General features: G+C 36.2%; 1 protein-coding gene across 2 annotated transcripts; it reads left to right on the top strand.

Annotated features, from left to right (window-relative positions):
- Positions 1 to 60,173: 60,173 nt before the first annotated feature.
- CDK17 (cyclin dependent kinase 17) lies at positions 60,174 to 202,401 on the top strand. 2 transcript variants are annotated; one of them, XM_074271316.1, is made up of 17 exons: positions 60,174 to 60,386; positions 116,449 to 116,597; positions 134,359 to 134,523; positions 139,443 to 139,576; positions 163,121 to 163,246; positions 174,157 to 174,213; positions 175,556 to 175,670; positions 176,154 to 176,248; positions 179,502 to 179,564; positions 182,136 to 182,259; positions 186,912 to 187,032; positions 188,786 to 188,883; positions 191,917 to 192,022; positions 196,268 to 196,310; positions 199,233 to 199,323; positions 199,941 to 200,018; positions 200,551 to 202,401. In XM_074271316.1, the coding sequence occupies exons 2-17, from the start codon at positions 116,480 to 116,482 to the stop codon at positions 200,586 to 200,588; spliced, it is 1,572 nt and encodes a 523-aa protein (XP_074127417.1). In that variant the 5' UTR covers positions 60,174 to 60,386; positions 116,449 to 116,479; the 3' UTR covers positions 200,589 to 202,401. The 2 variants fall into 2 exon arrangements, with proteins under 2 accessions (XP_074127417.1, XP_074127416.1); XM_074271315.1 differs by having other exon boundaries at positions 60,181 to 60,386; positions 200,194 to 202,401.
- Positions 202,402 to 204,992: the final 2,591 nt, after the last annotated feature.

The raw sequence follows: 204,992 nt of genomic DNA, 5'->3' as shown, positions 1-204,992 counted from the left end.
AAATTTAGCCTACCAATCAATGGCATATTCCCTTTCTCCAGGTTAATTTGGGAGTTTCACTAGGAAACTTCTCTTTTCCTTTGTCAAACTTGATAACTATATGCTCTCCTGAATCTATTTCATTTTTACCACTCCTGATATCTTTTCCCTCTTCATTTTGTCCTTCTTCTTGTAAATAAAGTTATCCTTTTGAAAAGAGAATGCTAACATGAATTCTTCACATGCGCCTTGAATCTTGAGCCTTGTAATTTCAAACTAGGAATTGTTACCTTGACCCCATCAATCATCACATGGCAAAAGATCAGATTTCGAGCTGGAAATGACTTTAGAGGTCTTTTAGTTTCTTCTTCCCTCTCCCAATTTTACAAATGAGAAAACTGAGACGCAAGTTTATAATGGTAATGTCCAAGTCAGAATTTGAACCCAGATCCTCTGAATTCTGGGCAGCTAAGTGGTACTGTAGTGCATATGGCACTGGACTCAGAGTCAAAAAGACTCATCTGGCCTCAGGCACTTAGCTGTGTGACCCTGTTTGCCTCAGTTTGCTCATCTGCAAAATGAGCTGGAAAAGGAAATGGCAAACCACTGCAGTTCTTTGCCAAGAAAACCCCTAATGGGGTCACAAAGAGCCGGACCTGAGTGAACAGCAACCCCTGAACTTGAAATCCAGTGGGTATTTGCGTATTTCTATTTAACTAGGCTGCTCGTATCTTCCAGCAGGAACATTAGAGCAGATTCCCAACTTGAATGCCTCATAGAGCTCCATTCAATTCCTTCCCTTTTATTCAAGAAAAGAGCATGCCCCAGGTACAGTTAGAAAAAGAAAGCTGTTAAGGGTTCATTTAGAGAATCTAGCAACCTAGATTTCCTTTCTCTGGAGCTGCATGGGTGAGAAAGCCAGCCCTGGACTATTTATTGTTGAATGGATTAAGAATTCTGTTTCAGGAGCACACAATAGCACCCAAGGAAATCCTCTAGAGGCATTCAGACCTTTTAAGGGAACTCTCTCTCTCTCTCTCTCTCTCTCTCTCTCTCTCTCTCTCTCTCTCTCTCTCTCTCTCTCTCTCTCTCTCTCTCTCTCTCTTTATATATATATATATATATATGTGTGTGTGTGTGTGTGTGTGTGTGTGTGTGTGTTTGTCTATCTTTGTATCTTTGTCTCTCTCTCCTTCCCTTCCTCCCTTTTTCTTCCTCTTCCTCTTCCTCTTCCTCCTCCTCTTCTTTCTCCTTCTCCTTTTTTTCTTTTTCTTTGTCTCTATCTCTGTCTCTCTCTCCCCCTTCATCTCAGCTTCTCTTTCTCCAGTTCCCCTTCCCCATCCTTCTCTTCCTGTCTCTCTCCATTTCTGTCTATTTATCTCTGTTTCTCTTTGTCTCTCACTTTCAGTTCTTTCCATTTACAGGCAGAACAGGTGTTTCCCCAGAAGAAATGTGCCTGAGTCAGCCATCACTTCAAGTCATCAGAGGTTCAGCAAAACAAAATGACTGAATTCTGAGCACAGATATGACACATCCACACAGAAAGCAAAAGACTATTTGCTGATCTACGCTTGGGGTTACTTGATACTCTTTGCAGGATGGGTGGATGGGAGAATAAAATACATTTCCCAAGAATCACTTCTTTTCTCTGAGTGATCTCATCATATTTGAAGGGCTTAAAAGTAATTGACAATATCTTATTTAACTATACATGTTACAAGAGAGGGAAGATAGGAGAGGGAAGTGACAATGACAAAATAAAGGATGGCGATTTTTAAAATATTTAGTTATTTTTTAAAAGGCAATTGATAACTTCCAAATGACCCAAATAAGGTGGTAAAGTGTTCAAAAATGGAAAGAATTAAAAAATCCTTATGGTATCAAATAAATGGAAGCAAAGTCTATTGGTTGCAAAATAACTAAAAAAAGAATTGGATATGATGGAATGTTGCTGCATCATAAGAAATGATGAAGATGATGAATTAAAAAACTGAACTATTGAACATGAAAATGAACTGTTGCTATATTTCTACCATGTTTAACATATATTGGACTACTTTCCATCTAGGGGAGTGCGTGGGGAAAGGGGGAAATCGGAAAACAAGGTTTTGTAAAGGCTAATGTTGATGAATTGTCCACTCATATGTTTTGAAAAATAAAAAGCTTTAATAACAAAAAAAATATATATCTATAAAGTGAACTGTTGCAGAGTGCAGTAAACAGGACTAGGAAAACAATGGATACTATGACTACAATACTTTATAGGAAACTTAATGTAATGTAATGTTGACCAATTGGTCTGAAGAAGAGATAAGAAAATGTTCCACCCTCTAGCCTTTGTAGAAGTGGGAAACTATGCATGGAGAACACTGCATAAATTTTTCATACTATTGATTTGTTCATTAATTTGGCTGAAAAGGTTTTTTTCTTTCCTTTTTTCTCTTGCTTTTATTATTTATATTAAATGATTGCTCTCTGTTAAGGGGAGAAAGAAATAAGATTTTTGGAAATGATAGTGATATTAAAAACAGGAAATTTCAATAGGATTACTTTATTTTAAATGAATTCAAGTAGGAATTAGGGCAGTGTATTCTTTTTTTTTTTTTTTTTTTTTTTTGGCTGAGGCACTTGGAGTTAAGTGACTTGCCCAAGGTCACACAGCTAGACCGTGTTAAATGTCTGAGGGAAGATTTGAACTCAGGTCCTCCTGACTTCAGGGCTAGTGCTCTATCCACTGTGCCACCTAGCTACTCCAGGGTAGTGTATTCTTAAAGGAAATAAAGATGCTTTACAAACATAAGAAATATCTGACTATTCAAAAATTTAGCAGAAAAAAAATACAGAATTATAACTGATTATAAAATGTGAGTCAGCTCATGGCAAGAGGTGTTCCAGACACCTACTTATAAATAATCAACAAGCATTTTTTAAAAACTTCTATGTGCCAGGAACTATATTTAAAACTTCTATGTGCCAGGAACTATATTTAAAACTGTATAAACAAAAGTATAGCATGAAGGAAGGGACTAGGTGGTCATTGATTCAGAAACTCAGAGTTGAAAGATACCTCAGAAATCATTCAGCCCAAATTTTTCCCCTTTTACAGATGAGGAAACTGAAGTGCAGAGAGATCTTTTAATTTGTTTAAATAGTAAATGGCAGAAGACAAATTTGACCCTTTGGCTTTTGGTCCAATGCCCTGATCTCTATGACCTCTATGTTGCTTTCCCCACTAAAGTTAAAAAAAAAAAAAAAATTACTTCTATCATTGATTGAAAAAAAAGTTGATAATGTCTAGAGCCGTTGCATTTTGGTAGAATCATCATTTTCTGGTCTCTCAATCCAAAGAATCTTTCAGTACCCAAAACTTAATTTACCCAATGGTAATAGAGCTCAAAGAAAATTAACTCATACTAAACAAACTCACAAGAAATTGGTTTTCTAGGAGACCAATTTATAATGGGGATTAATGGGAGAGGCTGAGTGGATGTTGAACAATCCTCAGAGATAGGAAGGCCTGACTTTGAATCTCTCTCATCCTGGCTGTGTGATTCTGGGTAAATTTCTTAACTTCTCACTTAAGATGACTTTCTGAGGTTATAAATTGCTGAGAACATTAAGATTTGCCTTGGTAGAGGGAATTCTTCATAGGTCCAATTTAAAAATAAATTAATGTGACATAATGGGAGATTATATTCCATTAAGGTTCATTGTACCATAGTAGAGAAAATGCTAAGCTTAAAAATCAGGAAGAGTTGAGTTTAAATCTCCACCTCTGACCTTGTGATTTGGGGCTAATCATTCAACCCTGATGTACCTCAGGCAATGACTTAGGAGTCATGCACTTAGTCATAGAGTCTGTAGGTCTGAATTATCAGAGACAATTCCTACACACAGACTGTGGGACTGATTGACTAACCATTCAGACTCTTCGAGGCATGGAAGTAAGCCTGGATAGAACTTGTATTTACAAGTTCTATTAAATCCAACAAAACAATGTTAATATGGGCCTAGTGATGCACTTTCTGCCTGTTGTAGGAGGACCAGCCTGGGGAAATTTGGAGAAATTGATCATCCAAAGGGTTGGCCACTGATATTTTTAATTTTATTTTTTGCCAGAGGCGCAAATAAAACTCTAAATTGAGTGTCGAACTCAATGTCTCAAAGACTTGAATTTGAATCCCTCAGATACTTGGTAAGTACCTCTAAATGTTACTTTACCTTACTCAGCCTCAGTTTTTTCATCTTTAAAATGGGAATAAATCAAATACCCACCTCAGAGAGTTGCTGGGAGGAGCAAATGTTACATGTTGAACACTGCAAACCTTAAAGCTATATGCTGATATGGGGATCAGTGAAGGCCTTGGGTGGAAAGGCAGTAGCTGGACTGTGTTTTGAAAGTAATCGTAGCTTCTGACTAATGTTCAAGCTCATACCTCACACATCTCTGTGACTGTCCTTCATATATTCAATACTTGGCCATCATCCTTTCTATTAGCTCTGCCTGGACACACTGTCCTGACCTTTGTAAGGCCAGTGGGCAAGGTAGCAATAGTACAGATTTCAAGCCCAGGGCAAAATTCAGGTTTGAGGTAACAGGTTCCGATGAGGTAAGAATTCAGTGGGCAAAATCAGTGGGCAAAGTTCAGTAGGTTAGGACAACTTGAAGCATAATTAAGTCTAAGCAAATCTGAAATCAGAGGGCAACGTTTCAGACAAACCAAATTCATGGGATCATAAATCTAAAGGTGAGAGATCTTAGAAGTCATCTACTTTAAATTAATATATGGATACAGAATTCTATCCACCAAGCTAATTTAATGATAATGCCCATAGTGAAGAAGAGAAAGGTCACTCCATTGGAAAAAAAAACAAAAACAAAAAAAAAAAAAAAAAAAAACACAGAAATACTTTTCATATGCCAGATAGAAAAATGCAGGGAGAAAATATTTTATTTTTGCACTGAATTATGAACCATCATGAATTTAGAGCTACTTAGAAGGAACCATAGAAATCTTAAAGTCCAATGGTCCTCAAACATTTTGATTTTGGAGGCTCTTAAAAATTATTTAGGATCCCAAAGAGCTTTTTTATTTTTATTATATCTATTGCTGTTTCCCACATTATAAATTAAAATTTATAATTAAAATGTGTATTTCATTTTCATCATAATTCATCATAAAATGACAATAATGAGCCCATTACATATGAACATAGATTACATTTTTTCTGAAAAATCTATTTTCCAAAACAAAAAATATTTAGTGAGAAGAATGGCATTGTTTTACATACTTTTGTAAATCTCTCTAGTGTCAGGCTTAATAGAAGCCAGCTGGAATCTTATATCTTCTTCTGCATTCAATCTGTCACCATATGTTGTTTTGGTTAACTATATGAAAAAAAAAACAAGGCCTCACACAGTTATGTACTTGGAAAAGGGGAGGGATATTTTAATAGGCGAACAACCTCTTAGTTTTATTGTGAAAATAGCTTTGACTTCACATATCACATAAATGGGTGTCAGGAACCCTCATGGATATACAAGTTATATTTTAGGAAGCACCAAAAGCTTCTTAAATTATGGGTCACAATACCATAATAGGTTGTGTAACTCAATGTGAGGGTCATGAAACTATGATTTATTATCAGTAAATATTTAATTTCTTTGGCTATTATATACCTTTATACCTGGAGTTGTGTAAAAACTTCTTGGGTAAAAAGGGAAGTGACAGGGCTAGATTCTAACTCAGGTCTTTTGATTGCAGTTATAGTGTTCTTTCCACTTCATCACACTAATTCTAGGGGAAGCTGATGGGTTTGGGGCTGGGAAGAAAATGAGAAGAGATTTGAGAAATAACAAAGATCAAGTAGAAGCTTTCCTTAGTTTGGGGTATTCATTGCATGTTATCTATTTATTCCAAGGGGGGAATTCTGAGGATGCCCTTGCTTTCTTGTACCATGGTTGTTGACTAGAGAAGACAAGTTAGGGATCATTAAACCTGTAGAGGTTTATATTTATTATTAAACCATAACCTGTAGAGGGATGGGTATTCTTGCTAAGCTGCAGTCCATGCTTGGGACTACTATAATTATTCTTCCCCAGAGTGATAGGAGGAGAAAGAGGACCTTTATGGTAGTAGACCTATAAACATCTCCTTGTACTTCCACTGCCCTTGTGCTATTTCTTGGGATGGGATAATAGTGTCAGGAAAGAGCTTAGTTGGTCTAATGGAGATTGGCAGCCTTGGACTGGTCCTGCCCCTGAGAGTTTCAACATTTGCTGTCCCTGTTTGGATGAATGTTTTGGGTTTATAGGAAGCATGATTCTGCACCAGCAGAAACATAACCTGGGGAGTCCCTGATTAGGCAAGGAGAAAAATTAATGCAGCACATGCCATCATGGGGCTGCACTTCTGACAGCACCTTTCCCTTACCCCCAGTCTCCATGCTCTGACAAATTGCTTTCTCAGGGCCTAACACCGGCTGGTCTGAGCCAAAATTCCCCAGTTTCCTTCTACTCCTAGGACTGCCTTAATCACCCTAGCAGAGAGTGCTCCAGAAGCTGCCACTGGATTCAGCTGTTTCCCACAGTCCCAGTACTTCAAGAAACCTGCCAGCAGTATCCTAGGCAACAAGTCTGGGAGGGGGCGGAAGCAGTGGAACTCAGATGCCAAAATTTTGCCTGGAGCATTATTGCTTCAAAGCATGAATATTACTAAAATCAAAAGTGGAATTAGATTGCCTTGGAAAGTCATAAGGTCAGAGATTTGGAGCTGGAAGGAATCTTCAAAGTCATCCTCCTCATTTTTCAGTTAAGGAAACTGAGGCTTACGGAATAGAGCATTAGCCCTCATGGAAGGTCAAATAAACACTGAATGGTCATTTATTAGGGACAACATAAGGGATATTCTTCATCAGTATGAGTTGAACTTTAGGGAGTTCAGTTCTGTTCTGTTTAGTCAATGAGCCAATAAACATTAAAACACCTACTATGTACCAGCCACTGCACTAAGGGCTAGGGATATAAAGAAAGGCAAAAGACAGGACTTTAGGAAACTCACCATTTAATGGGAGACCTAAGAAGCAAAGAAGTGTGTGTATACGTACGTTTGTGTGCACACACATAAAAGCTATGCACAAGATAAATAGGAAATAATTTAAAAGGGGACGATGCTGGGATTGCAGTTTCCTATAGAATGTGGCATTTTAGTTGGAACTTGAAGGAAGCCAGGGAAGTAAGGAAGCCGAGGAGAGTGTTCCAGGCAAGGGAGATGGACAGCCCGGGAAAATTCTCAGAACCTAGAGAAAGAGTGTCTTCTTTGTGGAATAGCCAGGAGGCTACGGTTACTAAATGTCTTCCTATGTTCTGATAGATCAGAAGCCAGAGGAATGTGGCTAGTCTCTCCATTAGTTTGGTTACTTAGTCACTTCCATTTATTCAGTGCTTACTATATTCCAGGTACTTTGTTAAGCTCTGAAGAGACTAAGAAAGACCAAAACACTGTTCCTGAACCCAAAGAACCAATATTCTAATTTAATTATGTAATATTATCTCTCCCTCTACATATATATAGACATGTACATGGCTACACACATGTAGATTGTGCAGATGCAATAAATATTCATGTGTGTTGCATTGTACTCATGTGCATATATTGCATATGTATGTGAAATGTGTGTCTGCATGCACATGTGTATAACCTATGTGTATACATATATATAAATATATAAGAAGATAATCAGAAGGAAGATATTAGCAGTGGAGGGGGAGTGGGGAAATAATGGGGGAAAGTTTGTGTATACATATATATAAATATATAGGAAGATAATAAGAAGGAAGGCATTAGCAGTGAAGGGGGAGTGGGGAAATAATGGGAAAAAGCTTCCTATAGAAGAATGGGTATGAACTGAGTCTTGAAGAAAGGCAGAGAAGTCAAGAGGGAAGGAGAGGTGATGAGTGATAGACCTTTCTGCTTATAATAATGTTATTTACATTGTACTTTAAGATTAGCAAAGTACTTTTTTTCAATGGCAAAGAATTAGAAACTGAGGGAATGCTTGTGCATTGAAAAATGACCAAACAAGTCATGTTACATGAATGTGATGGAATACCATTGTGCTGTAAGAAATGATGAAGGGGATAGTTTCAGAGAGATCTGGGAAGATTTATATGAACTGACACAGGGTGAAAGGAGCAGAACCATGAAAACAATGTATACAATAATAACACTGATAAAGAGAAACAACTTTGAAAGACTTAAGAATTCTGATTGATACAATAACCAATCAAAACTCCAGAGAACTCATGATGAAACATTATATTTGTGTATAAATAACACATGTGAACATGATGGGGAAAACTACGGTTGAGAAAGTGATATATGTGTGTGTGTGTGTGTGTGTGTGTGTGTGTGTGTGTGTATGTATGTATATACTCATATGTCTTTTGCAGTGAGTCTGTCACCTCTTTGTCAGGAGATAGGTACCTCCTGTATAAATTTATGTGTTTGTATATATTTATATTATAGATGTGCGTACATATATAACAGAAATTTGTTTTGCTTGATTATATGTTTGTAACAAAAATTTTGTTTCTTAATTGGGAATTTATAAAAAGATATCAGGTAAATTTATGATGATTAAAAGATAAAATTTAATTTTAAAAAGATTTGCAAAGCACTTTCTTTACATTCACAATTTCATATGATCTTCATAATAATCTTATGGTATTTGTATTATCCTTTTTATAGGTGGAGAAAATTGAGACTTAGGCACTTGTTTATGATCCCATACCTAATAAATGTCCAAGGCAGGATTCAAATTTAGCTTTCTTTTGACTTCAAAATTATCTCTTTCTCCATCATCCCAAAGAGCCACTTCATTCCATTATACTTTACCTAAATTCAGAGGCTGATTATCATAGAAGACTTTTTAAGATACAGAAGCATGAATGGGAAAGGATTATGAAAATAAAATACATTTAAAAGGAAAGACATCCAATAAATATTTACTGAATGGATACCAACTATCTTCTATACATACATTATGTTTTATATTTTAGACTAGAAGTGCTTAACCTTCTTATGTATCATGGATCCCTTTTCAGAATGCAAATATAAATGTGTAATTTCCATGATTAAAACTGAAAATGCTCCAAATATCTAACAGAAGAATAAGAACAGAATTTTGAAAGGAATGTTCCCTTCCCCACTGGTGTAGATTCTTGGGAGATTATATCTTTCCCTGTGGACAACTAGGTAGCAAAGTGGGTAGAGTGCTGGGCTTAGAATCAGAAAGATTCGTCTTCATGAATTCACATCTGCCCTCAAACACTTACCAGCTGTGTGACCCTGGGCAAGTGCCTTCACCCTGTTTGTCTCATCACCTGAGTTTCCTTAGGAAATGAGGTCATGAAGAGTTAGACATGACTAAACAACATCATTTCATCTATTAGGAAAAAGTTGCTGAGAATTATTCTGTTCCTTGGTTATCCAATAGTTACTTTACTATTTTGTTCTAACTAAATCCTTTGCTATTTGATTTGTTGTTTCTCAAGATTAAAAGGGAAGTACTAAACTGTGAAAAATGTTTATAATCAGTGTTTCTGATAAAGGTCTTATTTCTAAAATATATAAAGAACTGTGTCAAATTTATAAGAATACAAGTCATTCTCCAATTGATAAATGGTCAAAGGATATGAACAGATAATTTTCAGATGAGGAAATTAAAGCCATCTATAGTTATTGGGGAAAAAATGCTTTCAAATCACTATTGATTAAAGAAATGCAAATTAGAAAAATTCTGAAATACTACCTCACAGCTCTCAGATTGGCTAAGATGACAGGAAAAGATGATAAATGTTGGAGGGGATGTGGGAAAATTGAGATACTAATTCATTGTTGGTGGAGTTGTGAAATGATCCAACTATTCTGGAAAGCATATTTGGAACCATGTCCAAAGGGCTTTAAAACTGTGTTACCCTTTGATCTAGCCATACCATTATGGGGTCTGTATCTCAAAGAAATTAAAGAAAAATGTGCAAAAATGTTTGTGGCAGCTCTTTTTGTGGTAGCAAAGAATTGGAAAATAAGTAGGTGTCCATCAATTAGGGAATGGCTAAGCAAATTGTGATACATGAAGGTAATGGAATATTATTATTCTATTAAAAATGATGAAAAAGCTGATTTTAGAAAGGTCTGGAAAAATTTACAAGAATTTACACCTAGCAAAACAAGTAGAACCAGGAATACATTGTACACAATAACAGCAAGAATGAGCGATGATCAATTGTGAAAGAGTTGATTCTTTTCAGTGGTTCAGTGATCCAAAGCAATCCAATAGACTTTGGACAGAAAACGCCATCTGCATCCAGAAAAAGAACTATGGAGATTGAATGTAAATCAACACATGCTATGTTCACTTCTTTTTTCTGCTTTTTTATTTCTCCTATGGTTTTTCTTTTTTGCTCTCCCAATATGATTCATAAAGCAAAAAATAAAAAAAATTTGTGGTTTCTGATGTCTGGTCTATTGATAGGTGGAGGTGGGGACCCCAGCTTCATTTGAAAATTATAATTACTTTAAGCAATCTCATTTAAACCCTGAGGTATAAGTGCTACTTGGTCACTATGCTACTTGGGATTCTAAATAGTTTCCAGTAACACATAGAAGTGAGGAAGCCAAAGTTTAGTGCCTCTCTGAATAACAAAATACTTGAACTTTTCACTGGGGAGATTAATATTCTAACCACATCTAGAGCTTTCTATGCATAAACACTAAGCACTGAATTTAATGTGTCATCATCAAATGACAGTCACTTAGGAATATTTTAATTCATTTGAATGTAAGTGAACTTAATCTTTTAAAAAATCTTTTCAAATGTAAGCCTGATTCAGAAATCAAATAAATTTATAGATCTAAATGTGAACTTTTAGGGGATTCAAACTAACGAATTCCAAAAGAATTCTTCTCAAGTAGAGTTCAGAACACAAGTTATGGATTATCCATTTTTGGCAAAGGGTTGGAGGACAGTTGAAAATAATTTTCCCATGAAATTCATTTGGATGACACTCCCATATTAATTTTCCTAAAACACTACTTTGTGACACTCCCTTGCTTAATGCTCTGCAATGTCTCCCTAGTGCCTCCTAATTTCTGACCAATAAGGAAGGACTGATTGTTAAGGAAGAAATGATTGGAAGTATGAGAGACCAGGTCATTTTAAGACTTCAAAACAGATAAGAAATGAAATACCAGACATGGTCTAATTTTTTTCCTTAGATTTTAGTAACTCAGATTGATAGATGTAGAAATAATTTTTGTAAGATTCCTGGCATGAGACTCTACCAGAAAGATTTGACTCAAGTGTTGGAAGGATGTTAGGAACAAAACCCTAATAATTCAATAAAAAATAATAATGCATTGGGCAGTAACAAGAAAAATGAAGTTGAAATCAGAGGAACAAGGTTCAGTTCCCATTCTGGCACTTACTATATTGTTCAGGGCCTTAATTGTCAGACAGAAAACTTTGTATTTTATCCAAAGCTTCTTAAATTGTGAGTTGCAACCCAATATGGGGTCATGTAACTGAAATTATGATTTATTATAAGTAAGTTTTTGATTTGTATATCTATTTTTACATATCCATATATCTAGGGTCATTAAAAAATTCTTGGGCAAAAAGGGGTCATGAGAGGAAAATTTTTTTAAAGTCCTGTTTTATGTTATAAGAAATAGTAGTGGAACATGGTATTATACAAAGAACACTGGCTCTGGAGTCAGAGAATGGGGGGTTCAAATGCCACTTTTGATGCTGGTGACTTTGGGCAGGACAATTGATTTCTGTGGGCCTCAGTTTCCTCATCTATAAAATGAAATGGTTCCGAGGCCTTTCCTAGATCTAAATCTAAGAGCCTATGTTCCCTAAAAGGGATTGGCACCTAAAGAGAATAAAGAGACAACATCATGAGATCAACAAACTCGCATTTTTCTTTTTTTTCTTACTAAGTTTCATTTTCACAACCCTCACAAATGCACAATTAAACTTCTCCCATTTCCTCCAATATACAATTCCAGAAAACAGCTGAGCAAAACAACATGAAAAAAGAGACCACAATAAATGGGGCATTCAACTTTATATCTCATATCTCAAAAGTCTTCATGTAGTTTTAAGCTAGAAAACTGCCAGAAAGTAGTAACTTATTTTTAACATTTAGGAGTCATGGGATTTATCCCTCTTCGAAAACTTATTCTCTACTGGGCCAAACTAGGGCTGAAGGACATTGCTGATAATGAGTTTGGATTGGCTTTTTCCTCAATCTTGTTCAGATTCCACTCAATTGGAAACTCGTTGTGTTTACTCAGGTTTGATTAGATTGTCCAAGGTGGGGAGTGATATAGAAGTAAATGACCCGATCAAAGTCTAGTCTCCCAATCCCTCATTAGCATAGGTCCATCTTTCATTCTAATATGCATTCTCTTATTAATTGTTAACTAGTAAGAGTTGATTATGGCCCTTCTTCCAAGAACATAGAAGCATTGAGTAGGTTCTGCAGTTTGTCCTTTGGTCTAAGAGAGATTCCAAATGACCATTCTTCTACTAATAATATGCTCACATTATTAATAAAGTGATTACCCAGAAACTATGTCTCTCAAACTATTGATACATCACATATATTCATATGTTCTCATTTGTATATCTATTCCCCAAATGGGGACATAGTTTGCTTTCAACTTAATATTATTTCATCTAGGGTCTTCATCTTGATCTCTATCTATCTTGCTACTGGACTCAGTTGGCTCTGGAGGGAAAATGAGGCAGGTGACCTTGCTCATCCCTCCCTCACTTAAATCCAATTCATTTACCTGTCACAGCATCACCTCCCTGATGAAATGGTCTTCTTTGAGAACGAAGGACAAACAATAATAGCAACCTCTATTATTACTGAATACTGCTACAAAATTTTTTCCTAGTTCATCTTTGTACAATTAGGTCTTTTCTTTTCTCTTTTTGTTGTCAATAACCTTGGGATATAAAATCACTAGAGAGATTGCTGGGTCAAAGGGCAGGGACAGTTTTTTTAACTTTTCTTACATAATTCTAAGTTGTTTTTCAAAATGATTAGAACAAATCACAGCTCTCCCAGTAGTATGCTGCACGAATGTTTTTCTCAAAGTTTCACCAGCAATGAGCTTTCCCTTTTACTTTTATTTGCCAATTTAATGGATAGGAGGTAATATCTCAAAGATGTTTTAATATACATTTTTGATAACAAATGTGAAAGTATGAACACTATGTTATTGATAGTTTTGTATTTCTTCTTTTGAAAACTATTCATATCTTTTGATCACTCACTATAGGACTATAGTTCTTAAATGTATAGATTTTTAACAATCCTCCACATTATAAGCTGGGTTTCCAGCCAAACCTAGGACATATCTCATGGCATCTTATTGTCATAATAAGGAGACTCCCAATTTGTGGTAAAAAATGTTACCCTAATATTGAACATAATATATAAGGCGTAGCTTGGATTCCAAACTTCCTTGGAGAGAGATAGTCCTCATAACATGTTGTTTTGAATATTCTTCAGGATTGGTTCCCAGAGAAAAAAAAAGAAACTTTGGAAGATGTGCACATGACATCATTTCAACATGTCAACTCCTCAACATGATTTCCCTTATCAAAAGTCAATCACCAATAAGCATTTATTAAGTGCTTACTGTGTTCCAGGCACTGTGCTAAGCAGGGGAGATACAATTGCCAACAATAAAAAAAGATTAATCTTATGTTCAAGGAGCTTATAATCTAATAGGGGAAGATAATACACAAAAGGAAGCTGAAAAGATGGGGGGAAGTACCCAATATAGGAATATGGTGGAAAAGTCAGTCAGAGAAGTCTGAGAAGTAGTGCACCCAGCTGAGAATGAAGAGGGGGAAGAAAAAGAGAGGGAAGAGGGACAGACAGAAACAGATAGACAAACACAGAGACAGAGAGAAAAGGAGGAGACAAAGAAACAGAGAGATAGGGTGAGATTAGGATCTCTCTCTTTTGCTTCAATCTGAGATCTTTCCTTGCTCCCATCAGAAGAGCTCATTTGCTATTATATATTTTCTAATATATTCCAATCTATAAAACCTCCATTTTATGCTTATTTCTTTGCTTGGATAAATGTTTTTATTTGTGTTTTTTTCCCTCGTTCATTACTTGTGGACACTATTTGTATAGTCAGCATTTGGTGAGAAGGGAGCAAGATGTAAAGTTGAGGCTATCCTCCCACCACACACACACCCATAAGGTCTAGCAAGCAGGGAAATGCCACTTTTTTCAAACCTAAAAACCATTATTTTATGACTAGATCAGGAATATTTAATGGAACAGATAAATATAACTTTAATGCAGTATCTCAATAAGAGATTGAAGAACACACACACACTTTATTATTATAAATTCTAGATGTCAGTTTTTCATCAGAAATGTTTAATGCAAAAATTTTTCCTAGTTCATACATTTTATTCTCATCCACATTATTTTGATATTTGTGCAAAAAGCTTTTGTTTTTTAAGTAGTAGTTATGACTGGATTTGCCCTAAAGGTACCCTTTTTTCCCTTTATTGTCTTCAGAAGAAGGTATCAAATTCACTAGACAAAGTCAATTCTTTAATGAGGGGTGAATTCAGCTTGTCCTGGGTGCTAAGCTAATGATGAAACTTTATGGAGAGTTTATATAACTGAGCTATATACCCTTGAGCTTTTAACTGATTCTCATATGCCCTTCATTATTTTGGTTGCTTTCCTATGCCTGATCTTCAGGTTATCATTGTCCTACCTAAAATGTAAGTACCTAAAATACCTAAATATATAAAAATGTAGGTACCTAAAATATCCAGAAATTAAGACAATATTATTGATATTGAATAGAATATAAATAGGACTCAGCTTCCTCATCTTAGATACTATGGCTTCCAAAACACAACTTAAGATCCCGCTAGCGCTTCTGGAGGATAAGCAAAGATTTCCTTTTGTAGGGAGATAGTGAAGCTTTTTCTCCACACTGGCTAACACAGTAGTCAAGGGATTTTGCTGTTGACAGTTGTACATAATAAAAGCAAGAACTTGAGCCAAGAAGGTAGGGGAAAAAATGAAGTTATCTTCTTCACATAGCTTTTTTTTTTTTTTTTTTTTTTCCTGACTCATATTCAATTGAATGCAAAATCAGAGAGGAAAAAAACAACTTGGTCATTTCTAGCCCATAGTCAGGTAGCTATATAGGACAACGGCCTGTGATTCCACCCCAGACACAGTAAATTTAAAATAACTAAATAAATGATTTAATCTCTGTCTGAGGAAACCCTAACTAAATTTTGTCAGGCTGAAACATAGCCTCAGGTATGACTAAAAAGCTTTTAACTGCTCCATCAGGCAGAGGACTTATAATTGTTGTTGTTCAGTCATGTCCAATTCTTCATGACCCCATGTAAAATTTTTTTGGTAAAAATACTGGAATGGTTTGTCATTTCTTTCTCCAGTGGATTAAGGCAAACAAAGATTAAATTATTTATACAGCATCACATAGCTAGTTAGTGTCTGAGACCAGATTTGAAGCTCTTCCTGACCCTACACTTCTATTCACTGAATCACCATTGCGTCACTATTGTGTCCCAGGAAAAGGGAGTTGAAAAGGCCCTAAAGAGATGTCACCCTTAGGATTGTATCAAAGAGAAATTTGAAAACTATGTACAAAACAGAGTAGATGTACCCACCAGTGAGCTTCAGTGAGCATATCATTTTTATATCACTAAAAGACATCCACAATCCTATTGCTTTTAAAATATTAATTGTCTTGATCATACTTCTCCCAGTATGTATGTCTTCTATGTATGATCCTTGGTCACACCTGTTATTTTTTTTAAAAAACCCATATTCCCTGACTTTATTCTAATTCTCACCAATAAAAGCACTTATTAAGCACGTAGTGTATACAATGGACAAGTCTGTGCTTGAGAATACTAAGATAAAATTTAAAATATATATACAGGGCAGCTAGGTGGGGCAGTGAATAAAGAATCAGACTGGAAGTCAGGAAGATCTGAGTTCAAATCTGTTCTCAGACACTTAACACTTCCTAGCTATTGACCCTGGGCAAGTCATTTAACCTCAATTGCCTCAACAAAAAAAAAAAAAAAAAAAACAAGTAATTCCATTTAATAAGCTGATTTTATAGTGCAAGGATTTCAAGTCCAATGCTCTTCCTCCCACTCATCTGTTAGCTCAGACCATTGAAAGATTTTTTAAAGTAGTATTTTATGTTTCTAAATATGTGTAAATATAGATTTCAACATTCATTTTTGTAATACTTTCACACTTGTTCTTTATGTGTGTGGCCTCCATGCATGCTCTTTGGTTACCCATGTTCCTCCTATATGTACTTTCCTCATTATTTGTTTGGTAACCTGTGGGAACATGTTCTCCATGTGGGCATAGGGGAAATCTGACATTTAATTTTCTATGGTATTTGATTAAATATTTTTTGCTTGAACTAATGTGTTCTCTGGATGGTTGGCTCATGCATTTTGGCTCATGGCCTTGAGCAAGTACTGACCTACAGGTTAACTCAAACATGGGGTAGCTTTTCTGGGAGAATCATATATGAGAATATGTGCACCAAGGATCACACATTGATACCCATTAACGTCACTGTAAAGGTAAGGACAGTCAAAAACAGAGGGAAAATTGGAAAATGATTTGGGATTAAAAAAGTAAAACAGGAGAAGGGTTTACAGACTTCTAAGAATCCACATGCTTGCATATCATAAATGTTTTTGAAAGAAAGTACTGCATATGATGAACTCTGAATAGCATTACACAAAAGCTGATCATATCTTAGCAAATTTAATATGACAGGTTACTGATCTGAGAATCATTTCAAAATCATTGAGCTGAGTGCTATAGATATATCGGTTAGAGGAAAGGTCAAAATTGACAATAAGTTGAAAGAAGCTTTAAAGATGGGAAGAAAGCACACTAAATCAATTTTACCCTTGGATACTATGAATTTCTACTTGGAAAGATTAAATAAATGCATGCTGGATGAGCTATCTTTTGGCTTCTTATTTTCAAATAGTTAAAATTCCTTAGGAATTGAAAACAGTTGGTCACATGATCAAAATGATGTTAGATTAGGCAATTCTTGAGATCCTCATGGCCTCTAAAAACTTTTCAAAAAAAGAATTATATACAACAGATAAAGCAAATTCTATTTTTTCAAGGTCTAAGACACTGAGAACCTTAACAAAGAAAAAAACCAATGAACTATAAGCAAAGACTAATCTCCAATCCCTAACTCAAATATTCAATACTTTATTTTCCCCACATCTACCCAATAACCCCATTCTGGCAGATGTGGGAATTGCAGAAATTGAATGAACCACACTGACTCCATTTTGTGATTCAATTCTGGATCTGGCTCAGGTGCGTGTCTATTCAATTATGGGTCTAGTCCAAATTCTGTCTTGTGAGAAAACTTTATTCAGTTATGGGAATTGTGAGAAAACTTTATTATATTGTTTGAACTTAATCCCGTATGGCTGAGAAACTGGACCCCATCTACCTGTTTGTTGCTTAGAGATCCTTAACTAAGAATCTAGCTTGTGCTGTCGAGAAACCCTGTAAGATCCAAAGTTTGATGCAAGAAGCATTTTCGCAATTATTACTTTATCACAATTGTTTATTATTTCAAGTAACTCATATATCTTATCTAAAATCTGACCCTATGATGATCAATCAGTTACTATTTCCATATTCCTTTGATTGGATATAGATGCTTGGGGGGGCAATACTTCTTTTTATGATTTCAGGGACTTGCCTCAATTTGTTCTCCCCCAATGAAATTAGAAATACTTCATCCTTCCTCTAATTAGAAACCAGATTACCTAATCTTGTATTCTGGTTTATATCCTGATAATTATTTTCTTTTAATGCATAAAATTGGTGGTGTGATGAATAAAGCATCAGGTTTAGAGTGAGGGACATCTGAATTCAAATGCAATATCAGATATCTTCAAGCTGCATGACCCTGAGCAAGTTACTTCCCCTTCTTTGCCTCAGTTTCCTCATCTGTGAAATGAATTGAAGAAAGAAATGGAAAATCACTCCAGTATCTTTGCCAAGAAAATCCCAAGTGAGGGTCATGAAGGGTTGAACCTGATTGAAATGACTGAACAATAACAATGCATAAAATCTGTCACCTCCTATATTTGGGGCCCCGTGTCAAGCTGAGAAGGCTTGGTCCTGATTGATTATGCAACTGGTATGCATTGTTTAATCAATTGATATATTCAGAAGCTTGAACTTTTGTTTCCTCAGTTATTTCAGATATTACCCATCACACAAGGCTACACAAGCTCATCCCAATGACTTGCAACAGAATTCAATTCTACCCCCACTACCCTATTACTTTCCTCCTAAACACATACACACACACACACACACACATTGCGTCACAGACCCCCAAATAGTAGAAATTTCTCTGGCTGGAATTCAGTATAGCAATGCTTTATTGTGTTGCAATTGAACTGAGATTAAAAAAAGAAGAAGAAGAAGAAAGAAGGATCTTGGGAAAGCATTAATGTGTAAATCTCAAAATAACTAGAGATCTCAGGAGCCCCCCAAAATGAAGATAGAATCAAATTCAAAGCCTTTATTTCTGTTAATTTGTCATTTTTCAGAGTTGATAATAGGTTTATTCAGGGCTGCAGTAATTAAATGTAAAGGCTAGAAAGCAGTTAATGTGGAAAAGATCAGGGGGTTCAAGACTGCAAGTAGAACAGGAGTTCAACAATGTGATTTGTATTACCCAAAAAAGTGAATTCAATACTATGTTCATCAATACACATGTAATATTCATAAGGAAGGAGGTGTATTTCTCCTCTTGGTTCTTATGGTCAAAATTTCCCTGGAGAATTTATTGTGCTCCATTCTTAGCATTATAATGTTGAAAAGACATTGGCAATTTATATCACACCAAGAAAAAAGTGATCTTGGTGACTCAATGGATTCAATGCCATTTTCCCTATGAGCATTGGTTGAAGATTGTGAATATTTTAGCAAGAAAAAAACAAAAATTTTTTGGGGAAAGAAAACATCACCCCCTGTCTTCATATAACTGAAGAAAATACTTTAAGCTAAAGGACAGAGATAAGTTTTAACAGAAAATATAACACCTGATCTGAGCCAGTCATGTCAAATTCTTCATGACCATTTTTGGGGTTTTCTTGACAAAGATACTGGAGTGGTTTGCCATTTCCTTCTGCAAATTATTTTATAGAGAAGGAAACTGAGGCAAACAGGATTAAGTGACTTTGTCTGGATCACATAAGTATTATCTGGGAACAGATTTTAACTCAGAAAGATGTCTTCCTGACTCCAGGGCTAACACTATCCAAGTCATGGAGGAAGATAGAAAAGGAAGAAATGAAGAAGCAACATGTTCTAGCTATGGAGGGTAGCTTGTACAAAGATATTGAAACAGATGCAACATATTCAGTTCAGGGAGCATCAGCCTATATTTGTTAGAATATAAAGTGTATAATGAGGAATAATGTGAAATAAAACTGAAAGAGTAGGATGGAGCTATATTATAAAGTAGTAGTGTCAAACTCTAATAAAAACAAAGTCCACTGAGTAGTATATAAAGATCTCTGCAGGCCACATATTGACTTAGTTTTAAAATATAACATTATCTTTTATTGTATTTTTTGTTTTATAAAATACTTCCTACTTATATTTTAATCTGGTTCAGACTACATTCCAAAATGTTATGGATTATGTTCCTGTTTAACATTACTTTTGTAACAGATTAAATACTGGACTAAGAAACCAGCCTATAAGCAATACAGAGGGAACATGGTACTGTTGAAAGAGTATTGTCTGTGGAGCCAAAATTCAAGCCTTGTAGTTGCTTCTTCCTACCTGTGTGTCCTCAGAGAACTCAATCTCCTAGTTTCCCCAATTATAAAATAAAGGGCTGGACTAAATGGCCCAATGAGGGCCTTTCCAGGTTCTGGATTATGAACATTGAAGTTTTTGAGTCCAACAGGGGGATGAAAAAGTAGCGATATAATCCTACCTATGCTTTGGAGGTCCCTTCACTTAGAATTCTTAGAAATATTATTTTGGCAGCTAGGATGGACAAATTGGAACGAAGGAAGATTCTACAGCGGTAGAATGACCAATTTGGAGGCTGTTGCAGTTTGTTATTCTTCATTCTTTAAGAGGACTGATTCCATCAGGAGGATGAGCTTGAGTTGCAAGTGAATTGGATTTAAGTGAGGCAGGGATGTGCAAGGTCATCATCAGCTTCACTTTCTCCTCCAGTCAAAATTTCCCTGGAGAATTTATTGTGCTCCATTCTTAGCATTATAATGTTGAAAAGACACAGATAAAAACAACTGGCAATGGCCTACAATATAGTGGGAGATTTTGAGCTTTTTAAGCTAAAGTCTTTCCCAGGTAGATTGCCAGAAGCAACAACCACTCAGTGATCAAGACTAGCTAAGAGCTGAGGCATAATATGGTCTACTTTGCCTTCTCAAAAGATTCAGTCTGGGGGTGAAGAAACAATTTTTATTTAGACTCACTGACCCATCAAAACCCAAACAAAAAGCAAAGGAAGACTTGAGCTAGGTTTATTATGGGCCAATCAGTGGGAGCCAGAGTGATTTGATTTTAAAGGCATAGTCAACTAACTCATTTGAATCCTAATGGGTTTTGTCAAAGCTTGGTTTTTCAGAGTTATATTTCAAGAAATCATACTTTTTGTTGTAGCAAAGATTTAGAAATTGAGATACCCATCAATTGAGAAATGACTGAACAAATTCTTTGTGATTGTGATGGAATGCTATTGTGCTATAAGTAGTGACAAGGGGGATGATTTCAGAAAAATCTGGAAGACTTATGTGAACTAATGCAAAATAAAGTAAACAGAACCAAGAGAACATTATACAGAGTTACACTTTTATAATACTCAAATGTGAAAAACAAACACAAAACAAAAAGTTAATTGTCCCAGGTATCCTCCTGGGAGAGGATGATGGAATAAATAAATGGAAGAAAACATCTAGCTTTCATAGATATCTTGGAACCCCAGGATATCTTGCAAAGTATAAAGTGATCAAAATTTATATTCCTTTGGACAGATCATGCACATGAGGGTTATTGCAGTAACCCAGGCAAGAAGTTACAATTACATATTTTGTAAGTGTCTGAGACCATATTTGAATTCAGGAAGATGAGTCTTTCTGACTCCAGGCCTGGGACTCTATCCACTGTGTCATCTAGCTGAAGGCATTCTCTAATGTTTGATTAGTGGACCACGACAAACAAGAAAATCAGGCAAGAAAGCACACAGCAAAAAGCAAACAACCAGAGATATTTTCAATGCATATCTTTTTAGAATATCTTCCCTTTATGACTAAGCAAATTTCCTCTCATAACTGTTTAATAGGTTTATGAGTATATCACTTCAGTCCAAAATTTGACAATTAAGATTCTGGGCTGAATCAGGCCTACATCAGAAAAATTTACATAGTTATGCAGGATCAGAACAGAATGATTTCATTAGATGAGTGATGGACAGTGCAGAAGAGGGTGAATATGGATTAGCCTTCATACATGTGAAGACTGAGTTAGCACCCTGGATACTTTAGAATCAACCAGAGTCAGGATAAGCAAAAGTCCTTCATCTTTATTCTTGGTCTTTAGGGGTAGAAGTGAATTGGATGGACACAGGATCGCCATGACCTTCCTTCTCTTCATCTACCACCAAAAGTGACCCTGGCTCGTCTTACTCGACCCCCCTAGTCCCTCCTACAGTTCTCTGTATATACCAAATGATTGGGCCAACACAGAATAGTGGGAAGGGCCATTTTCCAAACATATGCTAATAGAGTACTGTCCAATAAGTAATTAGCCTTAAATGCTCGGTTGTCCAAGTGCACCTACTCAGAGTTTCAGCCCTTTACATCTTTCTCTTTCTCTTGTTTTAGAACACAGGTGGTCACGCCATTCCTGACTTCTCAGGGAGATGAGAATCCCAAAAAGGAGGTGATCATGCCCTCCATGACTTCTCAGGAAGGAGGTGAAAGCACTAAAAAGGAGATGATCACACCCGCCCTGACATCTCAGGAAGGGAGATGAAAAGCACCAAAGGGAAGTGGGGATTGCTAGTGGGTTTCTGGGCTGAAAGATCTTATTAGAGACAGGTATGCACAAACCCATCAGCATGGGAGTTATTACACAAGCACATAACAATAATGCAGAGGCTATTAGTAGTGACTCTCCTCACAGTCAGTGCAGGCTCAATGAGGGGTAAAAACATGAATTGTACATCCAAGTAGTGATATAACAAATAATATGAATCAACATGGTGTAAAAGATTCCCAGAAGTCCTAGAAGGAAGGTATGTAAACATCAGTCACACATACACCTTCTTCAGCAGCCAAGAGATAGTCCAAAACCAATCTATTGTCCATTGTTTTACATGTCAGGAAATCCAATGAACCCTGCAAGTTTTTGAAGTCCTGCAACAGTATTTTTATGTGTTAGGCAATCCAATGACTCCTGCAGATTTTGAAGTCCTGCCACAGTCTTATCATTTCTCAGAAAATCCAATGATTCCTGAGGGTTTTCAAGTCCTTCAACAATCTTATCATGTTTCAGGGATTCTAAAGATTCCTGAGGGCTTTCAAGTCCTACAACAGTCTTTTCATGTCTCAGGGATTCCATTGATTCCTGAGGGTTTTCAAATCCTACAATTTTTGATATCCATGAATCAAACACCATAATTTCCATGCTCTTTCAGTGGTGGGCACAGTCAGCAACGGAACCACCTGATGTTTCTTGGGTCTTCTCTTCGTTTCAAGGGTCTGCTCCGTCTCTCTCCAATGGACAAGGCAAATACAGCTCATTGGCACCCATCTGATTCCTTCTTCATCTGTAGAGATACAAGCAAACCCTCTCCCCCAAGCAGTTAACCTATCTGGTCCCTTCCATTCATCTCTTTCTGGGCCTCTCCACATCACCTGGTGATTATGTAAAGATAGTGGAGCTGCTCTCACTGGACACTGCCCTTCCGGTGGCTTATAAAACCTGTCTGCCAGAGTCAGTGCATCTTTATCAAAAATTTAAAAATTAATGGTATAGAGAACTAAATTTAGAAATTCTCTAGTGTTACCTGTGGCTCCCCCTTTCTTTTGTTTTTGGAAGAGCATCTTAATGTCTCTGTTTCTCCTCTCTACTATTGCCTGTCCTTGAGGAGTAAAGGGTGTAGTGTTCTGTTCTCTAAATTATAATCCTTCTCTGGGAACAGATTTCTTGGGGAGCTTCCTTTCAGTTCAGTTCAATAATCCCAAAAGGCAGCCAGGAGTTAGAGTCCAAATCCTTTATTGTGTCCTTCAAAATCCTGAATCTTTTCAAGGGCCCAATTAGCTTTCTTACAGGCCTGTCTCTCTCTTTGGTTCCCAAAGAGCTCTTATCAGAATATCTCCAGCCAGTTTCAACCTTTAGTCCTCCCAATGTCTCCAGCCAGCACGAAGGTAGACGTGGGAATGAATCTGACTCTGCCTCCAAGAGTATGGGATTGTGGATTTCTTTCTGCCTTGTGAATCTCCCAGAAGTCAATCCTAGTTCTGAATTTCCCAAAGTCCTCTTCTCCACAGTCCCCTGAAGTTCTCCTGAGAAGTCCTCTCCTTGACTGAATCCTGGCTCAGAGAATGGGCTTTTATATGTTCTCTTAAAGGTATGAGTCTAATGTGTAGACGAATGAGCGAACTCCTTTAAAGATATAAATTCCTTTAAAGGTTTGAACTCCTTTAAAGGTGTGAACCAAGTACATTACCTTGTCTCAAATTCTGGCTCATAACATCTGTAAGAATCCTAACAAAAAGGGTATGCCAGTAGTGTATAAAATCTTATACTGTGCACAAAAGTGTGCAAAATGTTTAGAAGTATATGCAGGTCCAATGTCTGTTTTTATTTCTTGTGGCACATCCATAATTGCAAATGCTTGTATAAGGAATTCAGTCACCACTCAGGTTGTCTCTTTTGCTGTTGGTATTGCAAAAATGAATCCTAAAAAGGTGTCTACCACAACATGGAGAAAAGACAGAAGACCAAAAGATTTATAATGGGTCACATCCATTTGCCAAATTTCATTAGGTCTCAAACCACGAGGGTTCTTCCCTGGAAGGAGTGTAGGAGAATGGAAAGGAAGGCAAGCTGGATAAGCTTTTACTATGCTCCTAGTTTCCTCTCTTGTTATCCCAAATTGCAAACATAAAGCTCAACCAGCCTGATGTTATTTAGAATGAGATTCTGGGGTTGCCTGAAATAAAGGAGTATTGGCCAACATGGTTAGAAGGCTATCTGCCTTTGAATTACCATCAAAAATAGGACCTGGAAGTCTACTATGAGAGTGAACATGCAAGATATAAATCTTACCTGGATGTTTTTTCACTTGCTCTTGAAGTTCCTTAAAGAGCTGATATATATTAGAGGCTACAAATTTTATTTGGGCTGTGACAATTCTTTTTACCACACCTACTGAATAGGCCGAATCAGATATTATATTTATATCTCCTGGATAATAAGTAAGAACTAGAATGATTGCTTACAATTCATTCTGCTGAGTGGATTGAAAAGGAGTTCTAACTACTCTCTTTATACAAGAGTATACAGCACAAATATTATGTTTTGATGCATCCTTTAAGAGGATGGTCCTTTAAGAGGAACTTTAAAAACCTTTTCTTCAAGAATCTGTCACCAATTATGTAATAGTCTAGTTATCTTTAATGGAGACTAGTGTGTAAAATTTAGAGCTGTGGCCAATAAAATTTGGTTTCACAGTACACATTAACTTGTGCATTTGTATAAAAGATGTATATTTTGTCAGGTCTTACTCCAGATAATTGCACTGCTCGCTTAATGACCTTTAATAAAATTCTAGCCACAAGCACAGGGTGAGGAGTAAGGCTTTTTTCTGGTTGTGCTGGGAGGTTCACCCACTCTATCACACTGTCTCCTTAATGAAGGACTGCTGTAGGTGCCTCTTGTGTAGCAAAAACTGATATTTTCAAGGGTTTTTGAGTGACTCTTTAAACCACATTGGATAAAGCCAGTTCAACTTCTCTCAAAGCCTCTTGAGCTTCTTTTGTAAGCTGGTGTAGTGAAAGTCATTTAAGGTGTTTAGCTTCTCTGTTCTTAAGGAGAGTTTTTGTATTGTAAGCATCTTAGGGTATACTTCATATCCTTAATATTGAAAAGGAGAATGTCTTTGAATTTTTTTTTTGGAGCTATGTGCGATTTGTAGTTCCTTAGTGTTTCCATGGTCTTTTGTAGACATGATTCTAACATTTATTCCTCAGGTACACATCCCAATATATCATCCATGTAATGTAATAACATTACTTTTGGAAATGCTTTTATTACTGGAGTAAGAGCAGCAGCAACATACATTTGACACATAGTAAGGCTGTTTTTTATTCCCTGTGGCAAAACTGTCCATTCATATCTTTTATAAGGCTCAGCTAAGTTTAACTCTGGGCACTGAAAAGGCAAATCTTTTCACATCCTCCTTATCTAGAAGGATAGAATAGAAACCATCCTTAATGTCTGTAACCCAAAGAGGCCATTCTCTAGACTAGTGGAACTCAAAGTTTTTAAATAGGGACCCAGTTCACTGTCCCTCAGACTGTGGGAGGGCTGGACTATAGTAAAAACAAAACCTCACACTCTGTCTCCATCCCTCAGCCCATTTGCCATTACCTGGGGGGCCACATCTGGCCCTCAGGCAATAGTTTGAGAACCCCTGCTCTAGGCAATTGAGTAGGAGATGGAAGTCCAGGCTGAAGAGTTCCCATAGTTTCCATCTGTTCATTTACCTTTCTTAAATCAGTCAACTCCATTTTCCAGATTTCTTTCTTACAACAAATACTGAGGATTTCCAAGGAGTTAGAGAAGATTGTAAAGTGTCTTTGGTCAAGTTGCTCCTGTACTATATCTAATAAGGCCTGAATTTTATTGCTACCTAAGGGCCACTGTTCTATCCCCATTGGTGTATCAGTTTTCCATTGGATAGGAACGGGTGAGAGTGTTGGCAGGCCTTCAACAGCAGCCCTGCCTAAAAAACTGAAGTACTCATTTGTAATCCTAATTGTTGTAAAATGTCTTTTCCCCACAGATCGATGGGGATTTTTTCAAGTATAAAAGGATTAAAAACTCCTGCTTCACCTTCAAATATCCATCTCAAAGGGGTAGCACTAACTTAAGCTGCTATTGATCCTCCTATGCCAGACATGTAGATGTCTGCCTTAATCTTTGGCCAGTGATTGGGCCAGTTGGCACCTCTAATGACTGCACGATCTGCACCTGTGTCTACCAACCCTTCAATTAGTATGCCATTTATATAGATAGTGAGCATAGGTCATCAGCTGTCTCAGCTGCTGTCTAGTATATTTCTGGATTCTGTTGCTTGGAGTCAAAATCTGGGCGACTATAATCAGATTGTTTATTAGGAGTCTGTATCAGTAAACCTGATGTTACTACTTCTCCTGGTTGATAAGTCACACATTGTCTACCTGTTTTAATGACTGGGATATTACCTACACATTCCTCAGTTTCCCACATCAGTGTATGAATGGACACTGTTTTGTAAGTACTCTCAGGAGGTGAAATGGTCAAGCCTACTGTGCCTGGAGACAAGGGATCCATAGGCTGGAGAGGAACAGATTTCACTTCTCCAGAGGGTATCTCAGTTGTCCCAGCTGCATACAACTCTATTCTCCCCAATTGTAATCCCTTTCTCCCATCAGATAGCTTCCTGGCTGATTGATCATGTCTGGGTATTGGACTTCTAGGCATTCTCTGAGTATAGCATTGACTGCTACCATGCTCCAAGTATTTTTTGCCTGGGGCCTTGGAGCTGGGCCCCTCATCCCATTTCCCTGAGTCAGTCTACATTCTGATGCCCAATGGAAGCCTCTGTTGCATTTTGGACATGGGGTATTGGGTCTTGTTCTCCTACCCTATTTTCTCACTCTGTCTCTATACCAACATTGAGCTTTCAAATGCCCTACTTTACTACATTGAAAGCATTAATGAGTCTCTCTGGAAGTCCCTTGTCAAAAGGGACCCTGTCTTCCCATGTTTGGATCTTGGGAAGTCTGCATCAAAGCCTGGCTATAAAGGATATTTGTGCCCACTGTGGCACCGCATCTTATGATCTCCTCTAAAGGAGCATCCTTGCATACTACTAGTATAATTCTTCTACAAACCTCATTAGCATTTTCTTTAGCAAGTTGCCTTATCATAATTTCTGTTGCTGCATTTTCACCAGTAGTTTGTAATGGCAGCTGTCTGCAAATGTCCCACATAATCAGCATTTGGCCCTTGTGCTATTTTTGTGAAGGCCTCTCCCTTGTCGTTTTTACTGGGGATAAAAGCCCATGCTTTGATAGCAGCAGCAGCAGCAATTTGCTCATATGTTGCTATGGGGTAATTAACCTGTACTGAAATGTTTGCATAAGAACCTACATCTGTTAGTTGGTCATAGGTGATTGGAGGATTAACTCCACTTTGATTGTTTCGTTGTGCTTATATCCTACAGAGCTCAGTATATTCGGAAAGCCACAACAAGTTATGTCCAGGTTCTAAGCATGCCCTTGCTATAGATCTCCATTCCCTAGGAGTTAAGACTTCATAAGCCAAATTCTGTAATAACATTTTAACATAAGGTGATGTAGCCCCATAAAGAATACAAGCCTTTCAGGATATGAACAGACAATTTTCAGGTGATGAAATTAAAACTATTTCCACTCATATGAAAGAGTGTTCCAAATCACTATTGATCAGAGAAATGCAAATTAAGACAACTCTGAGATATCATTACACACCTGTCAGATTGGCTAAGATGACAGGAACAAATAATGATGAATGTTGGAGGGGCTGTGGGAAAACTGGGACACTGATGCATTGTTGGTGGAGTTGTGAAAGAATCCAACCATTCTGGAGAGCAATCTAGAATTATGCCCAAAAAGTTATCAAAATGTGCATACCCTTTGACCCAGCCATACTACTACTGGGCTTATATCCCAAGGAAATACTAAAGAAGGGAAAGTGACCTGTATGTGCCAAAATGTTTGTGGCAGCCCTTTTCATAGTGGCTAGAAGCTGGAAGATGAATGGATGTCCATCAATTGGAGAATGGTTGGGTAAATTATGGTATATGAATGTTATGGAATATTATTGTTCTGTAAGAAATGACCAACAGGAGAAATACAGAGAGGCTTGGAGAGACTTACATCAACTGATGCTAAGTGAAACAAGCAGAACCAGAAGATCATTATACACTTCAACAATGATACTGTACGAGGATGTATTCTGATGGAAGTGGATATCTTCAACATAGAGAAGAGTAATCCAATTCCAATTGATTAATGATGGACAGAATCAGCTACATCCAGAAAAGGAACACTGGGAAATGAGTGTAAACTGTTATTTTTACCTTCTGAATCCAATTCTTCCTGTGCAACAAGAAATTTGGTTCTACACACATATATTGTATCTAGAATATATTGTAATATATTTAACATGTATAAGACTGCCTGCCATCTGGGGGAGGGGGCTGGGGGAGGAAGGGAAAAAATCTGAACAGAAGTAAGTGCAAGGGATAATGTTATAAAAAATTACCCATGCATATGTACTGTCAAAAAAAAAAAGTTATAATTATAAAATAAAATAAAAATTAAATTTAAAAAATAATAAAATTAAATTAAATTAAAAAAAAAAAAAAGAATACAAGCCTTTCAGGTCTTTGAGGATTTCTAGATCAAAAAGAGTGTATCTTCTACTTTCTTGACCTGAAGAGTTAAACTGTTGAATCACAGGATACATTCCTATTTTCAAATCAGCTAAATCCTGCCCTTCTTCTGTGGCCTTAAGTAGTGCCTTTTGCAATCTAGTCATAGGAGGGGGTGATTGTTAGGGGGGAGGTGCTGGTGGTATCACTGCCCCTTCCACTACTCCTCCTCCCTCCATCCCAGAAAGTGGAGTTGATGGGAGTGTGTCAAGGATCTGCTCCTTAGTCAGGGTTGAAGCTGCCTTGTGAGACCCAGAATCACCATGCCCTTGAACCCCACTTAACTCCTCATGCCCTCTGGTGATATTGCCATTAATCTGTTCTTTGTCTTCCTCTTTTTCCTCACACTTCCTCATCTGGCTGTTATTAAAACTTTTCCTTTTTCTTTAATTTGCAGGATTCTTTAAGGCCAATTGTATTATATTGTATATATAAAATGTTTCTTTGGAAATTGAATCAGGACCTTTATCATTGTAATATTCACATAGTTGATCTCCTACAAGTTTCCAATTATCTGGCCCTATATCTTCTTCCTAAGAAGCAAGGGGATGTACCTTCTATCCATGAGACCATCAATCTGCTCCCAAGTCATAATTAAATCCTGTCTCTTTATCAGTCTGAGTATACTTCCTGTAGATCTCCTTTGGGGGGAGGTTGAGGGGGGATAGAATCTTTTCCTAATATCTGTCCCATTTCAGCTAGAAAATGAGAGTTACTAGTTTAGCCCTTAACAAAGTAAATTCCCCATTTGTCTATTAAAATACTCACCCTATTTCCTGGTTACGGAGGACTTCTTCAGTGAAATTAGAGTCCTTGATCCACATGTTGGGCACCAAGTGTGAAGACAGAGTTAGCACTCTAGATACCTTAGAATCAGTTGGAGTCAGGATAAGCAAAAGTCCTTGGTCTTTATTCTTGGTCTTTAGGGGTAGAAGTGAATTGGATGGATGCAGGATCTCTTCCTTTTCCTTATATATGCCAAATTGACTCTAGCTTGTCTTACTCTACTCCCTAATCCCTCCTACAATTTTCTGTATACACCAAAAGATTGAGTCAGCACAGAATAGTGGGAAGGGCCATTTTCCAAGAATATTCTAATAGAGTATTGTTCAATAAGTAATTAGCCTTAAGTGCTCGGTTGTCCAAGTGGACCTACTCAGAGTTTCAGCCCTTTACAATACATCTGAGGGTCTTTTTGGTGTATCAGTTGTATTGGTCCTGCCATTCTAGTGGGTAGTTTAAGCTTCCTCCAAGTTTTACTGTAGATATCTCCAGAATTCAATCAACCTTCAAAGCATCCCTGAGAAACTGAATTCTTTGGGACATTTTTTTTTTTCTTCTTCACCAATTAGAGCAAATATAGAAGAATCCACCTTTGCTGAGCCTGAATTATCTTTGTATTGCTAATGGTCAATGTGATCCAGTTGCTTCAAGGGAGACCTATTGATTTGAAAAGTCCTCTCTGATTTAAGGGAGTCATATTGTTTGTGAAAGATTAAAGAATTGTTTGTTCCCCAATTTTTTTTTCAGTGAATAAACATTGATTTTCTCTATCTTTTACACTCTCCTTCATTGTTAAAAAGAAAACAAAAACAAAAACAAAATCCTCATAACAAATACCTATAGCCAAATAAAATAAATTCCCTTCAGTGGCCACATCCAAAAACCATGTCATACTTTGCACCCTAGGACTGTCAACTCTCCGTTGGAAAGTAAATAGCATGTTTCATTCATCATCAAATCATCATTCAGCACTTAGGACAGCACCTCACATATAATAGGTGCTTAACAAATGCTTATTAAATGACTAATATGAAAATGTTTTACATGATTGAACATCTATAATCTGTTCATATTGCTTACCATTTCAGGAAGAGGTAAGAGTTAGATTTTTAAATTTAAAACTATTTATTTATTTTATTATAATTATTTATTTATTTTATTTCCCCCCAATTAAATATAAACCAATTTTCAACATTTGTTTTTAAAATTTTGAACCCAAAGCTTTTAAAAAAAAATTAAAAATTGGTTTAACATGCAATGGGGAGGGAATGCTATAAAAACCTTTAAAAAAATGTTTAATGAATCATTCCTCTGGAACCATGATTAATCAATCATTGCATTATCAGAGAACTATTTGGCTTTGAATGGCTTTCCAGAAATTACTATGCAAAAGTAAAAAGCCTTCAGATTGATAATTGCAGATGAGCATAACCAATGCATTGGGAAGTGGGATGAGAGTACATTAAGCAAGGCAGATTCCTGGAATTTCAGGATAATCTAACTGCTCTGCTGAAAGATTGTTTGAGTGTCCATTTATTTTAAATTGAGCTTTCAAGAACCCAACTAGAAATGTGCCCTTTGGATTTTGGTATTATCCCATGTGAGCCACTGTGGTATGAGGGAGTGAGAGGAGGAAGACTTTAAAGGACTTCATATTCTCTAGTAGCTCAAGGACATTTCTGGAATTGAAAGGATAGAAAAATATGACAATTTTACCCCACTTGGTTTGCAAAAGGGAGGCCAGGGTATTGCATCAGTTTAAAAAAGACACAATCTCATTCCTGAACTATGAACTGTCCCTCTCCCAAGAATGTCCAATGAGGAACAGGTCACAAAGCCCACAACTAAGCATCCTCTCCCATAGTAACATACATGGCTACTGCTTGTACATAGCAGATCCAGCTACATCTGCTGACCTAGATGCATCTCTGGCCTTCCGGCTTTTTGCTTTGCTTTGCCTTTTTCCCTGGGCATAGATGGCCATTCCTGAGTCTTTTCCCTGATTGCCCTCCATTTCTGCAATAGTTTCCTTCCTTATCTTTGCTTCCTGGCTTCCCTAGCTTCCTTTAAGTCCCAGCTAAAATCCTACCTTCTACAGGAAGCCTTTACCAATCCCTCTTAATTCAACTGCCTTTCCTTTGTGGATTACAACTCACTGATTTTGTAAATAGTTGGCATGTGCTTATACATGTAAAGTTTACTGCCATTAGACTGAGAGTTTTTTGAAGGCAAGGTCTGTCCTTTGCTTATTTTTATATTTCTGGTGCTTAGCTTAGTCTGGCATAGAGTGGGTGCTCAATAAATGATGACTGACTGACTGATTGAGCCCTACATTCCTAGTTTTTGTGGCAGCCTTATGAGTGAGAGATCAGAAACTCCCTGGGTCTCTCATGGGGGCCTGCTGGCAGCAGAAAGAATTTCCTTCCCTGGAGAAAAAGAACTGACAGGAAGGAATCTGTCATCAATTATTGTCATCTGCTCTGATGGACCCGGCAGGATCAGCACAGTCTGGCCCACAGTAACAGGCCCCAATATAGGAAGGCAGAGTCATGTCTCAGAGGGATGGCAGGGATGGGAGGGAGATTTGTTATATTTATTCATATATGGGAGAATAATCAGGCCCACTATAGTGGGAGCAGAGCCCCCGAAGTGGCAGACCTGGGCACAAAGGGATGACATTTACCCCAATATAAGGAGGCAGAATCAGGTCCCGATAGGGCTCAGGCCTGCAACAACAATCTGTTTTAGCATAGGGCAACAGAACTCATATCACAGAAGTGGCCATTGTCCTGTCCTGAACTGGGTAAAAGTTGATCCTGGCAAAGTGGGCATCAGACACAGGTATAGGTTGGATGGTAGAGTTAGCCTGAGCAGAAGGAGGGACAGCAGCATATAGGGGAGCAGCTCCCAGTAATAGTGACATTCCAGGGGGGCTGATCTAGATAGCAGCAAAAGGTAGATCTTCTCTACCTATAAATCTGGAAATGATGGGCCCCTCCATAGAGGTGCTAGGATAATACCCAAGGGTCTTTGTCCAATTTCTCACAAGAGAGGGATTGGAAACCAAGGGCTTTGTTGGAAAATGTCTTGCTTTCTGGAAACAAGTTGAAAGTATCTACCTAGCTCCAAAGAAGAAAGGAAGCAGGGCAATTCCTCCAAAGCTTGGGTGAAGATTTTGAATTTTTCCCACTTTTTCTCATCTAAGTAAATAAGGGTATAGACTGTTTTTGCCTTTCTTTGTATTCCCAGTACCTAGAACACAGTGTGTACTTACAATATGCTTATTAGCTGACTGATGGAGACTTATATTTATCCCCATGATATTAAATGCCCCAGATAATTTAACAGAAATCTTAATAGCCCCAAATAATCCCAAAAATAGACATCTCCAGCATTGACCTTTCTTCCAATTTTCAGATATGTCCAAGCACCCACTGGAAATCTCCAGATGAAGGTCCTCCTATATTCCAAACTCAACAGGTCCAAAAATAAATTCTCTGCCTTTCCCCCTAAATACACTTTTTTTTGCCTTCACTGTTCCAATCTTTGCAACCCGTGCAACCTTTGCAATATGGTGCAATCATCTTAGAATCTCATATTTGGAATTTCAGGGTTACCTTCAACTTTAGTCTTTCCCTTAATCAGTTACTAGGTCCTGTTGGTTCTTTCTACAGCATGTCTTATATCTGTCACCTCCTCTTTACTCCCATCCTCCTCACCTTCTGCCTACACTATTGCAATCGCTTCATTTAGGAATCTATCTTCCATTACATTAGAATCTCACTCTAATTCATTATTCATGCCATAATCCTTTATACTTATAGACCTGGTTATGTTATTCCTCAGAAATATTCATGTGACATTCAGGCATTGCATATTCTGATCCCTGTTTCCTCCTTCATCTTCCCAGAGACCTTCTCTTATATTATCTTCCTCCATATACTAAAGAATTACTCCATTTATGACACTGACTTTTACAATGATAGCTGTACTATACATTTGTTAATAGTTACGACCATTCATGCAGAAACGCATGATGATAGAGGCCTCAAGAATGCTATTTCATCATGTCTAGCTAAGGACAGTGAAAAGAAAATTAACTAAAGAGGGAAAGAATGTTAAGGGCCCTATTCCCTTCTGTGACTATTTTTCCTCCAGTTTTGTTAATAATACTCTTCCTGGAATCATCCTAAATTTAGAGCTAAGAGGGAATTTTGAAGGGGAAAGGAAAAAGTATTTATAAAGCACTTACTATGTGCCAGGCAGTTTATTATAGAAATACATAGCATTTGATTTTCACAACAATCCTGGAAGATAGGTGCTATTGCTATCCCATTTTACAGATAAGGAAACTAAGGTAAACAGAGGTTAAGTGATATGCCCACACAGTTAGTAAGTGTCTGAAGTTAGATTTGAATCCAGAAAGATGAGTCTGCCCATTTCCAGACCCAGCATTCAGTCTGCTTTCTCACCTGGCTATCTTAACTGAAAGAATTCAGAGCACAAAGCCAATCAAAAGTCCTTAATATCCTTTCATGTGTTCCACTATTTCCCTTCTAGTCAGACAATATGTAATTATTTTCTGGCTAGTGTTAGGTGCTCTGCATTATTCCTTAAGGATTAGAATTAAAGATATAAGTTCAACATTGCAAATTTCAAACAAAGCCATATGGAATCGTGGAAATCAGGCTGGATTTAGAATCAACAGAGTTTAGTTCAAATTGTTTTAACTATTTATGTAATTTTGGGTGGGTCACTTAAACTCCCTAGGTTTCAGGTCTAAAATGTGAAACAGAGGAAGCAGATTTCCCATTAATTTCTAAATATATTATCTGGAGGTCAGTGGAGGATGCTATCACGTGACAATTGAAGGATTTTTGATTCAAGGAGGTCCATCCCTATTCAAATCTGTTTCCTTCATCATTAATTTACTGATTCCCACTTTTCCAAGATCTATGGGACTAGTTGCAAATGAGAGGGAGAGGAATAAGTTGTCACACTCTCTAAGCCAATTAGCTCAAAAGTAATGAGATTTCAGTTGATAATTATGATACTGTCATAATTAGTAGATGAGGTCCTTACAAGTATGAATATTAAACAGAGGCATATTATATGCAGGTCTGGAAATTTTCTAGCCCTTCATATTTTTCCATTCAAAGTGATTTGTAGCATAGTAACCTGCAGAATATGTACTCATAGACTGGAATACTGCTATTTTAAATAGTTTTCATAGTCCTTGTTTCCCACCGAAATAACTATTCTATCTACCACTCACTAGCATTCAATGATCTTTCCTGTTTTGAAGTTCATTTCACCCAAATATATTATCCTTTCTCCATCCTTGTTATATTCAGCTACCGACCTCCAGAATGTGCTCCCAAAACTTCTTTATTATTTTGGCACTTGGCTTCATCTTCCTCGGAACTGTGTTCCTTATCATCACACTTAGAGATTTCAGTGTATGTCTTGTTGATCAACTCAACTCAAATAATTATTAAGTGCCTGCTATTGCAATCTGAATGCTAAATTCTTTGGTTTTCTTCCTACAATTTGAATGCTAAGTTCTTTGTTTTTTTCAATGCCAGTGACCTCTGCCCTAATTGAACAAATCAGCAAAAATGATGAGTGGGAATATGAATGGGAATATGGTGCTTTGACCACTCTCTCAGAAAGATTTCCTTAGTTCTGATCAGTTCTCCAGCTGCTAATGAACCTGCTTTCTAATCTGTGGAGATCCCTGGATAGCCCCACCTTGCTGTGTCCAATCAGAAATCCAAGTTATGTCAAACTCCCAAGGTTAAATTTCTCCTATAAATCTGTCCATGGTTCATGATATCTTTGCTGAACCCCTTTGAGTTAGCTCACTATGGCAGCTTTCTCCTCATTCCCCCATATTTCTTGATGTCTTTCCCCCTCTTATAGCTAACTCTTTTAGGGTGCTAAGTCTTTTTTAGGATTTAACCTAACAATCAACGGTATACTTCCACCTCGTGGAGCATTTCCTTTCTCCTGCTTAATTATGAGTTCTACTAGGACTTTTCCATTGTTAATTGTTCAAACCTCTTCCCTTACTAAATATATGTAATAACTCTATTTCATACTTATCATTCCTAGTGTCTATTGTATCTTTTCATTTTTTCTGTTACCTCTTCTCCTAAATAGACAGTCCTTTAACAAAAAGTAGGTTCAAATAGATTTAGCACCCTAAAAGAGTTAGCTATAAGAGGGGGAAAGAAATCAAGGGGCATGATGGCTGGCGGGGAGGGGTGGTGATGAGAGGAAAGACACCATGAAGCATGGGGGAAGAAGGAGAAAGACATCAGAAGGCTGCCATGGTGGGCTAACCGGAAGGGATTCAGCAAAGATGTCATGGACCATAGACAGATTTATAGGAGAAATTTAACCCTGCAAGTTTAACATAACTTGGATTTCTGATTGGGCACAGCAAAGTGGGGCTATCCAGGGACCCTCATAGAGGGTGGGATTACAAGGTTAAATTGATCCCCATCAATGCCTCTCCCTACTTGCCTCAGGGAATAATATTATGGGTACTTCAATTTTTCTCTGCCAGCCTCACCTAGGTAGTCAGGACCTCATCATCATCTGTTTTTCTCTCTGTGTGTCTCTCAAATTCAATCTCTCCATTACCCTTTCCCCTCAGCTTACAGATATGCCCAGGTTTATTTTAATTTAAAAAATCCCCACTTCCCTTGAACTCAACTATATGATCCCCCTCCCCCCAAACTATTACCCTTTTCCTTTAACCACAAAACTCTTTGGAAAAGTTGTCTTCCCTTAGTCATCTGCACCCATTCTCTATCTCCTTCTTCCTTCACTCCTTACAAGGTCTCCATGGAAGCCCAGAAAGGTGAAAATGTCTTATCCAAGTTTACTAGATCAGTGAGGGTCTTATCTTGGACTTGAATCCAGGAAGTCACTATGTCTCTAACACTTACTGAAACTACTCTTTTAAAAGTTATCCCCTAACATCAAAAAACCCAAGATGGAATTCTTCTAAATCCTTAACCTCTCTCCATTTTCAGATTTTGTTACTCTTTTGGGGGAAACAATATAAAGAAAAGGAGGTGGTATTAGGCATAAAGTCAGAGACCAGACCCCACTAGAAATATTTTTAGTATTTCTGAGAAACTTTAGTTTCTGATCAGGCCCAAGTTCTGATTCACTCTCATTTAAATTCCTGATCTAAATCTCTTTTCCCTTGTGAGGGCTTTCCCTCTGGCCTAGTAATTGCACTAATCACTGACAGGTGTTGGCTTCCTATATTGGCAATAATATTCTTGCCTCCTCCTTCTCTTTTGATATTCTCTCTGCTGGTTTCTATAATATTGCTCTACTTGGATTCTCTTTCTAGACCTCTAACCATCTGTTCTATTCTTTTAAGATTTCTTTTCCTTCTCCCTTATTATGAGTCCCCAAATTTTTTATCTCAGTCTCTATATATGCCCTCACCTCTTTCTCTCTCATATATCAATTTTCACCTCTCTGTGAATGATTCCTAGAACTATATCTCCTCCTTAGCTAAGTGATTTCCTAACCTTAGGCAAGATTTTAGACCTTATCTTTCTTCCTCTGGGAAATAAAGGATTAGGATTAGATGGGGTCTGCCCAGGTCTATCTATGAATTTCAATGAGTTCATTGCCTTCCTCACTAAAATAAACTCCTAACTCTAGAGACAATTAGCTGACCCAGTGAATAGAGTCCTAGAACTGAAATCAGAAAAAGCTGTGCTCCACACTCTGGCCTCAGATACATAAGTACTAGCTGTGAGATACTGGGCAAGTCACTTTACCTTTGCCTCAATTTCCTCAGTTGTATGTTTTTTTGGGGGGGAGGGAGGTGAGACAATTGGGGTTAAATGATTTGTACAGAGTCGCACAGCTAGTTCATGTTAAATACTAGGTAAGATTTGAGGTAACCTTTGAACTCAGGTTGAAAGTCAGCACTCTGGCTACTGTACAGTCTAGGAACCCCTTCTTCACCTGTAAAACAGAGATCATAATAGCATCTACCTTGTAGAACTGCTGAAAAAATGAAAAGGGATACATTTTATTTATAAAATGCTTAGCACATACTAGGTGCTTGACAAATACTTATTTCCATCTTTCCATATATATATATATATATTGGCAAGGTAATCAAGGTTAAATGATTTACTCAAGGTCACATAGCAAGTATCAAGTGTCTGAGGCAGGATTTGTGATTATGAGGGAAGTGCTCTATCTTTTGGCCACCTAGATATTCCTTATTTTTTTAAAGTCATGACCTTATTCCTAGGATTTGTATCCCAAAGAGATCATAAAAAACAGGAAAAGGATCTACATGTGCAAAAATGTTTGTAGTAGCCCTTTTTGTAGTGACAAGGAACTGAAAAGTGAGTGGATGCCCATCAGTTGGAAAATGGCTGAATAAATTATGGTATAGAAATGTTATGGAATATTATTATTCTATAAGGAATGACGAGCAGACTGATATCTAATTCTGAGTCAAGAGGACTTTGTACATAGCAACAACTAGATTAAATGATAATCAACTGTGATGGACTTGGCTCTTTTCAACAATAAAATGATTCAAGGTAATATGGAAAATGCCATCAACATCCAGAGAGAGAGAACTATGGAGACTGAATATGGATTAAAACATAGTATTTTCAACTTTTTGCCTGTGTGTTTCTTTCTCATGGTTTTTTTCCTTTTAGTCTAATTTTTCTTGTACAACATGACAAATATGGAAATATGTTTCAAAGAATTGCACATGTTTAATTTATATCAGATTGCTTGTTGCCTTGAGGAGTGAGGAGATATGGGAGGAAGAGAGAAAAATTTGGCATACAAAGTCTTCTAAAAATGAATGTTGAAAATTATATGTATTGGGGAAAATAAAATACTATTGAAATTTTTTTAAAAAGGTTAAGAAAAAATTAAGACATGACCTTTCACTCAATCACCTACTCTCCAAACCTCTGAGCTGTCCTTGACTTTTCATTCCCCTCATCTAATCAGTTGCCAATTTTTCTTTATTTCATTTGTGCTTTGTGCAATGACTTGACTATTCCTTTCTTTCTAATCCTATCTCCATTTTAGTTCAGATCTCATCACCTCCTACCTGGATTATTGCAAAAGCCTCTTAACTAACTTATTATCTCATTTACAGCCAAATTAATCTCTCAGTATCACAATAGAGATCATTCTCCTACACAAAATCTCATCCACTATGGCCTCTTTGGATAGAACAGCCACTTTCCTACAAAGCTATAATTTTATAATAAAAAATGATAATAGCATTTATGTGGCTCCTTAAGATTTGCAAAGTACTGTGCATATTATCTCATTTGATCTTTCCTTCGTAATAACCCTATGAAGTAGAGAGTGTAAGAATTACCCTCATTTAACAAATGAATTCTCAGAATGAAATGACTTGCTCATTGTCATTAAGTATCTAAGTCTATCCAGCATTTCAACCTGAATCCATTACTTTTTCCAATAAACCACTAAGACAGTTAGCTGAAGCTGGCTTAGCCCCTGACAGCCTTCAGAACAAGATTTTTACCTCCCAGTGATATCTTGCTGATGGAGGTTGAAGTCCCTTTAAGATTCCTTTCTGATTTCCCAACCCCCATGGCTGAATATCTGGGCCCAGCCCCCACCGGATCTGAGCTGGCTTGGGTTTTCTCAGCCCCCCACAAACAGTTTCTTCCTTATCTGAAAAGCCCACCAGGTATAAAAGAGACAAGCTGTAGCTCTCTCTTTGCAGGAGCCCTTCCCCCCAACACATGGTATCCTTCAGGTCATGTAAGGGTTCCTGTCCGCCCAGCGGCCACCTTTACCCCTGGCATCTTTCTAACTGAACTTAACTTCCAAATTTCTACAATAAACCTTTTTTTTTTTTTTTAATCAATCTAGGTTTTCCGGCCTGTAAATTCATTTACAGGGGACACTGCGCCTCATGGATCTTTGCCCCAACAAACGGGGTTCCCCTTTTCCTTTCTCCCATCATTACTTAATGGTAAAGTACAGTAATTTGTGACTTTTCTTATTTTATTCCCATAAAAATTATTTGAGGAGGGAAGGGTAGATGTCACAAGCCTTATTTGAGAAAGAGCAATCTGATGAGCCAGTCAATTGACAGAGCTAGGAGGAAAACATAAGTTTTCTCATTTACAGCCCAGGGCTCTTTCCATTTATACATTAATTAGAAGAGCCACATCCACATTTTGCCTTAAGGTTTACAAAATGCTTTCTTTTTATGTTATCTTATTGTGTCATCACAACAATCCACTACAGTCAGTGGAGGAAATCAAGACTACTTTCCCACAGATAATGAGTATCCCAGGAATTTGAACACAGATGTTCCTGACTATTGCATTCACTCAGTCTACTTTCCCACAACTGTTTCTCCTGATAACCATAATGTCTCTCTGAATTTGCTCCTTCTTGAACATAACACTGTATCTCTTGGGCATAGTCACTTGGCTATCCCCCAAGGCTGGAGTTCCTTTCCTCTCCCTCTCTTCCTCTTGGCTTCCTTCTAGGATCGGCCATAGTCCCACCAGCCTTAAGCATTGAAGGGGTGTTGCCTCCATCAGTCTGAGACCTGAGAAAAACTTACTAAGGTCAAAGTTTCCGTTGCATCCAGTGAAACTAATCTATACATTACTACTGGCCTCAGATGGCTCTGAAGGAGAAAGTCAGGTCACTTTGCAATAGCTCTCCCTCATTTAAATCCAATTCACTTAGATATCATGATCTCAACTCCCAAATGTCATGATTGTCTTTAAAAATGAAAGATAAAAACAAAAGTCCCACCTTATATAAAAACTCTTATCCAGTCCTCCTTAACTTTAGCACCTTCTCTTTGAGATCACTCCCAATCTATCCTGCCTATATCTTGTCCTAACATAGTAACTTGAATGTTATTTTCTTCTTTAGACTATGACTAGAGAAGGACTGGTTTTGCCTGTATGGCTACAGTGTTTGGCATAGTGACTGGGACATAGTAGGCACAGAAAAACAATAATAATAACAATAATAATGATGATGATAGCTAGCATTTATATAGCACCTACACTATGCCAGGAACCATGCTAAATGCTTTACAAATATTATTACATATGATATAAATGTCATAACAAATAGGGAGGCACTATAATTATCCCAATTTTACAGTTGAGGAAACTGAATTCTCACCCAAAGTCATATGCAATGCCTGAATGTCACATGAATATTTCTGAGGAATAATAAAACTCAGATCTTGGGACTCTAGGGCCAGCATTCTTTCTTTGCCACCTAATTACCTGTGTGTTGACTTTACTTAGCTCCCCTTATAAAACCAACTATCCAATATTCTTGTGTTTTCCATTGACAATTTAAATTAGTGGCCTCTCACCCTTAGCTTTCAAAATGGCAAAATCCTCCCCCCCCTTTTTTTTTCTTAAATAAAAATTCAAATTCTTGAGTATTAGCTAAGTGTTGATTTAATGAATTGTTTAAAGTAATTCACATTTGGATATGAATGAAAATTTATTACCTCTATGCTCTATATGGATTTTGAAAATCAATTTATTAATATAAATGAATATCTAATGAGTGGGTATAGGGAGAGGTCTCATTTTTCTTTAGGTTCTTCCCTCGGCTCCTCAATTAAACTTATTTAGAGAATCATCATGTAGTGGATAATGGGCTGGACCTTAACTCAGGAAGACCTGGCTCAATTCCTGTCTCAGAGAGTTACTGGTATTTGATTTAGATAAGGAATAATTCCAGTTCAGAAATTAATTTCTCTTACCCTTTCTATATATTCTTTATATTTTATTATATTTTAATATATTGTTATATTTTATATTATACATTTAAATATACATATGACACATATATATTGTATTTTGTTACCTACTAATTGTGGCTGTAGCCCATAAGTGACATTCCCATTTTACTTAAAAAGATATGCCTGGCTTCCTTCCTTATCTATGACCTTTTAACATAAGGTACTTTCCTTGCTTATCTCTTTTAACTTTGAGATCAAGATTGCCACCCCAGCTTTTTTTTTTCACCTCACTGGAAACATAATAAATTTTATTCCAAATCTTTATTTTTACTGTGTCTCTTATTTTTAAACATTTCTTTATTATTATTATTATTAAAGATTTTTATTTTCAAAACACATGCATGGATACTTTTTCAACATTAACCCTTGCAAAACCTTGTGTTCTAATTATTCTCCCCTTCCCTCCATCCCCTCCCCTAGATGGCAAGTAATCCAATATATGTTAAACATGGTAAAAAAAAAAAATATATATATATATATATATATACATATATATATATATATATGTTTAACGTTTATTTCTTGTAAACAACATGTTGTTAGGTTCTAGGTTTTGATTCATTATGCTACCCATTTCTGTTTTATGAGTAAGTTCATCCCATTCACATTCAAATTTATAATTATTAACTGTGTACTTACTCATCCTATTTTTCCTTACTGTTTATCCTTCTCTTGTATGTTGTCCTCAGAAATCTAATTTACTTCTGACTACTACCTCTACACTTAACACACCCTTCTAAGAGAATGCAAGATCTAAGAAATCATTTACTAAAGCAACCACCACAGTCAATGATGAGCTGAAAATTAACAAAACAACCTCCTCCTGCATAAGTTTTGGATGGCTTGCTAATGATGTTATAAAAATCCAAATGGCCCCCACCCATCTCTAACCTATCCTTCACCCTCCTATTTTTTAATAAATTAAAAAGACTTATACTTTTATTATTAAATGTTTGCTATTCATTCTTTAACCCAGTTCTGATAAGAATAAGATTCCCCCACAAACTGATCTCCAATGTTTCCTTCCTTTCGCAGGGAAAGTTCTTCCATTCACATCTCTTTTGTATGAAATCATTTTTTTCATTTTATCTCTCCCTACTCAGTTTTACTTTTTAGGATCATTCCATGATAATCAATCTTAAGCTTTTTATCTTTCAAACTACCTTATTAATGCTAACATTCTTAAGAGTTAAAGTTTCAAAATGTACTTTTTTTTGCTAAGGCAATTGGGGTTAAGTGACTTGCCCAGAGTCACACAGCCAGGAAGTATTAAAGTGTCTGAAGTTAAATTTGAATTCGGGTCCTCCTGACTTCAGGATTGGTGCTCTATCCACAGTGCCACCTAGCTGCCCTTAGAAATACCTTATTAATGCTAATATTCTTAAGAGTTAAAGTTTCAGAAGTAAAGTTTCACCTTTAATGTCTTTCATGTTTACCTTCTTATGTTTCTCCTAATTCTTATAAGTCATGTTTTGTGCTTAGTTCTATTCCTCAAGAATACCTGAAAGTCTTTTAGTTTATTAAATATCCATCTTGGAGCAGCTGGATGATGTGGTTGATAAAGCACTGGCCCTGGAGTCAGTAGGGCCCAAGTCCAAATGTAGTCTCAGATACTTGACACTTAATAAGTTTATGACCCTGGACAATTTACTTAATCCTGAATGCTCACCAAAATAATAATAATAAATATCCATCTTTTCCCGTAGGATTACATTGAGTGTTGCTGGGTCTATCATTGTCTTTCTTCCACTACTATTCTCCTCCTCACACACATTCTTTCTTTGTCCTAAATTCCCTTTTACTGTGGAGAGCACCACAATCTTCTCAGTTATTCAGGTTCACATGTTGGGTGTCATCTTTGACTCCTCAGTCTCTGTATTCCACTACATCCAATTAGGGATCAATTCTTGTCATTTCTATATTAATGACACCTTTCATACTCACCCTCTTTTCTCTTCTGACATCGCTACCATCTAACTGTAGGTTTTCATTATTTCATATCTAGGCAATTTTGTAGCCAAGAGTTGACCTCCCTGAATTAAGTTATCTTCCCATTTTATCCATCTTTTACTCAACTGTCAAATTGATTTTCCTTATGCACATATCTGACTGTATCATCCCTAATAAACTGCAATGGTTTTGATGGGGATTGAGGTCCCTTTAAGATTCCTCTCTGACTGCCCAATCCCCATGGCTGACCTTGATTCACAAATCCTGGTCAAAAAGTACCCTTTTGAGTATCCGGGCCCAGCCCCCACTATGTGCTCAGCTTCCCCCAGCCCCCACCGGGTCTGAGCTATCTGAAAAGCCCGACAAGAACTTGGGGTACCACCCACAATCTCCTTTTAGGTATAAAAGGGCCAAACTGGAGTTCTCTCTTTGCAGGAACTCTTCCCCCCAAACATGGTATCCTTTCAGCCATGTAAGGGTTCCTGCCCGCCCAGCGGCCACCTTCGGCCCTGGCGTCTTTCTAACTGAACTTTACTTCCAAATTCCTACAATAAATCTTTATTTATCAATCTAGGTTTTTGGGCCTGTAAATTCATTTACAGGGGACACTGCACCTCATGGGATCTTTGCGCCGACAAACGAGGTTTCCCCCCTTTTCCTTTCTCTCATCAGTTTCTTATTATCTCCAGGATAAAATATAAAAGATTTTATTACATGGTACCTTTTTAAAATTATCACACCTCTGAGATCCACTGGCTGAACTTCATGAAATAAGAAACCCAATGATAACTTCCCTAATAAACAGAGGAAAGCCAATGTAGGGAAGAGAATTCCCTGACATTGTAATCTAAAAATTAGCTTTTGCTTAGATTCCAACAACCTCTTCTTAGCCTCTCCAAAATGTCATGCAAAATATTTAGAGATTAACATTCCCTAAGCATTTTATCACTGAACAGCGAATAATTGCATTGTTTTTTCTTCTTTTTTTTGAAAATTACTTCTTTCTCTTAACTGCCAAGAATGAGTTGAGCTGTTGGCTTTCTTTTCCTTCCATGCATTGATGACACCATCCTCCCAGCCAGCTTTCCTAACTAAAGTTCTCTGGATGTTAATAGCTGTTTGGAATGATGTCAGATCTTTGTAATTAAAATCCAGCTGCCTTCCATTTAGGATTTTTCAGGTAAAGGGGGTGGGAAGGAAATTCCCTTTTCAGTATTTGTTTTTTAATCTAACTTCTAAATCCTGGGAGATAAACTACCACTGGTTTCCTAAGTGGGAAAGCTAGCTGCATAAAAGCCACAAGGTTAATCTTCAAGAGATAATCTATGAAAACAATATTATCTCAGAAAGGTGGCCCTGGAGCTGTTTTCAAAGGCTGAGACCAGACCAAGAATTTTTTTTTTTTTTAAATTTCATTCATATTTCATCTACAAACCCGATTGCAAAGTCAATTATGAAAATCAAATATTAGGGTCAAATCAGGCATTGGCTTTCAAAGAGGATAATAAATATTCTGTTGGGATTTGGGCAGCTCCCAATTTCCATAATTTTTTTTTTCATTTTCCCTAAATATGTAATTTAGGTATAACCAGGCAGCTAGATGGTGCAGTAAATGGAGTTCTAGGCTTGTGGTCATGAATACCTTGGGTACAAATCCTGTCTATGACTCACTAATGTGTCATCTGGGACAATCACTTAACCTTTCTTGGCCACAGGTTCCAGATATATCATTCTACCTTTTACACCATAAAATACCTTTTTTTAAAAAAAAAAAAATCATAGCAAATTAAATCTACAAAGGAACTCGATAATATTAATATACATTTAAATTATTTACTTTTTTGAATTTTTATAACAATTCAGTTTTAGTTACCAAAAAAAATCCAACAAGACTTTACCTGGATGTTATACTTGCACTCAGTAAAAATGAGAGGGTTAGATTAGATAGCTTCTAAGGTTCTTTTCAGATTTCAGTCTATGATTTTGTGTAAATACTCAAATAACCAGGTTTGGAATTGCTGCATTCTGGCTGACTTAAAGAATAGGTCAATTACTATGCCCAAAGGGCTATCAAACTGTTCATACCCTTTGAACTAGCAGTGTCTTTACTGGGTCTGTATCCCAAAGAGATCATAATAAAGGGAAAAGCTCCTAAATGGGCAAAAATGTTTGTAGCAACCCTTTTAATAGTGGCAAAGAACTGGAAACTGAGTGGATGCCCATCAGTTGGGATATGACTGAATAAATTGTGGTATATGAATGGTATGGAATATTATTGTTCTATGAGAAATGATCAACAGGATGATTTCAGAGAGGTCTGGAGAGACTGACATGAACTGATGCAAAGTGAAATACACAGAACCAGAAGATCATTGTACTTAGCAACAATCAATTCTGATTGATGTAGCTCTTTTCAACAAGATGATTCAGGTCAGTTAGAATAGATGGAGAGAGCCATCTGCATCCAGAGAGAGGGCTGTGGGGACTAAAGGGAGGACATAGAGAGAAAGGGTCATCCTTAGAGAGAAGAGAATGTCAACCAATGTTGAAGGCCACAGTAAGGTCAAAGAAAATGAGGATGGAAAAAAGGCCACTGGATTTGGCAAGTAAGATATTATTGATGACTTTGGAAAGAGCATTTTCAATGAAATGATAAGATCAGAAGCTAGATTAAAATGAGTTGAGAGTGAGAGGAGGGAAAATGGAGGCACCTTGGGTAGATGGCCTTTTCTAAGAGTTAGTGACAAAAAGCAAAACAGATACAGCAGGGATAGAAGAATCAAGTGAGAGTTTTTTCAGGTAATTGGGGTTAAGTGACTTGCCCAGGGTCACATAGCTAGAAATTTTAAGTGTCTGAGGTCAAATTTGAACTCAAGTTTTCCTGAATTCAGAGCCGGTGCTCTATCCACTGCACCAACTAGGTGCCCCTGAGAATTTTTTTCAAGATGGAGAACATATGGGTATATTTGCAGGCATTAGGAGATGAGCCCATAGAAAGGGAGAGATGGAAAATAATTAAGAGAGTAGGATGACAGAAGGGGCAATTTGTTGGAAGAGATGAGATTAGATGGGACTGCTTGAATAAGCAAAAAGTTTAGCTTCCATAAGAAGTAAGGCCACTCCATCATACAAGAGGAGGTGAATGAGGAGAGAGGACAAAAGGTGACTGAATGATTGATAAGAAAGAAGAGAGAAGAGAAAGCTCCTAAAGTTTTGTTGTTGTTTTTGTTGTTGTTGTTGTTGTTTTCTGCAAGCTTATCAACTGAGGGACTGAGGAGACAGAACTATGGGAAGTTCGGGAAGGGATGAAAAGGTTTGAGTGAACCACTGTGGAACATGGGATAGTGAGTCAATAAGGAAAGTATAATAAAATTCCCTAGCCAGAAGTCAGAGGCACTGAGTGTCTGAGGCTGCATTTGAACTCAGGATTCCTTGATTTCAAGTCTAGTACTCTCCACAGCAGCCCAATTGTCTCTAAAAGGGATGATAACAACTAGAATATTGTCATATATGATGTTATGTTATAAGTTGTTGTATTATATATTATTAAGTTATAATATATGTGTTATATAATGTTATATTGTTATGCCATATTATATTGTTATATTATGTTATGTTATATTGTATCATATCATATTATATCACATCATATCATATTTTATTATGGTATGTATTGCATTACATTGTATCATTATCATCATATCATTTCATATCATATTATATAAATGGGAAAGAAGAAAATAACTGGCATCTACTTCCACAGGGTAGTTGTAAGGATCAAATAAAGTAAAACACTTTATAATTTTAAAAGGGACAGAATAGGGACTGGACCTGTAATTTCATTGATGCAGTGAATCCCTGGTGAAGAAATTCCCTCCACTAATTCAGATTGGCACCTTCTCTGAAAAAAAAAAAAAAAAAAAGTCTTAGAGATTATCATTCTTTTTAAAAATTATTTCAATGGTATTTTATTTTTCTAAATACATATAAAGATAGTTTTCAACATTCATTTTTTAAGACTTTCCTGTTTCAAAATTTTCTTCTTCTCTCCTTTATCTTGCCTTTTCCCAAGGCTGCAAACAATCTGATATAGTTAAATATGTGCAATTATTTTAGATATATTTATATTTTTTTTTTGTTAGGCAAGAAAAAAGCAGACCAAAAATGGGGGAAAAATCACAAGAAAGAAAAAGGGAAAATACTATACTTCAATTCACATTCAGTCTCCATATTTCTCTCTTTGAATGCTGATGGCATTTTCCATCCCAAGTCTATTGGAATTGCTTTGAAAGATAATCATTTTTATCCTGATTAATTTGTGAGTTCCTTGAGGGGATAGACTGGTTTTTGCCTTTCTTTTACCCCCAGCGTCAGCTCCAGAGGTACTGGATATTGGTTGATCTTCTTTAAAAAGGTGCCTATTGGGGAGACTTACATAACATGAAGCTAAGTGAAGTGAGTAGAATCAAGAGAACATTGTACACAGCAACAAAAAGATTATGTGATGATTGACTTTCTGATGGACTTGGCTCTTTTCTTTTTTTTTCTTTTTTTTGTGAGGCTGGGGTTAAGTGACTTGCCCAGGGTCACACAGCTAGGAAGTGTTAAATGTCTGAGACCAGATTTGAACTCAGGTCCTCCTGAATTCAGGGCTGGTGCTCTATCCACTGCGCCACCTAACTGCTCTGACTTGGCTCTTTTCAATAATGAGGTGATTCTAATAGACTTGTGATGGAGAGAGTCCAGAAAAAGGACTGTTGGGATTGAAAGTGGATCACAACATAGTATTTTCATCTTTTTTTTTTTTTTTTTTTTTTGGCTGTTGTTTGCTTGCTTTTTGTTTTCTTTCTCATTTTTGTTTTCTTTTTTGATTTGGTTTTTCTTGTGCAGCATGATAATTATGGAAAACATGTATAGAAGAATTGCATGTGTTGGATTACTTGCTGTCTAGGGGAGGGAATGATAGGAAGGGAGGTAGAAAAATTTGGAAAACAAGGTTTTGCAAGGGTGAATTTTGAAATTATATTTTGAAAATAAAAAATTATTATTTAAAAATAAATAAAGAGATACCTAAAGCTGAGATGTATGAACTTTAGGATTTGAATCTAGTCTTCTTGACTCCAATACCAGATCTGTCTCTCTTCTTTTATCCTGGCTTTAAAATTCTAAAAAATAAATAAATAAAATAAGATTCTAAAAGCTGACCCATGATATAATTACTCCTCTCCAAAATCAAGAACAACAAATAGTAATAATAACAAAATTCTGCATAATGTCACTATTATTAAATGAAGTCCATCCATCATAGCATGTCCTAGATATTTTTGGATACCGATTCTATTACCCATTTTCATTAGCTATACCTCTCAGTTCTACATCATTTGTACATTTGATCGAATGCTACCTATCCTTTCATACAAGAAACTAATAAAATATTGACTTTCATATGGTTAAAAAAAGATCCTTGGGGCTTTCCATTAAAGACATTTTCCTGGGATGACACAAGTCCATTATATGTCAATGCTTTGGGTCTAGGGTTTTTTTTTTTTGGTTTTGTTTTGACATCTCTGAATCCATTGAATTATATTATCATTTAGCCCAGTTCTCCTTTCATCTTGTCCTAAAGAACAAATATTCTGCCAGCCTGTGCCAAATGCTTTGCTGAATTCTGTATATACTAAGTCTAGGGCATTCCCCATTCGTTAAGGAAATGAGAGTCTGACATGCTAAATGAGTGTGCAAACACTTAGTGATCATTTCTGCCCTTTAGAAATGCCCACAGACCATGCTTTTAATAACACGCTCCAGTAGTTTTTCAGGAAATGATCTTAAGCTTCCCTCTTCCCTTTTCTGTTTCCATTTGTGAGTCAGAAACTGCTCTCACTTTCAGGACTTTTCAGAATTTGAACTGGTCATCAATCAGATCCACTAGCTCTATCATAAGCCCTTAGATTCAGAATTAGGAAGGGCTTTTGAGGCCTTTTTCAGATAGAAAAACTGATTTAGGGAGTTTAAGTGAACCTATATTCTTTTTATCTCAAATCCAGGGCTCTATCCCTTAGAACTGTGATAGAGAAGAAGGGAACAGACATTTATTAAACAGTATCATGTGCCAGGTATTATGCTAAGCACTTCATAAATACCATTTCATTTGGTCCTTAAAATAATCCTGTGAGATAGGTGTTATTATTATTATCCCCATTTTACAGCTGAGGAAACTGAGGCAAACAGCATTTAAGACTTGCCCAGGATTCATAGAAGTAGTAAATATCTGAGGATAGATTTGAACTCAAGTTCTCCTGACTCCAGGACTACTGCTTTATCCATGGCTCTACACAGAGCTGCCTTTGCATTTCCTTGTCCAGCTTCTTTTCTTCCATTGGAAACAGGTGGAGAAGACAAAGCAATCCTTAGCACCACTTCCTCCCCCAGCCAACACTCTATAGACCCAGGACAAAACTGCCCTGGACCTGATTGGCTCCATCTTCCCTGATGCAATTTCCTAGTCATCTAAGGACTTAAAGGTGCCTAAAGTCTTAGGCCTGGTGCCTAAGACCAGGGACTTAATCATTTTTTAATCTTTCTCTTCTAGAAAAAGGAAGCCAATATCCTTTAAAAAAGGAAGGCCATGGAAAGGATTAAGGTATAAAATGATTGGAAGATTGGATGGTCCAGGTTATAAATGGTTTTAAGAGCCAGATAGAGGATTTTAAACTTGATCCTCAAGGTAATAGAGAGCTACTGAAGTTTATTGAGAAGGGATGATGGTGACGCAATCCAAGCTATGATTAAAGAAGATCAATTTGATAGCTGAATGGAGGATAAATTGGCATGAAGACAGACTTGAGACAGAGACCAATGAACAGATTATTGCAATAAAACAGGCATGACGTGATGGAAAGCCTATGCTAGGATGGTAGCAATCAGAGAAGAGAAGAGAGCATTAAAAATCAAATTTGGTGATTGATTTTCCTAAGTATTCCCACTGATCTCGTTCAAACAGCTTTTGTAGGCAACATGGAATAGCTTAGGTGTCCTAGTGGATAAATCATGGGAAGAGTCAGGATAACCTAAATTTGAAGCCCATCTCAGACACTGAATAGCTGTGTAACTCTGTGTAACCACTTTTTTCTTTTCAGCCTCAATTTCCTCATCTGTAAAATGTGGATAATAATAGTATCTGTGGCTTGGGGCTGTTAGGAAGATAATATGAGTTTAATTACATAAAGTGTTTTTCAAGCCTTAAAATGTCATATAAATGCTAGCTATTATGATATAAACACTAAAAAGAACATGGATTTTTGGAATTCAGAGATCAATATTTGGATCCCATCTCTTAATTAGATAAATCCAAGTTGAATCTAAGTATATCTAGGTTCACTAGGGTGGGATTTCAGCTTAGGTTTTCAGAACTCCAGGTCCAGTGACCATTATACTATAATGCCACAGTGATTCTGATTTTAAGATGAAATTTAATCTAAATAAATGTAAAGTTCTATGCTTGGGTTAAAAAAAAAACAACTGGGCATCTTACAGTTTTGAGAAATGTGACAAGACAAGTACTTCATAGCACTTCTTTGTGACTTTGTTATTGCAATAAAATTAGGAAAGTTAGGGTTTACTTTATAGTTTCTGTGACTGGCAAATTAAGAGACTCTTTTGACTTGTGTTAGAGAAAATGGATTCTGAAAAGGAAGCTGCTGATACTGACTACAACACTTCAATCTGATGCTTTAGACTTACCTTAATTATTATTATTCAAGATCTTTTTATTAACTAAGGCCCATAATATGGTACCTGAGAATTACCTGTTGGGGAAAAGGAGCTTGAAAACGATGCTACTTCATGCTATGGTTTCAAGAACTTCCTAGGAATGAGAAGAATAATTGCCTCCACAATAGATCAGCAATTAGTCTGCAAGTTAATAGGCTATCTGGGACACTAAAAGGATAAATGACAGATTATGGGTGTCAATGGTAAGATCTGAAACAAACTCTTCCTGATTCAGAGGCTTCCTTCCCTGACTGGGACTACCCAAACCCAACTGTATTCTTGACTGTTCATATGCTTTGGAGAAGGTAGTTACTGATTGCTTCCTTCTGATGTGATGGAGGACCACTAGACCTTACTATCTGCCTTGACTCTGTACCCTGAAAACCACTGCCCTGGAATTTGATTTACTGACATAACTGAAAGACTCCTGAGCTTTGCATTCTTCCCTGTTACTGGATGCTCAGTGCTTCTGGGAATTTTCCATCTACCCTGCAACTAAACTTTCTTTTAAGTGTTTTCTACTACAATTTAAGAGAGAACTCCTTGAGAGCAATTGTATCTCCAGCACTTAACACAGTGTTTGGCATATAATAAGCACTTAATAAATGACTTTTCATTTTACTTATTCATTCATCCATCCATTTATTATGCCATGCTGTCTTTCACAGTGTTATAGTAGGTGTCTAATGAAGTTTGTGGGATTGAAATGAATTAATTAACCAGATGGAGTGATGGAGAACCAGATTGGCCAAATTTGTGGAAGCTCATTACCACAAAACAGACATTTATTAGGTACCTACTATGTGCAAGACACTAGGCCTAGGAAAAGGCAAAATAACATCCAAAGGGGATAGCTAGCCAATATATAAATAGTCAATAAACATTTATTAAGTTCCTACTATGTGCCACGCACTGTGCTAAGTGATGGGGTACAAATATGAAAAAAGACAGTCCCTACTCTCAAAGAACTTAGAGTCTAATGGGGGAAGTTGAAAAAGGCAAGGTAGGAGAGAAGGTACTTGACTTGGGGACATGGTGTAGAAGTTAGTGAGAAAAGACCCAAAGTAGGTTAGCCAACTAAAAAATGAGATATCTGAGATGAGCTCTCTCCTTAAAGAATTTGGAATTCATGGTTCCATCTTCCAATCAAGGAATCAGAGGGTGGTGAGGAGGTAGAATAACAAGGTTAAGTGAGATATTATAGAATGCTAAGGTTAACCCAATAATTAGCTTCCCCAGGGCATGGCAGAGCACTACAGAGGTCCCAAAGTAGTTCAGCCAGATGACAAATGGAGAGGATAGGGATTGGATCTATGATTTCATAATTGTGGGGAACTCCCAAATAAGGAAATTTCATGTACTAATGAAGGTTTTCACCTTCTCTGTAATTTATAATTTTATTTCTCTAAAAAAAAGAAGTTAAATTATTTATCCTGGGTCACACAGTCAGTAGGTATTAAAGGTAAGACTTTTGAACCAAGGCCTTTCTGATTCTGAAACAGCTCTCTGTCTACTATTTCATACTGACTCTCACAGAATATTAATAGATGAGTACATAAAAGAGAATTTGAGAAAGGAGAGTGTAATATGCCTTCCTGGCAGTTACAATTACTAGTCTGCCCTAGGCCCAACAGAGTACCTTTGACCACTGACCTTTGCAGTGTCAAGTCTACCCGGCTCGCCTCTTCTGAGGCCTTCAAAGGTCTCTGGCCCCAATATCTTGAATAGTAGTTTAATAACCGGTAGTGCACTCAAGGACAGCCACATGTAATCTTAAAAGCCTTTATTATACCTACTCACATAATGCTCTGACTTGATGCCCTGACTTGTTGGTTCCCTAGTGAACATCTGGTCTGAAGACCCACATGTTCACTACCAAACTCCTTACCTCTTGGCTATCCATTAGCTTGGCTTGGCTTGGCTACCCCAGGCTAGGGAGCCAGGTTAAAGAGAGAGACTACTGTCTGCAGTGGGCTTATAAAGGGCCTGTGAGGTCACACACACAGCCAACCAGCAAGAGAGCCATCACCCATTACGAAGCTATCTCAATATGGACAGGATCCCACCCACAGGGCAGTCCTATATCCACAAAGAATACTTCTGGGCCACTCAAATCTCCCATTGCACTGTGGCGCCACCCATTTAAAGGGCCCTTACAATTCCCTTCTCTTGTTTGCGGGAACTGCATCCTTACAGGAGAGTAACTAGCATGAACAGAAAAGAATTCCCATAAGAAGCTTGAGTTGAGCCTTGAAAGACAGTAAGGATTCTATGAAGAAAGAAGAAAAAATGACATTCCGTAACATACGTAAGGAATAGAGTTAGGAATATCAATTTCATGAGACAACTAATAAACCAGAATGGCTGAAATATAGAATGTGTGAAAAGAAGTAACACAAATTGGAAAAATAAACTGGCATCAGACTGAAAAAGACTTAATTTCCAAGCAGAAGAGTAAATAGGTAATAGGGAACTATTGAAGAGTAGCATGGTCATGTTTATTAAGAGCATTATTTTAGCAGCTGTGTGGAAGATGGATTGAAGTAGGGAAGATGATGGAAACAATGAAAGAAACTAATTGGGATCTATTTTCTTAGGGATTATGACCTATATAAGTGGAAAAAGTAACCATAATCTTGAAATCATGGATTTCTTGGAAATTTTACAAAGTAAATTCTAACAAAACTAAAAAACTGATTAGATGATGTAATATGGGAGAAAAAAAATCCAACACCATTAATCTTGCAAGAAAGATTAGATTAGAGAAACCACCAAATCAAAACAAACCTTCTCTATGGTTTATTATATATATCATACAATCCTTTCTTGAGTAAAATAATAATTGACTAAGTATGGCCCTTTAGGGCTGCTGTAAAGCCACAGAATAACCAGTTGGAGTATATCCTTCATTTATCATCAATAAAAATCATCATCTAATTGCCAGGCCTTTATTATTGCAATAAAGGTAGGAAGAATAGAGGTTACTTTTTAGTTTCTGTGGCTGGCAATTAGGAGGCTCTTTGGATTTGTTACTAGAGAAAATGGGATCTGAAAGGAAAGCTGCTGATACTGACTATAATGTCTCAACCTGCTGTTTTAGACTTACCTTAATTATTATTATTCAAGACCTTTTTATTCACTAAGCTCATAATATGGTCCCTGAAAGTTATTGGTTTTGGAAAAGGAGCTTGAAAATGATGCTACTTCATGCTATGATTTCAATTGTTTACTAATCTAGAAAAATCAAATAAAAAGCACTTTCTTTAACAAGACCAGAGCTATTTTTAAAAGTATCTATATATGCACATATGTATATATTTATACATATATAAATATGTATGCATATACGTATATATACATACATATGTATGCCACATATACATATGCATGTATACATATATGCATATATATGTGTGTGTGTATGTGTGTATATATATATATATATATATATATATATATATATATATATATATATATATATATATATCAACAAGGCAGAGCAGTAGATAAAGTGCTGGGTCCAGAATTAGGAGGACGTGAGTTTCAATCCAGCCTTAGAATAAATGTATATATGTGTGAGTGCTACTCTGCCCTGACGGCCTTGGGACTTTTCCATCTTATTTGCAGGTAAAATTTCCATTTCTGTTCTTTCCCCTATTAGAATGTAACTTTCTTGACAGGATGGCTATTTTGCTGTTCTGTTTGCACCTCCAAGGGTCTGTACCTAGTGAACACTTTAAGAAGTGCTTGATTTATTCATCAAATCCATTTTATTCAAGACCTTTTTATTAACTAGGCCCATATTATATCACCTGAAAGTTATCTGTTTTGGAAAAGGAGCTTGAAAATGATGCTACTTCATGCTATTCATTCCAATTTTTTTTTTTTTAATCTGGAAAAAAAATCAAACAAAAAGCACTATGTTTCTTTATTAAGACCAGAGCTGCTAAAAGGAATAAGAACTTGGTATCAAAACCTAGGTCAGGGCAGAATTGCTATCAGTCAGTAAGCTTTGGGGTTACCAAAAAAAAAAAAAAAAAAAAAAAAAAAAAAAAAAAAAAAAAAAAAAGGCAAAAACCAGTTCCTACTCTTTAGAAGTTCACAGAATAATGTGGGATACAACATACAAACAACTATGTACAAACAAGTTGGAGAAAATCAATAACAGGAAGATGATAACATTAAGAGGGACAGCTTAGGAATGTTTTGTTATTCTGATTGAATGTTAGCCAATAGAAAAAGAGAATTAAGATAGCAGTAAGCATAAATCAATGTTTTGTAAAGGAAGGAGGTTGGGGAAGGAAAGGAAGTAATGTGTCTCTCGGACAATTGTCAAACTTCCTCTTGGTATGACTTGGAATTCTCATCGGACCATCTATTCCAACTTCGATGATTCAATTAAAGTGGGAATGGTTGAGATTCTTATTGTGTTTTTCACGTGGTATGATATGTTCTTTAAGTATTTGTCATTGCTTAGAACGGTTTTCCTTTCCCAGCCTCAGCCTGCAAGCCTTCCTCTACTCAGTTCTATCATCCGCTCTTTGCCAATGTAAGATTTCTTTTAACTTTATGCTTTTATCCTTGTTAGTGGAAAACCAAATAAGGTCAATTTCATACAATTTTCCCACTTTCACTCTGTAGGTCATTCTAGAGGAAGGTGAGGATTAAAAAAAGTCACCTCCTAAAAAAAGGGGGGAAAATATCACTCCAATAAAGCCTGTTTGGAACAGTAGCTGTCGTTGAGCTTGTATCTGTGTCTCCAAAAACAAAGTGGAAAACTGAAATAGTTAGGATTTTTAAAAGCTCAGTTACCTGGATGCGACAGGCAAAAGCCCTTAATTTTTGGTCTCATCTACATAATTATTTTCATCTGTTCTCTTGAGGTGGGTAGACCTCATCACTCTTTATGCTGGCTTCTTTTTTTTTTTTTTTCTCTCCTCAATAGTATTTTATTTTTTAAATTACGTGTAATGATAGTTTTCAACAGTCATTTCTGTAAGATTTTGACTCCCAAATTTTTCTCTCTCCCTCCCTTACCTCTCCCCTCCCAAGACAGCAAGCAATCTGATATATATATATATATATATATATATATATATATATATATATAAAACACATGTACAATAAGTTTAAATTTATTTCCATATTTGTCATGTTTCGAAAGAAAAAATCAGAACAAAAGGGAAAAACCATGAGAAAGAAAAAAAAAAACAAACAAAAAAAGAAAAGATAAGGAGAAAATACTATGTTTTGATCTGCACAAACTGTGTGTCCACAGTTCTCTCTCTAGATGTCATTTTTCTACCCCAAATCTACTGGAATTGTCTTGGATCATTGTATTGCTGAGAACAAAGTCCATCAGTTGATCATCACATAATTAGGCAGGCTTCTTCATAAGGAAGAAAAGGAACCTAGAAGGGTTATAGCTCCAGAGGGAGAAGGGACTTCAGAAGCCACCTAATCTAACTCCTTCATTTTACAGATGAGGGAACTTGTCCAATCAATTAGGGATTTGGGAAGGAAGGAAGCAGATAGTGAAAAGGAACAAACGAACCTGAAATGTTAGAATAATTTTTTTTCACTTTGCCTTGGCAGATCCCACCTGATATTAATATTAGATTTCCTGCTCATTATTTCTGTCTATTTCCCTTCCCACGATTGTCACAGTGGTGTTCCTTTGGTACTTTCCCTTACTTCTAGCATTCAGTTAAAAAGTCATATTCATAGAATAGAAGAGATCTTAGAGGTTATTCTCCTTCCCACCCCACCCCCCAATTTTACAGATGAGCAAATATGTTAAACAAGTCACCAGAAGTAGTAAATGGGAAAGGCAGGGCTACAGAGTTAGAAGGGACCTTCAAGATTACTGAATCATTTTAGAGAGGAAGTATCTTAGGTTCAGAGAGGTAGTGATTTACTTAAATAGATAGTAAATTTGGAGGGAGGCATGGAATCCACATCTTCCTGTCTGCAAGTACATTGTTCTCTCCTCTACACTCTAAGGTCTTGAGACTCCATAAGCAGCCCTCTTTCTTTCCCACGAAAGGTCATTTGAATGATGCTACTTTTATGATATCCTTCATATTCATCCCTTCATCTCTTTTCTCACTATCTCCATCTCAGAAGCTTTCACAACTAACACCTGTGGTTTGTAACAGTATTCTTGGGAGTCTTCCTCATTTCTTCCCTTGCCCCCTAAACTGTCTCTCATGCCATTGCCAGATAACATTTCTAATAAGTACATCTATCCATGGCACTACTCTGCTAAAAAAAAATAATGGCGGCTTAAGATTCTTTGTCTGAGGTTCAAAGTTCCATACATCTTGAGGATGCAATGACTTTTCAGCCTTATCTCATTTTAGTGCTTTCAACAGACTTGACTGCAGCCAAACAAAATTATTCTCTGACCCCTCCTAATATACCCTGAATCCTTTCTCCCCAAATACTTTATATTCTTCAATTATCTTTTATTCTTGGTGATGTCATTTGGGGTTTTCTTGGCAAAGATACTAGAGTGGCTTGCCATTTCCTTTTCCAGATCATTTTATAGATGAGGAAACTGAGGCAAATAGGGTTAAGTGACTTGCCCAGGTGTGAGGCCAGATTTGAACTCAGGGAGATCAGTCTCCCTTACTCCCGGCCTGGTACTCTGCTATGGATCTATCTACTACTATTCCACCTTTTGTGCCACTTAGTTGCTCATATCTTAGCTTAGGTTCTTTGTTCCATTATTCTTTCTTCCATTGTTGAATTTTCCTGCCCATTCTTTAAAGTCCAAAATCATATACAATTGCCCTCACTTTCATTGATTTCCCTTTTTATTAACTATAATTTTTAAAAGGAAGAACTCCAGATACTTTTAGTTGTTTTGGCTGGTAAATAGAATAGATTTGAGATTGGTGCTAGGGAAAGGGTGATCTCAAAGGGGAAGCTCGCTACCTTCAACTTCAGGAAGCACTTTGTTAAGCCCAAAGCTAATGCTTCTATGCAATATTAAAATGATGGCTCTGTGTTTGTATTATTCTTTCCACTAAACTTAAACTCCAAGGAGGTTAGTTAGGAATCTTAACACACTGTCTAACAATACTTACTAAATGCTTACTATGTGCACTGCACTAGGCCAGTGGGGCTACAAACATTTAAAAATGTGACAATTCCTATTCTCAAAAGACTGACATTGAAGCTAAAAGGGACGGACTGGGGCAGCTAGGTGGCGCAGTGGAGAGAGCACCAGCCCTGAATTCAGGAGGACCTGAGTTCAAATCTGGTCTCAGACACTTAATACTTCCTAGTTGTGTGACCCTGGGTAAGTCACTTAACCCCAGCCTCAGAGGAAAAAAAAAAGAGATAGACTTTAGGCTTTTTATTCTTTATTTCACAGATGAGGTAACTGAAGCACAGTGCGGCAAAATGACTTTTGCAAAAGTGGATAGATCAGGTCTTCTGATGTCAAATATTTATCAGCTACAATTAAAAGAAAACTGATTTGGAGCATAGCAGTAAAAACCTTCTAGTGATTGGGATCTGGGTAGTTCTCAATTGGATTCTGGTTCTACCACTGACAATCTGCTGGAATTTGAGCAAACAGTAATAAAAATCAAATAATCAAGTAAGATTAAAAAATTCTCTGCACCTCAGTTTCCTTCTAGGTAAAATGAGGAGTTGGCATCTGAGGTGCTTTCTAGCTCTGTATCTGTGATTCTATGATAGAATGAACCTGAGACTTGTTAGTCACTGAACATTAGGGATTATTTCAGTCATATTGGCACCCTAGGTACCTATTAAGTGCTTAATTAATGCGTGTTGCTTAATAGTTAATATTATATAAGCATAGGAACGAGATCATTGCTGTAGGTGGGCACGTTATCTCCACTTTAGAGTATTAAGAGTTTCCTAGAGAATTGGGAGTTTTGTGGCATTTGTTCAGGGCCATACAGCAAGTATGAGCTTCTTAATATATGAATATTAATAAAGGCTTGTTGATTAATTAATATAAGTGAATATTTCTGGAGTCTTTTTTACCCCAGCCCTTCTCACAGAGGCCTTGCAAGGATCATCTCTTCCCCACTGGGAGCCCTAGATTTGGAGGCAGAGGCTCTGGGTTTGGAGCTTAAATGCTTCTATGATCTCGGGCAACTTTGTTTCATCAACTGTAAAATGGAAGGATTGAACTATATGGCCTCTATCCTACCAGCTTTAATTTTAAAATTCTAGGACCCCTCTCTAGTCTCATGTAACTTCTCTGAGCCTCAGTTTCCCAGTCTGTAATTTCTTTCATTTTACGGCCTTTGGAGACCCTGCCAGCTTTAAGATGAAAATCCTGTGAGCCCTTTGCAAGAAGTCACAGAACTTCCTTCGGCCTCAGTTTCCCAATCTGTAAAATGAAGGGTTTGTACCATGGCTTCCGGAGACCCTACCAATATATCACGTTAACTTCTTTAAGTTTCAGTTTCCCCGTCTGTAAAATGAAGGATTGGGGCCCCATGTGTTTTATTACAAATTATTTCCCTCCGGGGCCCGGATGCCGGTCCCGATCTATAGCGGGTGGTGGGCTCCACAGCCTCAGGAGCTCTCCTGTCCGGACTGTACTGAGCTCTCGCAAGAGCCAGCAGCAAATGCGGCGCTGGGGGCGGGGCGCGCCCGTCTCCCAGGAGACCGCCCCGCCTCTCCCTCCTGCTCCAAGGCCGCGGCCGCTAGGGGTCGCGCTGGTCGCGGCGGTCCCGCTTGGGCTCCCGAGGCCGCGGCAGCTGGTTGGTTCGTTTCCCTCCTCCCCCGCCCCCCCCCACGCTCCCCGCCCTCGCGCCGGGCGGGGGGAGCAGGCGGAGGCGTCCGTCCGTCCGTCGGCGCAGTGCGAACGCGGCCCACGACGCGGGGCCGGAGCGCAGCCCGGAGCTGACGCCGCCCGCCGTCCACCGCCCGCAGGAGCCGCAGGAGCCGCGCCCGCGCCGCTCGGGCACCCGAGCCCAGTCCGCCGCCGCAGCCGTTGTCCGTCGCCGCCGCCCGGCCGCTCTCGGCCGCTCCGGGGCCATGTTGGGCCGGGGGCTCCGTTCGGCGTGACTCGGGGGCCCGAGCCCGCCCCCGCCGGAGAGCCCGGACAGCCGTCGGGGCCGCCCGCCCCCCTCCCTGTCCCCAGCGCCCGGGCTCGGCTGGTAAGTAGGAGGTCCGCGCGGCCTCGGGAGGCAGTGCCGGGCTGGGGCCGCAGGCCCGCGGGCTCGCCTCTTTTTGTTCGCCGCCGTCGCCGCCGCTGCTCCGAGGAGGATCCGCACCCGGGCGGCCACCCGGCATTTCCGGGGGCGGGGGCGGGGTGGAGCCGGGGCGGCCGGCGATCTGTCCGCTCCTCGGTCTGTCCGTCGCGCCCCCGGGCTCGGGGCCGTTTTCTTTCTCTTTGCTGTCCTGCCCGTTCCCTCGCCTGTGCCTGGTCTGGTCTTGCCCCGGCTCTCCCTCTCTTTCCTTTTCCTTCTTTTCCCTTCGCCTGGGTCTTGTCTTTCTTTTCCTTTTTCTTTCCCTCCTGTCTCGTCCCTTTTCCCTTTCTCTTTGCCTGTCTTTTCCTTTTTTCTCCTTTCCTTGCCTTTCTCTATCGTCTCCCTTTGCTTCCCTTCCTCTGGGTCTTACCTTTCTTTTCCCTCTCCCTTTCCTTCTCTGGCTTGTCCCTGTTCTTCTCCCCTTTGTCCCTTCCCTTCCCTTTGCCTGGGTCTCCCCTTTGCTTTTCTTTCTCTTTCCCTTCTCGTTCTTGCCCCCTTCCCTTCCCCTTTTGCAGTCTTTCTTTTTCCTTCTCTTCTCGGTCTCTTTCCCGGGGATTTCCTTCCCTGTCCTTTCCATTTCTTTTCCGCTTTCCCCTTTCCAGTCCCTTCCTTGTTTCTCCTGCCCCTTTCCCTTTCCCGGACTCTTTCCTCCTTTCTCCTTTTCCTTGTCACTTTCCTGGCCCGTTCTCCCTCCCCCGCCTCAGTTTCTAACATAAAATGAGGGGTCCGGACCAGATGATCCCTCAGGTCTCTACTCCTGAGGTCCTTCCTTGCCTTGACTCCCTGCGCCTGCCACCTCGTCTTCTTCCTTCCGTCTCCCCGTGGGGAGGTGGCCCCCGAGGGACGGAGGAGGAGCTGGAAAGGCCCCCGGCTCGCTAACGCTGGCCTCCCAGAGGAGGTGGAGGAGGGGGCAGCCGGGCCGAGACGGAGGCGGGGGAAGAAAGGAAGTGGCAGGCCCGGCCCCTGGGGACCCGAGAGCTCCCTGGCCTCCGGAGGAGGAAAGGGGAGTGCGCTTCCAGCTCTCAGGAGAAGGTGGGGAAGGAGGACGGAGCACCCAGACAAAGCTGAGGGCCACCCGTGGGCTCTCCTCCGCGAGTCCTCCCCCAGCTCCGTGCCCGGCCCAGGCCGGGGAGACCTGAGGGACACCTAAGAAACCGTGCGGAGGAAGAGCGCCATGTGGTGCCAGAACACGCAGATCCGCGGCCGTTACTTTTTATTCTTAGGTTTTTAAGCGCCAGTGTTTTATAAAAGCTCTCTGTTTCCTCTTTACCCTCCCACACACTGACACATTCGTTCTCATCCGGACTTTCCCTCTTTTTTCTTCTTCCTATTTCTGGGCTCACCCACTCCTTGACTCCTCGGAGGAGCAGAATTTTTGCCTCCAGAGCTTTAGGTTAGCTAATGACAGGATGCTTGTGCTTGTGCTGACCCCGAAGCGCCGCGAACTCTTCTCTTCCTCCCCCCTCTTCCTTTTTGAGGTCTGTAATATCACATGGACTCGATATAGGTTGTACAGCGCACATAGGCAAAACATTCTGTCATATTAGTCATATTGTGAAAGAAAACAGAGACCAAAAGAACAAATCAGAAAAATAAAGTTTAAAGTAATAGGATGCTTCAGTTGGTGTTCAGGTGCCACCAGTTCTTTCTTTGGTGATGGATAGCATTTTTTTATAAATCCTTCAGAGTTGCTTTGGGCCATATTGCTGAGAATAGCTTAAGTCATTCACGGTTATCATCTTACCATACTGCTGTTACTTTGTACATAGTACATTTCACTTGGCATTAGCTCTTGTAAGTGCAGGTTTTTCTGAGAGCATCCTGTTCATCATATCTTTTAACACAATAGTATTCTATCACAATCACAGCACAATTTGTTTAGCTGTTCTCCTATTCAGGGGCATGCCCCCGATTTCCAATTCCCTGCTACCAGAAAAGAGCTGCTATAAATATTTCTGTATGTATAGCTCCTTTTTCCCCTTGGTTTTTCATCTCTTTTTGTATACAGAGCTAGTGGTGGCACTGCTCTGCACAAAGGATATGCATAGTTTTATAGCTCTTTGGGCATATCTCCAAATTGCTCTGAAGAATGGTTGAATAAGCCCACGTCTCCACCAACAATGCGTTAATGTCTCATTTTTCCCACATCTCCCTGACATGTCATTCTCCTTTTCTGTTCTTATTAACACATGTAGTAGGTAATGCCTCAGAATTGTTTCAAATTTGCATTCCTCCAATCAGTAGTAATTTAGAGCATCTTCTCATGGCTATACATAGCTTTTTGTTTATTTCATCTGAACACTGTTTATATCTCTTTATCATCATTTGGGAAATAATTCCTATTTTTATATATTTGGCTCATTCTCTATATATCTGAGAAATGAGGTTTTAGCTTCAGATATTTTTTTCACAGTTTTGGTTACTAAATGCATTTCTCCCCCTCCCCTCCCATTTATTCTATTCTTTCTCTTCTTTCACCCTATTCCTCCTCAAAAGTGTTTTGCTTCTGACTGCTCAGCCCATAAAAGTTTATCCTCCCAACTGCCCAATAAGGAGAAAGTTTTTTATAAGTTGCAAATATCATCTTTCCATGTAGAAATGTAAACAGTTAACCTTACTAAGTCTCATGATGTTTTCATTCCTGTTTACCTCTTTGTGTCTTGAGTCTTATATTTGAGAGTCAAATTTTCTATTCAGCTCTAGTCTTTTTATTAAGAATGTTTGAAAGTCCTCTATTTCATTGATTGTCCATTTCTCTATCCCTCCCCCCTTCCAAGGATTATACTCAGTTTTGCTGGGTAGGTGATTCTTTGCTGTAATCCTAATTACTTTGCCCACCAGAGTATCATGTTCTAAAGCCCTCAGATCCCTTAAAGTTGAAGCTGCTAAATCTTGTGTTACCCTGACTGTGGCTTCACAATATGTAAATTGTTTTCTTTCTGCCTTGCTTGTAATGTTTTTTCCTTGACCTGGGAGCTCTGGAATTTGTCTGTAATATTCCTGGGAGTTTTCATTTTGCCATCTCTTTCAGGAGGTGATGTGAGTCATTTCTTTCAATTTTTATTTTACTCTTTGGTTCTAGAATATTAGGTCAGTTTTCCTTAGTAATTTCTTGAAAGATGATATTCTTAGGCTCCTTTTTTGATCATGGCTTTCAGGTAGTCAATTAATTTAAAAATTATTTCTCCCTACTGTTTTCCAGGCTACTTGTTTTTCCATTGAGATTTCAAATTGTCATCTGTTTTTTAATTGGTGTATTTTTTCTTGATTTGTCATAAAATTATTAGCTATCTTTAACACCTTTTTTTTTTAAGGAATTATTTTCTTCAATGAGCTTTTGCACCTCCTTTTCCATTTGGCCAATTCTGCTTTTCAAAGCATTCTTCTCATTGATTTTGTGTGTGTGTGTGTGTGTGTGTGTGTGTGTGTGTGTGTGTGTGTGTGATCATTTGGCCTAGATTTTTTCAGTGTTATTTTCTTCAATATGTTTTGTGTCTTCTTTACCAAGCTGTTTTTTCATGATTTTTTTGCATCACTCTCAATTCTCTTCCCAATTTTTCTTTTATTTCTCTTACTTGATTTTCAGAATCAGTTTTGAGCTCTTCTGTGTCCTGAAAGCAATTCATATTTTTCTTTTAGGCTTGTGTGTTGGAGCCTTACTGTTTGTTCATTTGCCCAGCTGAAATATTGACATTTAACTCTTTGTTAAATCAGGGCTCTGCTTCCAGGGTGGAAGGTGCACAGTTGCAAATGTCAGAGATTTTGTGTAGCAGTTTTCAGAGAAATTTTTAGTTTTCAGTTCTTCTAAGCTGGTACGATCAGCTAGAGAGCTGTCAGGTAAAGAAGAGGTGTTTTTATTCCTGCTGGCCTATGCTCTGGTCTGTCAAGGACCCCAAATGCTCTCTTTCCTGGAACTCTGCTGAAAGTCCCTGCTCCATTATGGTTGCAAGCAAGTACTAGTGTTCCTCCTTGCCATGGGACTGCCACCCAGGACTTTGACTCAGATTTGAGAATGGGCAAAGCAATAGAGTTTAGTTCCCAGTGCCAGCAGAGACCCCTGAAATCTCCTTCTGATCAGCTGTTCATCCCTTCCGGCCTTGAGATCTTCATATAGAAAAAAATGTTTACTAACCCCTTGCCCTGAATCAGCCATATGTCTGTGTTAGTGCTTCTGAACATATATCTTCAGCTTTGCTGTAGCAACCACTTTATTCAGATAATTTTACAAGGTGCAGAGGTGGTACTGCTTATATTGAATCTTAGATATTTCTGAAGGCAGCCAAGTCTCTTACTGACAGCAAAATTGCTTCATTTAATGAGAAAATGCCGGTGCCCATCAGGTAGGAGGAAAATTTAAATAGAATGTTAAAAGCCTTTTATTCTTTTTTGGTAGGATAAAACCTTCAGGAAAACTGGAATTCAGATTAAATTAAGTATTTTTTTTAAAAGATAAATTGGAACCAGTTTTGTTCTGTGCTTATTTAATGGTCTAAAGATATGATTTTAAGCAGAGATGCTGCTTTTCTTGTTGAAATCGTCTTATCTTTGTGATTGCACCATTTATGTATTTTGAAATACATAAATGTCCCTTTAAGTAGGAAGGACCTACATTTTTAGTTTATAGCTTGATTCTTGAAACTCCAAGGTATTTCATAAGGTAAAAGTGTTAATATCTTGATTTCCTAAATATAAGTGAAAAGATATGACACTAAAAACTCTAATAGACCTGTTTGAAGTATAGAAGCTACTATGTTGTTGACATTAATATGAAAACGTTTATATTATGTAACTGTTGCTTTTAAGAAATTGAATCTTTCAGAACCCTAGTCAAAAAAAAAATTGGCTTGTGTTTTAGCCTGGGGGATCTGTTAACTGATTTTTCTCAAGCTAAGAATTTCTTTTTCTATTTTATAATTCCCTTTTCCTACCTCCTTCCCAGTTTTAAGGTCTGTATTGATATGGCAGATTAGGACATGTTAATGTTCAGGGCAACTTGTGTGTGTGTTGAAAGGTAGTAGTTTGGGAGTAGATTAGAACACAGTTTTTTTCTCCTTTCTTTGAAGGATCATCAAAGTTAAAGACATGCTAATTTCTTAAATTGCCTATTACTAAAGAGAACAATTAAGCTTTTAGTAAAAAATATTTAATTTATTCTTTTCCTTAAGACCAAACCTAATGTCCTAAAATTTTGTCAGGTATTTTAAACAATCCAGCCTGACAAGTGCGTTTTGCTGTTGAATAAAACAAGATTTGTTTTGGAAAGATTCAGAATCCTGAGCTTTGTTAAAACAATTAGCTTTTAAAATATGTTCTTGAAAATAATAGGGTTAAGAGGAATTTTCATTTTCTTTGTGCTGCAGCTCAAAAACATCATTCTTGTTATATGCCTTGTATATTCATAGATGCTTCATCACTGTTCATTTAAATGATATTTTAGTTTTGAAATATTAATGCTCCCCTGCTGTGGACAGTTGATAGCATTTAGGAACAAGCTTCTTTTCTCTCTCTGGGCTTTCTTATTTTGTCTTCTTTTTGCCAGTTTTTTCTTCTTTCCATCTTGGTAACTTGAGTGTATTATCAGGAAAAAAAAGTAAACATTTTATTATGAAGAGTAAGCTTTCAATAGAACCACAAACTAGATGGCTAGTGAAAGTGATGATGAAATGCTACTTTGATGTGTTTAGCATTTAATTCTCAGATCATTACACTATTTTTCTTCTCCACTAAAGCATTTTCTTTGTTATTGGGTAGTAATAATGAATATGTATAAGACTTGCCTTCCTAAAGCTTGGTTGGTAATTACTGATGGAGGCCTTAGTGTTCAGTTTAGCTGCAGCAGCAGCAACACATCTGTGTTTCTATGTTTGTAACTTGGTTAATGGAGCTATTGCTGGCTTGTAAATGTTTCCTATTAAACTTGAAGATGAAATATGTATTTTTTTTCTTTTCCTATCTAATGGAGAGGAGTTTTAGTTACCTTTGCATTTCATATAGCTTTTGATAACATGGAACTTAATAAAAGTTATATCAAGGTACATTTTAACTTAATGATTATGACATAGCTTAGAAGATTGAAAACAAGCAACCTCTTAATTGCTTTTTTTTTTTAATCATGCTTGTCATTTGTATCATTATTAATCATATCCAATTCCTGAAAAATATAACAACAGGGACAGTTAGGTGGTGAAAGGGATAGAGCATCAGCCTTGAAGTCTGGAGGACCTGAGTTTAAATGTGGCCTCAGACACTTAACACCTCCTAGCTGTGTGACCCTGGGCAAGTCACTTAAACCCAATTGCCTTAGCCAAAAAAAAAACAAAAAAGAAAGAAAGAAAAAGAAAAAAAAAAAAGAAAAGGAAAATATGACAGCAGAAAGAACTTTGATCTTTGGATTAAAAATAACAGGCCAAAGCATAAAAGTTGTGTTCACCAAAGGTGTCTATCAATGCTTTGAGGGATTCCCTGTAGATGATGAGGTCCTCGGAATATAGTCTTGTTTGCAAGTGACTTGGGCTGGTGACATTAAGGTCAAGTACTTGCAGAGCCTCCTAATTTAGATCCATAATCTCTCAAAGTTTAGTCCAACTATTCAGGTCTCTCTGTGTCTCCATTTGCCTCTCTTTCAAATCTATCATCTACACATTTGACAGATTTTTAATATTCCTAAGACACGGCCTTGACTATGCTATTTTCTTGTTTTAAAATGTCTTCAATGACTCCCTTTTGCTTTTAGGATAAAATACTCTTTACTTAGTCTGGTATTTAACCATCTCTTTGACCTGCTTTTCCAGGCATTTCTTTTAGCCCAATTGACCTGTTCCCTGTTCCCAAACCTAGCTTGCTATCTCTTGTCTCCATGCCTTTACCCAGATTGTCTCTCATTCTTAGAATAAGCAACTTCTTCATTCCCAACTCCAGGAATCTGTAGTTTCCTTTGAGTAGGCATGCTTCTTCCTGCTTTCATGTGTCCCCCAATTAGTGGTTACTGAACTCCTTAGTTATTTTATGTGTACCTGTTTATTACCCTAATAGAGATTAAGCTCATTGAGGGTAGGGGCTGTTTTATTTTTTCCTTTGTATGCCCAGTCTCTAAATGCCTTACACACAGCAGGTACTTAATCAATACTTATTGAATTGAATGCCCAGTTGGACACAGCTGGCTTCTCAGGACTTAGATCTTAGACAGATCCTCTAGATGGATGGTAGATACCCTGAAGCTATAGGATACTAGTTGGATGATCTTGGAGAAACTCCTCAGTCCTCCTAATGGCTCCAAACTTCTCCCTGCACCACTCATTCCTCCAGGCCCTGATGATGTGTTGTCTATGAAACATGAGTGAGCAATCTTGGGCTCTAAAGAGCTAAAGCAGTGTAAGGGTCCTTTAAATGGGCGGCCACAGTGCAACAGGAGATTTAAGTGGCCCAGAAGTAATCTCTGTGGATATAGGACTGCCTTGTGGGTGAGATCCTGGCCATATTGAGATAGCTTTGTAATGGGTGACGGCTCTCTCGCTAGGTGGCTGTGTATGTGAGACCTCACAGGCCCTTTATAAGCCCACTGCTTGCAGCCAGTCGCTCTCTTTAACCTGGCTCCCTAGCCTGGGGTAGCTGAGCCAAGCTGATGGATAGCCCAGAGAGGTAAGGAGTTTGGTAGTGAACACGTGGCTCTTCAGACCAGGTGTTCATTAAGGAGCTAACAAGTCAGGGCATTATGTGAATAGATATAATAAAGGCTTTTAAGATTACACGTGGCTGTTCTTGAGTGTGCTACCGTTTATTAAACTATAGATTCAAGAAATTGTGGCCAGAGACCTTTGAAGGCCTCAGAAGAGGCGAGCCGGGTAGAGTTGACACTGCAAAGGTACTCTGTTGGGCCTAGGACAGACTAGTAATTGTAACTGCCAGGAGGGCATGTTACACCTCAGGAGTCATAAATACATCTCTGCCAGTGGGTAGTAGCATATTAATCATAAAAGATAGCTCAGGAGAAGTGGGCATGAGAAATAATCAGGAAAATGCAAGAGTTGGTAAGTGGTAGGCCACTCATGGGTGACCTGCCAGCTCTCTTGGTGTCCATGCTTTGTCAAGGAAAGGTCCCTAGTATAGTGGGTGAGTCTTCTGGAGGAATTCTGGAAAATCAGGGATAGGAGTATTCCAGTATAAGGAGGTGATAAAAATGGCTTGAATTGTTCTCTTGGAGGGCAGTACCAAATGTTGCATTCAGTCTGCTAAATTTGCATTTTATTTTTCTTTCAAAATTAAAATGGAAAATGCTTACTAAGCTTTTTGTCTTTTTCCCCTCTGGAAATTTCTATTCACAAAAGTAGTTTCCCACAAAGTATTTGTTATAAAATACTAAATGGACAAAACAGAATCAGAAGATGTACAGATCATCTGTATAGATCATTGTTTATAAAGAGGAAACTGAGGTTCAAAGTAAGAAGAGATTTTCAGTGGAACTGTGGTCCTTGAACTCCAAATTGTGTATGTGTGTGTGTTTAAACCATATTGTACTTTAGCATCAGAATGGATTTTCTCTTTCCTTTTTTATGCGGATAGGGGAAACTTTCACTTTGCAGTGTTTGGGGAGATTAAGGGAAAGATAATGACTTCTAGGAAAGTCCCAGACCATATGAAGAGGTCACTCACTGCTGTACCTAGGTGCCCCACTGGAAGTTCTAGCACACCTCAGAGAAAAGAGAAGGGCTACAGCATCAGATTTTGTCGACTGCTAAGTAAAAACTTACTCTGAGCTCCCTTCCAGTCCTTAAATTTCCATTATTCTGAGTTGTCTTTGAAGATCATTCTTCTATACTGGTTGAAGGTCTCCTTTATAATAGGTATCATAATGTTTTGAAATGTTGTGCCTGAGAACATAACTTGAAACACTACAGAGCCAATACTCATATAAAAATGTATCCCATAAATGCTGTAGTTTTTATATACATTAACAGTGTACTTTTGCTGCCTTCTAGATAATTTATTTTGCAACGTATTACTGCACAGTTGTAAATAACATGTACTATAACATCACTTTCAGTTATGTGTAAAGAAATAAATTAATTTTAAAAAATGTTGTGCCTATTGGTGAATGTGTTTTTACTTTTCATGTTGGGAGGAGGTGAAAGTAGTAGTCATATTTATTTTTGGTCTTTCAATCACTCACCACGGGTGATGTCTTGAAATTTGATGATTAAAAGTCCAATTTTTAAACATTAATATAATTTGCATTGTGTAATAAGCTAAATGGAGATGATGGTTAAAATTCCAATTTTTTTTGCTTTAATATTTTTATGAATATTAACAGTTTTTTAAATTGAGTTAACCCTAAGTTTTATGATAAATTCCTTAAGATAATAAATATTCAGTAATTATACTATATAAAATCCATTCAGTAGAGTACTGTGGTTGGTGTTGGAGGAAATATAATATTTATTTAACACTAATGCCGGGGCCTCATGGAGTTTATAGTGGTATAAAGAAGATATATAAGGGAACATTTATTGAAATGGATGATTTCATTGTGATATGGAGGAGTCTCTCCTCCCTCTTTTTTCCCCTCCCTCCTTGAAAGCTGGGCTGACAAGTTTGATTTGAATGGACTGATGGAAGACTTCTAGTCTTGCATCATTTTTGGACTCCGTTTTGTTCCCAAATGAGGGGTGAATAGATACATATACAAATATGTGAGTATGTACCTATACACACAGGTGTGTATATGTATTTGTGTATGTGTATATATAGATATATATAATTACACATACTATATTATGTATATAGATAGAGATATACATACTGTGTTTAGTCTTTAGAGCTGTAAAAAGGATGATAATACTATATGGGACTTGAAAAGATGAAGTGAATACACTATGAGCTTGAGGAAAAGCTGAGGTATCAGCTAGCTGTGAGTTCTTTTGGTTTTCAGCCAGTAGCAGTTCTTCCCCCCCTCCTCAGATGATTTGATTGAGCTGTCTTAGATGATTCATAAGAGGATATATGGACAGTATTGAAGGCTCAAAATGGATAGTATTGAATGTTTTGCAATCTTGATCATTAAATGTTATTTCCATGTGGCAAAATTAAGACACACTGAAGTGTCAAAGAATACCACTTGAATAACCATACCAAATGGCAGTGTTATCAAAGTTAATTTTTATGCCATTATTTGTAGGAAATGCCCAAATAATAATGCCATCCGAAAATATTATCATTCCAGTTTTGGGGGACACTATCTTCCAAACTAATTAAAATGATAGCATGTACATTATAAATTTCCTAGCATCTATACTGTTTGGAGGATTTTTTTTTTTTTTTTTACTCAGTTATTAAAATAGATTTTGAATTCTTCAAAGAAGAAAGCATTTTTTTAAATTTTAAGAGATTATTTGTATTCTTTTTTTTTTGGAGGGGGGTTTAAAATGACTTGAGTAACGGTCTACTTAATCAGTAATTGCTTTTTTATTTTTATTTTTGGCAAGGCAATTGGGATTATTAAGTGACTTGCCTAAGGTCACACAACTAGGACAGGTTAAGTGTGTCTGAAGTGGGGTTTGAACTCAGGTCCTCCTGATTTCAGAGCTGGTACTCTATCCACTGTGCCTTTTAGCTGCCCCACAGTAATTACTTCTTAAATAGCTGTTTCCCCCAGCATTGTTTCCCCACAATGTTGATAAAAGAACATATGATTTCTGTTATCTAGGAGCCTACTTTTTGCAGTATGAAATAATAAGACTTCATCCATTTACTACTTGTCAGTCTGACAATCTCACCTATGTGGAATGTAGCCAAAAACCAGAAAAGGAAACAAGACTCTCAACAGACAAAACAGAAAAAAAGCCATACTAAAACTGGTGAAACTTGCTCATAGGAAAGCCCCTGATGCTCCTTTTATGCTTCATTTGCCCCAAATATTAACAAAATGATAGGGTTTGGATGTGTTTTGTAGATTGGAATAATGTAGAGAATTCACAGTATGACATCTTGGGCTGTGGTGCCTCATCTCTTGTTTGATGATGTTCCTTTGGGCTGGGGGAGAGGGGAGGAGGGCTTGCATACATTAAGGACCTTTCTTTATTTCCCTTGGGCACCAATTCTCTTAGTGGTTTGTTTTTTTTTTCCTCCCTGTTATTTCCTGTATAAAAGGTCATTACCCTTTGCAAAAACAACCACCACCACCAAAAATAAAATAAAATAAAACCTAAAGAATTAGCAGTCACAGAAAAGGACTTAACATAATTGCTAACATAAATAAGCTCTTAAAATAAATGCTTATTGCTTGATTGACTAATACATGTCTTTCCAAAATAATTAAAATAAAAATTGTTGCTTAAAGTGATAAACAACTCAGTTACCTGCGTTACCTTAATGAAGAGACATATTCCTTGGGGATTTCAGATAGCTAAAGTTTAATTGTATATAATTATTTGCAAAATTGTACAGTGTATACTAGAAGTGATGTCAGTGTTAGAAGGGCTTTTGAAGCTTTTAGTGGGTAGGGAAAGATGTCATTGAAAAAGGAGCAGTGGAGGAGAACCCTGAAGCTTGACTAGAAGTTGGATTTTATCCCTGGGAATATTAATATAGAATATCCTTTGGTGTCTGATGAAACAAAAGTTTTAGATAAGACAAATTCCCTGTCTTCATGGAGCTTAAAACCACACTAAGACTTTTAGAGCATCTTATATACAAGATGACTAGAAAACAGCTAAGAGGAATAGATGAATGAGAGGTAGATGTCAAATGTCTTGTGTGTTTTGAATCTTTTAGAAAAGAATTAGTATTAAGATGTAAAAATCCAGTTAGAAGAGCAACAGAATTCTGAGAGCTGGAATGAATCATTCAGTGTCAGCAGTAAGAATCGAACGCCTAACCAAATCTAGTTCTACAGCTATACTACTTAAATAGACACTCCTTGAAGTTAACGGCATAACTGAACTTTGTGCGAGTAGGACAATGCCTTCTCATGCAATATTAGGAATGGGGAGGGGAGAGTGTCTGTGTATATACAGGCAATCCACCACATACTTTTTTTTTTTTTTTAATTAAATTATAGTAATTAAGTACAGAACTTAGTTTATAGTCCTTGTTTTTTTTTTTTTTTTTTTTTTTTTTTTTGTTTTGTTTTTTAAGATTCTTTATAGGGTAGCTAACCTTTTAAAAATTACATCTCTGCTATAGTGGGTGTGATTTAAATATGAGATTTACTAACACTATATCTGTTTGTCTCAAGTTATTCTACTATGATAATCATTTTCATTGCTGACATTTTATTAAAATGAATTTTCATACTTTCTCGTCTTCACTTTTTTTCTGTAAAGATAGCATTACTCCTTGACTAAGTATTTTATTTAAAGAATTAAAGAAAATAAACAATTATTACTTGGTTAAGGAAAATGTCTGAAAGGAGAATCTCTGTGTCTGTTTGGTTAGTAACACAGAGAAAGATTAGTAACCTTTAGTCACTCAACATCATTGTGATATTTTGTGCTAAAGCATTTACTTAAAAACACAGAATAGTGGACTTTGGAGAGCATCTAATCCTAACTAATTCTCAGAGAGTTATGTGTGTATATATACAGTCCTGAAGCCTAGGAAATGACAAATTTGGCAAATGATTGAATATATAGGGAAGATGAGAATGAGGAGTTGAGTGTGACTCCTAGGCTGTAACTGAGAAATTTGAAGAATGGTTGAGTATCTTAGGGGAAAAAAAAAAAGGAAGAAGAGTGAGAGGGAAGATAATGAGTTCACTTTTGTACTTGTTGCGCTTCAGGTGACTAACTGTCCAGTGGGCATTTGATACTGCTGGAGGTTAAGGGAGTGACTGGAATGACAGAGGCAGGATAATTAAACACAAGGGAGTGACAACTCTGGCAGGCCCCAGTTTGTTCACTCATAGTTCAATTGATGGGCTCTCATTTTGTTGCCAATTTATTGCTACTACAAACAAGTTTTACACGTGTTATGTGTTGTTTCTCCTTATGTCAACCCTTTGAGAGAGAGGCAACTGTCTTTGTATCACTGGTGTTTAGTAAAATGATTTGCATATGGTATGTGTTCAGTAAATAAATGTTGAATTCAGTTATAAAATGAGAGTCCTTTGTATCTGTTAAAGATAGTAAATGTATTCTTCCTTCATATGAAGCCCACAAAAATCCTTTGGTTTAATTTAAATTCATCTTTCTTTGACACAGTGAGCATTTCAGAATTTTTTTATGACCTTTCATATGAATTATATTTCTTCAGGGCAACCTTTTAACTTGTTCTCTCGACCCCCCCCCCCCTTTTGAAGATTTACAATTTTAAAAAAACCTTTTCTTTTTCAGTTTCTTAATCCTCTTTGAAATCTGGTGATCAGAACTAGGCTTAATAGATGCAAGATATGGTGGAAAGATTATTTCCTGGTTTTTAAATGCTATATATTGATTGGAAGACTTGAGGATATTGGTTTTTGGTTTTGTTTTGTTTTGTTTTGTTTTTTTGGACAATGGCACTATGTTTCTCATCTCTCTTTAGTTTGTCATCAGTAATGAAGCCTCTTTGTGTAGGTGATTCTTAACCATCTTGTTCTGTATTTCTTTTGCTCTTTCTTTTTAAGGGCCTTACACTCATTGGTTTGAGTTATGTCCTAATTTTGATTGGCTTTTTTCTCAAGGTCGTTCAGAATTTTATTTATTTTTTTTAGGACAGTGAGTGGCAAAGTTGATTATTCTTTTGTGTGGGATGGGTGCTAGACCCCTTTTTCCAAATTAACTTATCAGAGACATCTTCAGGTAGAGAGAGAAAGCATTTATTTAGTTCCTGCAGGGAGAGGCCCAGAAACATACCTGGGAACCATTCCAATTCCTGCCATGAGCTCCTGGAACCTGACCAGCTTCCCACTTTTCAGGTTTAAATAATTAAGACCCAAGCCCCTTCATTGGATAGACCAAAAGGAAGTAACCATCCTTGCCCAATGGTCAGCAGTGCTGTCTGCTATCTGCCGGCCTGACTTTAGAGACCATGTGACTTCCTGAAACTTGAGGCCCAAGACCTCATCTTCCTGCTCTGGGTATAGGGATCATGTGACTTAGGTCTAATCTCATGAACTGAGAAAGCTTCATCTAGTCAATCTCATTCACTTTGTAGCACTTATTACAGTGCCTTGGCATAACCAATCAACTGATACAATTATAACTATTTTGTAAAAATTAGAGTTGAGAGATATGTCTGGGGCCATGAGAGATCTTGACTTGCTCTGGTCATATAGCCAGTAATAGTGTCAAAAAGAAAGACTTCCCTGGGTCTTCTTGACTCCAAAGATGGCTCTCTGCCTTCTATGCCACCATTTGCTCATGCAGTAGAGTTCACCAGAGTTAAGTAAAATCTGTAAACATTTATTAAGTGCCTATTATTTGCAAGATATTGTCCTAACATATTTAAATGTACAAAAAAGGGGAAAAGTGAAATGAAACATTGAAATGATTGTGTATATGTAAACTTAAATTTTTGATAGAAAAGACAAGTTACTGACTTACCTTTTCTCAGCCCATTTTTTTGAATTTCTTTGCTGTGTTTTTAATCTTTTTTTTTTTTTAACTGTTGTCTTTAATTATATAGTATATTTAGTTGTGTATTCTAGGCAAGTATGGATTCCTGCCTCCACATATTTTCCATAAATTTCTTCCTATGTGTAGATAATAGATTTTGAAGCCACCCACAAAAATCTTAATCACACTCAAGTTTTGAAAGATCTCTGATTTCAGTGGTATGCATATTCTTACCATTAATAGTCCCCTTTACCCTGCAGTTGATTCTGTGAATTATATAGTTGAGAGAAAAAAGAAGAAAAGGTAGTTGGGCCAGAACTTGAATGTTTTACCACTTGGTAGCACCTGCCACAGCATTTGCTCAATTGGCACAGCCTCAGAGAACCCAGTGTCACTTCACTATATATGATGAAGCATTAGAGTAGAACTTTAGCCTCACTTTGTATTAAATGTTTATTATCATGTATCTGTAAATTTTTTTTTTTGACGATTTTGACTTCTTTAGAATCACTCTTGGCATGATTAGTCTGTCACAAAAGTTTCTGCCAACAAAATCTTGCTCCAGTTGTCTCGTTATGCTATGGAAGTAGCCTGGTATTCTCAAAAGTTATAGGAGAAAAACTCATAGTCCTATAGCTTTCATCAGACTTGAAGGAATGTTTTACCATTTAAACTGGATGGCAGAGTTTCAAGGAACTCTATCATTTGGGCAATAGCAGGTTTTGAAGTTCATTTTCTGTGTTCTAAAGGATTTCATTGAACCAAAATCAAGGAAATTCTTGAAATCAAGAATTCTTGAAGTAATATTATTAGTTTATCTCTATTTGGGACTTATAAAATCTTGTTATCTGGCCTGAGAATCTAAGTGCTATTTCTAGTATTATTTCTATGGAAAAATGTTTCAAGTCCTAAATAGCCAATTCATAGTAAAATTTTTGGAATGTTATCTTTGGTATGTTGGAGATTATTTTTTATAGATGGCTATTTTGTAAATAGTTCTGATTTTTCCTCTTATTATTGCTTAGTTTTACCTAATTTAAATTACTTTAACTTTTCTTTTTGGCTAACACTTAGAAGTCACTCCATGGGTCTCTTTTATTGAAAATAGGCATGTATTGTCAACTTGTTACTTGTGAAGAAGACTTAAATCCCCAGAGTTTTTTATTCTAAAGTCCATTTTTCGTTTCACTGCACTGGAGTGTCTTTCCAGTTGTCCTTCAGCACAGTGCCATCTATTTTCTTCTGTTGATTGATACCTTTTTAGACCTTAGCTTTTGAAATTAGGTTTAGATGGTTAAGTATAGAACAGACTTTGAAAATGGTCCTGAATTTAATGTTTTCCTAGATAAAATGCTTTAAAATAAAGAGGTCAGTCGATTAGAAAACACTGTAAGTATTTATTTCATTGTAATGTGAATTGTTTAAAAAGGTCAACAGGAAGCTCTTGGATATTGTAGGATGCTTTGTATTTTGAGCCCCATAATCATGTTAGTTGTTAATCACTTCAGTTTTAAAAAATACTAACGTGTGGCCTATTGTTAACTTGCAGACTAGTCATTCTCTATTATTAACTTGTATTCTGTTCAATTGTATTGTTTTCTCCTATTTGTATTATTATTTTATGCAGAAATGAATATTTTTCCCAATCTGAATTGCAATTGTTTTTTGTTCATTCTTTTAATTCATCTGTAATCTGTCTAACTGCTTCTGTACTATATTTTTCAGATCTTTTTAAGAGTTCTTTGAAAAGATGGAGTCTCTTTCACTATGCTGGTCTCTGCAAATTTAATGAACTCCTTTCTTTTTCTAGCCCAAGAAACTGGAGCTAATGCTCCTTGTTGTAAATCTTTCTACATATTATTTAGTTCATTATGTTGCTAGTTTCACTGAATTTTTTCTATTCTTTTGGATGAAACATTGTATACTTAGGCCGAGTTTCAAGGAAGATTTAAAGAGATACTACCTAACAGTGCCTATTCATAAGCATCTGTAAAATTGAAAATAAAAGGTGATTTGAAGTCTAATTCTCAGCCCCATCTAGAAGTTGATAGTCTCTTTTTGTTTGGGGAATTAGCCCTAACTTGGAACAATTAGTATAACTTCTACTTTTTTTAAATGAGAATTTGTGTTAGCCCCAACAATATTGCAAAATGGAAATCCAGTACTTTAGCTTTAATCAGTTATGTCTTGTTTTACTTTAAATTGTGTAGTGAATAAGACATTCGTATTAAAAGCTCATGTTAAACTGGGAAATTAAGAAAGAAACTTAAACCTACCTTATATACTTGACACATGCATATCAACATACATAGTATGGGTTATGCTAGATAGCACCTGAAGTCTTTTCCTGCTCAGATGTTCTGAGAATTCTTCAGGATGAAGTGTGGAGAAGTAATCATACCTTTGAAATACATATATATCACAGAGGTGGCCCAGCAAAGGGTCAGAATAGTGATTTCTTTGTAATTGAATGGTACAGTGTACAGAGGCTCTCTCTACTGCTAAATAAAAGGGAGAAAATCATTATAGGTTCAAAGAGATAGTTCAAGACTAACTTGTATAGACAGTTCTCACTTTATACAAATTTGATTGTACTGAAAGAAATGTGAAGTCCAAAAAACACCTAGGTTAATTTGATTTTGTACCATATTGTGTTCTATATTCCTGCCCCTTGGTTTGGTTCTCCACCTTGCTCCCCCATGCCCCACCCCTCAAAAAATCCTAAAAAGAAAAACCCAAAACAAAATCCTCCAAGCAAAGGTAGAACAGACATGTTGAGATCATGTACTCACTTGCATGGTTTATATAGGACCTGCATGTCTGTAGTCCATGCTTCTGCTTGGATACTGTGTGTGTGTGTGTCTGCGTGTCTGTCTGTCTGGTCCCAGTGTGTCTGTACAAGTCTCCTCTTCCTTTTTTCTTGGTTGGGACCACATGTTGCTACTTCTGCTCTGCCTTCTCTCTTTGCCTCCCAAGCCCCCATTCATCCTTTGTGTGCCAGCCCCCTCCTACATGTACATGGTCCCCTTCTTGCTCCCTTCCTAATTCTGTAGGCAAATTCCCACTAAGTAAAAATTGCTTCATGTAGAAGTCTGTGAAATGGTCTACTTATATAAAACAAGAACTGTCTTACCATAAAGAATGTCTAGAATTTGAAAATGTGGAGAAAGAAAAGGCATTTCCTGATAGGGGAAACAGTTTACAAAAGGGTAAATCTGGGGATTAACAACTAATTTTTGGAAGGGCAAGTTTGGCTGAAAGGATGATAAATAGAGCATGGTCAGTAGAGGCAAGAGATGTAGTGGTGAGTAAATGCATCATTTTTAATTCTCAGCTTTGGTCCTCAACTATGATCCTAAACACTTCATCTCTAAATTAACTATTTTTGTCAAATGCACCCTACTTGAGATTAGTCCAGTGTTACAAACTTCAATTATTAAAATGCTTGGTTAAGGAGTCTGGGACTTGGTGTGGAAGTAGAAGTAAATTTCTGAATTTTGTAAAATACTAGGAATCTTGAAATGGAGCAGTTTTGTTTTTGAAAGTAAAATAATAATAATTGTCATAAATAAAATCTTAGTTGAGTGAAGGAAAAAGGGCTGGAATTTATTTTTATCTTTAGTTTGCAAATTAATGATTTTTACATACCTCTACCCTAGAGGCTTCTTCAGTTAAACTTCATTAAACTTAATTTTGATTCAGAGTGATGGAAACAGGATTTCAGGTTTGAGGGAGTAATAAGAAAACAGTTAATTGAAACCATATGAGAACTTTGTTTTTAATGATTTTCTAAAATGTTCAATTCCAAATTCTTTCACTCCTTCCAGCCCCTCCAACCACCCATGGAGAAAACAAGAAATATGATACCCATTATATATGTAAATACATATGCACATATATGTATAGATGTAAAAAATATTTTTGTAGTGTCTCAGAACTGCTTGTGAAGCTGCTTGCTATTTCCTCTGTTGGTATCATTTAAGGGTCTATCTCTCTACATATATAGTTCACCCCTAGCTGTCTTTACACTATGAGTTCTTTAAGAGAAGGAACTATTTTGCTCTTTGTCTTCCTTGTGCTTAGTCTGTTGTTGAGTATATGATGGGTGCTTAATAAATGCTTGGTGACTGATTACTCTGTGACACTAAGGCTGGTCTTTGATCTGTCCATTAGCCATACCATGCTGCCTTTTGTTCTAAATATTTATTGGGACATATCTGAAAAGCAAATCATTTGAAAGCTTTTTAATTGTACAATTGTGACGCATTGTGTCATATGATTTGTCAGTAAGTCATAAAAACATGTGATTTGATTTAATTAATGCATACCAGTCCTATAGATTTGGTTTTACAATAAGACTTTGATATATTTTTAAATATTCAGTGACTGAGGGTATCAGAAATTGTGCCATTAAACCTCAGTTTAATAGGGAGGAAAGATCAACAAAATCCATTTTTTAAAATTAAAGAACATTATTGTAGTAAATGAGATTACATTTGGAAATCTCTGGTTCTTTTGCAGGAATAGTTCCTTTTTTTTTTTTTTTTTAAGTTCTTTAATGGAACATCACTTTATTTGACATAAAGGTAAAAATTTGGATTTTGAAATTATGTAGAATTTTGTAAACATAGACATTTAAAGGGACATTTTGAAGATTTATTATCCACCTCATTTCTTTTCCATGATGTGGGTAAAATTTCATTCAATAAAAGAAAATGCTTGTTTCTTTTTTTAGTAATAGCAGAGACTCTTCATTGTCTTTTTGAATATATATGACAATGCTTTATTGTAACTGAGTAAAAATTTTAGAGACAAAAATGCAAAAAATTGATGGAGGTTCAGTGATTATGGACTTGCTCTGCAACATCAATTGTGTAATTAGGTTCCCCTTTATCAGTCCTCCCCCCCCACACTTAATAATGTTTTTTTTTTCAATTACATATAAATGTTTTCAACATTCACTTTTATAAGATTTTGAGTTCCAAATTTTTTCTCCTTCCTTCCTCTTCCCCCCCCCCCAAGATAGTAATCTGACATAGATTATAAACATATAATGATTATTAAACATTTCCACATTAGTCATATGGTGAAAGAAGAGTTAGAAAGAAAAACCACGCGAAAGAAAAAAAAAAGTGGGAATGGTATGCTTAGATCTGCATTCAGACTCCTTACATCTATTTCTGGATGTTGATGCTGATGCTTTAAAGCATAGATTGGGAGGGTCTTTGTAGTCACAGTCATTTAAGAACTATGTCACTTGTATCCACATTATAGTGCTTTACATTTCACTAAGTTTCTTAATTATAAAGGAGATTGAAAATAAAAACAGATGATAACGTCTAATTTTTAAGGTTATGAATCTATATGAGTAACAGATTTAGAATAAGATTTTAATATTTCAAATTTAAAATTCCAGCATAATATGAATATTATTGTACCTTTTGCTAATCAATCACTCATAATAAAATTGTCACAGATACAATAAACAATATTTTACATAGTAAGGACAAGATTTTAATTTTTCTCCTTTTTTTTTTTTTTGGGAAGGGCTCAGGCTGAACTGTCTTCATTTTTCTCCTAGGCCTGTTCCTGACATCCTGGGCGTTAAAATCATTTCTTTACTGTGGGACTTCCCTGCTGGAAACTTTTGAAACTTCTCTCCTTTCTCGGGGCTTCCCTTGCTGGAACATCCTTTTGTCATCCTTCCCATGGCACATTTCCTCTTGAGGTCTGTGCTCTTTCTCTCATTGGTGAACCCAGATCTTTTTGAAGGAGTCAAACCAGCCTGACTTCTTTTTCTTCTAGTTCTTTTCCTCATTTCTAGACTTTAAAATCATACCTCCATGCTAGGTATCATCATTAGGTAAATGAAAAATGGAAGGTATTAAACCAAAAATTCACTTGAATAAAAAAAGTTTGTAAATCCCAATTCCAGCCTGGATGTTATTTTTAGTATTTTTATGGGGAGCATGAACTGGCCAGTCTTCCTTGAAGCTTCTTTTTGTCATTTCTTTGTCCTGAAAGTCATTTCTTTAATTTTTGCAAGTTATCACAGTACAATGCAATGACAAAATAATAATTTTGTCCACAAGATGCTCATTATATTGTTATCTATGTGGTCTCAGAAGTAGAGGGATCATCTCCAAGTTTCTTTTACTTTTTTGTAATCTCAGAGCTTTATAAGTGGCCCAGGCTTGAAACAAAGTATGCACACTCTTAGTAGTTTGGGCAGATGGAGTGGTTCTTATGTTGCAGCCTTGATGATCTTTCTGTAACTGTAACTTCTTTTATTATCTTGATTTTTTTTTTTTAAACCCTAACTGGGCAAATTGTTGCTGTTGGCATAGGTCATTTTGCTTTGAAGATTGACTCCTACAAAAGACTGATCCAATCTGACAGTGCACCCAGGGCATCGCTTGTAGGATTTACCCAGTTCCATTGCTTTTGTGGGTGGGCTTCTGGAGCAGTGTGAGCAGACTTCTTACCTGTCTTAGGACTTCTATAAGACATTCTCTATATAGTCACCATCCAGAAGTAGCAGCCTTCACCCATTATTGCCTTTACAGTTATCATTTTAATCATTGTCCAAGAATTTTAGGAAAGTCTGGCTTTTAAAGGAATGCGGGCATGAATTGTAAAGAAATGGAAGTGGTGAGGAGGTAAAGAAGCTCTGGGAGAGAGGGAGAGGTTTGACAAGTAGCACTAAAGAGTAGAGGCTATCATCTTGTAGGAAAGGGGCTTTTTGCTTTGGGCAGTTGGGGTGGGGGGCAAGAGAACGGAAGTTCTGGGTTTGGTTAAGGAACATGACATCCTTTTGAAGTTTAATGAGATAAGTCAACACACAGATAAGTCTATTTACTTGTTCCATGTGGTTGTGTTAGAACTCTGAGCAAGATAATCTTTGTATTCTCTTCTAGCTCAGTATGACCTCTAGATTCATAAATAGACTTCCAGCATGGCACACCAGTGGTCTTGAATGGGCTTGCATAATAAAGGGAGTATGTGAATAAACTAATATCTCCTCAGTCGATACACATCTTCCCCTGTAATTTACTGTGGAAGAAAGGGGTTGAAAAGAATAAATATAATCTATTATATCTGTTTGATAATGGCAAAAAGCATTTGCTCCTAATATTTAAAAAGAGAAGGATTTCAAAACAATCTTTCTGAGATTACTCCTCATGTATAATATTCAAAGAGGGTGAGTCTAAAGATATGTGGTAGGGTAGAGATCATGAAGTGGGCTTAATTGCTTCCTCTCTTTTCTAGGTAGAAAAGAAATAGGAGTTTAGTAGGGAGGTTATCCTGGGGCCAGTAGCTTCTAATTTGGCTCCTGATTAGGCAGACATCCTCTGAGATGAAAGGAGCCAGGCTCACTTTAATGTGCTTTGCAGCTGGTTTGGTCAGCTGCTTCTCAGGGAGCCCCTTTTCTGGGCATTATGCCTGGCATTGGAGGCCATCATCCTGACTCCTTGACAAAAAAAAAAAGAGATCATAGACCCAGAGGAGGGAGAAAGTAAGCCATCCAGTTTTGCTGAGCAGTTTTTTAGGAATCTTCAGAAATAGATTTTTTTAGGTTCATTGATAACATTTAAATTGCCCAGTACAGGTTTTTTTTTTTTTTTTTAAAGCTCACATTTTAATGCTCCTTGAACTATGTTTTATCCTTTTGTATTCAAAAAAAGAAATCCTGATCTTCAATTTGATTCACTTTAACAAGCCCTTGATTAAATTCCTATTATGGACAAGGCAACTGTGCAAAGTATTGGGGATATTTTGATACGTTTTTTGAAACTAGAGCACTAAGAATTTTTTTTTTTTTTTTAAAGATCTTTAAAGATGATGTTGGCAGACATATACCCTTAACTTTTTTTTCCATTTGTTTTGATGAGACTGGATCATCTATGGTCTTGCCCGGCATCTCACATAATGAACATTATCCTGGGTTCAATATATTTTTATGTTCTACAAATTAAGCAGTATAACAAAAATAGCCCAAACTTGTAGTGTTCCATGCCCAATCTCTTTCCTGTTTCTGCAAAGAATTGGAAGAAGGAGAATCTTTCTTATAGTTCTTCTCTTAGACTGAGCTTAGTCAATATCATTTCATTTTGGTCAATATATTTCCTTATGTGATTTTTTTCCTATTTATAAAATAAGGAGGTGATATCTATTTTGCCTACTTACATGGTTCATATTAAGGATGAAATAAGATAATATCTATAAAGCACTCATAAATCTGAAATGGTTGTAATAAATATAGGTTAATTCCTCAATTGTTCATTCAATAAGCATACCCTTATTAGGTGTTAGGGAGAGGGAGATAGGGAAGAACCAAGTTTAAATAAGCAGCAGTCATTATTTGCAAATCTGAGGTCCTTTAAGTAGTTTTTAGATACAGATTTTGGTTTCTATGCATTGTTCAGCCTACTGTCTCCTTTCTGTTCACTCTTAGACATAAGTATTTGTTTGTGTATAGTTTCTGGCCAAGATACATGTCTTATAGACCAGGTTTGTGTAGGTCCATCTGACTGCCTGCCCCATTGTGGACAGTTAGTAGGCATTGTTCTTGCTTTTTGTTTTTTTTTCCCCCCTTTTTATTTAGTTGCAACAAACTCTAGAGTGATTGTGAATCCTGTATAGGAGATGCTGTATACTTATGGATTTGGTACAGTCAGTATGTTATTTGCAAACCATCTAGAGGGAAAGACCTACCTTACTACTATAGGGAATCTTCCTCCCATTTGGATTCTGTGTAGTGTCTGTAAGAACTCCAAACTTCTTTATGAAACATTTCCATCTTGTTAATAACAGTATCCTCCCAGTGATATTGCATATCATTTAAGTTGCAAAAATGCCAGCCTTTGAAGAATTAATTTTGAAGAGTAGTGGAGAGTTGTGTGGTTGGTAAGCACGAGCAATGTACAATACTTCACCAATGAAGAATTGTACAAAAGTGACTAGATGTAGTACCAGAAAAAAAGATGGGCCATGTAAATGAGCTTTCCTGCTCCATTGAAATGTATGCTATTATCAGAATCATTAGAAGGTCGCTAGGATATTAATTGGTCAATCTGTGGAAGATTGACAAATAAACCTCAGCAAGAATTGGACATGATGAGGCAGCATTTTATTGGAAGGAGAGGGATCTTATGTATGAATGAAACCATAGATCTCTCAGATATCTGTAATCTGTAACAGCATAATCAGAAGAAGGTTGTGACTTCCCTAACATTGTTACCTGGAATTCTATCCTAGATTATGACTCCAAGGTCAGTATTCTAGCCACTGTCCTTGGCAAAGCAAGAGTGATATATGGAATTCAGTTTAAAATATAAGATACACATTTATTCTTTTCCAGTTTTTTTATTAAAGCTTTTTATTTTTCAAAACATCCATAGATAATTCTGCAACATTAGCCCTTGCAAAACCTTGTGTTCCAGTTTTTCTCCCCTAGATGGCAAATAGTCCAATATATGTTAAACATGGTAGAAATAGATGTTAAATCCAACATGTGCATGCATATTTATACAATTATCTTGCTGTATAAGAAAAATCAAATCAAGCCAGAAAAGAAAATGATAAAATAAAATGCAAGCAAACAATATTTCAAGGAAATTAATGGAAAAAAATGCAAATGAAGGTGGCTTTAGCTGTACCAGATTTAAAACTATATTATAAAGCAGCAGTCATCAAACTGGTACTTGCTATGAAAGAGAGTAGTCAATCAGTGGAATAGGTTAGGTTCACGGGACAAAATAGTCAATGACTATAGTAATCTAGTGTTTGGCATACCCAAAGACCTCAGTTTTTGGGATAAGAATTCGCTATTTGACAAAAACTCCTGGAAAAAATGGAAACTATTATGGCAGAAACTAGGCATTGATCCATACTTAACATCATATACCAAGATAAGATTGAAATGGGTTCAGGGTCTAGATATAAAGAAATATATCATAAACAAATTAGAAGAACATAGGATAGTTTATCTCTCAGATTTGTGAAAGAAATTTGTGACCAAAGAAGAACTGGAGATCATTTTTTACATAATACATAATTTTGATTATATTAAGTTAAAAAGTTTTTGTACAAACAAAACTAATGCAGACAAGATTAGAAGGAAGCAATAAACTGGGGAAACAGTTTTATATTCAAGGGTTCTGATAAAGGCCTCATTTCTAAAATTGAATTTTAGAATTGAAATTGAATTAAATTGAGAATTGACCCAAATTTATAAGAATTCAAGCTATTCTACAATTGATAGTCAAAGGGATATGAACAGTTTACACATGAAGAAATTGAAACCATTTCCAGTCATATGAAAAGGTGCTCTAAATCATTATTGATCAGAGAAATGCAAATTAAAACAACTCTGAGATACCACAGCATACCTCTCAGAGTGGCTAAGATGACAGGAAAAAATGACTAATATTGGAGGAGATGTGGGAAAACTGGGACACTGATACATTGTTGGTGGAATTGTGAACAGAGCCAACCATTCTGGAGAATTTGGAACTATGCCCAAAAAATTATCAAACTGGGCATACCGTTTGACCCAGCAGTGTTTCTACTGGACTTGTATTCCAAAGAGATCTTAAAGGAGGAAAAGGGACCCACATGTGCAAAAATGTTTGTGGCAGCCCTTTTCGTAGTGGCAAAAACCTGAAAACTGAATGGATGCCCATCAGTTGAAGAAGGGTTGAATAAGTTATGGTATATGAATACTATGGAATATTGTTCTATAAGAAATGATAAGCGGGATGTTTTCAGGGAGTTCTGGAGTGACTTGCATGAACTGATACTAAGTGAAATGAGCAGAACCAGGAGATTCATTGTACACTGCAACAGCTATATACGATGATCAATTCTGATGGACATGGCTCTCTTCAACAATGAGATGATTCAGACCAGTTCCAATGGTCATGTGATCAAAAGAGCCATCTACATCCAGAGAGAGCGCTGTGGGAATTGTGTGGTTCACAACAGAGCTTTCTCACTCTTAAGCTGATTTTTAGCTGATTTTTTTTAAAAAAAACAACATTGTTCAAGCAATTGAAAATTCTCTTTTTTTCCTATTATGTTAATACAGCATAGATAATTAACATGGTAATATTTTACCTCAACATTTAATACATATGGAAACTTAGTAATGCTACTTATTTTGCATTTGTACACAGAAACCAGAATGTCTTGTCTTTCTCCTTCAAAGCAAAGAGGAAAGAACTGAAGAATAGTATGTGTTTACATGGTAGATAGAGTAATGGAGTTGATCTCTGTAATGGTACACCTAGCTCTTGTTAGTATCGAGAAATAATTTATTACTAATTCTAAGTGGATTAGTTTCCTTAAGCATCCTGGTTAACTTTAAAAAAGGAATAGCAGTGGCTATTTTGTCCTTTGCTCAGGGAGTCTGCTCCTAGAAGGGCCAGTATAAGACCATAATTTTTCTGCATGTCTATGGGAACTGAACTGGGATTTTGTCTTTATGATTGATGTAAGGAAATTTTTTTCTATTCTAATGCTGTATTATTTCAGCAATATGGTTAACTATTAAGAAAATGTGAGATTATTTAAGAAGAAATAAAACACAGGATACCTCAAATTCATTAAGACATTGAGATATAAAATGTTTTAAAATTAAAATTTCAAATTAAAAAAAATTTTTTTCTAAATTTTACCCAATCTGTTATTATTCAAGTGATTGTGTCATATGGTATTAGGATTCATTCTTCTAACGTATTATCCATAGTATATTGAAATGCAGGCTTTACTGAAGAGTCTTAATTATGCAGAAAAATTCCTTCATTAAAATTATAAAATCAAATTTTCATTTTTTCCCCCCTCATTAGTGTCATGATGGAATGACTGAAAGGATGTTAATGTTTTTGGAGTTCTGGAATTGGAATCCAATTCATCCAGCCTTCTTTAAATATCTACTAGGGTGCAGGGAACTGTGCTTCTTGTGATTATTTACAGATAAGAATATGAAATAAGAGCCAAGATACTGCCCTCAAGGGACTTTACAGACTAATAGGAAACATTTTAAAGTCATCTGCTTCAGCTCCTTTATTTTACTGAGGAAGACAGATCAAAGAGGTGATTAACTGATTTTAAAAAGTCCAGATGGAGAAGCCCAATGAGGACTTAGAATCTAGACTTTGTGATTGTATTCTGTTTCTATCCAGTCATTCCATTAAATCATTTTGTCTTAGAAGGAAATGTGTTTTTCTTGTTCTTTGTCAAGCTCTTGGTGTACTGGTGTCTATGGACTTCCAGAGACAAGATCAGAAGAAGATCATTTTTGGTATATTTATTCTGATGCACTGGGTGAAGAATGAAATCTGTTGGCAGAGTATTTGTCCAGATTTGGAGAAGCTTATCATCAGATTCTGTACACATGGGACATCTTTTGGCCACAATGCCTTTTCTGATCCATCATCTATCTAGTTGTAGAAAGGTTGCATTCTTTGTTGAAGAAGGAAGTGCCTACTTTGACAAAATCAGGGATCCTTCAAAAACCGAAACAGGAAGCATTATAATGTTATCTTGAGAGACTATTTATACATTAGTGCTCAATCTGTTATATAAACATTGATTATTGCTGAAGTTGTAGAAGTATGTTTGAAAAATGATTTCAAATCAATATTTATCCAAATAAGGAAAAATCTAAATATCAAAGGAATAAAAGAAGGTTTCTTGTATGGTGACTGTTGCACATGGAACTCAGCTGTTCAATAAATATCAAGCACTTACTGGGTGCCAGGCATATGAAAAAAGACAAAAAATAGTCCTTTTCCTCAAGGAGCTAATGGGAGAGACAAAACAAACAATACCTTATATAGGCTAATTTGAAGGTCAAGGACAGAAGGAAGGGACTAGACTTTAGGGATAGATAGAGGCTTCTACTTTAAGGGTTCTCTTATCCTCTGCAAGCCCTACTCTTCCCTGGGTAGAAATACTTTCAGCAGATTGGCTGGCCAACTTGCGAAAGACTGCTTGGACACAGAGAAGAACCTAAGGATTCCTGGATTCTTGATTTCTAGATTCTAAGGATTCTTGGATTCCTTGAAATGTTTTCTTCCGTAATAGTACTAGCTGTGGTCTTTTATTTTCTTTCATGATCAGCCTACCTTCTTTTCCCATCATATGTAGTCTCAATGTCTTTTATGACACTTGTTGCATGCAGATTACTGTTAATAATGTGATCTATTTTTATCCATCTTGCTTCTTTCCTCATAGGTTCTTGATCATTTTAATTTAGAAATTTAGGCATTCCATGAATTGAAACCATATAGCATCCCTGGGAAATAGTAGTTTTAAAAGAGAGGGGCTATATCTGTGATAGGAAGTTTTTAATCATTTCACCCAAATATGATACATCTGATTTTTTTAAGTCATTATAGTGTATGTATATCATCTCATGTGAATACAGGCCTTTAGAAGCTTGGCACCAATAGAAAATATGTTATTCTTTCATTTTTTTAGCAAGAAAGGAGGATCTCTTATGCATGACTATTTTCCTTGACATTGATAATGCCTTTATCCTGTCAATGCCTTACGTCCCACCATAGAATGTAAACTCTTTGAGCATAAGAGACTCTCTTAATTTAGTATTTTTATCATTCCCATACCTGGTTCATATATAGTATTTACTTAATAAATATTTATTTGTTGACTGATAAGCATATGAGACTCCTTTTATGAGTAAAGCTGTTAAGGTAATATTTTGTGATGCTGAATCTGGTACTTGAAATTAATGAACAAGAGTTACTGCAGGCATTTTTATTATCTTGGTTATTTGTAGAGCGTCCAGAAGTGATCTGCTTTAGAAGATCACCAGCAAAATCTGGGTAGTCATTCTGATGCTTTTACTGTGGAAGGCATTGGATCGATTAATATTCATTATTTAAAGAGAAATTCCATTTAAATTAACTACTGATAGTATAAAATATTTAGGAATCTGCCAAGGGAAAATCAGGAACTATATGAGCAAAACTATAAAACACTTTCCACACAAATAAAATCACATCTAACCAATTGGAAAAATATTAAATGCTGTTCGATAGGGCGAGCAAATATAATAGATGACAATATTACCATTAATCTATTTATTTAGTGCTATACCAATCAGACTCCCAAAAAACTATTTTAATGACCTAGAAAAACTAACAACAAAGTTCATATGGAAAAACAAAAGGTCAAGAATTTCAAGGGAATTAATGAAAAGAAAATCAAATGAAGGTGGCCTAGCTGTGCCAGATCTAAAATTATATTATAAAGCAGCAGTTACCAAAACCATTTGGTATTGGCTAAGAAATGGACCAGTTGATCAGTGGGATAGGTTAGGTTCAAAGGACAAAATAGCCAATAACTTGAATAATCTAGTGTTTGACAAACCCAAAGACACCCCCAGCTTTTGGGATAAGAACTCACTGTTTGACAAAAATTGCTGGGAAATTGGAAACTAGTATGGCAGAAACTAGGCATTGACCCATACTTAACACCATACACTAAGATAAGGTCAAAATGGATTCATGACTTAGGCATAAAGAATGAGATTATAAATAAATTAGAGGAACATAGGATAGTTTATCTCTCAGACCTGTGGCAGAGGAAGGAATTTATGACGAAAGAAGAACTAGAGATCATTATTGATCACAAAATAGAAAATTTTGATTATATCAAAATGAAAATTTTTTTGTACAAACAAAACTAATGCAGATAAAATTAGAAGAGAAGCAATAAACTGGGAAAACATTTTTACAGTCAAAGGTTCTGATAAAGCCTCATTTCCAAAATACATAGAGAATTGACTCTAATTTATAAGAAATCAAGCCATTCTCCAATTGATAAATGGTCAAAGGATATGAACAATTTTCAGACAAAGAAATTGAAACTATTTCTAACCATATGAAAAGATGCTCCAAGTCATTATTAATCAGAGAAATGCAAATTAAGACAACTCTTGAGATACCACTACACACCTGTCAGATTGGCTAGAATAATAGGGAAAGATAATGCGAAATGTTGGAGGGGATGTGTGGGAAAACAGGAGCATTGATAACATTGTTGGTGGAATTGTGAACAGAGCCAGCCATTCTGGAGAGCAATTTGGAACTATGCCCAAAAAAATTATCAAACTGTGCATACCCTTTGATCCAGCAGTGTTATTACTGGGCTTATATCCCAAAGAGATTTTAAAGAAGGGAAAGGACCTGTATGTGCAAGAATGTTTGTGGTAGCCCTCTCTGTAGTGGCCATAAACTGGAAACAGAATGGATGCCCATCAATTGGAAAATGACTGAATGAATTGTGGTATATGAATATTATGGAATAATTATTATTTTGTAAGAAATGACCAGCAGGATGATTTCAGAAAGGCCTGGAGAGACTGACATGAACTGATGCTGAGTGAAATTCTGGTGGACATGGCCACCAATAGAACAGTAATGAATTTAACCAGCTACTCCAGAGAAAGAACTCTGGGAGGTGATTATGAACCACTACATAGAATTCCCAATCCCTCTATTTTTGTCTGCCTGCATTTTTTATTTCCTTCACAGGCTAATTGTACAATATTTCAAAGTTCGATTCTTTTCATACAGCAAAATAACTGTTTGGACATGTATACATATATTGCATTTAATTTATACTTTAACATATTTAACATGTATTGGCCTACTTGCCATTTGGAAGAAGGGGTGAGGAGGAAGGAAGGAAAAAGTTGAAACAAAAGGTTTTGCAATTGTCAATGCTGAAAAATTACCCATACATATATCTTGTAAATAAAAAGTTATAATAAAAAAAAGAAGAAAAAAAATAATTTCCCCAAAATGAGGAGGATTGAGTTGATAGTTGCTTATATCTTCTGTGCCACTTACTGATAAAAGTTATTTGATCTTTCCTATTCATTGAGCGATCTTCACAATCAACCTCCCTGGAAACTTTAAAATTGTATTGCCTCTAAAACCTGTATCTTTTAAAAACAACCTTTTTCACTTCTGAGACTCTTCTCAGTTTAATGAAGATAAAAAATACAAAAAGGTACACACACTTTCACATCGTGTATTTGGTATTGAGATGATGGTGGTACATGTGATTTTTCCTGCTATTGTTGCTAGTAAAGATTAATTTGCTGCATGATAGCAATATCGTTTCTTCTTGCTGCTTCATCTAAATCCTTCTAATTCTTTAGGACCTGATTTGAAAAATTTCAACACCTCCATGATGCTTTCTCTGATTGTTTACTAATGTTGTTTTCAGCTTCCTGATCATTTAATAGCATCTGTCTCTACCGTGTATTTTGTTTGTTAATAATTTGTCACTAGGTATGTTCTGGTCTTGTTCTCTGATATAAGCTGTTCCTGCTTTTACTAATCTGTGTGGAAAATTTTAGGCTGGTCTTTTAAATTTTAAAAATGTTCTTAAATGATCCTTGTAAGCAGCATATGGTTGGTTGCTGCTTTTTTCAACTTTTGCATTTATATATTTAACTCATGTCTTCCTCCCTTAAGACCACCTTAATAGCAGTTGCTTGTTGGACATTTAAAATTGGCTGACTTGAAGGCATTTCAGACTTAACTTGTCCAAAACTGAATTCTTTTCCCCTGTCTCCTTCCCCAACTCCCTTCTGAGCATCCCTATATTGGTTAATGACACCACCATTCTTCCAGTTTCTTGGGTTTATAATGTTATGGGATCCTGCTGTGCCTCCCCAGATCTCTTACATCAGATCTTTTCCTTATACTTGTAAAGCTTTCACCTTAGCTGGGAGGCCTCCCTACCTCTTTCCTAGATTAGGCTTTTTCTCTTGAGTCTCTTCACTTGGGTTCACCCTCCCTGTGGTAGCCAAAGTGATTTTATTGAGGACCCATTTTATCCTGATACTTCCTTAATAAACTCCATTGGTTTTTTTGAGAGCTGTAGGATCCAATTTTGCTTTGGCTTTTACTGCCCTTCACAACTTGATCCATGTACCTTTACAGTCGTCTTGTACATCCTTGTACTGACTTATTCTCTGTGAAGATGATATATGTTCCCCAAAAGAGGCTAGCCCCTCCTCCCCACCCCTTCCCCCAGATGGCAGGTTGAGCGCAATATATGTTAAATATGTTTAAAGTCTAAGTTAAATACAATATACGTATACATGTCTGAACAGTTATTTTGCTGTACAAAAAAAAAATCGCACTTTGAAACAGTGTACAATTAGCCTGTGAAGGAAATCAAAAATGTAGGTGGACAAAAATAGAGGGATTGGGAATTCTATGTAGTGGTTCATAGTCATCTCCCAGAGTTCTTTTGCTGGGTGTAGCTGGTTCAATTAATTACTGCTCTATTGGAACTGATTTGGTTCATCTCATTGTTGGAGAGGGTCTCGTACTCAGGTAGTTTCTTATGCCTTCCATTAAAACAAGTATGTACGCCTCATTTGTGAAGAGGCAATACCAGCATGATCTGTTGAATATTTCACTTGAATTTTCTTGCAATTTAATATTGTCTTCATTAAGGTAGTTGTAATCATTAAGACTCTCATTCTTTTCACTCTATTCTCTGCCTCACTTCCTAAGTCTCCTCATATTTCTTTGACTTGTGTCATTATGTTTATGAAGCACTTGGTCATCCATTATATTAATAAACTATTCTCTGCAGTCTTGGCTCCTAATGTTCTCTGCAAAAAGCCTATGTGCAGTCAGTGATAAACCAAAACTTTGAGATTTAGAATGCATCCAGTTGGCCTTAGAAAAGGTCAACAAAGATGCTTAAAATAAAAGGGTTGGAAATTGTTGATCAGTATAGGATTGTCATAAAAATTATGTTTTTACCCACTTTTATCAACAGCAAACACTTCCCCCACAGGGCCTGGCATTTTATTATCCTGGGTTACATAAGCACAACTTGGATCTCTGACATTTTGCTATTCCTTTAAACAATTAAAGCTTTTATGGGCTCCGAGCTCACATACCCTGCCACCAGCTCCTACCCACAAGGCCCCCACAGCTCCCTATAACAGCTCACAAAGAAACTTGGCCACATTTCCAGAATGCCAAAGGGGGTTTAGAGGAGGAATTGGTCCAGTGTCTAAGGCTCACTCATGCTCTTATCAGAATGAATGAGCAGGAGGAGAGAGTTATCACAAGCTCAGTGAGGCTACTGGTCTAACCTGTGTCTGAGGAAGGACCTCCTATCTGATTGGCCAGTGGTTATTATGGAGCCCCATCCCCATTACTTCCAGAATGTTGTTCCACTTCAGGTTCCATCTATGATTCCAATGCTTTTGGACATCTCTCTTCTATATGTTAACTCTTTAAGTACTTAACAGTGATTGTTTTCCTCCTTGAGGCAAAATATCCACGTTCAATTTAATCTTTACATGACATGATCTGGAGATTTTCTTCATTCCAGTTCCTATATGAGCCATGTTGCAAAAGAAAGACAAAATAAAAAAAAATTAAGCCTGAAAAAAAGTATGCCTTAATTTGCATGCAGAATTCATTAGGCCTCTGGAGGTAAATAGCATTTTTCATTGTGAGTCCTTTGGAAATGTCTTGGATGATTTCTTGATCAAAGTCGCTGTTCATTCACAGTTATAATAATGCTGCTATTACTGTGTAATATGATCTCTTGATTCTGCTTGCTTTGCTTTGCTTCAGTTCACATAAGTCCATATTTTCCTGAATGGCCTTAAATTTTTAAGAAGGTTAAATGCTAAAGAGCTTTCAGCATCCATATTTAAAGAAAACTAAAATTTCCTATTTTATATCTATATTGTGAAAATTTTAAAGCAAATATTATTGGGTGTATATTGCCCAGAATGGAAGTTTTTATACATCAGCATCATCTGTTCTCATATATGAGGAAAGAAAAAACTGGAATGCCTGCCATCTGGGGGAGGGGGTGGAGGGAAGGAGGGGAAAAACTCGGAACAGAGGGGAATACAAGGGATAATGTAAGAAAAAAAATTATCTATGCATATGTACTATCAAAGAAAATGTTATAGTTATAAAAATTAATTTAAAAAAAAGAGAAAAAACTAAAAATAGTTAAGGAGCAAGCTAGTAACTTGGAAACACAAATCATAGCTGCCTCTCAGAACAATATAAGAACAGCAGTAATAATAATAATTAACACATTAGCACTTTGCAAAGTTTTTTCTTTTCTTTTCTTTTCTTTTTTTTTTTTTTTTTTTTTTTTTTTTTAATTTTCAAAGTATATTACCAACATTTTCTCATTGCATCCTTGCAAGAACCCTGGGAGATAGTTCCCATCTTATAGAAAGCTAATTTTTGTTACCAATTACAATTTTTATTCAGTGGTAAGTAGTATAGTTAATGTTAATTATAGAAAAGCACTAATGAACCACTTCTCAACTCCCTCCCAGTTAGTTTAAGACATGCCAGAACATTTGGGTCTTAAGAGTTACACTTCCTGAGAAGGGAATGCTTATCTCATACTCTATTTGCATTTATATGAAAATAGGCATAAATTGTTAAGAAGTATGACTTCACTTTTTTGTTTTGCTGGATCTCTGATTTTGTGGATAAGGTATTCTTTCCAAGCCTTCTTGTAAGAGATGCTAAAGAGCAAGGAGGTAGCATAAAAATATGATGAGTAGGAAGGGAAGAGAAAGAAAGATTCTAGCAATGGCTGACTTGGATTTTTACACAGTGTGATCTCATATACCAACCAAGGAAAGCCCTTTTCATGTTAGGACATCCATGGAAAGTGACTGTTCAAATGTGACTGAGAATTGTTCAGTGGTGACCTTTGTGATCCTATTTAGGGTTTTCTTGGCAAAGATGCTGGATTGGTTTTCCATTTCTTTTTCCAGAGGAGGAAACAAGGCAGACAGAGTCCCAGAGATTGTAAGTATGATTGAAGCCAGACTTGAAAGCATAATGAGTCTTCCTGATTCTAGGCCCTGGTGCTCTGTGCACTATGGCACCCCATAGCTGCCCCAGCTGAGGATTAGGAGAGGAGAAAAAGTGGGGAAATATTACAAGAGAAAGTGGGAAAGCCAACAGCAAATCAAGCTTCTGTTGCTTCTGAAGATAGCTTTCCTGGAGGCCTGCTTTGATGTCTCTTGCCAGTGCCAGGTGACAGCATTATTTGTACAAAATGCCAAAAATACAGAGTCATCTCTGCCTTGCATCTCCAAAGAGATGATTAAGGATCTACAGAAGCAATTGCTAGGGATTATGAAGTGGGCCATCAAGTCAGAATCTCTTCACTTAATTAAAGATAAGCATCTCAGAAGAGAGAGGTGTAGCTCTGGATGGGGTGGGGGTGGGGAGGAGTGGCTGCTTCTGTAGGAGCCTGGGGGAGACCAAATGACCTAAGCAGAGCCAAGCAGGGACTGCCCAGTGCCCATAGAGACAGCAGAGACAGTGACTCCTATCTGAGCTGAAGCACACAGTCTTCTTTCCTTCCTTCCTTCCTTTCTCTTAATTAGTAAATTTCAGTGGAAAGGGACATGCACCAATCTTGCCTGGGGAGATAGTTTGACTTCCCTTTTTACTGGGACTTTAGGGGCTGGGAGGGTTGGTTGGGAAATGTATCTTGTCAAAACAAATGGATCAAATCTATTTTTTTAAAGGGTGGTGTATTGAGCCTAGAATTTCCATTTCTGAATTAGGATTCGTGGTAGAATAATGATGGGTTTTGGGCCAGAAATCAAGTGTATCCAAAAAGAATTTGGAGAACTTTAAATTAGAGAAAAAATTAGAGGGAGGGTCAATACTAGGGTGTCTATCTGCTAATCAGATTCCCTTAAAGTAGCAAGTTTTTCTGTGCCCCCTAAGAAGGTCCATGAGAAGGACCAGCAATCTGGTAAGAGTGACAATAATAATTTCATGGCTTCTGATCTCTGTATACAAATGGGCAGAATATGAAACCTTAAATAAAGATTTTAATGTAGGGAGGTAAAGACAACTTAAAAGTTTTAGTTGAAATTGTGATGTCTCTTGGCTAGAATCTGGCATTGAAAGTGTTGGCTTAGACCTTATTTTAGAGGAACAAATGAGATAAAAGGCACTATCTCTACTTCAAAGGAGGGAGACAAAATGGAATCTGGGAATGCTCCATTCTTTGGAGGTGGGAGTGAGGGTCCAATTGCCTTTGTCTTGGGAACTGTTGTTCTGATGGGGCAGAGTCCCTGGCCTTGGATCCCCCCTTAATAGAAAAATGCTGGCTTCACTCACTGACCATCTGTCCCTTCAATGGAAACTTTCACCTTTTCAGCCTTCTTTCTCAGTCCCACAGATAACTGTGTTATCTGTCTTGTTTGTATTTATATCCCCAACACTTAGTACCTTGACTGATCAATAGTAAGTATTTAATTAGGCCACCTCTCTATCACTGTTATTCTCCCCACACTGCTATAAAACTTTGAATCATAAAACATTGTAATATAAGACTACTCGAAATTATGGGCAACTCAGAAAGCAATAAAAAGAAATCTAAAGGAAACTCCATTTTCACGATAACCTTTAAAATACTTAACATGGCTCTCATGTGTGCACTAAGCCTTTTCTTTGTCTTCTTCAAATTCAGTATCATATGTTTTCAGTCATCTTTTGTGGGTGACATGATTTATAGGCTCTACCAGCTGGGTCACCTTCCTTTGGAACTATTCTAGCTGGCCCATGTCTAACCTTCACAAATTTTGTCTAACTTAGTTCTGAACAAAATATTTCAAATATGATATCATGGAGCTCATTACTCCCTTCCTTCCTAGGCACCATCACCCATTAATACTTTTGGTTATTTTGCTCTTGATTTAATTGATCTTAGAGTCTTACCCTATTACCCCCTCAGCTGAGATATCTCTCTAATGCTTAGCATGGTATCTGGCACAGAGTAAGCACTTAATAAATGCTTTTTGCCATCTCCCCTGTCTTTTTCATATGAAATGTTTTGAGTCATACCTCATTTTCTATGCATTAATATTTTTTACAATCCAGATCTAAGACTTTATGCATCTTACATTTTCTTTTTAGCTTGTTGAGTTATTTTGGGTCCTGATTATGCTATCCAACCTATTAACAATCCCTCTTAGCTTAATATTCACCTTAAATTTGGTATGCAGATCATGTGCACCTTCATCTAAGTAACTGAAGAATTTTTGAAGTAAAGAGAACAAATCTCAGAAGGGATCCTTAGCCTGTTTTTTTCTTCTCCACACTAACTTGACATGGATCACAACTCTTTAGGATCAGTCATTCAAATAACTGCAAGTCTATGGAATTTTGCTTTCTTTCCTTCTATTTTAATTCTGAGATATTTTGAAAAATGCTTTGCTGAAATCCAGGTGTATAATGGCTTCCCTTGGCTCACTTGTCTAATAATTGTCAAGGAGGAAAGTAGGTTATATTAGATTTTGCTTGTTCTGAGTAATAGTAATAGCAGCTAGCATTTATACAATTTCTCATGTAATATTTACTTCCAATTTTCTAGGTATTGAAAAAGAGATTTTAATAATCTATTCTAATGTATTCCTCTGTATATATGTTGTATTCCTCCAGTAATGTATGTAAGCCACTTTCAGAAGGGCAAGGACTGTTTGTTTGGCCTTTGTCTTTTTATCCTTGGCACTGGGCACAACTCGTTTCATAGAATAGGCCCTTAACTGACACTTGTTGAATGATTGTTACATGTACTGTAGAATGTTACTTTGGTTGTTAGCAGATGGGTTTTGTTCCAGATCTCCTGGTAATGTTCTTTTTGGTAGCTGATGTTTAGCAGGAATTATATTTAGTTTAATTAGATGTATTTAGATGAAGAAACTCAAGATTTGGATGATTTTTTTTGTGAGATAAACAGTGCTAATGAGTTCTAATGAAATCAGGTCCTTATTCCAGTATTTGGGTTAAATGATCAGCTGTCATAAATGTAGTGTGCAAAGATTTTTTTACGTGAATTATCAATTACCTAAGAGCTAATCAGTTTTAGTGCTTGTCATAGATACAAAACACTTTCTGATCAAGCATTATAGATGTGATATTAAATAATCTTTCTTTGTAGAAAATTTTCTGGTTCTTTTTTTTTTTTTTAAGTTCAAGTGGTAATAAAAGTGTGTGTGTGTGTGTGTGTGTGTGTGTGTGTGTGTGTGTGTGTGTGTGTGTGTGTGTGTGAACTCTAAGGAATGTTTCAAGAAATTATTGTACATTTTTGATACATATTGATTTAGATGATAATAACTAGTATTTATGTAACTAAGGTGTGCAGAGTACTTTACAAATATTAACCCATTTGATCCTCATGATAACCTGGGAGAAAAAGTAGGTGCTATTATTTTTTCCATTATACAAATGAAAAACTGAGGTAGATAAGAGGTTGAATTCACTTGTCTTTGTTTTGACAACTAGTAAGTTTCTGAGCTAGAATTTGAACTTTGAGTTCAAGTATTTAGGTCCAGCATTTTATCCATTGTGTAGCTTTGTATTGTATAAAGATGTTAATATAGTTTAGACATAGGGAACCTTTTTGTGTAATGCATTGACTTTCAAGAAGATGAATTTATAAATCTGAAAAAAACAGAAAAATTTGTTCTGAAGGTGATTCAAATAGTCCTAATCAGCAACCTCAATGATCCCCTCCAATGATATATATTGCAATCCATCTTAATCTACTCACTCTGTGTCATTCAGGAGTTCCTGGGAGTCTCTTCAGCATGCCTAGGAGCTTTTTTATTGATAATAGTAGAGCACCTGTTTATTGGTTTTTTCCTTGATAACACAATTTTAAAAACACTTGACCAATTCCCAAGATAGGAAAAACATAATTGCTAAGATAGTAGCAGCTACTAACCTACCTGCAGACTTTATTCATACAATTTTTGAAAAATATACCCTTATACTAAGCACATTCTTGAAGAAAACTTGTCACCAAATGGGCTTTTGCAGGGAATTGACCTTGTCTTTCCACTCTATTGACAATCAAAGGAGATGCATATTCACTGAATGGTTCAGTATTATGGAAGATTAGACTTATGTCAGTTCCAGAACAAAGGAAGACTTCTATTGCTAACTTGATAATTGTTTCAAGCCTTTCAGTACCATCCAATCTCTTTGGCAGAACTCAGATGTGAGAATGATGGGACTATTGATTTATGTTGCAAAAGCAAAAGTCTGTTAAAATGGGTAACACCTAAATTGTGTCACATGGTCTAATTGATGTAGTCAGTCATGTGAGTATCTTGGAGAAGCACTGCACCCAGATGAGGAACAGTGCCTAGAATTCAGGAGGAGACATAATTTTGAATGTCATTTGGAAATTGGACATTGTTTCAATAGAGCCCAAATTTCATCCTCCTGCCAAGAATCATACTTATCTCTTGTTTTTATATTGCCTATTATTTCCTAAATATACAGCTTCTCAGAAAGTCATCTTTAATAAAGATAATAAAGAGAAAAAGAGATGGCTCAGTGAGACAGACTGGCCTACCCTGAAGAAGCTTATAATCTAAAGGGAGAGATAATGTGCAAATACATACAAAGCAAACTATATACATGGTAAATATAAAGTAATTAAAAAATGGAAGGCATTGGAATTACTTAGGATAGGGAAAATTTTCCTATAGGAGGGAGATGAGATTTGACTTGGGACTTAAAAGGAAGCCAGAAAAGTCAGTCAATAGGAGGAAGCCTCTGGAGTTTATTGAGTAGGAGGCTGACATGGTCAGACTTGAGCTTTAAGAAAATCACTTTAGTGGCTGAGTAGAGGATAGCTTGGAGTGGGGAGAAACTTGAGGTAGACAGACACACTTTTGTAGGCTGTTGCAATAGTCTAGGGGTGATGACGGCATATCTATCTGTCTCCAGAAGACCATGTAAGCATCAAATGCTGAAAAGAGGGCAGGTTGGAGGAAGTTGATGATGGACAACAGGTCTGTGGGGTTGCTGCAACTATTCCCACTGAGATCCATCATTTTTCATTTGAATAGAACTTTTTATTTCTTCCAACTCTTTCATAGAAAATAATAGTTAAGATTGCTACTTCCAATTATTAACAACTTGATCTGCTTTCAAATAGATTAGATGTGCTTTGGTATATTTTCATAAGTGTTGATATTATTCTGAGAAGACATGTTTTATGCAGCATTTTTGGTTTCTCATATTAAATCTTGTGGCAACATTTAGTGATGAAAGGAATCCCTTACAAAGGCGCTTCATTGGGAGTTGTGTCTCCTCAGTACTCTTCTATCTTGGCCCTGACTGCTCTTGTGCTGCTTAACTTTCTGAAATAATAAATCACCCTATGGCTAAAGAGCCTTAAATATAATCAATGATAGAAGTAAGCTTTTGTAAAAACACAAAACAAAGGTGTAATAGAAATATTTTTCCATCTCATGTTTTTGGAAGCTTATATTTGAGCACCACAGGATATAGGAATTTGACTGTATCAGTCTCAGTACATTTGTATTGGTCTGTGTTTTTTATTTTTTCATTGTTTTTAACTTTGAGAAAGAATCCTCTAATCACATTTGCCTAATTGGTTAGAATTTATTTTTAATTTTTGTTGACAACTAGATTATGTTTGAGGGTGTTTGTATTTTAATTTCTTAAATCAGTCATCAAAATAAGCCTCTGTGTGTGTGTGTTAATAGGATGTCCCAAAAGCCTTAGTGCAGCCCTTTAAGTTAAAACTTCATTTTTCTGACAATTCATAATTTAGGCACATGTGGCTGAATTTTGTCTTTTGACTCTGTAAGGGCAAGAGCATCTGTTAAGCAGATTAATAGCATAGTTTCTGTAAGAATATTGAAATAGGAGAGCAAATTTCCAAGCTACTTTAGCAGTATTGATGAACAAAAAATAACATAGTTATTAAATCTTGTTTTGTAGAGTGTACCTCCTTGTCAGTACTTCTAGTAATGCTTAGTATGAGGTTATCCCCTAGTTTCGACAGCTTTTTCTGCCTTTTGCTCCCTAGCTCCTGTCACTCACAGTTCATATCTCTCCAGCTGTCTAAAGAATTTTCAATAGAAACAGCAGTAGAATTTTATCTTATAACATGACCCACGTTGTGCCTAAGAAGAGAAAATTCTTGTTCTTGGAAGTAATAAAATGCCTTTTCTTATGTAATAATGAGGGCATGCTCTTCTTGTGTTCTATGATTTGATGGAGCTTTTGTTTTCGTGGTTTTTTCCCATGGTTTTCATGTTTTCAGGATGTTTTATGAGACTCCTGTGGCACCAAGATGGTAAAATGCAGAAAAGGAAAAGTCTTTTTAGCATTTTACTGATAAACCTCTTGTGTTAAAGATAAAAGTGCTAGCCATGCTTTGCCAAGGGCCAATGGGATTATCAGGTGTATAGTTGTCTGACTCATTATTGATCTGCGAACTCCTGGAACATCTTTTAATTCTTTGTTATAGTGTAATTGTAATTAGGCTTGTCCAACTTGAAATGCGTGCTGAATAAGATTGAAGCATAATCTTCATTTCAGAGAGCAGAGTTCAGAAGTGGCAGTTGGGAGTGGGCTAAGTCAAGTCTTGGCTTCTAACTGAGACAGCTGTGTGAAGCTCATTGTTCTCTGGAGTATGACTATATCACAGTGAAACATGTTTGTTGGGGGAATCTGATTTGTGACTAAGTAGTATTTAAGTGCTTGAATGCTAATTTTGAAAATAGCTCTTAGAAATTTCTTAGGGTGTTAGAAAAGACAGACTGTAGAGTATATAATATATTGATTTCCAATGTAGTGTTTTCCAAAGTGAGAGACTGGAATTTTTATTCCTGCATTCAGTGTAGTTCAGAAGCTAGAAGCACTCCATGCTTTCCTTATTTTCTTTACCAAAAAAAAAAAAAAAAAAAAAAAAGATTGTACAGTTAAATGTAATATAAATGTGTAGGCCTAAAGTTATGATTTTTTTTTTTAAACCTACATTACTTGTAGGTTTCTTCACAGTTCTAAAATAGGGGAATATAGCTTTTTTTGAGTAATGGGATAAGCATTTGTTTGGTTAAATAATAGTTATATTATTAGCCTAAGCTTCCTTATTGTATATATCTTATTTATTTATTTATTTTTGTTTTGTTTTGTTTTTGTTTTTTATTAATTTTTATAATTATAACATTTTCTTTGACAGTACATATGCATAGGTAATTTTTTTTTTTTTTTAACATTATCCCTTGTACTCCCTTCTGTTCCGAGTTTTTCCCTTCCTTCCCCTAGATGGCAGGCATTCCCATACATATTAAATATCTTATAGTATATCCTAGGTACAATATATGTGTGCAGAACCGAATTTTGTTGTTGTTGCAAAGGAAGGATTGTATTCGAAAGGTAAAAATAATCTGGGAAGAGAAACAAAACAAAACAAAACAAACAAAAAAAACAATGCTCAGAGTTTACATTCATTTCCCAGTGTTCCTTTTCTGGATGTAGCTGATTCTGTCCATCATTGATCAATTGGAATTGGATTAGCTCTTCTCTATGTTGAAGATATCCACTTCCATCAGAATACATCCTCATACAGTATCACTGTTGAAGTGTACAATGATCCCCTAGTTCTGCTCGTTTCACTCAGCATCAGTTGATGTAAGTCTCTCCAAGCCTCTCTGTATTCCTCCTGTTGGTCATTTCTTACAGAACAATAATATTCCATAACATTCATATTATTGTATATATTTTAAAAATACATTTGGTTTTGTATTGCCTTTCCTACCTTCTGTGATTAAATTCATTATGTTGTTAAATCTTTTTAAGCCCATGTAGAATATGGTGTCAGGTTCTTATTTCTCTAGCCCTTTATTCTTATTTCAGTTTCCTAGCCTTTTTTGAGGAGGAGGAATAAAGGGAAGGAATAACATCTTTCACTTTAACCTGAAAAATTCAGTGGGATCCAAATTCACTGACTAACCATGGATAAATTACTTTTCCAATGTAACATTAAAGGGGAATTTTGAAGAAGTGACAGTGGTGAGTTGAAATAAGCTTGTTTAAGGGCTTAGATGACTTAACTTGTGAGTCCTTATGACATGACTTTTGATTGAATTTCTGGATGGTAGGTATCTTTATTTTTAAAACAGAGTAAATCAGATGACATTGAAGATAAGGCCCCTTCTTACTGGTAACCTTCTATTCTACCAGGTGTTTGAAGAAGGTAGTTACAGATAGTTTGACTTAGACTCTGCAGAGGACTTTATGGTTGGATTTAAACCAATAGAATAACTTTACTTTATTACAAAGCTAATATTAGGATAAACTGGAAGACTGTGGTAATGCTTTCCACAGTTCATTCATTTATATATTCGAAATGATAATACTGGGCTTAGAAGGAAATTTAAAATCAAGCACCATGGAAATACTCCAGAATTAGCTGTAACTTGAGAGGGAATTTTCCATATGGGCCTGAAATGAAAAATCTGCCGTTTTCCCTACAGAATTAACTCTAGTCACAAGTCATTTCTGTAGCGTTATTACGTGATTTATATTTTTCAATTCTATATAAGTCATAATAAGTATTTGCTTGTGTTTCATTAATATTGCTGTGTTTGTATGATAGTCAAATCCTTGAAACAAAAAAGAGAAAAGAAATTTTACTTGTTATTTCTTCAAGTCCCTGTGTCACCTATTGAAGTCTTCCATTGTTTAGAGAGGCTTGAAGCAAGCAAACTATTGACTAAAATCCAAATAATGGTTTTTCCCATCTATCCCCAGTATGCCTTTTTAACTTTACTGCTCTGCCTCTTCCCTCTAGGAGCACACTACTGAGACCTTTTCCTAAAATGTGTCTTGAACTTTCCTCTTTCATTGTTTTTGCTTATCTTTTTTTTTTTTTTTTTTTTTTTTCTGCCAGAAATGCCCTCCATTCCTCCTTTTCCTTATACTATAAATTCTATTTATCCCTTAAGTCCCAGCTTGGATATTACCTCTGCTTTGAAGTCTTTGGTAGACTTTTGCTTCTCTTCTGTACCACCTCTTATGAAATAGAGTATCTATATGAAGAGAATGAGATTAGTTAAAAGATGTTTTTATCTCCTCCCTTCTTAATCCATTTCCTACAGTTTACTTTGTAAACTGACCTGAAACCAGGAATGCCCTAACAACTAATTCCCAGGAAAGAAAGAAAAAAAAAAAAACTTTTAAACAGATAGACATTTTGACCTTTTGATAGGTTAACCTTGGATAAATAGCAATTTGGTTATCAAGATGGCCCAAGTATTTTATTTTACTTGCCAGTTTCCATCTGCTTTGTAGTGGATGTAATGACTATGAACTTCCTGGTTCCTTCTTCTGACTTTTGAGGAATGATGATTTTAAAATCTGCAACTGGGGAAAATTCATGAACTAGTCTTATCTCTACCTAGTTTGGGTAAATTCACAAAAGATGAAAAAAGAAACAATCTATTAATGCTATAAATTAAATGTGCATGATTTAGTAATGGTGGTTTATTGATGTTGGGGAAAGGACCTTTAACCCCTATTTCATTGTGATGCTTCTTCATAACACTGCAGTGCATGATGATTTATAAAAACCATGCTGAAGAACATGTCACCTTTTGAATTTTCTTTTGATGCTCACCAACCTCATATGTTCTTCCTCTTTCCTTGTGGATCTTTTTTTTTTAACTTTATTTGTAAAATTTGCAGATTTTTTTTTAGCAATTTTTGAGAATTATATATTTAGATTATTATATATTCAGGAATAAAAATTCTGGTAAGATTCAAGATTGATACAAGAAACCTAGAAAGAACTTTAGAGATTATTTTATTCAACTCTTTCAATTTGCAGTTGAGAAAGCTTTGAAGCCCAAAGAGCAAAGTAAGTGTATATGAGATTCTGAGGCAGATAAGATGGTGTCATTCTCCAAACTACAAACATGATTTTCTGTGCTTCTAGATCAGTAAATACTTTTCCCACTATGTCTCTTTTGATTCAGGTTTAAAATAGAAGGCCATAGGATTGTAGATCAAGGTGAAAGAAATATTAGATCATTTCCACTTAACCCCTCTCATCTTATACATGAGGAAATTGGCACAAGTATGATTTTGTCCAGCCTGAAGCTCAGCCATTTTCTTCAGTAAAAGTCAATGGATAAGTCTTTTTTAAAAAGGTTGTCTTGTTAGACATTATGCTAAACCCCCTACCTTCAGAAAGCTTGCAATCTAATGAGGGAAGGCAGCAGGCCCATATTTAAGTATGTCCCAAATAGGCATATTAAGATAGCTTTGAAGAAAAGGAAAGCACTAGCAGCTGGGAGAATAACTTGAGAAATGAGACTAGGAATTTGTAAGAGGTACAGCTAAGGAGAGCCATAGGGATCAGTGGTAGTGCATGAAGGCAGATATGTGTAAGGAACAAAAAGCCTTTTTTGACCAGATTTAGTGAGCATGAGAAAGAGCAAGTCAGTAAACCTCAAATGCAAAGAACTTTCCAGGCCAAATTATTTATTTTCTTCATTCATTTATTTATTTCTTTTTGCTGAGGCATTTGGAGTTAAATGACTTGCCCAGGGTCACACAGCCAGGAAATGTTAAGGATCTGAGACAGGATTTGAATTCAGGTCGTTCTGACTTCAGGGTTGGTGCTCTATCCACAGTACTACCTAACTGCCCCCAGGCCATATTTGATTTTAGGAATTATAAGGAGCCAGTGGAGTTGAGTTCTGGGTGGGGATTAGGAGTAACCTTATCAGACCTGCACTTGTGGTACTTCTGAGTGGCAGAGGATTTGGAGTGAGAAAATATTTGAGGCTATAATATTGGACTTTTAGAGAAGACCAGGTTAAAAATGATGACTGCCTGACCTAGGGTGGTGGCAGGGTAAGTAGAGGAAAAAGGTGGATGAATGCATGAGGTACTGTTTGATATAGAAATGGCAAGATTTGGCAGCTGCTTAGATGTGAGAATGAGTCAGGAATGACATCTATGATGATTTGTAGGATACTGGTATCCTTCATAGTAACTATGAACTATAAACTAAGGTCTAAGTTTGTGAGAAAGAATGAGTTCCATTTTGGATGTGTTGAGTTTGAAACACTTAAGATGTAAACATCCAGTTTACATACCCAATAGGCATTTGGTAATGTGGGATTAGACTCTCCAATGAGATGTGATGACTGGACCTATGGGAGCTGATGAGGGCACCAAGTGATGAAGTACAGAATGAGAAGTCTTAGTACAGAGCCTTATAATACACTTGACATTTTGGATGGGGAGAGAGATGGTATGGTTAATGATACAGCAGAGGAAGCTGAGAAGGAGCAGTCAGGTAGGAAAAGAGAACCATCATGTTGGAAAGGAGCCTTCTTATTAAAGAAAACCTAGAGAGAACAATACAGTATGCAGGAAGGAGAGAAGGTGGTCTGTAGTGGCAAATGATTGACATACATTTGAAAGAATGAGGGTTAGGTTTTGTTGTTGTTGTTGTCCTGAGGGCTCTGGGAAAATTAGGCATTAGGAGTGATTAGATTAGATAAAATAAAATTCATTCATTCCTAAACTGTTTCTCTGTAAACATGAATTTTTATCAAAATGCAGAGAAATATCATCTTTAGTCCCCACTCATATTTTACTTTTTTGTTGTTTGTGAGAACATACATACTGCCTGTAGAAAAGTCAACCTGAGGTAGGAGAACCTGAAAGAGTAAAGCTTTGTTAGGAATGAAATTGAGTACTTTCATTTTTATTATTCTTCTAGTTATTTGTTAAGTTATGTTAAAATGCATTAATTCTGAAGTACCAATTTGTTACTTATAATTGTTGCCTTAAGAGTGCTGGAGTGTTGCATTTTTATCATTATTTAAGAATTGAGAGGAAGATAATGTTAACATTACACAGAAACCATTGACTATTAATAGGTTATTAGCATATCATGTTTCTTTCAGATAGACAATATTCAAAGCTAATAGTGTTTCAGTAAAGTATTATAAAGTTAACCAAAATGTACCTTTTAAGACTTAAGAGAGCCAGACAGCAATAAAATCTGCTAGTGTACAAAGAAGCTTTAAATGAGTTATGCTTCATTGTGCAACTGAGTGAAAAGCTTTTCATTCAAATAGCATTTTCTAAATTTCACTGATCATTCCTATAACTTTTTTTCCCCTGGAATTATTAAAATAAAGAAAACACATTACTATAGTATGGGGCTTCATTGTAACTTCTTATGTTGAAGAATTTAGAACAAAGTAGATTGATCTGAGTCCTTATCCCAAACAAAGGACCTCGTTTTCTTTGTCACCTCCCTCCTCTTCCTGAATAATCTAGTACAAAGAGTAGTTGAGGAGTGAGAATGGGAAGTAAAGTCACTGACTGAGGAGGACTAGGACTCTCCCTCTTGCTGAAGGGGATACCAGGCTGTCTTTGAAGGTACTTCCCTACAGCGATTTGTAGGGAAAAGACCAAAATGTGAGCTCCAGGCTTTTTTTTTCCTACTCGAGTGCAGAAAGAGAGGTTGCATCAGGTAAGAATTTTAGTATTCTTTTGAACTTTGTCTCCGTTGATATATATTTCTCAATTCTGTGGCTTCCTTATTCCCCACAGAAGGTATAGACTTATTTTGTAACCTGCCATTATAGGCTCCCCAAACTCCTGCTCCAGGGTGGATGTTCTTTCAGTCCTGCCTATACAACCTCCTTCAGGTACCCCATATTCTATGCAGTATTGTCCCCTGTCATGGCCATGTCATGAATAATGACCCCCATCATTCTTGGAATGGATTCTGTCCTATTTCTATAAATTGAGATCTCTTTCCTTCAGGGTGCCACCTACTTAAACTTTCTCTGATTCTCCTCCCCCCCCTTCAGGGGCTCCCCACTTTGTAAATGCTTTCAGGTCAAAAGCAATCTCTACCTGATTTCATATTTGAATCCTCAGCATCTATTTTACTGATCTGTACACAGTAAGAGTTTAATAAATGCTTGATAAAATCTAAATGTTATCTATTTGAAGGGAGAAAACATGTTTTTTAAAATGAGAGAGAATCACTGGTTGTTGAGATGGGAAAGATTAACATGGATTATAATTGTGGAAGACTTGATGGACAAATTAGAATTGGAATTGGTCTTTGAAGGGGGACAGGGTGAGAATGGATCAGAAGACATCCTCTGGGCTTAGTGTGACAGACTTCATGCTCTCTGGATTCTATGAAATTGTCTCTTATCATTTATTATATAATGTTCCATTCTATGCACAAAGCACCGTTTCTTGAGCCATTCATTCCCTGGTTGTCTGCTCTTTAAGTCCTCCCCTTAGAGTCTGATTCATTTCTTTATTTTCTCTTTTGCATATCCACCCTTATTTCAGATTCTGGAAGATGGCTCTATTGTGATCATTCCTTTTCTCTTTTTTCCCTTTTGAGTTTGGTCTGTTTGTACATGAATCTCTCTGTCTCTGTATGTATGTGTGTCTAGTTGTCCGTTGTCCAGTTAATATCAACTATGTTCATCTAATATCCATTCCCTGCCTACCTCTTCTTCTGCTTATGATTTTTTGTCTTGTTTTCCACCCCTCCTTCTTTATCCTTTCTACCCTAATACTTACCATTTACTTTTTATCACCCCTCTTCTGTTTGCCTTCTTCAAGCCTTCAGAATAGAATCAGTTTCCTACAGATCCTTGCTTTTTTGGTTTTTAACTCCTCTAATACCTTTTAAAGACTGTAAGGCTCTGAAAGCATATGTTTCTTTTCCCCCATTAGAATGTTAGCACTACCTCATAGTACAGCTCCTTCTAGTTACACAGTTAAATTTTGTCCTTCTGGCTTTCTTTAGATTATTGTGTTTCTATTTCAGACTTCCTGCTTGCCTCTGATCTTGTCATCAGAAATCTCTATAGATCCTCTTCTATCCATTTGACCTCTATAGGGTTATTATGCTTTGCTTTTCAGGATAAGTTATCCAGTTTGTAAGCCAGTCTCCTGCCTTTTATGAAATATCATGTCCCAAAGAAGAACCTGAACTTCTTTGGGGCTTGAATAGTTTCTTTTTAGATGCTAACAGATTTTTCCTTTGAAGTAGGAAATCTGAATTTTGGTTATGACATTTATGAGATATGGCTTTTTAGGGTTTGGTGTTTTGTTTTTTTTTATGATTTCATGGATAAATTCTTTCCATCTTCACTTTGCCTTTTACTCTAATAGCTTTAGGAAGTTTTTGAGTTTTTTCTTAATGATTTCTTGAAACAGTGTAAATTTTTTTTTAAAAAATGATTTTCAAGGATTTAGCTTCTTAAATGATTTCTTGACCTATTTTCTAGGTCATTTTTTTATTACTAGGTATCAAAATGTCTTTCTAATATCTTTCTCTCCCTCTTAACCTTGATTTTTGTTGTTAATTTGTTCTACCTCCAACACACATCATTACCCCAGTTGTAGTCAGAACCACCTGAGCTCCTGCATTGTCTCTGGCATATTGTAGGTGTGACCTGGGCAAGCTAGCTGTACTCATGTGCCCAGGAAGTAGCTGTGAGACAGTTACTTAAAGAGAATTGGCCCTAAAACCATAAATCTTTTTGTGCTTTATTTTGGTTATTAGTACTTTTCTATCCTTCATGGTTAATATATATGGCAGTAATGGAGTTGTCTTAAATGCCTGAGGGCCCTTCCCACCCCCACCCCCCCACCCCCAGGCTTCTGCCTTTCATTTTTCACAACCTCTCTAATGTCAGGAAAGATGTTGGGACTTTTATTCCTATTTTGAACTATGTTATCCTTGTTTAAGCCTTCATTGAAAGACTCATTTAACATTTGACTTCCTGTAGTTAGCTAAGTTGATTTGTTTATCTAAGAATGTGTATCATAAATGCTTGAACTTTGTTTTTATTTTGTAATTAAATTTTATTTAATGAACAGAACTTGATTTTCTCTTCTTCCAACCCCCTTGCCTTTTCTAACAACCACTGAGTGGAAAAAATGAAAATTAGAATTCTTTTAACAAATATGAAGCATTTTAATTTAGAAGATACTAGGATTTCCTAACTCCTCCCATCTTTTGAAGCCCAAAGAATATAAGTGACTTGTTTACTCTTAATTACTCAGGTAGGAGAGCCAGGGTTATAACAAAGAAGCCCTCGTTTCAAATCGACTTTTCTTTCCTTTAGTTCACATTAACTCTGACTTTTGAAGCCTCTCGATATTTTCAGATCACAAAATTACAAAAGCCAACTCCTTTTATATTTTTACAATAGAATTAAGTTTGTGTGTGTGTCTTTGTCTCTGTGTGTGTAAGAGAGAGACACACACACACTGATTATTTTTAAACAGAATATAGAAATAGAACAGATTCCTTGGTTTTAGTTAAATGGTGTGAAGCTTTTGTTTATGCAGGTTATCCTGTTATGTAGTTAGTAACTTCTTTTTTAATGTAATTAAGGGATTGAGTTAGTTGGTGTGTCCTGTTTGAACAGAGAACCATTTTCTTGTGGTTTTAGACTTGTTGGATTTGGCCTTCTCTTTCCCGGATTTTCCAAGGGACTTCTTCTGAAATTAATCTTGAATTGAATACTGCTTCTTAGCACTTGAGCTTAAATGAAAAGTTTTGTTGAAGTGATGAAAAGAAAATTAAGTTACAAAAATAGCACCACTAAGTGTAAGGAGGGGGCAAATATTGCACCACTAAGTATAAGGGGGGCATAGAGTTACTTCCTTTTTTTCTTAATGCAGCTAAAACATATTTTGCATCTTGGTAAATGAAATTAAACATGCTGTTTTACATGGCATTTTTTAAAAAATGAGATTCAAAATACCCTTTCATTTAAGGGTACCTTGTAAGTAAGCTCTCTTTGTTCCTCCCTCATTACATACATTATTATTGTCTAAATGAGTTTATAGTCAGTCCACTCTCATCTAGTAAGTAGGCCACAGCTTTTCTTCTCATTCAGAAATGAAGCTCCTTTCCTCTAAAAAAATGTTTCACACATCCTGACATTATGTAGAAGTCCACAGTTCAACTTCTTCCTCTGTGTCCCCACTTCTCATAAATCCCCTTCCTCCCGAAAAGAGAAAAAAGAGGATAGTTTTATTTCCTCTTTTTCATCACCACACACACACAACTCCACACAATCTGTTTTTTCATTCCCACCATTTTGGTACACTTCATCTCTCAAAGGCTGCTTTGTGACAGACAAGGATAGTTTCTTTTTACCTCATTCTCATTATGTTTGACTTAGCTGACCACTGGCTCTTTATTTTAGTTTCTTCTCCTTGCCTTCTATAGTAGCCTGTACTGAATTTCCTAATCCTCTTGCTTCCTAACTGTGGGCATTCCCCAAGGTTCAGTTTGCAAATTTTTATTCATTTTATATATTTTGTCCCTTGGAGAATCCATCCATTTCTTAAACTTTGAATTGGTCTTTCCTGTGTTAGTAGATTTAAAATTAGTTTCTTCAGTTCAGAATTTTTACTTGCACTTTTCATATGTTCTCATGCCCAAACTATAAATGACAGATGGCAGATAGAGGGCAGTCTTTCTATTATCTTTTGGGTCATCCACATTTTGATTGTGATCTGATTTAATTCTCTGATGTCTTGCTTTTTCTGACCATTATTTTTGGAATGATTCTGCTCTATATTGTTCTATATAATACTATTTACTGTTTCTAAATCAGCATTATCTTTGGAGCTTGTTGGAGCTGCTACTCATTTTTATTATCCTTGCCTGGCATTGATACTAACCATTGCTCTAACCAGTCAGTAGTCTTGATACCGCACACTTGTTTTTGAAATAACTTATATTGCAAACTCATTTCCTGTCTGAGAACTTGTTAGTCTAATTTTTATCATGCTGCTCAGTGTTTGCCATATCCAGAATATTCTAGCTTTCTTATCACAAATAATATATGTGACCTATAGGTGGAAGTCTTCTGACTTGTAAATGTCTTCAACCCAAACTAATTTTTTTTCTTTTAGCTATCTTATTTATTATCAGACTTGTAATAGCAAAGATCCAAATTAATACAAAGCTAGACATATGATGAGAAGAGATATTCAAAATAATCTGACCTGTTGCAATAACATTTTTACAATAAAAATAAGAAATGGTAGAAGAGACATTGATTACAGTTGAAATTTTTATATGTTAAGTTCATATTGAAGTTTAACCAGTATGCAGACTATCATCACCTCACTCTTGAATTAGTCTTCCTGCCTCAGCTCTTTCCCTATCCAAGTCCATCCTGTCAAATTGATCTTAACGAAAGTGTACCCTATATTCAATAAACTAATAGTTCCCCATCATTTCCAGGATCAAACACACAATCCTGTCTTTGAAGATCAGAAACCTTTATAAGATTACTTCCTCCTCCCTTTCTATTTTTCTTGTAATTTAGAAAGGTAAAAATAACCTGGAAAGAAAAACAAAAATGTAAGCAGCACACACTCATTTCCCGGTGTTTTTTTTTGCTGGGTGTAGCTGGTTCTGTTCATCATTGAGCAATTGGAACTGAATTGGATCCTCTCATTCCCGAAGATAGTCACTTCCATCAGAATTGATCCTCATATAGTATTGGCAAACTAATTTTTTAATAAAGCATCTCCCATGTGCCCACCTTAAATTAGTCATGCAGTTTCAGGTTTTATGTTGTTAGCTTTGAGGTTCTTTATAAAATTTCTCTCCTCTTTTTCCTTTCAGTAATATATGTTGGCATGTAAACTTCAGTTTTGTTTATGGTAGTCTCATTACACTAAGCAAAGAAACTGCAGGATGAGGTGATTCTTGTTGCCTTTGGACACATTATGGTACCAGTGTAAGTTCCTTTCTCTTTCACTCTGAGGAGAACCAATGAGTTGTCTCTTTTCTCTATAGTTGTATCTTTCGTTTAATTTATGGAAAGATTATTATAGATTTAGCTTATTTTTGGCATTTCAGCTTGGTCTTTGGAGAAAGAATGTGTATTTCAAGTGTTCAAAAATTTGTAGTTTCATTGATTGGTTGTTTCCTTTACCACTCTAGGCCATAGTCCCTCTATGCCATAGGGTATAGCCTTCATAAATTCCTTTGGTTAATGGAATTAGCATTTAGACGTCAGTATTCTGTGAAAAACCTTCTTTTACCAAAGATAATATTTGATTTAATTGAACATTTCACTTAAGCCAAGAATCCTATGTATCTTTCCCTGGATTCTTTGAAATCTGTTCTAAAGTTTTGACTCTACTAGGCTTGGTAATCTACTTCCCTGCCATCTTCTTGTCTCTGAGACCAGAGACCAAGCCCTAGAAAATTTAACTCCAGAACTACCCTCCTCCTTCTAAAGTCTTCATTGGTGGTGAATGCCTTATTGTGATCCACTAGAGAATCTAGTATAAACTCTTCTATCTGGTATTTAACACAAATTTGCCCTTGCTCTGCCATTGCAAATTTCCTCAATTTTCTGTATTCTTCATTCTAGCTAAAGTGGCCATTCAACTGTTACCCACACTCATAAAACATAACTGCAAATGGCCAGACATGAAATTAAGGGATTGATACCATCCTCTAAATAGAACCACACAAAGAAAAAGGAATGAATTTATATGAAAAACTTTTGGCTGTGTTGAAATCATCCACTTTTGCTGGATGTTTTTGTGGTGTGTGTAGGATTGTCTCCTTTCCTGAAGAAAAACTGTTGCATGTAGTGCCTGTGGTGAGCTTTTACTTGATGGGTATAGTTTGTTATTTTCAATAAGTCTGAATCTTTAAAAAAAAAAAAGTGTCTTGCTTGGCCAGCTGCATGGATGAAATTATCTGAATAATTATTAAGTTATTATTTATTAGTTTGGCTTTTCCTACTGAAATATACAAAGAAAAATTTCAAAAATAATTCAAATTATATCACTGTCAAGAATTACCATTCATATTTTAGTGAGAACAAAATGATTTTAGTATTATTAATAAAATACATATATTTTAAGACATTTTGTTAACTTATTTTTCTTCTCATGATTTGTTTTAGGTAACTGCATATATTTGACAATAATATATGCACATAACTTAAAAAAACATGCATATATTTGAGGTACCATCTCAAAAAATTGGGGTGTGTGATTAAAAAGGTTGTACATGTATAATATGTTGAACTTCTGTTGCTCCGTTCAGTTTATCTTTCCTTTGGAATAACATGTTCCCTTTGGTTTTAGCAAACTATCCAAAAAATCATAAGTCTGGACCAAAAAAAAAAAATTACATCCCTCAAAAACTTGGAAGAAGATAGTTCATTTATTTGACTTGGGTAGTGTTGTAATAAAATGATACTATAATTTCTGTATCATTCTTATATAAAAGATAGTTTCTTAGACAGTAGTTGAACAATCTGGATTGTGATATGATCTACATTTCTTTAAAGTGTTAAATTTCTTATTACTGCTAACATTTAATGTTAACCAATTTACTCCTGTTAAAAAGTTTGCATAAAACTTTGGTTCAAATGTGATTCCTGTTTCTGACTTAGCAATATTATTGTAATATTTTCATTTAGGGCTTCTATTGTCATTATTTAAGAATAATATATCTTAAGTGAACAAAACTGGTTTTATATATTTGAAAAATAATAACCAGAAATGGATATTGGGAAATATTGGTAGACTGTATGCTAAAGAAATGTATACTTTGTGGAGAAGTATGATTAAAATAACTGGAGATTGAAATTAATCATAATCTGAGCCATCTTCATTTGGAGATTAGATGTCTACATATGTTTATATCGAGAATGTATGATTTGGATAGGAATTCAACTATAGATAACCTCAGGAGTCCCTTAAAAAAATTCATAAGAATTTTGAAGTTTTGACTTTAAGCAAAGACTGATAATAGCCAAAAGTGATAGCTAACATTGGTGATAGGGGAAAAAAAATTACAAAAAAATACAGCGGCTCAAACTAAAATTGCTCAGTAATCCAGTGCCATTTAGTCAAGTGGTCATTCACATCTTTATAACTGCTATTGGCATTAATACCAGTAAAGAGTCCCATTTTATTTTTGCACTGCCATTTATTAATTTACTTTGTTATCTTTGGGAAATCATTTAACTACTTTGGATTTCGATTCCTTTTCATGTTGAGGAATTAATTGAAATGAATTTCCAAAATTATTTCAAGTTTTATCTTTCTGTGATTTTTGTTTTGTCAATCACTAGAAAAGTTGAATAATGTTCATTTTACTGGATTAAGAAGGCATATATATTTTACATATTTTAGAAAGATTCTCATCAAATTTTTTCCCTTTGGCCTGTTCCCTAGCCATTGAGAAAAGATATCATTCCCATTCTATATTGTATAAAACATATTTCCAAATTAACTCTGTTAATCCCAACTCTGTTGGGAGGGGAAAAAAAAACAAGAAAAGGAAAGAAAGGAAAAAATATATTTTAGTTTGTATTCTGGGTCCATCAAATTCTCTTATCTAGAGTTTGAGAACATTTTACATCATGATTTCCTTTGGAGTTTGGTAGGTCATTGTATCAATCAGTTATTTGATTTTTCATAGTTGATTATCTTCACAATATTGCTGTTATTATTTGCATCATTCTGGTTCTCCTTTCTGGACTTCAGTTCATATAAATCTTCCCAGGTTTTTCTGAAACCATCCCTTATCATAATTTTTTAATAGTGTATAATAGCATTTTGTCCCAATCATGCAACTTGTTCAGCCATTTTCTAGTTGATGGGCATCCCCTCAATTTTCAGTTCTTTGCCACCAAAAAGAATAGCTATAAATGTTTTTATACATATTGATTCTTTTGCTTTTCCTTTGATCTCCTGGGGGTATAGACCGGGAAATAATATTGCTGGGCTAAACTGTAGGTACAATTTTACAATTCTTGTAATTCCAAATTGTTCTCCAGAGTGGTTGGAGTAGTTCATAGTAATAGAGCTTTCATCATCTCTAGCATTTGTCATTTTTCTTTTAGGTTATCTTAGTCAATTTAATAGATATAAGGTAGTATCAAATATTAGAATATTTTATTTTATAATTATTCATCCATACAAAATCTCTTGTCACTTCACATGATTGATGAGAAGGTAGCTCAGAATAAATAAATACCTTTATTTTCTGTTTACATTTCTGTCCAGACATTTGGTTCATCATCCCACTCAGTTTTTGCCTTCTTAGTTGGCCATTTGAAAAATGTGAAATTCAATCTCTATAACTTTGTACATGTATTGTTGACTCTTCTAGCTCTTCCACTACATGACTTTTGGGGGGGGTTTTCTTCATTCTACAAAATTGGGATGTTTCCCTTCTTTTCTCTCTCCCTTCCTCACCCTGAACTTCTAGGTTCTTAGAGTCTTGAAATTGTCATGTAAGTACACCAAAACGTTTCACATAACTTTTTTTCCATACCTTCTGAATGACTATACACTTCTCTTTTTCTTTTTTTACTTTGAACTAAGATTCTGATGCTTGTCACTCTGTATTCCAATTTTGAAAAAATTTCCAGTGAATTGATGATTCATTCAGATAGGGAAGATTTTCTATATTCTAGGTAATCATGGCTATAACTTTTTTTTTTCTTTTTTCTTTTTTAGGCTTTTCCAAGCCAGACTCTAAATTAGTAGAATGAAAAAGTTTAAAAGAAGGCTCTCTCTCACGCTTCGTGGCAGCCAGACCATTGATGAATCACTTTCTGAGTTGGCTGAACAAATGACTATTGAAGAAAACAGTAGCAAAGATAACGGTAAATATGTTTGTTTGTTTTTCCCAATTATCTTTTGTGACCAATTTAAAAAAAGAATTTTTAAGGAGAATATTATAACCCTTTCTAAGAGAAGTTAATTGATTAAAATAATTGCTAATATGAGGAAATAAAAAGGCTTCAGAAACATTATCCTTAAAGCATTTGATCTCAATAGATAGAAAGGTAGCTAAGAGCAATCAATGCTTCTTCAGAATCTGCTCATTTGTAAAACCTTATTTTTTTTTTTAAAGATTGTTTAACTTCTAATCTTTTCTCTTTTGTTAAAAATACTGTTCAGTGACATATTTTGCTGTTGGTTTTTTGTTCAATTATTTTCAGTCATATCCTAATCTTTGTGATCCCATTTGAGGCTCTGTTGGCAAAGATATTGGAGTGGTTTACCATTTTCATCAGCACTTCTTACAGATGAGGAAACTGAGGCAGATAGGATTAAGTAACTTGCCCAGGGCCACAAAGAATGTAAATGTCTGACTCTGCTTTTGAACTCCGGTCTTTCAGCAGTGTGCCACTCGTTGCCTAATATAAGTTTGCCACTTAGGAAATTAATAATTGTTTCTATAATTTGATCTTTGATCAACTCATTATTTAGGGTATCATTTTTTAGCCTCTATCTTTGCATTATTTTTATAGACGAGAAACAATATGATGTGGTCAGTTAGGATTTGGGAAATCTGAATTCAAAACCAGCCTTGACAATCTAGCTTTATGACTCTGAACAAGTCATTTAACTTCTCTGGGCCTGGTTTCCTCATCTGCAAAATTGGAAAAATTTTGCAAATAAGGCATTTTATTTCAGTTTCAGTTTCCAATTCTCACATTTTCCTTCTGTCACTCATTGAGAGCAAGAGAAATCAAACTTGTTAGATATATGTATATGTATAGTCAAGCAAAATAATTTCCCAAATAAGGTACATTCGACAATATTGTTAAGAGTTTCTAAGTCTTTCAAAGTCCTTTGTTTTTACAGTGGTGTTATTATTGTATTAGTAGTTGTTTTGATTCTGCTCACAGTGTCGGTCAAGTTCATGCAAGTCTTCTCAGATTTTTTTCAAGCTATTTCTTTCATATTTCTTAATTTCTACTTTTTAAAAAAAATTTAAATCTATTTTTAAAATTTAAAGAAAATTTTTCCTATTTCATTTGTTAAGCACAATAGTATTGTATTCCATACATATACTGTAACTTGTTTAGCCATTTTCCAATTAATAGACATCCCTTAGTTTCCATTTCTTTTTTTTACTAATTTTTATTTACCAGATACAATACTGACAATTGCCAAACCTTTTGTTCTAATTTTTCCCTTCCTTCCCCCTCCCCCAGATGGCAGGTTGACCAATACATGTTATTAGTTTCCATTTCTTTGTCACTATGAGAAGAAGTGCTGTAAATACTTTTGTATATAGGGAGTACTTTTCTTTGATATCTTTGGGCGGGGGGTTCTCAAACTATGGTCTTCAGACCAGATGCAGCCTGCTGAGAACGTTTATGAGGCCCGTTGGGTTTTGGCAAATGGGCTGAGGGGCGGAGACAGAGTGTGAGGTTTTGTCTTTACTATAGTCCGGCCCTCCCACAGTCTGAGGGACAGTGAACTGGCCCTCTATTTAAAAAGTTTGAGGACCACTGCCTTTAGGTATAGATTTAGAATGGTCTAATGGTAGGGAGAGTTTAATAGCCTTGTGTCTATATTTCCAAATTGCTTTCCAGAATAGATAAACCAGTTCACAGCTCTACCAGCAATGAATGAATATGCCTTTTCCCCCCACAGTATGTCCCTCCTTTGCCATTTTCCTTTTTGGGGCAGCTTTGTCAATCTGATGAGTGTGAGGTAGTACCATAAAGTTGCTTTAATTTGCATTTTATTCAATTGCTATTATTATTAAATTGCTATTAATGATTTAGATAACTTTTTTCATGTAGCTATTGATAACTTTGATTTCTTTCTCTTAACGAGAAGATTCATAAGCTTTGCTCACTTAGCATGTGATGTAATTTGGAAATAATGCCAGCTTCTATGTTGCATGGTGCAGATAGTGAAGATAAAAATTAAGTTCTTGAAAACCTTAAAATACTCTCCAGATCACAAGCTATTACTATTTTATTTCCTTTGTTGATTTTGGTTGTATTGAATTAAAGACTGTCAAAAAAAAAAGATTTCTGCCTTTTTACATTTTTTGGAGTTCTTTATTTCCTGTATGTTATTAGTTTTTGTAAAAGTCCTACGTGACTTTGAAAATGAATTGAGTGAATGAAAAGTCATTCATTAAGGAGAGTTCTTGCTCTCAAGGAGTTCATATTATTTTGGGGGGAAGCAATTTGTACAAACCTATTTAGCTACTAGGCATATGTGGAAGGGCTGGATGATCCTAAAGGTGAAGCTGCTTGATGATTGGGAAGATTCTGGATCCTTGAGCTTCATTGGCAATTCAAATGGCAACATCTGAGGTTCAGGAGAATAGCAGATAGTATGTTCTGTTCTGATGAATGGTACATACAGTAGCAGGGCCAGTAGGCAGATCTTGTGATGCAGTAGCAGAGCAGGTAGCAAGGCTTGAGGAGGGATCCTTTGTGTTACCTGAAGGAATGTAGTTGGTAATGTTTAGCTAATTAAAAATATGAGCAACCATATTCATCAGGGCAAAGATAGGAAAGAGGTCATTGCAGAAGTCAAGGAAGTAGATGGTGGATCCTTTTTTGTACAAATGAGGATGAAAAAACAACTTCCTGGAGTGCCTTTTTTATGTAGGCCTGTTAGATAAAGTAATTAGATTTAGTTTTCTAATATGTTTCTCTCCATTTTCTTCTTTTGTTAAATATGCCACCGTCTAATAGACTAACCTTCCCTAAACTGTTAGTGTTTTACTTTCCCAACCTTTTTTTAATTTAATTTATCCTTTTCTTTAAAAACTTGGTTTACTATTTATTGCCTTTTATCTGATTATGGCTTCAGCTCCTACTTTTTTTAATCTGTCTGAAGCATATTTGATTTCTTCTTTTTAATCTCTTAAGTCCTTGTGCTTTGGATAAGTTTCTTGTAGCAGCAAATTTTTGTTGGGTTTTGTTTTCCAATCAAAATGTAAACTTTTCCCCATTTTTTAAGGTGAATTCAGACCATATTAACCTGCAAGATTAAAATTCTTAAATTTTATTTTTACTTCATGAAATAATTTTTACCTTGTTTTTATCAGGATGAGGTAATAGTTTGCTTTGCTTATATTAAACCAGTCTTAATTCCTACACTTATGCCTTAATATCACTTTTCTCCTGTCCATATAAAATCCCAGATCTAAGTATTTTACTTTCACTGATATTATCCTTTAAAAAAAAATTGCTCAATTCTGATAAAATAGGGGTGAGGTTGAGAGGGGAAATCTGGACCTATGATTTCATGAGTTCAGGTAATTCCAGGTACGGATAACCCCATCTACTGGTTCAGATCAGTTCTTGAATGCTTCAGTTAGTATGTGTCAAACATCTGAACTCAGATTTTATTGATTGCTTCATATTTGAAAAATTAGATAAGAATCTGGCATACTATCTAGAAATAATTTATTTCTTCCATCTTTCTATCCTTCAAGTGTTCTTATTTGTGATAATTTTTTTGGTGAGATTTTCCAGTTGAATTTTTAACCTTTTAATTCTCAGTCACCATCATACAAGATGGGACTTTTAACATAATTATTGTAGAATATGTAAAGAATAATTTACTCATTACCTTTTTTTTTTTTTTTTTTTTTTTAATGTTTCTGCTGCTTAGTTACAAGAAGCAACTTAGTTGACTTGTATTCAGAGTCCCTGTAGAGATTGTTTAATAGGAAAGAATGAAAGGTACTGACATCACTGGATTATTATTTCTCATGGTGAAGAATATTTGGCCATTCTGGATAAACAATTTTGTGATGTATATCACTTTTTCTTGCTTTTCAGCACATCAGTATTCTAGCCTCTTGGTGTTTTTTTTTTTTTTTTTTTTGTTTTTTTTTTTTTTGTTTTTTGTTTTTTGTTTTTTTTAATCTTTAGTAAATAAACTTGAATGATTTGTAATGCTGCTTTTTATTTTGTAATTGTTTTTGGTTTCCCGTAAGATTTTTTTCTCTACCTTAAACTTTAGAAATTGATCACAGAATTTCTCTGTGAGTTAAAATTAGGACCTATTTTTTTCCTAGTGGTATGTATCTCCTTTCAATTTATCTTTTTTTTCCTTTTCCTTTTCCTTTTTCTTTCTTTCCTTTTTCTTTTTCTTCCTTTTCTTTTTATTTTCTGTTTTCAATATTATAGCCAGATTATTTTCTTATCATTTGCTGGAATTTTGCCATACCTGTTCGTTCTTAGGATGAATTATTTCTAGAGATTACTCTAGTGATATATAACTTTGAATTTAGAAAATTAAAAAAAGGTTTTTCAGTGCAACATGAATTTTTTTTTTTTGGCTATCTTCATTGTAAGAACATGTTGTAGATACTTCGTAAATATTTGGTGCAATTTACTGAATTGAATTTCAGATATTTTTTTTTTTTTTTAAATTTTGTGTCTTTCTGAGTTATTCCTCAGAATCAATTGCTTGATTTAGTCATTTCTAATCTATTTCAGCTTGGTTGTCAGGTGCATTTTTCTGTATATACCTTTCAAAAAATTTTATCTCCATTAATATATTAATATTAATATATATAATGAGTTCTAAATCACTTTGGCAAATTTTACAAATTTGTTCTCTTTGCTTTTGACCATTGCTTTCATACTTTCCTTTTGGATATTTCTTAATATTCATTACTTGGAGCTTCTTCTATGTTTCTTCCTTTCACTATGTTTCCTTTTAAGGTTTTCTTTTCCTTCATTTTTTAATTTTTGTTTTTAGTTTCATTTTCATTTCCAAATTCTCTTCCTTCTCACTCATTGAGAAGGCAAGAAAAAAATTTTTTTTTTGTTACTTTATTTTATTTGATACATTTTTTGCTATTTTGAAGTGGTGAAAGAGTTGGGTTTAGTGAGTCTTCTTGGCTGAATTAATTCCTGAAACATCATGGTATTGGATGGGAGAAGATTGAAAACAGTATTGATTCAGAAAATAGGAAAACAAAACTAATGGTTTGGAAAATAAGGTTGAAAACAAAAGCTTAATATGAGACCCAAGAAATCTGTATCACTTCAACAGCTTTTATAATTGATACTAGAAAAGAGGAAAGAAATGTACAGTGGGATAGTCATGTTAATGGATTTTTAAAAAAATGATTTCTTTTTATAAAATAGTGATGATAATCCTCATTATATTTGGACTTTAACAGTTAATATTTAGGACTGGATGTTTCACACTCAAAGATATAGAAATGGCATTTAAGAAGATGAAGTTGGGATACTGACAGACTATCTCTCTCTCTCTCTCTCTCTCTCTCTCTCTCTCTCTCTCTCTCTATATATATATATATATATATATATATAAATTGAAAAGAAATACAAGAGAGAGAACAGTATTAAAATGGAAGAAATCACAGATGTTTTTATTCTCAAAACAATTTTGAACATGACATACTGATTACATGAATCCTACAGCAGAACTTCCTCAGTGAATTCTAAGGTCACTTAAAAAAAAAGCCTGTCTAATAATGTTAGATATTTTACACTAACACTTCCTAGACTACACTGTTGTGGTAAATGTTATTGTCCTAGTCATCAGGGTGTTCAAGTGTTTTGAGGTGAGATTTGAACCCAAGTTTTCCTGCCTCCAGGTCTAATCAACTAGGTCATCAGTCCATCTCCCGAAAGCACATATTATTTAGTATCAATAGCCTAGCATTGTAGATAGGGCCCTGACTTGGATATACTTCTGTATATATTTACTGATAAGCCCTTTGATCTCTGAGTTAATTTCCTTATCTACAGAATGGATTGTGTATTACTTACCTCATAGGGAAGTTGAGGCTAAGAAATGGAGTGTTTATCTCTAGCTAGTAAGTACCGAAAGCCAAATTTGAACCTATTTATTCTGGGAACTCATGACACACGCTTGGTTTGCTTGGTGAATGAAAGGTGAAGTCAAAAGACCATTTGTAATTAATAATAAGTGCCTTGGATCAGAAAAAGAAGTGGAAAATGCATAAATGTCAGAGAGAAGCCATGCTGCTTTTTGAAGAAAGTGACTGGACAGAAGAGATTTAAAGGAGAGAGGGAAAGAAGAGAGAGGAAAAAAGGAAAAGAGGAAAGGTGAGAAAGGGGTTTTATTTAAGTCTCTTCTAGGATGAATAAAGATATGATTTTGATGATCATGATTAAAAAGAAGGAAAAACTGTTTTTATGTAATTTTCTTAGGTACAAGGTATATGATATGACTATGTATTATTAGTAAAGCTTTTAAAATTATCTTTTTGATACTTATTCATGATTTGTTAGTTTGGTAACATTTTTTCTCTCCTTATTTATTTCTCTCCTGTGGTAATTATTTGTGTTTTATCATTGTTATAGAATATAGAATTAGAAGGGATATTCCAAAAGGACATTTTAATCTAATTCCTCTAATTTATAAATGAGAAACCTGAACCTCAGTTAAAGTGTCTTATGTGAGGCTATACAAGTTATAAATAGCAGAGCCAGAATCCAAAACCAGTTCCATTAAGTCTATGTCAATATTTTTTTCACTGTACTCTGTTTTTTCCACCATTTTGAAGGCTCCCTTGTACCTTGTTGTAATTTAAGTGAACTAATGTGCCATTTTTGGTATTTAGGAATAGATTTTACTATGTGGCCCATCTCTTTTTTTCAGTCGGATGCAAATACTTTCATTTATTATAATGAGAATATGATTGAGTTTCTGTAGTAGCATGTTAGCTCGCTAATTGTTGGACTGAATTTGTACATTGAGCACCACCATTAAAATAGTATGTTATCTTTTTTTTTTTTTTTTTTTTTGCTGAGACAATTGGGGTTAAGTGACTTGCCCGAGGCCACACAGCTAGGAAGTGTTAAGTGTCTGATGCCAGATTTGAACTCAGGTCCTCCTGACTTCAGGGCTGGTGCTCTATCCACTGTCCCACCTACCTGCCCCTAGTATGAGTTATCTTGAAACTAGTTTATATCCTTCTTTGCCTTTTTGTCTCTCAAGTGGACACTATTCCTATGGAGTCTACATAAGACCATTCTTTGGTCACAGCCTTTTGGTATTGAATCACTGGATAATGCGAAACTCAGTCTAATCCAAGGTTGTGCCCAAAACAAGCCATTTCTACTTTAAAACCCAATAAAACTCACATTTCATGGGTCTGTACTTGATAACTAAGGTCACATGCATTCTTTAGGCTTAAGAATTCTTAAGGAAGAACCAAGATGGCAGAGTTGAGGGAGCAACCTAACTGAATTCTCCCAACATTCCCTTCCAGACAAACACAAAAGGACAGAGTGAGACAGTTTTCTGGCCTATTTCAACTTAGGGGGTGGGCGGGAGAAGCCTATGACACAAAGGTAAACTACCTTCTTTCCTTCTTACTATTTGGGGTGACAACATATAATCTTTGGGTCTTGGATTTGGTCACATTATAGGGTGGTGGCAGCAACATTCAACTCAGAGACAGTAAGGAAGTCTGACAACTGGTCAGAAAAAGATTATGAGAGATAGTTTGCTGGCACTGAATGAAGCTAGCTCTGATGGGCAATTCTTTTGCCACAGGCAGTTATGGCTTGTAGTTCCAGGGTTGAAAGGAGCATTTGTGACTGGTCACAAAGTAATAAGGGCCCTGGTCACAGTTTCAAGGCAAAGGGAAGCACTAGCGCTTGGGACCAGAGGAGAGCAGGGTCCCTGGTCATAATTCCAGGGCTAAGAGAAGCAAAAGCATCAGCAGTTAAGATTGAAGGGAAGTAGGACCCTTCCCTGTGTAAGGACCAAGACTCAAAGAGAACAGTCACAACTTTCTCTGGATCATACCAACTTGGAAGCATCAAAAACTTGCAAACCTAGCTTTCTAAGCTAACATCAGCATGAAAAAGCCTCAAGTTTTAGACACTGTCTCCTCATCCCAAAATGAGCAATGCTTAACTTTAATGTAAAGTTCAAAGTCATGAAATAGTCTGGGAAAATAAGTAAACAACAAAAAAAGAACCTAACAATAAAAAAGTACTATAGTAGCAGAGAACTCAGAAGACAACAACATGAAAACAGCCATAAGCAAAATCTCAAAAATTTGATCCAAGTTCAGTAAGAAATCTTAGAAGTTATAAAAGGAGATAAGACTAGTTGAGGAACAATTAGGGAAAGAAATGAAAATGATACAAGAGAATTATGAAAAGAGTATTAACATCTTGAAGAAACAGAATTGACTTAATGGTAAAAAGGGCACAAACATTCTCTATAGGGAATCCCCCTTCCCCCTTAGCAAAAATGCCTCCTTAAAAAAGCAGTCTAGGCCAAATGGAAAAGGAAATACAAAAATTCACTGAAGAAGAGAATTCTTTAAAAAGTAAAATTGGCCAAATAGAAAAACAGGTACAAAAACGCAGAAGAAAATAATTCCTTAAAAATTGGAATTGGCCAAGTAAGTACACGCTAATGGCTTTATGAGACATTGAGAAATAATAAAAGAAAAAATAGAAAAAAAGTAGAAAACAGATTGAGGAGAGATAATTTAAGAACTATTGGACTATGTTAAAGCTATGATTAAAGGTAGCATATTCATTTAACAATTTTTTTTTTATTAAAGCTTTTTATTTACAAAACATATGCATGGGTAATTTTTCAACATTGACCCTTGCAACCTTCTGTGGCAAATTATCCCCTCCTTCCTCCCACCCCTCCCCTAGGTGGCAGATAGTCCAATACATGTTAAATATGTTAAAATGTATGTTAAATCCAATATATCTATACATATTTATACAGTTAGCTTGCAGTACAAGAAAAATCGGATCAAGAAGAAAAAAAAAACCAGAGAGAAAACAAAATTCAAACAAACAAAAGATGGCATATTTCAAGAAATTAAAAAGGAAAACTGCACCATTATCTCAAATTGAGAGGATAAAATAGAAATTGAAAAAATCCCCCAATCACTTCCTGAAAGAGATCCCAAAATGAAAATTCCCAGCAATACCTTAGTCAAGTAAGTACTAGAGCTCCCAGGTCAAAGAGAAAATATTACACACAGCCAGAAAGAAACAATTCAAATATCATGGCACCACAGCCACAATCACATAAGATTAGGAGCTTTCACATTAAAAGTGGATTTGGATTAATGATATTCCAGAAGGCAAAGGAGCTAGGATTATAAACATGCAAAATTAAGGATAATTTTTCAAGGGAAAAAGATGATTATTTAATAATCCAACAATGTATTAGTGTCCCAGTTTTCCCACATCCCCTCCAACATTCATCATTATTTGTTCCTGTCATCTAAGCCAATCTGACAGGTGTATAGTAGTATCTCGGAGTTGTCTTAATTTGCATTTCTCTGATCAGTAGTGATTTGGAACACTCTCTCATATGAGTGGATATAGTTTCAATTTCATCATCTGAGAATTGTCTGTTCATATCCTTTGACCATTTAAGAATTGGAGAATGGACAAACCAGCATTCTTGAGCATTGAAAGCTCACTAACATTTGTGAGCACCTTGCATCCAGAAAGAACTTTTTAAGTTGGGATCGTGTCCTGCACCCTTCGACTGAGTGAAAGAAAACCTGAGTGATTGAGGTTGATGTGATTTAGTAAGTGGCATGCTTCTTTGTTAGAACCTATAGAAATTCTTCTGGGTGGAAAATTGACAAAAATAGTTTGTTTTTTAAAGATGAAACATATATCAGGATTTCTTTTAAAAATTATTTTGTTAATTTAAATACACTAATCCATTTTCAGTGTATATATCATTGACTTAAGTGGAATTCTCAGAACTTCAGCTACCTATTTTCTCCTTCCTTATATTTTGGTAACTATTTTTCTTTCAAAATTAGTTTTGTTATTTTGAATATGGGCTAAGAAGACTTTCAATTGAGGCTTTCGGCTTTCGTTTTTCTTTTACACAGGATGAAAACATTAAATTGAAATTGAGAATGCCCGATTCAGAGCTGGAAAAAATATATAGATTGCGTTCTATGAAGTCTTGAAGGCTCATGTATTGAGAAGTTTGATTATAGAACAAAGAGCATCTTTTAAATGTAACTTCTTGATAAACAGAGGCATTGCTAAAGAACTAAAAAATGCCATTTTAGAAATAGAAATTGTTTTGAAATTTATTATCCAAACAAGTTAAGTAAACATTAATATAAGAATATTACACAAATTACTCAGCATGCCCAGTGATGTTGAAGCACTGGGAGCAAAGATTGCATAATAAAGAATAAAAAATAAATTTTTTATTTAAGTGAGTTAAGAAAAGTTTGAGTCTAAAATTATGATAACTAAAATCACTCTAAGCACTTGCAGGGTCTTACTGTTTTTCTTAAGCATCACATATTTAGGTAATTTTTGGATGAATTGACTGTGATGTAGCAGATCCAGATTCTGTTTAATTTTGATACATGTACAGAACAAATTTTCCACATCTAAGTCATCATCAGAAGATGATGAGATGGATGGAACGAAATATGATGGAAAGTGGACTTTGGAAGCAGAAGGTCCAAGTTTGAGACCTGGTTATATGAACTTGGACAAATCACTTTGATCAAACTTAGCTTTAGTTTCTACATTTGTAAAATGGGAACAATGTCTTAGTTTCTTTGTAAAAGTGTTTTGAGTATTTATCCATGGGATAATATTAAAGGATTATATATACATAAAATTGTTCATTAGACATTTTGAGAACCTGCTCTATTAGTACTTTGGCTTCCTTTTAATATAAAACAAACCCAGGTGGCTTTAGGGTATTGCTTAAACTAAGAAATGTGGAATAGGTTTGAAAATCTTCTCTGTATGTTTCTGTCATGGTGCAGCAACTCCAGAACTTAACAGACTAGGTCTTAAAATAAACGCTTTGTGTTAGTTGTAATCTGCCAGGTCTTTCTTGAGCAAATGGGAATAGAATAATCTGGATGTGTCCAAAAGTTTATTTGGGTAGCTTTTAGCCACCCAATGCTTCCTACTGTGCCCTACCATTTCTCCTAAAAAAAACAAAACAAAAAAAAAAAACACCACATATCCTAAACTAAAAATAGTTTTTGTGTACAAGGCAGTTAGAACATGACTTATAGCTTTTCAAGCTGAAATACATCATAGAGCTCATTTTTAACTCAACCCTCTCATTATACAGAAGACAAACTGATGCCTGTACTCTTTAGGCAGGGCAGGATTAGAGACAGGGAATGGATTTGTTGGCTGAGAGTTAACATTTCTATTTAAAATTATTTTAGGTTATTAAGCATGTTTCATTAACATTGAAAGACTGGAATACCCTGAACAATGCTAGGACCAGCCATGATTGTGTGGTCTGATGGTAAAACATAGTATTCTCTATCTTCTATAAAGAGATGATGGATTCAAGATACATAATAAAGTGTGCATCTTGAGAACTAGCAGATGTGGGACTTGATTTTGTTTGGCTATGCATGTATGTATGGGTGTATATATGTATGTGTAGACTGAATAATCCAAATCATTTTTGTTCTAGGGAAGGTTCAAAATCTGTGAACGGTATTTATTATTTTTAAAAATACATGTAAAGATAGTTTTCACCATTCACCCTCACAAAACCTTGTGTCCGTATTTTCCTTTCTCCTCTCCTCTTCCCTTCCCTAGACAGCAGGTAATCCAATATAACTTTAAAAATGTGTAGTTCTTTTAAACATATTTTCACATTTATCATGCTGAACAAGAAAATTCAGTTCATAAACGAAAAATAATGAGAGAAAAAAATAAGCAAACAACAACAAAAGATGAAAATAACTATATTTTGATCCACAGTCAGACCCCATGGTCCTTTATGGGTGCAGATGGCTCTCTTCATCATAAGTCTTTTGGAATTGCCTTGAATCACTACATTGTTAAAAAGAAGCAAGTCCATTCACAGTTCATCATCACATAATCTTCTTGTTGCTAATGTTCTCTTGGTTCTACTTACTTCATTTAGCATCAGCTAATTAAAATCTCTCCAGGCCTTTCTGATCAATTTGCTGGTCATTTCTTATAGAACAATAATAATTACATTACATTCATTTACTGTAAGTTATTCAGCTATTCCCCAACTGATAGGCATCCACTAAGTTTCCAATTCCTTGCAACTACAAGGATTGCTTTTAGAACATTTTAGAACACGTGGTCCTTTTCCATCTTTTATATCTCTTTTGATACAGGTTCAGTAGAGACATTGCTGGATCCAACCTGGCCAAAAAGAATTAGCCAATGAATGAAGACATTGTGGTGGAATCATCCAACTCTCTGCATTAAGTAATAAGGCTTAAAAATTATATCATCAAAGGCCTCATTTCCAAAATATATAGAGAACTGACTCTAATTTATAAGAAATCAAGGCATTCTCCAATTGATAAATGGTTAAAGGATATGAACAGGCAATTTTCAGATGATGAAATTGAAACTATTTCCACCAAATCACTATTGATCAGAGAAATGCAAATTAAGGCAACTCTGAGATACCACTACATACCTGTCAGATTGGCTAAGATAACAGGAAAAAATAATGATGAATGTTGAAGAGGATGTGGAAAAACTGAGATACTGATACATTGTTGGTGGAGTTGTGAACGAATCCAACTATTCTGGAGAGCAATCTAGAATTATGCCCCCAAAATTATCAAACTGTGCATACCCTTTGATCCAGCAGTGCTACTACTGGGCTTATATCCCAAAGAAATACTAAAGAAGGGAAAGGGACCTCTATGTGCCAAAATGTTTGTGGCATCCCTTTTTGTAGTGGCTAAAAACTGGAAAACGAATGGATGCCCATTAATCAGAGAATGGTTAGTAAATTGTGGTATATGAATGTTATGGAATATTATTGCTCTGTAAGAAATGACCAGCAGGATGAATACAGAGAGGCTTGGAGAGACTTAAATGAACTGATGCTGAGTGAAATGAACAGAACCAGGAGATCATTGTATACTTCAACAACAATACTGTATGAAGATGTATTCTGATGGAAGTGGATATCTTCAACAAAGAGAAGATCTAATTCAATTCCAATTGATCAATGATGGACAGAATCAGCTACACCCAGAAAAGGAACACTGGGAGATGAGTGTAAACTGTTTGCATTTTTCTTTTTCTTCCCAGGTTATTTTTACCTTCTGAATCCAATTCTTCCTGTGCAACAAGAAATTCGGTTCTATACACATATATTGTGTCTAGGATATACTATAACATTTAACATGTATAAATAAGACTACCTGCCATCTAGGGGAGAGGTTGAGGAGAGGGAGGAAAAAATTGGAACAGAAGTGAGAACAAGGGATAATGTTGTAAAAAATTACCCATGCCTATGTACTGTCAAAAAAAAAAGGTTAGAATTATAAAACAAAATTAAATTAAAAAAAAAAAAAAAAGAATTATATCATCTGTGGCAGCTAGGTGGTGCAGTGGATAGAGCAACAATGTATTGGTGTCCTGGTTTTCCTACATCTCCTCCAACATTTATCTTTTCTTGTCCAGCTGATATAATCCCCTCCCCCCCCAGGCAGTTGGGGTTAAGTGACTTGTCCAGGGTCACACTGCTACACAGCTAAGACGTATTAAGTGTCTGAGACCACATTTGGACTCAGGACCTCCTGACTTCAGGGCTGGTGCTCTACTTCTTTGTGGCCACTTTAAACTTGGCTTTTTGGTGACAAAAAAGTTTGCTTCGCATATTCAACTATTTCTAGTATAGATGTTAAACAGATTATCTATAGACAATCAAGAATGCATTCAAATCTGAACCAGCCCAATTCTGGGAATCATCTACATTCAGACATAGAAACACAAGAGAAACCTGACAAAAATCAGTTGCTTTCATCTACAATGAAAATATATACTTAGTAATTGGAATAAAAGGTGAAAGTTGGAATTTAATTTATATATACATTGCTTATTTGGTTTTTGATCTTATGTCTGACTTGTATAGTTATATAGAGTACTCTGGAAATTATGGCTTAAATTTTTTTTATTTTGTGAAGAAGCAGTGTGGAGTAGTGGTTAGAATATAAGGCCTGAAGTCAATCACTTCTGGGTTTGCATCCTGCCTCAAGCATTTTTTCCGCTGTATAACCCTTGGCAAGTCCCTGGAATCCCAGTTCCATTATGTGTGAAAAGGGAAAATAGGATCTGCCTCACAGTTTTTCTAGGACATTTCAAATACCAAATGACCAAAAGTACTTCTTTTTTCCCTAAAACCCTATCCCTCTTACAAACTTTGCTATTTCTAATGAAAGTTACTGCCATTCTTTTCATATCTTTTGTTCATATCCTTGGTATTTTCATTAATTTATGACTCTTCTTTACCCCATCTTTCCATTTAGTTGCCAAATCTTGCCAGTTGTCCCACCACCATACCTCTCATATCTGACCACTTCTTTCATAACTCTCTCTTTAATTCAGGCTGTCATCAACTCTTGCCTAGATTTTTCAGTGGCCTCCTCATATGTCCCTCTGCCTCATATTCTTAGCACTCCAGAATATCCTCCACATTCTTGAAATAATTTTCATTAAATTTCTTAAAATTCGGGGGCCATGTCACTCCTCTGGTCAGTAAATTCCATTGACTTCTGTTGCCGCTAGAATTTACACAAAAATAAAAACAAATTTTAATTTCCTTAACCTAACAACTACCTTTTTCATGGAACTTCTAGTGATCCTCTCAACTGCTCATCCCTCTCTCTGAAACTGTCTTTTATTTTAACTTTTGGTTTTGGGGACTTTTCTTGGCAAAGATACTAGAGTGGTTTGTCACTTTCTTTTCCACTTCATTTTATAAATGAGAAAATTGAGACAAAAAAGGTGAAGTGATTTGCTTAGGTTCACACTATGTATGTATGTATGTATGTATGTATGTATGTATGTATGTATGTATGAATTAATGAATCTAAAGTCAGATTTGAACTGAGGAAGATGTCTTCCTGACTCCAGGTTTACTCTATACAGTAAGCTTCCTAGTTGCCTTTTATTTAATTGCTTTGTGTTTATTTATATTCTCTTCTTATTTATTCTATATAGTGAAATTGTCTTCTCTGTCCTCTCTCTCCCTGCAATCCTTCCCTTTTCCCTAACTTTCTTATTACTTAGCCTTCTAGTCTTCAAGGCCCTCATTCTTAACCTTGTGTTCCTACTCTATGCCTACCCCCATATCTGTTGTCAAGTCCTATTGATTCTACTTTTGTAACATGTTCTCTATGTGTTTTCTTTTCTTCTCTTGATACTGCCAGCAGCCTGATGCAGGCTCTAATTATTTTATACCTGCCTCAGTTGGTCTTCCTGTCTTAAATATTTGCCTATCTACTTACCTGTTGTATTGATCTTCCTAAAGTGTGGGCCTGATCATGTCACCATTATCCTTCTCCTCCCTTCTTCATTAAACTCCAATAATTCCCTAATCTCCTCCAGGATCAACTATTTTCTCTGTTAACTCCTATGCCTGGAAATCCCTTTTTCTTACCTGCTGCATTTTCTATTTCCATTTTCTGCACACATGCATACACACACACAGACACAGACACACACACACACACACACAGACACACACACACACACACACACACACACACACACACACACACACACACAAAATTATTTCCCAGGTATAGATAGATACTCTCCTTTCTGTTCCCATTCAGTATTCTCCAGAGGCCTACCATATTTAGCTTTTTCCAAATTTCTGTCCCATTTTCTTAAGAAGAAAAGTAAGCAAGCAAACAACAATCTATGGTTAGATTTATCTAGGACTCATAGCAGTAAATTGAAATCCCTTGTTATTTTAGTTTTATTTTCTATTTCCTTTTGTAACTCATTTAATTTTTTTTTTTTTTTTTTAAATCCCAGTATCATTTGGCATAGTCAGTAGAGTACTGGATGGCTCACTTAACTTCTTTGGGTCTCTATAAAATCTCAAAGGGTGGTTGTAAAGATCAAATGAGATGATTACTCTTAAAATGCTTAGAAATTCCATCTGTGATTATTTTTAATTATCATCTTAGAGATGCCTTGTCAAAGGGCAACAGTAGACTACATGTATCAAACTCTTCCTCTTCTTCCAGATGTTAGGCCAGATATTTCTGATTCTTTTGTGGTAATCTGTTGGCAATTCTGTACCCACATTAAGATGTATTTGTGAGTGTGAATTAAAGGGAGAAGGGAATTTGAATCCTGACCTCCCCAGATTTAAACATGGATCAGCTATCCTCATCCTTTTCAGTAAATTACACTAGAACCTCAATACTTTTACATTGCTGTTTTCCACTGTGAAACCTTTCTTGAGTGAGGAATAGATTATTTTTGAGAAGCGTTGAAATGTTTCAACTGAATCTTAAATGAAAAGAGGGATTTGACTAGCTAGGTTGTCTTCTCTATATCTTCTAGAGATTGCTGCATTAAAAATTTTGGATGTTTTTAGTTTTTTGGTGGGTTTTTTAAAAATTCATCTCTACTCCAGTTCACCACCCTTTGAAACCGTCAGCTGCCTTTCACATTAGGTATTCTCACATCTTATCCAGCTTAGGTCTGACCTGACTTGAGCTGAGCATGGGCCAAGCTCCTCTCTCTACACTGGTCAGAGTCCAAAGACTGTATTTTAAACTTTCATATTTCTAATTTTGATTTGTTTGGATTGTACATTCCATTTGTTACTACCAGATTGTCTTCTTAACTGTAGTTTTGTTGTACCAAAAACTGTTCTTTATGAAATCAGTTTTTAGAATATTCCCCAGTGTGCACATGCACATTTGTTTTTACAATGTCTTATATAAAAATTATCATAAAAAAGTATCTACAAACTATCAGTGCTGCTAAGTTAACAAACTAGTTATTATTTTTGTCAATGTTATTGACATTGTTAGTGCTGCTATTTCAGGCTGGCTCTTAAAATACCTTGTGGATCGCAAACTGGTTTATATTTGGCTCCATTATTACCATTTACTGTACTTCTAAACATTGTAATCATGAAAGCATCATTACGGGTAGACTAAGGTCCTATAATTTTTTTTTTTTTTTTTTTTTAAACATAAAGGTTTTGTGAATTCAGAGTGATTGAAAAACTCTGGTCTGTACTCAATAACTGTGCATCTGATGCTGTCCTGATTGGTCTTGCATGGTTGTCTAGTTTATGCACATGGCTGGATCCACTGGTCTCTTCCTAAACTGTTGCTAGCTAGTATATCCTCACCAGGTCATTTGGTCGCAATGACAACTCTCATTTACATAGTGCTTTCATAAAATTTGCAAAAATGGTTTCCTCACAACAATCCTTTGGTTAGGTAATCCACAAATATTTTTTGGTTGAATTTTAAATCAAAAGTACGTTGTAGATTAAATAAAATTAAGGCAGCTTTAAAGTTCATTTTTAAAAGATTTTCCAGATTAACTTGAACAAGAAATATATATTTAATTAAGCTTACAGGGTCACACTCAGAAATTGTAATTCAGATGTCATAATTTAGATGTGTTTTTATGGAGACTGACAAAAATATCGTTCTTTACCAAGTTCTGCATAGTAACTTTCTTTTTTTGTTGTTGTTTTTTGTTTTTTGTTGTTGTTGTTATTGTTATTGTTGTTTGTTTGTTTGCTTATTCAATTCCTCTGCCGTGTTCCTGGATCTTGGGATGTGCATGGAATGAAATTTTTGGCCCCCGGGGATGATAGAGCCCATTGTGAAGAATGGCAGGCCTCCAGCGTCACACAGTATGCACTCCTTCCTCCACCAGTACACAGGCTCTTTCAAGAAGCCCCCATTGCGGAGACCACACAGTGTGATAGGGGGAAGTCTCGGCTCCTTCATGGCAATGCCCAGAAATGGAAGCAGACTTGGTAATTTATTGTGGATATTTTATTTTTACTTTGCGGTCTAAATCTTAACTCAGCTCCACTTGGTGATTTACGGGAACTTGTCAAGCAGAAGGAGCCAGCTTGATAAGCTTGTTTCCTAGTCCATTGCAAAGAGAAGCAACAGGATGTTGGATTTAGGAAAGGGATGTGCTGCCAGATGTAAGTAAAGTAACAATTATAAGTAATAGCTTCCTTGTTACTGAGGAAGAAGGCTAAAAGCACAGGGAAAGAAACATCCCTCATAAGGTTCAGCCATCCAGGCCATTTTACTGTGTAACACAGAAGAAGTAACCTTGAAGTTATCATTCTTTTATCACTGAGCAATGTTGTGGCCCAGGATTTTAATCACCCGTGATTTCATTGACCTGGATTAGTAACTTCCCCTCATCTTTATCATCTTTGAAGCTTCCACACACATTACTTGGTGAGCAGCTTTCTGGTGAAAAGTTTGGTAGTCCTCAGATATGGCAAACACATTCATCTATCCTGGCTGTTTTTTCAATTTCATAGGAATTGTTTTCTGAGGACATATCCATAGTGGCCCCTAGTCTGTGTAGTGAGGGATTAGAGAACTAGAATGGAATGTATAGAGAAGGCAGGGGAATGGGAAAAGACATTTTTGAAAGATTTCAACCAAATGGCTTATAATTTTAAAATTTTTAATCCATTTAAAGGCTTAAAATTTGTTATTTGGAGTAATTACTTATGTGGAATGGTTTCATTCCTTAATAACAAATATTAATTGTTCATATTAAATATGTGGCTTTTGATTTCTGAGTTCAAAATAAGCTTTGGAAATTCATCATTTACATTAAGATAGCCATGGGAACAATTTTAAGAAAGAAATGAGTCTTATTTATTATTTTTTGTAAATAAGGTGTTAAGTTCACAAAATCAGTTTCACACATTTTGAAATGTAGATTCTTACAAAACACTTTAGTATTGATGAAATTAAGAGCCCACTGATTGTTTGAAATAAGAGGGGAAGATATGCATCCTTACCAGGAGACTCCTGCAACAATGAAATCACTAGTCAAACAAAAAATCTAGAAAGAAAAAAATCAATATTTAACAATAGGAATTGCAACCCGACATTAAATACTTACCAAAACCAAATATTCTAGACTGGCAGCTATTATTTCTAAAAAGCTCAATTTCAATTTTCTGATTATACTTTTACATGGCTATCATATATTTTTATATGTGAGACATAGACACATTTTACATATATGTTAAATATAGCATATTATATGTGTCAATATAGTCTAGCTTTTTAACCAATTTTTTGGTATTTGTAAATAATATTCAGGGACAAAAGCTGACTTGTAATTATTAACTAGGGCATTAAATAATTAACATATAATTATAATATGTAATATTAATATCTTAGTAATTAATTTATATAAATAATAAAACATCAATATTAGTATAATTATTAAATATTAATATTAAATAATTAAGCTATTAAACTATATGACTATAGGCCATTTTGTGTTCTGATTAATAAGATTAATAAGATCAGTTTTTACATTGAATTATGTTGTTTAATCATTCTCCTAGCTCTAAATATAAATAAATCTCATTTAGAAAACAGTGGTTAGAAGTTTATAAATGTCTATTCATTATCAGCATAATTTTAGAAGTACTTGGGTAAGTTTAAGGTTAGATACTTGATTTTCTGGCTAGGGAAAGGTAGCAATTGAAACTATCTGTCAGGCGCAGCTAGGTGGAGAAGCACCAGCCCTGAAGTCAGGAGGACCTGAGTTCAAATGTGGCCTCAGATATTTAACACTTCCTGGCTGTGTGACCCTGGGCAAGTCACTTAACCCCAATTGCCTCAGCCCCCTCCCCCCCCTCCCAAATACATTTGAAACCACCTGTCAGCTGCCAATCTTTAATATTTAGTTTAGGTAAGTAATGTAATTATTTATTAATTAATATAATATAATGCAGTTTTAATTAATTTTTTTTCTCTTGATAGAAATTGTTTTGTTTATTTTGTTATTTTGTTTTGACTAGTGATTTCATTGTTGCAGGATTCTCCTAGTGAGGATGCAGATCTTTCCCTCTTCAACTTAGCTCTTAGAGAATTGTCTAGGAACCTCACTGAAAGACTTTTGCCTAGGGCCATGGCCATTTGTATTTGGAGAAGAATTTGAGGTGCAGCTAGGTAGAAGGAGGCCCTGAATTTAGGAGGCTCTAAGTTCAAATCTGTCTTTAGACACTTAATGCTTATTAGCTTGTATGACCCTGGACAAGTCACTTAATCCTAATTGCCTAGCAACAAATAAACAAACAAACAAACAAGTAAACAAAAGACTTTGAACCTATACTTCCCTGACTTCAGGGTTGGATTTTTATCCACTATGTGAGTGTAGACTGTCTTTTCCCCCTTCCCTCTCCACCTTTCCCCTCTTTTTAAAACGGGATATATATATGTTGAAAAATTCCAAGATGATCATTTTAATGAGGCTTTCATCAATTTAAAGTGTTTAACTGCCTAAGATATTTTATTAACTTGCCTGAGAGTTGTGTTTATGTTTTCTAGGAAAAAAAGAAAGTAATTATTGCTAAATGTAATATAGTTCTATTAGCTAATATAAATAAAAATGTAATAATATAAATAATATAATAAAAATATAATAAAATATAAAAATGAAAAGATATTTCATTAGACAATTTTAGAGGAAAACTTAATGAAAAATGGGGAAAGGATCAAAGAAAAGGCAAGGTTAACACCATTTCATATGCTTTTTAATTTTCATATACAGATTATATTTGGCTGCACTGTTTAAATTTTCGTTTCATTTTTATTGATGTTACATCACATTGTTTTCTGAATAAATTATTTGTAATAAGTTTATATATTGAGAACAAGACAGTAAGTCCTTATGAAGCATCTCTAGTGTAGAGGAAACATGGTAAGTGCTGGAAGAGATAAAACTTTTAGATTAAATGAAGTTTCCACCTTAATGCGACTGCTAGAGAAATGGGACTACAGCACATGCTAAGAGCTTAAGGGAAATATAGACAGACTACTCTGAGGTTCTTTAAAGAGGTGTCTCTTTGAAATACCAAGTGTCATTCATGACCAGGGAATGAATGCCAGTGAAATTTTTATTTAGCTTTTAAAGAATGGATAAGAATTAAGTGAAGACAGGGGGAAGGAAAGAGCCTTCAACACATAGCAGGTCTAGAGAGTAAAGATGTGGAAATAAGAATAATCAAGATCTATTTTGACTAGAATATAGAGTACTTGAAAGGTTCTATGAAACTTGAAAATAGGTTGGCATCAGACTGGAGATTCTTGAATAGGAGGCAAGTTGTAGTGATTTGAATATGTATGAGTCTGTATAAGCAATGCTATGAAAGATGAATGAATTTGAAGGGAGAGTGAGTGGATATAAAAAGTTATATTAGGGTTATAACAGTGATTGTGAAGTAAATGGAGGAGAAAGTAATGGTATTCATCAAGCATTTTAAATGTTCATTGATTTATATACACACATCTAAATGTACACACATTTTTTAAAAGTTTATTTTATAATTAATAATATAGCTGACATCAGTACATAGAAGTAAAAAGACCTTTTCCCATGAAGTTACAGCATTCTCATTTCTTCAATGATCCCAAAGTTGTGGATTATCACATTGGCTTTGGATACTTCAATATTAGATTATTGTAAATTTTAAAAATTCTGCTGTATAAAATTTTTTTGAGCTATATACATCTTAAGTGGAATTAATTCATTGTTGGTCATTTATATCTGTATTGCTATTTTATTTTTTTCTGAGCAATGTCTCTAAAAATCCAATTTGGTGACTATTATGAAAAATAGAGACAAGTGTTTTTTCATCTTCTATTTGGGCCAAAACTTCTGAAGCAATTCCTAAAATACTTGAGGTGTTTAATATTTGTCACTCATAATCTAAAAAATGTCAACTTACTAACTTAGCATTAAGCAGAGCTAAGTTTTTAAAACTTTAATGTAGACAAAATTTTTGGAAATATAGGATTGAAAACTTGATAATCTTTAATATAGGATGATACTTGGTGTCAAAGTAGGCAAGCTCATCAAGCAGGTTGAGTCAGAATGAACTTACAAAGAGAAAAAAGAAGAACAGAGAGTAGAACATTGTGGCACACAGTTAAGGATCAAGAAATTAGTCCAAGGAATGGAAAGATTGGTCAGAGACAAAGAAGAATTTCAAGGAATTGGGGGTGCTCAGCAATGCTGAAGGCAACCCAAGAATTGGGTTTGAGGAAGACTTAGAATTCACCAAGGAGCTTGTCAGGGAGTGCATTAGTGATCTTAAAAAAAGCAATTGCGTGAAAAGCCTAATCACGTGGAACAAGAAAAAGAGAAATAGGATCAGCAGGTATAGAACCATTGAAAAAAAAAGAAGAGCAGCAGAAAAGTTTACTGGCCTGATTAGTCTGGACTGAATTTAAATTAATTTAGGCTGGTTAGAATTGATACCTGAATCAGAAGATAATTAAAATGTTCAAGGGTTGGAGGAGGTATGTGAAGATGGTTTTTTTTCTAATTTTATTTTCCATAATATTGAGGTAGGTGTCCATTATTTTTTGAATATACATAATATATTTTATCCAGTATAAAAACAATACTCCAGAATTGATCCTTTATAAAACCTTCATTTTAAACCTCAAAATTCTAAGCTGTTAACTAGAATTACTTTGAGAAATAATGTTTTTGATATTAAATTAATTAAGGACTTCTACTGAGACTGTTCTTAGAATTTAAGTGAAATATATCACATAACTTTTACAATTTAGTTGAAATTAAATTATAATTTTACTTGTAATAATTGAAAACATGTTCACGAGGGGTTTAATCCATCCTCTAAGGAAAATAATGTGTGCTTTTTTTATGGCTCAGATATTGTTCATGAAAATTTAAAAATGGGATCAGATGGTGAAAGTGACCAAGCTTCAGGGACTTCATCCGATGAAGTTCAATCTCCAACAGGTGTTTGTCTCAGAAACCGGATACACAGACGAATCTCTATGGAGGTAATAGTTTTTCTGTTTAATATATGCTAAACCAATATAGTTACATGATTGAAGAAAATACAATCATTGGTTGTTGATAAATTTCTGTTTTAATAATCTTGACAACCTAAAGGCAATGTTTGTAGCTTAGTAAATACAAGTCATCTAATTGTAAAGAAGGGACATCCCTTGAAAATCCAAACTAGGCTTCAACAGCAATACTATATGATGATCAATTCTGAGAGACGTGGTCCTTTTCAACAATTAGATGAACCAAATCAGTTTCATAGAGCAGTAATGAACTGAATCAGCTACACCCAGTGAAAGAACTCTGGGAGATGACTGTGAACCACTACATAGAATTCCCGATCCTTCTATTTTTGTCCACCTGCATTTTTTATTTCCTTCACTGGTGAATTGTATACTATTTCAAAATCTGATTCTTTTTGTGCAGCAAAATAACTGTATGGACATGTATACATATATTGTATTTAACATATACTTTAACATATTTAACATGTATTGCTCAACCTGCCATCTGGGGGAGGGTAGGGAAGGAGGGGAAAAATTGGAACAAAAGGTTTTGTAATTGTCATTGCTGAAAAATCACCCATGCATATATCTTGTAAATAAAAAGCTATAATAATAATTTTTTAAAAAGAAAGAAAAAAGAAAATCCAAACTAGGATTTGTAATATAAAGATATTTTATAATTTGGAACCTTTTGTTAAGACAAACTCTTTTTAATCCATCGATATTTGCTTTAGCTATATGTCTTTGAAAATTAAACTTGATTCCTCTTCTTTGTTGTGTGTTTTACATAGTAAAGGACGTTATGACTCTTTTCTTGCTTCTTTCATTTCTAAGATATAAAAGAATAAGTAATTACTTCATAAATAAATGTAGATATACTTTTTTTGGTATCTTAGAATAAGTATCAAATACCATTCTCCACTGTTCTTACAGTATTCCCATGTTTCTCCATTCCAAATAATAAGGTGGTTATTCATTTTTCTTAATCAGATTTATATTATCACTATTCAGGGCTTAGTGTGGTATACAATTCCACATTTATCTTTAGACTAAACTCTGAATGCTTTTGCAGAAATAAATGATTGTATTTGATATTCCAGACCTTTTCTGCTCTCTTTAAGCTTCTCATTCCCTTATCATAGGTGAGGAATTTGCCTCTTACTTTTCTGGGAAAATTAAGCCTATTCACCATTAATTTCCTCTTTCCTCCTCAAAACTCTATCTAAGATAATGAGATGTCCCTTTTCCTTATAAGGCTAGCCTCCTTACATGTGTCCTTGATGCCATCTTCTCCTGGATTCTTCAGCTGATTGTATTCTCATTGAGGATTGCATCTTCAGCTTATCTACTGGTTCCTCCTTGATTATGTTCAGACATGACCAAATGTCCCCAGCCATATAAAACATTCACCACACTTCATTGTTCCTAAAAGCACTCATTGTATATGTCTCCTCGCTCTCTCAGCCATATTCCTAGAAAAGTTTATTTATACTCAGGCTTGCATTTCTTCTCTCTTTAACTTTTTGCAGTCTGATTGCTGACCTTATCACTCAAATGAAATGAAATTATTCTTGCCCAAAGTTACCAGCAATGCCTTCTTCTCCAGCTCATCTGATTTTTTCTTAGTTTTCATCCTTCTTGACTACTCTGCTAAAATTGTTGCTTTTGGTCACTCTCTTCTTTTGTATACATTTTCCTGTCTCTTTAGCTAGTTTATCACAAATTTCTTTTTATTATTAATGATTTGGAGCACTTTTTTCATATGATTAAGATGGTTTGCATCTATTCAACCCAGGCAATTTTTGTCTGCTTGCCTGTTGCAGAATGATTGTGTATTTGTGTCAGTTCATTATATATGTTGGATATCAGCCTTTCATCAGATGTTTGTTTCAAACTCACTCTCTTCCTCCCTCATCCCCCCATATTCCCATTGATTTTGGGGTTCCTTCTCCTTGATTTTTTTCTAGATGATTTCCTTTGTTCTTCATAGTCTTCAGTTTTGAAGTTTAGAGTTCTGTGCTCTCAGCACATTTTTCTATTTGAGGCAAACTACCGAACTCCATAGTTGAACTGTTTCATCCTTCTATAGGAATTATAACAGTATCATATTTTTTTCCTCTATCGATAATAGAAATATTTAATAGGATCAGAGGATTGTAGAGCTTGAAAGGAGACTATCTCCAGTGCCTTCATTTTGTGAGAGAATTAAAGAACAGAAAGGTAAAAGTATGTTTAGCTTGAAATCATACAATGGCAAACTCAAAATAACTAGGATGCCAACCCCATGATTTGGAGCTCAATGCTGTTTCTGTTATGTGTAGTATACGAGCCTGAGATTGCTTTTCTGATCAAACTTTGGGGTTTTTTTTTTCCTTTTATGTCCACTTGTTTCTTACTTATAGTGATCACCAATGGTATTATTCTTTCTATTGTTTGTACTTACATATGCTCTTCACCCTGATTTATTCAGATACTCCCACTGAAATGCTAAAACTTAAAAGTCAAATAGGCTGTTTACATTTAGTCTTGCTGGGTTTTTGTTGTTGTTGTTGTTGTTTTAAAAGCTAATTGTAGTCTTAATATCAGTCCGAATGATCAGTTTTAAGAAGAGGAATATGGAATGTTACTGTGGCTGTCGATTGTGTAGATTTCCTTCTAATGAATGAATTTCCTCTGAAATTCTGACATTTTCATATAAGTGAATTTGTCCCCATTTCACAGAAGATATGACATGGGCCATGTAAATTTAGTAGTGTTACATAAGTAGAAAGGATGTGTTAAAGCTTTATAACAGGAGATCAAATTGTTGATTTGGGTATGTGTGCTACAAGTACCCATTATCTTTCTTTTCCTTGAAGGAACAGATTTCTAGCCTGTAATAAATTGCCTTCTATATTGGGAAATTTGATACATTGCCTCTTTGGAATGTCCTAGATAGACTCTTAAAATGATGAGCAATCAGATCATATTATGTTATTAAGTACAAGGCAGTATTTGGAGTTCTGTATTCTATTCTTGATCTCGTAGATATTTGAGTTGAAGCAAATGAGTGAAAAACCCTCTCCCTTTTCTAAAAGGAAAAACATTTTTCTTATACTTTGAGGCTTAATATGTTTTCAAACCATTCTGAATTCATATTGTGAATGCTGAAAGCTATAGATGCATAAATTATTTACAAATACATTGTCTTTACTAGAAATATGCAAGAAGAATAAGAATTTACTTTAGAATACTACTCATGTGAATAGTGCTTTTTAGCCACAATATGGTATAGTGAACATAGTGATGAACTTCGATCTGGAAGACACTCAGATTTTCCTCAGAAACTTAATAGTGATATGGCACTGGCTTATTGCAGCTTCAGTTTCTTCATTTTTAAATTGGAGATAATAATAAAACTTATCTCACACGGTTTATTGTGAGTATCAAAAGACTTTTTGTAAACCTTAGAGCATAAAATTTGTAATATATTGTTATTTATTGACATTAGAGATGGATCCTTGGGATGCATGTACCTCTATTTGTTATTGTCATATATTTTTGGAATATGCCTACACCACCTTCCCTGAAGTTAAAATTTTCACTGTGTGACTCATACTCATAAGATCTTATTCAGAAGGAACTTCAGAATCCACTTAGTAGTCGAGGCTAGACCTAATCAGAAAGCTCTTTCCTACCATCCTACTTCCTACCAACAAGCCTTCATTTGTTGATCTCCATTTGTGTGAGATACCATATCCTGAGGTTGCCATTTCTTTTTTTTGGCCACACTTATGGCTAGCATATAGCCACCTTTGCCTTCAATTTTAATTAATTATTAATAGTTCTGCCATTTGGAACCAAGTAGAGCAAAATCTTAATTCAGCTATATCACAGTCTTTCAATATTTGTAGGCAGTCATCCTTTGATTTTCTCTTCTAGGGGAAACAAACCTAATTCCTTCGATCAAATTCAATCCAATGGCATGATCATTCTGTTCTATCCCTCTCTTCCAAGCAAAATGACATTAAAGGGAAAAAAATCATTGTGCTTGGCATTTTCCTCATGAAAGCAATTATTTGCTACTTAAAATACCAGTGACATTTTCATTCGCTGATAGCCAGAAGAATTTATATGTATTCTAAACTCTGTAAATCAGAGTTTCCATTAGGCCAGATTATTTAGATTTTTGATCTGATCTTGTTAGTCTTGATCTATCCTAGACTAGTGAACAACTCATGTAAGATTTTAGAATGATTGTATGTATTAATATTAAATCAGTTCATGCTTCAGGGGCATACTTTTTAAAATCAGTTACTTGGTTTGATACTAGAACTATTACTAATGGAGGTTCAGCACAGAAGTAGTAATTACAGGATTTCCCCCCAAATAGGTTTTTTTTTTTTCTTCTCAATGATATTGTAGATGTATGCTCTGACTTCTAAACTTATCTTTAAATTATTTTTGTCATCTTTTTTTCTAGCTCCTATATCTCTAAAAGTGGTTCATTTCTGTAAAAACATAATGTGTCAGACTATTATTTAAAGGCATAGATAAAATTGGTATCTGACTAATATGAAGATAATTGTCATTGCAAATATATATTTTAGGGATGAAATTCTAATTCCCATTGAAGACAGCTCTCTTTTGACCCTATATTTGAAGCTGGTGTTTGTCTTCCTTTAATTCAAAGAGTGTTTATTCCTCTGTACTTTTAGGCACAAGATTCTGTTTTGGATGCCAAGGAGACATGGATTGTATGTAGGGACAACACTTCTGTTTTGTAGGAGGCCATAATCTGAAGGGAGACTACAGCATGGACCCCAATAATTAGAATTCCTATTTAGACATCAGAAATGGAGAACAGAGATTCAAAGCATTGTAAGAAAATTTAGGTTCCTTTTGTTTTCTGCTGAAAGATGGTAGCTGACCAAAGCAACTTTTGAGAGCTTAGTGTTAAATTTCCAGTGTGACCCTTTAGATCTTGGAAATCAACAACTGCTATAAATCAGGGATTGGTTTATCAGTTATTTGATTATCTAGAGTTAAGAAAGTGATGGAGAAAATGTTAGTAATTCAAATTAAACTTAAATATGAAAGAAAAAAAAATAGTAGCTAAGCTTGTACTTGAAAAATGATCAGGTTTTCTTCAGGTAGGGAGGAGGTGGTGTATTGCATTTCAAACATGGGAGTGGCCTGCATGATTCACAGAAGCCAGAGATGATAGGGCCTGTAACTGAATTTGAGTGAAAGCACACATGAAGGGGAGCAAGAGTGTGGGGGGAGAACAAGTCCTGTGAAGTTTTGGGAGAGTGGGATGGAGTTGTTCATAGGATAACTGGAAAGGAAACTTTGAAGTCTTTTGGAACAACCCCTCCTTGCAATACTTCTCTCCTCTTGAGGCAGTCTCTGTTGGGGGTGGGGAGGCGACTCAATTCATGCATTCTGTGAAGTTGGGACTACTCTAGTTGAAGAGATGGTAGGACCACTAGACAGACACCAACATTACCTGTTAGAGACAGGATACAGAGCCAGGATTGTGGGCTGAGATGAAGAAGCCTGGGTGACTTGGGGGTGGTAATGCCCTCCATTGTTAAAAGAAATTTAAGAAGAAGCAAGGATTTTGGGGACTGGATTAGGAGAGAGACCAGGACTGGATATTACAGACCCAAGAATCAGACTTACAGATTTAGAGTTGTAGGCCAACCCTATTTCACCAATACAGAAGCTGAGGCCTAGAGAGGCTCTATGATTGCTCAGGGCCAAGCAGATCGCAGTTATCAGAGGTTGGCTTTGAATTAGGGTCCCTCCCAGTCATTGTCTTTTTTTCCATGAGCCAGTTCACTTAGACAGATCTAAGTTCAAATCCTGAAACAGTCTGTGTGACCCTGAGCAAATTATGTAGGCAGTTCTCTCTCGACCATTCCAGATTTGAACTAGTATAAGGAGTTTCCTCATTAGGAACTTCTGGAACTAATAGAATCCCAGGTTTCAACAAGCAAACACAGAGACAATTGTTTTTCAAATACTTCTGAATTAGCCAGCAAGCATTTATTAAGAGCCTATTGTGTGCCTGGCCCTGTGCAAGGTGCTGAGGATTCGAGTATAAACCATCAACTAGTACCTGCTACTCTCAAGGACCTTTTATTCCAAAAAGAGAGACAAGAAGTACATGCATAAATATACAGTGAATAAATACACATGTACACAAAACAGAAAGGTTTTGGGGGAGGAGCAGTGGGCAGTAGCAGTTGTAGCATCAGAAAAGGCTTCATTCCAGAGTTAGTGCTTAAGCTGCATCTTAAAGGAAAAGGTAGGGACTCTATAAAGAGGTGAGGAAACAGGGCTTTCCAGGCCTGTGGATTGGCCTGTCCAAAAAGATAAGAGGCAGAAGATTTAGTATTGACCAGTTTTCCTGTCTGTCAGAATGTGGGAGGGGGAATAATGTCCATGGAGTCTCCAAAGATCATTGAGGCTAGGTTGTATTGGGCTCAAAGAACTAAACAGAAGAGTTTTATTGGAGCCTTGAAACAGTAGGAGGACATTGGAATTGATTGAGTGACATGGTCAGATCTCCTTATAAGGAAAATTTCTTTGGTAGCAGTGGATAAGATTGACTGAAATGGGAGAGATTAAATCGGGAAGACTGATCTGAAGACTAAGAGGTGTTGAGGGCCGGAGCTGAGGGGCAGAAGCAGCCAAGTTGAAAGATTAGGAACTCTAGGTTAGAGAGAATCCAAGAGATTAGAAGGATGTGGGAGGAGAGTTTTGGGGGGAAAATAATGAGCTCAAAAAAAGTGTTTTATAGGTGTCTGGGACATCTCAAGTGTTTGAAATGTTCCATAGGCAATTGGTGACATAAGACTAAATAAAATCAGGGGATGGACATGTACTATATATACACATATACATACACACCTACATACAAACATACAGATACAGACATTATAAAGGCTCTTATACTTAAAACCATTGGGAAACGTTGTAGCCAATGGGAAGGACATAAAGGGTTTGGAGCAATTCTGACCTGTTCATGCGTGTATTGGAAAGATTGTTTTAGTCATTTTATGAAGGATGGAGGTAAAAATTGTCAGAAAGCAGTTGTATCTTAGATTTGATGCTAGAAGAGATCAGGAAGATTTTCTACTCCAGGTCTCCATAGCATTCACATCTTCTTCCCACTTCCTTTACTATTTTACAGATGAGGTGTATTTGGCTGGTCTGTGAAATGTGTGTAAAATAATAAGAGATATGAAAGGCTAGGAAGTTCATATTTTATTTGGTTGGCAGTGGAGAGCCACTAATAGTAGTCGGGGTTATATTATCAACATATCTTGCCTAAAGGCATCTTACATTGCTATGAGTAAATGGTGTTGCTGCTGCTTGGGCCTTTCCCAATGAGTTAGCATAATATTGGGACCAGCAGTCCTTCCTCTTTGTAATTGGAGGATTTCTTGCATGTGCTGCCAGTTCTGATTCCCTACTATTTAAGGAAGAATTGGGGGGAGGGGGAAGGGGCATTGGTAAGTGGTGGGTGACCTTGCAAACCACAATTTTATTAGAACATTAACTGCTTAAATCCAGTTTGGTTTGAGGGAATAAGTGAGTGATGCATAAATCAAAATAGTAAGGATAGACTGTTCTAATAGTTAGGAGCTACTTTGCTCAACTTTATGCTGATAAATTCGATAACTTAAATGAAATGGAAGAATACCTTCAAAAATATAGCTTGCCCAGATTAACAGAGGAAGAAGTAAGTAGTCTAAATAGTCCCATCTCAGAAAAAGAAATAGACCAAGCTATTAACCAACTTCCTAAGAAAAAGTCCCCAGGACCAGATGGATTTACAGGTGAATTCTACCAAACATTTAAAGAACAACTAACTCCAATGCTATGTAAACTATTTGAAAAAATAGGGATTGAAGGAGTCCTACCAAATTCCTTCTATGACACAGACATGGTACTGATAGCTAAACCAGGTAGATCGAAAACTGAGAAAGAAAACTATAGACCAATTTCCTTAATGAATATTGATGCTAAAATCTTAAATAAGATATTAGCAAATAGACTTCAGAAAATCATCCCCAGGATAATACACTATGACCAAGTGGGATTTATACCAGGAATGCAGGGCTGGTTTAATATTAGGAAAACTATTAGTATAATTGACCATATTAATAATCAAATTAATAAAAACCATATGATCATCTCAATAGATGCAGAAAAGGCATTTGATAAAATCCAACATCCATTCCTACTAAAAACGCTTGAGAGTATAGGAATAAATGGACTATTCCTTAAAATAATAAGGAGCATATATTTAAAACCTTCAGTAAACATCATATGTAATGGTGATAAAATAGAACCTTTCCCTGTAAGATCAGGAGTGAAACAAGGTTGCCCACTATCACCATTACTATTCAATATAGTACTAGAAACTCTAGCCTTGGCAATAAGAGCCGAGAAAGAGATCCAAGGAATTAGAGTAAGAAATGAAGAAATCAAATTGTCACTTTTCGCAGATGACATGATGGTATACTTAGAGAACCCCAAAGACTCTGCTAAAAAGCTATTAGAAATAGTTCAGAATTTTAGCAAAGTCGCAGGATACAAAATCCACATAAATCCTCAGCATTCTTATATATCACCAACAAAATGCAACAGCAAGAGATACAAAGAGAAATTCCATTCAAAATAACAGTCGATAGTATAAAATATTTGGGAATATATCTACCAAAGGAGAGCCAGGAATTATATGAGCAAAATTACAAAACACTTGCCACAAAAATAAAGTCAGATTTAAATAATTGGAAAGACATTCAGTGTTCTTGGATAGGCCGAGTGAATATAATCAAGATGACAATACTCCCTAAACTAATCTATTTATTTAGTGCTATACCAATCAGACTCCCAAGAAACTATTTTAATGACCTAGAAAAAATAACAACAAAATTCATATGGAAGAATAAAAGGTCGAGAATTGCAAGGGAACTAATGAAAAAAAAGTCAGAGGAAGGTGGTCTAAGTGTACCTGATTTAAAGCTATATTATAAAGCAACAGTCACCAAAACCATTTGGTATTGGCTAAGAAATAGACTAGTTGATCAGTGGCATAGGTTAGGTTCACAGGGCAAGATAGTGAATAAATATAGCAATCTAATCTTTGACAAACCCAAAGATCCCAAATTTTGTGATAAGAATTCATTATTTGACAAAAACTGCTGGGAAAACTGGAAATTAGTATGGCAGAAACTAGGCATGGACCCACATTTAACACCACATACTAAGATTAGATCAAAATGGGTCCAAGATTTAGGCATAAAGAACGAAATCATAAATAAATTGGAGGAACATGGGATGGTTTACCTCTCAGACTTGTGGAGGAGGAAGGAGTTTGTGTCCAAGGGAGAACTAGAGACCATTATTGATCACAAAATAGAACATTTTGATTACACCAAATTAAAAAGTTTCTGCACAAACAAAACTAATGCAAACAAGATTAGAAGGGAAGTAACAAATTGGGAAAAATTTTTTACAGTTAAAGGTTCTGATAAAGGCCTCATCTCCAAAATATACAGAGAATTGACTTTAATTTATAAGAAATCAAGCCATTCTCCAATTGATAAATGGTCAAAGGATATGAACAGACAATTTTCAGATGATGAAATTAAAACTATTTCCACTCATATGAAAGAGTGTTCCAAATCACTATTGATCAGAGAAATGCAAATTAAGACAACTCTGAGTTATCATTACACACCTGTCAGATTGGCTAAGATGACAGGAACAAATAACGATGAATGTTGGAGGGGATGTGGGAAAACTGGGACACTGATGCATTGTTGGTGGAGTTGTGAAAGAATCCAACCATTCTGGAGAGCAATCTGGAATTATGCCCAAAAAGTTATCAAAATGTGCATACCCTTTGACCCAGCCATACTACTACTGGGCTTATACCCCAAGGAACTACTAAAGAAGGGAAAGGGTCCTGTATGTGCCAAAATGTTTGTGGCAGCCCTTTTCATAGTGGCTAGAAGCTGGAAGATGAATGGATGTCCATCAATTGGAGAATGGTTGGGTAAACTATGGTATATGAATGTTATGGAATATTATTGTTCTATAAGAAATGACCAACAGGAGAAATACAGAGAGGCTTGGAGAGACTTACATCAACTGAGGCTGAGTGAAACGAGCAGAACCAGAAGATCATTATACACTTCAACAATGATACTGTACGAGGATGTATGCTGATGGAAGTGGATTTCTTCAACATAGAGAAGAGCTAATCCAATTCCAATTGATTAATGATGGACAGAACCAGCTACATCCAGAAAAGGAACACTGGGAAATGAATGTAAACTGTTATTTTTACCTTCTGAATCCAATTCTTCCTGTGCAACAAAAAATTCGGTTCTACACACATATATTGTATCTAGAATATACTGTAATATATTTAACATATATAAGACTGCTTGCCATCTGGGGGAGGGGGTTGGGGGAGAAAGGGAAAAAATCTGAATAGAAGTAAGTGCAAGGGATAATGTTGTAAAAAATTACCCATGCATATGTACTGTCAAAAAAAATGTTATAATTATAAAATAAAATAAAAATTAAAAAAAAAAAAAAAAAAAAGGATAGACTGTTCTTCCCATAAGTTTGGTGGTAAAGAGTGGGAAAGAGCATAGTAGTTCAGCAAAGGGGAAGAGTATCATGGTCAAGGGAAGGTTTTTGGTTTGAAGCCCATGGTGGAAGTACAAAATTAAATCTTTTGCAATAACCTAAATCTGAGCTTCTTCTTTGAGGGTGATCATGTTTGTTTGCCTTTAGAAAAAGGCACTTCAAATGACAGGACAGGGCTGATGTTTTATGAGACTAATCTTTTGGGCCAAAAGTTGTGGTAGGCATTTTTCTCCTCTTTGATTAAAAGCTCCATTAGTCATGGAAGTAATTGAGTAACCTCATATTTAAGGAATCTAGTTCTTGAATGACTGAAATGATTGTATACTCTTCCTGCCAAAATACCAATTTGTTGTGAAGTATTTGCAGTGTCAATCCTTGGGCATGCCTGAACTGTTTTTATCTCCCCTTCCTACTCAAAAAAAAAAAAAAAAAAAAAAGGAAGAAATAAAGAAATCTGAAATACGGTTGAAATGATTTTGGCTTTGTCTACCTCCAGATTTTGTTTTTGAAAGGGCCATTTTTGAATGTTGTCTACTATACATTAAAATTCATATTTAATAGTTATAAAAATTTTTCCTGTGCACTCAAGTTCCAGGAACTGAAGGTTGTAAGTGGCTATGACACTAATAATAAGGACTACAGTTGGAATTCAATCTCAGGTCTCCACTCTTCAAATCCAAGGTTTTATTTACTACACATAGCTGATAAGATCCACTGATAACTGAGATACTTAGGAAGCCTGAGCTGAGCCTTGAAAGAAGCTTATTTTTCAGTGAGACAGAGGAAGTGTATCTCAGGTGAGGGTTGTGGTCAGATATGCATTTTAAGACAATTTGGAATGAGTATGCAATGAATTTTGCGATCAACAGAGAACAATCAGAAGGCAAGCTTTTACTAGTCCAGGTGATAAAGGCTTGAAATGGGTAGTGGCAAGATATAGGGACTGAAGGGGATGATTGTAAGAGATGTCATAGAAGTAGATTCAATAAGACTTGGCAGCAGATTAGATCAAGGAAAGTTGTCATAAAGCAGTGAATCTCTGACCTTTGCTGACCAAGATGAGAGTGATATCCCTAATAGAAATAGAGAGGCTTGAATTGAGGGCAGGTTTAAGGAGAAATTTGAATTAGACATACAGACTCTGAGCTGCTATTGAGACATCCATGCAGTGATACAGAACTGGGTTTCATGAGATTAGAACTGATAGACCTCTACTTGAGGTGAGAGTTGAACCTATGGGAACAGATTAGACTACTAGAAAAGAGAAGGTCTTGTGGAACATCTGTGGTTAGAATACATGACATGAATGATTATCTAGTAAAGGAGACTAAAAAGTCACAAAGGCAAAAAAGCTACCATTTTTACCGCATTACATGCTCTTTATATTCATCCTCTTTTACCTGTCCTGGCCTTGTTCCTGCCATCTTTAGGACATACATTTTTTATATAATGATTGGTAGTTTAGGCACGTCAGTCTCATCAGATAAATTCATTGTGTCCCTCTCGGTGGACTTGCTTCTCTTAAATTTCATTCTTGAGCATCTTCTCTGTCTCGACTTGCCTATAGTATTTTAGGTCATACGGTTATTTTTATTTTTCATTTGAGCTTTGCTTTCCCCACTTTTCGGGTGAATATCAGATTTTGACAGATTTTCTGTCTCAGGTAACAGACTTTATACAAGAGTGGTCACTTCCCGAAAAGGTCCCATCATTTTTACAAACACTAGTTCCTTGTTGTTAGTAAAAATGAGACCCAGGATCAAAATTTATTCCTGTTACTTCTCTACCTTTTGAAGCAAGTCAAGAAGTTATTAGCTCTTCAGTTTTTGGAGGATTGATCTGTAGCAGATGAATAGATAATTAAAGGTGGTTTTGTTGTTGTTGTTGTTGTTTTTAAATCATATCATAAATCTGTGCTAGACTTGTGATCTATGCCCTAAACTCATGTTTCCTTCTGTCCTGGTGATGATATATTCCAGAGTCAGTTCCAGGGGAAAATTCCATTTTTTTCCCATCATGGAACAATACTCAGATACCCTCAGCCAAGATTCCCTTCTTCTTTAGTTCCTGAATTTTGCCACATGATTATACTTTGTTAACATAAAGCTTATATAGTGCTACCTGATTCCACTCCCTTTTACCTATACTGTTTCGTTTGGAAAAGTATACCCTTTCAAAATAATAGTCCAGAGATGGTCTTAGTGATACCCATGAGCTCAAAATTGTTTCCTTGCTTTAGGACCTCTACTATTTCCTTTTGTTTATTTACAGAATCTTCACCATTTGTCTATAGATACTTGAAGCTATAGGTTTTATTATTTAGTCCTTTCTTGGATTTTGACTCCTGTGAAATCCTAGATGTTTTGTACTCCATCTCTGGCCAAGGGTCTGTTATTTCTGTATTTTCTTCCCAATATCACACACCAGCTTCTCAGTTGGCTGTTTGGTCCCTGATGTTTTTCCCCTCTTCTATATACCTTGCATTCTTATGTGCAACTTTGAGGAAAAAACCAGACCATGTCCTTATAGTCTTTGATTTCTTGCTCAAGACTTCCTTGGTGATGACTATCAGCATTACTTTTTTTTCTTATGCCCTTATGGATCATCAGAAATGGGCAGCTGTCATCTGGATAACTTTGCAAGGCTTTGGCCTCAGTGCTTGGATTTCCTTTTTTTGGGGGGGGGAATATCACCCATTACTGCTCCCATTTTATATTGAAATTACTAAAAATTAAAAGTATGTTAGTGACTTGTGTTCTTTGTAGTGACTTCTGTAATCCATTTTCAAGATCAACAGATCTTGGTACATAAACTTTAATTGTTGCCATGGTAGTCTTTTTGCAAATATTTAATATAATTTGTGAAATAAAAAATGATCAAATGTGTAATGAAATTATGTTTTAGACAAAGAATAAAGCTAACTCTGCTCAATCTTTTTGTCTCTCGGAAGGGAGTCTTTTAGTTGCATCCTTCCATTAGCTGCAACTTTTTTTCTGTTGAAGATTTTATTTACACTAAACATGCCAAGATTGATGCATTTCACTTCCTTTAGTATGTCTACTTTCCAGTCGTCATTGGTTAAAAACCTACCCTGTAATGAGCTTAGTCAATGTTGTTAAATAATCTAAAACTTTTTGACTCTTTCTTCCCCCTTTCCTGCTTCTTCTGTCATAGGACTGGAGATACATGATCTATTTTTTCCTTGCTTTCGGGTTTGCCATGGCCTAAGAATCCATCACCAAATGGACAGCCTGCTAGTGATAGTTTTCTTGGCAATTAATGAGGTTGATCCTTGACAAGTAGATTCCTGCTATTGAAGGGACCGTGTAATTGCTTTTTTAATGAATCTTTATCAGGCTGCATGGTAGAACTTGTGTTCTCCAAACCTAGTCTTGCAGAACAATGGCCACTTTTAAGTCACTGTGAGACATGGGATTAAGACTTTGTGGATGGGGCAACTAGGTGGCACAGTGGATAGAGCATCCGCCCTGAAATCAGGAGGACCTGAGTTCAAATCTGGTCTCAGAAACTTAACACTTCCTAGCTGTGTGACCCTGGGCAAGTCACTTAACCCCAGCCTCAGAAAAAGGGGGGAAAAAAATTGTGGAGTAAACATTTTATATTTATTGATGGGGATTAAATCATCCTCTAGCCTCACTTTTCTCTGGATCTTTCCCCATTTAAAAACTTAAATTTTAGTCAACACTTTGTTTTTCCCCTCAGTGATTACATTGCTTTCAGTATTTAAAAATTAGCTTTTCCCTTCTAAAAGTTGCAGTGAACTCTTAATTTATTTAAGGTTCTTTACAATTGAAAAATTAAATTATTTTAACTTGACATACTTAATAGTTGGTGAAATATCTTCCAGAGGAAAAATGTAAGAAACCAAGGAATTGAATTCAATTTTTATAGTCAGTTGAGATTTGCATATAAATAATTATAATTATTTATAGAAGGTGATTAAGATGTAGAAAAATTTAAGTATGTTTGAAAATATTCAAAGAAAGATACAGATCACTTTCTAGATTATAAATTCAAAATTTTTATCTCTTTGTTCATTAAAGACCTAAATAAATTCCAAATTTTGATATGATTAATTAAAAGCATTTAAAAGTACTGGGAAAAATTATGAGACCACCCTGTGATTTGAGTTAGTTACTTAAGGAGAGCCTGGATATGAAAAACAATTGCCATCTCTTCATTTTACAACATTTTAACTGAATCGGACAGCATTCAGTGTAATTTTGACTACTGGCATGAATGAAATAATATTATGTGATTTATTTTAAAATAGCCAGCTTTAAATAGTTAAATATAGAAGGTTTCATTCATTTCCTGTAAAAAGAAGCATCATTATCATTTGTTGGCAGTGTGTGAGGGAGAATGGTATTTGCTGTATATTAATAAATCATATAACATGAGTCATCCTTGAGCATTCTCTGAACCCCATTTGCAAATGAGATGAGTTTCATAGTTGCACAATAGAGTGGTGTGATTTCATTCCCCTTTCATCTTAGCTTTAGAAAATATTTCTACTAAATTTTTCTTCTCATTTTGACATAGAACTTTCAAATTTCATTACAATAGATGAATTTCCCCAAATTTAACTGCTATACTCTCATGCCATCTTTTTAGTATCTTTTAGAGCTGCTGTTCTTTCAGCCACAGTAAATTTCCTTTTTGACTATAGGAATATACTCACTTTTATGAATTTTTAGGTATAATTGGCTACATTAAAAGACTGCATTTGTGTTATTAAAAAATTGTGTCACATATGCTTTTACTATGTAGATATTTTACCTGAAATATTCTGTGATTCATGGAATCATTTAATCTTGTAGAAATCTCATCAGCATTTCCTTTCTACAAAAATATTTGGCAATAACCCAGATGTAACACAAGTTAGATGCCTGGGACTCTCCCTTGCATATCCATTGCTTTACCCTTTGTAGCATTTTGGCTGTCTTTAAGTTTGTATTGTTTTAATGATGTTTTAGTAGAAATCATATGTAGTTAAAATAAAAATGAAGCCATTTTCTTAAAAGATATTGTCAATTGTAAAGGTCAACTCAAACTCAGTAAGGATATAAGTAGGGGCAGGGTATGGGATGAGATGCCTTTTGAAATTAGTTTATAAATATACATAATATATAAAGTCAGATGACATTCCATGTAAGACTTTCTAGAAATTGTGGTATAGATAAGATTTAAGGCCAGTTTGTCATGTGTTTTAAACTATAGAGACATTAATATGTGGTTTGATGTCATAAAATGTTCTCCAGAGAACAAAAGCACTTGTGTAGCTGTCTTATTAATGAGTCACTTGTGAGTACAGCTGATATGTTGTCTTTCTGAAGACAGCAAAGAAGCTGGGTGAGATAACTAATTCAGAGTGATGTTTCTCCAAAAACACAAATCAGTTTTGTTTGACCTTTTGTGGATTATGTGGCCAATTAGACTGACATCAACTGACTTTGGAAGTAAAAGTCTTTTTGTCTCTGATATTAGTAATTAGACACCTCTAGGACTAGAAAATCCATGATTAAATGTGAGGGTATTTGGGGGGCATTGATAAATGAATGCTTTTAGAAAGAATTTTTTGGAAGTTAAAACCCTGATAGCTAGTGGTATTTTTTTTTTTCTGTATTCAGGTTACTCAGTGGGTCCCATAGTAGGAGTCTCCAGAAGGGAGAGCCTTAGAAATCTTAAGAAATGTGGAACAAGAACCTTTAGTTTGGAATCATATGCATCCCAGTCTCTACCCTTCTCTTTGTGTCCTGTGGCAAAGGACAAACCACAACCAAACTTTTCTCAGCTATTATTCTAAAAAGGGAATTTCAAGGTGGGAATAGGTAAGGGATGGAAGGCGAAGAAAACACTAAGGAAATCCATCATGGTAAATCTGAGTGTATATTTCTCTATCTTTCAAAATGTAATATAATCCCTTATGAAGCTAGAAATGATGCATCTTTGTCTTGTATTGTTGCTCCTAGTAGAGGCACATTCTTTGGAACTGGAACTTGACAAGAAGGGGAATGTTTGAATGTTTCTTCCCACTTCTTGACATTTGGGGATTGGGATATTGTCATACTAAGTGACAATTGGAATATTGTCATTTGGAATTAATTGGAACAAGATCATAGATGGTGGAGGAAAAGCATACGCTGATTCAGGAAAAGAAAAAAATGTCATTCAAAATGTTAGGACCAATTTTCACTCATTCTTATCATTCACTTGCAACATCACTTTGAAATGATGACAAAATCTTTGTCCCCATCAGGAGAGAAAGCTGGAATTGCATTCCTTTCCTTTTTTGCTTATCCAAGCAACTACCTTGCCATATGTACTCATGATGCAGACAGAGAAGACAGAGGGAGAGGGAGAGAGAGAAGGAAGGACAAAGGGAGGGAAGGAAGGAGAGAGAGTATGTGTGTGTGTTTCTGTTTTATGAAAATGTCACAAAAATCAATAGATTTCTTTTTTGGAAATGATGCCCATTTTTTATCACCTCCTAAATTGCACAAGTTAGAGTTAGGAACCAAATAATAAGTTTTTTAGAATTATTTGAAAAATAGAATTTTCTATACTCATTTTATTTTCCATGCTAAAATGATAATTATTAACTGCAAAGCAATATGAAATTGCAATTTGCAGCAGTGGAGAGTTTTTCACCTTTCTCATCAAATGACACTGTTCACAATGCCCCTTTAATGATAATATTCTGTGAAAAGCCCGGGCTGCATTTTAAAAGGCATACTGATAACAGTATATTCTGAGAGGTAATGCAATGTAGTAGAAGACTCCCTTGAGGAAATCACTGAGTCTGTTTTAGTTCTGCCAGGAATCTCAGACAACAAGTTACAACGTAGATGCTGATGGACTTTTGGTAGAAGGAATTTTGGGCCTAGAAATCATTTGTACCACCGAAATCTTAGTTCTACTCCTCCAACCCACGCCCCCAAAACAACCCAAAAAACTTTGAGCATATTTAGCATTTGTAGACTTGAGAGTTGTCACCCCTGTGCTAATATGAGGTAACATCTTGGAAGAATCCCCAAGATAGTAGCAAGCTATTAGAAATTGATACATATTTTCTTAACTAATTGGTGCTGTTTGATATAGTGCCCATTTGTAACTTTATTCAAAGAGAACAGCAGAGATTTGCCTTAATATCATGCCTATTAAATGATCAGCCACATATTCTGTAAGGAGGCTTTTAGAGTCAAGTGGTTTTTTCCAGTCTTGATACCTCAGGGGATGATGCTATCACCAGGAAGCCCCATATGAGCATTGTGAAGTCCAGACTAGCTCCCTAAAGGGCTCAGAATCAGCTTATCTCAGGATAAGCAAAAGTCCTTGCCCCATGTTGGGCGCCAAAATGTCATGATCTGTTTCTGTAAATCATAGTCTTTCTCTGTGTGGGCAGATTTTCTTGGGGAGCTTCTGGAGGCAGCCTTGGCTTTAGTTCTTGTCAGAATGTCTCCAGCCAGCTTCAGTCTCTAGCTCCCTCTGAATCCAAAGCCTCCAGCCAGCACAAAGGTAGACGTGGGAATGAAATCTTGACTCTGAATCTCCTAGAGTGTGGGAATCAGACTCTGCCTCCGAGAGTGTGGGATTGTGGATTTCCCAGAATTCAATCCTAGATGTGAATCTCCCGGAAGTCCATGAGCAGGCTTTTCCTTTAGACTTGTGAATCCACTGAATCCTTGTTCTGAATCTCCTTGAGCTTCCCTGAAGTTCTCCTGGGAAGTTTTCTCCTTGACCCAATCCAGACTGACTTCCCCACTCAATGTTGGCTCCTTATATCCTCCCAGAGAATGGGTTTGTGGGAATTCCTTACAGAACCAATGAGCAAACTCCTTTAAAGGTGTGAACTGAGCTAGAGAATTGTTAAGTACCAGACAACTGACTTAGGACCTAGTAATAATCCTAACAGAGCATGATGCAGGTTCCCTTGTCTAATCTTAATATAAGGCCACTGGGAAGAGACAGCCCTTTCATCTTGAAAGAAACTCTAATCACTTTTGAGGAACATTGTTTTTCCAAAAGTCTTTTAGGCCTGGGAGCAATAATTGGTTCATTTCTTTCCTGTTCTCAACCCTGTGCATTTTAACCTGTGCACAGCTATTATATAAATGGGTGACAGAGGGAGTAAGGGGCAAGGGAAGTGATGGGAATTGCTATCCCACTCAACAGAACATGAGCCAAGGGACCTTGCTAAGATTAAAAACTGTCAGAAAACTCCAGGCATTGAATTGGGTGCTTACCTGATGCCATTTCCAGAAATTGTGCACACAGTCATTTAGAAATGTGCTAGAACAAAAGCTGGATGGACCACTTGGTGGGTGTTTTAAAAAGACTATCTTGTTCAATTAAGGGTTTTCTGAGATTTGTGATCTTATGATAATTACAGTATTTCAAATGCCTGTTAAAGGTTTAGGTTTATTGTGCTATTTTGTCACTGAAAAGAAGAAGGGTTCAGGGAGGACTTTGTGAAGGAACAGAGAAAAAGACTTGGATTGAGCAAAGAGTTATAGGAGACCAGGATAGAAACAAAATGAGCAGACTGCTTTGTGTTGGAAAGCTTACTAAATCTTGTGTTTGGTCTTGTACTCTTTCCCAGTCTTTTATTGACAAAAATGCTTTTCCTGCTCTCTCTTTTCCCTGAAGACCTGCTTGACTTTAGCCAGCGAGTATGGTTGTTTATTTGCACATCCACAGACTGAAGATTCCCTCAGAAGGAAATAGTCTCTATCCACTTGTTTTCTCTCCTGCCTAATTCCCAAACCTGCTAACATTGAATGGTCTTCCTGTAGTTACTTGATCTGTAGTGATTCCTGTCCTGAAAGCCCCCATCTTCTTAGATGCATGCACACCATGCTAACGGCCCTCCAGCCCCATCAGTCACATCCACAGCAGAAATGGGAAAAGAAATGTCTCTTCAGTTTCTTTGCTTACTTTGCCCAACAAAGGAAGTAGTCGGCACTTATTGGCTTGTCCTTTTCTATGCCCCTTCAGCTTCTTGGATTGTCAGCTCAGGGCAGGGACTGGTTTTGCTCTTTTTTGTATACCCAGTGTTTAACATAGTGTCTGGCACATCGAAGGCATTTAATTAGGCTTTTCCAGCATTCTAATCCCCTCTCTCTGAGATCTGTGCCTCTTGAAAACTCCTGAGGGAAGGTATATTTGTCTGCTTTTGAAGTGCCATCATACATTCTTCTAAAACCTTCATTTAGCATAATCACAATTTCTGTCTGTCCCAAGCTCCTGCTTTTTTGTGAACCATTTTATGGTATAAAATGGCTTGTAAATGCAGCCTGGTATAGTGGATGGAGGGCCACCCTGCTGGCATGGTAGGTAGAGGGCGATATGGTGGATAAAGGGCTATCCTGGAAGTCAGAAGGGATTTGAGTTCAGGTTTTGCTTACATATTCCTTGCCAGTCTGATGTCTACTGGCTTTGTATTATAGATTGAGCCTCTCCATGTTCCAGATAACTTAGTTTGATTCTTAAAGTAGAGGTACTTGTCGTGCTGCATTAGCTTCATCATTATCAGTACTGTCACTGGCATTACCACTTTAATAGTGAGAGGGTTTCTATAACCACAGTTCCTTATGCTGATGAAATCCTTGACACAACTCTCTCCCCGAAGCTAATTTACCAGAAGGAAATTTTCTCTCCATGGATTGTTCATCACCTCAGATGTGCATATCTGCTTGGATTGGGTCAGTCTACATAGTGAAATTTTTCTCCTAGACTATACAGATTTATAAATTAATTGAACTTGGTCAAAATCAATAAACCTCTTAGTACCTGCATCCTTTTCGTTCTACTTTTATTGAGTGATAGTATGATATAAAATTGATTGAAGAATCATCCCTGTTAGTGACTGATTAAGCAGTCAGGATGCCTCTGGACTTGGGAGCTGCTTGCTGGTGATAGAGTATCCCTAGAAGAGATTTCAAATATGTGTAGGACCCTGGCGAGAACCCTCTTTGGAGGCATGGTGCAAATTACCCCTCCTTAATCTTCCCTCTAACCCTCACCCCAATCTTTATTTAAAATTTCCCTCCTCTGTGCCTGTGATAGACTTAAGGGAACAAGATAACTGTCTTCTGGTATCTGATGGGAATCAAATGTTCCATTCTAAGTAGTACAGAGTTGGAAGAAATGAGTAGAAATGACTCAAGGATACATTTAAGGGAAACTTCTGAAAAATGAATTAGTGCTGTCCAAAGTGGGAGGGCTAGGGCCTGGTTTGCCAGGAGTTCAACTTCCATGGGGGATGGTGAACACCAAGGATATTTCTCTCTGCACTTGAACATGGCAGCAGCAGCTGGTTCAGAGGTGACCAGGAAAGGTTCCAGAATCTCTCTCTAAAAAGGCTATATCTTTACTGATTGGATTTTCCCATTTGGATTTTCTCAAGCCATTTGATAAGAATTATACCTCAAGATATAGCTCACTGAACACATAAATTGATGAGTTTTAGATGCTAGAAACATCCACTGTTTCATCACTTAAAGCTCTAGTTCTTACATACTTTATTCATTTCACAAACCTGAAGTTCATAGCCCCTGTATTAGCTCTCTTTATATATTACTCATCTACCTAAAACATGGAAAAAATGTTATTAATGTTCTATAGAGTTTTAATATAACTATAGATTTTTCATATATTGCTTAGTATTGGTATATGATTTAGGCTTTTATGATGATATGCTTTTGATATTTGAGATTGGAAGGGGAGTCAGGATAACAGAAGGGTAAGGAGCTTAGCTACTGGAGATGACATTCGTCTCATTCACATGAGTGGTACCCATATACAATCAGTTTGTTTTTTCTTCATGTAGCAAGTGACTGTGTGGACAACAGGAATCAGATACTCTATATTATATAGAGTTTGTTGTGTCCCAACAGAGAAAGCATTGTTTCTATGATCTATCAGCTGAGATATAAAAAAATTGTTTTGTTGTTGTTTGTTCTTTGTTTTCTTTAAAAAATGTCTTCCCACCATCTTGGTCTCTTTTCTTTAGATACATGCCAATTCCTAAAATATGGTATCCAGTGTGGAATAAAAGACCTTCCTATGTGATATGACTGTGACCTCACTCATCCTGACCCCAGTGCCTCAATATGAACTAATATCACACTAGCTGTTTTCTGTTGCTTGGCCATACCAGTGACTTAGATTCAGCTTACTGTCTGCTAAAATCCACAGATATTTGTGATATGAATTGTTACCCTGTCTGACGTGTTTCTCTAATGCTTGTAAATGCCTCCTTTCTCCTTCCCTTTGAGTGTGCCATACATAGTACTTTATGGGAACTGCTGCTGTTACTATGCTTTCTAGCTGCTAAGCCTTGAGTCTTAATCCAGCAAGTACTGAGTTTAAATTTGGCCTGAGATGTAGGACTTTGGGCAAGTCCCTTAATCTGTTTATTTTTAACTTTTTCAGGTGAAAGATGAGGACACTAAGAGCACCTACCTCACAGAGTTGCTGTGAGGATCAAATGAGATACGATGTGATAAGTGCTTAGCATATAGTAATTATTGTTACTACTTTTAGAACATGCTTAGTTATAGTCATGTCTTCTTCCCATCTAAGTGCATCAAGCCCGCATATCAGAACCTCTTTGGAGGAATGGGAACTTTGGAAGTTTAGAGAAGGGGCATAATTAGATGAAGTAAGCAGTTTATTATATTTAAATTGTTGGCACTACTCAACAATTGGAATGGAAAGAGTAGAAATTGGAAGGTAGAAAAATAATTTCTGGAACAATCTAAGTTTGAGTAGATGAATACCTGAAGTAGATTGGTCATTATGAAATAAGAAAGAAAGAGGTAAATAAAAGAGACATCATAAAGGAAGAATAATATGTAGTAGGATTGTGGATCTAGAACTACATGTAGTGACCAGTTAGATTTGGGTGGCAAGAGATAAGATGTCAAAGATATCTTAAGAATTTCACAAATGGATGATTTGGGATGGGCAGTTCGTTTAAGAGGAGAAGATGACAAATTCCCCTTTAGATGTACTGAGTTTCATGTGGAGATTGTGTATAAATTTGGAACTAGGAGCATGAAGCTGAAGCTTAGGTGGGAAGGAGGGTTAAAGTGAACAACCAAGGTGACATTTGGAGCCATGACTTTTAGTCAGAAAGAGCATGTTGAGATAGAATCATCTTAACTCCACAAATTATAAATCAAGTGAACCACATTGTCTTGAGCCTTCTTTGTGAAGGAAGACAGGGCACAGTTGGGGATGAAGCAGTACACAAAGGATGTTGTCTGGTCTTTTCTTCTTCCTTTGTTCTCATCTTTCTCTTCCCATCAGGAATGATACCATATTTTTATAGCTAAGACTTAATAAAATAAATACTACCTCAGTAAAGATCCTCAGTGTCATCTGCCTGAAATGTTGCTTTAGCTTCCTAGCCAGCTTATTTATCCTCTGTCTTCACTTCTTCCAACCCAATTCAACTAGCATTATTAAGAAACTATTACCATACTTTCTGTGGCAGCAGGCAACTAGGAGGCCTCAAAGCCAATAGGTGGAGGGTTAGCTAACAGGTTATTTTGGTACAGAGTCCATGGAGGGCACTAATAAAAAATGGAATGGCGAGTGGAGTTTGGATTAGGAAAATTAAAATTTGGTTTATTCTCCTCACTAGTGGGTTGATGAATTATGTCCCTTTTCTGTTCAGAAACTTTCAGTGGTTAATAGCTCTTGAGTTCTCAGTATATTGCATAAAACCAAAATTATCTAGCAAAATTATCATTAAGAAGTACTGAAAAAAGCTAACCCAGAATGCTTTTAAAATTACTTAGTTTTTTTCTTTACTTTTTTTTTTTTTTTTTTTTTTACTTTCAGGATCTAAATAAACGTTTGTCACTTCCTGCGGACATTAGAATACCTGACGGTTATTTAGAAAAGCTGCAGATAAATAGCCCTCCATTTGATCAGCCAATGAGCCGGCGTTCTCGGAGAGCTTCCTTGGTGAGTTTTGAAGGATCTCTTACTCCAACAACAATTAAATCAGCCTCTGACTTGTTAGGTATACAATTTTCAAATTGTAGCTCCATTTATTTCAGCATCCTGGATTTTCTGAGAGTTAGTATGACCTAGTAGAGAGAGAACTGGCTTCAGAGCCAAGACACCTGCACTCAAGGGCCATCCCCAACATCTCCTGGCTTTGAGATGGAAAAGCTCCCTGAAATCTCAGTGGGCAGGAAGAGGAGCCCCCTGCCTTGGGAGTTGGAAGGCTTTCTGTTTTCTGGATTGCCTGGAATTTCAGTGTATCTTTTAAGAAGCAGTTTTTCTGGCTGTTTAGGTTTATTTAAGTTATTTGAATGTGGTAATTTCAGAAATTAGATTATTAATGTTATCTTTTAATTATGGGAAATTTGAGGAATTTTTTTTAGGGCTTAAAATGGCTTATTCATTATGTGCTATTATATGTTGATATCTAGTTTCTGATTTTTCCCATTAACTAAATAGCCAAATTGGTATACATATATATGGCCCATACTTTCTCCTCCAAAATCTGATTTGTATAAAACCAGATTGCATCTTATAATAACCATGTTCAAATGTTATTTGTGTGTAGATATTTTTTCCCCAAAAAGAAATCTTATTTTAGGAGTATGTCCTATATGTTCAGCCCAATATGAGTTTTGTTAGAAATTCTGTATGTCTGGAGCTCTTCCTGAGAAATCATGACTTGGAATTTGTATTCCATGAGGTTTGGCCTCTTTGTTGGAGAATGTGACCAGGGAAAGAATCAAGAAAATGGCTTATAGAGTGGTTCCAAGCCTGCTTTCTATTTTCATATTTTGATGAAGGTGGCAAATTTAGATCGTAAATGGTTTTATCACTAAATAAATAATTCATTTTTAGATGAATTCAAGAAAATTCCAGAATAGCAGCATGTACCAAAAGCTTCAATACAGCACAACAGGATTTAGAATAATTTTTTTTAAAAAATCATAACAGATATTAGTTTGGTTTTTTTTCAATCACAAGTGTATGCTTTGTGTTCTGAGACATGATACAAAAAATTAGGGTAAGTATAGAAGAATCTGAAATTAGGAGCACAGATTACTGAATGTTTAATAAAGGGGATGTAAATATCCTCTGTATAGCTCATATGTTTTAATATCAGGGAAAATCCATAAACTTAAACCTCTACTCTCCCAGCCCCAAACTCTCTGCTGAGTTGAGTAGATATTTTTCTGTGACATGTTTTCTTTTGAGAAAACTTTTTTTTAACATGATTTCTTATTCATTTCATATAAACTACTATATTTCTTGAAGTTATTAATCAAATATTTCAGACACCAAAGTCTTGACTAACATGTTAAGTGAGTGTGCTACAATTATGCTTTGTCTCCAGGGGAAAATAGCTGTGGATTTTCCTATACCTCCTATGTGGCTTTTCTGTCCATTTCACTTATCTTATTTGCTGATGGTAGTTTGTTCTTTTAGATTCTTTTTAGTGGATGGATCCAAGAACTCAGCTTATTCTACCTGTAACATCTAAATGCAACTAAATGTTTTTAAATTTCATTATAAACTTAATTGTTATTAAAAGTAAATATTCAAAAAGTATATGAAGTACAGGTAGAAGAGGCTGAAGCCAAATGAACTATTTCCAAACCATGCTGTAGGCTCTTTAATCAGCCTCTTCCTTCCTCTCCTCTCTCCCACCAGAACCACCCTAGGCTCTGAGGGAAGAACTTGTGTCTCCACCTGACTTTTCATGAAAACTTTCCATTCCCCCTTTTGAGTTCCTCATTAGATCATTTATATTCCCCCATTTCTACCCATTAGATTATAAATTTTTGCAGAATATTATAGATGAGTTACTAATCTTCATTGGTGCAGGAAGTTTCATATTCTAAATTGCCCACATTGGCGAAATCCCGTGAGTATATCAAAATGTTTAATCATGGTAATGTTTAAGTTAGCCATTTTCCAAGTGTTGGACTTGTAATTTGTTTTCCAATTCTAATACAGTTTTCTGCTGTGGCTGATGGAGCCATTGAGGAAATTTTTGTACTTATTATCTTAACCCACTAGTAGAATAACAGAATGGAGAAAAAAAAATAATGTATATCTTGGGGAAACAGGCACTCTCATACATTGTTGGTTCTACTGCAGGTATGTTGGAAAGCTAGTACTTTATCACCACCACCACCCTCCCAAAAAAAACCCCAGACCTCTTATATTGCCAAATATGGTAAAAAAAAAAATTTTCTATATTTGTTCAAGCTAACCACAGATTAAGAAATAGCACTCATATTCACTCCTGTCAATCATTTTGGAGCTTTTTATATACAGGTCTCCTGTGCAAATGCCATTGTTATTGATAAGTTAATGTCTATGGATTTGGTACATTTTGTTATTGCCATAATAATATTATTATATGTCTTATTTATTTTATTTAATATTTTTATTATAAACAGATACGTATTTATAATAATAATAAAGATAATTCTTTTTCATTTCTTTTTATTCTAATATATAATATATACATGAAATACATGTTGTTTTTGTAGATTTTCTTAAATCATTGCCACTAAATTTTACTAAATCTCTTACTCTTGAACTTAGTAGTTTGTAATTATCTCCAGTGCATAAAGACATAGGACAAAGAAAGATCTTGGAACTTAAGTGGGTGTTAAATGGAGGTCAGCCTGACATCTTTGCACATCAGTTCTGTGAGGGACACAAAGCAAGCACTTTTTAATTTTTTATCTTCCTGGTAGAATTAATCTTCAAGAAAAAAATATTAAGTGTTTGCCATGGGCAGTGAACTGTTTGAAGTTTGAGGATGAAAAAAGGAAAGAAAAATAAACTTTGCTCACATTCATTCTTTTTGGGCAATGATGCTCTACTTTTTTTTTTTTTTTTTTTTTTTTTTTAATTTATAGCCTATACATAGTAGCTAAATTGAGTCAAGTTTTAGGCCATTTGGCAGAGTTTGCACACTCAGTTCATTTCAGGATGAATGAAGAATGTTCCCAAATTTCTAGTACATTCTGCTTAAACTAAAATGCCACCAAAAATATTTCAACCGAAAGCACAAGCACAGCCTTCTACCTAGCAATCCTAATGATCTGGATAGACTTCAAGTATGGGCCTTTTACTTGACTGTGCTGGTAGCCGGGTAATGAATCTTTGAGTTCCTAAAATCTTCAACCACCTGCTAAAGCCCAGGTGGATGGGTATATTTGGAGTTTTGCATCTTTATGTGTCTTGGGCTGTTTTTTAAGATTTTGTTATTACTAGTTTATTAGGAAAACCTTAACTAAAGAACAGAATGTCTCCAAATACCACAATATGTCTTTTGAGTCAGTTGATATTTATGTACTTTATATTAGTACTTTACACTAAGTTGTTATATATACTGAGTTGCTCTACAGATAATGCTTATTTGATTTTACAGATTTTTGTGATTATAGGACTTAAGAGTTTAAAAGGACCTTATAAATCATAGGTTAAGAAGTCAGTTGACAATTATTTGTGAAGTACCTGTGTGGTGTGCTTAAGAGTCCAAAATCTAAGAAGCTGGGGTAAGCGAAAAGAACATGAAGGCAGCCTGCCAGGCCTCTGAGCTAGGAAGGCAAAGAATCACTCCTAGGTTGTGATGGCTAGAAGAAGTATGATGTTCATGGCTAAAGCAGTAAAACATATGTAACTGTTAGGTTGAGGAAGAAAGATAATGATTTTTGTGTTAGATATATTGAGTCTGAAATACCTGTATCTCAGGGCAGGACTGGCATTCAGGATAAAAGACAGTGTGAATCCCTAAGTTTGAGAGCCTTCAGCTTAGAAGGAATAGTTGAATCCTTTTGAGAGCTGATGAGAAACAGGGCACACAACGAAGATGAAAGAGTCCCCAGCAGAACCTTGTCCAGCATGATAGCATTTGTACGTGAATGGTCATCTTGTCCAGAACAAGTGGTTAGCTGGGGGGGCAGAAGGTTCGGGGGTGGGGGGACGACAGAGATGTTGTCTTCAGCATTAGGAAATGCTACAGAGATAATAAGATTGAGGACCCGGGAAAAGGCAGTTGGTTAGCAAGAAAGTAGTCTTTGACCATGCCATTGCAGTTGAGTGTTGAAGATCGAAATGAGATTGCTTGAAGGTGAGTGACCAGAAAGTAGAGCAATGAGCATAGATCTGAGTTTGTGATAAGAGGGTCAGTGAACAAACATTTACCTAATATTTATTTTATGTAAGACATATTGTATCTTCTCCCCCCACTCCCTTTTTTTCCTCAACTTTTTTTCATGTTTTATCTTCCTTCATTAGACTCCTTGAGTCTTTATCTCCTCAATTATTAGCCCAGTATTAGAACATATTAGGTATTTAATCACTATTGATCCACTGACCAAAGTGAAACAGTCCTTGTTTCCAGAAGCCTCTGTTCTTTGGGAGAGTCACCAGAAGGCTTTTTCAAGGAAAAGGATTTGTACTTGCTTCTAGGCAACAAGTAAGGGGTCAAGTAGATGAGGAAAGATTGAAAATTCCAGAAAGAGAAAGGCGTCTTAAAAGCTTGGAGAGAAAAGGGTTAAGGGGAATGCATCCTGTATGGACTAAGTGGAGGAGTAGTGTTGGCAAGTAGAAGAAAAATCCAACTCCTCCTTTGAGGAAAATTGGCTTGTGTGGAGGTGATTTGAGTGCGAACATTACCAAGTTAAAAATGTTCTTTGTTGTCAGATGCTCAAAAAAAGTTTAACAGTGTGGTACTGATAGAACAAAAATAGATAAAAACAAAAGTCTGAAATTTATTTTTATACCTAAAGTACCAATGACTTTATGCAAGATTGGTGGTTCTAAATAATTTTAATAGGATTTAACTTAGACTGCTAAAATTACAGATTGGGAATATTAGTATCATTTCCTCTAATTTCATGTCAGATGTAAATGAAAAACCTAAAACTTATCATTTGCAGTTTCTTTTTTGCTTAGTGATGAAATTAAGGAGAACAGTGCCCCCTAATGAATTTTCAGAGCATTGAGAGTGGAACATTAAATTGCTTCAGGCATGGTGGTTGATTGTTTCCTCTCCTTGCTTTAAATTGATTTCCATAGTTTAGAACTCAAAATGAAGTCTGCTAGCAGTGTTTCAGTTTGTGAGAATGACATTGTAATTTCTGCACAATTTTGTGTAATGTCTTAGGACTATGATGTCCAAGATTATGCAGACTGAGCCTCAGGTTTATGACTAGAATTGCAGTGTATGGGTACAACTTTCAATATATCTTACTGCTTCTGATTTTAGATGCAACTTGAATTTTTCATAAACTTAAAAAGTTTAAAAGACTTTGAATATTAAATTAATTTTTAGAAACATGAGTATTCCATTTCTCCTGTTTATTACTTAGCAAGCATCTAGAACTAATCATTATCTTACTAAAATTTTGTGCCCAGACATGGAAGAACTGTGAGCTCTCTAGTTTTGGACACTCCCTTTCTTCCTATCCAGATTCATGTTCCTAGCTATTGTTATCACATGCTTGCAATCCAGCAAATTTATTGACCATTCTAGTATTATAATGTGTAATTCCTACACAAGCTGAGTTGCTAACACATAAGATATAGACTCCAATGAGTAAAATTTGTGTGGACAAGTTTTCTTGTTTAGAAAGGATTTCCCCCCCCCCCCAAAAAAAAAAAATCACTTCCTTCTTATGTGATTACATACATATTCTATTAGAGGACAGGCCTGAGATTGAGAACAGATTGGTTCAGAATATCATTTACTTAACCATTGCATGGAAGCAGCAAGGATATATATAGCATTTATTTAATTGACTACATTTTCTCTGACTCTTGGTCGGGTATATTGGCAGATCTCAGGGAGACATCTGCCTTTTTGTAGTCTGACTTTTGAACTTAGGCTACCAAGAAGCTACAGTTGAATCTCAGTGATTTCAGTTCCCTTTAAGAAAAAATTGCCGTATGACAATTGTGGTAAAATTTTTTTCTTTCTATAACACTTTCCCTCTTAAAACATGCTATGTCACAGAAACTGCATGCCACTCCATTATGTGTTATGGTTAAGAAATGGAATGTTTTTGTCTATCAAACATCTTGATTCATAATTGTCACATATACCCAGTCATCCATTTTTAGAGGATATTAAATGATTTTTTAAATCATCAATATGTCTTATTTTTCAGAGGAGATGTCAGGATCTTGGAATTCATTTGTGTTTTAGTTAATAGACACTTATGGTGTATAGGTCCGATAAATATTTGTAACTCTTGATATGAAATGGAAATGAATTTTTTTTTCTAGTATTAAGCCAAGGGCTAAGACTGTCAGAATGCATAGGCAGAGGTGTCTTGAATGAAAATGAGGTTTGACCATAATTTTATCTCATCTAGTGAAACTCTTAATGTAAATTGTACTTAGGCTTGTAGAACTTGTAGAACAGAATGTCCACCCTCTTTAAGCAGATGCTTTTAGGCAGCTTTTCCTTATCTCAAGGCCAAGTTTGCCTTTTTGATTCACATTATTGATCCATATTTGTTCCTTGTTTTTCCTTTTGGGTCAGCCAGAACAAGGCAATTCCCTATTCCTGGGATTCAGACCCTTGAAAACAGATATGGTTCCAAGTCTTTTTCCAGGCTGTTTTTTTAAAGGTCCTCTCTGGTTTTGTACACTGTCTCTCTTAAAGCATATAGTAACTTTCCTGGCTCCATATCACATGCTTGAAATCCAACAAACAAGCAATTGTCTTATAGTTGTGTTTTTTCCCCCCTTGTAATCATATAGTTAATTTTTTTTTAATTCAAATATATCTCTCTTGCTTTTCCTCTTCTACTCTCTTCACAGTCCTTTGTCTAGATATACATATACATATATCAATCAAGCGAGTAAATGTCTACCTTTCTTTATATAAATTAGCTGTTCTTACCAATTGATTGGCAGAGAATTATGGTTTTTATTTTTTAAAAAATGGGTTTAGAACCCATAAACTGATTTCAGTTAGAAGATTCTTAAGTAGATTAGAAAAAATTCCCCCAGGTTCAAATGTATAGGTATGAGATTTTATAAGAAACACACCATTATTTAGCAACAAAAGCTCATTTTTCATGTCTTCCTAATAGTCATGATGGCGTCATGCAATCATTAGTTATTCAAAGCACATCATACATAAAGGATAAGGTTCATTGTTACTATTTGTAAATACATAGTTTAAGTAGTGTTGTTACTTTCCATTTCGGGAATTCTGCTTGTCAGATGTAATGAAATTATCATTTTTACTTGGTAACATGTTTGACCAAAAGTCCATACGAGGAGCAGCATCAGTACTGCTATTTTCCCTTTTAATTTGCTCAAAATAATATTATTTAACATTATCTCCAATCCAGGACATCTTTGCAGGAATCTTCTAAGCCATGATTTCACTTTGTGAGGCGTTAGTTCACTTAAAACTGCTTATCCATAAATTTTGATAGATGTAAACTTTAGTCATTTCACATACAAGTACTCCTCTTTCTGTGTTTACTAGGAATAACACTTCTTTATTATCTTCTGTCTCGAGTATTCTGAGGAGATAATGTTAGTAAGTTGGTCATTTCGTATCTTGTTGGTTTGAGCAGATATAACCATACTTGCCCAAATTTGCATTTTAAGTTTTCATATGGAATATACATTGACTTATTAGACTTCTGAAGATGGGAAAGTTTTTCACCTTTAAGCTTTATTATTTAATCCTTAAATAGAGTCTGACAGGTAACTCACTCATGTTTCTAGGTTTTATAAACCAGTAAGACCTTTTTTCTTTCCCATTTTGTGGTTTGGATTGCAAGTATGTGAAAGAGTCACTCACTTCATTTCATAACCTACTGTTCAAATATAAATTCAACATTAAGATTATAGTAAAGTATTTGCTTTCCATTTTTGCAGCCTGTCAGCAAATTCTCATGATGTCACTGAATTCCACTGTGAGGGGGCTGGCATATTTTGAATATTTAACTAGTTCTTCTCATTAGCAGAGGAATTGTACACGTCCACTTGTTGGATATATTTGTCATTAGGCATCTGTGACATGTTCACCTTTATAGATCTGAAAATCTGTATGTTTTTTAAAAGCAGACACTGGCATATAATTAGGGGATTTGTATTAAATTGAGGGCTTGTCTTATTTCAGGTATATACTTATTCAAAGAACTTGTCCAGAAAAATCTCTAGGCTTCTGGGTTTTTTCCCCTATTTTTATCATTTTAAGTAATCAAATCTGGCTTGTGTCCTATCATACTTGTTGCTTTCTAATATTTGCTAATTATTTTTTTAGTACATTTATTGTAAGCAAGTTTGAACCTGAGAAAAATTTTAAACCTAGGAAAATTAGAATTCTCCCACATGTCAGGCACCTGCATTCTGTAGTGACAGGGAGGAGTAGATAGATGGATTTAGGTTAATCATAGCTCCCATCCATGCCATAGTTGCAAATTTTTTTTAAATGGCATGCTTACTACATAAAATTATCAGTGAATAGGAATCAGGATTTGTTTGTATACATCTATAAAACATCTAAAATGTGTCCCCATACACAAGAACTATTCCAAAACAGGTCAACATGACCTACTTTCATGGTGGACTAAATCCAATATCTTTTGCTTTTTGTGTTAATAGAAATTAAAAACCTTTTTCATGATAGGAAGAAGTTATCTATTACAGCTTGTTTCATTTTATTTATTAGCAGAGTTACTGATTCTAGAGGAAAAGAATCTGAGTTTTCTAAGTAATGTTGTTTAATGTCATGTAGAACACTAATTTATAGTTAACAGATTTATTATTGAATAAATTAGCTTGCGACAGTTTGTTTTTCTAAGATGCACTCTGTTTTTATTTATGATTCCTAAGACTTTGCTATAGAAGAGTGTTGTATGGTTTTCTGTGAGATTGAAGCATGATTGACAAGCATATTTAAATAGTCTGGGAATCTAGAAAGTCAGTAGTGTTAAATTATTTTCTAATTTGAAATTTCTCAAAAATCACTTTCTATTGGATGTTCATACTATATTTCTGTAAGTGCATTTATAAACATATAAATATTAAATTAAACTAACTGAATTTTTTTCCTTCAACAACTATGCCCTAATATGATAGCATTGCAAAGGAAAAATATTGAGCCTTATACCAAGGGACTGTTGGCAATAGGATTGAAATTTAATGAAGAGCAAGATGATCTTTGCTTGCATTTTGCTTTTCTGATACCTCGTTTATATGCTTTGTGACCCTAGAAAGATCCAAAATCATGTCACTTTCTTCAGTACTCTATATTGTTATACCCCCCCCCCAAAAAAAAAAAAGGCAGGATTTAGGTAGAGAGGAATTGAAGAGAATGACTTGTGGAGACAGTCAGCTAGAAGGGTTGAGAGGGGATGAGAGAAGTGGTCCAAGGAGAACCTAAGACCTTGGTGAGGATAGAGGCCTTACTCTTCATCAGAACCTGGAAGTAAGGATAAGAGGGGGTGATGGCAGGGTTTTGGGGATGTAGAAAAAAAGGGTGAAAAGAGCTCTCATAGCATATATCTTCGCTGTTCTCAGGAAAGTAGGACATGAGGTCTTCTGCTATGAGAGTGGAGGCTGTATGAGGATAAGGAAATCCTCAGTATATAGCATATCAGCTATTGAAAAGAAAAATCAAACAAACAAACAAACTTCATCCTTCAAAGATGAGTGCAGTATTATTCTTGACCATTAGATAAACTGATTGCAAATAGTAATCTCAGCAACCTGGCCTGGTTTATATTCTTTTGAGAAAAAAGATTGTAGTTTATGGAACAGTTTTTTCCTCCCAGGCTCCTTTATTTTTATATAAAAGAAGCAGTACCCCAAAGCTCTCTAACAGACTTCCTTCATAGATAACTACCAATCCCTCTTTTAGCAATCATGAGCATTTGCTAAAAGGCTGTTGAAAGTAGTCCTGATCTTTCAGGTTTCAGGAAATATCTCCCTCCCTTCCTGTCCTCCATCATCCTTCCCTTTCTCTGGGAAAACAGAATTATAGCCATTCCTGCATAATGTAATGTTGCCATTAGGATATGGAGTCTTTTTCCTTTCTTCTATTTATCCATATATTTTCCTCTTCCCACACTTTCTGTAAAACATTCCAGCTCTTCTAGCCTTTTTGGGGGGCTTGAAGCTTTCCATGTTAGCTGTTTTGGATTGCTCCATAAAGTGAGTCTTTAACCCATTATACTTGACCAATCAAGGGTGTGTCTGGGTAATCCCTTTCCTAGGAATTTGAAAAAATTGGTTTAAGTAAAAGAATGGGGAAGAAAGGATAAAGGTTTTTGAAAGTTTGTGAATTCTTTCCATATAATTCCTACATGTGACTTTTTCTAGAATTTGACTCACCTTCATCTACCATTTCCTGAGCAACACCAGAGTATAATTTAGAAGTGGTCGTGCTTCATAGCTTTTGGTATAGGTAATGGAACATTTTACTTATTGTTGCTGGGAATTCATCTCTCACGTGCAATAGAGATAGTGGGCAAAGTGGTAGGTGAAGGAGATGCTTTCCTTGTATTCTACATTATAATTAAAAGAGCTGGTCAGCCATTTATTTTTGCAAAGACTTCATTATCTTGCAGACAGTTTGCATTTCTCCAGCAGCATCTTATAAGAGTATATAATTTTTTGTTGACTTAAGAATATTGTTTAAGCACCATTTTATATAAATTTTTAACAGTGATTTAATTTGATTGTTCTTCTTTAAGGTTTCCATGCTTGTTGAATTTAACCTTTAAATAGCTGCCCAGCAAATTAAATTGGACTAGATTGCTGTGCTCTGGAAGTATAACAGATCATCAGAAACAGCAGAGATTATTAAATGTTTTAAGAAATGTTGAAATTAATGTTTCTGCTTTAATTTGTAGTCGGAGATTGGATTTGGGAAAATGGAGACCTATATTAAATTGGAAAAGCTTGGAGAGGTAAGAAATTAACATATAACTTTTTTCTTTTCTGATTTTATTTTATTTTTTTTTTTTTGGCATTAAAAAGCATTTAAGTAATAAATTGCTTATCTATATTAAGTCACTTTGTACCCCCCTCCTGATTACTTTTTAAAATATTGTTTTGTTTTTGTTTTTTTTTTTTTTTTGCTGAGGCAATTGGGGTTAAGTGACTTGCCTAGGGTCACACAGCTAGGAAGTGTTAAGTGTCTGAGGACAGATTTGAACTCAGGTCCTCCTGATTTTAGGGCTGGTGCTCTATCCACTGCGCCACCTAGCTGCCCCATCTCCTCCTGATTCTTAAAAGACTCTACATTTTTATATATGTTCTAGGATTCTGGCAAAAAAAAAAAAATAGACCTAGACAATATGTTATTCCTTGTTCAGCTTTTTTTGTATTTTTGTTTTTAGGTGGTATTCACATTTTTATTCTTAATGTTCTTGTGGTAGTTATCACATTGATGAATATACTAGTCTATTTGGCTTTAGATTCTACATTATAAAGGGGGGTAGATCCTATTACCATTCTCTTTTTTATTACCTTAAAAAATCCCTCTTTGCTAAAAAAAAAAAATTGTATATTGTTTCTCCTTTTGTTTGATGATAACAGAAACTTTGTAATTTATAAATGTGGAATTGTTTTTATTTCAAGAGAAGAAATTGATAATGTTGAAAAATAGGGTTCAAGATGAGAGGATTGTTCTCATAACAGTCTTGGAATTTTAAAATACTGCTGACTTAGATGTAAAAAAATGTCCTTTATTAGTTGAATTAGAAATTTTAATGAAAGCATTCTCTATGTCATCATGTCAGGAATAGCAAATAGTATGATTTCAAACTTTTGAGATTTATGATAGTGACCTGAATATGTCATTGGGATGAAAACAAATTACAGTTAATGAAGTTCTAAAATTCAGATCCTGACCATGGTTGCCTATAGCTTTCCACCAGGACCAACTAATTTCAGAAAAACTCAGTCTCTTGTGGCAAGTAAACCAATGAAAAAATAAGTGGGCACTTAGTTGATAGGAACATCTTAAGATAGCCAGAAAGAAATTAAACATTAAAAAGCTTATATAGCATATGTGTGATTTAAAAGAACAGTTAACACAGAATTAAGAGGGTAACAGAAGCGCAGCAGCTGGGACTCAAAACATCTTGTTGCCTCTTTAGGAAAACAAAGAGTAATCGACTCTGGTGTTTTCTTGTACAATGAAATCTAGCTCCGGAATCCCCTTGAAGGCCTTTTCCATCTGTATGTTATAGATCCAATTTCATGGATTTTCTTGGTGTAACATTTTCTTTTTGAATGTGATCCTAGGGAACTTATGCAACTGTATATAAAGGAAGAAGCAAATTGACGGAGAACTTGGTAGCACTAAAGGAGATCCGCTTGGAGCATGAAGAGGGAGCACCTTGTACAGCCATAAGAGAAGGTAAGATGGCTCTCTTTGTAATGAGAAATGAATACTTGGGAATGTTCCTGAGAATTGGACTCTTGCAGCTTCACAATATACAGATTTCATGTTTTGGGAATGAAAACAGCTCAGATATATAGAAAGAGGAAACAACTTTGAGGTCATATTTCAAGCCTTTAAGAAAATTATTTCTGAAAACAAATATCTAAATGAGTCTGTTTTATTAAATCTTATAACTGTTCAGTTTGCAAGTTCATTTTATGACTGTGCCAAAGCATTATGGAATATGGTATTGTATTGTTTGGAAGTCAAAATCTTACTGTTTAGGTTGGAGTTGCCTTTTTTTTGTTTTGTTTTGTTTTGTTTTGTTTTTTTAAATAAGAGGCTATATTCACTTCACATAAATTCTATTTTAAATTGGTTTTTGATAGAATGTTGTTAATTTTTTTATAAATTTAATCCTACATACTTTTTAATTCATTTTCTTTATTTTTTTCCTAGTTTCATTATTAAAGGATCTAAAGCATGCCAATATTGTTACATTACATGACATCGTTCACACAGATAAATCCTTGACTCTAGTCTTTGAGTACTTGGTAAGCATTATTTTTTTAAAAATTTTATTCAGCATTTATTCTACTACCAAGTGTATTACATAGGAAAAGAAGCTCCCGCACATTGTGAACAAACATTTAAGCCAATCCTGGGGAGCAGGGGGTGCAAATATAAATAAGACACATTTACTGCCCTCCCTTGAGGAGAGAATATGCATTTATCCAAATAACTCTTAACAATAAGAGAGACATGGATAACAGCCACAAGAAGTAATAAACAAACAAAATTAGACTTTAGTCTTTGAGTACATGGTGATATTTCAGGTGAGTTGTTTTGTTTCTTGTTTTTTTAATGGTTAGAAATGGAAATTCTAGGAACCTTTGCTATATTACTATTAAGTTATTTCCATCCCATTAGGTATACAGGCACAGGTTGGTAGGAATGAAAATGTTCTATAAGTTTTAACTTCTTTCCATTTTGCTGCATGCATATTTCTCTCCTCCCTCACCTCTCCCTCTTACCCCCCCAAAAAAGGTCAATATGAAGTGATAAATTCTGATATCAATATAAGTTATCATTATGATATGGCAATGAAGAAAAAAAATTCAGACTTTATCTACAGTGAGAAATCTCATACCCAAGAATAAGGAATCTGTGATAGCCTTGCTTTACTTATTCATCTCTTAGTCCTTATCTGAAATATATCCATTGTGTCCATTTGAGAATTCATCTATCCATTTATCTTTAGCATATGAATGATCATTTTCATTGAAGTGGTAGAAGCAAAATATGATGAGCAATTTTGCCTAAAATGAAAATTTTAGCATTAGCTCTTTAACAAAAAATGGCACAAGATTGAATGTTGTTGGACATGAGTACCCTCCTGCCTAATCTGTGGGTCTTTAGTGAGCGCCTTATCTTGCCCTCTAAAATATTCCTATTTCAGCCATAGAAATGCAGTTATTTAAAACAATCTGTAGCTTCAAAACCTAAAACTGAGTTAAATTTAAATGTTTAGTCCTACTCAGCATGCTACTTTTATTCTACTATCAAGTGTATGACGTAGGAAAAGAAGCTCCTGCACGTTGTCATCAAATATTTAAGCTCCTCCTGGGGAGCAGGGGAAATGGTTCCCCCTACTTGTTCTCCCTCAAGGAGAGAAATGCATTTATCCAAAAAACTCTTAACAAGGGAGGTAAAAGACAGTGCTTGGAAGTATAGTGAAGGTGACTTCTGGCTGGAATCAGATTTTAGCCAAGGATTATCAAAACTAGCAGAATTCTAACAAGTGGCATATGCAAGAGAGAGATTTATGGGAAAATGGTAGTTTTTGAGTACCTAATGTGCCATCACATAAAAACTAGACCATGACAGAAGGAGCAAGAAATGCTTCCTTTTACCAGAGTTTGGCAGGAAATAGGAGAAAGATGGAACTGGGCCCCAGAGAGGTAGCAGGGCAAAGGGAAGGTGCTTTTTAGGGTATAGTAGCCTTGAGTTTGATGGTGAGTTAGAAAGTTGGGAGAGGAGCAGTTGTTGAGAGATTCTTAAAATTCACAGATGAGAAGTATAGTTGGTAGGATAAGGTCTCAGAGGAAGTGGAAAGAGATGGAAAGAGAAGTTCAGATAGAAAAATTAACCTTTGAAAGGAGAAAGGTTGATTAATTTTTTAAATATAGTAGAAAAGGAGATCATTAGATGATAATGGGAAGGTCACCAATGAGATTTGTCATCTTGGTAGTGGAAAAATTTGGAGTAGCCATTGTTGGGATTTGAGTATGTCCATTGAAGATGACTAAAAGGATTACTGAATAGCTTTGAGGATCTAGTCCAATGTAGAAAGCTTAAAAGTTTTTCAGGACAATGTGGCATAGAACTTGTTCAGCAATACTTCTGAGCCATAATTGAAAAATAAAGAAGCTAATGTTGAGAATTGATAAATTAAATATAGTGAAAGCTTACAGGAAAAAGGAAACTAGAGAGCTTGCATGTCTATCCTTTGGCATTGAATCTAGCTCAGAAGACAAATATATACAAATAAAGAGGATCAATTTGATATACGGATTCTTCCTTGGGGTGCATTGTTCCCCCAAGAAGTCAGTGAATAGATTCAGTGGTTTCATGAATATGGCTGGGACCATAAGGTAATGTATGGTCCAAAGGTAATGTACATGCCAAAAGAGTAAAAACCTTTACCTTAGAGGATAGGGAGGGGTAACAGGACTGTTTGTGAACAAAAAAATGCAGCATGAATTATGGAATGGGAAAGATAAAATGATAGTATACTGTGGTCATTGGATAGTATTTTAGAGTTTATGACTATATGCAGAAAGATTATAAGTCATGTTGGTAATTATGTTTGGGTCACACCTGTGAAAACTTTACATGGAATGGAAGGCAATGTCATTGGCATTGAGAAGTTAGTGAACTATGAGATTTGGGTTGGAAAGAAAAACAATAATCCTAAGATTTATGGTACCTTTTACATATGAGGAATGCTTTCAAATACATTAACTTATTGGAGATTAAAAACAATTTTGTGAGATTGGTATCTTAAAGGTGACTGACTAATCAGTGTTAGTGATGAAGATGAGGAAGTAGCCCGGTGAAGGACATGAGCCTCAAAAGAGAAATTGGAGGATGCGAAAGACAAGACTTATTGAAGCAGATTTAGGTACTAAGATGAGAATAATCCTTCCCTCTGGCCTTGGAAATGAGTGGAGTGGGATGTTTAATATGAGCTGTGAAGCAGGGGGAAAAGGGAAAGATTCAGTTGAGAGGAAAACATGAAAGGAATATTTAAAGGAAAAGTCAAGAATAGTTTTATTGTACTTGTGTAGTCATCTAGTTGTGTCTGACTCGGGTTGTTTATTTTTCATAGAATAGTTAGACTGCTTGAAGGCATCAGGAAGAGGCATCACTAAGCTGGATAGAGATGAGATTATAGGAAGAGCTGTCACATCGTAGGTGTTTGTGCTTGGGCACATGATTGAGAGAAGTATGTGATCATTTAAGAGGGGAAAAGAAAAACATAGAGGAAGTGCTGTTGAGAGTTAGATTTGGAATATAGAGAACTAGGTAGAAAGCCCAGTGGAACATGAGTGTATTGGTGCAGATCTCAGAAACAGTTGTCTTTCCTGGTGCTGGACTTCATGGAAATCTCAGACCTAGCTTTGTTAGCCTTGTCTGAAGAGTTAGATTTTATTGTCCGTTATATTTTAAATGAAATAATTGGAAAAAACTTGGATTTTGAACCTTTTTTGTCACCTATTAAGTTCTGCTACTTTGTTCTTGTAGGACAAAGACTTAAAACAGTATATGGATGACTGTGGCAACATCATGAGCATGCACAATGTGAAGGTGAGTGAATGAAACCCATGGGGAACATTGCTTCCAACCTAGTTCATCTGTTAAAAAGGAAGTTTTTATTGTGTTGTGACCACCTTATGAAATAAATGGTAAAAATAAATCCATAAAAGAAAACCAACCCAGGTGAATTTCACTAAACTGTTCTTTTAAATAATGAACTTCCCTAGTGCATTAAAAGGTGATTCAGTTACCCCCCCCCCAAAAAAAATCATATTCCTCTGTTAAATAAGTGGTAAGGTGGTGACAAGTAACTTGCTTAACTTGAGTCTTTATCTCCAGTCGGCAGGAAATGCCACTTAACGCATTTTATGGGTTTTGTCATCTGTAAATCTAAGGGTGAAAGGATCACTTGTATAATGTCATATTTGGTTCAGTACTAAAACAGTGTGAAGCTCAAGAAAGAATAGTGAAACTAGAGAAAGAAAACAAAACAAAACATAGGATCAAAACTTCTTGAAGTTTGCAGGACCGAGACCTTTGTCAAAGAAGCTCTTGGGCCAATAGGTGGCACCGTGTTTGAATCTGACACATTTTTCAGGCCTTCTGGTGGGTATTTTAATTGATTCCTCATGAACTATTTTATTAGTCAATTTAGTATATGCAAAATAAAGCTGATCCGAGCTAGGACAAGATTGCTCAGAGCATACAGTAGATGTGTGTTTTGGTAGGCATCCAGGGCATATGCGCCTGGCCTTCATATACATTCCTACAGAATCATTTCCCTCCTCCCTGTACAGTTTCTTTGGGCCAAGAGCTAGATTTGTGTTTTTTATTTTTTATTCTGTATTCACATTAAAAATTGTACAGAAAGAACAAAGCAACTAATTATTCCTCCTCCTCCGTGGAAGGTATTACCACCCTCACTCAATTAAACTTTACATGTAAAGTCATCCTGTCACTCATCCCTTCATAGCATCTCTTATTTCATCTTGTCATTTCTACTCCCCTGGCCATTCATTAGTTCATGCTTTCATCATCTTTTCTGAACCACTGTAATAGCCTCCTAATTGATTGTCTCCCTATCTTTCTTCAGTCTTTTCCAACTTCCAATTTGTTCTCCACAGAGCTGCCTTTCCCAAGGCACAGATTGGACCACGCCGACTCCTTTGATTACCAAAGAAATAAAATACAAACTCCCAGACTGCCTTTGAAGGCTTTCCATAAGCTGCCTCCTTCCTATGTAATCATCATGCACTCTACATTCCAATCAGAAAGCAGTGCCTTTCTCTGAACCTCAGTACTTTCTCTTCCTATTGTACACAGTCCTTATTGTGCCTGCTAATATTCTCAACTGTCAAAATCATTCTCTTTTTAATTAAAGCACAAGTCAGAAATCATCTTTTCCATGAAATTTCTGTTCATTTTACTCTCCCCAAACCCCTAAATGCTTCATTGTTACCTATTCTCCACTTCCATTCATAATACATTTTTTCTCTCTCCCCTCCCCCTCTCTCTACCTCCCTCTCCTTCCTCTTTCTCAATATTCCTTATACTGTATTTTTTAGCAAACATGTTATAGGATTTAAACTTCTTGAAGGCTGGAACTGGGTTTTTTTGGTGCTTTTAGCACATCATAAATGATATATATTTATTGCATTGCATTGCTGTATAAACCATCATCAGTGACTTAAAATGGAGGGGCAGCTAGGTGGCACAGAGCACCAGCCCTGAAGTTAGGAGGACTTGAGTTCAAATATGACCTCAGTCACTTAATACTTCCTAGCTGTGTGACCTTGGGCAAGTCACTTAACTCCAATTGCCTCAGCAAAAAAAAAAAAAAAAAAAAAAGAAAGAAAGAAAATTGGAGGGGTTAGGAAAATAGAACCTAGCAACAAAGTCTTTATTTCTTTTAGCATAAAGGTTGGTGAGAATAGTAATTTTAAAGTGATCATTTTCAAAACTTTTCAACTTTAGAGGATAATTATATATTACAGAGCTTTGGACTCTGTGTTGCATCACTTCCATGTTACTAGCTCAGCTCCTTTGTACAACATAATTACACATATAATTATAAACCTGATTTTCCATCATTCTCTTGCTTATGTTTTTGTGACCTATTAGGAGCCCTCTCACAACCCCTCATCCTGACCTATAGATTCCCCTCCTTCACTGTCCCCTCCTTGCCCATGATCCCACCTTTTTGTTTTGTTTTCAATTCAAATCTCCCGAGCAGATTTTTTTTTTTTTTTTTGGCGGGGAGAGATTTATAGCTAAATTAGGTATATAGCTTAACTATTTTAAACTGTGTCATAACAAAGAGCAGATGTTTAAAATATTTAAAATATGCATTGCTGTATTTTGGAATGCTGTCTTTTTATGAATAAGCTCTTACACCAAAAGGAATAATACAATGAATTTGAGAACACGACAAAGCCAAATGCTTTTTAGCTCCAGATGTGGGTTTTCCTTATACAAGACAATCTGATTGCTTTAAGTTTGCTCATTTAATCAAAGGAATATGTTTCTCTGGGATGTATGTATGCGCGTGCACACGTGTGCGTGTGTGTTTGTCTGTATAAAAATAATTAAATAGATAAGTGTATGTTTTGTTTTGCTGTTTAGCTTTTTTTATACCAGATTCTTCGTGGTTTGGCCTATTGCCACAGGAGGAAGGTGCTTCATCGGGACCTGAAACCACAGAACCTCCTCATTAATGAGAAAGGAGAATTAAAGCTAGCAGATTTTGGTATGAAACATAAAATATTTATAAATATCATGATTAATTAAATTGTAGCCTAAAGTATTTGATGGTTTTCTTATCATGTCCCTCTAATCAAAAATATGAGATATCTGAGTTGGGATCTTGGGGCCAAGTAGGATAAGAACAGGTGTTCTGTGTTCCCGCATTGTGCATAGGGTTAATTGCTCATAGAGAGCATTGGTTTGTTTCACAGTCACTCCATGATTAACTTAAATTTCTGCACATTATCATTTATATGGTTAGTTGCTCACTCACTTTTTTTCTTCTAGTGACTAAGAATTTGAGAGCAAAAAATAAAGTAAAATTCACTATCTTCTTTTGCCACCTCATTCTAAAAAGATTTAACTTTAGATTTAACAACTGGGATCTCATGATTACTTTTTAAAATTTTTTTATTTTAAAAACAATTTTTTTATTACTGAAGAATCTCCTTTTAAATGGTGCTTTGTAAATAGATTTTTTTTGTGTTAAACATGGTAGAAATATATGTTAAATCCAATATATGCACACATATTTATACAATAATTGTGCTGTACCAAAAAAAAAAAAAAAAAACAGCAAAAAAAGAAAAGCAGAATAAAATGCAAGCAAGCAACAACAAAAAGAGTCAAAAAGCTATGTTGTGACCTGCATTCAGTTCCCATAGTCCTCTCTCTGGGTGTAGATGGCTCTCTTCATCACTATTAGAACTGGTTTGAATTGTCTCATTGTTGGAGAGAGACACCTCCATTAGAGTTGATTATTGTATAATCTTGTTGTTGCTGTGTATAATGATCTTCTGGTTCTGCTCATTTCACTCAGCATCAGCTCATGTAAGTCTCTCCAGGCCTTTCTGAAATCATCCTGCTGGTTGTTTCTTACAGAACAATAATATTCCAAAATATTCATATACCATAACTTATTCAGCCATTCTTCAACTGACAGACATCTACTCAGTTTCCAGTTTCTAACCACTACAAAAAGAGCTGCCACAAACATTTTTGCACATGTGGGTGCCTTTCCCTTCTTTAATATTTCTTTGGCGTAGAAGCTCAGTAGAAACACTGCTGGGTCAGAGGGTATGCACAGTTTGATAACTTTTTGAGCATAGTTCCAAATTGTTCTTCAGAATGGTTGGTTGGATCTGTTCACAGTTCCACCAACAATGTATCAATGTCCCACTTTTCCCATATACCCTCCAACATTCATCATTATCTTTTCCTGTCATTTTAGCTAACCTGAGAGTATAATTATTTTTTAAAAACTTGGATGATTGTATATTTAATAAGTAAAAGAACATTTTGAAAATTGAACATTGACTTTTTTTGTAAATGTTTTCTTAAAACAGTTTTTTATTTTTTATTATTGTTTTTAATTTTAAGTCCCAAATTCCCTCCTTTCCTCTCCTCCTCCCTGAGGTGACAATAAGGATGTTATATATGTATAATCATGCAGAACATTTCCATATTAGTTCATGTATTTATTGAAAGAAAATACTGACTAAAGAAAACAGGGCAGGGTGGGGAAAGGGGGAATGGAAAAAAATGTAAATTAAAAAAAATAGTTTCCTTTGATCTTCCTAAAGACCCCAGCAGTTCTTTTTCTGGAGGTGGATAGCATTTTTCATTGCACATCCTTTGGAGACAGGTTATTCACAGTTGATCATTGTAAAATGTTGCTGTTACTGTTCAGCATTCTGGTTCTGCTCACTGCAGTTTGCATTGGTTTATGTAAATCTTTCCAGGTTTTTCTGATAACATTCTGTTCATCATTTCTTATAAAGAGCACAGTAGTATTCCATCACAGTCACATGCCGCAACTTGTTTAGCTGTTCCCCAATTTATAAACTTTCCAATTGTTTGCCACAATTTTTACCACAAATTTTTAAACAAATAAATCCTCTCTTTTCCATCTCCCTCTCTTCTTTTTCCTTTTGGATACAGACCTAATAGTGGTATTGCGGGGTCAAAGGGTATATACTGATTTTATATTCTGGGCATAATTCCAAATTACTTTCCAGAATGGTTAAGTCAGATTTCCACCAACAGTACATTAGTGTCCCAATTTTCCTACATCCTCTCCAAAAGTTATCATTTTCTGTCATTAGCCAGTCTTATAGTTATGAAGTGGTACTGATGAGGTATAGCCAAGTGATGAGGTCTAGATAAGGGATACCTAAATAAAATTAGGATTAATTGAGGTCTAATGGCAGGTTTGGGGTACAGGGAGTCAAATGGAGCTCGCCTGCAACCCATTGGATTTGGCAAAAAGATACAAAGTTAAATGAGTTCTAGTGGCGGCAAGAGTCCCCTATAAAGGAATTTACAGGCCCGAAAACCTAGATTGATTTAAAAAAAAAAAAAAAAAAAGGTTTATTGTAGGGTTTGGAAGTAAGGTTAAAGTCTGGTTAGTAAAAGGTATTAGATAGAGGAAGAAATACATTAAAAGTGGCAGACAGAGAGTCTGTGATGCAAAGCATGGTGCTTGTATGTTTTGACCCTCTGCCCAGAGATGATTGCAGCTTGGCCCTTTTATTTGCTTGAAGGGGCCTATGGGTGGAGTCCCAGGTTGATTCCTCGAGGGCCAGAGCCCAAGTTCGCTCAGATACAGATCTCTCCCCTTGGAATACAAAAGGGTGGTTTTGACCAGATCCTGTAAATCAAAGGTCAGTCCCAAAGGGGTTGGGGATCAGAAAAGGAATTTTAAAGGGGCTACCACCCGTGTCAGTACTGAGTCCCTCAGGATTGTTTTAATTGTATTTCTCTAATCAATAATGATTTTAGAGTGTTTTTGTTGGCTGTTTTAATTTTGCTATGGCTAGCTTTGATTTCTTTGGATGATAACTTACCTGTTTGTATCTTTTGACCATCTGTCAGTTGGGAAATATCTTGTACTCTTATAAATTTTACTCCTTTTTCTTTATATTTGGTATATATATTTCTATTTGGAATATATCTCTTTATCAAAGAAACTTGCTGTAAAATTTCCCCCCTAGATTTCTGCCTCCTTTATTTGTGGAATTTTGGTTGTGGTTAAAGAGAATTTCAGTAGTTACTGTGTAGTCATTGATTGCTTGCTTAATCATCTGAATATAATTCAGATATATCTCCTTATAAAAAAGAAAGGCAGAAAGTGCAAGATGAGAAGTCATTGTATAAGCATTTGCTTCCCATTTTCTCATCTCCATCTCTTCATTCATTTTCTAAATTTTCACTTCTTGTTAACAAGAAACAGTGGCATATACAAAATAATCAGTGAAAAAGTCATTAAAATCACACTACACCTACCACTTCTTTGTTTTGTTGCTGTGGATTTCTGGGCAAAGATTCTTAGAATGAGAAAGTTGAAGCTCTTGTCTTCAACTTTCACATGTAAAACAGAAAAGGAAAAGAGAGATAACTTGCAAAATAATTAAAGAATGCCTTTTCTTTATGATAGAGCAGCTTGGGTTCATTGAAATAAAAAGACTGTTTAATTGCTCCTGCCCCAAGTAACTGCCCTATTGTCTCCAAAATGTGTTGGAGGTCAGAACTCTGACCAAATCTGCTTCCTAAGAGCTCCCACAATTCACTCCCGGCCAGTGTCCATCCTGAGATCCTGTGGCTGCAGCTCACCACAGAGCTAGGTGAAAAGAAAGTGAATGGGGGAGGCCCCACCCACATGTCTGACTAGTTAGCAAGCAGCTGGTGATTCTTTACATTAGACCCTTTAGTATTAAAGCTAGTTGTGCTTTTTCACCTCATAGTTTCTGAGAAACACAAGGCTGTCGGAGTCCCGATTCTTCTTTCCAAGCAGGGAAGGAATAACCCAGAGAGAAGGAACACTGTGGGAATAGCCTGGTGGTGAATTTTCTTGCCCAGATAGGGATGATATTTTATTTGCATGATTCTACTTTCTGGTCTTATTGAGATAAAGACATCAAGCCAGGACAGCACAAAATGATCATCCTTCAGGCTGTGGACAATTTCTCACTGGTTGAATGAAGGAGGGAAATAATTTTGGACACTTATATATGGATTCTTGATAGATAATTATCTTTAAAATCACATGTAGTATGCATGTATCTCTGCCTTATACTTCATATAACTTTTAAAGTTGCTCCTTTCTCAAGCTGCTAAAAATTGTCCAATCTAACATTAATGTAGTTGGTTACTAGTTTCAGTTGTGTCTCCGTGGGATCTCATTTGGGGTTTTCTTTGCACAGAGACTGGAGAGGTTTGCCATTTCCTTCTCCAGCTCACTTTATGCATGAGGAAACTGAGGCAAACAGGACTGTTGCTCAGCTAATAAGTGTCCGACATCAGATCTGAATTCAGAAAGATGAATGTTGTGACTCAGACTTGGCATCTATGCCATCTCTACTGGAAGATCAGAGATATGGGTGCAAATTCCATCTGGCCTTTCTAGGTAGCCATGAATTTCCACAGTAGTAATAGTGGTAGTCTCAACAGAACCGGACTGATAATGCATATCTTTCACTTCATGAAGAAAGGAAAGAGGGCTTTATTTCAGTCATCTTCTTTTTGTTAAGGAGCTTCTGGTAAGTTTTGAGTAGTCATCAAAGGGAGCTCCCTTATGCCTAGGGTTGCAAGGTAGGAACACAAGTTTATTTTAAATCCCAGGTCCTGTATTCTTACACATTCTATTTTTCTGTGAAGGACTAGCGAGAGCCAAGTCAGTACCCACAAAGACCTACTCAAATGAAGTCGTCACACTCTGGTACCGGCCACCTGATGTTCTTCTGGGCTCCTCTGAGTATTCTACACAGATAGACATGTGGTGAGTGTGTGGATATGATGGACTATCTTGTGGTAGGCTTCCCTCCATCTATTCAGGTCACCTCCTTTCTCAGTCTTGTCTCCTTTTGGTATTCCTGTCTGTGCTTTCCTCCATAGAGGACCTGCCCCCTGTGTCAGCAGCTGTCTTCTGAGTTCTTTTAGCACCTTGGAGCAGGGTGCCAGCCTCCTAACTTGTTGTTTCATGGGAAAAGCAGTTTGGTGGAGAAAGTATCAGACTTGGAGTTAGGAAGACTTAGTTCTGATCCCCCTCGAGATACCAGTTGTGTGCCTCTCAGCAAGACACTTACATTGGATCCTGTTTCCTCAGCCATTAATAAATCCCCTGGCTCATTTATTGTGAGGACTCGGTGATAAAATATATGAAAAACATTTTGCAAATCTTGAGGTGCTCCATAAGTGTGGGTTCCTGCATGACCAGCCCATCCCCCCTGCTTTAGATACATAACGTCTCTTAACTCATGGTTGACATATTGGTTGTTGGTAGTAACAATTTGTATTTAAAAATACAATAAATTTCAGTGGTGCGAATTCCTTTTCGAGATGTAGCTCACAACACTTGCAAAGCTTGGTAGATCAGGATCTCTAAATTTAAATTGGTTCTCAAGTGATAGTCCATTGTCGAGACCCAGGAGATATTGCCCTTTGTTAATTCTCCTTTGACAATTCAGATCATCTTCACAATATTATTAGGCTTCAGGAGAGAACATTAAGATGGAATTACAGTGATCATTTGTGGGCAATTTTGTGCAGGGTCCTTATTATTATGTTAATGAAATTAAAAGCAATTCCATTTAATTAGCTCCCCTTTACTTATAAAATCATATATCTCCTTAGACTATTGTCCAAATTCCTTGGGTGACTTCAGCCTCTGAGTCTCTTTTCTGATTATTTCTTAAGTGAGCCCTCTGCTCCTGAAGCTGGTTTGTTCACTTCCCTTTGAAAATATCACATGCTCTCCTGCCACAATGCTTTTGCTTCTGATGATCTATCCATGAATGGTGTCCTGCATGCTTCTATAATCTGCCTGCTTCTATCCCCGCTTCTAAGCTGTATGTGTCTTCCTGAATAATCCAGACTCAGGGGATCTCCCCTTCCTCAGCTTTTGTAAAATGTATTGTCTGAAATATTCATTGAATGAAAATAATCCTCTGACTTTTAAAGTCTTTTTATCTGGTCTTGAATAATTATTTTAAATCTTATTGCTATTATTTTTTGGCTATTTCTTTTTATCTTGACTTGATTATAAATTCTTTTAAGATAAACACCTATCTTTTTGTCTCCACTTATAAGGGATGGCTTTCTTGAATAGGGAGGCATGATGTAGAAGCAAAATATATCAATAAATCAATTTTTAAAAAGAATTGACATCCTGGTTATGAAGATAAAACACACACCAAGGATGAGTAGTTCCAAAGAAAAATATTAAACTATATTTATCAAGTAAGAACTCTTGGAGTTAGAATATTGTGATGTGCAGAGTGAAATGTGTGGTATGGTACGACATTCTGGTCTGGGGCAAGGGGAGATTAGAGTGCTTTTCTAGGTTCAGTGAAATAGAGGGAGAGAACATTGTCAGCTAAATTAATTGGGTGAATTACAAGTCCAAAGGCAGATAAGGGAAATGTCTGGCAGCCATTTACTGGACCTGCAACTGAGAAATCTGGGCAGAGGCTCTTTACCAAATAAATATAAATAATATTTTCTCTTTCTTTTTTCCATTGCACATGCTAAAGGGGTGTTGGCTGCATATTTTTTGAAATGGCATCAGGAAGACCCCTTTTTCCAGGTTCTACAGTGGAGGATGAACTGCACCTAATCTTCCGATTGCTTGGTATGGCCATTTTCTTCTCCATTAAATCATGCCTGCACATTTCCTGCCTTGAATATATTGTATTTCCAAAGTTATCATGTCTCATTTTTGCATCATCTTTATTTTTTCTATCTCCCCTCTCCCATAGCAATTCAATTCAGTAAGCATTTATTAATAATCTATTATAGGCTAGGTTTTGTTTTGGTTTGGTTTTGCTAAGAGTTGGGGATATAAATAAGAAGAAAAAGTGCCTCAAGGATCTTACAATCTAATAGGGAAGGACACTGAAAAGGGTTGGAGATGGGTGATTGGGGAGTCCTCTACGAAGAAGGCTCTAGGAGGATTCGCTGTCCTCCCCTCTAAACACAGGGGAGAGGGAGCAGATGGCCCAGAACTGAGAACTGGCATGTTTTTTGGGAGGAACAGTGCAAGGGTCATGTCAGTGGGTCAAACTTAGGGGACAGGGAGGAGTGGGAGAGAAGGAAGACAGTCTGATTGGGAAGGCCAGGGGAGGCCCAGCAGAGAACCTGGTATTTGATGTTAGAGAAGAGAGAGCCGCTGGAAATTATGGGCTGGGGCAGTGACATGACTAGACGACTCTTAAAGTTGATCACTTTGACAGCAAAGTGGAGGTTGGACTGGCATGGAGAGAGACTTGAGGACAACAGAGCACCACTAGCCTCTGTAAATAGTCCATTTGTGAGGTAATGAGAGCCTATGCCAGGTTGGAGACAGCATCAGAAAAGAGAAAAAAGAAGAGATTTAAGAGGTGAAAACAAGTTTGTTACCTTTTGGATGAGGGAAGAAAGTGCCTTTTCATAATTACTTTACCATACATTTTGATGTTTTGTTGTTATTATTTGCTACACATTGTGGTAGCCATTGTGTATATTGGTTTCCTGGTTTTATTGTTTTCTTTTTGCATCAGTTTGTATAAATTTCCCCTGCTTCACTTTGTTCCTCATATTCATAATTTCTTAAAATTCAATAATCTTCCAATACATTCATATACCATAATTTGTTTAGTCTTTCCTCTAAGTCGATTTGCCTTTTTTTTTCCTTTCCTCTTTCTTGAATACTATAAAACATATTGCTGCAAATATTTTGATTTATTGTATAATTTTTCTATTAGTTATTGACCTCTTTGCCATAGGATCTTTGGGTCAAAGAGTTTGAACATTTTAGTTAGCTTCATAGCAGGATTCCAGAATTTACAGAATGGTAGAATCATAAAATCCAACGATTCAAAGGAAGCTCAAAGATAATCTGAATTTGGAGAGAATCTTTAAATTGTGAAAATTGATCCTTTGGAGAGAGCCATCTACATCCAGAAAAAAGACTGTGGAGGCTGAAGCAAAACATATTTTCACTTTTTAATTGTTGTTTTCTTGCTTTTTGGTTTTTTTTTCTCTTTTTTCCCCCCATTTTTGATCTGATTCTTCTTGTGCAGCATGATAAATACAAATTATGTATAGAAGAATTGTACACATTTAATGTTGGATTATTTGCCGTTTAGGGGAGGGAATGGAGGGAAGGGAAGGGAAAAAAATTGGAACACAATGTTTTACAAGATAAATGTTGAAAATTATCTGCATCTATTTTAAAAACAATAAGCTAAATTTTTTTAAAAGAAAGAAGATTGAATCCTTTCTATAGTATTCCTAATAAGTACTCATCCAACCTCTGCTTATATCTTTTCACTGATGAAGAGCATGACTAGCTATCAGGGCAGAACATTCCATTTGAGAGCAGTTCTGAGATTTATTAAAATTTTCCTTAATAGGGGCAACTAGGTGGCGCAGTGGATAGAGCACCACCCTTGAGTTCGAATCTGCTCTCAGACACTTAGCACTTCCTAGATGTGTGACCCTGGGCAATTCACTTAACCCCAGCCTCAGGAAAAGAAAAAAATTTTTTTTCCTTAATATTTATTTGAAATCTGCTTCACTTGTCATTCCATTGGGCCTAATTTTGACCTTTAAAGTCAAAACTACATGTCTGGTCTTATACAACAACCTTTTAAATATTGGCACCTGAATGATTCTGTCTCCCCCTAAGTTTTCTCTTTTTCATGATAAATATCCTTAGCTCCTTTAAGAGCAGTCATGTCTTCACATGACTTGGTTTTGAGTTCCAGCACCATCTTAGTTTCCTTTTTCTGGACACACTGCAGCATGTCATTTCATATGATGCGGATTTTCTCTAATTTAAGAAATGGTCCTAAAGGCTTGTAGTGCATGAAAAATTCCCCTCCAGTCACACTTTATTCTGAATGTCTCCAAATGTATCCAGACTGGTCCTTAGGCATCAAGCACAATCAGTCTTGTGCCTACAACTACCCGCCATGGAAGCATGACCACCCTTGTTCCTATTGGCTGCTGTATATAATCTGCTGGCTCTGCTATTTTATTGAACATGTGTATGTGTGTGCTCTTTATGTACACTTTTGCAAAGGAATCCATGGCACACACATGATATCTGAAGATAGTCAGGCTTAAAGCATTGTGAGGTAGACATTGACTAGAGTAACTGTTACTGCTGATGAAATAGTCATCTTGCTCTTCTGTCCTCCTGATTTCCCAAGGGCAACTCAGGGTATCAGCAACCCAGGGAGATCTATAGCCTTGTTAAGATAGCTCTTATTTTACTAATAAATAACTGCTAGCTTTCTTGACAGCCAGATGAAAGAAATGCAGACATTTTTGTTCCTATGGCCCAGTTATGTACTTCACATAAATCCAGACTCATGTAAAGTCTGGCCTTTCTCTTTCAGTAAAACTTAATAAGCATATAATAAGTGCTTACTCTATATATGCCAGCATTGTACGCTGAGATTACAGATACACACCAGAAGATAGGTGCAGCTGAGCTTGAGGGGTTTATGTTGTAATGAGGAAGAGGGCACATAAAGAAGGTTGAACAGAGCTAAGGAAGGAAGAGGAAGGGCACTTAAATTCCCCTGGTGAAGGCAGCCCAGGAAATACCTTTTAATTTTTTTTTTCTGTGACTCATTTCTGATGGAATTAATTGTGTATGTATTCTTTTCAAACCCAGGCACACCATCTCAAGAAACCTGGCCGGGTGTTTCTTCAAATGATGAGTTCAAGAACTACAACTTTCCTAAATATAAGCCACAGCCACTCATCAATCATGCGCCCAGGTATTTTTTTTTGTTTGTTTCATCAATAAAGACTGTATTTTTGTTTTGTTTTGTTTTGTGATTCTCAGTACTTGCATCAGTTGTAGCCAGAAATGAAAACAGATCTCAGGGTGTGTATTTGCCCTTTGTGTTTCAGAGCTTTCTCTTCTTACCTTCTCAATCTGCTGGGAAAAGCCTTTTTTTTTTTTTTTTTTTTTTTTAACTTAGAAAAACAACATTAATGTGAATATTAGCATAAAATGATCAAGAAAGAAATAGGGAAAGTGAAATTTTAGAGGCCATTGTCTTTTTATTCAAAAAATATTTTTGTATAAATTTGAGGCCAAATTATGTGACTGCTCTCCATGGAAGCTTCTTCCCCCTATCCTCACCCACTGTGCATCCTCCTTCCTCCCTTCCATGGTGAGGTAGCTTTAGGCCTTCTGATCATCCTGAAGGATCTCACTGTAAATCTTGTCTGGAGCATCCCCGCTGGCATCTCAGTGCCTTTGTTGTTCGTCCCTCAGTCTCCCTCCACAGCCGGGCTTCTTTTCCTTTCAGCCCACGTGGGTCCCCAGGGATGTGTTCTTTACGCCACTTCTCTAACAATAGTTATTCTTGGATGTATCTTGCCACTTGCTGTCACACCCACCAGCATCTTTCCTTTGGGTCCCCTGATTTGGACTCTTCCATGATTCACAGCCATACAGCACCCCTCGAAATCTGTGGTGGTTCAGAGCACAAGGTTTTGAAGCAAGAAGCTCAGTCAGTGCTGGCTCATTCTCCAAATAAGTCTGGATTCTCCCTTCCTGTTCTCCTCTAGGCCTCTTGCATTACCCACCTTCAGTACCTATCCATGACACTCATGTTGACAGATCAAACCATCCTTGATACAGGCACATTTTTCACCCACTTGGCCTTTTCTCTTTGAATTACTAGGCTGATCTTTTGAGTGGTTGTGGATTTCATTAAGTTTCTGTAGTGTTCCAGAGCTCAGTAAAATCAGTTACACAATCCAGAATCAGCTCCTCCCAACCACAGAATAAAATATATGTCTGATTTCATGCTTATGGATACACTCTTTGCTGAAGCCGGGTGTAGCCCTCTGTAACTAAGTAGGTGATTTGGAGGAACCACAACTGGACCGAGCATCCCATTGCAGCCTCCCTGGTGACAAGCTTCTGAGCTCTCCTGGGTTGGGCTTCCGGTCCTCAGAGAAAAAGCTTTCCAGCTTAGGTGGGAGTGTATGCTCTTTGGGATTAATCACAGAGACCCTCCAGGCATAGTCAGACTGTGAGGGGCCAGATGAGGAAGGGGGCCATGCACCACCCTGCAGATGAGGTGATTGACAGGTGGAGAAATAGCCTCCAAGCCAGTCCTTGGAGCATCACGGTGTGGACCCCAAGTATCTGCCTGTGAGCCCAGCATTCAGGCCGCTCTGCTCTCAATTTGTGAATTCTTTAAACATCTTCAACAAAGCTGACTTCCACAAGTGCTGAATACTTTCATGGGTCCATAAAAGATTAGTCCTAGCACATCTTGTTTAAACTTAAAGCTTTCATTAAACTTTGAAGGATCCTCAAATCTGTGACATGTTTCACATCCTCCAATGTCAGATTGAAATAATTCCAAAGATAAGCAAAAAATGGGCTATTGTTGTCCTTTTTCAAGATTCTTATCAGGGCATAAAACTTGATGAAAAGTGAAACATTTAATGACAATAGGAAGTTTTTCAAAATGATTTTTTTAATAACTTTTGTATTTACATTGCCCACATTTGCCTTTGTATTCCTCCCCTCTCCCCTTTCACAGAGATAATGAATCTATGAATCTTTTCCTAAAAGTAAGAGAGAGAAATTTGCCAAATCAATCAGAGGTCCATTCCCCAGGGCCTCCATCTCCACCACGGAAGAGGGATCTTCTCTTATCTCTCCTTTGGGCCATGCCTTTGATTTGTAATTGTGCAACATTTGTTTTCAGTTACTCTGTGGCAGTTCTGTCCACATATGTTGTTGGGTCTATTGCTTTGTCGCTTGTTGTCCTTGCTCTGTTTCCTTCACTCTTCATTGGCTTGGGTGAGTCTTCAAGTTTGCCCATTTCTGTGTTAATTCCATTCCTGCACGTGCTGGTGGTCTCCCTGGTTTCCCTTCTGGCCTTGACCTTCTTTGGACAGAGGCCTTAGCACTGAGATCTCCAGGTCAGCCATTTGGACAGTAGTGACCTTGACCTGCTCTTTCTCTGCTTAGATTCATGGCCTCCTACCCATTTCTTTTACTGACAACTCTGACTCTCAAAAAGTCTGCCTTTTTGTGTTCTCAGGCAATTGAAAGCTCAGCAGCATAGTTGCTAACACCAAAAATATTTCCAAACCACTCATGGGACTCAATGGCCGTTTGTTGTTGCTGTGGCAACTGATCTAATGTTGGCCAGATCTTCTTTGGAGGAAAAATCCAGTGTTGTTTTTATTCCACATTTATTCTCTGTTTCATATTTCACATAATTATTACCATTTATGTATTTGTAGCATGGGCTTCTTGCTGCTTTTTCCAGGTCTATTCCTGAAAATGCTTCAAAAATTTTTTTGTATTGCCATCTCTGATACATACACTTTCATCTTCCTCTTTTCCAGTGAGCCAGTATTGTAGTGCCCTAAGAGCTGGTGTCTCCAGCCCATGCTTTCTCTCATCACTGAATGTGTCCAAATATCAGAGTGGGCAAGAAAGTGAGGCTGCCTCCCCCTAAGGAGCAGGGTCTGGGCACTTTTCTGGAGTCCAGGACCTCCAGAAAGCATTCATAGAAGACTGGCTTTACACACTTGTTTTTGCTCATGAATTTTAAAGGCACATCAGCTTGTGGGCTTATGGTGAAGAAGTGATATTGTCAGGAGACTCCCTAACCTCCTTCCCCTCAAGAAATTATTGCAGTTACTTGGAAATGGCTTGTTAATTGTTTGATCTTTCATTGCTATTACTTATAAGCTCCATGAGGGCAAGGAGATATGGTTAGTCTGTCCCTTCAAGGACCTAGGTCACATAGGCCCTCCCTACAGAAGGCCTAGTAAATCAATTCCCAAGACATCTTGGGTAGTTAGGGGCCAGTCACTTCTCTTTGAAATTAAATCTTTAATCTTGGCTCTTTATATATTAAATTTTCTACTGATTTCGGGTCTGTTTGTGAAGTACCATGCCAACATTTAAACTAACCCTTGCCTAATCCTGGTAGCTTAGATAATGAAACCCTGGGGCCCAAAAGGAAAACTGCTATTTCACCATAGCCCACAAGACTTAACTCACCTGTCCTCAAGAACAGAAGACAACATTCCTCTCGGGCCAGTCACTTCTCAACAACAGCTCTGCTTTGTCTTTTGCATCATCTGTTCTTCATAGGGGCTTTAAAAGAATGTTTCTATAATGAGTCTGATTTTGCCTAGCAGCAGACTTTCCCCCAAGATAAGGTAAGGTATTGGTTATTCCATCAGAAATCTGACCTTTTGGAAGGAAAAAGATCCACATGTGCAAAAATGTTCGTAGTAGCTCTTTTTTTGTACAGAAGAATTGGAAAAGGAGTAGATGCCCATAAATTGGGAAATGGCTAAGTTGTAGTATATGAAGGTAATGGAAAATTGTTTTATAAGAAATAATGAACAAGCTGATTTTAGAAAGTCCTAGAAAGTTTTACATGAACTGATGCTGAGTGAAACAAGCAGAACTAGGAATACATTATACACAGTGACAGCAAAATTGTGCAATGATCAACTATGAAATACTTGGTTCTTTTCAGTAGTTCAGTGATCTAAGGCAATCCCGATATACTTTGGATAGAAAATGCCATCTGTATCCAGAAAAAGAATTATGGAGATTGAATTTATCAATTTATATTCATTTCTTTTTTGATGGTTTTTTTTCCTCTTGTTCTGATTTTTCTCCCAACATGATTCTAAGGAAACGTGCACCCACAAATATTAATTATTTTTTAGGAAGGAATCTGCCCTTTCCATAACATTATTTGTAACTAAACATTTAGTCTCTTGAGGAAACATCAGTTTCATATCCTGTCCACTTCTCAAAGGACTTGAAACAGCTTCTAGCTGATACACAATGTTTTGGTGAGATATTTGAGCATAGAACAGAGTCTGCCTGAATGGGAGCTTTCAGCATAAGAGCTGAGCGGATTCCAACAGTAAATTGGTACATTGGGTTCTTAAGTTTTCTAGTAGCTAAGGCAAAAATATAAATTTAAAATTAATCACTTATTTGTTGTTTTCAGGCTAGACTCTGAAGGAATTGAATTGATAACAAGATTTCTTCAGGTAAGTTGTACATTTTGTTTGTTTTGCTGAGGCATTTGGGGTTAAGTGACTTGCCCAGGGTCACATAGCCAGGAATTGTTAAGTATCTGAGACTAGATTTGAACTCAGGTCCTCCTGACTTCAGTGTACCTTATATTTTAGTTGTTAAAATGTTAAATGGGCAGGTGTGCAACATAAGTTTTCTCAGAGTGGAATGCAATTTTAAAAGGGTATCCTAATTTGGAGACCTATGAATTCATGGATAAACAGCCCCTCTGGTCTGAGTTTCCTCTGCTCTGAGCCACAGAGGGACCTAGAAAGGGAAGGCCTCATTCATGTTCAGACTTCATGGGCTTAGATAGCCCAGATTAGTAAGAAAAAATGTCTGCAGATTTCAGGCCAATAAGCTTGATTCCGTGTCTGCCAAAATGTTAGCACAGTTCATTAAAGGGGTGCTTTCTGAACACTTAGAAAAAGAGTCAGTATGACTGCTTCAGTGATAGGTTCTGGCTGATGAACCTCATTTCCTTTTTTAATAAGATTACATGCCAAATAGATGAGAGGAATTCTGGAGGCATGGATGATTACCTAAAATTCAGCAAAACCTTGCAGAATAGAACAAAGTGAGGTAGCAGTTACAGCAAAGAAGATTCAGAATTAGTTGAATGACTGGTCCTTGGAAGCCAGTATTACCTGTAAAGGTCTTAAAAAGGAAAGTACCCCAAGTTTCTATCCCTCAATGCCCTGAGCTCTTGGAATTTTGATTAGTCACTTGTACAGATCCGCAGCTAGCATATTGAAGGTACTCTTAAGTTTTCTCTACTTTATACTCAATATCCACCTCTCTTTTGACTAATGCTTATATACCATAGAGTGTCAAGGTCCCTTGACATCCCAGTTAAACTCCTACAGGTGTTCTGTTTTTCCGTCTCCTTCCTAAAATGTGTCACCGGGAAGTAAACACAATCCTTCAGGCATGATCCAGGACTAAACACAGTGGAAAACCAATGACTACATTTGACTATATTAATTAATTTGCTTAAGGGGAATCATTAGGCCTCAAAAGTAAATTAGGTATTGGACAGAAAAGTGTTTACTATAGGCAAGGAATTACATAATATGTTCATCACAACAATCAGGCAGCATGTACTAATGGGCACTGTGCGAAACATTGGGATTCAAAGATAGGCAAAGGTATTTGCCTTCGAGGACCTTAAAGACTAATGGGGGAGAGACAACATACAAAGAATTGTCTATAGACATTTTCTTAGGGATAGGGATATATAAACATGTGTATATGTTAAATTGGGGATAATCTCAGAAGGAAGAGATTTAAAATTAAGGACCATTGAGACAGACTTGGGACCATAGTTGAGACTTGAAAAAAGCCAAGAAAATAAGGAGCCCAAGAGGAAGAAGCATTCTGACCATGGGGACAGTCCATGAGGATGCTTGGCGTAGGGAGGTGGTGGTTGGTGTATATGGAGCTGCCCGCGGGCCAGTGCGCCTAAGAAGGGAAAAGTTAGGAAGGAGCTAAGTGACAAAGAGTTGAGAACACCCACTGGAGGGGAGCAGGGCACAAGGAGCCTGGGGGGCAAGGGTGGGGGACAGGGACTGGCAGCACCGGAAAGAGAAGGAGCATGAGGGTGGGCATCAAGAGCCTTTGGCAAGGAGTGGCCAGAGGCAAGCCTTGGTGTTGGAGGTGTGGTGTCCTTGGCAGTGATGGGAGAGTTGGGGGGGAGGGGCAGGAAGAAATGTGGTTCTAATAAATAGTTGGAGATGGGAGAGTGGAGGTCGGGGGAGAACATCTGAGAATCATCTGCTTAGGAAGGATCAAACAAATCCTGGCAGTGGAATAGACCACAAAATCAGGGCGCATACAGGGAAAGGAGAGGGCCTGTGATAGCTTCACAGGGACCCCCAGGTAGCAGGTCTGACCTGGAGCAGAAAGAGGAGAGGGAAATAGCAAAGGGGAGAGAGAAAGACAAGAATGTCATCAGGAAGCAGAGTGTGGTGATAATGGCAGGAGCCAGACTGGTGAGGAAAGGAAATGAATGCAGCTGTTGTAGGTGGGCTTCTTGAGGAGATCAGGGGCTAGTGCAGAGGGGTGATTGGCTTTGACTGCTTCACATGGAGGAAGAGAAGGCAGGAGAAAGCCAGTGAGTGGAGAAGAGAAGAGTGTGCTCTTTATATGCAAAGCCCCGGTTTGCTCACTGAGAGACTTTCATTGATTTGTAGAACAATTCACTTTGTCTAACCACTCACTCCCTACTCACCCCGGTTTATTAAATGTAACATTATTGTAGATATGCCATGGAGTTTATCAGAGGGTTTAGCTTTGATTTTGCTGATTTGTCAATAAGATTCAATAGCTAATAATTGGTCCACCTTTTGATGTTTAGACACATGTATATATTGGCTTTATGTTAAAAAATTAATATGCTATATCATTACCTGTACAAATATGCCTACAGGGATATATAGATTTTTCTTTAATCATTGCTTTCTCTTGGGAACTGAGACAGAATCTCTTGGCTTCTCTGCTTGAAGCTTGCAGTGAATATAGTCATGGAGCAGATTAGATAATGGAGGCATCAAGGACATTTTGAATTAGATTGCAAAATAATTTTGGACAGTGTATTATAGTATTTTATTAATCTTTTGTGTTAAAAAAGGAAAACTCACTCAATATTAGCTAATCCCAGTCTTGATTCTTGTCCTTTCAAAACCTATAGGGAGACCTAAATTATGTTAGAAAAGATTGATATTCTTGGAAAACCACCTTTCTTTTCTCTCAATTTGAAATAATAATCTAGATTTATAAATGCGCCCGATGACCAAGAGTAGACAGGTATTACATACAATATTTCTCTGTATTTTTTTTCTGATGATAGGATGATTCCAAGAAAAGTGAATGAAATGATTCCTTTGGTTTTTTCACAGTATGAGTCAAAGACAAGGGTTTCAGCAGAGGAAGCCATGAAGCATGCGTACTTTCGAAGTCTGGGAACAAGAATACACGCTTTACCTGAAAGTAAGAGGAATCCAGAGAATGTTTTGGATCAGAATTCCAAAAAGGGATAGTTTAGTTTTATGTCCATTTGTTCTTGTGCACCCTGTGTTAGTATGTTAAACTTGAATGGTCACAGTTAATTTTTGTAAAGAAACCAAAATGTACCTTTTTTAGTCAAAGACTTGTGATATGATTACCAGTCTACACATAGCTGTAAATAATGTGATTTTGTTATGAAACAAAGGTCACCTTTCCAAGACCAAGATTTTCTTTTAGAAATATTTTTCTCTTAATGTACAAGATATTGATTCTTCCTTCATTCACTTTTTATCCTCTTTATGTCATCAACAGTCAGCTTTCATTTCTGCTGATGTAAAATTCTTTTCATTTAACCTTTGTAGGTAGCAAAGAAGTAATATTTTATGCTTAGAGAAACAACTATTATAAAGCAGAAGTAGGAAGAATGGTTATTTGGGAGAAAATATTTTGATTTTCTTCATCTTGAAATTGGACAGTGTGCTGACTGAACAATGGGATCCAAACTTTTTTTTTTTTTTTCAATAGTTTCAACACATTTATTTAAAATTCTAAATGATGATACTTTACTTTCATATCTGAATGTTTTCTTCTTATTCTAGGTGTCTCAATATTCAGTTTGAAAGAAATTCAATTGCAAAAGGACCCGGGTTTTCGAAATTCTTCCTATCCAGAGACAGGTGTGTTTGTAATAAACCATTTCACGTGTCGATCTTGAATTTCTGAATGGAAACAAGCTTTTTGTTTATAAATTGGTTAGTAATTTTATTAATGTGAAACTCAGTGTCCTGTGCATACCACAATGGTATACTGTTAGAACTGCACGTAACTCGCTTTTCTATATGACGTGGGCAGCTCAGTGTATCTTCAGAGAGAAATCAGACTCAGTCCAGTGAGGGGGCCTGAAAGCTACTGAAGCCACAGAGACCTTTGACCAGTGAGCTGGCTTGATCCCTGAACGCGCCATTGCCCGGTAGCCGAAGCCGAAGATGCACCTTGTGCTTACCTAGTCTTCAGGTTCATCACTTGGAAGCATAGAAGCTATAGACTGACCCCGTCCTCACATGGGCGCATTAACAAAAGCCAGCGCCGGTCGCCCTGACCGCCGAGTCTGAGCTTTGCTGGTGGGAACGTGGTGTGGCCTTGAGTCACCAGATCTGTGGGGTAAACTCTGAACTCTGAACTGCCTCACCCAATGACTTTATATTTTAGGACACGGCAAGAACAGAAGACAGAGCATGCTCTTTTAAGTTCGATAGCAGGATTTCAAGCCCGGCCCGGCCTCTCTTACCAAGCAAGGACTCAGCTCTGGACTTGGATCTTCGCTTGTCTACGCTGTCCTATTCCCAGTGGAGTCTTTTTATTTCCGATCTGCAGATTATGTTTTTATATTTGTTGTCACAGTGTGACAATTTCTTGTACAGTTGGTTTTAAGGTCTCCTCTGCCATTAGAGCCAGTCGGTTACAGCTATTGGTGTAACTGGAGCTGCAATTTTTGTGCAGGACTGAGAAACACAGTGCATTATTTATTGCGGAATCATTGCTGCTAAGTAACTACTGTCTGTCTATTTAACACAACAGTTGAATGCCTGAAGAAGTTGCAATGGCTTTATGATATGTGAATGCATCTGTTTCTCCTCACAAACTGTTTGACTGCTGCAGTTTTTGTTTGTTTGTTATTTTTATTAAACTGCAATGTTTCCTGGAATGTAAACTTAGCTTTGCTTAATCGTAAATAGGTGAACCATTTAATGCTCTAAGTTCATGAGACAGTTTCTTATTTAACATTGGCGATGTGGTAGTTCTGAGTTTTATAAGCACATTATGTTTAGAAAAGCACGTGACGCACAAGGTGATTTTGAGCAAGTGAATGCCTACCTGCCCACCTGCCTGGGGAGGAAGGCTAAGGCAGGCAAGGAGGCAGGAAAGATTTACTTTCAGAAGCCCAGAACTTGAGCCACGTGGATTATTTATTTGCCACCGCTAGTTTAGCAACGTTTGCATGCTCCTGAACGTTGGTATACAATACATTAACCTTAATTTATGTTGTGCTTTAATCCAGCAAGGACTAATTCACACAGATCCATTCAGATGAACCTCTCATCCTGTTATTCGTCTGAAATATTATTCTCGAATTTGATGAGAAGCAGGATGATTTTCTTTATTGGAAGAACATATTTCATTTCCTACTTTCCTCCCCTCCTACTCTCTCCTTCCCCTCTCCACTTCTCCCCTGCCCCCCATGATATTTACTTGGAATCAGCTGGAAGCTGTGATAAGATACGTGACATGAGCCATGATTAACTACGTACTCTTCCCAAAATGAGAACTTGGAGGCTTTTTTAAAAATGTCGCCAACCTCTGTTTACCAGAGATGACAGACATTACGGCTGTGCCTGTGCATCTCATTGGGTGTCAGAAGGGCACCTTGGTGGATGATGGGAACAGTGTTTTTAAGCATTTGTGTTCACCATTAACAATTAGTTGTGTAGTGCATCTTACAGACTGTAAATCTTTATTGGGATATTTTGAAATGGTCATGTAAATCTCTGGCTGGTATATCATGAAAATAGTCATAGACAACTTAAATTTTTTCCTGATTATTCACTGTAAAAACATTCAGGGGTCCTACCATTTCTGTTCAGGAAATCTTGTAGTTTATTGTTATTTAACAGTATTAAGTGAATTTTTGTATATTTCCTTTTAACTTTATTTGTGAATAATGATTGTGGCATGTTTGGGGGGGTGTTTTATTAATAGTTCATGATACTGGTAAATTTAATTATTTTGGGGTTTTGTTGTTTTGTTTTGTTTTTGTTTTTTTTTTTTTTTTTAATTTTCTGGAAGAAACAGATTCATGTATACTGGTGAATATTGGACCACTACTGCTTTCCAGCATTTGTAAACTGGTTTTACGTAAAATCCTGTAGACCTAACAAACTGCTGTTATTTCTTAACTGACAAACACGTATTAATATTGTACTTTTGAAAGTATAAATATTATGTGGAATTCCTCGGTTTTGTTTTGAAGTTTATAATAACAAAATCTCCATGTTGTTAAAATACGGCTTTGTTGAATTGTGATTCTTCCACAGAAAAAGAACCATTGGGTAGAATAGAGTCCTCCTTCGTTACCCTTTATGTCTCACATCTCTTGGGATACTTGAGTACTGAAGCAGTGGTGGTAAGGGCCTGATATCTTTGGGGAAGGTCCTTTCTGATGCCTTGGTTGTGTGGGGGCTAATTCTTACATGGATCAGTGGGATAGGAGTTTTATGCATTAGGGGGTACGTGTATCAGAGCTTTCAACTGCTTCGTCCCCAATGCCTGATTCTCTCAAGAAAGGCGAAGAAACATTTCCAGTGATTGTCATCCAAACTCTGCTGGGGATGCCTGGAGGGGCTGCTTTGTGTCATTTGGGTCTGTCTGGAAGCAAGCCCCTGCTACATGATACCTAGCTAAAACTTGAGCCTGAAAATGAGTGAAGTACCCTGAACCTCAGGAATAGGGTTACTGTTGAAAAGTCATTTTTCAATCCAAAACCAGCAAGATTCTCAGAGGTAAGAAAGAAAACACATCTTTTTTACCTTTTTCATTTTTAGAGATAATACAAATGCCTAAGTAAATGAAATAAGCAAAAACCAAAAAGGAAACGGGGATGAGTTGGTGTCTAGTTGCTTAGCACCCTGAGCAACATTGGTAACCATGGGCAAATTCGAATTTATTAGTACAGATCTCATACATTCACAAGGAAATGAAAACTTTACTTCTTTGGCACTTTCATCTCTCTTCTTTGCATTGCTGATCATTCTTCTCCCCCACCCCCTCACCCCCTACTTAGTTCTTGGCAACTGAGGTTTTCTACCCCACATAGAATATTTCAAATTAGGCATGCCCTTGTGGTGTGGGCAGACCAGAAACACATGTACTAGTCCAAAAAAAGATGGTGAGTCATAGAAAGAGAAGACACTGCTCCCCAGAGACTCAAATGTGTGACACTCGTAACTTTTTTTATTAAAGGATGACTATTTTCTTTCAAACAAAGTGGTCTCCTTATTGATTTCTTCAATGTTTCTGCCCGCCACAGACATGATATTGCACATAGTTGATTGAGAGTTAATGCTCTGACAGGTACTTGGAAGAGAAGACAATGTGTACTTAAAATGAGGTGGCTTCTTGAAGTCAGATTCGTTTTCCAACCTTGAACACCCTCCATGGAAAAGCAAGGCTGGAGTCAGTGCCAACTCATATGGTTTGCTCAATCCTTTACCACCTGATATCTCCCACCTTTCCCCCATTACCTCAGATGGTTTTATTCCAGATTAGGGCAATCTGATGAATCTTAATTCCTATTGGTCATGTTTCTTTTTTTTAAAAGTGCCCTTATATTGATAAAATTTTTATTATAAACTGCTAGCATAAGCTTTTCCTTTTTTTTTTTTAAAAAAATGTTTATTAAACAAAAAAATGTAACAGTAAAAATGATACATACATAAATGCAAGTGAATGAGGATTTTCAGTTCTGTCCATTTGGTGAGATGTATATATAAGGAATCCAACATACAGGTTGTGGTCGTGCAGTTTTTTTTACCATAGCTAAGACTCAGCAGGTGTGGAGCAGAAGAGCTAATTAATATACTTTTTTAAAAAATGCTGTTGCAAATCTCATTTTCTGACTAAAGAGAAAAATAAAATCTGTGTACAAAATAGAATAGGGCAGGGCTAATGACAGCTTATGTCCCAGTGCTTCTAGCTATCATTCATTTTGTTTAATTGGCAGAGTTCTTACCCATCATAATAGGGATGGTATTTTCCCATCAGTAACAACCCTTTGGAAGGTTAATAGATGTCAGAGACAGTCATATGGAGAGAGGGAAATGGGACCCACCCAAGTTAGTTAGTTAGATTCATAGGCCCCTGAATGGTATCTGCCAGCCGTTGACAGGGAAAGAAAGGTGAAACTGGAAATGTTCTTGGATCAAATTCAATTTCTTGATCATGACCATAAGAATTTGGTTGTTGGAATGATTTCTTATAGTCATGTGATTTAAGAGGTTATTCAGGTGATAATTGGAGCCTGTTTTTTTTATTTTTTTCCAGCCATGCAACATGATGGCGCAGTGGAAGAAATACTCATTTGGGAATCAGTAACATTTGTGGGGCTTTGGATAAGTCCCCTTATCTCCTTGGGCTTTTGTCATTCCATTTTAAAAAGTAAGAAGTAGATGGAATCCCAAGAGTCTGCCCATATCCAGCTTCTTTCTGGTCAAGTACTTTTGAAAAAATGAGACGGCTATAATAATGATAACAGGCTAGGTGATAGAGTAAGAAAACTGATGCCATTTGCTCCCAAGGCTATTCTGACTACTTTGTAGTCATATTTGATATATTTGTATTTTTGCATAGTTAATTTCCCTCCTCAGATTCACAGATGGTAGGCATAGAATCAAGTTTACTTTATTCTTTCATTCCATATGATCTAGAAATTTGAAGTCTCTTAACATTTGAAAAGTAATATCTGAATATTTGACTTCAAAAATATTTAAGTATGAGTTGTAAGAACTTTTATCTATAGGTTAATATTTATGCTTGTCCCAGAGTGGTGTATTTAATGGAAGGTGCAGACCAATTAGCTGTAGGGTTTTCATTCAAGA

This window comes from Sminthopsis crassicaudata, chromosome 5 (genome assembly GCF_048593235.1).
Source record: "Sminthopsis crassicaudata isolate SCR6 chromosome 5, ASM4859323v1, whole genome shotgun sequence".
NCBI lineage: Eukaryota > Metazoa > Chordata > Mammalia > Dasyuromorphia > Dasyuridae > Sminthopsis > Sminthopsis crassicaudata.
This window is presented reverse-complemented; position numbering and strand designations above follow the sequence as displayed.

What these genes read in the sequence shown, in the direction of transcription:
- CDK17 (XM_074271315.1), top strand. Translation starts at nt 116,480, where the DNA reads ATGAAAAAGTTTAAAAGAAGGCTCTCTCTCACGCTTCGTGGCAGCCAG. An exon ending in AAACAGTAGCAAAGATAACG is followed by an intron (nt 116,598 to 134,358) that starts GTAAATATGTTT and finishes CGGGGATGATAG; the next exon opens with AGCCCATTGTGAAGAATGGC. An exon ending in TCTACACAGATAGACATGTG is followed by an intron (nt 187,033 to 188,785) that starts GTGAGTGTGTGG and finishes CACATGCTAAAG; the next exon opens with GGGTGTTGGCTGCATATTTT.